The following is a 288358-nucleotide window of genomic DNA, read 5'->3' on the forward strand; positions in this document are numbered from 1 at the left end:
ATTAGCTGAAATACTTCTATTTCAATAGGAAGAGAATAAAACAGGAGATTTAGTGAAGGAGTAAAATGCTTCTCTGTTTTCCTTATTCTTTAATTTACAAAGCTTCTCTTTTCAGTGGAACTGGACTTCCATATGGTATTGTTAATTAATATGAAGAACCTCAAGTACTCTAGGTAAAGAACAAGAAAAAAAAAAAGACACCTCCTACCCCCCCAAATTCCAAGGTCAGATTTAACCTTTAATTTTGGAGACTGGAGATAAGTATAAGCCCTTTGTTTTCTGAGCTCTCATTTTAAATATGATATAAATCAACTATTTAGTGACCCAGCTGGCCTGCAGCTAATCACCGTTGTCATTAGCGCAGATTAGAAAATTACCAGGTTGATTAGTCCTGCTGGTGTCAGCTGCTATAAGAAGAGAGTAGGTTTTTTTCTTTTTAAATTGGAGGATAAAAATAACTTTTCTGAAGTCCATAAAGTTGTCCTATAACATTTACACAAAATGTCATACCTTACTGAAATGAGCTCAAGGTCTAAATACTGTTGGGAATTGCACAGCCTGCAGTATCTGTGGGTATGGGAAATTACTGAACTGAAACTGAAGTCTGCATAGATGTCTGTGCTTGATTGTAAATTCCTCTGTTGACCAAAGTGCTAGGGATCATGGAGTTTTTTTGCTAAGATTTAACTGTATTGAACTAATTAAACCAACATTTGTTGTCACTTCTATTTCTGACAAACATGTAGAAATGCTCCCAGTTAAGACGGGGGAATCCTCCTCTTGACAAGAACTGTGCACAGGCTCTACAATTGCAAAACACTTCATCGGTTGTTTGACATACTCTTCCCTTGCTCCCTTCTCACAGTTTCAAAAGAAATTATTTAGTGGAGACTGAGAGGGTAGCCTAATGTGCCACTGATAAGAGAAGAAAGGAGATAACAATTTGCAAGATGTATTATCTGAAATTCAGGTAGCTATTAAACATATTGAGCAAAGATAAGCAGATAAATAATTTGTGGCAGGTTCACAGACTGATGGAATGATCTTCAAATATTGATTTTTTGAATGTTTCATCAATCCCTGCAAAAAGCATCTTAAATTGTCTCCTCTCTGATGTACAGAAGTAAAATCCTGGCCTTGTTATGATCAATACCATGCCTCCTGTTGACTTCTCTGAACCAGAATGTTGTTCCAAATTTTCATGAAATGTGCAGTCTGAGTAGTTGAAAAATCCAAGCTTGCAGGAGAGGCTGATAGTAAATAAAGTTTTTGCCACTAGCATCCATGGATAGCTTATTATAGTAGTCATACTTCAACTACGAAGTGTTTTCATAGTATATTAAATAATATCAAAGTTTAAGAAATTAGATAATTATTTTAATTAACCTGCGCATACTCTTACCTAAGTTTATTCATATATTGCTGGATAAGAAGTTTGATGCTATGATGTAAGATTTCTCCTACAATAGGGAAAACACTGCAATAATTAATACCTTGCCTCATTTGTCAAGATCTAACTCACTTGCATAAGGTATCTCTCATCTGAAATGCAATTTGAGAAATTCAGATGTACTTCCTCCTTTTAAAAGAATAAAGGTGTGGAGCATAATGAGACATTCTGTTAATATTCTGCACATTAAAGATAATTTATTGTATGGGAATGGTTATTGCAGACTTAAATAAAAGCTAAAAATATTCTCTCATTTTTCCTTACTATTAATGAGTAGTTTATACACATTTTCCTCTGCATCAATATCTTGCATGCTTGAGTGTTTGATCCTGATGGACAAGGCTTATGATTTTATAGTTATCAACATTAGTAAGTGCCAGTGGCGAGATTGATTTGCATATTTTTTCTAGAGAGATTCCTGGTAAAGAAAGGATACAAGAGTATGCAAGAGAAAACAAATGGACTTTTCAAAGTTATTATGATCCGAGTCCCAATAACAGACTTACAAACCTCCCAGTGGTTTCAAACTGAATCTGATTGCCAGTGTAATTTGCTATTGAATGTGTGTTTAATTAAGCATTCACTGGACCACAGATGAGAATGAAAGATTAAGAATGAAAAACTGTGCTTATAGGCTGGTAGTTATGGCACTCAGCTGGGACATGGGAGAGACAAGTCCAAGAGATTATTTATTTGCAGCACTATAATAACTTAAGCAGAAGTTGGTGAGAGAAACCCAGTCCAGACTATGTCATAGCTTCATGGTTGGATGATAACTGTGGTTTGCATGAAATCTTGTTGTAAGTCTCTGCTTCTAGCCCAACAAGATGGTAATTCAGAACATATCTTCACCCTCAGAGTAAACAGGGAACAGATGTACGGTACATTTCTTCTTGCCCTGGTTGTCTGGGATGAGGCCTGATCCAACAGATAATTATGAGACCACGTGATTTAGGAAGGAATAGCCCAGTAACTGCAAGCATGAGATGGGTGTTAAATGGCTCTATGGTGTGAAGATTTGGGTGGTTTTTTATTGGCTGGTTAGTGAAGACCTAAGCAGAGAGACGAGCGCAAGCAAAAGTATCTAGTCACTGGATATAAACAACTAATATGGCATAATGTCTTTGTTAGAAGCATGTAGCCCTTTTTGAGCTTGGAGCTCATGGATGCTGGGCTGAAAAGAGGTGGTGAGTGGAGCTACTTTAGGCGATAGATATTCCATACAAGGAAAATACAAGTCAGGAAAATTAGACAGGGTCAATCCTGCAGCAAAAAAATAGAAAAGAAAAGCTTTAGCTCATCGTTAAAAAGTCATGTTTTACAAAACTTTTAGGGCATAATTCTTAAAAGCAACAGTTATGTTTCTTGTTTAAAATGTATAATTAATATGATCATGAAGGAAATTAATATTTAAATTCTGTCCCTAATTATATCAAAGTATTCCCAATTGTTTTCTGTGTGTAAAAGCAGCATTTATCTAGCAACAAAAGGCTCCGAATTAATTTGAAAATTAATTTATACATATGTGTGTGTGTATACACATACATGCATGAATCTTTTACTGTTTTACGTAGCCAGGACAATCTGATATTAGGGGGTTTTTGCTTTGTGTTTTTGTTTTATTTTCATGAATAATAAGGCTCAGTTTTATTTTATTAAATTGTCAAATTTTATTATTGAAATTTTCCCTAATGTCTTTTTTCCCTTCCTTAATGAAAGGACAAAGACAGTGGCGGTTTAAGTTATTCACAGCTGTCTTTTGTTTGTTCATAGCTTATTAATTTGCCTCACATCAGAATATAGAGAAATCTAGTCATCAGTGAGCTGTAATAGGGAAAGAATATTCAAATAAAGCTTTGGAAAGCTTCCTAGTCCCGTACTCCAGCTAACGTTTGAGATTAAAGTGAAAGTTTGGTGCTAAAATCCTTATTTTTTTAAAGGATTCTTTAGAGATACTAGTATCCAAGGTAGACATATGATTTAGAAAAATCAAAGTTACCCATCATGAAGTTTTAACTTTTTTACAGTACCTTCACAACAAAGCTTTTCTTCCTTATGGAAATAAATTTATTCACAAAATTTAGACATCTTCAATTTGCAAATTACAAAATTAATATGATTTATTTTGCAATTGATTTTTTTAAAATTATCAATATGTCTGTATAAGACTGTTATCTCTTTCCAAAAAAGATTTGCCTATTGAATATTTGAATTCTACATTGTTAGTAGATGGCTGGTCACCTTAATCATATACTGTGTTGGACTGAAAGTATACAAAACATTGTATAGGAATAAATAAACCCTCATTTTCTAAGCAATTACTTATGACAGTAGTCTCAAAGAATTCAGATATGACCATTTTTGCAAGATTGGAGTCATGAACTGGAAGAGAAGCCTTTGTATCAGCAAACTTGTAAATAGTTAACCTCTTTCTGAAGGCAGTGACTTTCTATAATTTTTTATAAAAAAGGACTTTAGTGGTGGGACAGACAGCATGTTACACATTTCCAAGTTATTAAAGATACAAATTTACAAATCTGGAGGCTCAATGCAGTTCAAATAATAGTGAGTGCATGTGATATCCACATTCCTGGCTGTCATGCAAAGAACTGACGTGATTTGACTTTTTACTGTAGAATTTCTCAAAGTTGTCTGCTGGAAACCTTGCCTCTGGGATTTCGAGAGTCAAGAGCCAGGTCTGGGGTCACAGTTCCCAACCGAACTTCTTTGAATGAATTTCTGGCTGACTTGTGATCTGATTCACAGTGTGGCAGCTCGCTCAGGGCTGCAGCCTCTTGCAAGGAACTTGCAAGGCAGTCTTTGATTTGATCTAAAGCAAAGGAATTTGTGTGCTTCAATTAAAACAGAGCAACAGCTTCTGTGAATCATGCATACGTGGGGACATGCCATCCTCATGAAAGAGTAGGTAGTGCTGGTGTGTGAGACTCAGTCTCATCAGTTTGTAAATGTCCACCAAGCGCATCCTAGGCAAAGCAGGTAACTCCCTCTAAAGGAAACTGTTCAAAAGAAAGTGAACTCCACAGATCAATTCTGTTAAACTACAGCTAATTTCTCAATATCCGGGTTTCTCTCTCTCCTTCTGGCTCTGTGTGTATGTGCACGCATGCGCACATTTGTAGAAAGGCTTGGGGTGGGAGCCAGTGCTATAATTACTGTTCTGTTCAGTGTTGTACTGCTTGTTTTCTCAATGTACAACAGCGGATGTGGGCCTGCTGATGTAATAAACGAGTACAAAAGGTTAAATCTTGTTCAGCATATGGGGAGAAATTTTAGATAGGAGGAGGGTGCAGCCCTTTTGCCAAAAATCTGATTCATGCAAGAAAAGCGGGGAGGAGGGATAGAGGAGAGAAAGGCTGCTGTTATTCTTTAACAAAAGACACTAGAAGCACAATCAGTAGATTCTGTCTTGACTGGAATTACATTGTTTTGAGCACATAATTGTTGGAAAAAATTGTCTGGAAGCAGCTAATGCTTACTTCTGCTTTCCCAGAGCATCTGTAGCTAGTTGCATTTCATGCTAGCAATCTTAACCTTTTAAAAACCTGATAAACTCACTCTATGGTTATAAAATGAACAATTAAAAAGGAGTCTGAAAATATGGGAATTTGCCTTTTTCCATCAATTAACTTTTGGTGTGATTTTTTTGGTCAGTTCTTAAATGACTGATGTTTTGACAGGTTGTATTATGCAGCTTCTCCTGGGGTTTTAGTGAGTTCAGTGATATTTGAGTTTAGCTCATACCTGAACCCCAGAACCTTTTATAGTCTTGACTGACTGATTTAGTTCCTTCTGTGCCAGGGATGGAAAGGCATGAGATCCCTATCACACACCATCTCAGGTGTATCGCTTAAATTCATAGAATGAAAGACAGAGGATAAGACAAGTGTCAGCAAAATTTCCTTTACAGTTCTGATATGGTTCCTTTGTCTTACTGGACTCTTCTTTTCACATAAAAATATGATCTGTTTCACAGCAAATCAATATATTTATCCTGATTACACTGGTACAAATTAGGGTGCTAACCCAGAAAGAAGAGTCAGGCTTCCCTCCCAGTAGAGAACCAAGAGCAGTGCTGAACTAAGAGACAGAAAAGCAAGCTGCTGTTGCACAGTATGGCTCAGCAAATACCATCTTATAAAAAAAGAAACTGAGGACTGAAATTCAACAATAAAAAATAAATCTAGCAAATAGCATGAAGGTCAGAGATAAATATAACCATCAGGGGAGGGAGAAGGAAAGTGGGGAAGAAACAACAGAAAACCTTAGCAGAAGTGCAGCTGCAAACTGAAGTGACTAAGGACCATGAAAGAAGAAGAGGCGGGGTAGGTGGATCCCTCAGTAGTAGCTGACTTAGAAATTGCATGAGTGGATAGAGCCAGCTCTACAGGACACAGCATTTGGTTGTCATTCAAGAGGAACTGCTATTTAATTCAAAGTGAGAAGAACAACAGAAAGAGACAGTTCAGGAAAGTTACTCTGCCAAGACTAAAATGGAAATTTCAGTCCAAGTGACTGTGGTGCTGACTGTGTTAGCTGCCTAACACAGTACTTTGCGTTTTCATGGGGTTTAGGTTTTACAGGAAGAAAATGGTTTTCCCAAAAGATATAAAGGGCAATATTTTCAAACGTGCCTGTGTTCTATTTCAGAAGTTGCTTAGACTCACTTTAGAATCATAGAATGTTTTGGAAGGTACCTTAAAGACCAGCGAGTTCCAACCCCCCTGCCATGGGCAGGGACACTCTCCATTAGCCCATGTTGCCCAAAGCCCCATCCAACCTGGCGTGGAACACTTCCAGGGAGGGGGCAGCCACAACTTCTCTGGGCAACCTCTTCCAATGCCTCACCACCCACACAATAAAGAATTTCTTCCTTATATCTAATGTAAGTCTACCCTCTTTCAATTTAAAATTGCTACCCCTCATCCTATTACTACACTCCCTGATAAAGAGTCCCTCCCCATCTGTCCTGTAGGCCCCCTTTAAGTACTGGAAGGTGCTATAAGGTCTCTCTGGAGCTTGTTCTTCTCCAGGCCGAACAACCCCAACTCTTGCAGCCTGTCTTCATAGGAGAAGTGCTCCAGCCCTCTGATTGCCTTTGTGGCCCTCCTCTGGACTCTCTCCGACAGCTCCATGTCCTTCTTATGTTGACGACTCCAGAGCTGGACACAGTACTCCAGGTGGGGTCTTACCAGAGCAGAGGGGGAGAATCTCCTCTCTTGACCTGCTGGCCATACTTCTTTTGATACAGCCCAGGATGCGACCAAAAAAATCAGATATTTTGTAGAGTGGTCACAGAGGTACTCTCTTATTGTGGGAAGGAAGAGAGAAAAAAATAAAAAAGAATCACCCAGAAGGATGAGCCTCCCTGTACCACCTTTCATTAACCATAGAGGGAATCTAAACAGTTCCCATAGACCAGATACTTTTATGCTGGCAAATTCAGGTGAAATCAACTGCTATCATTGGGCACTTCATATCCAACATTTTGTTGCAATATGTTAGTATAGTGCTGGCTGATAGCTCTATGCAAGATCAGTAAGGAGCAGCACTGGAAGCTATCAGACTTGGTATTACTTGGACTGTCTGTTCTGCAGACTGCATTAACATTTCAGCAACTACAAGGGGAAAATCTGTTTCTAAAATAAAATAATAATAAAAATTATTTTGGAAATAGTGAAGTATAATGCTCTGTTATTCATAAAATCTAAATGGTTAATGATGCTGATTGACCCAAGATGTTTCATTTAAATTAATTTTAGCAATAAGATACTTTCTTGTGTAGTTTGATATACCTTCATGATATTACAATTAATACTTGATGAAAATGTAGATCTAGTCACTTTTTATCCTCCTGATCTGATGGGATCCTATTTTTTTAATGCATCTGAGACATGTGTTTCCATGAAGCATAGCAGAGCTTGGCTGCAAGAAAAATGGTGCAGGGCTTCGTGAAAAATGTCCTCTGAGGACTTTGACAAGCTAAAAAAGGGAGACAGAATTACTGTACATAATAGGAGATACAGCATAACAAAATGATGTTTGATACTTTGTTAATCTGACTGAAGTGAGGTATTTTGAGGTGGTTAGGTAGTCAAAATATCCTAGTCAATTAGAAACCCAGTGAAATACTACATTTTTATTCATCTCTGGTGGACAATCCACATCTTCCCAGAGAATTTTTGTACCTTCAGAAACTGAATTTTGTGTCAGAAAATCATTATGATAGAAGATGCCCAACTCATGTTACATAGATGCTGATATGATCTGCCAACTGTTCCTAGAACTGCTTCATAACTGTCTTAAAATTTATGACCTCTGTTCTTCCTTTGGATACAGAATATGTTGAATGTTTCTCCTATTCTGGTAAGAACGGCATAGCCAACAAGTAAGTGTATTATCCATTCTCTTAGCAGTGAAAGATTTAATTAACCTCATGTTTATTTTCACCTTTTGGTCATCTGTCAGTTGTTCTGTGATAATAATTCATCTTATTTGGCTTAACAGAAGTTAAATTTGCACAAAGTGAATTTGGCCGAACCTCAGCTGTATACGCCAGATGACATTTTAATGTATTTGTCTTTATTGTGGGGCAAATTCCATGGAATCTCTCTGATGTACATTCAGGCATACTTAATACTGACCAAAATAGTATTTATTGGATTGGTGGGCATTATAGAAAATAAATCTTCAAGAAATTTATAAATCAGAAACAAGGTAGATATGGTGAACACCACAGAAGAATGATAGATAAATTGTTTCAGAAGAGGACTAACAGGCTTTAGAACCCAAAAGGACATTTTTTTAGGAATCTGTAAAGTGTTATCATAATTTACCTGTTTTTTTCACATTAGATTTTTGACATTAATTGCTGTCCAAATATCTAAGTTTTATGAGTCAGTTGTCATGGAGTGTACATATTACATTGAGTATACAAACCAGGTAGTGACAAGAAGGAATTACCATGTATAAGTCTGTTATTTTCTTCTGTAGTCTCTCTTACTACATGTTGGTGTCTGTGACAGCAGCCAGAATCTGTGCACTCAGGACTGTGGAGCTTTGTGGAAGCTATCGTTCTGCTGAAGTTCCTCACCCACAGAAAAGAATACTCGCTTCTGATAAGCTTTCCTATTTTGGGCCTATATATTTCTCCAAAAGCAATATATTGGGATTTGGGGTTTTGGTTGGTTTTGTTTTGTTTTGTTTTCCAGAAAAGATATTTTATTTTTAAAACCATTTAGTGAAGAAAAAAAAAAGTCTTTTTTCTAACCCCAGATACACATACACGCTTGTGTGCTTCTTTAAGAGTGCTGTGTTTCATGTACGCTAAGGTTTCTCCATTTTTCAAAACTGAAGATCACAAACAAAAGGTGTTTTCGGTATACACAATAAAAACAAAGCATTACTATATCACATATTACTGAGGTTATGAAGAGGTGTTTAATTTTTATTTATGTATCTCATTAAGTATCATAATAAATCCACCTAAAGCTGTTCTCTTAGTTCTGAGTTTACTCTTAAGAACGTAGAAATAGTTTTCACTGCTGCTTTGTCCACTTAAGTGTCACCTAGATTTTCAAGTATAAGGGAATAAATCTAGAAATAAGCCTTTTCACAACAATCTTTTTGGTATTCACTAAGTCTATCTTCCCTTTCTTTCTCCTTGCTAGCCCAGCCAATCTTCACATTAGCTGAGATATATTTGCTTTGTAATTGAATTTCAGTTTAATGTATTACTGGAAATTACTTTCAAAAAAAATCGTAAGGGAAGAGGCCTCAGTACCACTTTCCCAATCTGAAAAATAACTTCCCCTGCATATACACCATCCAGATTTATTAGCTCTGTCTTTCTAACACAGAACACAGGCTGCTGGCACAAAAGTATAACTGATAGTTAACCTCTTGGGCTAGAGAAAAGATTCAGCGTTCACTCTCTTTTGAGTTTGTTTTCTTTTCTGCTTGTGGCAAAACAGTTGAAAATGAGAAAATGTAAGGAATGTGCTTTCTTCACACATAGGTTCACAACAGTTGATGCTAGCAGGGCATTTGGCAGTAATAAATGATATATGGATCATAACCATGTTCAATAGTCCCTGTTCCCTCTATTCTTGGTACAGGTGGATGCAGAGTCTTATTGTTTCTAAATGCCATCACCTTCTAGCTGGCTCTGAAATATAGACTTATTTCATCCTGGGATCATTGCAACATCATTTGTGAAGCAGGATTTTAAATCTGCAGGTGTAGTATTGATAACAATGCCAGTTAGGCACTGTCTTGGTTTTGCTTCTCATTTAATGATACATCTGTGCACTTAATATTTACAGGTTAGTTTGAAAAGCTTTTCTATGTAGGAAAATTTGCCCCCTTTTTTATTATTGAAGCAAGTCATATTCCTCTGATATCTGTTTCCATGCCACATTATTTCCAATTAGGAAAAAAAAAAAAAATCAATAATCCCCAGGTAACTCTGTTACTCTTATTCATAATTAAACCATCACACCTGAAACATACAGCAGTCTACTTGTGAAATTTCTCAAGTAGGGGGAGAAACCACATTAATATCTCTGTACTATGTGCCAGAATACTGAGATATCTAAGCTATGAAGTTAGTAAATACTTTATAGGAAGAAGAAATGCATTCCCTGATTAAGAAATAATTGAACATGTAGCTCATGGAAAAAGTGAATAGTAGGACAAAAAGTTGCCTTTATCCCCCCTATAAAATGAATCTGTGGTTTAGATGTGAGTTCCATTTTATGAAAAATATGGATTATTTTTTTTAAATGCAGCTTCTGCATGATTCATTACTGTATTGCATTTCAATGAACATGTCTGTAGGGGAGCCACTGCCACTTTTATGGTCCTGATGTATGCATTAGGGACAGTTCTGCTAAGATATACCTAATACAATCGAGGGCAGAGACAAATAAATTCTAACCTGAGGCTCTGGAGTCAAGAAAGTCTTATTTTATTTTGGCCAGAGTTAGTAATAGTTCAAGCATGAGAATGAGATATTGTATGTAGGGAATAAATTTACCGTACAGCACTTTGATACTTATTAAAGCAAACCATGAACGTATGCAAATTTGCAAATTAATTTATGTATGACAATCATAAACTTTTCAATATCTAAACAGGAACTTAAGTCATCCAATAATATATCTCATGAGATGAAGCAGAACAAGGGAAATTTGGAGCTAGTGAATCATTAACTAAAAGATAATAAATATATTTTCATTATCTTGCAACTTAAGACAAACAGGTGAAAAGAGGTCTCATCATGCTGGAAGCTGAAAGTAACTTTGCCTGTTCACACAATGAGTAAAGTCCAAGATGCTGTGGAGAAGAGTAAAAAACCCCACATGACTGGCTAGTGGAGGTTTATAGCTTAGTTTTACAAGAGCTCCTGAGAGGTTATTTTGCTTGCCCTGGGCTTCTTTAAAGTCTGTGAACACGTTACCTTTCATATATCCTTGTGGACTGTATTCCATGAAGCAAAACTTCATTGCAAGATAGCTAAACACTCAAGCAGACAATCTAGGGTAATCGAGACATCTTCAAAACAGCTTACGGAGCAAGTTAAACAAGCACTTTGAAAGAATTGATATGTATATAGTTGATCAGAACAGCGTGCTGGAGGAGATGCAGCTTGAGTTTCATCTAGTACTACTGAGCTAAGCAGGACTAAGAAACATCCATCCTGCGTGCTGGAGCTTATTCACCTAAGCTGCTAACCTGTCCCAGGAAGGCTTTTGGTCCATGCCAAATAATACAATCCAAATAATTCCAGGGCATGACATGGATACTAGTGTAGCTTTCCAGGGACTGTTTGTAGAAGCCAGTTTATATGCAAATATTCTGCCTTGGGATCTAAGAGTTTTCTGAGAGTGTTCTAGTGCTGGTTTTCGCATGAGGCATCTGTGCTTGAGAATATTAATCCTGAGGGAAAACAAAACAAAACAAAACAAAACAAAACAAAACAAAACAACAGTAAGTAAGCCTTATTTTTACATTCCAAATTTCAATTTCAAAGAAGTTGCTGGGTGCCAGTTGCTTAAGTCAGTTCTAGTTCCATCATTGCTGCACTTTGCTCAGTTTCATCAAAGTTCATTCCTCATTAATTTGGTCCTTGAGCAAAAGCAATCCCACAGATGGCTTTGCCTCTGCCTGAGGCAGGATTAACCCAGACTGTCTTCCCTAACATGTTCTTCATGTGCACTGTGGGGACTTTATCCCCTTCTACAGTATGTGGAAGTTTTGATTGGGCAAGGCCAGCTCAATTGGTAGACCTCCTAGTGTTGACTAACCAAGTGGACTTTGCTAAATGTGTATCCCAGTGTTTGAAGGTCCCACCACCCATTGCTCTCAGGGTAGTCTTTAGCAGTCCATTGTACCTTTCAGTTTTCCCAGAGGCTGGTGCATGATAGGGGATGTGATACACCCACTCAATGCCATGCTCTTTGGCCCAGGTGTCTATGAGGTTGTTCCGAAAATGAGTCCCATTGTCTGACTCAATTCTCTCTGGAGTGCCATGTCGCCACAGGACTTGCTTTTCAAGGCCCAGGATAGTGTTCCAGGAGGTGGCATGGGGCACGGGATATGTTTCCAGCCATCCAATGGTTGCTTCCACCGTTGTAAGCACGTCATTTGCCTTGGCAGGTTTGTGGGAGTGTGATATAATCAATCTGCCGGGCCTCTCCATATTTATATTTCAGCCATTGTCCTCCATACCACAGAGGCTTTACCCGCTTGGCTTGCTTGATTGCAGTGCATGTTTCACATTCATGGATAACCTCTGTGATAGTATCTATGGTCAAGTCCACCCCTCGATCACAAGCCCATCTATATGTTGCATCCCTTCCTTGATGGCCCAAGGTGTCATGTGCCCACTGAGCTATAAATAATTCACCCTTATGTTGCCAGACCAGATCCACCTGAGCCACTTCAATCTTGGCAGCCTGATCCACCTGCTGGTTGTTTTGATGTTCCTCAGTGGCCTGACTCGGGTACATGGGTATCTACATGACTTTTACAACCATCTTCTCTAGCCGGGCAGCAATATCTCGCCACAATTGGGCAGCCCAGATGGGTTTGCCTCTGCACTGCCAGTTGCTCTGCTTCCATTGCTGTAACCACCCACACGGGCATTGGCCACCATCCATGAGTCAGTATAGAGGTAGACCATCGGCCACTTTTCTCAATCAGCAATGTGTGAAGCCAGCTGGATGGCTTTTACCTCTGCAAACTGGCTTGATTCACCTTGCCCTTCAGCAGTCTCTACGATTCACCATGTAGGACTCCATACAGCAGCTTTCCACCTCTGATGCTTTCCCAGAATGAGACAGGACCCATCAGTGAACAGGGCACATTGCTTTTCATTTTCTGGCAGTTTATTATATGGTGGGGCCACTTCACCACATGTGACCTCCTCTGGCAATATTCTGAAATCTTTCCCTTCTGGTCAGTCTGTGATCACTTCCAGAATTCCTGGACAATTGGGGTTTCCTATCCAAGCCCCCTGTGTAATCAGTGCGACCCACTCACTTGCAGGATGTGTAGAAGGAGCCCTCTCTTTGAACATCCAGCCCAGCACCAGCAGTTGGAGTGCCAGGAGGAGCTGGGCTTCAGTACCAATCACTTCTGAAGCAGCTCGAACCCCTTCACATGCCGCCAATATCTCTTTTTCAGTTGGAGTGTAGTGGGCCTCGGATCCTCTGTATCCCCGACTCCAAAACCCCAGGGGTCGACCTCGAGTCTCCCCTGGTGCTTTCTGCCAGAGACTCCAGGTAGGGCCGTTCTCCCCGGCTGTGGTGTACAGCACATTTTTTACATCTGGTCCTGCCCGGACTGGCCCAAGGGCTACTGCGTGAACTATTTCTTGTTTAATTTGTTCAAAGGCTTGTCGTTGTTCAGGGCCCCATTTGAAATCGTTCTTCTTCCAGGTCACCTGATAGAGAGGGCTTACAATCAGACTGTAATTTGGAATATACATTCTCCAGCAACCCACAACACCTAAGAAAGCTTGTGTTTCATTCTTCTTAGTCAGTGTAGACACAGCTGCTATTTTGTTATCACATCCATTGGGATCTGACAACATCCATCTTGCCATTTTATTCCTAAAAACTGGATCTCCTGTGCAGGTCCCTTGGTCTTACTTCATTTTATGGTGAAACCAGCTTTCAGAAGGATTTGAACTATTTTCTTCCCTTTCTCAAAAACTTCCTTTGCTGTGTTGCTCCATACAATGATGTCACCAATGTATTGCAGGTGCTCTGGGGCTTCACCCTTTTCCAGTGCAGTCTGGATCAGTCCATGGCAAATGGTGGGGCTGTGTTTCCACCCCTGGGGCAGTCGATTCCAGGTGTACTGGATGCCCCTCCAAGTGAAAGCAAACTGTGGCCTGCACTCTGCCACCAAAGGGATTGAGAAAAATGCATTAGCTGTATCAATTGTGGTGTACCACTTGGCTGCCATTGACTCCATTTCATATTGAATTCTCAAAAGCTGTTGTAACCACCCTGAAGGGAAGAGGGGAGGTGAAAGAGTGGGAGAAAGTATCCCCCCTGTCTTCCCCATAGATTGGTGTGATTAATAATCAATTCTGAGAGGTGTCATCCGAGGTACGGACATGACAGCAATGCCACATACAAATACCAGCTTAACATTATGACCAGCGATGTTATCATATCATAAGTTGATATTACACAGTACAGCAAAATGAGAATCCTGATCCTTCTCCAAGAGGTGATAAACAGCGCCACAGGGAATACATAGAGCAAGTAACAATTTACATACCACAGCCATGTGAACAAACAAACCACCATTGTGAGCAGTGACTGTTTACCTAATGTAATAAATGTGTATAACAGCTTTGTTTTAACACACTCTGGTCAGATCTGTTGTTATCTCAACCCTTTGTGACCTCATCGGGTACCAAAAGGACAGTCATGGTTCAGCCCCAGCTGGCAGCTGAGCACCACGTGGCCGCTCAGTCATTCCCCACATTCCCCTGCCCCCCAGTGGGACGGGAAGGAGAAGCAGGAAAAAAAGGTAAAACTCGTGAGTTTGTATAAGGACAGCTTACTGGGGTAGCAAAGGCAGAGGAAAATAAGAACAGCAGTACTTAGAATGTACAAAGCAAGTGATACACAATGCAGTTTGGTCACCCGATTAGATGCCCATCCCATCCCCAAACAGTGTCACCTCCACCCCAACCAGTTCCCTTTATATACTGAGCATGATGTCATATGGTATGGAATGCCCCTTTGGCTAGTTTGGGTCACCTGTCCTGGCTGTGTCCCCTCCCAGCTTCTTCTGAAACTTAACTCTATCCGAGCCCAAAACCAGGACAACTCATTAAAGAACATTGATGGATTTTCTTGTACTTTTCTTTTTTCTTTTTCCTCTAAGAGGATTTTGACAGACATTTGTTCATTATTTTGCTTGGGGAGCCTGATGTTTGATGATTTGTTTAGGTAATGTTAGTCTCACACAGCTTTCTCGAGAGAATAGAAGTGCAAATGCTGCACATCATAAAGATCAGAGCTGTGTGGAAGTTGAATTTCCAGTGGAAAATCTAGGAGGTTTTTTGTGGGGTTATTTTGGTTTTGTTTTTTTTTTTTACTTGAAAGTTCTTAATCAGAATGAAGGGCCAGGAACAGACAAATCTTAGGAGGCCAAATTTCCTTATCCCATTTTTTCCCTCACCCACCAAATGCTAAAGAAAATAAAAGAAAATCTAAGCATATTATCAGAACCCAGTGGAGATGACAAATATGGAAAATTTGCCTGTTTGGCAGCATAAGTGAATCCTTTATTCAGTCTATTATTAATAAGTCCTCAGTGAGACCTTGGAGTGGAACATCCTCCTGTTTAAGACCTGAACTTCATGGTGAAAGCTCCTCTTTCATTTCTTTGTATATAGGAACCATTATCTACTCTGGAGACAGCTATTGAGCATGCAGGTCAGTGGATGGAAGTCAGATGATCTGAATTGTACTTCCCAGTCCGCTAATCAGCTGCACAAGTCACTTCTACTCTCTTTAACAGTTTTGTAATCAGAAGATGATAATAGGCACATATAGGATGTGATGAATAATTCCCAAGGTTGAGCTCAACTCTATTCATTACTAAGAACTAAAAGACAAGTAAAATTAAGTCTGCTTACTAGACAAAGATCATGTTTCTCTGATGATGGATTAAAAAACAAATAAAAGAAATGGCAAATAAAAACAGAATATAGATTTATACGAGCAAATTGTGAAAGAAATTATGAAAGTAATGATAAATAATCTTCATATATTCAGAACAGCAAAATTAATCATATACAATTACCTAATAAAATTTGTCTGATACTCCTGTCTGCAAAACTTCTTATGGAGTAAGAAACTGTGTAAGTGCTATTTAGATATATTGTCAACTCTGCTTATACTGTCATTACTGAAATCATTGACTTACAGGGATCCTTAAAACACCATGGATCTTATAACCTGTGTTATTGCAGTACTTATAGGTTGATGACTCCTTAGGTTGATGGCAAATCTCCTAATAATATCAGTGTGGCCAAGATTTTATTTTTCAGATATTTTATATTTGAGTACTATTCTATAGGTACAGTGCTATGTTAAAGGAACCCAAATATGTATTGTGTTTTATCCTTTCAGCCCATTAATAGATTGGAAATAGTAATTGACTTAGAAAATTTAAAGCAAGGCCATGCGAAAGGCCCAAGGTCAATTTGAGGTCTGGTCAGTTAAAAAGGTTAAAAGTAATTTCAAATACTACTTGTGCTTTTGATTCTCCTGCCACTTTGTAGCTTAATAAATCTGTTTCTCCAAAAAGTTGCTTCTCTTTTCTAGAGCTGTTACAGAGAGCTGCAGAAGCTGGGAGAGTTAATCAACTGCCCTGGGGAACCACTGAAGCTGCCTCAACAATAGTGGACAGGAAGAGAACAGATTGAAGTGTGATTTTTTTTTTTTTTCTTTTCTTACACTATTCCTTGAAATAAAATCTATTTCCAAGTAGAACATTTCACTGGAGAAGAATATGATTAAAACTCTTTTCTTCTTCCACATGTTGCTGAAAATGCAGAGGTTTTATAGTTAGCTGGTAGCTGTAAAATCAGTAGGTCAGTGGATTTAACTGGCCTCTACTGGAAGGAAAGCATATGTGATTTCCTCAGTACCACTGTCCTTTTAGGAACGAAGAGAACATGTCAATTTTAAAAAATGTATTTTCTTAGTACAGGTTTTGAAAGAGGAATAGCTATGTAATAAAAAACAAGAAGATGGAGAGGTGAGAGAGGAAAAAACCCCAACCATCCTACGAATGCTTGAAGCTGGGGAGAACATCTGAAAGCTATTTTTAGTCATTTTGCTAAAGTGCCCATTGAAATATTTTTATTTCCTCCATCTCTGCCTTCAGAAGAGGGTTTTGGGGTTTTGTAACAGTAAAGACATCCTCCTCCTAGCAACCAGTGATATGCCTATTAGAGCAGCCACATCTATGTTTTCATTCTTTTTTTTTTTTTTTTCTGGTGCCTTGTATTATCAGCAACACTTTTTGTATTTTCCCTCACCTATTTCCTAAATATAATTATAAAAGATGGAAATCTTTGTGCAACCCTGTCTTATTACTGTTAAATAGGTTATAATTGTAGCCTGTAGTAACTGGCTTTTGCAAGAAAGCACCGTTAACCTGGTATGAGAGCCTGTGCTTAACGTCATTAAATTGTATTCTTGATAACAGTGAAAATTCTACCCTTTGTTACATGTATCCTAGAAAAATAGTGTAAAGGGAATTGTCCAAGTCCTCAAAGCACATTTTACATAAAATCAAGAAACAGAGTAAAAGCATCCTTGTTTATGTTTACAAATGCACCATGGATCTGTGTAAATGTTTGTGCTTTAAGAGATGCACATGCAGCACGGACAAAACTGAGGTTAAGCCCATCCTTACATTGGGGTTTTCAATGCATGGATTGTTACACAGAAATCTGTATGTGGTTGTAATACATTGTCAGTGCAAGAACTTACATTTGTACAGCAGAGCAAGTATTAGTACTATTATGAATGAAGCACAAGCTTTGAAGGTTACTAAATTGGATTGGGTCCCAAGTACATTGGGATACCTACCATAAATTTTGGATTTATCACCTGGATTCTTCCTATTTAACTGTAGCTTCCAACTGAAGCATCTGAAGTGCTCAGCTTAGGCTGCAGGAGCCGTGAGGAGGCAGCTGGAGAGGGCGATTCGTACCAGGCAGGGTCTGGAATGCAATCTGAAGCATCACTCCCTCCCAAAAAGCTGTAGAGGGAGCTGAGAGTGATGAGGCCTCTGATTTAGGGAGGTCAGCTAGATGCCCGAAGCTGGAGGAAGTACAAGTAGACTGAAGTGCCATATTGGATTTTATCATTAATAACCTTTGTCAGAACAATTCAGAGAACTGCTTGATCTCCTCTTTATGATTAATGTTCTCTATGATTAATGACACCTTCCCTCGTCCAGCACTATGCAAATGGATGTTACTGTCTGCAAAACATGGATGTGTGCAGGGTTTAAATTCCCACAACCACTGCAACTAAGCAAATGTTACTGTGCTATTTTATATGTGGGGAAATTGCAGTACAAGAAAAAAATAGCTAACTTGCCTAAAAGGTACCCAATGGCTCAACAGATTAAGCATTAATGTAGGATTTCATTGAGTATAATTCTGCTCTGGGATTTGTTTGTTCATTTGCTTTGTTTGGCAGAGGTTTGAAGTTTTGATGCTCTTTTCCTCAGTTTTGCTAAAAGCAATTTTTATGTTACCTCTGATTCAGAATGCTTGAGGGTGGCTTTAAAATTCTAGTTGAGCTGGAATAGGAAAATCTTCTGTATATTGGATCAGGTCATTTTAAAGCCAGAAAAGCTGCTTTAGAACGAGTGCTTATAGCACTTCTTCCATCATCTCCTCCAGCCTGCCTGATTTAACTCATTCAGTGTCCTGAAGTTATTGGGAAAGCCCAGAGGAAGAACCATGTCACTTGATGTGTCACTACTCCATTGCCTCTGACTTGTTAGCCACAAGCCTTGAAATATTTTATTCTTCTTAATATAAGCTATACCTTTAATTAAACCTTGAAAATTTAGTGGGGCAGTTACATTTTTCATTCAATTATTTAACTATACCTACATTATAGCAATATAATCAAACTGAATAGTACACTAATTTTGCCAATTTCTGAACCTTATATATTTTTGCAATAAACTGTTACCAATCACCATTTTGATTCACACACTAGGATTGAACCACTGCCTTCCTGAGCTGAAATTATGAACTGAATTGTTCATAATAACACTTCCTAGATGAGTTTATAACAGAAAATCTTTAGTTTCAGGATTCATTCAATCATGTATTCATGCATACTCTTCTTTTTGGGTACGCTTACCTGAGTAGTTACATATGGTTTGCATTAAAGTAATTTGCTTCTTAATTTGTGGGGAATGGAGATGTACAGAACTGAGCCATTGTTTTTTAAGAGTTTTTAATTCTTTAATATTCTGTAACTTTGCAAAGTTGTAATGAATTTTTTTACCTTTGCTCAGGGTTTTTTGCATAATTTATTCTGAATTGAGACAGAGCATAACACCTAATTGTACTAGTTCTGTCCAGTGATGTATAGCTCTTGAGACAGAGATAAGGATTTTCTGGAGCTCTCATTATTGACTTACCTCTGCTTCCATCAAAATCAATGGAGATTTTACAGATAATTAAAGAAAACAAACCCCGAAGTTTCATAGTATTTGAATTAACAATGAAGAAAAACATACTGAAATAAAAATAGCCAAAATAATGAAAAATAATTTTTCTGAAATGGGAAACTATAGCAATTTTGATATAAATATAGACAGGGAACCTCAATCTATTTACTCATTCTATAACTTATGTATCTACAGGAAAACAGGCTGTTCTTTACCTGCCCTCTGGGCAAAAACAGTGAACTAGATAAGTTATTCTCTCCACCTCTTCCAAACTACTTTAATTGGGTAGTTAGATAAAAATCTCTGTTTAGACAGAGAAACTGAATATGTTGCATCTGTATGAGTGAATAGGCACAATGGGAAATATCCTAAGGATATTGCAGCTGTTTACATGGATAAAGAATATATAGATTTTTCTCAAATAATTGTGGATTTTTCCTAACATTGTCTTATTGCCTTGTAATTTTCCCTCTTTCTACTGTCTGTTTTCATAAGAGTCTACTTGACTGAGGACTTCCTCTTCACCTTAAGAAAAAAGAGCAATGTAGCATGAGTGATATGCTTAGAGAGGACAACATAAAACTGAACAATTAGAGTGAATGAGGAATACATGGGTAAAGAGAAAAGACAACAGAAATGCTCCCAGAGAACATATTAAAGTTAATTTCTGAAAGCATTTATCTGTTGATTCGTCTTTGTAGGCCAAGTCATGTTCCTTTAACAGGACTTTTTCAGTTCACCTCCATAGACCAGGATTAAGACCCATGGCAGTAATGATAGAAGAGCAGCATGAGCAAGAGGTAATGACCTAGTCAAAGTCTGCAGTGTTTACCTCATTTTATGTTAACTTTATTTTATTTTTATTTTCATGCCCTGCAGCCAATAAATCTAGAAGGAACAATACTGTTTAGAAAAAGACATTTCTGAAGAAGAGAAATTTACAGTTTTGTAGATGCCACTAAAAAGTTTGGAGAAGAAAATTTGAGCTCTATTTTTCTGGTTTTAGGCACATAAGGATGCCATTAGGTATCTAATGGTTCTAAAAATCACTTTCAGCTGTCTGCATATCTTCCTGCTATCTATTGCATGTCTAAAAGTCACTACACATTTGGAAACTCAGACCAGGTCCTTTCATCAGAAATACTTGATGAAAGGGGAGACTTGACAAAGAAAAATATCCTGAAAGAAAAGTATTAATAGAGAAGGGAGTGGTTAAAGACCAGTAATTTTTCAGTTCATCTTAGAATTACAGAAATAATTGAAAGCAAAACACCATTCCTGTATTTTATCCAATGCAAAATTATGCCCTGAAGGATACTTAAAATTAGTTTGTCCACCCAGTTATAAAATGTCACCTCATAATGTTGCTTTCATGGGTGCACATGCCCTTGTTTAACAGAACACATAATTAAAAAAATATTTCCCGATATTCAGAATTAATTTTCCTTTTCATAGCTTTAATTCAGAACTAACTATAACCTTTTGGCCTTCCAGTTAGCTATTAATTTATTCTCCTTTGTTTCAGTCTGCATATATCTAGAAATCTTCCCCACAGTCAGTCTCAGGCACAGACTGATTTATAGAAGCTGTGAATTCTCAGCTTTTCTTCATGTGTAGATGGATCCAAATATTGTCACTGAAATTTTCATTTGCTATAATTTCATACATGCTTGGAATTTTATGTTTTTTTCAGTATTATGTCTAAGGAAATAAATAGAATAACCAGACAGAAAATGCCAACGGAAGTCTGAGAGCTGACTGGACCTCCTCTGCCTGAGAATCTCACCTGAGGTATATCTGAGGAAGCACGGAGACTTAATTTTTCTTACCTTTAGTGATAAGCTATTTTTTTAAAGGCTTTATCTTCTTTTGTATCTGCAGTAAAATCTGATTCTAAAAACATGCCTGATTAAAGTTAGAGTATTTTTGTCTAGTATTTGTATTCATCATCTATTTCAGTAAGAAAAATTAATTTATTTTGTTCTTCAATTAAATAGTGTGTTTAGATAGTTACATGGATTCCCCTCCCCTCCATTATACTTAGTTCATGGGGCAACTAAAATTTTGCTGAGATACAGAAAGTGTCAATAATCATACTAAACTCTCATGACCTTGTTAGATGGAAAGATCAAGTGTCCAAGGAACAACAGTCCAAGTTTCAAGTAGCTGGTGAGACCATTGTCCATTTATGTAATCCACATTTGTCTTAAAAATATGTTTTTGTCTATATAGGACTAATGCTCTTCAAATCCAACTTATTTGAGGTCTGCATGCAATGTTCTCTGATCACTTGAGAAAAGTTTTTTTCCCATACCGTAAGATTTCATACCTACTATTGCAAAGAGGACATTGTCTTATTTATTTTCCCACAGGGAATATTTATATATCATAAGAAGTTCACACTAGTTCTCCCCTCTGGTAAAACTGTATATGTGATTTCCAAAAACAAGCTGAGTACATTAGATTTCTTTTGTTGGTTGGTTGGTTGTTCATTTTAAACTGTCTCTCTAAATATCATGTGGTGTTTCCATGAAAAGCTACACTTGATCTTTTAGAACTCAGAAAATTGTCAAACGTTCCATTTCTTTACTTTGATCCCTCTACTCAAAGATAGCAGCTTGCGTAGAATAGATACAGCAGAGGGTGATGCCCTCATGGTAATATCATCAAAGGACTGCTGAGCTCTCCCCAGCGGATGGATGCTGCTTGCTAGGGAAGGGTGCTAGGTACTCGTAGGAGTATGGAGTACACTGGGACTGAGCAGGAAGCCCAGCAGTGAGTTCAGCTGGGCATGCCAGCCCAAGGCAACGTGTGGGAGGCAGATGTGAGGAGCTGAAGCAGAGACAAACTTGAGGGGAGGAGGAGGAAGGAAATGCAATGTGAAGGTGGAGAAGAAGGGAACAGTAGGAATTGCAGAAGATATGTCTGAGCATGGAGACAAAAGCAGAGCTCTGGAAGTAAGCAATGGGAGCACAAATGTGAGGAAGAGGATGAGTGAGTTGGCTGGGCATTGGGAGAGGGGAAGCAGCAGCAAGTGTCCCAGGGCTGGAGAGACCAAGAGGCAGCCCAGAGGAGCTGGGGGAGCCAGCAAATCAAGCAGGAGGAGGATGCCAGATAAGAAACCCAGGCAACAGAAAGTTTGGAAAACACTAACATTGATGATGTTAGGTATGAATGATATAGATACACCCCAAAAGGGTAGATTGGTCAAAATCTAAAGAAAAAGAAATATTTTTTAATTTTTGAAAATCGAAGTATGAATATCATTGTTTATATAAAATGCTTTAATTTCTATTTGTGCTGTATGAAAAATCTGGCAAAATTATTTCCTCACCTGTTCTTCTGACTTAGTACTGTTTTGAGGTGAACAAATATTTTAATGAACTCATTTTTCTTTCAAATCATTAAATATATTCATGCTTGATAATATGCATCAGTTCTTTCTGTGGGGGGAGATTATAACTAGAAATAATGCGGTACATTAGAATTGCATTAGAATGTAGATTTAGGCCATATTTAATTTCCTCCTGAGCTCCGTGTTGTGTAAGAAGAGTACAAAATAGATGTAGTCAAAGGTAAAAATTGACAGAATCAGCTTGTGCCTGCAGGGGTCAGCAAAGAAGTTGCACAAGTTCTGCCCCTCTCAATCTGCTCCGATTTCATTTGCTCTGTAGAGCACAGTATGCTCTGATAGAACCAGCACACACATTTTGAATTAATCAGTCAGCTCAGCGTTAATAATTCAGTGAAAATTATAATAAGCTGATCTGCAAATGTACCTTTGAAAGTCAACGGTAGACCTCTTTCGCATTCAAGCTGCTAAATCTAAGTCTTACTGCAAAAGGATTGGAAATCCCTGAAACCTATGTTGTTATAGTCAGAGTCAAACTCAAAGCGTGACCTTTTCTATGTTAATGAGTAAGCAGGCCAATGAAGAGAGGATACAGAACAGGATCTTTTTCCAAAAGAGGATGTCTAGCTGTGTTGGGTTGTCTGAGCTTCATGTGGGATACTCTGCATGCATGAGGATTTAAAGACAGACCTCTAGCTCTGGGAGGTGATAAGTAATATTAGTCATGATGGAAGATCTTTTTTTTCCTCAAAGAGAAAAGTCTGAGGATCCTTGGTTTCATTTGAAATGCTTTCTCACTACTAAATGGCTTTTTCTTTAATTCCAGAGTTCCTACAAAAGAAAAGTCTATGTCAGTAAAATTCTTTGTAAGAAAATCACGTTGTTTCTGACCAACCTTAGCTTTTGTCTGTTTGAGCCAACAATAAGTAATGGGAACTGAAATCTGGCCAAAGTGGCACATGGTTTTGTGGTCCCCACTGGGCAGCAAAGTGGCTGAGACAGGCCAGCTCAGCTAATGGCCGGCTGAAATTATACATTTCATTTCAGGTCAGCAAAGTAGAATGAAATATTTCAGTATTTCCATATGCATTTTTAATGGTATTTTATGCATAGAATGGATACAGCAATGAGTTATTTCATGTTTTATTAAAAACATGTCAAATTTGAGGCTGATGTGACAGACTTCTTTTTTGGTCATCTCTGTATTAAATGTGAAACAATAAATCAGAAGATAAATTATTTCTAAATTTCCTAAATACAGGTGACAATGATATTTTGTACAAAAGTATACACATTCTGTACATTTTTAAAATAAAGAGAATATCTATACTGAGGAATAAGAAAATTACACTGGGGACCATTATCCTTATCTTTCCTGAAGTGCAGTTGTCAATATGAAACCACAGCTGATGCTGTGGTCCCAGGCTGTGAAGGAGGAGGCCTTTGTCCCAGATCCAATACAGAATATGCCCACTTAAGCATCCTCCTTTGGCCTTTTCCTTTTTTTCAATAGCTTGGAGTTTGTGAGCTATTACAGTTCCTAGCTTCCTTTCAGCATTACTGTTTCCCAGTGAATTGTTTCCTAACCAGTATTTTTGCAGTTTATTCTTCCTGCCCAAGTGTTAAACTTTACAGCTGTCTTTATCAAATGGCATCTTATATTTTTCTGGAGTATTTTCTTGGTTCGTCAAAATAATTTTGAATCATAAACCTATCCTCCAACGTGCTTGCAGCCTTTCCCTGTGTAAAGTCATTTGTGATTTTAATAAGTATTTTCTATGCCATCATGCAGTTTGGTAGTTTTTATATAATCAAGGTATATGTCAAAGAAATTTATTGTAGTCCTTTAAAAATATCAAACCCAGAAAAACAGACAAGGGAAGTTGTTATTAGTTTGGCAACAACCCATTCAGATGATCAGCAACACCTATTTTAAACTGCGAAATAATTTTTCATTCATGGCCCTCAACTCCCTCTAAGACTTTCAGTTGCCATGCAGCCTAGAGCAATGGAGAACAGAGAGCTCCCAGGCTAATTTGCTGTGTTGAGCAGTGTATGCCACATAGACAAAGGCCCCGTCTTGGTCGTCCCACAGGAATGTTCAATAATGAACAGAATTTGTGACATTAATAGCAACTAAACTGTCTAAAAGACAATGAAATTTGGTTGCTTTAAATTCCAGGAATACAGAGAGACTTGTTTACCTCAGCCACACAATTTTGGTCCCTAAGAATGAATCTAATAATTTAAAGCCTTTGGGCCTGGACTCCCACGTACTAAATTTTACCAAGGCTCTGTGCCTAGTGTGACTTACATTCAGTGTGCTTAGCCAACGGGAATTAGATGGACTTAATGGATCCAAAACCAATATAGAAGCAACGCCTGAGGGCATTTCTTCCTTTCCTAGGAGAGGCTCATTGACTAAAGAGGGAGCCAGGGTAGCTGGTATAAAAAAGTGGGTGGTCACAGCTAGCTGAAATAAGTCTCACCACACCATGTCTCTTTGCATATTCTCCTGTCATAATGTATTTCTAAATCCATGGGTACTTAGATATACCACTAGATAGCATACAACAGTGATTTTCAAGCCTCAGTTCTTTTGGTACTAATGGAGAAGTGGATTGAGAGTATAGCAAATAAATTAAATGAATTATGTAGGAGGCAGTGAAACGTGACTAAATGCATTGGGATCTTGTTGTTCCTGGTGATGCATCTGAATCATTCACATCTTCTGAGCTGTTCAGTTTCCTGGTGGACACACTCCTCTGAGTTCAGTTCAAAACTACCTGCAAAGAAGTATATGCTTGTGTAAATCTAATTTACAAAACGTTAGCAGTTATTGTGGAAGCCTTGGTTTATATTTAGATTGTTGTTATCATTCACTCAACTTATAATGCCTTTGGACAGGGACTGGATTTGCTTTATGGGAATTCTGGGACTATAGGAACTGTAATCAGAGTTACTAGCCTTTGTTTTTGTACTACAGGCAGGCAATAGCTACAAAAGGACAATGTTTAGTGGGAAAATAGTTAAAGGAGGTTTCACATACTCAAAGAAAGTTTCTAAAAAAAAAAAAGTACAGGTGAAAAAATGTATTCATTTTAAGAATTTACCACTAAATATCATGCATTGAAATTTAAATCCCTTACAGAGGTAAAAATAGCTGCCAGTGGTGACCTCATACATGTGGTAGTTGTACCCAATCTCATCATTTTCTGTGACACCTGAAGGATTTGTCACACTGTATTTGGCTTGTTGGAACACTGCAGTGCAGTAAAGTCTCAAAGTTAGCAGGTAACAGTTAAACAAAAAGCTAACAAGTTAACAGGTAACTGTTCTACATGCATAACTGCACTGAGGAGGCCAGCAAACACATAATTCCAGTGTAAACTTCAGATTTCTGTGAGCAGAATAATGTTTCCATATTCCTGTCTACAACGACACGTGTTCTCAGACCTGTTCAAAGCCAGGCGATGACCTGATGTAAATCGAGGTCATTCTGCTTACTTCAGTGAACTACTAATAGCTCGTACCAGAAACACTCGGTCTTAGTGCTGTCATTCTTGGACTTGACTTAGTTGTGTCACCATCTCTAATATCGCAACAAAATGCTGAATGTAAGCTGAACACTTACTAATGTGCAGGTTTATGCCCCAGCCCACTAGACCTCTTTGATTTCAGATTTTCCCCTGTGTGAGATGCTTCCACCTCTCATGGCTCCTCCTGCACACTTTTGGCATAGACTTTGGACCTGCACAGGCTCCTCAGATGACTTTCAGTTCCACAGACCACGTACTTCCTCGGGTGCTAACGATTTGTCTCTTACAGGCCATCTAGTAATTGAAATAACACAGATTTCAGAAAGAAAAAGAAAAAAGAAAATAGACTGTTCTTTGCATTAATTAGCTCAAGAGAAATAGGAAGATGGATGAAGCACTATAAACAGACTTGCATACAATTTTCAGAGCCTATTTTCTCATCACTCAAATGTTCTTTGAACACAGTCTTCCTGTCCTGGGTGTGACTGTTCCGGATTAGGGACTTCCACCAATGCCTGTAGCCATGGTTGCTCTTTTCTGAAACCACAGTCATCTTCTGGGGTCTTTTCTTTGAGATTGTATCAGTCTTTCACTCTGCCTCTGCTTTAAAAGACTAGCTTCTACAGATATTTTTGTCCCTTTTTTTTTGTGTGTGTGTGTGTGTGTGATATCAGACAATCTGACATCTTTAAATTTCATCCATCTTGTCATCCTAATGTGTTTTTAGTCAGATGGGCACTTTAGTTTGCTTTTTTTTTTATCCTCTGTTGTTCCTGCACTGGTAAAATACAACTTGACCCTGTTGGCAGTGGTTTTTACACGTGCACACTGATGTATTCAAACCACAGCCAATAATTCTTAAATTTTACAGACTTTTTTTTTTGCAAACAGTCACTTGCTGCAAAGATCCAAGAAGCAGATGAAGGCACTGGGAACCTCTGGAAGACTGGCAAAGAAATAACTTCATAATCTGCTTCTGCAAAACTGCTTTCAGGTAGCTTTTTCCTGAAAGAATTTTCTCAGCTGATTAATGTTACTTCTTGCTTGCAAAAGCATTATGGTAAGTTTCAGGTAGCATAAAGCTTCTAGAATATTTCTCTGGTTTCTAAAAGCCATCGTCATTATTTATAATGTGCCAAATTATTATATTCTTTAATATTTAAATGGATGCTATTTTAAGCAGTAACTGAACAACAAAGTAATTTAAATTCTGTTGTGTTATTTCTCACCCATCTGTGTGCATCATGCTTGCTCTAAATCCAAAGAAATTTATATATCTAGAATAATTTTTCTGTAGTGCTTTCAATTCGTTGTTCAATTTTTTAACCTATAACATATTTTCTGCTAGCTACACAGATTCACGGTCCTTTCTTTACTGATATTCATCTAACTTTGAAGTGCAATTATATTGTATTTCCTTGCTGTTTGCAACTGTAGAAAGTCTTTATTGACCTTAGTGTGATAGAAACGTATCTTTGGTAGAGTAACCAATAAATCTTGGAGTTGAAATATGTCTACTTTAATCTTCACTGTAATCAATTAAGCTTTGAGGTTAGAACTGCTAAGATTTAACTCAGCCGCCTGTTTGCAGAAGTATCCAAACTGTCTTTTCTGAGGAATTGGATGTGAAATTAGGATGCATTAGTAGAAGAGTAAATCTATACACAAGATCTAAATTTGGGCACAAGCTATAAAATGATGGTTAAAGTATATAGTCGGGTAATGTATTATGTCTGTTTTTTGGTCAAAAGTCAATAATTTATAAAGCTTAAGAATATAAGTGATTTCTAGTTTGTACAGAAAACTTGCATACATACATATATAAATTTCACAGAACTTGTTTTTCGGGTTTTTAAGCATTATTTTTAATATGAATAATGACTTGATTGAAGGGTTGTTTCCAAATGCCATGTAGTAACACAGTGCCTGCTACTACTTTCAGTTGTGTTATTCTTTTTTTTTTTTTTTTTCTCTAAGTAATCCTCAGAAATTCATCCATATGATCCCTCACTCCCTGGCACTCCTTCAGCAATAACAGTCAGGCTGCAGATACTGTTTAGCTATCAAGATACTTAATCTCAGAACCTCAGGAAAACATGAAACACTTCCTCAAAATGGTAAATGTGACGATATTGTTGATTTAGCTTCAGGAAAAGCAGCCATGAGCTAAATTGCACCATGGACTTACAAGAACCCAAGAACCTAAGAGGATATCCTTCCCAAGGGTCTTATGAAACACTGCTGGAGGAGGCATTAGCCAAAATGGCTACCAACATCATGGCAAAGTTCAACAGAGGCAAGACTCAAATCCTCCAAGGCTTTACTGCGATAGTGTCAGTCTTCCCCATGCAAACTTATTGCCTGTGACTCCTGCTAGAGGTAGGCAGAGTAACTGTGATAGAACCTCTGTCAGCAGACAGCAGCCTTGAGTGTCATCCACCTTCCCCACATACCTTGCAGTTCCTTTTCAATCCCTTCGTCTCTTTTCCAGCGCAAGCCCAGGCTGTTGTGAGGCTGTGGTTTTTTCCATCACACAGGCTGTGCACTCACTGAGCTGACCTGTGTGGAGCAGTGTGGGTGGAAATCTTTCTTGCTGATGAGTTGATCCCTCACAAGTTTCCTATATGTGTTTCAAAAGCAGAATAAGAAGAGTTCTTTTCTTGCTGTCTTCTCCATTTGCTTGGGTTTTTTGTTTGTTGGTTTTTTTTTTTTTTCCCCTTGGCTCTAGCCAAAATGGAGCAGAAGATGCTGCTGCTGTGAGGAATAAACTTTTCTTTCCCTGTGAAATATGAAAACACTCTGGGTGTTCATTTTTTCCACCCTCCATACAAGCCAGGTTTTGTCAAGCCTAAGCAATAAACAGCATCTCCTGTTTTTTAGAACAAGGTGGTATTTCTTTTTTTCCTGACTGAGTGGCTTTTCATCAAAAAGGAAAAAGATCCATTTAAACTGAAAAGCTTTTGTGGCACTATATTAGTTTCATGAAAAGTTCCCTACTGGGGAACACTGAAAAAAAACAGCAGGGCCCATCCTTCCCCCAGGCAGCCGGGAGCAAAGGGTTATGGCACTTACCTGACTTGCAGGAAATACGGGTCTAGCTTCATGCTTTGCCTAATTTGGAAGAGAGACTGGAACCAAAGTCTTCCAACGTGCTGGGTACATGACCTTTGTGTCAGACTGCTCAGAACATTTTCCGTGTCTCGCAGGATTTTTCTAAGACATTTTGCAAGATACAAAAATAGTTTATTTTGCTGCATAGTCTAGCATTGTATCTCATCAGGAAGAGATTCAAAAGAATTAAAAGCTCTGAGAAATACAAGTTCACAAGTTGATTATTTCTGTACATGTTTTCTTAATTGTAATTTCTACAGATAGAAACACTGGAGGAGGGACCTGTTGGATCATGAAGTCAAGGGACGAGTAAAACATAGAAGAAACAGTTTGAGGTAGGAAACAACACCGCAGTCTTAAAACCTGCTGATGTGGTGTCACTTATTTCCTACTCCAGACTAATCCCTTCCCTCTGCTAGCAGAAGCAGACACTTTCTCAATGAAACTCCCACCTCTCCTGGGTCACTTTTCAGCTGGTGCACTTCCTCAGCCTGGCTTATCATTCAGCTGCATGTATGCTTGAACCAGTTCTTTAAGGGCAGCAATATGCACATAATATGGGAGTTTCAGGACCCCCCCTTTCAGCAATGATATTGTGCACGTGAGCTTAAACTGAGCATGAAACAACAGCAGAAAGCTCTGGAGAAGATCTGTTACTGTTTAAATCATTTGACTATTAAGTATAGAGCTTTAGAGACTCATGGTGGCTGGTTGAAGTCCTAGCTCTAGTGAGAGGCTCAGTGGACTCCTAATAAGAATTTCAGTAGAGCCAAGGATTCAAAGGCATTGCCTAGAAGAGGTTTCAGCCTTACCTGAAAAAACCTGCATAGAGCTGTTCCTGTGTGCAGCCTCAAAGGCATTCCAGGCGTTAAGTCTATACCAACATACAACCAGGAATCAACAAAGACAGAATTTAAGGACAATAAAAATCACACAGGAACAAAGTAGAGAGTAGCATGAGTAGGAACTGTCTCCTAAGGTTGCATTACACTGCCTTCTATTGTTTTTCAAACGTATAGCTCTTTGGCTTGGTTTCTAGAACATGCCATAAGGTCATCTTACTGACTTTTGCCCTGGAGAAGCATTCTTTGTGTACTGTGAACAGAGCTCTGTGTTGAAGAGGAGTATATGTTACGTAAGAGACACAGAAAAGCAGAAGGGTATGTGCTAGTGGGGAAACACAATAGGGGATTTTGCACTTGTTATTTTTCAGAAACAACTGCAAAAGAAAAAGAAAAAAAGCTGCTTCTCTCTGTTGAGGCTCCACTGCTTATAAAGTTTCTGTTGTTTCATGGTAGATTGCAGGTTTTTTGTGACAAGGGTAAATACATGCACTACTTGGGAAAAGAAAGTGATAAAATTATTAGTGTATACTCACAGCAAATTTCATCTTTGATTTTTAAAAGGCAATAATAATAATAATAATAATGGTGATGATGATGTTAAGTGTCTCTTTATTCTTACAAAAAAATTAAAACTAGATGGTATCTAAAGCACTTATCTGTATGCAGAGATTTTACTGTGGCTACTTCCAGGTTCTGGAAGTACTTGCCCTGTACATCCTGTTACTCTGTTGATGGCTAAAGTGACTGAGGTGCCTCAGGTTGCAGTTAGGAAGCAGGTGACACAGGTAGCACATTCTTCCTCTCTGTGTTGAGAGAAACACTGAGCACAGGAATCTTTACTTCTTATTGACAGACATCTCCAGTTAGTCTGAAGATTAGATCCATAAATAAGCTAAAAATAATACATAGACAGAGAAGGTGTAATTTTTCAGGGTGGTTTTGTTTCTGAAATAGCTAAAATATCTCATTTGAGAGCAAAACCTAAAAGCTTGTTAAATAATATTTTTAAAGAGTGTATTCTAGTTGAGCTTTTGAGACATTTTCTGGCAGCATATTTTTCTCCTAGGAAATAGTGATTTGGAAAGGTGATAGTCTGGACATTCTTTTTTTTTTTTTCGGGGAAAAAGTAAACAGATCCCATTTCATTGAGGAAAGACTTCTTAAAGTTATATCTTATCAAATTTAATATGTTAAAAAACCTCATTAAAAAATCCACACAAATTGCAATATTTTGGGATGGAGATATAAGAACAGTGGCTTGTTTTCTTAGGAAATTCCTAAAACCTTTGTTAATTTTTCTTCTTAGTACACAGGGAGAACTACTTTAAATCACAAATAAATCTTTAGTATATTCAAAGCTGTTTATACGCCACTGTATATGTGAGGTGAGTTCTATGAGACAGCAATTCAAAGTCAACTCTGCCTTGTAATTTGACTGGCTTGTCATAATAATACTCCAAAACCTGCTTACACCCTTTTGTTATTATTTCTTCCTTTTTTTTTTTTCCCCAAAACATCACAGAAGAACCTTTTTTTTAGAGTGTGCTTATTCTACTGATTTTAAAAGGCATTGAATCAGACCACTAGTTAACATTGCACATTGGCTATCATTTCTGATATTCAAGGATGTGTGTGTATATATCCCATTTTCCAACAGCTACCGGTAGTTGGTTGTTCTCATTTCAATGCATGATTATAAAAACACAAAAGTAGCACATTTCTTAGCTGGATAGGCATGTTGCTATTTATGGGTTTTCAGTCATGTATATTTATGAGCTTCTAAAATTGTATGTCCAATTTCAGAACTTCTTTATTGTTCAAATCTCATGAATTATAAAGTAAATGTTTTAATATACAAGATTATTAACTGTATGTAAGAAAATATACAAGTAATATTATGACTAATTTCATGTAGGAACTGATAAATTGCCTGTATATTTATTTCCTGTTGAAAACTCTGACTTCATGATTTCATGATTCCCAGGCAGAATATTTGTACCTTTTACAAATAAGGCAAAATATATTTGACATTTTTAAAACCCATTTCCTTGCCATTTGGAAAGCTTGGTATTTTTTGCAGCAAACAAGGTAATTGACCTGTCACTTAGAAAAGATAAAACTCTTCTTGCTACTATTTCCACACCTTTCTTGTTTTCATTTATAGACTGATTAGTATGCCTCACTTTCAAGCATCTTTACCCAGACTCATCTTCACCTCAAGCCTGCAATGGCATCATTTAATTAGAAGAAATAGATAAATACTTTCCAACACCTCATTGTTTTCTCTGTTGAAATTTTCTAGACTTATTTATCATGCACTAAAAAATATTGGTTGTATATAAGCATTTGAAATTTTGTGTATGAATACAGAAATTTCTGTACGTGCTGGCTTCTGTTTTGCTATTCCTAAAAGAACAAAGCTATGTCCTTACCAGTTATCTAAATAGCTGCTCAGGTGGTATTTCTCTCTAAGTAGAGTCTCTAGTGTCTAATAAGGGATAGACTCATGCTGCAGCCTTAATATAATTCAGTTTACAATTCACTCAGCCATGAGATACAATTCCCCTGGGAATCACATATTGTTAGTTTCAGGACTATTTGTTTGAAAAATACACTGGTTATTAAAGCAAAGGATGAAACGGGGTAACAAGAAGTGGGGTGGACTGAGAATGCACCCACGGCAAGGGAGAAAAGGATACAACAGCCATGGGAAGTGAGGCAGGGGCAGGAGGGAGAGCCATCCTGGAGAAAAAGGGGACTGGGAGGGCAGGACATGGAGCTGTGCTAAGGGGTCCAGCTGGAGATGAGAGGATGTAAACTGATGGAAGCATTCAAGGTCTGAAGAAAATAAAATATGATGAGGGTGAGAATTGTTACACAGAGCACTACAGTAGGAAGAGCAAGTGATGAAAGTTTGCTTTTTTTCTTCTAAAAAGAAAAAAAAAAAGTTTAGAAAGAAGCCTAAAAAGTCACTGCTGCTTATTTTGCCAAATGGGAGTTAAAAGTGGTATTTTAAGCAAGGCTTTGTCCAGTATATATGGTAAATATAATGGCACAGAGACTGGTCCCTGTGAGCCTCCAGCCCCACAATCTCTGGATTATCAGCCAAAATATCCTGAAGAATATTAATAATTCTAATATTCTTAAGCTTTTGGGGTAATGTGGTGGGTTGACCCTGGCTGGGGGCCAGGTGCCCACCAGAGCCGCTCTCTCACTCCCCTCATTCACTAAACAGGGGAGAAAAGGCATAACAAAATGCTTGTGGGTCGAGATAAGGACAGGGAGAGATCACTCACTAATTATCGTCATGAGCAAGACAGACCAAACTTAGAGAGGGAATTCATCTGATTTATTACTAGGCAAAACAGAGTAGAGGAATGAGAAAATAAAATCAACTCTTAAAACACCTCCCCCCACCCCTCCCATCTTCCCGGGCTCAACTTCATTCCCGGCTTCAACCTTCCCCCCCTCAGCGGCACAGGGGGACGGGGAGTGGGGGTTACGGTCAGTTCATCTCATGGTGTTTCTGCCGCTTCTTCCTCCTCAGGGGGAGGACTCCTCTTATCGTTCCCCTGCTCCAGCATGGAGTCCCTCTCACAGGGTGCAGACCTTCAGGAGCAAACTGCTCCAGTGTGGGGTCCCCCACGAGGTCACAAGTCCTGCCAGCAAACCTGCCCTGGCGTGAGCTCCCCTCTTCACGGGTCCACCGGTCCGGCCTGGAACTTGCTCCAGCGTGGGCTTCCCACGGGCTGCAGCCTCCTTCAGGTGCCTCCACCTGCTCCGGCGTGGGGTCCTCCATGGGCTGCAGGTGGAATTGCTACACCCCCTCATCCTTCCTCCATGGGCTGCAGGGGACAGCCTGCTTCACCATGGCCTTCACCATGGGCTGCAGGGGGATCTCTGCTCCGGCGCCTGGAGCACCTCCTCCCCCTCCATCTGCACTGACCTTGGTGTCTGCAGAGTTTCTTACATCTTCTCACTCCTCTCTCCGGCTGCAAAAGCTCTCTCTCTCTCTAAGTGTTTTTCTACTTCTTAAATATGTTATCACAGAGGTGCTGATTGGCTTGGCCTTGGCCAGCGGCGGGCCCGTCTTGGAGCCGGCTGGCTTTGGGTCTATCAGACACAGGGGGAGCTTCTAGCAGCTTCTCACAGAAACCACCCCTGTAGCCCCCCCGCTACCAAAACCCTGCCACGCAAATCCAGCACAGGTAAGGAGAGAGTTCTGCTAAATATAGATTTAGATATACTGCTAGGACCAAGTCTTGTTCTGATTTCAATAGGAAAGGTCTACCTTTTCTCTGCTTAAACTGAACTGTTAAGGCATTTTTACACATGCTACAGAGTATGCAAAAGTTTCAGGTAATTCGATTTAAAAGAATTCCAGGTAAGAGCAATCTGCAAAGCACTTCCTTGTTAAAAATTTGACTGGTTGTTATATGGAAGAGAATGCAGGTAAACACAATTCACTGGGCACTAAAGAGCAATTGAGTTTGTCTTTGTGTTTACCATTGCACTGCTGCATTGGCACATAAACTATGGTCCCATAATCAGTAGTGGTGTAAAGATAGTAGTGTAATGGTTGGGGATCCACATAGTAATAAAACTGCTTGTAGAAAGGCTGCTATAAAAAATTTGCAGTGAGTTTTAAGTTATTTAATTGGCTCCAAATTAGATGTGGGGAAAATAGCATTTAAACCAGGCATTTTTGTAGTGTTGTGAATTGAATTTCTGAGAAAGGTTTTAGCAGCCTAGGCTTGCAAGTGAAGAAATGATTGTGAAAGCAGTGACAGCTGTAAACATGAATACTTAGCTTGCCAGGATCCTATCTTTACTGAAGAGCTATATTTTAAAGATGTCTGCAGTTGACTGGAAACTTGAGTTGCAGCAAGTAAGTGCTCTTACTGAAGCACTCTACAGTAAAACATATGTTGAATAAATTCTAGATTTGGGTTAGTCTGAATGCAGACTAGAAATTTAAAGGTTTAAAGTTCTATTAAAATTCTAACAAAAATTTATAGTATTTTATATTTTATGATCTGTCATCTTGGGTAATTATTAAATTAAAGGTAATTTTAAAATAAATGTGATTCTCAATGTATAAATATTGGAGGGTTTAAAATTATTTTTTTAAAACCAAAGCAATAATCATATCCAAACATTTTTACAAGCTTACTTAGAAACTTGTGAGTTTGCTGTGTCTGGTGGGCCTTGTGCTCACATGAAATACTCATCCTGATTCAGTAATTCTAAGGGTAGCACATGTGGTTCTAAACATGTTTCACAATACTGTTCTGTGTTGTACCAGAAATAGTCCTTAGAAGATCCACACAGTACAAAGAAAGTGTTCTAGTGCAATAAATGGAAACATGATCATACCATTGATAGTTTTCCAAGGTGGAAAACTTAACTACACAATCAAGTGAAGTTTTTTATTTATTTACATGACAAATCATTTCTTGTGCAATTTACTAATAACTCGGTAGTTTAGATACACAGAATCAAGAAAAGAACCTAAAATATTAACTCAGATCAGCCCTATTTCTTTGATTCTAGTGGCATATTCCTACTGCATTTGCTGACTACAAGCCACATTATATCATATAGTTGAATGGTACAACTCTCCTGTCCTCCTTTGAGATGTTTCGCTGGGTAGCTTGTAGATGTCTAAGTTGTTTTAGTCTCTGTTCTTCTGTAAGTACAATCACTTTTTTAATATCAGATGGAAGAAAATGACTGGTTATTATGGCATTAATGATTGAGTTAGACATGGGGGGGAAAAAAGTGCATGGAAAGGTCTTCAATTAGGCACATCCCTTGTTTTTGTGTGACTGACTCACTGTAGGTTTACGATATAATTGGGTTGATTTTCAGTCCTGGTTTGGGAACAGCTGTGATGTGGAAAAATCTCTTTCGCATATCTAGTATACCAGGTAAAATGCACAGAGTTGCTCTCCCCACTTTTAGCTAAATTCCCTGTTACGGACACATGTTAAATACTGTAAATGTCAGGGAAATTTCTGGGCTTGTGAAGTGTTAGTGGGGAGAGAGAACTGGCAGAAGCAGGAAGAGGCTTGCCTCTGATTCAGCTGCTGCACTGCTTTCTCCATTTTGCAAAATTTCACATAGAACTTAGTTCTGTCCCAGCTGTGATTGAGAGTGAAATGGGCTTCTGGAAGCACAACAAACAGAGTTATCCCACAGCCTCCTCAGAGATGGCTTTAGCTGTTCTGTCTAAATCCAGAACTGAGGGTTTGACAGCATGGTCTTAGTCCTGTCAGGTTTGAGCAGGAAGAATATTTGAATTCAGGCACTGTATTCAACTTTTGAGGGAAATTATATTTCCAAACTTTTTATCTGGCTCTGAAGAACTGTAGAACTCTTTAGAATTTTTTAACTTTAAAAAAATATAAAAAAAAAAATACCGGGGGTTTCTCAGTCTTATCACCTTCTGTTTTTTAGAGGTCAAAATTAAAAATCATCATCCTAGAGAGCTACTAATTGGGAGTAATGCATGCCTCATGTTTATCAGAAATGTGTTTCACTATCTGAGTGACATAGGTAGAATCTGAACCTAAAATTATTCAAGAAGCTCACACTGCCAGTCAGCATTAGCTGCAGAACAGCTGAGCCTCTCTTAGTCTCTGTGCATATTCTCTACCTTCAGGAAATCCAAGAAATTCAACTTAGTATTGCAGTGAAAGAGAGTTTAAGAGGACTACACTGTGTTTGATTCCTTGAGGGTACTATGGTTTGCTGTAGACCAAGAATAGTTACAGTTACTATGGATGAAATGAAAAGCGGTTTGTTCTTAGGTGTCGTAGCTTGACAGTCAATGTGAGCTGTAACAATGAGTATGAGAAGTGATTTGGGACTATCTAGTTTGTCTTTCCTTTCTCAAAGAAAGCAGCTATGGTGATGAACCCAGGGAACAAGCATGAAAATGGAAGAGTAGCTCATGCTTAAAAGGAAAATCTGTCAACCAAACACCATCCCGTCCCTTCCCTTTGAATCATGTATAAGATGTGAAGGTCATTCTTTCCAATGGTGTCACTTTAGTTCTCTAACCCACAATGCCAACCATCCATTACTTACCAGCCCCAAGCACGCAAACTCTGCAATTGTTGGAAGATGTTGTCTTTTTGTCATTCCGCCTGTAGCTGCACAGCTGGTGACATGTCACCTTAAATCACATATCTCAAGGCACTGTCACAGTATGTCAGTAAGGTGCAAATGGTTTAGAGGAAGCGACAGTGGGTAACGAAGCATGTGTGCTAAAAATTGCATCTAATACAGTGGGGGAAAAGATATGGATAACACCAGAGGAGAGACAAACCAACAAAACTGGAGCCGGTCTCAAAAACCTTCATCCCATACATACATATATAAAATTCATTATTTTTTTAATTAAGGCTGCCACAACAGGATAGCAGTAGGTATGTGATATTGAAATTGCTGGAGAATGAGCGTGAAAGGCTTATGTTGTCAACGGTGCCCCCAAAAAATAACAAACCCCCATGTAATGGCATAATTTACTTTGTCCAGGGGAAGGCAGAAACAGGCTTATTCAAAAGCTTGAAACAAGCTGCTGGTTCACATCTTTCTGTACATAGATGTCTTGGCAGAAGACACAAAACATGCTGTGGTAGATGTTGACACCTTTTGGGAGATGGCAGAGATGCTCGCCTTCCTTGAAGTGCAAGGAAAAGTCAGAGCTGCGTACCTTAAGGGTGGAGAATGCCAGTCTGTGGGCTGGGTGAGCAGTTGTGAACTGAGTCACTTCAGCTCTTGCTTCATCCCACCTGTAAGAGCCAGGTACTTGGGGTGAGGGCTAGGCTGAGTGGCCTGAAAAGTCAAACTTTTCTACCGGAAGAGGATGATACAATTACCAGGGGAATAAAACTTTTCCTGTTCTGTTTCTTCTGGCCAAGCTCAAATCTGGGATTTGACTCCTTTTTAAAACTTTGTATGTGACCTTTTGCTTGTTTGTCTTCAGAGGCTACAATCTGAAAACTATATTGCAGTATTTTTTCCGGTACCAGTTGAACTGAATTTTGGAAGCCTAGTAGCAAAGCCACATTCCAAGAGAAACCTTTCTCCCAGGTTGCAGTCTGCAAGCACAAGGCATCTTGGTTTTCATGCCTAGAGAAGCTTGCTGGTCCTGTGAATGTGGCTGATGATCTTGTTATTTACACCAAATCCTGCCCCAGAGAAAATGACTTGAACTATTGTTGCTATGTTCACTTGAAGCTGTGTGAGGATCAGGTGGAGTGACTCTTCAAGGAAGAGCAGAGAGCACTCTGCATTTCACAAGTAACACGTTACATTCAATTTTTTATGGATTTTTTTCAAATACACATTTGTCCTACTTTTAGCATCTACAACAAATCTCTTCAAAACAGAAAACTCTTTTGCCTGATCTGACATGCCTAAAAGGAACCCAAAACTTTCTTTACTTTTTTTTCTAGTGGATACAAGTTATAATTTGAAAAAGTCACATGGTGTACTGCCATGTCAATCAAGATTTTTTAAATGAGATTTGATTTAAACACTGCTTGCTTAAATCCTGTGTCTACACAGGCCTACACATCTATGCTCCCAATGAAATGAATAGTTGTCAAAAGAACAAAACACGTATTATCTGTTCCTTACACTAACTTGAGCAATAATGAATACCATTACAAAGGAAGACTCTGGCAGATATGACAGACTTGGGATTTTGTTTTTTTTTAAATCACATCAGGAACACTAGATATGAATTAAAACATGGTAATGTGTGTGGAGGGAATCAAATGTCTAGCAGAATTAGAATCACCTATTTTAATTGATCTTTATTGTCATAGCATAGGAAGAAGAGAGGGGCATAGAAGAGGATTTTCTCATCATGAAATAAAGTTTTGTACAAAAACAAAATATATTTGAAATTTTCAGAAAGATTCAACCATGAAAGAAGCCTTTAAATAGGTGGCTAAAGAATTTTGTATTTTCCAATAGATTTTTTCCAAGACATATTGTATAAAATCATTTCTCCCGATTACCAAGGGATAAGCATGTCACAGTACAATGTACCACAACCATCCAACCTTTGCTGAACCTTTTGCCTGATCCACAGGCTCATGAAGTCAGCTGGAGCTTTTCTATTACCCTTTGTGATGTCTTCACTGATGTTTCCAATTCCTAGCTGGCTTCTCTATGTACTTATTGCAGAGGAATCCTGTGCTGGGTTATGGTCCTAACTTATTTTGCTTTTACACCAGAATCCCTAAAAAAAATTATATTTAAAAAATAATTGCCAAGGACAAATTTACATTAATGATGGTGATATTTCTCTGGTAATATGTTTCTTCAGTGATTTATATTATATTTTTAATGGATTGTGTTGGGTTTGCGTGGCAAGGTTTTGGTAGCGGGGGGGCTACAGGGGTGGCTTCTGTGAGAAGCTGCTAGAAGCTCCCCCTGTGTCTGACAGAGCCAAAGCCAGCCGGCTCCAAGACGGGCCCGCCGCTGGCCAAGGCCAAGCCAATCAGCGCCTCTGTGATAACATATTTAAGAAGAAGAAAAACACTTAGAGAGGGAGAGAGCTTTTGCAGCCGGAGAGAGGAGTGAGAAGATGTAAGAAACTCTGCAGACACCAAGGTCAGTGCAGATGGAGGGGGAGGAGGTGCTCCAGGCGCCGGAGCAGAGATCCCCCTGCAGCCTGTGGTGAAGACCATGGTGAAGCAGGCTGTCCCCCTGCAACCCATGGAGGAAGGATGAGGGGGTGTAGAGATTCCACCTGCAGCCCGTGGAGGACCCCACGCCGGAGCAGGTGGAGGCACCTGAAGGAGGCTGCAGCCCGTGGGAAGCCCACGCTGGAGCAAGTTCCAGGCCGGACCGGTGGACCCGTGAAGAGGGGAGCCCACGCCAGGGCAGGTTTGCTGGCAGGACTTGTGACCCCGTGGGGGACCCCACACTGGAGCAGTTTGCTCCTGAAGGTCTGCACCCCGTGAGAGGGACTCCATGCTGGAGCAGGGGAACGATGAGAGGAGTCCTCCCCCTGAGGAGGAAGAAGCGGCAGAAACACCATGAGATGAACTGACCGTAACCCCCACTCCCCGTCCCCCCGTGCCGCTGAGGGGGGGAAGGTTGAAGCCGGGAATGAAGTTGAGCCCGGGAAGATGGGAGGGGTGGGGGGAGGTGTTTTAAGAGTTGATTTTATTTTCTCATTCCTCTACTCTGTTTTGCCTAGTAATAAATCAGATGAATTCCCTCTCTAAGTTTGGTCTGTTTTGCTCGTGACAACAATTAGTGAGTGATCTCTCCCTGTCCTTATCTCGACCCACAAGCATTTTGTTATGCCTTTTCTCCCCTGTTTAGTGAATGAGGGGAGTGAGACAGTGGCTCTGGTGGGCACCTGGCCTCCAGCCAGAGTCAACCCACCACATGGATATATATTTTTCTCCCATCAAATAACAATGATATGATATAATGTTGTATTCCACCTCTGGTACCTCTGTACCAGGACATTTCCTATTGAAACTCTGTGTCTACAGATGAGGTAGTGCTATGGTTGGAATTTTGTTTTATTTTGCTTGGTTTTAGGGGCTTGGAAAAAAAAAAAAAAACTGAGATAGCGATGGGAGCTTGGCAGACAAGCACCATTACATTCTGTGCTGCTTCTGCATATGGCATCCCTCATTCTTTCCTAGCCCCAGCTGTAAGTTGCAGGTCTGAGTTACAGTTTAGTGTGTACAATTTATTTAGTAATAAAAGGAATTATGGAAACAGTTGGCATGGAATGGTGCTGCAGACACTAGAGAATCCCTTACACATAACCAGCTCTGCATGACTTGTAAAAACCAACTGGAAATAAGCATAGCTGCTGTAAGATAGGACTAGAACAGAATCATATCAAATATATAAAAGGGAAAGATGAAGCCTTTTCTGTTCTTAAAAAAAAAAAATGATGCAATATGAAGTTTGTAGGCACAGGAAACATCTTTATTGGTCCAACTGAATGCTAGTCAAATCCACCTTCTGTTGTCTAAAAAAAAGTTTGTGCCTCTAAAAGCGTGCCCCAAAGTTGTCCACTTTTTCCAGTTGCAACCTTTTTTCTAAGAAAGTATATTACCTCTTCTCTGAAAACCTTACCTCACTTCTGGCCTCAGGCTGCATCAGCTGCTGGAACAACCCTATTAAACAAACTACACAGATGAAGATCTTTTGCAGATATATTTTGAAAACATGTGCAAGCAGCTATGTTTCTGTCTCAATTACTGGTGAAGCAATCTCCATCTCTGTCAGGAGGACAAGGTAAGGCAGTAAGTGCTTGTCAGGGGGAGTTGTGCTGTATGAGCATCCTGCCTGTGGAAGTATTTCTGTTTGTCAGTGGTAGGAATCCATTTGTAATGCAATAAATGCCTGCATATGTAGGTCATATTTATGTAAGATACCTCATTTCTTTGTTTACAGGGTCCTTGTACTATCAAACAATCAGCTTTAAATTCAAACCTTTTTTCTCCCTGCATATCTTGTCCCTTCTATTGTTCTTCACCCCTCTCTTGACTCCCCATTTATTTTGCAGTACGCACTTTCTGCCAGATCTGCAGGAGAGAGACTTTTTACGAAGGCCTGTAATGACAGGGGCAACTGTTTTGAACTGAAGGAGGGTAGATTTAGGTTGGACATAAGGATCTTTTACAATGAGGGTGGTGAGAGACTGGAATGGGTTGCTAAGAGATGTTGTGGATACCCCATCGTTGGAAATGTTTAAGGTCAGGTTGAATGGGCCTTTGAGGAACCAGATCTGGCTGGAGCACCTCTCCTGTGAGGACAGGCTGAGACAGCTGGGATTGTTCAGCCTGGAGAAAAGAAGGCTCCGGGGAGATCTAATTGCAGCTTTCCAGCACCTGAAGGGGCCTACAGGAAAGATGGTGAGGGACTGTTTATCAGGGAGTGTAGTGACAGGACAAGGGGTAATGGGTTTAAGCTGAAGGAGGGTCGATTTAGATTAGATGTTAGAAAGAAATTCTTTACTGTTAGAGTGGTGAGGCACTGGAACAGGTTGCCCAGAGAAGTTGTGGAGGCCCCATCCCTGGAAGTGTTCAAGACCAGGTTGGATGGGGCTTTGGGCAAAAAGGTGTCCCTGCCTGCAGCAGGGGGTTGGAACTAGATGATCTTTGGGGTCCCTTCCAGCCCAAATGATTCTATGATCTAGTGAAAGATCTTCACATGGCAGAGGGGTTGAACTAGTAGACCTCTAAAGGTCCCTTCCAACCCAAACAATTCTATGATTCTATGACCTGTCCAGTGGGAAGAGACAGTTTTTCACATTTTATTTTTTGAGATAATACCAGTTCCTGTGTTTACCTCTAGAGGCATTGGTTCTGTCCCTGAAAATAACCTATCTAGTTCAACATGCTTAAACTTAGCTTTTATACTAGTTCTACTACACAGCCTCATCTATCCTTGGCTTCATGAGAGCTCTTGATCTTATAGATTCAAAGGCATCCTTTAATTTTTTGTTGTTCTTTATTTATTTAACATCAAGTATTACATCTGCAGTCAGCTTTTGACTACAGCGCTTACCATTTCACATCTGTACTACCTGGGTGAAGTCATCAGAGCTCATGAAGGAATGGAGTCAATGAGCCTTGAGAACAAAACTTCTTTTATAAGTGGATGCAATGGGTTCTCCAGGTAATGTTTCTCTCAAACATTTGATTCCTCAAAAAGCTACAAAGAAATTATTAAAAATAACAAAAGATGTAAAAGAGGAGTATCTTCAGAGACTTGTAGATTATAGTTGTGACTTCCCACTGTCAATCTTCTAAAAGCTTCAAATCCATGTTTTGTCAAGGAGTTGGTGTTGGTCCATGCATGTTTTCCTTGATTTGAATGGAAGATACAAAATCAAAGTTGAATATATACTTAGTTTGTCCTTCACTTTTACATATTCTGACCACATAACTTTTCTTCTTTCCTTTCTGCCTCCCACCTCCTACTTCTTTGCATTGCTTTTGCTGCATAGTAAATCTTTCAGAAATATGCAACATGAATTGATCATTATCCTGTCTTGCCTATGTTATGTCAAGTAAGCACAAGAAGGACTCTTTTTTTTTTTTTCCCCTGAAATAGTCCATGTTTCTTGATTCATTTATTTTCTTACTAAGTTCAGATGGTGGATGAAAGATGCTATTTAAAAAAAAAAAAAAATCAATCAATTCAAGGACACAACAGAAAATGGTCTGTCATTATGCACCTTATCCAATCAAGGTATTAAAAGTTTTCTGAGTTCTTAAAGGCAGACTGTGTTGCAGATTAGATATTTTCTCTCAGCTTTGGGTTCAGCTTCAATACTGCCATCGTCTTTCTGTTCTAATTTTCTTAACTCCTTACAGCTTAAATTCAACTGATGCAGTTGTTTCCCTTTTTTCCTCTTATCGGATCGATTTCAAATACAAATGCTGCTGCCATATTTGATGCTATCTCAAACTTTTTCTTTTATTTATTTTATTTCTTTTTAGTGGCTTATCTTTTTTGCTGAACTCTTTGGAGAGTTAAGAGCCAGAACAAAGATAAATTATTTGGGGCACCTGGGTTTGACTTGCACTGGGCAGATATAAAACAGTTCCATTTGGGGGGAAAAAAGTTACATTTCATAGAATCATAGAATCATTTAGGTTGGAAAAGACCTTTAAGATCATCAAGTCCAGCTGTTAACCCAGCACTGCCAAGTCCACCACTAAACCACATCCCTAAGCACCACATCTATGTGTCTTTTAAGTACCTCCAGGGATGGTGACTCAACCATTTCCTTGGGCAGTCTGTTCCAATGACTAACAACCCTTTCGGTGAAGAAATTTTTCCTAACATCCAATCTAAACCTCCCCTGTCAACACTTGAGGCTATTTCCTCTTGTCCTATTACTTGTTACTAGGGAAAAGTGACCAACACCCATCTGGCTACATCCTCCTTTGTGGTAGTTGTAGAGAGCAATAAGGTCTCCCCTCAGCCTCCTTTTCTCCAGGCTAAACAACCCCAGGTCCCTCAGACACTCCTCATAAGACTTGTTCCCTAGACCTTTCTCAGCTTTGTTGCCCTTCTTTGGACACACTCCAGCACCTCAATGTCCTTGTAGTGAGGGGCCCAAAACTGAACACAGTACTTGAGGTGCAGCCTCACCTGTGCTGAGTACAGGGGGACAATCACTCCCCTAGTCCTGCTGGCCACAGTATTCCTGATACAAGCCAGTATGACGTTGGCCTTGGCCACCTGGGCACGCTGATGGATCACATTCAGCTGGCTGTTGACCAACACCCCCAGGACCTACCTTTCATAAACCCATGCTGACTGGACCTGATCACTTGGTTGTCTTGTACGTGCCATGTGATCTGCTCCATAACCTTCTGCAGCACAAAGGTCAGACTGAGAGTCCTGTAGTTCCCCAGATCCTCCTTCCAGCCCTTTCTGTAGATGGGCATCACATTTGCTAACTTCCAGTCAACTGGGACCTCCCTGGTTAGCCAGAACTGCTGATAAAGGATGGAAAGTGGCTTGGGGAGCACATTCGCCAGCTCCCTCACTAGCCTTGTGTGGATCTCATCTGGCCCCATAGACTTGTATGTGTCTAAGTGGTCTTGGATGACAGGGGTTTCATTCTGCTCCCTGTCTCTGTCTTCCAGCTTAGGGGACTGGGTACCCGGAGAACAACTGGTCTTGCTATTAAAGACTGAGGCAAAGGCAGCTTTAAGTACCTCAGCCTTTTCCTCATCCTTTGTCACTACATGTTCCCCCACATCCAATAAAGGATGGAGATTCTCCTTAGCCATACTTTTGTTGCTAATGGATTTATAGAAACTTTTTTTTTTTTTTTTTTTTTATGGCGGTAGCCAGACTGAGGCCTAGTTGGGCTTTGACCCTTTTAGTTTTCCCCCTGCACAACCTCACAACATCGTTGTAGTCCTTCTGAGTTGCCTGTGCCTTCTTCAAAAGGCCATAAACTCTTTTTTTTCCTGAGTTCCAGCCAAAGCTCTCTGGTCAGCCAAGTTGGTCTTCTTCCCCATCAGCTCGTCTTTTGGCACATAGGGATGGCCTGCTCCTGCACCTTTAAGATTTCCTTCTTGAAGAATGTCAGTCCTTCCTGGACTCCTTTGCCCTTCTGGACTGCCTCCCAAGGGATTCTGTCAACCAGTTTCCTAAACAGGCCAAAGTCTGTCCCCTGGAAGTCCAAGGTAGCAGATCTGCTGACCTGCCCCTTACTTCTCTGAGAATTGAAAACTCTATCATTTGATGATCTCTATGCCCAAGATGGCCTCCAACACCACATCACCCACAAAGTCCTTCTCTGTTCGCAAACAACAGGTCCAGTGGGGTACCTTCCCTAGTTGGCTCACTCACCAGCTGTGTCAGGAAGCTGTCTTCCACATATCCCATAAACCTCCGGGACTGTTTCCTCTCTGCTGGGTTGTATTTCCAGCAGATGTCTGATAAGTTGAAGTCCCACATGAGAACAAGGGCTAGCAATTGTGAGACTTCTCCCAGCTGCTTATAGAATATTTCAGCTGCCTCTTCATCCTGGTTGGGTGCTCTGTAACAGACTCCCACCATGATATCTATCTGCCTTGTTGGCTTTTCACCTGATTCTTACCCATAAATATTCAACCCTTTCCTCACCATTCTCAAGCTTTAGACAGTCAAAACACACCCTGTACAGGGCTACCCCACTGCCTCTCCTTCCTTGCCTATCCCTCCTGAAAAGTTTATAGCCATCCATTGCAGCACGCCAGTTGTGCGAGTCATCTCACCATGTTTCCATGATTGCAACTATATAATAGTTCTCCAGCTGCACGATGGCTTCCAACTCCTCCTGTTTGTTGTACGTGCTGCATGTATTGGTGTAGATGCACTTCAGTTGGGCTATTGATCCCACCATCTTTTTTGGGGGAGAAGCCCTAATTCTTATGTGACTGTTTTCAGGCGCTTCTGTGGTTTCTAACATACCAATAACCCTTTTGTCTTTGCTGCCACATGGATCTCCATCCCCTGCCTCCACTGAGATGGATAATACTCTGTCTCTCATCACTGTCTGCCATGATTTATTATTAAAGTGGTAACTCACTTTAACTGAGAGTACCTGTGCCTGAATACCTCAAAGCTCAGTACAAAAGTAGAAAGATAACAATGTTTTTATCCAAAAGCAATAGTCTAATACCCTGAACTAAATCAAGAAAATAAGTTCAGTCAGGCCCCTTTTCTTCTTTTTTTCTTTTCTTACAGTGATTTCTAAACTAAATGTTATGCAGGTTCTGGATGATATCCTGAGACTGACTACCAAATGACTCCATACATTCATAGGGAAAGTTTTTGAGTGCCTTCTAGTTACTACGGCCCCTGCCCAGTTTAATCCAACTCAAAGAGGTGAATTTAATATCTTCCTTGAGAAGATTACGCATGTAAACATGCTGACTGCACTGCCAGTTGTGGATAGAATTCCTATTGAATGGTCTCATGGTAAACTGCTTTATTTTTCTCACTGCAGAGAGTGAATTTTAGAAATATGACTCTCTCTAAGCTCTCCAGCAGTCTCCAGTTTAACACAGTTTATGTCATTTGAAATTACTACTAGATGTCATCGGGTGCAGACAATTCAGTCACGGAGGGACTACCATTGACATTTGTGAGTATAAGATGCTGTGTTCTGGTTTTACATACTTCATCTAAAGTTTATTGGAGCCAATATGTTTTCCATGGACTTCAGAGAGTCATACATAAAGCCACACAAGCACAAACAAAATATTAACACTGACTTGTTCTGGAAACAATTACAGATGAGTCTATTCATAACTACAGTGATGTTCTTTTACCTACATCTGAATATTCATCATTAATCCTCTTACTGCTTATACCTTCCTTAAAACTATGTTGGAATATGTGAATATTGAATTATGAATGCATGAACATTATGCTAAAAATTAACTTTGGATAACTTGTCTGTGAAGATGTGTCATGAATATGAGCTGATGACAAGCTTAATTAACATCAGTGCAAAATGTGAAAGATGCAAGAAAATAGGTCAGGAAAAAAGTAAAATTAAAAACTAAATAAACTGAAAAAATCATGTTGGACCATTTCACAACAACTAACCTTAGCTGAACCCACTGGATCTGTTAATCTTGAGTAAGTGAAAATTGTTGGTACCAGCTGTCAACTAATCAAGGGTCCAGCTGGATTTTTGTCCTGCGTGGACATTCACAATGCAGCCTCTATATGTCTTGAGCACAAAGTATAAGTGTTTTCCTGCTCCTTTTTTCTCCTCAAAGACAGAAGTAGATATCCATTATTCCACAGCACTTGAGATTCAGTTCTGAATTTGGCTGAGGGTGCCTTTGGTTTAGCATGTCTGAAATGGGACTTCTTTGGTCAAGTTACTCAGTTTTACTCTAACATTTCTCTCTATCATGATCACAAATGAGAAAAGGCCACATAGTACCTGGATGTTTTACAGGTACTATGGAAATCCTTTCTAATCCCCTCTGTGAGGCAGAAAGGAAATATTGAAAGGAAATACACTGAAATGTCTACTTTGGAAGCAGAACCACACCCATTTAATAGGAGTTGCTGACAAGCCTAATTGATATAATTGGAAAATTTAAGAGATATAAACAATAGGTCAGGAAAGAAGTTAAGATTAAAAATATATATAAAATAAAAAATCTTGTCAGACCATTTCATAGTACATCACAAATAACTAGGAGGGAGAGCTCAAAATCATCAATCTAATTTTTAAGAATAACACAAATCCTTCCTTATTGTGCCTACTGCAACTTATTTTGGGGCAGTTCTGCTATCTATAGGGAAATGTTAGAGCTTTCTTTCTGAAGGTAGAATCTGAATTCTGTAATTTTTTTGCCTTTTTTCCCCTATTCTTTATTTACAATATACCTCATCATGTTTCACAAAATGGTCATTTCTCCTCATGCTATCCACTGAGACCATTCTAATAGCACACCATTGATTTATCCTTACTCCATTCCTTGTAGTCACCTGAAATTCTGTATTTATTAAGAGTCTCAAGGGAATAATTGCAAAGAGAAAGGCCTATATTTTTGTGATTTTATTATTATTACAGCATTAATAGTACTGTGCATGTAGTTTTACTCCATACATAGTCTTCAGTGTCCCTTGTCCTATCAGTACAAAATATAGTATAATAAAGTAAGCATAATAATAAATAAATAAACTATGCCTACAAATCTAGTTCAGCTGTAATTTGCCAAGTTAGAAATATCTCTGTCTTACTAAAGAGTCCTGCATTACAGAGTATTGTAACAAATCAAAATCTGTCAAGTAAAAAAAACCACCTACTTATTGCAGAAAGTTGCTTTGATGCTAATTCCTCTTTTACTTCTCCTGAGAGGATTAGCTCAGGGTCTTGAAAGTGCAAAGAAGTTCAATGCATCAACTTAGAAGTCTTTTTCAACATGCAAATAATTAGATTAATTTCCTTATAAAGCCAGTGTGTCACCACCAGATGATGAGTTTCATGTTTCCTCTCACTCCCTGTGAGTGGTACATGTCTTTTTTTAACATTTCTTTTTACAAACAAAACTGGGGTTTTTTTGTATTATGAAGACCATTATGCCCTCTATCCTTGGAGGACCTGTGCACATTTACTTTGTTTTATTCTGTAAAGAATTTGAGGAGACTGACTCTGATGGGACTGTGGGGTTTGGGGGGGGGGGGTTGTTTTGTTTTTGTTTGTTTGGGTTTTTGTTTTGGATCAGTTCTGGTGCATTCCTCTTCAGTATTGGAACAAGGAGGCTGACATTCATTTAAAAAAAGAGATAAATACTGTTGGTTTACTGCTTTTTTAATATTTTCATGGCCTGATTTCAGAGAAGGGTTTCTAATAAGTTGTAGTCTGATTTATCTGTGAAAAGGTTTTGCAAAGTATCCTGCTATTAGATATTTGTTTAAATTTGTGACTGAATAGGTTCCTAAGTGACCACGAAAATACATTTTTTCATTCAGGTTATTTTCTGCTGAGGGAAGGTCATTTGAAGTAAGGTACCTACATGTGTTGGTGTGTCCTTATCAGAAGATTCAATACCTGTGATACTACACAGCTACTTGTCATTTAACATTTCAGTGGCTGATGCAAGTTTGTGTATAAGTTATATAAATTAAAACAGTTATATTATTTTCATGTTCTGCCAAGCCAAGGATTAAATCCATGTCTGCAGTGCTTAGAAGAAGTTTTGAACCATTTCCAGCATTAGTCTTTGAATTTCCACAAGAGAATATGTCTAAAACACTAATTTAACAAGGATAAATTCACATCTGAGATCTTTGCCTTCAGTTGTTGTCTTGGTTCTGGCAAGGATAGAGTTAATTTCACAAGGAGCCAGGACAGGTGAGCCAAGCTGGCCGGGGGCTATTCCATACCATGTGACATCATGCTCACCATAAAAGGGGGCTAGTCGGGCAGGGGAGGGTTCGGTGTGGCTCCAGGACGGGTTGAGTGTCAGTGGGTCGGTTGTTGGGTCGGTAAATTGTTCTTTGTTATCACCCATTGTGAATATCTGTTATCAGTACTGTTGTTGATGATTGTTTCCCTCTCCCTTGCTGTCCCAGTAAACTGCCCTTATCCCAACCCTCGAGGCTTTGCCGTTGTTTTTCCATTCTCCTCCCCAGCCCGCCGGGGGAGGGGTGAGTGAGTGGTGCGTGGCACCCAGCTACCGGCTGGGGCTAAACCACGTCAGTCCTTTTTGGCGCCCAACGTGGGGCACGAAGGGTTGTGATAACGACAAGTTTGAAAAAAACAAAGTTGTTATAAGCATCTATAATGTTATTGAAACAGTTGCTGGTCATAATGATGTTCTGTTTGGTCACATGGCTCTGGTTTGTAAACCCATGTTTACTCTATGTAATCCCTGCGGCGCTGTTTATCATCTCTGGGAGAGGGGTGTATGTTCTCATGTTGTTGTATTGTGTGATAATGACTTATGACAAGATATCATCGACGGTCATGAGTCTGAGCTGGTACTTGTATGTAGCATTTCTGTCAGGCCCGTACCTCGGTCAGTATCTTTCAGAACTGATTAATAATTGCACCCAATCTATGGAAAAGACAGGGGGGGATACCTTCTCTCACTCTTTCACCTCCCCTTTTCCCTTTTGGTTGGTTACAACAATTTTTGAGAATTTTGAATACCCTTGGAATGTTCAGGCCAGTATATTCCTATTGCTATGTCTCCTGCATGCTTTCCAACTCCTGTTCAGGGTTAGCAAAAATTGTTTCAAGAATACCACCCAAGGATCTTCCCCAAGGCTGAATGGTCAGGGCTGGCATGGCATGTGGGAGACTATGGGCGGGTATCTAGAGACCTTCTCACCCCCAATGGTTTGGAGCTTCACTCCCGAACAACTGCAAGACCCTGATAAAATGGTAGAATATTTGAAAGGAAAATGCTGTGGGGATTCTAAGGAGACACAACTTACTGCACTGTGCTGGGCCCTGGCCACAATCTATCAAACACTGCTTGAGAGTAGACAGCACCATCCAGAGGGAGAGAGCAGACCCACAAGCACCGCAGCTGCCCAAACCCCTGCAACAGGCCCTGCAGCTGCCCAAACCCCCGCAACAGGCACTGTAGCCAAGCCAAAAGATCAACCCATACCAGTATCAGTCGCCCCTATACACAAAAAGAAATACACAAGGAAATCGGTTCGCTTAGTGAAAGATGATGATGAATCGGGACCATCACGAGAACAAGAAGAAGAGCCAGAACCAGAAGTGATCACCCGATCCCTGTCCCTGAGTGAGCTGCGAGATATGCGGAAAGATTTCAGCCGCCTTCCAGGGGAGCACATTATTACCTGGCTGCTCCGCTGCTGGGATAACGGGGCCAGTAGCCTGGAACTGGAGGGCAGGGAGGCCAAGCAGCTAGGTTCCTTGTCTAGGGAAGGGGGAATTGACAAGGCAATTGGGAAGAAGGCACAGGCCCTCAGCCTTTGGAGGTGACTCCTGTCAAGTGTGAGGGAAAGGTATCCTTTCAGCGAAGATGTTGTATGTCGGCCAGGCAAGTGGACCACTATGGAGAGAGGTATCCAATATCTGAGGGAATTAGCTGTGCGGGAGATGGTTTATTATGATCCGGACAATGCACAGTTGCCCACAGACCCCGATGAAGTCCAGTGTACCCGACCCATGTGGCGAAAATTTGTACGAAGTGCACCATCATCGTACGCCAACTCACTGGCAGTCATTGACTGGAAAAGTGAAGAGGCACCCACAGTGGACGAAGTGGCTGGCAATATGAAGAGAGCCTTTCTTCCTCCCTCGTCTCGGCTGTGGAGAAACTGTCCCAGGACGTCCGGCAACTCAAAGAGGATATATCTTACTCCCCACCTGTACAGACCCGTATTGCAGCTGTTAGGAGTAAGCGTTTTTCTGCTCCAGAGAGGGGATATAGAGCATACACACCACGAGATATCCTGTGGTTTTATCTGCGTGACCACGGAGAAGACATGAGGAAATGGGATGGGAAGCCTACCTCAACCCTGCAGGCATGAGTACATGAGCTACAAGGCAAGACAGCTGTAAAAAGGGACTCTTCCAGAAAGAATGCTGCTCCAGTTTCCACCCGGCAGCCCCCCAGACCAAGTGAAAGGCCTGATCGTACTTATGATCCTCTTGAAGGGACTTCTAAGTCCTTTTTGCAAGAGGTGAATAGTGACTATGATGAGCAGGATTAGAGGGGCCCTGCCTCCAGCCAGGTGGAGGAAAGGGACAATAGGGTTTATTGGACTGTGTGGATCCGATGGCCTGGCACATCGGACCCACAAGAGTACAAAGCCCTAGTGGACACTGGTGCACAGTGTACCTTACTGCCATCAAACTATGAAGGGGTGGAACCGATATCTATTTCTGGTGTGATGGGGGGATCCCAACAGTTGACTCTGTTGGAGGCTGAAGTAAGTCTAACTGGGAATGAGTGGCAAAAGCACCCCATTGTGACTGGGCCAGAGGCTCCGTGCATCCTGGGCATAGACTACCTCTGGAAAGGGTATTTCAAAGATCCAAAAGGCTACCGGTGGGCTTTTGGAATAGCTGCCTTGGAAGCGGAGGAAATTGAACCATTGTCTAGTTTGCCCGGTCTCTCGGAGGACCCTTCTGTTGTAGGGTTGCTGAGGGTTGAAGAGCAACAGGTGCCGATTGCTACCACAACTGTGCACCGGCGGCAATACCGCACCAACAGAGACTCCCTGGTTCCCATCCACGAGCTAATTCGTCAACTGGAGGGTCAGGGAGTGATCAGCAGAACCCGCTCACCCTTTAACAGTCCCATATGGCCAGTGCGGAAGTCCAATGGAGAGTGGAGGCTGACGGTAGACTATCGTGGCCTGAATGAAGTCACACCGCCAATGAGTGCTGCTGTGCCAGACATGCTGGAGCTTCAATATGAACTGGAGTCAAAGGCAGCCAAATGGTATGCCACAATTGATATAGCTAATGCATTTTTCTCGATCCCTTTGGCAGCAGAGTGCAGGCCACAGTTTGCCTTCACTTGGAGGGGCGTCCAGTACACCTGGAATCGACTGCCCCAGGGGTGGAAACACACCCCACCATTTGCCATGGACTGATCCAGACTGCACTGGAAAAGGGTGAAGCCCCAGAGCACCTGCAATACATTGATGACATCATTGTATGGGGCAACTCAGCAGAGGAAGTTTCTGAGAAAGGGAAGAAAATAATCCAAATCCTGCTGCAGGCTGGCTTTGCCATAAAACGAAGTAAGGTCAAGGGGCCTGCGCAGGAAATCCAGTTTTTAGGAATAAGGTGGCATGATGGGCGGTGTCAGATCCCAATGGATATTATCAACAAAATAGCAGCCATGTCTCCACCAACCAACAAAAAGGAGACACAGGCCTTCTTAGGTGTTGTGGGTTTCTGGAGAATGCACATTCCGAATTACAGTCTAATAGTAAGCCCTCTCTACCACGTAACCCGGAAGAAGAATGATTTTAAATGGGGCCCTGAGCAACGACAAGCTTTTGAACAAATTAAACAGGAAATAGTTCATGCCGTAGCTCTTGGGCCAGTCCGGGCAGGACCAGATGTAAAAAATGTGGTGTACACCGCAGCCGGGGAGAATGGCCCTACCTGGAGTCTCTGGCAGAAAGCACCAGGGGAGACTTGAGGTCGACCCCTGGGGTTTTGGAGTCGGGGATACAGAGGATCTGAGGCCCGCTACACTCCAACGGAAAAGGAGATATTGGCAGGCTATGAAGGGGTTCGAGCTGCTTCAGAGGTGATTGGCACTGAAGCACAGCTCCTCCTGGCACCCCGACTGCCAGTGCTGGGCTGGATGTTCAAAGAGAGGGCTCCTTCTACACATCATGCAACCGATGCTACGTGGAATAAGTGGGTTGCACTGATTACACAGCAGGCTCGAATGGGAAGCCCCAGTCATCCAGGAATTCTGGAAGTGATCACAGACTGGCCAGAAGGGAAAGATTTCGGAATGTCGCCAGAGGAGGAGGTGACACGTGCTGAAGAAGCCCCACCGTATAATAAACTAACAGAAGATGAGAAACCATATGCCCTCTTCACTGATGGGTCCTGCCGCATCGTGGGAAAGCATCGAAGGTGGAAGGCTGCTGTATGGAGTCCTACACAGCGAGTTGCAGAAGCTGCTGAAGGACAAGGTGAATCGAGCCAGTTTGCAGAGGTGAAAGCCACCCAGCTGGCTTTAGATATTGCCGAAAGAGAAAAGTGGCCAACACTGTACCTCTATACTGACTCATGGATGGTGGCCAATGCCCTGTGGGGGTGGTTACAGCAGTGGAAGTGGAGCAACTGGTAGCACAGAGGCAAACACATCTGGGCTGCCCCACTGTGGCAAGATATTGCTGCCCGGCTAGAGAAGCTAGTTGTAAAGGTACGTCATGTAGATGCCCACGTACCCAAGAGTTGGGCCACAGAGGAACATCAGAACAACCAGCAGGTGGATCAGGCTGCCAAGATTGAAGTGGCTCAGGTGGATTTGGACTGGCAGCGTAAGGGTGAATTGTTCATAGCTCGGTGGGCCCATGACACCTCAGGCCATCAAGGAAGAGATGCGACATATAGATGGGCCCGTGATCGAGGGGTGGACTTGAGCATGGACGCCATCTCACAGGTCATCCATCAATGTGAAACATGCGCTGCAATCAAGCAAGCCAAGCGGGTAAAGCCTCTGTGGTATGGAGGCCGATGGTTGAAATATAAATATGGGGAAGCATGGCAAATTGACTACATCACGCTCCCACAAACCCGCCAAGGCAAGCGTTATGTTCTTACAATGGTGGAAGCAACCACTGGATGGCTGGAAACATATCCTGTGCCCCATGCCACTGCCCGGAACACCATCCTGGGTCTTGAAAAGCAAGTCCTGTGGCGACATGGCACCCCAGAGAGAATTGAGTCAGACAATGGGACTCATTTTCGGAACAACCTCATAGACACCTGGGCCAAAGAGCATGGCATTGAGTGGGTGTATCACATCCCCTATCATGCACCAGCCTCTGGGAAAATTGAAAGGTACAAGGGACTGCTAAAAACTACCCTGAGAGCAATGGGTGGTGGGACCCTCAAACACTGGGACACCCATTTAGCAAAGGCCACCTGATTAGTTAACACTAGGGGATCTGCCAGTCGAGCTGGCCCTGCCCAATCAAAATTTCCACGCCCAGTAGAAGGGGATAAAGTTCCTGTAGTGCGCATGAAAATATGTTGGGTAAAACAGTTTGGGTTATCTCCGCTTCAGGCAAAGGCAAGCCCATCTGTGGGATTGCTTTTGCTCAGGGACCAGGGTGCACTTGGTGGGTGATGAGAAAAGATGGGGAAGTCCGGTGTGTACCCCAAGGGGATTTGATTTTAGGTGAAAATAGCCAATAAATCAAATTGTATGATATTAATAGCTATATACTGTATCAATGGTATGACCATAAGAATCACCCAAAACTAATGAAGGATGGACTTTGAAACCGAACAAAGTGCCATGATGATGGAACTAGAACTGACTTCAACTGGTGCCCAGGAACTTCATTAAAAATCACATCTTTGACATCCAGACTGAGAGCATGGACCACACCAGATACACCGGCCGTGAAAACTCCAGATGTAGCGTGCAACAATCCAGTAGCACGCACCATTACTCCTGCTCTGAGAGACTGTAATGGCAGATGGAACCCAAAAGCCATGGACTAAATGAACTCGACAGGCATTTTAGAGCGATAGCCCATAGAGTTAAGGGAATGAGATCTGTGAAATAATCTGGGCATGACGTAGATGGTATGGAATAAGGGGTGGACAATGTCCTGGTTCTGGCAAGGATAGAGTTAATTTCACAAAGAGCCAGGACAGGTGAGCCAAGCTGGCCGGGGGCTATTCCATACCATGTGACATCATGCTCACCATAAAAGGGGGCTAGTCGGGCAGGGGAGGGTTCGGTGTGGCTCCAGGACTGAGACACAGGGTTGAGTGTCAGTGGGTCGGTTGTCGGGTCGGTAAATTGTTCTTTGTTATCACCCATTGTGAATATCTGTTATCAGTACTGTTGTTGATGATTGTTTCCCTCTCCCTTGCTGTCCCAGTAAACTGCCCTTATCCCAACCCTCGAGGCTTTGCCGTTGTTTTTCCGTTCTCCTCCCCAGCCCGCCGGGGGAGGGGTGAGTGAGTGGTGCGTGGCACCCAGCTACCGGCTGGGGCTAAACCACGTCACATATATACTCTGATTAATGGAGATGTGAGTTATGCATTAACATCAAGGGGAGAATTTTATGGCAGCTGGTGCTGAGGCGCAGCAAGCCTGAGTGGGTGGTGAGGAGAGAATAAACAGTGACTTTCCAGTGGGAGTTTGAAAAGGCTGATGAGAAGTCTGTCTAGAGAAAGACATCTCATCTGTTCTGCTGTATTCAGACTTGTAGACTAGACACCTAAAATAATACACATCATCAGAAGACTGTTGAAGGATCCAGTGCTGCCCTTATCTGGTATAAGGCAGATACACATTGATTTTTGTTTGTAGATAGGAGAATTCTGCAGACTTAAAATGCAAAGCAGTATGCAGTTTGGAAGAGCGAGTAAAGTAACTGCAACAGCCACTGAAATTGAAGAGAAACTACTTTGGTCATAGAGGTCAGCATTTGAGACTTTGAGGGCAAACAGGAGCTGAAAATGTAGTGCAGAAATATTTGGATTTTTTTTTTTTCCCCCACTTGTTTTATTCCCCACTATTTGGAACTTTCTGAAAGCATTAAAAGGCTGTGCAAATTTTCCAAGAGTGATTTCAATAACTTCTTCCTTCACTATGTTTCTCTATGTTTTTAATCAGCTCTAATGCATAGCAACTTCTACTGTGGGCAAGTGCATAGTAGTGGGGGACTAAGGAGTGTGAGATACAGTAGAAAAAAAGGAAAAGGAAAGCAAATTTTTAAAAAGAGAAAAAAGAGACTGAAGGGTATACTCAGAAGTCTTACTGGTAAGTACACGTGGAAAAGTTTTACATCTGATTAAGAGTGGATAAGGGCTTAGTTTTCATAGAAACATGGAAATTCCTGGCTCATAAAGTCTAATCCTCTGCTACTGGAAGAAACTGGCTTGCTTATATGTTCCGCAGTCTTCACTGTGTAGTGAATAAATAATGTGGTAGCTATACCAAGAAAGTATCCTTCTGGATCATCATAACTGGAATTATTTATCCACCCAGTATCTGGGGAGTGAGACCACTAGTGAATACAGCCTTTTCTGCTGCCCATCTCCTTCCAATGACATAAATGCTGGCACAGTGGCCAAGAGTTGGTCATGGAGGCAGGATTGGTAGGGAAGGAGAGAGAAGAAGGTTGTCCATGCTTTGGGCTATACCTGTGGGTGCACCTGGAGACATGTAGAGAGACATAAAGGTGTTCTTGTACCCAGATATCCCTTGGAGGGGAGCTTTGGGAAACCCTGCAAGAAGTAATATAGTCATAACCCAAGACGTTGATTTTAATGAGTAGTAAATATAGTCATAACCCAAGATGTAGATTTTAATGAGTAGTTAGCAGTACGATTGAGTCTTCCTAAAACAAAAAATTGGCATATATCTTTTAACATTATTAATAGGGCTTTAACATCCAAACCTCATGTGATATTTTGATAGGAAAACAGAACAGAAAATAAAATAATTGTTCTTTTTAACATTAAACAGTATTCTTCACCAGTATCTCAATTAATTTAAAGAAAAGAGGGTGAAAATCAACATCCTCATTTACAGACAGGAAAGCCAAGGGACAGAAAAGTGATATAGCTTGTCCTAGTTTGTGCAGAAATCTGAGTGATCCCTAGTGATCATTAAGAAGAATCCAGCCTATTCTTCGGTAATGAGGCCAAAATATAAGGTGTTCTGGATGTGGCTGAGACAAGATCAGACACACTTTGTGAAAGTGAAAAGTTTACTAGATGTTATACCACATCCATTCAGCAGTGTGACAGAACAAAGGCAAGAAAAGAAATCCTTGATTTGGGGATATTAGTTAGATTAGGACTTTCAATAATTAATGGTTGGGATATGCTAGAAAAAAGTGCAGTCAATTTACAATCAACCTAATCTAACATTTTAAACGTAAGGTTATGCACAAGTCTGGACTGATTTATCGTAAGTTTGTTTAATTAATGTAGATTTTTTTTAAAAAAAGTATTTCAGTGTTCTCCGTATCTGAACTTGCTGGAATTAGTAGAGGATTCTATTAAGCTGTGACTTTACTAATGTAATTTGATGGCTCAACATCTCAGTGTGCCTAGTTTTCACTATTTGTTCTGCTTTAAGATTTGACATGATCAGTCAGATCTGAGAATTATAATTATGCAGTGTAGACATAGACTGCAAGATTTCAAGTCCCCACAGAAAAAGCCAGTGGGTATGTAATTAAGAAAAAGAAATAAGGTCGACCTACTTTTTCCGTTTAGTCTAAAATTCTCATTGATCTATCTTTATTTTTTTCTATTGATCTATTTATCTGCCTATCCAGTCTGTCACTAATAATCTTGACCTTATTTTGCATTGATTGATCATTTAAACTAATTTCTAGCCTGAATGCTGGTAATTTAATAATGTGAGCCAATTAGGAGCTAAATAGAATCAATAAACCATTCTGTGACATCAATGAGAGAAACATTGAAGTACCACTGTCTCATTATTCCTTTCAGCATTTTATATTAATATTTTTAGAGCTGAAATCAACCAAAAATACTACTGAAACTAGGAAAATAATTCATAACATGTTGTTACATTTTAGCTATCAAATTTTTCCAGCTTCAGATAATAAAAGCCAGAAAAGGGTCTTATTTGTTCAACCTCAGCAGGTACTCTTCGTCTAATCAACACCTGGTATGGGAAAAGAGGTGTCTGACTTCTCACTCCCACTTTCATCATAACTGTAATCCTTCCCAGCTGTTCTCCCCTTCACATCTATTTCAGTAGTAAAAGAAGAGCCTGATATCTTCCTAGCCAATCATCCCACAACTCAGATCAGTGTAATTCAGGGATAAATCACCATTTTGCTGAGAGGTTGAAACATTTCCCCCAGAGAAAATTCGGAAAAGCAGTATTTCTGATACTGGAAAGATCAGAGGAGGAGTTGGTTGGAAGGGAGTAAAACTGATGATTCATGATGACTGCACATAATCACATGCTTCCTCCACTTGAGGTATGGTTATCATCATGGTTTCATCTCACAAGTACATAGAAATATTGAGTTCATTAAGAAACCAAATGGAGCTGATCCTGTAGTCATGTGCCTTCAGCTAGCTCAAGTGCCTTCCTAAGATTTTGGCTTTCAAAGGACAAGTGTTGGTTACTCCATCTTTTGTACAACACCTTTTGCCAATCTCTGGTTCCTCCAGCAAGACCAAAAGCAAACCAAATACCCAGAAAACAGTTTTGTATCCTAAAAGAAGCAAGATTGTGAGGTAAGTTTGGGGATATTTGTAAAATCTCCTCCTAGAGCCTGGTATATGTCATAGGGAAAGTGATGGTGGCAGTTGCTTGTAGTGAGATCCATCCCTCTTCCTTACTGAATATCTTTGTGCAAAAGCTCTTTTCTCATCTATTCACTATGTATCTAAATGAGCAAATAAATATACAACAATATATGAAAACCTACTAAAATCTGAGATCTCTTAGGTTTTCTCTTAGGATATTTATCTCCCTTTTAGTCCTGGATTTAAAGTTTCTTTGGTCTCCACATTGCTTGTGTTGGATGAATTATAACTATGGTTTCCCACAGGCTTGAGTACAATTCGTCATTCCTGCCTCTGGATGGTGACAGATACATTCTGCTACACCACAAGATGGACCATATGTAATTGTTAATAGCATGCATTAGCACTGTTGTAAGATTCTTGTTTACTTTCCTATAAACCCTATCAGATGTTGCTCTTTTGTTTTGGAGTTTATTTTGCTTCATTTTATTGCCTTCCTGATAAATCAGTCCTAGCGACAAAACACAGATTATTATGGTTTTAGACATAAGCTTCTGTGAAGGTGCTAGATACCGTCCACGTGCCATTGAGCAGCCGATACAATCCTTCCACTAAAATCTTTGTAATTCTTTGTAATTCTCTCCCTAAATTCTACTTTTCCAGCTGGATGGACAGTGCAGTGGTACTGGCCTGCCCCTCACCAGGTTCTGATTTAGGGTTGTTAGCTCTATTCTGCACATGTCCTTTCCCCGTGCCAGAACAGATTAGCTCTACTGGCTGCTATGTAAATCCAGATGTTTGCCACATGAATAATTCTTAGTCTGTCTGAAAGCCCATGATACATTAGGGGAAGGATATTACATGCCAAATAACAGCCTACTGGAATCCCACTTGCCAGTTACTTCATTTTGGGGGAAGAAGGTAATGTGCAGCAGCCAGGCCCACAAATATTTGCACATCAGCACTCAGATCAGTGTCTGCATAGCACAGCCACTTCCTGACTTCAATTCTCTTACGTTGGATCTTTTTTGAGTTTCAGCTGTCTCGACTGTGAATGGAATGAACAGAACAACTAAGAGACATGGCAATGGCACAGCAGTCTGAGCCAAAGTAATACATGCCTTTCCCACCCTCGAAAACTCCAAACCAACCACCCCCTGCCCCCAACAGCAAGCAATTAAGGCAACATTTTAACAGGCATCTGCAGTGAAAAAGGCAAAGACAGCACTGGACTGCATGAGGGAATGAGAGAGAAGAATATGGGGACATTAGATGCTGTGACAGAACCAGATGACCTGTCCTCATTTTAGATTATAGGCACACAATATTTTTTCCAACCTGTTGTAAAAACCAAAAAATAAGTTTTATCAAAGGGCAATAAACAATTCATTGATATTGTTAGTGGAGGAGTGGGAAAAATCTCCACAAAAGTAGTATAGGATAATGGGGAGGGTTTTGTCTGATAATAAAAAGCTATATGAGAGTGCCATTAAGACTAACAGCACGGTCCATCTGTCCTCCTCCTTTCATAGTTCAATGACAAAGAAGAGAGCTTTTTATGCAAAACAGGAAAATTCTTCTCCCTCCCCCATCTGTGCAGTTTATAAATACCCAGCTGCAGAGTATCTGCGAAAATAGCCTAATTTTTTCACAAGTGTTGTCATTCATGTGCCAGAACCACACGTACAATTGGAATTACTATGACCAAACAGCTTCTGGCCCTCAGGTTTCTGGGACAGAGGTTGGTCCAGAGGAAATCAAACAGTACACAGAAGTGTTTGACACTCTTTTCTAAAGCTTCTGGATTGATAGGTTGTACAGTATTCGTCCATTGTGGAAATTTGTTTTCATGGTGTCCTAAGGGAATGCCACACAGACTTTGGAGGAAATCATCATCATCCTGACTGATGAACAAGCTCGTCGGTGAGAAATGGTGACATCAAAGAGATCTGGTATTGAAGAGACAAATTTCCATGACAAAACTTTTCAAATTAAGTACATCTCTAATTTCCTCTATTCACATTTTGCCTTCTTAAGCTCTCTTGAACCACAGCATGGTCAGTATTCACTGTTTGACGGAAGAATCTCAGTAAGCTGCAATTTTCTGAGACTGTTGTATAGTCAACTGAGTTTACATATACATATGCAAAAAATTTATTTCTTATTTCTTACAGCATTCTCTGGTAATCAACCATCCTACAAAGCATCTCAGATTTGGATTCAAAGCAAGAAAAAAGGTTAGAGAGAAGAAAAGGGAGATTGAAACTAAGGTTATGGAGGGAATACAAATTCTAATGATGGAAGACTTGGAAAACTACAGCAAAAGAGTAACAGTAAGTAGATGGTAGTTCCCCTTGCTTAGGAACAAGAAAAGGGAAAGTGGAATCTTTACCTGTGTTGTAAAGATACACCGCTTTTTCATTTGTTGTTTTTTGGAGGTTTTATTTGGTTTTGGTTTTGTTCGGGGTTTTTTATTGTTGTAGTTTTGTTTTTTTAACATGGAGCAATAAAATCTAAATATATTAAAGTAATAATCTTATAATTTGGGGAGGGGGGAGGGCAGGTGGGTGTTGGGGGTGTTTGTTTGTTAATCATAACCTATTCCACAAATTTAAAATCAATGCAGCTCAAAATGAGTCCTCCATTTGCAGATCTATAATCTATATATTTTTACTTTTTGTCTGGCTTTAAAAGCTAGATCAATGGAATAGATTTCCTTGAAGAGCAAATGAGGGTTGTCCATTTCCCTTCCTCCCAAATCAGTTATTATTTTAATTTCTTTTTCATGTAAGCTTCTTTTTGCATTATTTTTAAACCTTGCTGTGAGTAGATTTGCAAAAAGTGAAATAAAGTATCTGGAGATTCCATTAATGGAGTCCATTCATTAATGATAAAAAGCATTGGATTAAGACTCTTGCATTAGTGGAGTTTCCTAATAGTATTCTTCTAAGCATGCTTTTTTAATTTTTTTTTTTCCCCCAGAATTTATGTTTATTTTAATAATATATCCTTTGACTTCATTTCCTTTTGTTACTGTTCCATAATTCTCTTTTTGTCCTTCATTTTGAACTGTAGTTTTCTCTATGTTAAACTTAAAAGAAAACCCCACTTATTTAACTGCCAGCTCTTCAGAGCTTAGAGACTAAATTGCCTTGGAAACTAGAAGTTTATGTAAGGATAATGGATTTCTGTTATTTGACAACTCAGCAATCTAATTATATAGTGACAGATACAGTTCTGGTTACATCTAAATTTATGATTGGTTAAAATTTCATTTTACAAGAATAGATTAATGATTAAATATCAAATTATCTGTAGATTTTTGTATTTTGATTTGTTCATTATTCCATAGATACAGATAATAAAATGAAAATCGTTGCAAAAACTTGTTTAAAAATTAAAAGAAAATTACATTTTGGAAACCAATCCTGAATTTTGCATGGGACATGTTTAAACTGGGTTATAAAATATTGCATATTTAATCTCTCAGAGGAAAAGCTCCTGGTGGTTATACCCAGGTTATTCAAACTCAGTATTCAAAGATGATATAAATGCATTTGGAGTACCTATGTCAACTAAAAGGATAGTATAACTCCTCCACATGGCATGGGCACGATCATCAGTATCAGCTTTGTATAGAAATTCAGCTGTTGTTCTCCATCTCTTGGGTCAGTGCTTTGTGGAGGATCTATAAGACTTCCCCAGGCTGTACGCAGTGGGCTGCAGCATGCCGAGGGATATCAGTGGTGCATCTAAGAAATCCATTTTCTCTCCTGCAAGGTCAAAGCACTCCTCTTGACAGGTGCTGTGAGGAAGAACAAGCTGCACTGGTTTCATGCTGTAAAGATGCAATTCCTACATCATAACCAGGGAAAGAAGCAATAGGACTGATAAGTTAGCAAACTAAGCTGGGAACCTTGTACGGGGGAGTAAAAATGGTTCTTTCTAATATACAAGGAAACAAGTAGGCAGATCCTAGACCAGCTTTCAGATTTTTGTATTTTCAGTGTCCTGTTTGATCTTATCTGATTTCACCAAGCCATGAGTTCCTTTTAAAGGAATACCTGTGACTGAAGGTACAGATGTGCCTAGGTTTGATGACGGTTTTCATTTTAAAATTTTCCACCACACTGTCACAATTTTAGAGTTTATTTGCCCTGCCAGAGCCCACTTCCTCCAAGGTGGAGAGATTACCAAAAACATTTGTGCAGTGATAATCCTTCTAGATTTATGCTCTCAACATGGAGTTCACCACCTGTGCTGAGGATTATACAAGGATCAAAACAAATTTCAGATAAAATTATAATGCAATGTAAAAACTGCAGTTTCTGATTTAGATATGCTTTTCTTGTTGCTGTCTATTCCTAGCAACTCTCTTTCCTCAGTTACAAATTTAAGCATGGATGTTATTTTCTTTTGTTTTCTATGTCTCAATATGGTACTATTAATGCTGTAAAGTTTGATTAAAAAGGTGAGTATTCTGTGCAAGGGAAAATGTCTTGGAAAGTTATCACCTTAATTCACACAGCTTGCACACTTCTGGAGTCCTTTCCAATATCAATTCTATCTAGTTCTTTCTCATAAATATTCACAGAAAACACTCCTCCTTAGCTTTAAAACCTGACCCAAGGATCCATCAGCCTTACCATCTCACTAACTATTGGACGGGGATTTTTATCTTTGTAATCCTGAAGAGCACTGTCATGGTAATGCAGGTTTCTAAATAGCAAGAGGCATCATAAATATCAGAATGTATATTTTTTACATTCTATCATAAAATAGAGATCTGAGGATGCTTTGCTCAAACTTTCCCGAAAATATTACCTTTTAACAGAAACAATCTAATACTAGGTGGCTGGAGAATTCTTTGAGGCCAGTATCAAGAAGGCATGATATGCAGTGCCAGCACTGGCACACGAATCTTGATTTCCATGTGAAAAAATTATAGTATAATAAAGATTATTACAGTATTATTACAGCCCAGTAAGCTTTCTCACTTCCACTCGAGTCAGATAGATTTTAAGGAGAGAGCTCCCTGTGCATTGTTACATCTCTGTTGTAGAAACCATAACCATTCAAAGGATAATTAAATTAAATAACAAACCGTCATTAAGTAAAATTAAAGGGCTAGTAAAAATCAGGAAAGCAAGCTAGACTCACTTTTTTGTACTTGATTTACCCAGCTGATGTTAGGCATCATGTTTGTTGCTGAAAACTGCATCATCTATGTTACTTCAGTACAGAAGCTTACTTGGGTGAATGCACTGAATGTAAATGTCTCTGGGCTTTTGGGTTTAAATCAGCCATTAGCACTGCCTTTTATTTTATCCGATTAACATTTATACACTAAGGAAGGGAATACTTTCTTAGCCTAGCAATAGGGATTTGTGTTTTCCTCTTTACATCTTCAAGTACAGACAATAACCCCCTCTTGTCTTGAACCAGAGCCAGAGAGATTAAACTAGTCTAACTAATAGTAATGATCCTCTTCTTGTAGAAATAGTCACTGGAATTACTTTATGTTCTCCCAGGTGTCTGCCTGGCTCTAGTGCCCTTGGCTATACCCCCCTTGGGAGTTTTAGAAGGAAGGAGAACAGGCCAGCCCTGCTCCCTGCTCTCTTTTTAACTCTCAACAGATCAAGCATTCTGGGCAGTTGCTACGAAACACAGGCAATTGTCACTGTCTCTCAGTGCCACGTTTGCCAGATAGGGTTAAACCCATCTGTTCCACTGTAATATACTCAGATATGTTGTGAGGAACATGCTGCAGATCAGACAAACAAGGAAGAAATATCAGATGCATGAAGATTTAAAAAAAAAAGCACAGAGAAACCCCCCTATACTCAGTTGCATTACTGATAAAGAAGCATAAGATTACAGTTTTCATAAACTTTCTAATTCTCTTAGGAAGATTACTGGAAAGTTCTCCTCTGGAGTTGCTTATGTGGCAACATCAATAACAGAACAAAAATAAAGCTTCAGTTCTCCCTCAAGTTCTTGTAAGTTAAAACTATAGCTCTAGCTCCCCATATCTGATGAATAGAGAATGCAGCAGTATTCTCAAATTTGTTAGGTTTTATAGAGACAATGATTCACCCTTAGAGCCACTGGTAGTTGTGTGATAATTGAAGATGAAATTGAATATGAATTTTCTGTGAAACAATGAAGTAAATACTCTTGAGCATCTTTTAAAATAGAGATTTTTCTTCCCCTGCCAGAATATTTTGTTCTCAGCAAATGCAGATTTGGATGTTTGTGTTGGGGATTGCAATCTGTATACTGTTTATTTTAGGGAGAAGTCTTATAACAGCTTCTTCCTTGTAAATACTCAAAAGTGGTAGATTAGAATATGCCTGACTTTTATCAGAATTTGTATATATCCACATTTTGCAAAGTGAGCCTTCTCATTTTACTACAGGTCATACAATTTTTCCCATGTTTTTTCACGCCATAAAGTGGTGACATCTCTAGTAGTGCATTTCATGCTTCACAGCACTGACATATGCATCTCAGTCTAGTGAAAGGTGAGGAGGCTTGGTCGTTACATGAATGTGAAAACCAATGTGTGTGACATGAAAGTGGCTTATGTTGTCATAGTCCTTATCTCATCCCTCCCCACTTCAACTTTTTCTTCTGGGGTACTCTGCATAGCGCTATCTTGAGACAAACCTATACAAGTACTTAGGTGCCTAAAGATGAGAATAATTGTATTGACAAAAGTGTAAGTAATTAGGCAAATCCTCTAAAGGTTTTGATTCAAATTTGCCAATTATTTCTGCTGATGTCTCTTTTATAAGGCCTCCTTGGGTGCTTCTGTGATGATTACACTTTTAAATATCTAACTGTGCCCTTCTTACATGTTAGATTGTTGAGTGAATTGCTGTTATGGCTGTGCAATGCAAGAATATGGCGCATATATTAATAATCAACATGCTGTACCATAGTTTTGCCATTAATAACCATTAAGTACTCAAGCTTGAGTACATCCATTTTTCTATTTGCCCAGTTACACGCTGGAGACTCCAGGCAGGCTTTGTGCAATCTCCATTGGCAGCACAAGCCTGCCGCTTCCAGATTAGAACAGCTTGAACTTTTCACAGTTGCAAATCAGATTTCTCTATCAGAGCAATAATTTTTAAAAGGCAATATTTTCCTTTTTACCTAATTATGTTGCTCTCTGTATAATAGATGGAAGCAATTGAAATATCCTGGTTTTATCCTTGTATTTTCAGCTGAGGAGAAAATAAACATCCAGGCACTGTTCTGTGACAATGGCTCTCTGGGGAAAGAGAGACACATGCACTTTTTTGTTTCCCCATTCTGCAAAAGATCCCCAAGTAATTTATCCAGGTCATTTTATACAGTCAGCGTAGCTCCTGACACATGTGTTCATTTTCCCCCAGTGCAAGGGACACAATAACTCATTACTACTGTAGGACTCTTTTTCAGTGATTTAGTCAAGTTGTTGTCTGACTCCCTGATTAATTCACACGGCTTCCTCAAAAACTCTTACTTAATAAAGTGACAGAGTTCTGGCTTGGCAGGTTCCCACTCTCTAGCAGAATAATCGTGTGGCCTTCTGCAGCATGCAGGCTGCTGGAAAAGCTTCTGGGTCTGGACAAGCTGTTTGAAAAGTGACTTGGCTGCAAGACAAAGCCATGCTGGCTGAACCTCCGTGCTATCTCCCAAGGAGATTGCCATGGTAGTGCAGATAGCCTATTAACAACCTTCTCTGTTTGCTTCTGTCTCACTGGGCAGCAAAAATACTTGTTTAAAGGCAAACACAAAGGCTGTCAAACAGAAAGGGAAAACAAACAGCTGAGGTCCGATAGCACATCCTGAGTCGTGGATCAGTGGCCAAGTGCAGATGTGCAAATCAACACATTATGTTTAAGAGCTACTTATACACAAACGCCACCTAGAAGCCGCCATTTGTCCTGGTCTTATTTATTTATTTAATGGTTTGGGTTGGAAGGGACCTTAAAGATCATCTAGTTCCAACCCCCTGCTGCGGGCAGGGACACCCTCCACTAGACCACATTGCCCAAAGCCTCATCCAACCTGGCCTTGAATGCTTCCAGGGATGGGGCATCCACAGCTTCTCTGGGCAACCTGTTCCGGTACCTCACCACCCTCACAGTAAAGAATTTCTTTCTAACATCTAATCTAAATTGACCCTCCTTCAGCTTAAACCCATTACCCCTTGTCCTGTCACTACACTCCCTGATAAACAGTCCCTCACCATCTTTCCTGTAGGCCCCTTCAGGTGCTGGAAAGCCACAATTAGATCTCCCCGGAGCCGCCTTTTCTCCAGGCTGAACAATCCCAACTCTCTCAGCCTGTCCTCAGAGGAGAGGTGCTCCAGCCCTCCGATCAGCTTCGTGGCCCTCCTCTGGACTCTCTCCAACAGCTCAATGTCTCTCCTGTACTGGGGCCCCCAGAGCTGGACGCAGTACTCCAGGTGGGGTCTCACCAGAGCGGAGTAGAGGGGCAGGATGACCTCCCTCAACCTGCTGGTCACGCCTCTTTTGATGCAGCCCAGGACACAGTTGGCTTTCTGGGCTGCAAGTGCGCATTGCTGGGTCATGTTGAGCTTTTCATCAACCAACACCCCCAAGTCCTTCTCCTTGGGGCTGCTCTCAATCCCTTCTCTGCCCAGCTTGTATTTGTGCTTGGCATTGCTCCAACCCTTGTGCAGGACCTTGCACTTGGCCTTGTTGAACTTCATGTGGTTCACACAGGCCCACCTCTCAAGTTTTCGTTTCACCAGCCCGTGGGTCCTCATGCCACTGTATCACTTCATGCACAGCCACTGTCCCGTGTATGTGTTTGCCCTTTACTACCTTCTTCTAGATTATGTGTTTTCACCTTTTGCCTAGTTGTCAGTTGGTATCTCAGTATATATTTTTGAATTTTCTGTTCTTTATCAGCAGCCTTCTCCCTCATGGCCAATTTCTATTTCATGGTAATATGCAGAAAGTGGATCTATAGGTAAAAGAGCTAATTAGGAACTTTGAATTGAGTCTCAGAAGACCCAATTTCTGTGGTTAGATTAAAAAAATACTTTTTGTCTCCTGAATATAAATCTGACAGTATATAAACTTTCATAGCATCTTAGATCAGAGCACAGAAAGAATCTGTTTCCTGTAAATACAACAGAGTTATTTTTACCTGTTGTAAAAAGGGGATTGGAGAATATGACCTTCAGAGGTCCTTTCCAACCTCAGTCATTCTGTAACATTTATACATCTGGGCAAGAAAAGTCACTTCTAAAGGATCTCTTATCTTACTACTATAATAACCCTGACAAAATCATCTCTACTGTTTCATGCATGTTGTAATTATGTCTGATGGAAGGCAAATTAGCAAGTTTCTGTGTTCCACAAAATGAACAAACTAAGCGGTAACTGTGAGGTGGGACTGGGAATGCTGAATAGAGTGCAGTGAGTGGGGTTTGTACCTATTTATTAGCTAATTGAGAAGGAGTCTTTTGACAAGCCCTAACAGATATGAACACCCTGTGGTGCAAACTCTCAGTATTTATTCTTCCTCCTCTTTTACAGATAATGTACAAAATGGAGTGGATTGTAGTTTGGAAATGGCCATTCTAGCAGGTAAATAGTTCCTCTTACACTTTAACAGTATATCTCAGAGAATCTTTTCAACAGCTGTGAAGAGCAGTTAGGAACTTGAGAATCCTTTTCTTCCTATTAGATTAATTATTTCTATAATGTAATCATGGACAGGTACAGGCAGGGATCAGGTCTCCAGACTTCTGAAAGCATATAAAAGAAAAAATATCATCTTAAATAACTTCTAGTTATATAAAGCATAAGAAACAGACTTAGTAACACACTTGAATGTGAAGTAACAGCACAATATTTGTAGTTAAAGAACACAGTTGTGTTCTTTATAGACTTTTCAGTGCAGTGGCTGATCAAAAATATTATGGGAACAATCCTTTGGAAGTGTCTTCTCCAAAAATATTTTGCTCAAAAACAAATTAAAATTTTTATTTCTTCTGTTTGGGGTGGATTTAACTCAATTTGTAATTAAAATATTTTTATTTTCTAATTCAAACAGTTCTAAAATTGAAGGTTGAAATGCTCTATTTATAACATGCGAACATCAAGTGATTGCAATTATCCTATGGCACCGTCTCCATGGCTATTATCACTTTAACCATAATTGTCACCAAATATTTTGTAGGCAGCATGGTGCATGATATTTAACACTTTTCTAAACTGTGCTTTCTCTTCCATGTACTTATTGCAAGAAGAATATCAGATCATAGTCATTAATATGAGCCAGCCAAAAAATTTGTCTTTTGTTCCTTCATATATTTACCCCATCATGTCACTTCCTACATTTTAACGTCTCTGATGATGAATAAGGAAACAACATACCTGCAATGTCAGAATAAAAATGGAAGTAAATGTAAAACATTAGAGGCTTTTGTGAAAACTTAATTTGTATGATTTATACTTTAATTATAATAAAAGTAGATTAGAGAGGGTGGGGGTGGCATTAGGATTGCTTTCTCTGCAGGCTTCCGCTATCTGGAGCCTACAGAGAGTCAGTTTTGAGATAGAGTGGGAAGGAAAATAAAAATACAGCTAACTATAAAAGATTATTCATGTATTCTCTTTATAGTTATCCTCAGCATTTTCCTGAGTTCTGATTCTGAAAAGATTTTTGTTTGGATTTAGATTTATACTGAGCTTTGCTGCCCCAAGTTGCTGTCCTGATTTTAGTGGTTTTGGTACATCTAAATAACCTCAGGTATATGTCTTTCTGGGATAGAAGCTGTGTTTGTCTAGCTGGATATTTGTCTCCAAAGGCTTTGGATGAGAGCATAGAATACCTTGGATAGTGTAACAAGCTCTGCAGAACATTCATACTTCATTTATATTGCATATGAAATTTAATTTTCTAGGGCTGATATTGGAGGTACTGGTGGCTGCAGGCAGAGGTAATTTTATGTCTCTTATAAGAACACTGAAGACCTAGATAGGTAAATATTGTGTGCTCAGGCAGGACAAGTTATATTCTAGAGTCAGCTGGAAAACTGTTCCGTGTGACTTGTTATGCCCCAATCATGACAATAAAGTTGGAGTTCCATCTTGAAATGCTTATCATTAATGAAATCTATCATACCTTGTTTATTCACTCTCCTTGTCATTTTGTGGAGGGGTCGCAGTGATTGAGAAGCTATTAATTTATCTGCTATAATGCATTCATTTTAGAGAAGGCCATGTCAATGAAATGCACATAGCAGTTCAAGCAAAAGATGGGAAGATTCGTGAGGAACTGAGTTCCAGGGAGATGCACTGCAGATTTACTTCTGCTCCCAGATGACTTTTTATGGCATGGTTGTACTTTCCTTGATGTAATGCTATGTCATTCTGCAAAGGGGCTCAGGAGTCCAGGATCTAGGAAGAAGATGGAGCCCAAAAAAGATTAAGACCAAGACCTTGAACTCAGTTGAAGATCTGTGGGAAGTAAGCATTAACACTCAGTTTCTGCCTCCTGTACTGACAGATGAGAGTGCATTCTTCATTGCCTATGGATTTGTTTCAGTTGCAGGATCTAGCTTTTTTCTGCATTCAGCCACACACAGATTCTATTCTTGTATCAAAACTTTACTTAGCTTCCCCGCCTACTTATGAAGTATGACATTAGGTAGTATTTCTGTAGAGCTAAAGCCAGGTTTGTTCCCTGATAGTTGATATACTGCAATGGCTGGGTGAATGGAGGGTGATGCAAGATGTTGTTCTGTATCATCTCTGTTCTTAGGTCCCAGTATTATTCTGCTTTCTTGCAGTATAGATGCTCTAACTAGGAGCCTTTCCATTAATGTTTGCACTAATGCAGCAGAAAATAAAGCATTTTCTTTCCTTTGCAACAGTATTTCTTGAACTGCTGTGAACATGACCTGTCTATGGGCTCCAGTCTGTTCTCATAACTCTCCTTTCCTCCTTTCCTGCTCTGATAACTCCTGCAGCACCTGCACCTTTTATTCCTGGCAGCAACTCTGCTCATCTCGGACAGAGGGATGAGAACTAGTTAAAATTACTGAGGCCAGTTACAGGACGACAGAGTGAGTCTAAGCTAGTGTGATTTTTGCGAGTCATTTATGAGCACTGAAGGGCTGTAGGCCACGGTCTGAGAAACATTGTCTAGGAACTTGGCTCTGAACATTTACTCCAGAAACTAAGGTAAGTTATACTTGGTTAAATCCAGTACAAATAAGCTCAGACTTGGGCCCAAGTCTGAAAAACCTTTATTCAACACATTTTTAAGATAAAATGCTAGTAAATGTCACTAAAATGTTAGACTGAAATGTCACCTGTTCTTTCATTACCATCACCATTTTGTATCAGGTTCTGTTGACTTTCATATATCAGCAACAATGCAGGTGCCATTCTCTTTTATCTCTAAGGCAAGAGAAAAAAAGAGATAGAAGCATGACAGACAAAAGCATATTCCCTACATAGAACAGGGTAAGAGCCAAACATAAAATATGCATTTTTAAAATTAACGTTTACATGTGATTGGAAAAGGCTGACCTTTATTGCATGGGCATGTATTTGTCCTAATCTGCAAGAAAGGAGAACGGTGACTGGTGATAGAAAGAATCATAGAATCATAGAATCTTAGAATGGTTTGGGTTGGAAGGGACCTCAAAGATCATCTAGTTCCAACCCCCCTGCTGCGGGCAGGGACACCCTCCACTAGACCATGTTGCCCAAAGCCTCATCCAACCTGGTCTTAAACACTTCCAGGGATGGGGCATCCACAACCTCTCTGGGCAACCTGTTCCAGTGCCTCACCACTCTCACAGTAAAGAATTTCTTTCTAACATCTAATCTAAATCGACCCTCCTTCAGCTTAAACCCATTCCCCTTTGTCCTGTCACTACACTCCCTGATAAACAGTCCCTCACCATCTTTCCTGTAGGCCCCTTCAGGTACTGGAAGGCCGCAATTAGATCTCCCTGGAGCCGCCTTTTCTCCAGGCTGAACAGCCCCAACTCTCTCAGCCTGTCCTCATAGCAGAGGTGCTCCATCCCTCCAATCAGCTTCATGGCCCTCCTCTGGACTCTCTCCAACAGCTCGATGTCTCTCCTGTACTGGGGACCCCAGAGCTGGACGCAGTACTCCAGGCAGGGTCTCACCAGAGCAGAGTAGAGGGGCAGGATCATCTCCCTCGACCTGCTGGTCACACCTCTTTTGACGCAGCCCAAAAGACACAGTTGGCTTTCTGGGCTGCAAGCGCACACTGCCAGCTCATGTTGAGCTTCTCATCAATCAATACCCCCAAGTCCTTCTCCTCGGGGCTGCTTTCAATCCATTCCTCGTCCAGCCTATAGTTGTGCTTGGGATTGCGCCAACCCACGTGCAGGACCTTGCACTTGGCCTTGTTGAACTCCATGCGGTTCGCACGGGCCCACCTCTCCAGCCTGCCAAGGTCCCTCTGGATGGCATCCCTTCCCTCCAGCGTGTCGACCACACCACACAGCTTGGTGTTGTCGGAAAACTTGCTGAGGGTGCACTCGATCCCACTGTCCATGTCGCCAACAAAGATGTTAAACAGTACCGACCCCTGAGGAACGCCATTCATCATTGTTCTCCACTTGGACATTGAGCCATTGACCACAACTCTTTGAGTGCAACCATCCAGCCAATTCCTTATCCACCGCGTGGTCCATCCATCGAATCCATGTCTCTCCAATTTAGAGACAAGGATGTTGTGCGGGACAGTGTCAAATGCCTTGCACAAGTCCAGGTAGATGATGCCAGTTGCCCTTCCCTTATCCACGGATGCTGTAACCCCATCATAGAAGGTCACCAAGTTTGTCAGGCACAATTTGCCCTTAGTGAAGCTGTGTTGGCTGTCACCAATCACCTCCTTATTTTCCATGTGCCTGAGCATAGTCTCCAGGAGGGTCTGCTCCATAATCTTGCCAGGCACGGAGGTGAGACTGACCGGCCAGTAGTTCCCTGGGTCTTCCTTTTTCCCCTTCTTAAAAATGGGGCTTATGTTCTCCCTCTTCCAGTCAGCGGGAACTTTGCCAGACTGCCAGGACTTCTCAAATATGATGGCGAGTGGCCTGGCCACTTCATCCGCCAGTTCCCTCAAGACCCGCGGATGCAACTCATCAGGTCCTGTGGACTTGTGCACATTCAGGTTCCTTAGATATTCTCGAACCTGATCTTCTCCTACAGTGGGTGGTTCTGCATTCTCCCAGTCCCTGCCTTCTGTGACCTGGGCAGTGTGGCTCAAGGATTTGCCAGTGAAGACTGAGGCAAAGAAGTCATTGAGGAGTACCTCAGCCTTCTCCTTATCCTGGGTAAATAGGTCACCTGTTTCATTCTGGAGGGGACCCACCTTTTCCCTCGTCCTCCTTTTCTCACTAACATACCTAGAGAAGCTTTTCTTGTTGTCCTTGACGTCCCTGGCCAGACTAATTTCTATCAGGGCTTTGGCTTTCCTAACCTGATCCCTGGCTGCTCGGACAGTTTCTCTGTATTTCTCCCAGGCTACCTGCCCTTGCTTCCACCCTCTGAAGGCTACCTTTTTTTGTTTGACTTTGCCCAGAAGCTCCTTGTTCATCCACGGGGGCCTCTTGGTGGTTTTGCTTGACTTCCTCTTTGTTGGGATGCATTGCTTCTGAGCTTGGAGGAGGTGACCCTTGAATGTTAGCCAGCTGTCTTGGGCCCTTCTTCCTTCCAGGGCTTTCTCCCATGGTATTCTACCAAGCAGATCCCTGAAGAGGCCAAAGTCTGCTCTCCTGAAGTCCAGGGTAGTGAGCTTGCTGCACACCCTCCTCGCTGCCCTAAGGATCCTGAGTTCCACCATTTCGTGGTCACTGCAGCCAAGGCTGCCCTTGAGCTTGACGTCCCCTACCAGGCCCTCCTTATTGGTGAGAATAAGGTCCAGCATGGCACCTCTCCTCATGGGCTCCTCTGTCACTTGGAGGAGAAAGTTGTCATTGACACATTCCAGGAACTTCCTGGATTGCTTGCGCTCAGCTGCGTTGTCCCTCCAGCAGATATCAGGGTGGTTGAAGTCCCCCATAAGGACCAGGGCTTGTGAGCGTGAGGCTGCTCCTATCTGCCTGCAGAGGGCTTCATCTGCTTGGTCTCCCTGGTCAGGTGGCCTGTAGCAGACCCCCGCTATGATGTCCCCAGCCCTCCCTTTAATCCTGACCCATAGGCTCTCAGTGGGCTCCTCATCCATCCCCAGGTGGAGCTCCATGCACTCCAGCTGGTCATTGATGTAGAGGGCGATGCCCCCTCCTCGCCTGCCCTGCCTGTCCTTCCTAAAGAGCCTGTACCCTTCCATCCCAACACTCCAGTCATAGGAGCTATCCCACCACGTCTCCGTAATGCCAATAAGGCCATAGCCTTGCAGGCACACACACATCTCCAGCTCCTCTTGTTTGTTCCCCATGCTCCGCGCATTCACATAGAGGCATTTCAGCTGTGCCCCCGATGAGGCTGACTTATTGGCTGGGGTGGCTGGGATTCTTTTGATGTATCTTCCCAGGGTTACCCTGTTGGTTCCTGTTGCATCCGGAGCCCCTGGCTCATCTCCTCTAGGCTTTGAGCGTGCTGTAGTGCATCCAGCACGTCTCTGAGCAGTAGGCCGAGGGCCCTCGCCAGCACTCCGTCCCTCCAACCTGGGCACATCATCCCACAACATGTCGCTGGCAAGCCTGATGTTATCCCCCTCCCCCTTCGAGCCTAGTTTAAAGCTCTATTGATGAGCTCCGCTAGTTCCTGGGCAAAGATCCTCTTGCCCCTTTGAGAGAGATGAATCCCATCAGGGTTCATCAGGCCCGTTGCCGTGTAGGCTGCCCAATGTCAAAGAACCCAAAGTTGTGGCGTTGACACCGGCCACGGAGCCATGCATTTATGGACTGCGTCCACCTGTTCCACCCACCGTTGCTGCCCTCAACTGGAAGGAGGGAGGAGAATATTACCTGCGCTCCCAAATCCTTCAGTGACTGCCCTAAGAGCGTGAAGTCCCCTTTGATCGTTTTCGTGGTGCATGTCTCTGCTTCATCCCCACCCACATGGAGGAGCAGCAGTGGGTAATAGTCAGAGGGCTGTACCAGGCTGGGGAGTTTCCTAGCGATGTCCTTGACATGAGCCCTGGGGAGGCAGCAAACTTCTCTGAGAGGAGGGTCTGCCCTGCATATCGGGCCCTCTGTACCCTTCAGATGAGAGTCCCCTAAGACTGTAAGTCTCCTTTTCTTCTTTGTTGGGGTGGTCACGACCCAAGGCATGGGCCTTTTGGGCCTGGAGTAACTTGACTGTCAGCCATATCCTCACTCGAGTGGCCTTCCACAGCCAGACCCTCGTACCTATTGCACAGGGGTATGTGGGATGGCGAGGTGGGTGAGGAGGAGAAGGTTCGCCACCTGCCGCGCCACGCACGGACTTGTTTCCTTTCGCTCCCCTCTTTGAGGCTGCTGCCTTCTGCCTGGCAAGGGGAGGATACAGGGTCCCCTTCACTTTGGCTTTGGTCTGTTGGCTGTCCCTGTTTCTGCTTCAGGGAGGGCAGCGCTTGGCTCCACCAGTCTATCTCTCTCTCAGCCTTTCTGATGTTCCTTAACCTCTCTACTTTCTCATGGAGTTCTGCCCTAAGAAGATCTTATGTGTCAGAGAATTTACATATAATTTGCATATAATGCTTTTTCTATTTATTATTTTTGTTGCTTCTGTTTTGCAACATGCAGTTCATTTCATTTCATTTTATCTTTCTGTATTCTGTCTGATGAGACCAAATTTGAGTGACTTAGTCATTTTCAGGTAATCTACTGCTTCAGCACATCAGAGATATTTCATGGAAGAAACTTGGATCTAGTAAGATGTAAAACAATTGCAGAAGGTTTGGGGAGATAAATGAAAACACAAGATCTAGTTCTTACTTCTTCAGTAGTTTAACCCTATTTCTTGTAGGAACATGAATTGTTTAACATTAAACTACATGTATTGATTTCCTCTAAGATTAAACAAGTGTTATTAGGAATTAAAATTAATATATGAAAATACACATTCTAATGTGTGTATATGCCCATTTTGTGTGCGTAGATGCACCTATGTACAAAAGAGTGCAAATGTGTGCTCTCTTACCAAGCAAGTTAAAGCAACATGCACCAGAAGCGCTTCCTTGGGGAAACAGAAATCAGAAAGTGAAAGATAAAATTTCTTTTACTAAAAAAATAATTCAAACACCCAAATCTTCCAACTCTGTGTCTCAGCACTTTGTCCAGCTTACATTTAAAAGATGAAGCGCTGGACAAATTACTTCAACAGTGTCTTTGAGGTAAGAACTACAATTCATCATAATAAGTCACAGGTGACTCCTTCAATCTATATCCATCTGTAGTTTCTTTCCTTATACTGTTATCGTAAGCTCTACTGGGGCATGAAGGAGGTTTTGTTCTCTGGTTGAAGTCCCCCACAGTGGACTTCTAATTTGTGACTAGAACTGTTGTTGTTGTGATATTACACTGCACACAGTAAAATATTTTGCTGTGATACAAGGCAAAGACATGTTTTTCCTCACTTACCCAACACCACCCTGTCACCAGTGGTCTACTCCCCAAATCTGTGGAAGCAAAGACATTTCTGGAGTAGTCTTCCCTGCTCAAGTGAAGATCAGAAGACAGATAAAGATGGATAGACAGTAGTAATACTCCTGAGGGAGAGACCAAAAGGTACACCCAGCTGAATGAATAGATCTCAAAACTTAAGGTAATGACTTAGAAGGGAAGACATCCTCCCTCAAGCTACCCATATGCAAAAGTATAAGTAAAGGAAGTTCCCAGTGGATTGTGTAAATCACAGGGTATCAGAACTCCTGCAAACCCAGAAGAAAGCAATTGAATTTCAATGATAAGATTAAATATAAAGATATTAAAATAAAGAGCAGGCATGACCAGTTCATCAAAGTATTTATTCTAAAAGAAGTCTACAGGCCCATATGGGCATTAAAACTCAAGAGACTTATTAATGAATTCTTTTTGTTCGATATTTTAGTCTAATTGGTTGCATATTTTTCACGCTGCACAGTCCACCATCATGCTCCATGGGATTCATGTTCTGAGACTGTCTGCTTAAAAAAAGTAAAAACATCTTCACGTGATCAAACACACCACAAGCAATCACTCTAAGATAGCAGCTCGGTCGCATTTAATCTCCCCAAAATAATACAAAGATGCAGTCTAAATTTGATTGCTATTAAAATAAAGGGAGGGAAATGTCCTTCCTCCATTATTTTTTTAGGCAGCAGAAACAGTTTTCAGCCTTGTTCATCAGTGACCCTGAAACCAGGAAGCCTGATGCAATCAAAACTGTGCAATTGGGAATGCATGATTAAGAAGAGGCACAACAGTAGATGATGGCAATGAGGATAGAAAGTACCAATAGGGACAGCCTTAGTTCACCCTTGGGAATAATTGAACAATAAAAACACGATAAACATGATAGAGAAAATGGATTGATTTTGAATTTAACAGTAGATGCCACAAAGTAGCAAAGAGCCATTAAGATGATTAAGGGATTGAAGCATCTGTCACAGCAGAGGCTGAGAGAGGTGGGATTGTTCAGCCTGGAGAAAAAGACACTCACGGGGGTCTTCTCCATGTGTATAAATATCTGATGGAGGGACAAAAGAAGATGAAGCCAGACCCTTTTCAGCGTTGCCCAGTGAGAGGACAAGAGGCAATGGGCATAAACTGAAATACAGGAAATTCCATTTAAACATAAGAAAACACCTTCTCACTGTGCGAGTACTCTCACACTGGAACAGGATGCCTAGAGAGCCTGTGTAGTCTCCATTCTTGGAGACATTCAAAATCCAACCAGGCATGTCCCCGGGTAGCCTGTTCTAGCTGCTCCTGCTCTGAGAGAGCCTGGACTGGATAGTCTCCAGAAGTCCCTTATCACATCATGCCATTCTGTGATTCTCTGAGCTGATTCATTTGCTTAAAATCAATTAGTTTTGCAGCATTATTTGGTCAATGATGTAAGTTGGTCAGTTTTCCTACGGCTACAGTTGTATGAGTTGCCTCAAAAGCAGAGAAACTACTCAAGATCTTATAGCTACCACAAGTTTTGTTTGGGTTTTGGTTTTGTTTTTTTTTTTTTTTTTTTTTCCTGATCCATCTTTTAGGAACATCACTGTGGCAAAGCTATCAAAAGATTGACAAAAGTAAGGTAGGGTTGGTTTACTTTCAGATGATGCTTCTGGAAGTTGTAGTTAAGCCTGCTTCTGACCCCTTTTTATTTTAGGCCAATTTCACTTGTTTTCTAACGAAAATATATTCTTCATTTAAAAAATAGGAGGTTTTTAAAACTTAATTTTCCTTTACGAATATTTCTGGCAGATATTTTTTAGCCTGCTTTTAGTATGTTTTTCTGCTTTCTGCACTGTACTTCTATATTTTCTCTCATCTTACAGGATAAAGACTGAAACTAACTTTCTTTAGTATATGTTCATCCAGTGTCTAGCATGAAGTGCCCAATACCCCTACCTGCTTTCAGAGAGTAAATTAATAGTGATAAAGTGATAAAGCTTATGTTTAAAAGGTAAATTTTCCAAAATACCAACATTTATTTGCCAGAGTTTTTGTAAATAAGTAGTTTTACTTGCCCTATCAGCTGTCTTGTTGTATATCCTTGTGTGTTTAATGCATGTTCTACTGAATATAAATCTAAGTAATTATTTGCAAAGTCTTATTAAGACAAGCTATAAAATTTTATTTGTAGAGGACCTTAGAAATAGGAGCAAGTCTTCATTTTTCTAATTCATGGGAGAGAGGAAGCAGCTCCAATTGTTCCTACAGTTCCCAGTCTGGGAGGAGGCACAGGCCTTTTCAGAGCTTTCCTTTGCTATTTTCTTTGCTAACCTGCCCTCCATGTATTTCCCTGTTATTTCTGCAACATTTCTCCTTCTCCTTGTGTATTACATGAATATAACATGCCATCAGGGCAGTGGGAGGTCACCTTACCCCTACTCTTTTAGAAAAACCCATATGAACTGGCTGAAGACAAAAATGTGGTAGAGCCAACCACTTTTCATCATAGTCCTTTCAAGCGTGTCATTAGTTGCTGCTCACAGACATACAGGCACAACAGGAAAGTGGGAGATTGTGAAGTAGAGACTGTGAGCTTGGATTACTGTAATATTACAGTATGATCAGCACATGTGCAGTACTTCCACGTATAATCTTAACTAAAGCTCATCTTTATTGCCACCTGAGGGGATGAGTGGGTAGGAAAAGGAAACAGAAAGGAAGGGGTAAGAAAAGTGTAGTTAAAATGTAGTTAATGCATGAAGTGGATTGTATAAAAGGGATGGAGATGTAAAAAACATATTTAACAATCACTGTGCTTAAGTTTTGCTTAATAAACTGGCCTTATTTTAAAATTACTTTTTTGCTGGATTCAGCATTGTCTATCTTTTCTTCCAGGGATCTGCAATAATCTATTCAGAAACACCCATAGTGCAGGCTAAAATATATACTAAAAGCTAACAACTGGACATTTATATGGCTTATTTGACTTCTACAGATGTCCATGAAATCACAGCAACCTGTGGTGAAATTCAGCCTTATTGATCAGCCCTCTTTAAGTCCTTTTTTAATTTGACTGGCCAATAAATTTTTGTTGGGTTCCCTGAAGATGGATGAATTTTGTTCATAATGATTAAAAATCAGCAAGGCTATGAAATTTCTGTGTGTACTTTGGCAATGCAAGGCATTACTATGAAATTATCTTTGGGATTTTCAGTCCTGTTAGCAGAATGTAATAAGGATACCTGATCAATTGTACTCTACCACATATTTATAAAAGCAGCAACTTTCTCATCAATTTGATAGAGTACTAAATTATACCACCTACTATCTGAGATGTCCTGGGTACCACAGAAAATTAAATACTGTATTTGTATGTGAATCAATACTTAAAACATCACTGTCATTGGCATTAAGTGCTAACTAATGTGAATTAGAAAACTGATGGCCGAAGGTAGCTGAGCACTCGAGGTTAGGACATGTGCTATCCGTTCTATCCCTGAAATGTACAGCACACTTAAATCAGACTTAAAGTTCCCTTAAGGGACAGCAGAGAAGAGCTCATTAGCATGAACTGTCCATATCAATAGGCTTTCCACAGCAAGCATCCATGGCTGTGAATATCAATATCATCCAAGTGCGCTTTCAGTTCTATTACCCAGTTAGGTACCAGAGTGAACTCTGCAGAGTACCATGAATCATTTCTGGTGGAATGAGCTCTAGGAACAGGAAGATCTGTATGTTTGTGAGAAGAGGCATGAATGAAGAAGCAGGAGCCTAGATACTTTCTATTACTTTCATAGTTGTAGCAGAGTCCATGGGCACTTGTTATTTATATTCATGTGAATTATTTTCTTTATTCTGGAAAAATATTGCACTCAGAGATTTAAAATGCCAAGAAGGAAGCAAACTGAGCAACAAGGAGAGCAGAATTAGTATCTGGGCACTACTATTTCATCCTCTAGAAGATCTACGCTTGGCTGACATCTACAGGATTTAAATAGTCAGGTTTCAATCTTTGATAAAAAATTAAAATGGATGGATTTGTGTCCTGGCCCAAGTGCATATGTTCTCCCTTTGATCCATTGTCCTCCACCAAGAGTATGATGGACGTGAATCCTAATGACCCACAGGAAATAAGATCAATGCTTCTAAGTGGTTATAAAGGGGTTTTTGGGTAGAATGCAATGTTTGCACTTCTAAGTAACAACAGCCTTGATATTAAGGTTAGGTTAGCAAAAACTATGAAAGGTGCTTGAATATAGTAGGTATGAGGACCTGATTTTGTTTTTATTTGCAGAATAATGACTAACTTGTGGCTCCTGGAGCACATATGGCTCACAAATAGATGAATTGTGGTTCTCAAACTTTGCCTGTGAATTTTCCAGAAGTTCACTCATCCTTCAGGTATGTGATATATATCCAGTAGGTTTTAGCTATATCAAGCATGCCGTCTGCAGCATCAAGATTATTGGACATCTTTGCATTAACTAAGTACTTTGGCCCTGTAATTTTTGTGATGCAGTCTCCCATGTAGTAGCCATGTAGCCGGAGTCCAAAGAAACTGTAAAATATTTTATCCTCCCTAAGAATTACATGCAATACACAATTCTCTGCCTGATAACTTTTTTTACATCTGTCTGTGATAGTTACCAATGGACTGGAATTTGTAGGTGATAGGACCAGCTTATACATAAATTCCACTTGAATGTCCTTGAAATGGGAGAAGAGTTTTGTTCAGTCATGCAGAAGCTTTAAGACCAAAGACCTAAACTACTTGTAAATGATTTATCTAATGAAAATAAAATTTAGTTTTGATTGCTAAACGCTCTGTAGAAAATAAAGAGTCTAATCTGTGGAATCAGAGCAGAAAATAGGTGAGCTGAACCTTGAACCTGATTGTTATGTTGTTTTTAATAATTTTTGTTTGCCAGTAAAACAAATCTGTTACAAAAGGATTGGACAGGCACCCCACTGCTTACCTAGAGTGGCTTATAATAATGTAAAGGTTTGCATGAAGATGATCTTTCCTTCAAGGGCTAATCCGCCAGTGGGTCTCAGTGTAATAAATGATATGTGCACTGGCAAGAATGGCTCAGTAGCGAGCCTTTGACTGTATTACCACATTTATTTCACAGCATGAATAAATTTTTATTAGGAACAAGGGTTATAGATTGTGCCTAGTACTAGTAGTTCATCATGGAGATGTGTTTTGTGCTGTGTTTCAATGCGGATATAGATATGTCCCTGATGATTTCAGAGACACTGAATATTGCTCCTTATTTTTATCAAATGTAAGATTTTTCTTTTTTCTTTTTTCTTTTTTTTTCCTGGTTATATTTTACTGAGAACTCTGGGCTGAAGACACTGGATACTTCTGTCTTACAGAGCTATTCAAAGTATGTGCATTTTACACACAGATATTTTTACTACCTCCTCATGTACCTTCCTCATGAAAAAGGTGAATTTTTAAAATAACTGATTTGGAGGTTTAGTAAAAAGGGAATTTGGTTAAAGTTTTGCTTTAATTTATGGTTGCCTCTTCCCTGATTACCCCAAAGAATAACTTTGTGAAAGAGCATCAATTTTGTATCTAATCCAATTACTTTTATGCAACTGCCAATTTAATGATGGGAATAACATTTTACTGATTTGGGCAAGATGTTAAAACTTTTTTTACAGGTGTAGTAACATTTCAGACAGAAAAAGTGGAAGGCCTCTATTTATATTTATACACTTAACCATGACCTCAGTTCCAGAAAGCACCTCTACAAGACAGAATATACGGATGTGCTCAGCATTAGCCATGTTCTTGAAATCATACTAACACCAGAGCCTTCCAACAGAAGAGGCTAATTGCTTCATTTTCAGAAGTTGCAGAGAGTGGAAGTTCCTGCACTTTCATCACTTTTTTTTGATTCAAGCTAGCATCAGCACTGTGAATTCAAATATTTGGCTTTCCTCTTTTAACACCAAAGAACGTCCATTATGCCTAAAAAACCCTGAAATGACTCTTTAACATCTGTGCATCTGTATGATGGCAAGGGGTTTATTTTTCCTATTGTACCAGTACAAGTAATCTCATCAGTGATCTAGGACAATGATATATTGTTTAATTTTAATCCAAAAAAGTGAAAAGTAAAATTATATTTGATAATGACTATACCTGGAAGATATCATGGAAGGTGGCTTAATTCAATCTATCATTACAGCAGCTAAGCTATAATGAAATGTGGGGAAAATTGAATTTGCCAATTTTGGTTACGTGCAGCTTAATTATAGTTGATTTAGTGCTAATGCTGTATATCTTATGCAGAAGGCTGACTGGGTAAAGGGTTTCTTAAAATTCACCGAAGCTCTTTTTCTCCTCCAGTTTTATATTGCATAAAGTATACTTTTAAATGCAGATACTTTGATTATTATAGCTGTACCATGAGTAATTTCCAAGTACCACACGAAATGTTGTCTTATGTCTACAGATCTCCCTTCCTCCCTCTCTTCATCAGATCTGACTGTCAAAACTGGCCAAGTAATTGGGACAATTAAGGTGCCCCTGAGATATAATTATCCTTTATAATTTCTCTATATGTTTAAGAAAAATGATGATTGGCTCACAAAAACAGGTTCCCTACGGTACAATGAGAAAGAAGATACTGGAAACGAACAAATCGGCTTCAATCTCCTGCACTTAAATAGTCCCTAAAATAATTGAAGCCCAAACTCTTCCTTCTGTGCCAGTAACTTACACCACAAAGCAACACTTTAAGTATGTGTATACAAATAAATGAGGTTCATCTCTGTTCAAAGTGTCCTTTGGTGTATTAGGATCCTGGTAATAACTCCCAGTTGCCAGCATGAAGAAGATAAATGTGACAGCTGTTTTCCCATGCCCCACTGACTCACTATTCATCTAGCTAAGTACATAGACAGTCCTCCGAGTACCCCTCCAGCCTCACAGCTCCTCTATGGCTGAGCAGCCTTATTCCCACTTTCACAGAGGAAGAACTTATTTAGACAAACAGAATGTCTTATCTTCTTTATTTGGGCAGTTTATGGAGGAAAGGCTGGATGCTTAATCCCACCATATAACTGCTAGACCAGTACCACTCACAAGGTCACGGGGGCAGGACTGTGCTTACCATGAAATCACCAGCATTTGCAACAATTCACAGAATTGCCCCCTGACCACAAATGTCCGGGGCTCCTCAGACATGTCATTGTCCAGGCCAGAAATTTTATTGTTCCTCTCCCTGTGTCTCCAGCTGATTATAAATTATAACATTGAAATAAATTTTTTTACTTCATTTTGGGAAGAAAATTTAGATTAATAATGTGCAGCATTATTATTGCTTTGATCGAATGAAGAGCTGATTGTAAAATGTTTTTAAACACTAGTGTACTAACACAGCAGTCTTTTCTCTCCAGACTTCCAAATCCAAGTAGAATACTAAGGAGTTAATATTTCCCTCAGGAAATTGAGGTGCACCATTTACTTCAGTTTTCAAAGAATGCATACATTTAAAGGGATAAATATGACACAATGGTACAGGAATAGGTGTATTCATGAGAAAAATGTTTATACCACATCTACTCCCCTAGGCAAGAGCATACTCTTTCCCACATCCACGTGTCAACAGTACATTTCTACAAATCCACATTTATACAATTACATTCCTGAGGAAAAAAGGAGCACTGATTGCTTTAAATTCATCTTGTTTCAGCCCAGAAACAGTTCTTGCACTTTCCTTGCAATGGCTATCAAATCATTGAATTCCCTGACATGAAATAAATTCTTATTTAAAACATATAGCCCTACAGAAATAGTCAATCTTTAAAGTCAAAATACGGTACTACCCTCTCATAGGGCTATATCGGAAAGAATCAGTGAAACAGAAATCAGAATTTGGGGAGACTGTTAATTGCAGTCTCTACCTAGATCTAATTTGCCTTCTTTATACCCTAAATACTGTGCAAATTAACAATTTCAGGAAGATTTTACTGTTGCTTAGCACCTTGCATATTCACGTACATTCAGCAAAGTATGTGAATATACAGTTTACACTCTCCCAGCTGAATGAGATGGCATTTTACATTTGCTTTGCATTCTCCTTGGCTGACTGACAACATGTATCAGAAGGCAGTTTAAAATCCAGCACCCCAGCACATATGTTATCGTCTAATAAGCAAGCAAAGCAAATATCAGCTACTTCTTTCACTCCTTTCTCACCTGAAAAATGTGCATGCCTGGGTCTGTTGGGTGAGGTTGAAGACCAACCTACTGTACCAGCAGAAAATACAAAAGCAATCTCTTGATGCAAAAGAAAACAATGTGGTTTAGATACTGAAGAAGAGTTATGTCCATATTCAGACAGCCTGAATTATACCTAAGTCTTTGCTCCTCATGCCTCTTGGATACATAGGTCTAGAATCATCTGGTTGAAACCATGAGGCCTAAATTGGCTGATCCTTTGGCTGAGCCTTTCCCATCTCTACCAGCCCTTAAGCACAAGAAGGGTAAAGAATTCACCTGCATTTTCTGTGGCAGCTTGGGTCTTGAAACTCCTTATGACCATTTACACACATCTATTCACTTCCAGAAACCCTCAGGGATTTTTGAAGTTTGGTTTTAGAAGAAAGAAAAGAATATGTGTTTGTCCTTCATATTTTGCACTTTCCTGGTTGCTTCCCATCCATTTGCTTCCCCTGGATTGAACTGGCTGCAAATATAAAAGGGGAAAGAAATGAAGGCATGGGCGACAATGTGAAAGAGGGTTGCTTGTGTAGTCAGCGAGGCTCAGATTCTTCAAGCTTTGTTTGTCATTGTCCATACATTAAATGTGTGTCATAAAATTTGTAGCTGATTTCACCATTTGCTTACTCAAATTAAACATTAAAATACTAAAGGAGGCTCTGAGATGTATTTTACCTCCTCTGGAGAAGCCATTCCCTTAGTTCCCGTTTTTTCAACGTATTTACCTTGCTGTGAGCCTGTCCCAGCCCTCTTATCACTCTGTCACCATCAATTGCCCTTAGGCAAATTTGACCCATTATGTTGGTAAACCAATGACATTTAAATTGTAAACACATTAATCTGCATCAGAGGACTGTGCTCATCTTCATAAAAGATATTAACTTTCCATTTGCCTGTGGGAAAGGAAATACCTCAGAGCAATTTCTTGGGTGTCATAGCAAAATAGCAGGAAAACAGCTAGAATGATTATTTCCCTTGAGAAATGTTCCAAATTGCTGAAAGAAGTGTCCCCCAATGGTCAACTCCACAGGATTTCTATAGCCACATGAAAAAAATTATACTGACGTATGTGCGCTGTTCACCTGAACTCTGTTTTGGTTTATTTTGCATCGTCTTACTGAAGTTTTGTGAGGAATATTATTCAGAAGGGTTTCTAAAGCCTTTCCTACTAACTGGCTTTTGTCAGAGGTGATGTCACTCATTACAAGATGTGCAAATATGTTGGCAGAGCAGGGATTTTGAGATGTTTATAGTTCCATTTTTAAAACATATATATATATATATAAAGAATTTTACATTAGTATGGACAGGATTTGTTCTATTCCTGTTTTCATTCCCTTGGTAGAGGCTGAAGGTGAGCTGAAATAGAAATTGCGGTCAGTTCTCCTGGTTTAAAAGAAATAAATGGCAGCTTGCCGAGTCCTCAGAGCTCATGGAGATGTGGACAGAGAAAAGGCAAAGGCTACACCCAGCAGCAGGATTCATGGAAACCCACAGCATCCCTTCCTCCCTTTATCATTCCTTAGTTATTTTAATCCCCACTTATAATTAAAAAAAAAAAAAAAAAAGTAGAACCTATTATGAAAAAAGTTATTCCCTTCTTACATTTTCATGTGAACTCCCTTTTTTAGCCTTTATAAGTGGTTTGTGAAATATACAAGTCATTTTGGTGAAAAGAAAATAGAAATTCATGTTTTTCATTTATTTCCAGTTTTATCACCTTTCCCTTTGTATGTCTGCTCCTCCTCTCTTCTGATTTATATCTGGAAAAGGAAGAGGAGCAAGGCAGGGAATTATATGCATTTTAAAGGCTTATTTTCAAACAGTTTTAATTAAAACTTCAGTTTTAGTAAGAAGTTGAGCTTTCAAGTGATCTTTCAGAATGCCTAAATATAACGTGTCTCAAACAACTTTTTGGACATATGTGTTAGTAACATTATTCTCATAATATATAGCACAGAGTGGTAGTACCTGTGCCTATTGTTTTTGCTAAATATCTAAAATTCCCATCAATTCAGTAAAACACAGTTTCAATATTACATTTTTGTTTAGATCTTGAGATATTTCAAATATTAGGATATTTTTGAGGTGGCAGGAGTGAAAAGATAAAATTACCTTATTGTTACCTATCTTGAACTGAAAGTATTTCCTTAGAACTAGCCTAGTAATTGTCTTCAGTAATTGCAAGGCTGCTAGGTATTTGCTGTATTATTTAAAATCCTAGGTCATCTTTCTGTAATTTTGATCAGCATGACTTTCACTCTGACGTGGTTTTCACATTCTAAGTATTACATGGTCAATGCTGCAAAGCAAAGAAGTTATCACATTGTCTTACCTGAATGCTATTAAAATGCATAATGAAAAAGTCATGCATTAACAAATTGTATCTTACAAATAAATTTTTAAAGCAACACCCTGGGCTTCAATGCCCTACAAATAATGTGTTACAGATTTCCACTCTGCCTTAATTTGGTCTGTGCAGGTGAAGAGGAAATACATGAGATTAATATAAGTTTTTTTAAATATTGTGAGATGTAATCCATTTAACACATGAATTTCTGGGTGTGGGTACAATTATTTTGTTTCCTGCTTTACAGAGGGTTTAATTCTGAAATTTCAATTATCTATTGAATCAAATGTACAGTACAGGAAACTACTAAACATATACAGCAAACACGTACCTTTGGGGTTTTTACCCCCTACAGATTTGGCCATTGTGGGAAACCTGGGCTAGTTCTCAAGATGTTTATATGAATGTTGATCTTGGTTATTACTGGGGACCACAATTAATTCCACTGTTTACATTGAGTATTATATATGTAATGAATAGCAGGGTCTCAAGTATGCATAAAAAATCTACATCAGTTGTATTATTCTACCCTAGAAAAAATCTCTGCAGTTGAAAATAGACTAGTGCCTCACCTCTGCTATTCAGGTCTGAACAGCTTGTGCAGTTAGAGGTAATATAAGCTTGTAAAACTTTTAAGTAAGTGTTTGGTTGTACATACTTTGAGTCTCCTGAACTTCAGTAACTAGCACGGCGCAAAGCAAATATGAGCACATTTGCAGAACTGAGGAACAATACAGTGTCCAACAAATGCATAAAAACAAAAGTAGTACTAGTTCAGCACAAACTGCTAGAAACCACCTTAAATATAGGGCTATTTGCTCTTAACTTACCTTGTTTGAGTTGAGGATGATTCCAAAGAGCTGGCTTAAGTCTAGACTTCTCATGCTCTTGTATTTGATAGTCGTTGTAACATGGGCTAGGACACTCCAGTCCATTTCTCTGGGATATGTAAAAAGGTAGCAGGCTGTATCTTTACCTGGCTGCATGAGTTGATTTGAAAACTAATAATGGCAGTGTCTGTGATGCAGAAGTATCTCTCAGGAATTTGGGAGCTCTTCAGCAGATTACTGGGAAGCATGGGATGCCATCATACTCACTGAAAAGACCTGCACTGCCTTTAAATGTCCTGTATCAATCCTGACTTTCTCGGAAGGTTACATTATATATTAACAAAGTCTCTTGTCTCTTTTTCCCCACTTGTTCAATGAGTGAACAAACTATTGAAAAGCCTGTAGGTGATAAAATTATTCCTTGAAGTCATCTCAAACAGAATGTAGCCACAAGGTAAAATTCTTCCAAGAGCAAAAATTTGTTATGCACGATTACTTTCTGACACATAAAATAGCTAGCTCAGAGTTTATATAATCATTAAATAAATGGGAACTAACAAAAAGTCTTTGTTTCTTTCTCTGTCCTTATTACTGCAGAATATGTTTTGACAATGTTTTCTGAGTTAATTTGGACCCAACTCAACCTTGCTCTTATTCTGTATAATGATTTACAGTAATGCAAAGAGGCTATATAGTGCTGCATTTTGGATTTCATAGCTTTTTATTCCCACTTTGGTAGGCATGTATAGGACAAGTGAAGGGGGTGCTGGGTAAGTCTCAATGATGACCAAGAGGAGCTCCTTTGCAGTAACTTGGAAAGAATGCTGTATTGTAGTGTAGCTTACTCTCACTGCTAGATCTGTTATTGATGGACCAGATAAACGACACAAACTCTAGACATGTCTTTACTCCTCATTGTTAATAAGAGTAGACTGCCTTCTGATGTACTATGGGCAACATTCTGCTAACATTAACCATATTGAATAAAACCTTCCTCTCACATAAAGTCAGCGAAGCTCATTGCAAAGTGTTATCTGATATGACTGAGGATTTCTGAATTGTCTCCTTTTCAGGAAGCCGTTTCTGAGGGCAGGCAGCTCACTCTGTTGCTTAGCAGAATATACACAAAGTCTTTGGAAACAGTGGCAGCTAATGTTAGCCTGTAGTGCTACAACTTTTTCTTTCATTCCCAGCATGGTGATCCATTATATTGTTGTGTGAATAAGAGCAAATGGGTGCATGTTAAAAAAGAAAAATGTCAGTAAAGGCATTGCTCTTTACTCATCTTACTCAGGCCATCAGCACAGATTTACTAAGTGCTTTAGTGAGTGTTAGTCCCTCCTTCTTCCTGTTATCAGCAGTCAGTTCAGCTTTCCTGCCTACATCACATCATAGGTCCATGGCCCTGCTGCTCTCCCTGTCTCCATACCAGCTATTCGGACAGTCAATCACTGCTCTCCATAGTCAGTCCCTTTGAAGTTAATTACCCCACTCCTGAAAGAAGACCTTCAAATAGGAGGCAGGTCAAAGAAGCAACGAGTTGGATAATTCCTTCTTTGTACCCATGACAGGGAGTAAGCTATTTAACAAGCAGGTGTGAAGTTACTCGCTCCTCATGCAAGCAAGGAGCAGGGAATAAACACTGAGTGAGTCACAATTTGTACCCTGGTGTGACTGTATTGACTATTTCACTGTGCGCTCAGGATCAAAGCAGCCAGGTGTCAGCCAGCAGCTAGCTTAACTGCATAGGCAGGGGAAATGCTGAGATGCATCACATCCACTTTTCCTTCTGACTGTGAGATGAACTGTAATCTTGAGAGTAAGACTAGCTACAAGGCTCTTGTTCAAAGTCAAGTTATAAAACCCAGAAACATATTCCATTCCCAGCATGACACTAATGGAATATCTCAGTGGTGAGTGGTTGTTTGAGAGCTGGTATATGAAAAAGCATAGACATAAGTGGTACTTATGTGCTGCAAACTTCAAGAAAAATGACAAATGCACTGTCGTTCCCATTATGATGATTAGCTGTGAGTGGAATGTGCAGGTCAGTTTGGATATTTTTTGCTTGTTGAAAATACTCATTACATTGCAGGGGAGGGGCAGGAGGGTATCCTGTATTTCCTTCTTTGCATTTTCCTTTAAAGCTGAAGATATCACAATATGAAAAGTCATCTGAGAAAGGAATGCTGGTGCATTTGTACAGAACATGGCATGGCTCCTGGGCCTGAGACCATGTCCTCCTGGCCACCACTGAACAAGTAAGTTCTTTCTGGGGGGCTGCAGTGCCAGGCATGTGGCTGCCTTAGTCTTGTTCAAAGAACTATGAACTGTTTAAGGCAACTAGCTCTATTCAAAAATACATCCATAGAGGCTCACTAGTTTCTTTAAAACTGAAGTCTCTGACTGTTGTGCCAAGTGTTTCATCTGGCCCTTGACTTATTTTCAGTCTCCTGTCTCTGGATGCTAACAGATGGATAACAGCCCTTCCAGAGGCTGTTACCAGTCCTGGACCTCTTTACCGTACTTGGAGAGACTCATCTGATATATTGCAACACAACTGAATTACAATCAAAGACTTGCATTAATTTACTAGAAGGAAAATCTAGGTGAATATATTTTGCACTCTTGCTATATAGCCACATGGCTTTCTGTACAGAATGCAGTGTTCCAATGTACTTTTTTCATAAGGCCATTGACAGTCTTTGTATCCAAACTGTGAAAGAAAAGTACCAGTAAAGCTTACTAGATTTCAGTATGATCTGAGATATTCCGTGCCATAAAATTAGTGTGTCTGTGCATTAATTTTGGTAAGTAAATTGGCTATGAGATAAAGGCAATATTCTTTTATATAGTGAATTATTGCAAACCTGACTTTTCACTTCTTTCTCGGAAGATCACCGTAGGAGATCAAATAATATATGAGCCAGTAAAAAACCATTCCTTCTCTCTCTCTCTCTCTCCCCCCTCCCGCCCACTTCCCTCCATCACTAGGAGTAAAAGTTTCATGGGAGTAATATATGTACAATTGTATTCTGCTGTATTTTGCTTCACCTTTAGGTAAAGATGGATTTTTTTCCCCCTAAGGAGGAGCCCAGTCACTTCATGGCCATGACTTCTATTATCTTCTTGCCTGGAGAGTTTAGATCTATTCAACTGTGAAATAGCTTGCTCCTATATTATGCAACCTTGATAATTCTCTGTTTGGCATTACTCACAGATGCTCAGGGTGGAAGTATCACCTCTAGGAAAAGAAGGTAGGAAGTTGAAAGTGCCACTAGAACTTTAAAATGGGAGGGAAGAGGGGCGGGGAAAAGAGGTTCGTGTATCTTAGGAAAGTGCAAAATAAGAAAACTGAAAAATTATCTTTGAAAACTAATGAAGTGTCTTTGAAAAGAGTGTAGGATATTTTTGAACAGCAAATCCCAGCTGTTTGTGGAATTTTCCATTATGCAGCTGAGCATTTCATGCCAGCAGAGAATTTTTTTCCACTGTCTAGACTCAGTAAGAAATCTAGGTTGTGTATAGACTTATACACATGCTCACATGTTATGGAGACATCAGAAGTGATGCCACAGTTAAAGATGGTTGGTTGAAATGTGCAGTTAAAGCAGTACTAAAATCCCTTTTCTTCACACTTCAGTGACTGAATTTGGTATCTAACTTTGATAATCTAATTCTTTAGAAGAAAATTTAATTCTGGCTTTGTTTTTGGTAAATAACTTACTGGCTTGCAGTCCTCCTCCTCTTGCTTGTTCTGTGTTTACAGGTTGGATTAAAACTTTCAAAATGTTTGGGTTTAATTTTCATTTAAGACATTTGTAGGAGATACGTGGTCCTTTCCACCGCCAAAGGCAAATGGAGGATATAAAAAATTTCAATACTCTGTACTTCAGGATTTCTTCTGTGTATTGTACTGTTTTGGGAAGGGGTATCTGTGAATGTGTCTGTGCAGATGACAGGCTGCTCACATGGAAGACTGAGGCAGCAGATATTTTTGCACAGCCTGAGCAACACCTGGGTTTGACCTTCACAACAGATAAAAGAAGTAAATTTTTCAGGTAACGTGGCAGCTGAACAAAGTTTGGAGCTGTAAACATAAAAATCAGCCTCATTTGATTCTCTGCATGCTTGAGAAGGTGAGATTTTTTATGTTTTTATAATAAACAGAAATGCAACAGTTCCACCATTTTTTACTGCTTAACCAGAATACTCCCAAAAAATTAAATATTGGTTCTGCTACTTGGGTCAAAAGAGACACTACAGCCCATATCCTTCCAGGCATTCTCTAGCTAAAATAGTATCTTCTCCTCTTGCTCTCCTGTTGATATAATATCCCTAGACTAGAAATATCTTGAACATAGTCCAATTCTGACATTTTAAATGTGAACTATTTTTCAGAACACTTTATAGCGAACCACATAGAGATTAATCTGTAAGGCTACTCCAGTCTCCAGCTACTTTTGTTTTACCTTATTTCAAACCAACTTTTTAGGCCAGAAAATAGGATAAAAAGCAAAGAGAATGTATGTTAGTGCTTAGAGTGAGTGGAAGATGAAAAGCGGGCATGGTTTTGTATGAGTTGACGAAATTTTGTGGAAGAAAAGTTAAATAGCAGAGACTTTAAGAGGTGTGTGAAACAAAGGCAGATTGGTATTTGTGTGGACCCTGCAGCTAAGATAGATTCCACTTTTTTGAGGAGAAACGTCTATGTGATTCCATCCCCACCTCCCCCTTGGATGTTAGCTAGGGATTCCTGAGTGCAAAAATGCCAACGAACATATCCATAGCTCCAAGTCCTTTTTGATATTCATCCTGTTCTTTTTCAAAAGCAATAATATGGTCTTCAAAATTGTTTAAATGTCAGATGATGTTGTCTCAGATGGTTCTGCAGAAATTCACTTTATTATCTACAATATTTTTTCATTGCCTCAGTAATTCCGTTACAATTGTTTTGACTGTCTTTCTGCTAAAATATTGAGAACATTATAGAGGGGAAAATATAAATCTGACAGGCAAAAACATTTTAAAAGAATACGGTTCACCTCTGCTGCATCACACAACATTGTTAGCAATTATAAACACCAACTCCAAACACTCTGAAAGGTTTTCAAGGAATTTGACGGTTTAGAAATGTTCAGCCAAATAAAATAGTATAATTTTCTGAAATGACTGATTCAGACTAATATGGAAATACCTAGTCCTGATTATTTTTGTCAATGAACAAAATGCACTGTGATGGATGCACTTGACCCCTTAACTAAATTAGCGGTAGTTTGGAACAGGCTCCAAGGGAGGGAAAGGCCTGAGCCATAACTGGGCCAAGAACTTCTCTAGTTCCAATCTGTTCTCCAAAAATCCACAAAGGAGCAGAGTGACATGGTGAGCATCGATGCACATGAGCTTGGAACATCAACCATGCGATTAACACATCAATAGTGGGTGGTTTTTCCAAGACTCATTTATCAAAGAACAAGAAAAGTTGTGAGTACAAAGAATTTTATGCATACCTTTTCCCTTGCATGTAATTTGACTATAAGCCAACCACATTATTCCATAAATATGACAGCCTACGTGAGCCTTCTTCGAGCTCTCCCTGCTAAGCAGCCTGGCTTTGTGGTGGTGATCTCCCCTTGAGCTGGGACACCTCTCAAGGTTGCTCCTGGAGGCAGAGAGACCTTTCACCAACTGCAACTCTTTGGTAAGCAACCGAGATCACCAATAACCTTGTGTCTTCTTAACTTTGATTTTGTCTTACTAACTTTCATTTTTTTGTTTTGGAGTCATCAACTCTGCCTTGGTAGATTTGAATCATTGTTCAAGTGATTGTGCAGTACAGTAATAGAGTGAACCTTGCCATTGAACTTTGTTAATATCTTTCACAGTGGATTTTTAAGCGATCTAAATCATCCATTCACAACAAATTGGCATAGTCAGCAGGATCCTAAATCAGGATTCGCGACAAATTGGCATAGTTGGCAGGATGGCAAGTAGTATCAATGGTTACTTACGGAAGCATGGAGTAAGTCCAAGTCCCAAATTCTCAGAAGAAGGGGCTCATGACCACTGGCATGACTGGGGTGCTATTGAAGAACAATTACAACTAGCAAGAGGAAATATTAAAGACGGTAATGGAAAAGAAATTATTTGTAAGATGTTAGGCACCTGCCTAGAAGCTGCCTGTCAGGATAGGAAAAACCATAATAGAGAGAGACAAAATCTAAGAGAGGAAATAGAAGGCAGGAAGGCAGCTGAGTTATTACTGTCCCTGCAAATGGAACAGCTACAGAAGCAGTTACAGGAAGAAAAGGAGAAAAAACAAAAGTTGGAAGAAAAGATTTAGACAATGCTCATGCCGACTCCACACACCCCCTAGCCCCATGTAAATCAGGAAACTAATAGTGTCCCCAGAGGATTCAGATGGTGATATTTGGGTGATTCTGATGATCACGATGAGAGAAATGTTAACCCCCTGCCCCTTTCGGACTCCTCTGAATATAAGACTAGACCCATCATTAAAGCGGAATACTCTGAAGGACCCTGGGGAAGCGGTCAGTGATATACTATGCAAAGCTCTCCATGGGATACATTATAATTGGCAAACTTACAAGAGAAATAGAGCAGAAAGCCAGGCAAAACTGAAACTGAATATCTGTTGCATGTCTGCCTCAGCGGACCGTATAATGTTGAGTGGAGACAAAGCAAACAGTTTTTGGGGTCCAAGAGTTTTCTTAAACCTAGGACTCAACCCAGTAGATGAAGCCCATACTATCACCAGTAAGGTAGCCTACTAGGCTGGGGGAATAGGTGCCTTGGATCAAGGCAACCTCCTATGATTCCCATCCATTCTCTAAGTGAGCTCTCCACTACCGTCACCAAAGCCACCTGCACACAAGCTATGCACAAATGTGGAGAATCCAATGATGCCACGATATCTGTTACTGTAGATTATACTATGTTAAAGTCACTAATTAGTGGACCCCAGCATTTCTCAAGTCCTATTTAATCACAAACAGGATGAGATTAAGAGAGACACAGAGCACAATGAGGAATTAGGTGGTGACAATCCCTACAGACAACTCCCTACATGGGCAGAATTACTGTATGGTATTGTAAACCATAGCCGTGAAATGGTGTGGGATAATCTGTCAACTGAGAAATCAGACCCAAGACCCCAAGCAGAAAACCACCAAGTGCAACCTGTAACACAAACACCCCCACAAGGATTGGGAAGCAGGCAAGTGGAACATAAAAACTCTACCTGTGAGTAGAGTCTTGAGAAAGATGAAATGAGCTATGGAGAAAAGCATTAGCATTAGGTGTTCCAAAGGTGGCAATACAGGGACAACTGACAAGTATAAAACTAAGCTTAATACAAGCATTCCAGAAATCGAGTGGGAATGGGGAAACTAAACAGCCCCTTAATGTCCCACCATCTACACAGACTCCACAGGCAGGCCAAAACCCTTAAAACCTTTAAATTGCAAACCTTGAAGCCAAAAGTCAAATAGTGCCAACATGGCAACTGGGTCTCCTGTCCAGCGAGTGGAAGCCTACCAATGGCTAAATGAAAGGTGTCCTTACATTTTAATTCCAGTTGGCCCTCAACAACAACTAATAAAATTTCTAATAGATCCGAGAGCACAAATTTCAATACTAACACAACAGGATTCTGAGAAGCTGGGTATGCCATCCAGACAGCAGAGAGTTAAAGTGACCGGAGTAAATGGAGGAAGTGTTATTTGCCAAACGACAAAAGTTAATTTATGGCTCCCAGGCAAGACGAGTATGTCGTCTATTTGCTCTGCGATTAAAAAGCACAATGAAAATATTTTCTGTTTTGATGTTTTGAACAGATGAAACTGATGGTTGTCAGATGGCAGCGTGTGGTTCTTTGGTACAAGTATTGACCCCAATCTTGGTAGAAATTGGGAGTCTGCAGTGCATGTACTCCACTCAGCCCCTGCACTCTCCAACTCAAAAATTACCAATGTCCTGCAGTATCCAAGTTCTGCTGTGGCACAAAATGGAAATTCTGATGTAATAGCAGACTTGAAAAAATGGCACATTATTTCTGGAACCCACTCCCTGTACAATTCACCCATCTGGCCAGTCCGAAAAACAGATAGGAGATGGCATCTGACAATCGATTATTGGTGCCTAAATGCCGACACAGCTCCGCTAATGGCTGCAGTACCTAATATTGCAACTTTAATAGCCAAACTGCAAGCAGCCACACATCCATGGATGGCAGTGCTAGATGTCAGAGATGTGTTCTTTATGGTGCCCTTGCAGAAGGAGAGTAAAGAGAAATTTGCTTTAACTTGGGAAGGTATACACTATACCTTTAACAGACTCCCATAGGGATATAAACATTCATCCATGATTGCTCATGCTGCACTTGCTGAACTTTTACAGACAGTCTGTCTTCCTCAGGATGTGAAACTGTACCAATATATAGATGATATTCTAATTGGAAGGACCTCCCATGAAAAAGTGGAAGAAGCAGCAAGCACTACATAAAGCAGAAGATGAGATTCCACCTGAAAAATTTCAGGGACCAAATGGAGAAGCAAAATTTTTAGGTACCTGCCAAATTGCAGGTAGTGCAGCAATTCCACTGGACACCCGAAGTAAAATAGAACAATGGCAGATGCCTCAATCTAGAAAAAATCAGAACAGCTTATGGGTACTCTAGGGTACTGAAGGAAGCATGTACCTGGATTCTCCATCATTGCTCGCCCACTAAGCCCATAGAGTATGGGCTCAACTCTATGGGAATTCCCAAAATGGGAACAAATGGCAAACTATTGATGTTGATGCTGTGTTGTACAGGAACAACAAGGATGTTTTTTGGTGAAACTAATACCCTTAAGGCCCGAGACATTTGCTTGACACTGAGCAAAATGTTTCTCATTTTGAAATACATCCTGATGAATCCCCTGAAACTGTACTTGTATATGTTGGAAATGGATGTGCTTGTATGAGAACCTTTTGTGATTCTATCATTGTAGACAGCACCAGTGTAGAAACATACAATCACTCAAATATCTGTAATTTTACCAAAATTATGCGATGCAACTTAAACTATTCAGCTCCTGTCACATCCCACCAATTGCTACAATCTAACTATATATTGTATCAGGATTAATTGCATACCCCCATTGGAATGAATCTCACATTGGTAAGAAAACTGTTGCAACTTGATGACCTGAATGAATTGCTAAAACGAATTAGGAACAGCAGACAAAGAACCCTGATAACCGTTGATCATGATGCAGAGAGGATACATCGCATCCTAGAAAGAGTGAAGAAAGATGGAGAACATCACTGGTGGGAAATTCTTTTTTGGAAGGATGACCAACAGCAACTGGAATTTTGATTTTGATGCTGCATGCAATTGTACTTTTGTCATGCAATTGTAGTTTTGTTAGTTTTGGCCTTATTAAATTTATTGCTTATAATCATTATGTATATCAAAGTTTGGCAAAAGTTGAAACAAATTATCTCAATCCAATATATTCAATCAACTGATTCTTTACCTGAAATGGGATATAACTAGCATTAATTGTTACATTTAAAATAAACAACTTATCAAATAATAGTACCCTTATAGCTGATCTGCAATACACCACATATTTATGACATAGAGGCAAGAGGTAACTGTACTACAACTCACTGAGTCAATACAGTGGATTGACTGTAGTCACAGGGTGGAGTGTGATGGATGTATCTTAGAGGTCTTTTCCAACCTTAAAGATTCTATGATTCTATGACTCCTTAAACAAATTAGCAGTAGTTTGGTACAGGCTCCAAGGGAGGGAAAGGCCTGAGCCGTAACTGGGCCAAGAACTTCTCTAGTTCCAATCTGTTCTCCGAAAACCCACAAAGGATCAGAGTGACATGGTGAGCATCGATGCACATGAGCTTGGAACACCAATCACGCAATTAACACATGAATAGTGGGTGGTTTTTCCAAGACTCATTTATCAAGGATCAAAGAAAGTTATGGAAACAAGAAGTCTCATGCATACCTTTTCCCTTGCATGTAATTTGACTGCAAGCCAACCGCTTTATTCCATAAATATGACAGCCTACGTGAACCTTCTTCGAGCTCTCCCTGCTAAGCAGCCTGGCTTCGTGGTGGTGATCTCCCCTTGAGCTGGGACACCTCTCAAGGTTGCTCCTGGAGGCAAAGGGACCTTTCACCAACTGCAACTCTTTGGTAGAGTAACTGATATCACGCATAACCTTGTGTCGTGGTATCTTTGATTTTTGTCTTGGTATCATCAGCTCTGCCTTGGTAGTTTTGAATCATTGTTCAAGTGATTGTGCAGTACAGTAATAGAGTGAACCTTGCCATCAAACTTTGTTAAGTTGTACTTTTACAACATTGTATTTCAATAAAACCACTTTTGCTAATACCTTTGACTGTGGTTCTTTAAGGGATCTAAATCACCCATTTACTACAGGGACCATTGGAACATTATTTCATCCATTTAGGGCTGTTGAGACCTTAGTTCAACAAACTGCCTGCTGCAGGAAGCACATCTCCTGAACCATTTGCCTTGAATCACCTGAGCTGTTTTGTTGAGACCATGTGCTTCCATATCTTGCTGAATCATGGCTCATGGTTTTGTGGGTTTTTAACAGTATTTATGGTATTAACTTCCACTGCTTAATCACCAAGGTAATTAAGTGTTTTATGAGTAGATTAGATTTGCTCTAAAAAAGAATAAACCACAAATGCATATGCTAAATAGCAGTAGTGATATCATACTTGATTAGGTGTTAGTTCAGTGAATACTAAAGTGAGAGCGAAAAGAAGCAGTTGTCTCCTGGGAGAGGACTTCAGCTTCACATGACAAATAAATATTTCTACATCAGTCCTCCCCATGATCAGGGAGAAGGTTGTGACCCATCACTTCAACACAAATATCCTTTTAATTTTATTTTAGAGCTGAAGTCCTGAGGGACAAAATAAATGGTGTAGTGGAAATGGTGTGAGTATTGTGACATCTTCCCTCATTACAAATTAGGTACTGAGGTATTTCAGCATGGAAAATGGACTTTATGCCTTCTGCAAAGTCATAATCTTACTCTTAATGCTTTGGTAGTCTAATTAATGTAAATACACAAGTTTGAATAATTGCTTTGGGGTCATCTTAATTAGAACTTCCATCTTTTAATTGGCATAGAGATTAATTAAGATATACCCTCAACCATCCACTAAATCCCATCCCTTATATTTTATTAAGAATTATTCCATCTCTACTCAAGTGCAGGCTAAGAATACTAATCCTATCTCACACTTCCAGTGGTAAAGCTACAAAGAGAAAACTTCCTTGCATCTATATAATAAAACACATGGAAACCCTGGCACCTGCCTCCCTGCATTTGCCATGTATGGATGAGCTATGGAAGAAACGGCTGTCACCACTATAACTCCTTCCCTTCCCTGGAAGTCCGGAGGAAAAGAAAGAGTGGGGCAAAGCAGCAGGAGCACTGTCCTAAGCTGGAAGGACCAAAACAGAGACCAGTGCTCCCAGAAGAGCGCTGGACATGTCCAAGCCTTGTCAGCCTGAGGAAGAGAATCTGCAGGCCTGTAGCCATGGAGCCAGGGATGTCTGGAAATTCCCAGAGCGGGGAAGATGGGGAAAGACCTTAAAAAATGGCTAGTGTGAGAGTTTATAATGCACGACTTTTATCCAAAATACATTAATTCTCATGAATTTCACAATCTCAGCACTATAAACTAGGCAGAGTATATTTGCACTGAGTTTTCATGGGAAATGAAGTGAGAACTGGAAAAAAATGGAATGTGGCATTTCCAGTCAACTGCCTCTGCAGGTGTAAAAAATTCTGCAGCTATTTACAGCCAACCCTTGGTGCTGTTGTTCAGTGTATGTTGACATCTCATCAGATGGAGGTCCAATAGACCTCTTAGGACAAACTAAAGCCAGACTGCTTTTGAGTATGCCCAGCAATTGTCCAGACTGGAAAGAGGCATGCCTCTGCAAAAATTGAGATTTCTTGATGAAAAATGAAATCTTAACTACCAACCTATGGCAAGTCAATTCCTTCTGTACTACCAGTCATGCAAAGAAAACTCAGGATGGTCTGGTGTCAGAGTGATTAAATTTAGTTGAAGTGCTTGTGGAGTAAAGAGACTAGTTAGCAGATTTCTTCCCAATCAGATACTTCTTTATTAAACACTTGAACAAAAAGGTCAACATTTGCTCCTTCAAATAGGGATTCTGTCTTGTCCATTCAATGTTAGATGAAAAGTGTTCCTGGGAGTGCTGAGTTATACTTTAACAAATGGTGTCTGTTGAAATCCCATTTGCACAGGAGGTGGACCTGAGGCTGTGATCCCACCAGAACTTCACTGCCTTAGAGAAAGCGAGGAAAGCAGATGAGTTGAGATTACCACCAGAAGTTTTTGTTCCTTTCAGTGTTTTCCTTGGAGGAGAACATATAAATAGCTATCCTATGGACTGGTACAATCTGTTGGGAGGGCAGCAGTGATATAAATATGTTCCTCTTATTTCTCTTTCACCAAAAAGAACACATTTCTACCACAGCTGTATATAAAAATTTAGGTAAAGTAGAAAATAAGATTGTGGGGATTTTTGTGTAACAAATTCAGATTTCTGTATAACAGCTCAGAAGCTGCAAGTGTACATAGTCTATTTCTAACAAAACTGTCCATGCCTGCCATGAACAGAAACACCTCTTTCTAGTGTTTCCTTCAAACACAGTCAGAAACAAAAAACACCAGATAAAACTATGGAAAATATGCTGCTTCAAACTGTATAGCACAGAAATACTGTACAAACACCACCCCACCCCCCATATTAATAAAAATATATTTGCCTTCAAAATTATTTTGGTAATCCAGTAAATCCTCAAGTAGCCATGTACCTTCATTACTGTACCAAAGTCAGATCAGAATGTACAGAACATTTATTAGTTTTTCATTAAAAACAAAACAAAACAAAACATACATTAGCTCACACTCTGCTAATCAAAGAGATCAGGTGGTTCAACATGAGGGATATGACTCAGTTGGCTTTTCCCGTTTACTCATAATGAAATGCTGCTAAATGTTTAGATGTTAACAAATAAAAATAGCTGTGGGTAGAAACTGAATGTCCTTGAAGGAAATCCTGTCAGTTGAAGGAAATGGTCAGTCTGCAAAAAAGCATTCATGTAATGGTCAAAAAGGCTGGACCTCCTCAATCCCACAGGTTGAGGACTTTCTTTCAACAGGTTTGCAACCAGTGGCCCAGGGCAGTTCCTGTAATAACTACTACAACAGCTTTGAGTTAGAACTGGAGAGCATCACCACCATCAGTGATGAAAGAATAACCTGTCAGCACATTTCCTGCCCAAAACAAAGCCACATGAGAGTCACTGTAGACCATTAACAACAGAGGCAGAGGGTATTGTTACTGTGGAAGCAATGTGCTTATGTACCTATATGTGCATGAGACAGAAGGAGCCCACACCTCTACTTATCTGTAATGAAGACTTGAGAAAAGCTAGAGAGAGAGAAAAAGCACGTGAGAGAGGACTTTTCAGCTTGGCAGACCAGCATATAGAGGCAGAAGCTGTGAGCAAAGTCACTGCTGCTTCTTGTTTGATCCCTCCAGCATTCAGGGAAACAGGTCTGTGTTCTTCGGAAAAAAAAAAAAAAAAACCAAACACATAGGTCTGCTTCAAAGAGCCACTGGCCTTCATCACATATTTCTTCTAAGCAGAACACCCTGAAAAATCCTGAATGTGTGGCTGAATGCTCAGGTCAAAGGAGCAATTGTTGCTTTCAAGGTGTATTGTTATCTAAGTGACATTACTGAGACCAAGGCCTCTGAAGGATCCTGGCATCAGCGGACCTCCCACAGATACTGTGAAGAAATCAGAGGAGTCATCCAATGAGGACTATGATCATATTTCCCCTTCTGAAATGAAGACCTCACTCCTGACCTCCTGGCTGCTCAGAATAATTCCAGCATTGTTATAACACATTCATTTGCCCTCAGGTGAAAGAAAGTGCCTTCACCAGAACATTTCCACCCAGGGACATTAAATACAAGTGGATTGGGGTTGTGAGTGAAAGCCATACATTAGAAACCTTCTCATCTACAACCTTCCCTCTCCTCTGGGCATAAATATCCCTTCTCTGACAGCACCCTCGAAGCACTAAATCCTGCGGGGCTGTGTCAGAACGTCACAGCGATGAGCTACAACCAAGTGTGTGACACACACCGGACTGATCCGGCATGGGGCTGTGCAATTGCTCTGCCGCAACCCAGCTGTCCTGAAATGATATAACGTATAATAAAACCAAGACAGGTACTGAAGAAAAGTTACTCCTAGGAAATATGTACAGGACTTTTTTTGGAACTTCTTTACTTCCTTTCCAAATGGAAAATATGTTGAAACTAGAAGAGAAATAGGTAGCAATTTCAAAAACTGCCATTTTTCTGATTAAAGGCAGTTATTGACAATCTCTGCTTTTGTATGGATCTATACTTTTATATAAGCTTTTGTCGATCTTACAGGACCTGGATAAATAAATGACTGGTATGTGACAAAGGAATTTAAAATGGACATCTTCATATAGATTACTTTCCTTGATATCAGATAAATCATAGATGAGTCATCTCCCGCCCAGGCTTCATTAAAAGTAATCCTGGATATTATTCTACTGTCTTGCCTAAGAGAGAAGCAGAGCAAGGCTGGAACTAGTCTGAGACTCACAGAATGAGGCTTACATTTAGTACCAGGCAGGAGGCAACAGAACTGGCACTGTTGTGGGTACATCCACACTCAGTGATGACTTCTGAGCTATTTGCCAAGGAATTTGGGAAAACAGTGAAAATGTCCCTCAGTCCACGCCAGCCAAGTCAGGAGAGGAGGTTGGAATGGGTGCTTCCCTGCCCCCAGGGGCTCCAGCAATGAGGTCCACCTATTCAGGACCGTACAGGAGCTGCTTAGCACCTTGTAAGTGTACACAGCTGAGCTCTAGACATCCTGTTTAGACCCTCCGGTTAAGATGTTGCAATGAATCAACCACAAAAGTCTGTTCATGCACAGTTTGAGGAGGTCTCAAGTTCTGAGCCCACCCACCTCTCATTTTTTCAGTTTTCGCTAAACATATAATGGTGTTCTGAAGTAGAAATTCAGATTCTTCTTCTACCAGGACTGTTTTTCTTTATTTTGGTCAAAACTGAAGCAAACTGAAAGCTAATTATTTCCTATTTCAACCACAATAGAGTGTTTATTGGAATGTTCCCTATAATCCTATCAGAAGTGTTATAGGAGCTCAGTAATAAATGAGCTTCCAATTAATTAAATGCAGCTCTCCATATAGACAGATCACTCCAGAAACTAACTGTTCCCGTTTTTCCTCCCCCTGCATCAACATCAGTTGTTACAAAGCAGGAAGAAGGCACTCACTGGAATTTAATACAAAGCATTGTGACTGCAGAATGTTTCACTCATGGTGAAATTCATCCTTAGTGAATTAATGTTAAAAACTAAATAGAAATGTTATTAGTTCCACTGTTAAAATGTAATTTATTTGGGCACAGTTTTTACACTTGCATATTTTTTTTTATTTAAGCATTCTAAAATTGGTAATGTAAAATTGGAACTTCCGTCATTTTTAATAGGATTTTTAATAGCATTTCTCTCTAATTGCATTTAAATTACATTTTAGAGAGTTAACATTCATTCTTGATCACGACAATGTGAAATACAACAATGGCTATTTGTGTGTCAGAAGGGAAAAGAGAATAATTTATTTCTGCAAATATTAGTAGTGAGATGAAAGGGCTAGTTTCAAACCATCTAGGTATTTCGAGCCAGTTTACTACAGGTGTTTTGGTGTCAGGAGAGTTGCTCTGAAAAAAAAGAAAGTGGATACTTTCCTGCTTTACTTGGCTGAATGCTATATGCATTTGCAAGGCATAAAAATTAGCCTGCAGGACACCCCGAAGAAAACTGGCCTAAGTGCATTCATTCCACTACAGTGCTAAGGAGTTGTTAAGGAATAAGCTTAAAGCATATCAGCTGCTCCGTGAAGATGCCCCTTTGGTGTGCTCTGTGGTACGCACACTGTGGGGAAGGGTGAAAGAGAAGTGAACTCTTTGGGTTTGCTCTGGGACACTGGCGGTGCAGTAGCAAGTGTGCTATGTGGCCGTATCTCAGCTACCATGTATACTAGGAAAGGCACTTTATTACAATATTTATGTGTGGGCACTAATAGGAAGAAGAGTGGACTTGAGCAGACATTCCTGAATCATCTGTTCTTGAGATCTCTTGGTTTCTAGGAAACTGGTGGCTTATGTATCTATATACAGCGTAGAAACTTGATAGCATCTACTGAGTTCCTGATGAATAGAGGCTCAAGCACTTTAGGAATAGTGAAAGGAAAGAAAAAATGTTCCTTTCCTATGTAAGAACATGTTTGGTACAGAACAATCAAAGACCAAAGGAAGGATGGGGGTGCTGGGTGTCATACCTGAGCTACAAGGTTCAGAATAGTGTCAATGCTGATTAGCATGACACCGGGCCATGTTGAGCCTTAACAATAACTTGGGGCATGATTTTGGATTCATCAGGTAGGCAAAAGTTAAAGTGGTCATTGAAAGAGATCATGCTGGAAATAAGGAATAAAATTTGTGTGTGAGAAAAGTTTCCAGGGACTTACAAACAAGGCAGAGCAAAAAAGGCATTCTTATCACTCATTAAAACCGTGTCTCCTCAACAAACTGACACTAGTGAAAGAGCTGTCACTGATTCCTGAAGTCCCACCAGAGAACAGCCAGATAGCAAAGCTGCCTTTTAGAATAACACCCATTCCAAGTGCATCAAGGAAGCAACACTGAACAACCAGGGAAACAAAAATCCATTCCTTTTGTCTTGGTGCTACAGGCTTTCCCAAGCCAGTGAAGTACTGACAGAATTGCAGCCTGCGATGTCCAAGCTAGGAAAAGGGAGAAGGCTGGACAGAAAGGCTGGCAGTGTGGCAGGAGGAGTAAGCACTCAGGCTGCTCTGCTCTGCCCCATGGCCCACGGAGCCAGAGTGCTGCAAGGGATAGGTACTTCTCATCCTCGCCCAAGGGAAGTGTGATGCTGAACACATTCAGTGTTCTGGGTAGGACAGCTAGACCCCATGGTCTGATGCACCAGCATCTGCATTTTATCCTCACAGTTATCTGGGGGGTGGGGAGGGGGTGTGACTTTTAAGCTGAAGTTCCTGCATGGAAAGTCATTGTTAATTTTTTTTCATCCTGGACCTGTGTCAGTGCCTGCTTTGACATGAAAAGCTACAAAGGCTGAGTGGGTCTGCTTAAAAACTTCGGTCTGTCTGCCTTTATCTCCATTCAGAGCAAACCCACCTTAAGCTCAAGTCTCAGCAGCTGGGAGATTTTTGTTCTTTCCAAAAAGCATCAGTTTCTCCACCTGAAACAGTGTGCACAGCCCTTGCTTTGAAGCTTATCCCTGCTAAGAAATCGCTCTTATTGAAATCTCTCACTAGGGCACTAACTTGCCTCATCAAATATTCTTTACGAGTATTCTTTATGATTTTCTTCCTCTGTAATTTCTACTGGAGAACATAATTCAGAACAAAAATTAGTAACAGCAGTCCCTGAAGATGGTGTGGTCAAACTGATCCAGATTTTTGTTAATGGCCCTTGCACCTGACTTATCATTGTGCCTGTTTGCCTTCCCGTCATTTATGTGTGTAGTTCTGCTGCTTGTACGGCTGGGAAATCTCATATTTGTTTAGAGCAGCAGCGTTGGAAGAACAAATAATCTTTTGGTCAAATTCACAGAGAACAAAACTTACTAGCCAAACTAAGAACTGGATTTAAAATTTAATCCAGGGGTTTAAGTATATATTCTGTCTACAGTTTGGTACAAGCAACAGTTGTTGATTGCCTGAACTTTTACTAATGTTGGAGTAACATGGGAAAAATTACTAGATTGCTTTCTGAGATGAAAACTGAGTTGTTTGTCGGCATGTTCATATTTTTACTACATTTGCTTTCCATGATCATGCCAGGTAAAAATAGAAGGCATAAATATTTATGCAGAATAGAGCTTAGGGAAGCACAACTAGAGCATTACACAGGCATTTGTATCTACATGAGTTTGGGGCATATTCATCCCATAAAACGCTGATGCTCGAGAGTCCCAAAAAGAGATTTAGCCTCAGCAGTTCTTCAGGTCCCCCTTATCCAGGTGTTTATTCAATTCAAAAACCACAGTTAGCAGGAATGATTATACTGTTGCCACAGAAGTTATTAATCATGCACAGATATTAGTCATATATATAAAATACAGAGTCCTTTATTAAAAGCTCTTAGTGGGCAACTAAGTTTTGGGGAGTTTATTGGATTTTTTTTTTCTTTTTTAAAATAAAGGGGCAATTGAAATGGCTGGTGCTTTTAGCGGTTATGGCTCAGTTGTGATGCAGTCATATCAGCCAGGCCATAATGTAGAATGACATTTGGGTTAGAGAAGAGCTGGTACTGCAGTAATTGTTCATCCATATAGATTTTTCATTGAATAAGTTCCATTTTAGTGTTTATATATATTTGCCACAACTATTTCAATTTTAAATGTTCTGTCCAGAAGATTGTAAATGCTGATGATATTTAATATGGCATCTTAAAGACAAAAGGCACCCATGGTAGGGAGAAGTGATGGGTTAAGAGAATGTCACCAGACTGACACCAATTAGTTAAAGGTTATGAAATAAGAGCTACTTTGTAATGGACATGTGCAGAATAACAAGGATACTTGTTACCTTCTGAATTACTGGGTTCATAGATTATACAGCTAGATTATAAGGTCTGATCTAAGGCATGAATCAGAGGGTTTTGCTGAATTGATTTTTGTTTGAATTACAGCATGTCTTCTCTAAAAAAAAAAAATCCCAACTTTATTCTTACATTGTCCTGAAGTCCTCAAGAAATTCAGGAAAGGCTCCCAATAGTATGAAAGGTGAAAGATATTATCTCTTTCCTTCTGTCTCTCTCCCCTCCCCACCCTCTGCCTTAGACATACAGAAGAGACACCAGGTCAGAGAGAGTCTGCAATTCTCTCATAGGTATCAAAGTGGAGCTACCCCAGCTGAGAATTTGTATACTAGTGATAAGCAAGATTCAGCTAGGGAGGAAATATCTTCTGTGACATCATCAAATGATAAAAGCTGTGGGCTCTGGATTTTAATAGCCTTTGAATCTTCTGCTTTTAATCCTTCTGAGGGAAAGGCTTCATGTATTTGTGAACACACAGGCATGTCCTTTCAAACTGTAAATACTAGAAGACTTCCATGCTGCACGAGTTTTGTATGACTTAAGTTCACTACCATGAATGCATGGGGAGAGCATCCTTGGGACTAGAGATAAAACTGATAGAAAGGGAACAGCTAGATAATAACTGTGTAGGGCTCCAAACCTCCAGAGTGGGCAGCAGTTAGAAGTATCTACAAGGGACCATAATTTTTTTAAATCACTTTCACTAAATCCCTTGTGCAGCCATACAATTAAAAAGTAGGTTATTATCCCTTTCAAAAACCTATCGGGGTAGCAGGAAGAGATACTATTACTTAGTAGACTGAATGGATACAGTAAGAAAAAACAGACATGTCTCAAAGCTGCTCTTCAGGTCTTAATGAATGTGAATAGAGATTCTGGTGACTTGGCAGAGTTGAGTTCTGAAGGTCAGTATACAAATTATTAGGTGATCTTTCTGTTTTAATTCATTTGGATATTTTGTAGATCTGATGTAGTATTGAGGTTAAAAGAAGCTGAAATATTTTAAAACAAACAGCATACAATTTAAAGCCATGCAACAATAATTGTCTCTTTCCTAGGTCCAAGAATGAAACCTCCAAAACTGCGTCATCAAAGCAGTCCCTGCTCGGTGGCTACCCAATGACAGCGACCCAGCCCTTTGAACATAAAATAGAGTAAATGGGATTGAAAACAACTGGGCACTGAAAGTAAACAATAGGCAAAGGCAAGTGTCCATGACCCAGGTGAAGATGCAGTGCATGACAATGTGGCCCATAATATTTCTCTACAGGTCTTTGCAGTTGTCACAGTTCTATATGTTACATTGATTAGAATAAAAAGACAAAAATATTAAGATTTGTGATCATGAGTTTTTAAACACTTTTATTTGAAGGCGCACACTGCTGCAACACTTTCATTTTTCTGATACTTCACCCAGTGTTATCTGGACATCATTAAATCAGTTTATAATCTTAAAATATTTTTCAGAAATCCAACTTGAAACTGCAAGATGATGTTCAGATATTTTTTTCCTCTAGCATGTGGCAATTATGATGAATCAGAGTTTATTCTGTGTTCTGTCGATCACCATAGTAACCTGTACTCTCTGTATTTAATAGGAAACAAAAAAGTTATTTACTTGACAGGGATGGAGTTCTGGGAAGCACTGGTTTATGAACATTGGAAAAATATTTTAATGGGATTATTTGCTTCTTGGGTTGTTACATGTACCCGTAATTTGATCTTCATCTGTCATGCAGACTTCACAAGAAGAAATTGATTGTAGCCAAAACGTATTCATTAGGATTACAGCTATTTTCTACTCTTACCTATAAAGCTAGACAGTGCCCTGTTCAGTCCGTATTGTTTATGTACATGTAAAACATAGTAAGGGTACCTTGTTAGCTATTGGGCTTGTTTTGTATGCTCAGGAACCAAAGGGATTCCTCAACTGTAAACAAGAGACAGCAATTGCTTACTGTTACTTAATGAAATCATTGCTGTTTAGTATCAGACCTCTTAAGGTCTATTTTTTCCTAGCTCAGAATGTGAGACTGCCCATCAGATTTTAATAGTTCCTTTGGTGGTGTAAATTGATTTATTTTATTTTATTTTATGAAATGACTTACTTTCAGTGTGTCAATTGATCTTTCTGACTGGTTACTCTTAATGGGCATGAATCCATTGATCCGCCCCATAAAAGTGGCCCCACAAAACACAGAGACAGCACAGGGGCAATAACTGGGATCCAGTGTGGGGCAGAGGAAGCTGTGGGAAGCTGCGGAGCTCTTTCTGCCCAGCCCCTTGCTCTGTGGCACTCAGACACCAAATCTGCCTTCTTACTGAACTTTTCCTTCAGCAAATTTTAGTCTTAGAGGGCAAACTGTAGGGAAACCAGAGTGATTGCCCATGCGGTTTTTCTTTATGAAGAGGGTTTCTGTGCTTTCAGTATCCCGGTGGAAATATCCCATGATATGACATACTCTCAGAAATGTTTATAAAGCAATCCATCAGGAAAAGATGTGGTCATTACATTTCTGATCTCCTCTACCTGCAATGAATATTTCGTTATTGAACTTCATTATTATATATCTACAAACCACTTAATTTTTTCTACCTTTACAATTTACCTAAACCATAATTACAAGTACACATTACTGAGGTATTTTCCAGTGCCTCAAGCATTTGTGTATTGTACCTATCTTTTGTTAAACATTTTATCATGCTGCAGTGAACCATATTTTACAATGCATACAAATTTAAAGCTTGAATTTCACCAGTTCTACAGGGAATGTATTGCCCAGAAGACTGAATTTATTTCTTCTAATACGAAGAATTTTGATGTTAACTTTGAGACTTTAAAATGTACTGAAAAAAATAATGGAAAACACATCTATTAATTCAGAAATTTATTTTATTGGAAGCACAGGGCTAGAATTTAATATATTTATTTTATACACTTACTTAAATATACATTATCTCCTGTAGAAGCAGATGCAGTCAATACCAAGCATCAAACAGTATGTGCATATTGATTGTACAAAAAAAAAAATCTCTTTCACACTCATGTTATCAAATAGGTTTTCTTACCTCTGTTCTTAGGAATGCAATTTGGAGGATGTGTGTATGTATGTATAAAATGAACTATTATTATCACTTCAGCTGTGTGTGTGTTGGCACTGCAGGCTACCCATTTTCCTGAAGTAATAATTTGGTCATATCAAGGGATAGAAAATCGGATCATCAAAGCATTATTCAGAAGGAATTGCTGAGTAAGTGCATTGTGCTTTTTCTTTCCTGCTAAGAGATTAAACATCATACCTGGCTATTATTTCATAAATACCACACACAGAGTACTTACGCAATAGATAAGGGAAGACTGGTAGCACAAGCAAAAATCAGAGGCATTAGGAGTTAGGAAATGTTACCTGTGACAGATGCATTTTTCTAGCACAATGAGCTTACTGGGAATGCAGTGGGTTTGCTCTACAAAACAGTTAATTAATTCAAAAATTAGCAATGCATTTTCATTCTAAAACCTGCAGAAGACAGGGACTTGGGGATGATGTGCTTGATCGTTAAACTTTGGAGACTAGGTTCAGATTTTTGAGCGGCTTTATAGCAAGTTAATACTGCATCATGTCCACTCTAAATTTTCAAAGATACAGAAGTCTCATTTTCAAATTTATTTAAGGCAAGTCTATATAGGCAGGTGCACAGGCTTTCACTAGGCACACTCTGAAATGGCCAACACAAACTAGTTCTGAACAGGAACCATATAACTATGCCTAAGCTAGCAAGTCCCACTAGATTTTCCTAACAGTCAGGATCAGCCCAAGTGCTTTAGCCAAGTGCAGGATCACTTGATTCATGCCTAACTCAGAGCACAGGCAGGTAAAATTTGCATTTCCCCTTGCAGCTTTATCTGCAAAATGGGTATACAAACATCTACCTTTCACAAAGGTGTAGGATGTTTAAACAATGTAATCTTGGATATATTGGATACAATAAGATCTTGGATGGGAAACTGCATAAATGCAAGGCATTAGACGATTAATGCCCAGTTTCTGCTTTCACTTTCTGATGATCAATGTATACTTGTATTCTTTTTCCAGAAAATAAAAGAATTATTTCTGAGGAAATGGTGAACTGCTTGTAGAGAACTTATATATATGAGATGTACATAACTGATGCATTGAAGAATTTGCATAGATATTTTATTCCCTTCGTAAATGTCATTAGTAGAGAACACTGGTGAGAGATAGCACATGTAATCCACCTTTTGTTAATTTACATAGAGCCACAGTACACAGGTCATATATACCAAATAGAAGACTTCAAGAAAAGAAATATAATTGTAGAATTGATTTCCTTAGACAAATGCATGGAAGATTTCAAATAAAGCAAGAAGGTAATATTGATTTTGATCACCCCAAAAAATACAGGCTTTACAGAGTCAATACTGTCTTGGTTCAGATTCTAACCCAACCCAAAAATCTCAGTTTCAGCTCTGTCCACTTATTATTGATTTGTCTGGCATGCTGGGTTGTTTTTTTTTTTTTCCAGAAATGCTTTTCTTCTCTCAAATTTTAGCTAGCTCTTCCAAAAGAATGTCTAATACAGTCACAAAGAGCAATTATGCTCCTTACAACTGAGCTATTGACTATCGTAATAAAAAGGAAAGACAGAAGTCATGTCAGCTTAGCTTCTGACAGGACCTTACAGTGCTCCTTCATTCAAAAACACTTATGTAATCAACAAGCAATGACTAATGACTTGCAAAATATCAGCAGCCCTTAATTTTCTATCAGGTATGATAAAAACTTCATAAAGCTGTGCTATTTTTAAGAAATAAAAGACGTTATAACTATCACCAAGACATCAGTTCTTTTCTATTTTACTATAATATAATACCTCTTCTTTTTTTTTTTTTTTTCCTTTCCTGCTACCTGACATCTAAATGCCTATAATTTTAGACATCAGGACCACATACTGGCAAAAAAAATTCCACAGGCAGAGCTGAAAGATATTATTTTTGCCATTTGTAGACAGTAGTGTCACCTGATGTGCTTCTTCAGTGCCTTCTTCATATTTTCATGGGGAGGGGCGCAAGATGAAGGAGCACAAAGAGACAGCACAGCTTCTTTAATAAGCCTTAACAATTTTGCTTTGATTAAATTTGTACAGTAAAATTGAAATCCTTTGGGTAGGGGTAAAAAAGCCCTATTGATGAATCGTAGAGGAAATCGAGAGAGGAAATAAAGCCACATTTTGAACAGATTAAACAAGCCATACAGTTTTCAATTAAAGTAGCATGTAGGAAATAGAAAGAGACATAAGTGGTTGGTTGAGGTGCAAATGTATGTGTGGTAGGAGGAAAGGGAAGGGTAGATTTGTCTGGGGAGTGACTCCGTTTAGGTCATTATAGTTCAATATGGCCATGATCCAGAAAAACACTTGAGCATATGTTTGGTTTTAACATGTGAGCCGCTCTCTCAAAATCTGAGCTCTACTCACTTGCTCAGGCTCAGATTTAAGTGATTTCATCGTAGCTGAGATCCTCTCTTGAATTATATCACCCCACTCCAAAGCCCATAAGCCAACTAACTGAAAGACTGAATGGCTTTTCATTTGGTATCTACTTGAAGAATCCTTTTTCTGGACACAGAAAAGTGTATACTCTGCTTTCCATTATGGCACGTGCTTAGAAATGGAAACATTTTTTCCAGACATAGAGGTTGAAGGAAGAGGAATGACGAGGGCGTGTGACATTGGGACTCTGCAAGCTTTTAATTTCTGAAAAACTGTGTTAATATTTTGTGAGAGGTAGCACACAATAATCAGATTTAACTGGGCCAAAATTACTATGCACTTAATACTTATTTGCGTGGTTTGGTTAGCAGTGCCTGTGGCTGCAGGACCACAGTGGAGAAGGATCAGGTCAGGGCAGGCAGCTGGGCCATGCACGTGCCCAAGGACAAGGCAGAGCAGCTCCTCCTCTCACCCCTGGAGCACAAACGAGGGTCTCCAAAGTGTCTCTGTGAAGACACTTTATGTTGCAGTCATTAACCGCTGATAACAAGAAATGAATTCTTTGATTGTTCTTTCTACCCCAAGTTTTAGTGGGATTTCTGGTTGGGGCAGAGGAAAGACTTTGAGAAATATCTGACAAAGTCCACAGTTCTGAACCACTAATTTGGGCTGATTAGCTTGTGAAAAGACCACAAGTTTAAATCTTACATATTTTTCCCCATCTTCTCATCCCTAGGAGTCCATTCTGCTTCCTCTCTACGTTCCAATCTTCTATTTTCTAGGACAGAAAGAAATATCATTTGGCTTTTCAGAAATGAACAAGGTAGAAAAGATAGATATGCAATACATGTCAGTGTCACCAGATACCATAATATATATTTTCCTTAACTCTGTTTCCTGAGAAATGGGAATAGAAGAATCACAGCTCTCATTGAATAATAAAGTTAATTTCTAGTTCTCAAGGCTTTACAGAAAAGCATTAAAATATGACTCTTGCAATGTCAACACAAACATCTTTTGGACTTCTTGAATTTTCCTTGCTTCTGAGCTTGCTCTTTGATGATGCAACGATTCACTTATACAAGCAATTTGCAGAACAGAGGGACCTGTTTATCTAATATGCCACATTTCTTTTTCTCATAGGAAGCCATGACGATGCCAGAAAAGAAAGAAAACCATCTATACTTTTATATGACCAAAATGTTCACAATAATTTTTTTTAATTGCTGCTTTTTATTAATAAGCTACTACTTCAAGGGTTTCTTTGAAACAATTCAGAAGCTGAAATGGAAAACTGTGTGTCTTTTTCAGCATCTTCATGTCTCATTTATTGTCAAACTCTCAGTCAGCAAGATGAGGTGGCTGATAATTATTCAGGGTTGCCAATTAACCTGCTTAGCAGGTCACATAGGTAACTGGTATAGATTGTGTCCAATCTCATTACTGGGATAATAATTTAATCAGCCAGTGCATTGACTGAAGGCCAGAGAATCTAAAGAATAAATTAAACAGGAGAATAAAATCAGTACCTACACAGTCATTATATTTAAATACATGAAAACAGTTTGCCACACAAAATTCTAAAGCATACTACTCACTAGTAGAAACCCAGTGAAGTTTGTAGTGGGGGTTGGTGGTAGTGATGGTGGCAGGGGGGGTTCAATCATAACATCCAGCATGAGTATAAAAAAAAGTTATATGTCGCCTTGCTTTTATGAATGAAAGATAGTTTTACATATGAGGAAGTCATGAGCATGTGTGTTACTTAGACAAACATGCAATGCAATTGTCTTTAATGCAGTGTTACAGACCAGAGCTCCCAGACACATTTGCTTTGTGATCTACATAGAACAGTCCTGGCCCCTCCTTTCCCATAAATCCCAGCCTTGTTCAGTTCTTCATGCCTGGTTTTAGAGCAAAGACAAAGCAATATCAAGTAAGAAGGTCACATAATGGATAAAATAATACTGCTGGATCTTTCAAGATGGACAGGATAGAAGAAAAATTAGACTAAGTGCAATTGTCAAAGTCATAGAATCAGTGAAAAAACTGTGCTTTCCCCGTACAGTAATGCTCCACATTTACAAGATGACTGAGTAAACAGGAGGTAGGAAGAGTAGAGTGTCTGGAAGAAGAAAAACATTTTCTAGGCAAATATTAGGTGGAACAAGAATATCTTTAAAAATGGGTTTGAGTATGAAATACATATTTATATTTGCTTTAAAGAGAGGCACAAACATTGCCAGAAATTATCAGGTTTAATATTCAAAATATAGACTGGAGACAAAAAAACACTTCTAATGACAGGACCTTGTAGGTGTGAGGAGTCCCACAGCACAGACAAAAGTACGTGCAAGACTCAGGAAAAGACCAGATATGGTGAATATGTCCTTGTCTTCATAGTGTATATCAATGGTTTGCTGTCTACAAGAACAAGAAGGCTATAACAGAAGCTATCACTCCTCTGAGTAGTGGATCATTCAGTTTATACATATCTCATAGGTCTTCTGGCCAAGAATTACAGCGTACTGAGCACTGCTCCAGGATGTGTAATTTATTCACTCAGTAAGAAAAAAAGTGACTATCATATCAGCTTATGATCGGCCTGTAAAATAAAAACAGCCAACATGTAAAAATAGCCAGCATGCCAGGAATGAATGCTGATCTTTTAACCAGCTTTGTTTCTTCCAGAACAAGGAGCAAGAATACATGCTTAAGTTACTAGATGTGACCTAGACCACTCATTTATGTTGTCAAATGTATTATTTTAAATCATAAATTGTCTTGCTACTGAAACAGCATAAGTTATAGCAGAAAGGCTGAGCATATCTATTCCAATTCTGGAATTACAGAAACAACATGCAGCCCTTACGTGTTTATTTTAACTGTGTCCACAGAATATAATGCTATAGTAGTCAATAACTTCTTAGATTTTTTTTAAAAAAGGCTAAAGCAGGATAGCGCTATTCATGGATGTTCCCCACTAATTCAGGAGTGCCAGATAACAGAAACTGCTTGCAGAGGAACAAACACTTTCAGCTAATTAGTAGAAAACTTAACATTGATGAGTTAAACTTTCTCATTAAAACTTTCCCTGATAAAAAAGCAACAAGCTTAAAGATAATAGCTTGCTTTTTTTTTTTTTTAAACATAAAGCAAGAGCTCAAAAGTACTGGATAAATTCAGTGTAAGGTCCTCTCAGGAGGTGTCAGCTCATGTAAATGAAGTTACTCTTTGCTAGAAGTTTGGAGGCTAGACTCCAGCTGCCAGCAGTTACTAATTTCTGCGGACAGAAGGTCCACAGCTCCTAGTCTGCTTTTCTTGTTCTTGTGAACATTTCTAGTATTTTCAGCTCACCGGTAATTTTTATATATTATATGCTAAAGTTATACATGGCTAATCAAATTACAAAGGCTACAATCACAGTAAAGAGTGACAGTAGATGAAGAAACTCCATTAGAATACTGAATATTTCACTATCTAGATAAATCTGATTTTATAAATGCTTTGATAAGGCAAAAGCATTATCAACTCACTTCCACGACGGTCCAGAGACCCATCATATCAGAGGTTAGCTTAAGGCAATAACATAGCCTAGGCAGCATGATTGCCATACTGTGAAGTTAGGATATGTTTTAAGTAGGGTTTCAAATCTGGATGGAGATAAGCCCAAGGGTGAGCAACAATATGGATCTACAGACATATATTCTGCTGTAGCTGGTGCGGGACTGTTGTAGAGACTGAACATGCGAGAATTGCATCTTCATCAAAGATAGGTTGTTCTGCATGAGAGCTGCTCTGAGTGATCTCTGGGAAAAGGATCAATTAGAAACTTTTTGCTCCTCATTCATTTATTACATTTTCCACTTTTAAAAAAAAAAATTATATTTTCCATTGTTCTCTCATTTATAATTCACAGTCTGTAATTGTCATGAACAGTAACCCCATTATATTGTTGTCATAGCATCGTTTTACAACTGTTCATTTTAAAAAAGTGCTTTCCAATGACACCATTATTTCTTCAGCTGACAACAATCACCTGTGTATGTGTTAACTACAAATTTAATGAGAAGAAGTACTAGCTGATGTTGAAGTACTGTAATACAATGTGATAGTGTTTTGGACAGATCCAGACCACTGAAAATTTTATTCACGCACACGCCCAGTAGTGTCCAGGCTTCAATATTCCTGTTCAGCGCTCATCTTTTTCATTCTTCTCCTTACTCAGACTAACACCTATTCCCCTATATAGGTGATGCTAATTGCTAGCATGCTTGCAGCAAATTGAACCATATACTCTCCCGGGACAGTTTGGGGCGGGGAATGACTTCTCCCTCTGGTGAAAATTATGACTGCTCACGGCTGCTAATTTCCACTGAAAGGAAAAAACAGGCAGGTTTTAATCAGAAGAGGAGGAGTTGAGGGAAGAAGGCAGGCTCTGAGCCTCCCCAGGGTTATAGCAGCTCCTCCACAGGAAGGTACTACAATGCTTTCCAGGGTCTACCCCCTGTAACCCCAAACCAGAGCCAAACATGCTGCCGTGTGACCTCTTTACCCTGCTCCCCCTCCCGGTTCTCACCTTCACTCCCTCCTCACAGAGCGTTGTCTCATGGGTGAGGTGAGTTACAACCTATTGGGACCCTTATCTGAGCATCCAGCTAAATGCCAGGGCTGGGCAAGCAACGGGTAGACTGCATTTTTTTCCCCATCAAGATCACCTGTTTTTCTGGACAGCAGAAGTGGTTTTAAATCACTGCAAGCTGCGAAGAGCCCGGATCGCTGTATCTCACTCCCTAGGCAAGCATTTTATCACTAAGTTGTATTTTTTACAAATAGATACCATATATTATACTCAACACAGAGCACAGTAATCCCACTTCGAGCCCTGGTGAGAAGAGCAGTGTTGGAAAGTTGGTATAGGACACAAATTAGTCCCATATAACTTCCCATGCAGAAGGTTTCACTGGCTGCCTGCATCTGCGCTGGGCAATTCTGGCTCAGGAAGCGACAAGCCTTTTGGTTTAGGACTGCAGAATATGGATGATTTTTTGTTTGCCTCTGTGGCTTTCCCACTACTCACAGAAGAAAGCCTTTATCTTTCAGAAAACGCACAGCTGAACTAATAGATTGTCAGGGATTCATTGCAAAAGGACAGCTTACTGTTCAAGATAACTCTAAAGATTCACAAGTGTAAGAGTCTGCAACAAAATGTAAAACATTTTAAATGAAATGCAGTGATTAACCATGGGCTTTCCATAATAATAATCGAGTAACGAATATATAAATAGAATAAAAGCAATATTGAAGCAAATAAATGACCTCTGACACAAAAAATGGCTTGCATTTCATATTACTTTACTTAACTGCTCCCTCCTTCCACCACCAAACAGAAGCTTTATTGACAAAATGTGCTCTGGTAATTTTGTCTGTAGACTTAAAGAATGTGCAGCTCTGGGAAAACTGAATTATGGATTCTATTTGTGAGATGAGGAATGGCATGTAATAATTTAATGAACTGGAAGTTTATTAGTTGTAAAAGAAAGAACTAATGGAATGTGTTGTCTATCAATCTTTTTTTTAACTCAAAAATGTTCAGGTGGGTGTCACATCCATTATGTATTTATTATCTTATTAATACAAATATGTGCTAGAATCTCAACAAGCTACAAAAATATATCTCAACTTCTAATTTAATGTGTATTTTATTAGACAGTTTTAGAGGCTCTATTCTAAACCCAAGTCATTAGAATTTCTACTCAGATACTTGGCCAGCAAAAGAATTCACTTGAACACAGGAGCAACCAACTTACATCGTCTAAGGTTACAGCCCTCTGCTCCCTGTGCAGGCTGTTTTCATTGGAATTGTGGAGTGAAATAAATGCACACACGACCATGATGACAGTCTCATTTCAATAGCTATTTATTGCTCTGTAGACACATAAAACCAAAAGGACAGTAAGATAACAATTTTAACAAGAAACATGTAGAGAAATGAGTCTAACATAAAATGTAAGAATCAAATCCTTGGCTGTTAAAGACGTTTTCTTCACTGTGTAAAGTACAGGGATTTACCCCAGCTACATTTTCACATGGACCTATTTATTTTGCACAATTGAATGATTTGCCTCAAAATATTTTGGATCATGACATGTATGTGTGAACATGCAGAATAATGACAATAAAAGTAGTCTAAAATCTGTTAGGATGCTTCTCCCAGTCTTAGCTGATATTACATCTTAAAAACACAGTGTAGCAAATAGAATTTAGCCCTAAATAAATACATAAAACATATGTGCAAGTAACAAAAAATGAGTAGGAAATTCAAAGTTCAAGTCAATGCATATGAAGGCATAGGCAGAACAAAGCAGTCAGGTTCTACTCTATCAGCCCAAATATTTCATGTGCTGCATAGATCCTTGGGTAATTTTAATTTTAACCCTGCAATGGATTGATCTGTTTGCTTTGATTTTCTATTCCAGAGATAAAAATAAGGAAGGAAGGAAAACCTGTGTTAATTTATGCCTCTAGCAGACTCCTGTGAGTGGGGCTTTTTTGGTTTATTGCTGTTTTTTTTCATGTGGCCAGTCTAGCAGCAGGCATCTTACATATATTTAGCTGTTTAGAAGACCAGTCATAGCCATTCTGCTTAATCAGGTAGTAGCATACTATTGACATGTTAGACCAATTCAATAAACCTGTTTTCTTTATCAATTTACGTTTCATCTCAGAGGTCCTATACAATGGGATTTTGAACCATTTGTGCTGAGCGCATTCAAAGGGCTAGTAATCCAATTATTTGATTTTCTTGCTGAAGAGAACAGAAGAGAGGGAAAGCCGTCTTTCCCTCGCTCCAGCAAGCGAGTTGCAACCCTGCATTAGGCTTTAAGCTTCCTGTGTAAAACACACCCTAAGGGCAGCAGAAGGCCACTTAAATACAGCTTGGAGGGCATAAGTGGAACATGGTTGTGGCACATTGGCTTCCTGCCCAGGAATAAATTCCAACCATTAGCATCAAATGCTCATCCTGAAGCTCTCATACTGAAATTAAATGCAATCTATCAAATTAATAAAAAATAATAAATTAAAGCAGCACAAGTAAATTAAAAAAAATAAATCGCAGTAATTTGTACTGTGGATCATCTGTTCTGGATTGCTTTTCCAGACTGCACACCTCAGATTATCTTTCAGACTTTTTTGTTCCATGATTGTATTTTTGGACATGCAAAATGGTCCTCGATGCACAAATTGAATTTATTCATGGCCTACTCTACTTGTTAATAAAAATATAGTTTTAAGTAGTGCTTTTCCCATGCAGATAATTTTGTTTACTTCTGCTAGTCAGCAGAATCTGACCTATTTGTTACACAGGTTGAGTCTACATGAATTGTATCTAAACAAGAATTCAGACAACAACAATTAAGCATGCAAAAATGTACCTTTAGATACCTCAGATGGAACTGCACATTCTGGTTTAGGCAGTCAAGGATAATTTCAGCAGGCTTCAGAATTTGGATAGCTGTGAAGTTAAAATGAATCAGTCCTTTTAAAGTGCTCACAGGAAAAGCAGACTGTATTCTGGGACAGATTTTAAAAGGGGAATTTTCAGTAAGCAGAATTTAATTACCTAACTGGAATTTTGCCATGATGCCCTGGCTAAACCTTCACTTTTTGTGAAGAAGAAAAAAAAAACCTCAGGGAAACTGTTATGCTCTATCTGAACCATACCTATTATAGCAATAAATTCAGCCTTGTGCTGGGATGGGACAGTATTAAGAAGGAGAGCAAAGGGAAACATCTCACCTACAGAATATTAGTCTCATTTCCTGAAACAAATTGACTCTTCCCAGGAACTTCTTTCCCAAAACTTCCTCAGGGTATGAAATAATTGGCTATTAACCAGTGTGTTCTTGACCCAAAGAATGGAGCAGAAAACATGCAAGACTTCTCTGGATTACGAGGAAAGATAAGAGAGAAATTAGAGCTGATACATACTGACTGAGCCCATGGCTCTCTTGATTTTGCTAGTTGAGACTCAGAGGGTTTTACCTGCATTTGTACTAGGGCAAAAGACCTGAGGAAAAGTGCAGGGAGAAAATGGGGGAAGGGAAAACAGAATGGCACAACATTCTCCCTTTTCAGGTTTTTTTTTTTCCCATCCTGTTTGCCCTGCATTTAGTGTGGGGCTGTGAAAAAGAAAGGCTGCCGGCTCCATAGCATCATATTGACGGTATAGTGGGCAGCCTGTATCACCTCAAGGAAAAAGAGATGTTATGAAAAAGGTGCCTGTGCACTAAGGAAAAAAAAAAAAGCAAAATCTTACTTATCACCAATCCCATACACAGTCTTCTGAACAAGCGATGATTTCCTTTTTTCTTCCGCTTGTAAATTCGATCACCTGTAACCTACCCAAACCTCTGCAGGTCCCTTGAGGGCTGCCCCGGAGCCCCGAGCGCTGGCATCCCGCATGCCAGGCAAAGCTGCTGCCGTGCAGGCTCTGAACACCACGCACGGAGCAGCCGAGGACACTGGCACGTGCGGAGGCAGTTCCCATACCCTGGAACGATGAAAACAAGTCGTTAGTATGCACCGCACAGCACTGAAGGCTGAGCCCACTGCTAATGAGTGCTTTGCAGAGGGCTCGGGTCATGGTTTTGCTAAATTCTATGCGGTTGGTACACCTGTGACACACAACACCAAAACGCAGCTCAGCTCACGGAGCCATCCCAGCGCAGCATGTTGTAACCAAGGTGCCAGGCCAGGTGTCTGAGCCGTCGTGAGATACCTGCCCTCCATGTCAAGTGGTTTGTTAGGATGGGAAAGTGCTGTGCAAGCCTTTGTGGGGCTGCACCTGCTCTGCTGCTGGGGCAGAGGTCTCTGAGCAGGGTGCAACGCCTTAGTGCTGGTTCACAGTGGTTCATAACTGTTCCCAGTAAGTGCCTGTACACTACGGCATGCAGCACCGGGACAAACAGGAGGCGTTAGAGGTCCTGGGGTGGGCTGGGATCTTGCTGGGATCACAGCAATACGGTGCACGAGCTCGGGAGGTGGGGGTGGTCAGCTGCCATGGAGGGCTGCCATGGATGGATCCAGCTCTTCAGGAAGGACAGGACAGGACAGCAAAGAGGGAGAGCTGCCCTCAATGTTAGAAAGCAGCTGGGGTGCACGGAGATGTGCCTTGGGACAGATGACGAGCCAGCTGGCAGTTTATGGGTCAGGATTACAGGGCAGCCCACTGTGGGTGACATTGTGGTGGGTGTCTGCTACAGGCCACCTGATAAGAAAGAAGCAGATGAGGCATAAAAACTGGAAGAAGCCTCATGCTCACAGGCCATCAAGGATTAGAGCACTGAAGCTACACCAAGTTCTGCTAATGCAGTAGCAGAACACACACACCCACCACAGAATACTCCTGGTAGATCCTAGCTTGGCTCTATCTACCTTAAAAGGTGGATCTCATCCTCTGCATAAGCATTCTGCTGCCTTTCAGAGGATGGTGTGTGCTACCTGTATAGCATAGACCTCCTCAGCAGTCTCCAAGAGGGTACTTTGTTATCTTACATCCTGCCAGGATGTTCTGCAGCAGAAAGCAACAGTTTATGGTCTCTCCGGCCTTATCCTGCTGATCACAGTTTGATGCCCTGAATGTGTAACACATGCAAACAGGACACACTGGCTGCAAATTCTGGGAAAACATTTCTTTTCACATGGACAAAAAGGAGGTTATATGTGTAGGAGGTGTGTGTGCATACACCTGCTTTAAATAAAGCTCCCCCATGTTTCCAGGTTAGATTGCACTCTATTTCGAAAGCCTTCACCTGCTCTAAGTCCCAAAGTGTCTGAATAGAAAGAAAGGGGATTGGAAAAACTTTGCTGACTACTATAAAAGGAAAAATTAACATTGCATAGGTGTTTCAGCAGCTTACATGATTCACAAGTTCTCACCCTTATTGAGCGAAAGAGGCCTTCAGGATAGAGATAAGTGGTACTCAGCTGTAAGACAACACATTTTCACTGGTGATAAAAGACAAGTCTGAAGCTTAATGGGCAAGAGTAGTATTCCCAACACTGTGCTTCCTCATTCCTACCTCTGTGACAGGAATTTCTCTGATTTTGTTACAGCCAGAATCCTCTATATCACAGAAGATGGCAGGCAGAGCCAGTTTTGCCTTGGTATAGGAACAATCTTTACATGCTGTTATGCTGATGTGCTAATTCCCTCAGGATCTCTGAAAAGATCACACAGCAATCAGAAACTCCTGTGGTATGTTCTAGGGATGTGGGACCGTTTCTAGAGAATTTGAGGGAGGAATTTTAATATATTGGGAATAGCTAGCAAGGATGCCATTTAGCTGCAGGAGTCTTTCCTCCTCTGCTCTTTATAGCCTGTAACTTCAAACAGAAATTAGGACCCTTAATTTTCTTTAAACTGTACGGCAAACTGTTCAGATTCAGTGAGCGCCTCAGGATCTTGCCTTGCTACACTCTTATGCACACCTACATAATACCAATGCTTTGCTTATTCCGTATTTCAGTAACTTAATTACACGATGAATTCTCTCATGCTGCAAATTTATCTTCATTGAGCTAACTTTTGATCTCGGGCATTAACTCTGATCAGCGCTAAGGCACAGACAGTCTATCCAATTAGCAGGTGGCAGCCTCAGAAGCTCAGGACACACTACCTCTGCTACTGTGCCTTCCAGGAGCTTTGACCTCAACAAACACACTTGATGAACCTGGCCATGGTATTTGGCTGCCTACCTCAGCTCATCTGCTTGGATGGCATTTTGCCTGTTAGCAAGGTAATATACTACTTTCAGCAGACGCCAGAAAAGGATAGGTTTAGACCCGTAACTTGCTAAGCTCTGTTAAAATAGCTTTCTTCTGACACTGAACAATTACATAAAGCATCTTGACTTTCTCTGTATAAAAGTGACTCATTATCAGACACTCCCTTGTATGGAATCCAAACAACTTGTTTTCTAACATCAGCAAAAAAAAGTATATATTTCAAAGGAGGTTGCTTTTGTGCACTTTGGAGGCTGCTCTGATATTGATGACACCAAGAAATCTCTGTTTCACTCGATAGTTACACTCGGGGCAATGACCATCTTATTCTCTGTTTTCCCATGTCTAGAGCAAGGGGCATCTGAGCCCTAGTCCAGGTTCCTGGGCAGTGCACTGGTACCAACTCTAGTACTGCATTAAAAGTCAAATAAGCCTGGCACTTTGTTTTGTTGGCAGTTTCAAAGCCACAGGGGGAATCCATGACTCAGCTTCCATTAAAAGCCACTAGTTAATTGTGAACACCCCTACCCCACTGCTTCGTACCTCCAGTTAATCTGTCTGTATCCGCTTGTCTCAGCTGATGACTCTTTGCTTTGACATGGCGGAACCCCAAACCTATGCAACAAGAATTCCAAGATTTGAGAGTGTGCTGTAAGTTGGCTGAAATCAGTAACTTTCCAGATGTTCCAGGATGGCTGAGGATGTGTCAAATGAGGCTGTGTTGAAGAACTCTTAGATCACATCAGGTGTGAAATGCCTAAGCATGAGGGAAACACTGCAGCAGAACCATGCATTGACCCTGTTTGCAAGCTCTTTGTAGCTACTTGGCGTTTGACTCCAAGGGTTCAAAGCAAAGCTGAACACAACACAGTATAGGGGACTGAAGTCTTACATGCTCAGAAGAGCCTTCCAGTCTGCCTCTATGGCACACCAAAACTGTGCTTGCAAAACATGAGCTAAAATGGAAAAGTGAAACTCCCAGCTATAGCAGTGGTCAAGATACTTTCTGAAGCTAAGCCTGATTGACTGTATGACTGTATCCATTCAGCATCTCAAGTAGGTCATTAGCTCTGAAATCGACAGGTGATGATGTAAATAGAGCACTAGAACATCAAGAAAAATGCAGGGACCTGTTTTTTCCATTATCTTCTGCTTGCTTGCCTTTGCCCAGTTGGGAATCAGCACATTGTGGCTTCGAGGGTCCTTAACAGGAGAGTACATAGAGCTTAGTCATGGCAGAAGACTGGGTCACACTGCCACTAGGGCCGGGGAGTAGAACAAAAGCAGCATTGGTATCTCCTGGTTTTCAACAGCCCAATATATACAAAAGAGAGAACAATCCTGTGACTGCCCTTCTGCCATATGCTGCAGACATCCTCAATCTTTACCAAGAAACAAAGCAAAGTGCAGCATGCACTAGCTCATAAACACCAGGGAGATATCAGCTCACCTCAGCATCACACCAGGACAATTAGTTTCAGCACTGTTTTACACTGACGTGGCTTCCAGTTCCAGCATTTTATTATTTCTGATAATCCCAGGATCTCCAAACTGGGCTCTTAAAATGGAGTTCACCCCATTTTTCTTTTGCATTCCCACAGCAGTCCCTCCTCTGTGTCTCTTCCAGTTTGACTGCTTTTTTTTTTGTAACATGATTGATCGGAAGTCTATCTTGTCAGTCTCTGTTCAGTCCTGCTCCTGCCAGGCAATTTACATGCAGTACAACAAATCTAAAACCTCGACCTGAGATTAGAAGAAAGAGATCATAGGAAGAGAAAAAAAGGATCAAAAAGAACATCCTACAATCCATGGAGAACATTGCTCTCTCATGACTAAAGTGTGTTGTATAGCAACAGTAAAGAAGCCACAGAAAACTGCTTTAATCTAACATGGAGCAAGGAACTTCATTAGAATAAGAAAAGCCATATGATTGCTGAAATTACAGTGCCTTTCTTGAACTTGCTCAAGCCACCTCATGCCTGGACTATGGCTAAGGGTTTAGAGAACTGAATACACAGTGGTCTTTAAATGGATGTGGGGGAAAGCACTGGAAGTGAATGTAACACAAGGAAACCTGGAATGGGGAGGAGGACTACAAATGCAACTTTCCTCATCTGCAAGATCAATTCAACTAAAATTGAGTAAAAGAACAAGATGATGTCTGCCTCCTACATTCCATTCCATTCTTCTTGTATACTGACGTAAGAAGGGTAAGCATGAAAAATAGCTCTGTTTTCAGCCACGCAAAGATGAAAGAAATTTGGCGATACTTGCAAAAGAAGTTATAAAGACTGACTCCAGCCAACAGTTTTCTACTGCCTCAAACCTTGCATGGTCTTCTACAAGGGGACTGGCTCTGCTGGCAGTGTTGTACAGGCTTTGAGAGCCCTCTTTTGGGGCACAGAAGTGATTTTTCTGCTGGCAGATGGGCAGGTCACTTAACTGTTGTTCCTATATCGAAAAAAGAAGCACGTTTTCATGCAGCCAAAGGCAACCTTCCTAACAGAGTTGAAAATAAGATAATTTACCTTTCTGAATCAACAGTAGGGTCCACAGTCGGTACATAATGGGAACCTGAAAAAAACTTGGTTGCTGAAACCACCAGCCCAACAAAGAATGTTTGAATGGTCATGACTAAACTATTCCTTCTTTTATTTTCCAAAACCACTACAGCCAACTGAAAACCAAATTCTCATTTAGTGCCTAAGCAGTGAATAATGTTAGCACTCAGTTAAACATAAATAAAGATTAACTGCATGGCTCATATTAATATATAGGAAGATCTGATGCATAAATTTTAACACAATGTACCAGCACTGTGTTCATTTTTGTTTAAAATAAGAATTAGTAGAATCTGTCTATCAAAAAGGTTTTTAATAAACTCGAAAGTACATGGTATTTGTCCTATAAAGGGAAAAGTGTATATGAATACACCAACATAGATGAAGGTAATTAAAAAGGCTCTTAAGAATAGGAAAAAAGATAGGGAAAACAACTTCAGTTAATTCTCCTTTTCAGGATCTAATTAACCTTAAAAACTGTGAGTCTCCAGCCTTTCCCATGCGTTTCAATGCAATGGAGAATGTCCCTTGCTACAAACTACAGGTCTGATTTAATGGGGTTTTGATTGAGGATAAAGACAGGAGAGTCAGCCTGTGGTACCCTCTCTTCACACTGAAAAGTGTCCAATTCCAAAGGCAAATGTACTCAGCTCAGTCATCCCAATTAAAGTGTCAGCTGCTATTCAGCATAAGCAAAGATAGCACAAAGAATGCAAAAGAATCAGCCATTATGGCATATTCACAAAGGCAGCACAGAAATTGATGGTGGCTAGGGACAGCAAAGGAAAACACATTTAAACAAGCAGATGTACATACATATATGTATATATTTACACGTACAGAGCTCACACACACACATATATTGCATAATAAAATTACATAAAAAGCATAAAAACCCCTTCACTTTCTTCAGGTCATTCTCTTGAAGCTTTTGTCTGTATGAAAATAAGTGGAACTACAGCTGAAGCTGCAGTATCTTGCTGTTGAAACAGTATCTTCTTGCTGCAAGTAAAAAGTGTTAAAAATAAATAAATTTTCAAAGACCTTTTTTTTCATGGTGTCTATAACAACTCATCCAGTATGCATAGCACACATAAACCCTGATCTTACGCTGCTGTCAGCCTGCCGTAACCCCTCATGCCTCTAGAGGAATTTCTGTGCTGAGATCAGGATCCAGCCCGATGCCGACTGGGTCATACCCTGCAGTGGTGCCAGGCACGGATCTCCTGCTGACATCTCTGGAGGTTTTGCATCAGTGCCAGTGGCAGTCCGTTAAATTCAGGTCAAGTCACCTGAAATGCTCCAGCTTCCTTGTTTCCCAAAAGCCTACCAGTTACTATATTTTTATCAGAAAGAATGAGAGACAGACAGAGTTCCCTGCCAAAGGTTATCTCCAAGTTCATACTGTGTGTCCTTACGCTGCCACATCCAATAAATTGTTAACGCTGTCTGTACTAAGCAGGCTTCCCTGGGACCAGTTTTGTGGGGCCAGCACGAATTTGTGCAGGCTGCTGCAATATGGAGGACAAGCTGGGCTGGCACCACAGCTCTCTGTGGACATGGCCAGCCTTCAAATCTTTGTGAAATGATCTTTCGAAGTTCAGCTTTCAACTGCTACTGTTGTTTTCAAGAACAAAAGAGACACAGGCAATCAGAGTCTGCGCAGCAAGCACAAAGATCACCCAGAGCAGCAGGCACCTCCCCAAATCCTCGTTGCTGGCTTGAAATGCCCCAGAGAAGGGCAAGGGATGCTCTGCTCCTCTCAGCCTCCCTCAAGAGCACCAGCACTGGTGCTGGGGCCCACTGAAGGAACCATCCCATGGGTTTCGTACTACGTGGATGTTCATGCTCACGCAGAAGGAGCTTGACTCACTTCTGCCTATCCACGTGGATCAAAATTGCTGGGGAGGCTGCAGTGTAATGCTGTGGCCTCCCAGTAGTGGGGGTGAAGGTCATTTCAGACTCCTCTTATTTGAGAGGAAATTCACTCCCAAAACCTAATGCACAACATTGATAAAGTTCTTCTTAAGCCCCTGAAGCTCCACCTCAGTTTCCTATACAACACCTGGCATGGGGTTACAATACATGGGAATAAACTGGTACATGGCCCATGCTCTTGTACTCAGCACAGTGATGAACTCTGCACCCTTTTAACCCTTTGTAAAGCCAAATGACCCAGGCTAGCAGCAGCAGGATGCCACCCTGAGGCGTAATTATTTTATAGGTTCTATTTATTTTTTGGAATATCAAAATTTGTGACAATCACTAAAGCAGATTGATTAAACCCTAAGCATAAACACACCATGATAGAGGAGTTGTTTTGCTGTCATCCCAAGGAAGCATCTATTTGCAAAGTACACGGCAATATCAAAGAGCTCTCTATTGATTAAACTTTGAAAATAAAATTGCACCACTTATCATATGCTGTTTGCAAAAATGCCAATCATTATAATACTCACATAAGCATACTGTGTCTTCCCCCTGAACTCGTTAAATTTATTACTGAGCTGCCTACTTGTGGAAAAAATATCTTTCAGATAACACATTAACATTCATAACCAGTATTTAAAGCTGTGCATGGTGCCATCTCAAAAGATAAGGGTCTTGTCAGCATTTCCAGTATAAGCCTCATTTCAGGGGATGGAGGGAGGGAGTGGCAAAACTGTATTTCAGCTATTTTAAATGACACCAGCAAGAAGCCTGACATACAAGTTGTCAATCTGCACCTATCTTCCAGAGATAGGTTCATCTTTCACTTCCACATTCAGTTTAAAAAATAGTGAAATACTCAGTACCTCATCGTAAACTAGCTGGCAAGTGCTATCATTCTGCTTGTGCGTACAGCATCCCCCACAATTATAATTCTAGATCTAAACCTTCATATTACAAAAGGTTTTGAGGTATGGAACAAAAATTATATGACCACTTTCTCACAGGTATACTTTCACTCTACAGAAGAAAGAGATAAGCAAAACAATAGCTAACAATACAACAATGAGGGCTTGGTCCAGGACTCATGTTATCAGATGTTCCTTGCAGTATCAAAATACTAATAATACTGAGTACAAAAGTTAATGACAAAAAGGGCAAAAAATAACAACTAAATATGGTTTTTGGGGGAGAAATTTGTAGGTGCAATGAATCTGCCTTTGAACCCAATTCCGCTACAGATACAATGTAAGTTGTGATTTGCAAAATGAGACCTGTTAGCTATTGATGTTATTCTGTCAAAAGAAAAGATATTTGTATTAGCAAAAAAAAATAAAAAATCAAAAGTAAACAAGCAGTTGTCATATTGAAAGAAAGGCTTCAGAAAGCCACAACAGCTCTAAAAAAGAAAGTATTGAAATGCTTCTACTTGAGACCATCACCCAGTTCATAGCCAAATAGCTATAAAGGAACAATCTCATCCCTATATAATTCCAAGTGCATCAGTACCACCAGCTAGAAATAATAAAGCTAAACACTTGTATCTGCAAAAACAACAAGAAGATTTCTAGTTAGAAAGCTCAAATGCTAACCTGTGTAGTGGTCGCAAAGCAAAAATACTCTGAAGTAAATATGTGCGCAGATAACTGGCTTTGCCTGCAGTTTTCAAGAGTCCAAGCCAGAGTTGATTACCAAAGCTGATTTAGCTGTCCTCTTCTCCTACCAGCTTCACTTGCTGCTCAGTCATGAAGTGGACATTAAAATCTCCTGATGTGCAAAGTCTTTTATTACTTTACAGGAAAAAGACTTATAGATAATAAAAAAGGTGCCATATAAAGGATGGGCACTTATTCATAAATTATATGCTTTGTAATGGAAAGAAATGTCACAAGTGTTATGGAATACATACACACACTTTAGATCAAGGCCAAATGCTCACTCCTTCTTGCCAAAGCTGTTCCACTCCACATGGAATCTAATGGACTAGAAAGATATCATACAAGGAACAAGATCCCCCACGTGTGGCAGTTAGGACATGTACTTATCCACTGACTATTCCACAGATTCAGGTGTCCCCTGGCATCCCCTGGCATTCAGGCTGGAAGGGAGATGGCTACATATCTTCACACCCTGGACCACAATGACTACGATATAAAGCAGAAGTATCACAACTTCTTCCCTTCCTGTTGTCCTTCCAGTTAATGCACCACGTTTGGCACACCCCTACTTTGCTTTGAAATGTGTCTGTCAAGACAGAGATGGCTCTGAGGATGCCCAGGAAAACAACTTCAAGCCCAGGCAAACTGTAATGTCAAAAATTGAGATATAAAGTAATTTTAAGCACCATTGGAATTTGGTCACTGTCAGTAAGGAAGGAGACTCTGAGTACACCTATTTTGTACCTGAGCACCTAAATTTCACCATAAAATGTCATATTAGATACTCAAGATTTGTGTGTGCTTGTGTGTAAGCTCCCCAGAGTAGAAGTCAGCTGAAATCATGGCCCCATTAAGTCAAAGGGAGATTTGTCAGCGGCTGAAGTCTAGGTCAGGATTTTATGTATGTTTGTATTGTGCTTTGTGCAATAACAACTCAGGAAGCTACTTCAGATGCCAAATAAATGTTCAGGTTTCCCTGGAGTCTAGAATTCTTTATTCTAAGTGATTCCCCCCAACATATTAATACAACCACTATTCTCACATGTTCTAATTGTCTCATCAATTTCTTTTCATGCCACTTTGAGTTATACATCACACTTCAAAGTCATTAGTTGTAACTGACTGGCCTCCACAAAGTCAAATATTATAGGGTATATTTCAGGTAAATGATTACTGCTCAGAGACAGCAAAGTTTCTGGCTAAAGTGATGTGGGAAAGGCTGCAGGAAAGCAGACAATATTTTTCTTTAGTCAAAAAAAGAAGTCCTTATTTCTCAGAGACTTAACTTTTCTATCCTTGGAAAACCAGAACAGAAACTATTTCTTCCTGAAAGCTACATAATTGTTCTTTTTTTCATTCTGACTTATTACATTCCCTTTTCAGAGATAAACTGCTTGCCTTTTCAGCGTAATTTCTTCTTTCCTATCGACTCAAGGTGGCTTCTTGGCCTACATTGTGCTGAGCGACTAGCCATAAACTAGCTTCACCTCTGACAGCAGAAACCACCATCTCAGCTCCCCAACCTCTTTTGCACTTACATAGCTTTACACAGGGAAGTTCTCACATTGAGGCTATGCAGAAACAAGACCTTGAAACAGGCCTGCAAAGAATGGTGAGCATCTGATCTGAAATGAAAACATTTTCAAACAATAAGGCTATTCCAATCCATTATTACTTGATATTACAGGAGCCTGCAAACAACAAGGCAAATGCATCCCCCTCCCTGCTCCTCACAGGCAGTTGAGTGAGCAGCCAAAACACAAATTTTCAGTTTTGAGCCACACTGTGATGTGGATTTTTCTGATAGATAAACAGTGGATGAGGCCAGGCTGCAACCTTTCTTCTGGTTGGGGCAATTCTCAATCACTTATTTCTGCTGAAGAAGTGGGAAACTAAAATCTCTAATGGCCACCACCGTTCATCAAATCTGGTTCAAAATATTTGTGAAGGGAGGGGACCTTGACTGACAGCCAGACATATACACATACCATGCACATACATACAGCACAATTACCTTTCTGTTAGAAACCAGATGTGAAACACAAAAGCCAATGACTGCCCAAATTTTTCTTCGGTCAGCAACTGTCCACAAACACCTCATGGGATGAACTTAATGGAAGGAATTTTTGGGAACACATGGAGTCTGAAAAAAATACTGTTTTTTTTCTACTCAGCATGGAGCAAACCCAGAAATATGTGACCTCTGTGCATAATGACAACTCAATGACACGGCTCTCATTCTGAATGTAGAATATGAAATGCTCACTGTGAGCTGCTCAAAAATAATCCTCAGGCCATGATTATTCATAGAAATTATTTGGTGAGTAATTTCAATTAAATAAATTCAAGAAATCAAGAAAAAGAGGCTAAACTAATAGAATGCATTATTTATGATGAATAATTCATTTGGAGGAACTTTACCCCCCATACCATTGCAGAAAGCCAGCTCAAGGTGTAGGGCACTGGAGTCCCACTTAAGCCCTGTTTTGAGATCTTAATTGGGGGTTTCATGATGAATCACTCCAGGCTGGCCCTCTGCCCAGGACTGAATTTCACCCATTGCTCCTGCTCCTCACATATTGCTAAATATGTCATTAGCACAGTGGGATTTGGATTCTTTCAACTTCAGTGCCATAAAAATAATGATATGGAGAGATTTCATTATGTTTCTTTTACTACTAATAAATAAAGGGAAGAAACCTCTCACATCAACCCACCAGACTTTCAACAGTGAACATTCATCATACCCATACATCAACTGCATTATTAGCAATAAGCCCCATTACTAAGGCATGTCCATTCAGTAAAGCAAAAAGATCTGATAATTTCAGCAAGACTCTGAATAACTAAAACCACTTGTCTGCACTTTTGCTTGCATGGTGGGACATCTCCAGTTAAAAACATTCCCAGTATGTAACTCATAGATTATGACTCTGAGGAAATCTGAAAAATTACACTTATAAATGGTAGTGGTAAATATTACTGTGCACATTCACCCATTTGAAATGAAAGGAACAATAAATCCATTGATGTTTTAAGGATGGAAAAAAACATTTTTTATGTTCTTGATGCTCAGAAATGTCATCACAGAATATCTATCATAAGGAAGATTCATCTTGCTGTTCCTATCAGAGAAAAAGAACCCATTGACATGATGAAACAAAGCACTTCCAAAAATATTTAACCCACTCAGTAAGAACAAAGTGCATGCTTTTAAGTTAAACATTTGTTCAAAGATCTGATCCAAATCCCACTGAAATCAGTAGGAGTTCTTCCACTGACACCAAAGGGCTTTGGACCAGACACACTACTTTGCTGAATAGGATGAACACATCCATAAATATCAACTGTCTTACAGTACTTTGCTGGGTCCTATGCTAAAAGGTGTGTGTGTACAAGGGGAGGGGATATTTGTTTTTCTGTGCAAGAAAGAAAAAAATTGGGCTAAAGCTAAAATAAAGTGCAGTCTTAAATACATAGTGGTGAGTCTGTCGGTATCCCCAGTGCACTTGCTACCTGGGATGTTTTCTGACAGACAGCTTCTATATCACATGTCCTGTTGAAACCAATATTACTGGTATTATAACTCACAAAATTCACTTCTCATTTTTAAGAAAGTTATGATTCCACATTAATGACACAAAAAATCAGAAATTGATAGTTTTATTGCTGTGTTTTGCACCAGCAGTGTGAAATCATGGTGTGCTGTTACAAAACAGATTACCCCAGATATACTGAAATGAATCATGGCAAAGTCTCTTTGCAAAAAAATATGTTGAAATTAGATAATAGGTCTCAACAATGTGTATCCTTGGCCAGGATGTGAGTCCTTGCAGGAAGCAGCAATTGAGGGAAGAATTACAAATCACGTTGATTTTAAGTTGTAGTTCATTAAATTCTTTTATTTATGTAGGTAGTCATGAAGTGTCAGTAAACAATATTCTGAAGTAGCCCATGGCTCTCCAGATGCTTGAATGGTTGGGGAAAATGGAGCTAAAATGCATCTGGAAACCAAGGAAATTAATTACAGGTAATATCAAAGTCCATTACTGACTGCCAGCAAACAGCAACTCAGTAGACACCACAGAAGCCACTGTCACTCAGGAGTGCCCCTCTGCCTACACACTGGTGCATCCACTGGCTCTCCTTCTGCGGAGACTTCATCACAACCATCTCTCCTCTGCCTCTCTTGGGCATGCATCGCACCAGTTCACTGTTGCTGGGCAGCATGGCTGAGCGGGGATGGATGCCAGGGCCATGGAGGGCAGAGCCTGCCAGGTCCTTCCTCCCTGTCTTTCATGCTCACCCTCCTTCACTCATCCCTTGCCCATCCCTTGCCCAGAGAAAGCAAGTGAAAGCCAGAGCCTCCTCTTTCACCCTCTCCTTTACAGCATACTCTCCAGTGCTGCTGGATAAGATAAAACCTTGGATTACAAGTAACAATTATTTTGCATACTACTCAGTGCTAAATCTGGAAACTGTTTATTTCCTTAATGATTACTTTTAAGTGAGGCACAAAAATATCCCACTTACAGTACAGGAAAGATTCCAAAAATGTACGTACTCATGGAGGCAGAATGTCTCCAGCTACAAATAGGCACACATACACACACAGAGGCATACAAAGAAATATCCCCTCAAAAAGCAAGAATATAGGGTACTTGTTGAATAGTAATGATTATTATCTCAGAAGCCTAAAAGCTGACATGGAGTAGGCATTTCATATTATGGCATTCAGGATCACAGGATGAGGAACACATAAGATCACTAAATACCTAAATTTACAAATTCCCATTGTTTCACTACATCAGTCATCATGTTTTGTTCACAAAAATCAATGTTGGCATCTATTTATACTACATGAATAAATCCCTCCTTACTCACTACCAGCACCCAGGCTACCTTGATAGTTTCTAATGATCAGTAAAACTTAAATCCTGCCCTGCATCCAATTCGCAGAGATTTTTGCTTAGTTTCTTACTGCATTCTTTTCTTTATTCCATGAGACTTGGTGGATATGTTTGTTCCTTCTTCATTTATGTACAGAGAAACAGAAACAGATAAATTGATAGGTAAAGATGTGTAAGTAGTGTTTAGCATCCATCTGCAGATACAATGTGGAGAAACAAAATGATCTCCACATTTCCAGACTTATTCTGCTCCTTGATATTTACTCTCACAGAAGGACAACAGCATGATGCGCACAAGGCAGGAAGGGTGATGATCTGTGCCAAATTTTACGTGCTTATGCTTCATGCCGTGGTCTGGGTTTTTTGTTGTTTGTTTTTTTTTTTTTCCTGGCAGAAGATAGATAAAGTGATGGCTTTAGGACCATGCAGGAGCCCAGAGCTGCTCTGGTGTACGTACCAGCACAGGACTAACACAGACAATTTGAAGTTGGTTAAGGCTGGTATCAGGCAAGTATTTAGTTCATACTTGCTCTGCAGCAGTTTGGGAGTGCCCCCATGGGAGACAGGTATGGGTTAATTAAGGGCTCTTAAGCCAGCAGACAAGGATATTACAAGGATAAAAATTTCAAACTGAAGGTAGCCAGATGCAGAGTTGTAGGGAAAGCACATTTTTTTACCTGTGGGAGATGAAAGCTATTGGAACAATTTACCAAACATCATGGCAGATTTTCATCATATGCAATTGCTAAAATACTCCTGGATATGTTATTGATTTTTCAGGGTTTTTTTGTTTTTCTTTCTCTTTTTGAAGTATGATCTAGTTTAAACAGGAATTAATTCCAATTTAGCTGATGGCCTGGGTTATGCAAGATCCAAAAGCCACAATGGTTCCATTAAGCCTTATAATCTATGAGTTTGTGAATCTATACTCAGTCTGCATAACTTTGCTCCAAAAAGGGACGATGAGGGAACATAGCAAAGTATTTGGGGGAAAAAAAAAAAGAAACCTTCTCAATGCTTACAAATAAGGCATAACACTGAGTTTTCTCACTTTTCCCAAACACTCATAGGCTGCTGTATCAACCTGCCTCCTGGCCATCCGTTCCTGGAGGCTCCCAGATAGTCACAGCCTGAAAATGTTCCCACATTCAACACGCAAAATAAAAAGGCAGTAAAACAGGTGGGGAAAAAAAGCTGTTCTTTTATACTCTGTGTTTTTAATTGAAGGGATTATAAAACACTTCGGGCATGCTGAGAAATCATGACTTTGTTCCTAAATAAAAAGCTGTAGCTATTTTTTTTTTAAATCCTCATTCCTCCTCCTACAACAGTGGTTATTATATGCATGCATTTGCAGTGTAATAGAATCAGTATCATCTCTATGTCTTATTACTGTTGCAATCCCCTAACATGCTGTTCCTTCCATCCCACATGAATCTGGTAATTACCGCTGAGGCATGCCATGCGTACACTTTCCCTTCCCAGGCAGCATCAGCAGTTACCACAAACACATTTCCTATGTACTAGTAAACACAGGCAAGTGGGACAGTATAGGTTGCCCCATGAGCCAATTCCAGGACATGATCCTTGCTCACCAGAAAGCTGCACGTCACTGAAACTCATGAACAAGAAACAAATGTACGCTATGAGATGAGAGAAAAATGCATTGGACTTACTTCTGCCTTCAGCTATTGCTGTGTGTTGGAGCAAGCCCTGTGAGTGCTGGCAATGCTGTGCAGAGCTGCTCAGGTGAGCCGCGTTGAAGGTAGGTTACAGGAACATGTGTGTGCCTCTCTGTGTGTGTCAGTATGGGCAGGTGTGTGTAAGAATATGCTCCCTTCAGAAAAATAAAACAAAAAATCAACCTGGGTCTACTCTTACCTTCCCTTTTTAGGCTCATGCCTCTAGACTGTTAGAAAGATCTGAAAATAAGATTTGCTATGTTCTGTAACTAGTCCAATTTTGACCCCCAGACACCATATTCTAATGTTTAAAGCAGAAAACAAGCAAAAAATGTCTCAGAAAAATAATCTGGCCGCTGGTATATTAGTGTTGTAAAACCTCAGATCTGCTACACACATCTTTACTGACCTTAGCAATTTTTGCTCCTGAATTCAGCTGGATAAAGAGAGTTAGAAATGGAGCTGCTCTGAGTGCATTTCAGAATCCTAATCTTGTTGAAATTCACGCAGCCCCACACCAAAAGCATGCTTCGGCATGGGATGCTCCTGCTTCTTCCACAACCTCTCTGAATTTTAAGTAGGGAAGTTGCGGCTGCTCCAATCCCGAATGCAAACTCCAGCACTATTCCTGCCCAGCAGCACTGCAAAGGCATCTGTGCTGGCTGCTGCAGGATGCTACCTTTTCCGATCTCAAGCCCCCCAGAAGAACAGTCAATACATTTCTGCTGCTCCTAAAATGTGGGCTCTCACACTTAACGGCTAAAGAATAACACAAATCACAGTACCATTTTTACCAAGTTCAGCACTCTTTTGGAAACACACTTCTATGTTCTAAAGACTAAGTGAAGTGCGTATAGTTCCCTACAAGAATCTGGTAATAATGAACCCTGCATATTAGCACTTTAAAAAAAACATTGTGGAGTGTCTTTTTTTCTTTTCCTACAGCGTGAACCCAAAGTTCTACCTCCCAGACAGAGATCCAGAGCAGCCATCTCTTCCCGTCAAACGGATCTCTGCCCAGTGCATGGCGCTTCAGCAAAGTCACAATAACCCACATCCAACATCTTGCTCTATTTAAAGGCAGCCAATCACTATACCAAAACATCGCAATTTGGCAGTGGGACTAGTCTAGCCAGTGTGAATGATCATGTTAGATGTGGTCTTAGCTGCTCAGCACTCGGGTGAGCTTTCCAGAGCGTGTAGGAGTTCAGACACACAACTGCCGTTACCTGCCAGCCCTGTTGGGTGGAAGGTGTTGAACTTCTCTGAACGTGTAGAAAACACCAACGCGCTGGACAGAGCTCGGCACGGCAATTTGGGGAAGAGAGTTGCTGCAGCCGGAGTGGGGGATAGATGCTGATGGCAGATCCGGGTTTTGCAGCACCCCTGCTACAAGAGCCAGATTGTGCGTGTGTGGTGCGTGTGTGTGGTGTGTGTGCGTGTGTGTGGTGTGTGTGCGTGTGTGTGGTGCGTGCGCGCTTGCCGGCTGGCTTGTGCTGAAGAAGCTGCTTGACTTGCTCTCGATTTTGAGGGCACGGATTTAAGGACTCGGGGCCAAAAATCCTCCGGACCCAGGTAAATCCGCTTGTTACCTTATTCCACTCCCCGAATCCGAGTCCCCGCGCTGTCCTGGGCGCGGCGCGGCTGCAGGTGCTGTCAGAGCGCTCCCGCGAAGAGCAGCCGAGCCCGAACGGAGCCGGCTGCGAGAGGCACCGGGCGGTGGGGGGCGGGGAGGGGGGGGGGGGGCTGGGAAAAAGGTGTCCCCCCCGCCCCCGGCGTGACGTCAGCGCGGCTCCGTGCGGGGCAGCCGGCAAAAGCCCCGCGCCGTGCCGCGCCCCGCGCAGAGCCGTCCGCGCTCCCGCAGCGGCGCCGCCGCCGCTCCTCGCCCCCCGCCCGGCCCAACTTCCCGCCGGGACGGGACGGGACGGGACGGGACGGCACGGCACGGCACGGCACGGCACGGCACGGCACGGCACGGCACGGCACGGCACGGCACGGCGGCGCCTCGCCGCGCTCCTCCTGAGGCGTGAGGCGGGCGATGCCTCTCGCTGCCGGGCGCCTGGCTCCTGGGGCGCGGCGGCGGCGGCACTCGGCGGCGGCTTCTGCCCCTGCTGCCCCGTCGGACGCCCCGAGAGCAGGTACGAGCCGGGGAGCGCGGGGGGAGGCATGGGGAGCGCGGTGCGGAGGCTCCCTGCTGCGGGGAGGGGGGCAGGGAGGCTTCGCGATCGTTTACATCATTTATTCTCCCCACCCCCCGCCCCGTTGTAAAAGCTGACAGCGAAGGGGAGCCGGGCAGCCGGGAGCGGGGGCTGTCCCGGGCCGGGCAGTGCTGCGGCTGGAGGGGACGGAGCCGCTCTGGGGACGGCCGCTGAGGTGGAGGCGGTTGCTGCGGCGGGCGGAGGGGTCGGGCGGGGGGGCAGCGCTGGGGGCCCCGGTTTTCGGAGGGCTCCCCGATGGGGCTTCCCCCACAGCAGCTCCGCAGGCGCTTTCCGGGGGGGGGGTGGATTTCAGAGGACTTCTGTAAGTCGCTTCCTTGCCGCCCCCCTGCCCCCTAACCCTGTAACCTGCTTTGCCCTCCCCTGGCAGCCTCTGCTCCTGGCCGTTTTCACTGGGGATTTCTTCTTTCTCTCCTTACCTGTCTTACAAGGTTTGACTGTAGGTACTGAAGCGGGGATTGACGGCGCATAAAGATGCTGAAGGGTGTTTGGTTGCTCAGTTTGTTAACAGTGGCTGGGATCTCGCAAACAGAGAGTCGCAAACCTGCCAAAGACATTTGCAGCAAGAGCCGCTGCCCTTGCGAGGAGAAGGAGAACGTGCTGAACATTAATTGTGAAAACAAAGGATTTACAACTGTCAGCCTCCTTCTGCCGCCACCATCCAAGATCTACCAGCTGTTTCTCAACGGGAACGCGCTGACCCGCCTGTTCCCCAATGAGTTCGTCAACTACTCCAACGCCGTGACACTCCACTTGGGCAACAACGACATGCAGGAGATCCGCACAGGGGCCTTCAGTGGCCTCCGCACCCTCAAGAGGCTGCACCTCAATAACAACAAGCTGGAAGTGCTGAAGGAGGACACATTCCTGGGTTTGGAGAGTCTGGAGTACCTGCAGGCCGATTACAATTACATCAGTGCCATTGAGGCGGGGGCCTTTAGCAAGCTAAACAAGCTCAAGGTACTGATTCTCAATGACAACCTCCTGCTGTCCCTGCCCAGCAATGTCTTCCGCTTCGTGCTCCTCACTCACCTGGACCTGCGGGGGAACCGGCTGAAGATGATGCCGTTTGCTGGTGTGCTGGAGCACATTGGAGGCATCATGGAAATCCAGCTGGAGGAAAACCCTTGGAACTGCACCTGCGACTTGCTGCCACTCAAGGCCTGGCTAGACACCATCACTGTGTTCGTAGGTGAGATAGTCTGCGAAACCCCCTTCAGGCTTCATGGGAAAGATGTGACCCAGCTCACCAGGCAAGATCTCTGCCCTAGGAAAAGCTCCAGTGATTCAAACCAGAAGGAAAAACACCCTGTCCTCTCAGACCCACACATCTCGAGGCTATCGCCCACAGCCAACTCTGCCATCAATCCCACCAGAGCCCCAAAAGCCAGCCGGCCACCCAAAACCAGGAACCGCCCCACACCCCGTGTCACTGTGTCAAAAGACAGACAAATATTCGGACCTATCATGGTTTACCAGACAAAGTCTCCTGTGCCCATCACCTGCCCAGCTGGCTGCATCTGTACTTCGCAGAGCTCAGACAACGGCTTAAATGTGAACTGCCAAGAGAAAAAGATAAGTAACATCTCCGATCTGCACCCTAGGCCGACCAGTCCAAAGAAACTTTACCTTACCAGTAACTATCTGCAAGTCATTTATAGAACCGATCTCATAGAGTACAGCTCTCTGGATTTGTTACATCTAGGAAATAACAGAATTGCAGTGATACAAGAAGGTGCCTTTACAAACCTCACAAGTTTACGTAGACTTTATCTTAATGGCAACTACCTTGAGATTCTGTACCCATCTATGTTTGACGGGCTGCACAGCCTGCAATATCTCTACCTAGAGTACAATGTCATTAAGGAGATCCTGCCACGCACCTTTGATGCTCTGAGTAATCTTCATCTGTTATTTCTCAATAACAACCTGCTTAGATCCTTGCCTGACAACGTCTTTGGCGGCACTTCCCTCACCAGACTCAACCTTAGAAACAACCATTTCTCACACCTGCCTGTGAGAGGAGTCTTGGACCAGCTCTCGGCTCTAATTCAGATAGACCTCCAGGAGAACCCTTGGGACTGCACATGTGACATCCTGGGGCTGAGGAACTGGATAGAGCAAGTCACTGACCAGAACAACCAGCAGTCAAATCCCCCCGTAGTTATCAATGAAGTCATATGCGAGTCTCCCACCAAGCACTCTGGAGAGCATCTGAAATTCCTGAGCAAAGAAGCCATCTGCCCAGAGAACCCCAACTTGTCAGATTCTTCTGTCCTCTCCATGAATCAGAACACAGATAGACCTCATCTCCTTGGTGTCTCGCCCAGCTCATACCCAGAAATACACACTGAAGTTCCACTGTCTGTCTTAATTTTAGGCTTGCTGGTTGTGTTTATTTTGTCAGTCTGTTTTGGGGCAGGCCTGTTTGTCTTTGTCCTTAAGCGCCGGAAGGGCGTGCAAAGCATGCCCAGCAGCGCAAATAACTTAGATATAAGTTCATTTCAGCTCCAGTACGGGTCTTACAACACTGAGACCCACGATAAAACTGAAGGACATGTTTATAACTACATTCCCCCTCCTGTTGGACAGATGTGCCAAAACCCAATCTACATGCAAAAGGAAGGGGATCCAGTTGCCTATTACAGGAATCTCCATGAGTTTAGCTATAGCAATCTTGACCACAAAAAGGAGGACCCCACCAGTCTTGCATTTACAATCAGTGCAGCTGAATTACTGGAAAAGCAATCCTCACCAAGGGAACCAGAGCTTCTGTATCAAAATATTGCAGAAAGGGTCAAGGAACTCCCCACCGGAGGATTAATTCATTATAACTTTTGCACCTTACCCAAAAGGCAATTTGCCCCTTCATATGAATCAAGACGCCAAAACCAGGACAGGATAAATAAAACTGTTTTATACGGAACTCCCAGGAAATATTTTGCAGAACAGTCTAAACCTGAGCATCCTTTACTCCAAGGAAAGCTACAAACAGAACCAGACTACCTCGAAGTTCTGGAAAAACAAACTGCAATCAGTCAGCTGTGAGGGGGGAGGTGGAAGATAAAGGCAAATTTTTAAATGAGCTGAGTATCACATTTGATTGAGTCTGAACTCAATGCTGATGTCATCTGTCGCATTCCCAACATTTCCACTTTTTAAATTACAAAGGGAGTGAGAGAGAAATGGAAGCCTTGCAGCAGAGCAGGGATATGGTGTTGCTCTTGCAATGTTCCCTTTAAGTTATTTCTATATCTCTCTCCTTTTGACCCTTCTGTAGGAACTGTCACTGCAAATGTATGTTTCTGTAATAGATCTTGCATAATTCTTTTTGATTTGGAAGGAAATAAGGAAGGGGGGTTTGGGGTTTTCTGTTGTTTTTTTTTCCTTTTCATTTAAAAGTGGAAACAATGTATTATGTAGAAGATCTCCAAAGATCTTTTTTCCTGGACTATGACTTTCTTTTGTAAATAATAATATACAGTACTGCTGTTTCAATTACCAAGTATAGCCACTGGGCGTCACTTTTTTGTGTTAAAGTGCCTTTGCACTTTAAGTACATTATTACTTAATTGTTGCTCTTAGCTTTGATAAATTGAACCTATTTTAATGTGTTGTATTTTTGAAATTAAAAAAATAATTGTAAAATAGATCTATATGTCAGCTGCATTAAATCAGAAGGTTTGATTTATAGGCAAGCTGCCCTTCTTTAAATGAATCTAGTTCTAGGACCTTATAGACTCAAATGTAAATTATTGGGCTATTATTTTTCCCTCTGGGTTTGTTTAGAGTGAGTCACTGAAATCAACTGAGAGGATTTAGCAGTGGACTAGAGGTTATCAAATGCCTCAGCTGGGAGTAACAGTTTATTAATAAAAGACATTTAACACAGTATCATAGTGAACTGAACAATTAATGTCCTTCTTAATACATTCCATTGCAGCTCTAACACAGTAATGTTCAGTGGTTTAAGATTATTTTCATACTTAAGAGAACATTACTTATAATATTTTATGCATTAAATTAGGTATTTTATACATTTTATGACAGAGTTTATATTTGTAACTTTTTTGGACTGAAATTAACATGTCCTTTTCTTGCCAGATACATATCTTTTTTATAAGCAGGGACACCAGCAGGGGTCATCCCACACCTCATTACATTTATTAACATACAGGCAAATGAACCAATGCCAATGGTAAAATTTGAACCTGGGTCTCTGGAGTCCTCCAAATCAAGGTGGCAGAGATCAGTATGTGCACCACACTAACTTCCAGTATTCTGAACTGTGTCAAGTTTTCAGTCTCTAAAGCAAAACTAATACAGCAAGAATTCTAATCTGCTAGAGAAAACTACTACTAAATTCATTATCTTAAATTTTATAAAATGTTTTAAGTTAACTGAATTTCATTCTCAACATTGGTTTTCTTAAGCCCATCAGTGAACAAATGCAAAGTCTTCTTTCCCATTAACTCAGGCCAGTTTTACTCCAAACTTTACATTATCACCTTCAATTTACATTTCCTTCCTGGAGAATATTGAAACCATTTTTATTAACAAGGATACAGTCAAACTTTATTAAGCCTTATTAGCTTCTAAATAATTTTTAGATGCAAACATTATTGTGCGATTTAAACAAACAGCCCTTATTTACAACAAAAACAGTTTTGTTTTGTCTATTGTAAATCCTTATGCAACTGGGATGGTGATCTGCATATAAAGTAGGCCAGGCTTTTCAATTCCTTATTAAAGCAATTGATGGAGTCTGAAAGAAGCACACTGTTTCCTTTTCATAAATAGGTTACTGCACATAATAATCCTTTATTATCATGCGGAGATTGAAGTGGCCTCTGCTGACTGATTTTTAGAGCTTTACTATAGTTAATAATACAGTATCTACAACTTTGGGAAATTTTCAGCAATAGCATTTGAGCTATAAATAGCTACAATCAATTTTGTTCTAATCAGGACTTTGCCAAAAGGAAGTTGCTTTATATTTAAAAGCTAAAGAGGCTTTGCGTGTATATTGCCAGATATCTGAGTCATTCAGTGAACTGTCTTCTAATGATTTATGTGACATCTGAGTACATTAATATGCTAACACGTCAATTCTTTATGTTCAGAGTCCATAGCATCTATGGCTGTTCATTAGATCAGGTTTAAAACTGAAGTGCTACAATGAACTACTGAAGAATCAGTCTGCAAAATGGTCTCATTTCAAGAAGGAGGCGAAACGGTATCACATAGTTGAACTTGGGCCATTTGACCGGAATAGCATCCATCTTTGAGTGAGGTACTTCTTTGAAAGCTTCCAGTAGTGATTGTCTTATTATGGCTCCTTTCCCCGGGTAATTAAAAGCATTTATTGCTGAAACCCTAAGAAAAGTATAAGTATTATTTTAAAGTAAAGTTAGTAACTCTTTCCAGGTATGATTTTCGTGTTGCCTGCAAAACAAGTACTATGTTATATCTGGCACTCTAGCAGCTAGGATATTACTATTTATTATTCTCTAGTGAGCCAGAACCAGTTACAGGGGGTTTTGCCCAGAAAAATGCCAATTTTTCCTACAAAAATATTTTCAATTTTCTAGTTTTTGCAAACAACAGAGATAGGGAATTGATTCTTTTAGTAACTTTATCTTGTTTATTTTTACTGTTTCAGTCTTAGGCTGTCTTAACACGTTTGCTTTGGTAGCACATCCATATTTTACAGAGGTTGCTGTTGCTTTGCATTTCCTTAGCTTTCCTAGTGGGATTTGTTTAGTGACTAGATTTTATTTTGCATCACAAGTACCAACTTAAAAATCAGTATTGCTGTAGATCTTTTATGTTTGTTTTTATACCCTTCAGCTGACATTTTTTAAGCAATTCTTTTCATACTGTGTATAGGTGAGAGAGAAGGAGATTTTTTTTCGGTTACGCTTAAAGAGATTTGTTTAACAGGGAAAGTGTTTCAGCAGCTGCTGTGCGGACGGTCTCTACATTTCTTTAGCTGTGCAGCCCTGGAAGCTGCTGCTTGTTAGGGTAGAGCTGCCTGAGTAATGGCTTGATAATGAGTCTGAAAAAATTTTCCTTCATAGTTTGAAAAGTTGAACTGTGAAAATTATGTGACCAAGTTAGCAAAGTATTTTTTCCCTCAGGAAAATAGGATGCAAATAGTTTTTTTCTTCATAAGTTTTCTTTTGTGAAAGTGGACATAATGACCTTTACAGAAACAGTAATGGTGCAGACTGAAGCACTGTTAAAACTATGCAGTTATCTCCAGTGAAAATGAGGGGCATCACACTCCCGATGCATGAACACATCTTCCTGTGTAAGCATGAAGTAAAGTTTAGCAATGATCTTAGAAACTGGATTTCAATAAGCAACATGAATGGCAAAATGGAGATAGATGATAACCTTACGCTACTGTGCCCAGATTCCCCCACGGTGCTTAGGCAGAGGTCTGTCTCCTGGGACGACACTGTGGCTTGGCTAGCAAGAGAACACACCCAGAGGCTGACAGGTTAATTGTCCTCCCTTTTTTCTCCCTACAAAACAAATGCCACTTTTTGCAAAAGGTTCCGTACTTTCTGTCTGGGTTCTCAAGTCTGCTGCAGAGCCACTCCAAATGCCCACTGGTAGTCCTCCTTTCTGCAGTCTCTCTCTTCCATCAGATTTCATCCTTTCGGGTTCCAGCATTTACCCACTTCCTACCTCATCTCCATTATCTGCTTCCCAAACCTTCACCCTGTAATGCCCCAACCTTTCCCCTCATATCTGTCCCCCTGGGCTCTCCTTTTCTTTCCTGCCTAGCTCTGGGGGACCTGTTTCAGCCTTGAAGGGAATGGATGTCCCTGCTCCACTCAGAGCTTCAGCCCTTACCTCCCCCTGTGATATTTACTGAGTAGCCCCATGTGAAATGAGACACCTGATCCCAGTGGTATTCCTGGGGGCCACGCTGGAGGAAGGTTTGCATAGCTGTTCCCTCTTCCACTTGTTTGTCAGGGAAGAGAAGTGTAAGATCAAATAGCATTTCAGCTTCCATGCAGGATTTCCCATGTGCCAACCCTGGCTTTGCAAGCAGCGTTTCTGAGTAAGAATAAATGGATGAGCTATTTGAAACTACTAGCATCACATCACGCTCTGATGTAATTTCAGCAAGTTGTCTTCAGCATGGGTTAGTCTTGCCAAAATTAGCTACTAAAATTTAATACTCAAACTGGTTGTGTAGGGTCTCTAGAGTAAATAGCAAAACCCAGGCCATTCAAAGTTTATTTATTCCCTCCCAAAATACACGGCATGAATTGGGCTACAGAGATGCCTGGGTTTTGCCAGTAACTGTAGAAAGGATAGATAATGAGCACTGATTAGATATAGCAAGCTCACTACCCTGGACTTCAGGAGAGCAGACTTTGGCCTCTTCAGTGATCTGCTTGGTAGAATACCATGGGACAAAGCCCTGGAAGGAAGAGGGGCCCAAGACAGCTGGCTAATATTCAAGGGTCACCTCCTCCAAGCTCAGGAGTGATGCATCCCAACAAAGAGAAAGTCAAGCAAATCCACCAAGAGGCCCCCATGGATGAATAAGGAGCTCCTGGGCAAAGTCAAACAAAAAAAGGAAGCCTACAGAGGGTGGAAGCAAGGGCAGGTAGCCTGGGAAGAATACAGAGAAACTGTCCAAGCAGCCAGGGATCAGGTTAGGAAAGCCAAAGCCCTGATAGAAATTAGTCTGGCCAGGGACGTCAAGGACAGCAAGAAAAGATTCTATACGTATGTTAGTGATAGAAGGAGGACAAGGGAAAATATGGGTCCCCTCCGGAATGAAACAGGTGACCTGGTTACCCAGGATATGGAGAAGGCTGAGGTACTCCTCAATGACTTCTTTGCCTCAGTCTTCACTGGCAAATCCTTGAGCCACACTGCCAAGGTCACAGAAGGCAGGGACTGGGAGAATGCAGAACCGCCCACTGTAGGAGAAGATCAGGTTCGAGAATATCTAAGGAACCTGAGGGTGCACAAGTCCATGGGACCTGATGACTTGCATCCGCGGGTCTTGAGGGAACTGGCGGATAAAGTGGCCAGGCCACTCGCCATCATATTTGAGAAGTCCTGGCAGTCCGGCAAAGTTCCCGCTGACTGGAAGAGGGGGAACATAACCCCCATTTTTAAAAAGTGATAAAAGGAAGACCCAGGGAACTACAGGCCAGTCAGTCTCACCTCCGTGCCTGGCAAGATTATGGAGCAGACCCTCCTGGAGACTATGCTCAGGCACATGGAAAATAAGGAGGTGATTGGTGACAGCCAACACAGCTTCACTAAGGGCAAATCGTGCCTGACAAACTTGGTGACCTTCTATGATGGGGTTACAGCATCTGTGGATAAGGGAAGGGCAACTGACGTCATCTACCTGGACTTGTGCAAGGCATTTGACACTGTCCCGCACGACATCCTTGTCTCTAAATTGGAGAGACATGGATTCGATGGATGGACCACTCGGTGGATAAGGAATTGGCTGGATGGTCGCACTCAAAGAGTTGTGGTCAACGGCTCAATGTCCAAGTGGAGACCAGTGACAAGTGGCATTCCTCAGGGGTCGGTACTGGAACCAGCACTGTTCAACATCTTTGTCGGCGACATGGGCAGTGGGATCGAGTGCACCCTCAGCAAGTTTGCCGACAGCACCAAGCTGTGTGGTGTGGTCGACACGCTGGAGGGAAGGGATGCCATCCAGAGGGACCTTGGCAGGCTGGAGAGGTGGGCCTGTACGAACCGCATGAAGTTCAACAAGGCCAAGTGCAAGGTCCTGCACGTGGGTTGGCGCAATCCCAAGCACGACTATAGGCTGGACAAGGAATGGATTGAAAGCAGCCCCAAGGAGAAGGACTTGGGGGTATTGATTGATGAGAAGCTCAACATGAGCTGGCAGTGTGCGCTTGCAGCCCAGAAAGCCAACCGTGTCCTGGGCTGCATCAAAAGAGGTGTGACCAGCAGGTCGAGGGAGGTGATCCTGCCCCTCTACTCCGCTCTGGTGAGACCCTGCCTGGAGTACTGCGTCCAGCTCTGGGGTCCCCAGTATAGGAGAGACATTGAGCTGTTGGAGGCGAGTCCAGAGGAGGGCCACGAAGCTGATCAGAGGGATGGAGCACCTCTCCTCTGAGGACAGGCTGAGAGAGTTGGGATTGTTCAGCCTGGAGAAAAGGCGGCTCCGGGGAGATCTAATTGTGGCCTTCCAGTACCTGAAGGGGCCTACAGGAAAGATGGTGAGGGACTGTTTATCAGGGAGTGTAGTGACAGGACAAGGGGTAATGGGTTTAAGCTGAAGGAGGGTCGATTTAGATTAGATGTTAGAAAGAAATTCTTTACTGTTAGAGTGGTGAGGCACTGGAACAGGTTGCCCAGAGAGGTTGTGGAGGCCCCATCCCTGGAAGTGTTTAAGACCAAGTTGGATGAGGCTTTGGGCAACGTGGTCTAGTGGAGGGTGTCCCTGCCTGTAGCAGGGAGGTTGGAACTAGATGATCTTTGAGGTCCCTTCCGATCCAGACCATTCTATGATTCTATGATTCTATGATAATTCCCACGTAGCTGCAGTCCGCCCAGCCTGATCATGTTCTAGCACTCTCACATGCAACATATATGCTCTGCTGTGTGTGTGCCAGTCTCCCGCAAGACATTTCCATTCTGTCCATGAGAGACATGTTCCCTGTGGAGTTTATAGCCTGCTTCGGTCAAAGGCACTGACTTTTTATAACATCACCTCATGCATATAGAGAACTATATGGTAGGATTTAGTTTGATTTTCTTTTTCTTCCCATCAATGCTTGAGTTTCTAAAACAAAAATCATACTTTTTAAAGTTAGAGGCTGTAATTAGTAGTGTCAAAATAAGGATACCAACAAGTTAAATTACGTAAATAAAAGTCTTAAAGAATACTGATCTTGTGTAGGAATACAAATGCCATCATTTTAAACTGCTCATGAGTTAAATGAGATACTGGAAATGTTAATGAAACTTCTTAGGCTCTTACAAGCTAATCATTGATACAGTTTGTGATTTTTCATATTACTGTTTTTGCAGACAGTAAATGTCATTTAACAAAGACAGAAGAAAAAAAAATCTATTTTCCAAAGTCCCTCTCCCAACTGTACAATTGCAAACCAACAGATAAATTAACTTATGCAGATGATGTGACATTTCTTGTATTTTTCCCTTCACTTTTTCCAAGTGTTCTGTAGGAGAAGTACGAAAGTTACTCTTTTGTAAGAGGATCATTAAGTCTGTTTGGATTATTGATCTCATAGCTTTTCTGGGCACAAGGCCAATCATTTTGACTAAGGTTTTTAATCCTAGCTAATGAGGGAGGTGGATTAATGAGAAGTTTTTTGTTATTTTTTGTTATTGGAGAGTTGGTTGGGTTTTTCGAACCAGTAGATTGACATGTTTATGAATACAGATGAATAGATCATTTTGAAAGAAAGAAATGTTGGAGTTGCAATCGGAGATGAAGTCATTCTAAAGACCAAATAGACTCAAGAGTATGAGTGAAGTTTGAAAAACAAGACATCATAAAACTGGTTTTCTTCCTGAGATCATAAACACAAAGGGCCCCCATTTGAGTTCAGTGGTGGCTTTTGTTACATGCTGTTTAAACATTTGGAGGGATGAAATTAGAGGCATCTCCATTATCTTTAAGGATGTTCAGGTATCTGAAGTGTTCAGATTTTGGTTCTCATCTCTGTTGCCCTTTTTGTGCATGCATTTGTATTACCACTGGTAATGCACTATGCTTGAAAAAGTAATCAAGGTGAAGTTTGGAAGAATAGACCTAGTTGCAGTATTTCTGAATCTTTTTTATCTCTATTTTAAAAAATACAATGAATTAACCATTTGCATAATTAATGCCATAGTCTTTTAACTTATAAGGTCCTTTGTAAAAACAAACTTTTCAGCAAACTGCTCAGATCAATATAAGTGGCTAGTTACAAAACAAGAGCAACACAAAACATTGCTGCTGATCTTAAAAACGAAGGTGGCACTACCATTTAGAAATCAAGATAACGTAAATCCGTATTTGCAGTATAACAGAAATTACACCAACATTACGAAGTGTCTGCAATACAACGTCAGGATTCTTTATGACAACAGAACAAATACAGATTTGCATCTTAGCAACACAGATTCCTTGTATCTTCTTTTCTTGCCCTGTGCCTGCATTGCTCCCCAGAGCCAGAAGTGTTAGGCACCAATTATCTTCTGAGTAGGAGGCAGTACAGCCATTTTAAGAATGCTGTCTGCATTGGAAAAGGCACAGCTAATGTATATAGACCTGTTGCAGTTATCTCCTCTTGAGATAAGACCTATTTCCATAAAAAAGCCTGGAAAAAAATCCCCTTGAGATCAGTGATAATATGACAGAGTCTATTTTAAGACATCTTGATTTTTGTTCTGAGAGCCCTCTCATCTGAGAGGCAGAGGAATTGAGTTGAGGCAGTTTTTTACCATGCTAGAAACTTTTTTCCCTCTCTCCAGGGATTTGTTACTGACTTGGTACATGCCAGTGTCTTAGCTGGAAAGCTAAAATGAACAGAAAATTTTGAGAGAACTCTAAAAATGTAATGACTACATAATTCTCTTCTAATCACAAAGAACAAACAACATAATACCGAAGCAAACCTGTCTCAGAGGCTTTTAAAGGTTTCAGGGTACAGTCAAATCTGAGCAATTCAGGTGTAGATGCAGAGTATCTTTGTTAGCTTTACACCCGAGTGGCTCCAGTGGAGTCCCCTGGGATTGGCACCAGTGACAAGGATCTCATGAAATACGGGCAGTCACTGAACTCACCAAAGTGTGAGTGGCAGTGGAGAGAGAAAAATGGTTATGTCCTCTTACCATCACTTAAAATGCCATTTGGGAGTTCTCCAGACTGAACGCTCATTCATGAAAATCTGAAGTCAGCATTACTCCAAGTTTATACCTGAGTCACTAAGTATCAGATTTTCAGTAATGTTTGAGTACTTCATGGTGACCTTTTGGCTTAAACTGTGGTGAAAATCTTAACTGCTATCACATCTCCTGCACCTGGGAGGGTGAGGTTTTGCCTGGAATCTCAATTTATTATATCTCCGCTAAATTTTAATTCTTGATTATTCCTTACTGTATTCTTGCTGTGGAAGGCAAATGGGTTATGTTCAGCTAAGTCTTTGTTTTTCCTTTATCTTCTTTCACAAGTAGCCAAGTTCCTCAAGTACCAGGGCAGCTGAGACTTGAACCACTCAGAAGAGTTTCAGAAACTCCGTGATCCACTCAAGTGAACAAAGCTTTACCAAAGCTTTACTGCTCCCATCACATCTGCTGTGTTCTACTGAGCTGTTGCTTCTATTCAGGTGTATTCCAACTTGAAACACATACACACGAAGTACCTGTGGAAAAACCTCAGAATATTCAGCTTACACGCTTACTTACAATAGAGAAAAGAGAGGGCGTTGGAGGTTAGGAAAAGCCTTTCAAATTTTCTGGGCTTTTTTTCTGAAGGTTTCAGAGGGGCTTATTATGATTATTAGCGAATCAAAAGGATATCTAACAACACTGTTATGTGGGGTTTAGGGCTTTTTATGCAAGATAGTGGGGAAAAAAAAGGAGGGAAGAGGTAGATTATAATTGTCTTAACTGTCAAGATATTAAAAGGAGGCTTCTAGAAAGCTAAGGACTTCAGTGCTCACAATTTAAAGAGCTTACACAAATGCCTATTTTTTTGAGGAACTTCTAAAGGGAAATGGTACACAGACTGCTTTCCTAATGGCTAAGGGAACTGGACAGGCAATTCTCTTGGACAGTTGAGAAATCCTAGCCTTAAAAAGTTATACCAGATTTATTGCAGTTCAGACATAAGCATGGCTCATGTGAAAAGACAATGATAGTCGGGAAAATGCTTAATGCTACAGTGCACATTTTAATTAGTGGTGTAGTTTTTAGCTTGTGTTTTCTGAGACCATATTTACCATCCCATCTAACTCATAAGCTACTTACCAGAACTGAGTGGATAATTCTTATTTATTAATGTGGCCTTCTTTTCCATAATGCAATGTTTACAAATTTGTTTGCTGGTGGCTTATGTTTTCCATGGCTTCTTGTCGTTCTCCAAATAATGCGTGGGAATAATTCCTAGCTGTAGACTCCTAATGGATAATTCATAGTGAATGCCTAAAATTGAACTACCCAGGACTTTGTTTATACTATTGTATTTATTTCTTTATTTGCTGTAGATAGGGAGGCAGTGGGCCTAGTTAAGAGCTCATTTGCTGGGAACTGAGAAATTAGTGTTCTTTTTAGTTCTGCCAGTGACCTTGCACAAGGCGTACCTGTGTCCCCATGCTTTAATTTCTGCATCATTAAATGAGGAGGATGACACTTTCTGCCTTAGTCTAGTGAGATTTACTGATGAGAAATGTTAAGTGTAATTGTTTTTCAAAGCAGTGCTTATGGCTTTATAGCTTCATCCAAATACAGCAATAGTCTACTGTTTCTTTCCCTGATGTATGTTATTCTGATCTAGGAATGCGGTGTGTACATTTCATATTTAGTTTGGTTTTCTGTTTTTACAGTTAAAAATAGACCATGAAGATTACCTTGTATGGGGAAAAAATACTATCTCCTTGTAAAAGGAGATGACATACATGTAATGAAATTGGAAATAAAAATGCTACAGCTTGTTTTTAGACTGTTGAAAATGCACAGTATCCCACCTCCTAAATTTTCCCTCTCCGGCTAAGTTGAATCACCTTGTCTGTTTCTGCCCTATAGAATCTTTTCAGCAATAGTTCTTAGCATACCAGTTGGTTTTTTTTGTTTTTTTTTTAATGCACCTTTTTTTCGGCATGAAGTGAGTTTGACTATTGTAGAGAGCTTTTATGCTAGTAAGTGAGCCAAAAGAAGCTCTGAGTGGCAGACAGCTGCTGAAATAAGAACCTGGCACTCTGGGGAGAGAAAGAAATTCATTCAACTTTCCTTTTCTATCTCTGCCCTGTACTCTGTAACCTCTCCTTTTTTCTACTCCATAGTTACTGCAATAACGCTCTTGCCCATTGAATGCAGAGTGTCGGCATAATTTTCCATATTACAACCCAGCTACATAATGTAATATCCAACTATTTGTGTTGGGAAGCCCACCATTTTCCACAGACAGTCTTCCAGAACATATGTGGACAAGTCATGCCTGGCAATCTGAGGATGCTTCCATGCAACAGAGAGCTGATTTGTAAATGCAGGACTACATGCTACAAGAATCTGTGGCAGCATATCCATTCAATGCAACGGAGACATGATTTCACCCCCACTTCTAAACTGGCTTTTGATTAACCAACTAAAATTCATTCACTGGCTAGGCATGTTATTCTGGTTTAGATTTAGATTTTGTGCCAATCTAAATTTTGAGACGGCTAAGACTGATGCTCTCACTTTCCTTGCTGATCCATGAAATGGGAGACGTGAACAATTGTTCCTGGTTTCTAGACTGTAATTGTCGTGGGGGTTTTTTTTGGCTGGATGTGGTAAGTGCTCTGATTGCATGCACAATTTTATACTTCTAGATAACTGCCAGTTGTTTAGAGGCTATTTATATAGAACATAAGATACATGATACACCACAAGATATTTCTAGCAGTGCAGCGTAAACCATCTGTCCTGGACCAGCAGAAATAGATCAAAAGCAGTAGTTCAAATAGTCCTTCTAAAGACTTGTTCTCTTTAAGTTCTGGGAAAAATCGAGATCAAGGAATGTAAACATTTAATGATCCTTTTAATGTGTTTATCTTAGAGATTTTAAGTGTTAACTTTTCTATCCTAAGAATAACAGAGGTTACTATTTAAGTAAGGACATCCAGATCCTCAGCTGCTGTAAACAGTGTTTAACTCCATAAACATCCTTGTAATGGTTTATAGTAGCTGAGGATGCAGCCACTTTGTTTTGTTAGACCGCTTAACCTAAGCAATCAGCATTTATACTGATAATGGATCAGCACTATAAGCAATGCAGTGTGTTGTTCACTTTAATTTCACTGGTTTAGAACCAATACAATTTGCTGCTGTTTTGGAATTATTAGTCACACTTAAAAAAGAGATCTTTGAAAGTTCTCCACCTAGTTCATTTTGGGATGCAAATGAATAATGTGTGCAATAAAACTCTTTGGTTGATACATTTATACATTTGATGCTTTACAAAACCTTTTAATTCTTAAGTGTTACAGTTAGTAATACAAAGTAGTGAGATAGAAAGTCATATTTTTGTCTTCTCCATTTGGGACTCCTCCTTACTTATTCTGAAAGACCAAAGCTACTTAACAACTCTTGCATACCCATTCTACCACCCTCAGAGTTTGGATGTGAGTCTGTAATCAATGGTAACTGCACTGTAGCAGTAAATGTACTTGCAAAGAAAACTAGCTGTAGAGTCTTGGGACATGCAGAGTCACATTTAGAAAGTCATGTTTTCCCAAGGATGGCCACAGCTGTTTCTTCTTCTTTGTGAGCAATACATTGTCTTCATCTAAAATACATAACCTTATTATCATGCAAATATTTATACCACATTAGAATCAGGCTTGCTCTTTTCACAATAGATAAGCTTCCTGTATTACTGCAGATAACAAAAATCCAATTTCTGAAAATGTTCTGTTATTGTTTCTTTTTTCTTCTGCTTTTTATTAGTGAAGAACTTGTAATTATTTGGTCTTATTCAGACTTTCCACAGGAAGAACTGAAGTCATATTTCCCACACATTGGGATTCTGATCATTGAAATTCACTTCTTTCTCTTCTTTCTATTGCATTTAAATAAAGGAATGTACTAGGGGAAAAGACTCAGCTCAGTCTGGAACGATACAAGTGCAAGTCAGGAATAATTGAAAATTGTTTTGATCACCCTTTGAAATCCTAGATCAAGCAGTTTTGCTAACACTCAAAGAAATTCACTGGAACCTTTTGATTTATTGCACAATAGGTAGAAAGCTTCTTTTCTTCTTCTTCAGGCTCTTACCCTGACAGTGGATATTTGTTCTGTAAGTAGCACTGACATGAAAAGTCTGAAGTTGTCCACTTTTCTCCCTTTGACTAACATTCCCTTGGTAAACAGAGTACCATGAGGAGAGCGGTGTTAATCTTCTAAGTTTAGCTTTGAGAAAAAGCCACACAAAGCTGTGAAAGCTTGGAGCAAAATTAACAAAACTTTCCAAGCCTTGCCTGCATCTTTCCAGAACACTTGCCATTATATGAGATTCCGATTTAATAATACCCACAACAGTTTCTTCCAACTTAATAAAACATGAATGTGGAAATAACAGGGGCTATAGCCTTAGCTGAAGTAACTCCATTTAGAACATGGATTGCAATGTTGATTGCAATGCTAGTTCTCTGATCTGTTGAATTTTGGTTATTAATTGAATTAATTGAATTGATAAATTGAATTTTGCTGCCTCTGGGCTGAGCAGTCAAGCCAAGTAAGGGCCAGGCTGCTTCTGCAAAGGGGAAGTAAGGGACAGACGTGGAACTGCCACAGAAGCACAAAAGCACAGCCCGAAGAGAAGGCCAAGGCCACCAAGAAGGAGAGCTCTGCCTAGGTCACCCTCACATGTAGAGACAGGCTCCTCCAGCATGACATGCCATTGCACATTCCACAGTCAGGCTTTGGTGGGCTTTGGCGTAACCAAACCAGGCAGCAGACGCCTGGCTTTTTTGCTTCCCCAAAACTGCTTGCAGGGCATGCACATTCAGCCAGTGGCACTGGTTTGATGTCTACCCACCTGAAGCTGTCTACATTCTCTTAAACTTGGCTAATTTGGTAAGAAATCCAACAGGCTTGTAGAAATCCCAGGGCCAAGGAATTCAGTCTGGAGTAGTCTGTGTTTCAGCTGACTGGAAAAGTGTGAACAGCACACACAGACCTCTCCTCGAGAGAGTCCGAGGAGCCTCCCCGACCCTCCTAATCTTATTGCACTGAATAAGCTGTCACTATTATTACAGAAAAAGATAAAATAAGTAAGATGTCTCAACAAGGGCACAGAGGAAGATAAATATTAAAATGGTTATACAAGAGGAAGTACTTGGTGTTGGAGGTCAAACAGGAATCCAGTGGTGGAGCCAGTAAGATGCAAACTGGCATCCCAGAGTACAGTCCCTTGAATGTACGTGTTGCTGCTCTGTCTGTGACAACAGATACTCCTGCCACCAGAAAGGCACTGATAGAAGTCTCCCACAGTTTCCAAAGGTTTTGGGGTTTTTCTCATAATTAGTCATGCTGAGTTCTCCTGAATTTACTCACTGAAATCAGTCACACTGTGCATAGGGTACATATAAACACGGGAGGCAAAATCTGGCATGGCCTTCTTTTTAAGGGACCTGACTGGCTATACAAATAAGGCTCCCACTTTGCCACTTTACCACTGAATTTGAAGATACTGGGAGGAGGCATGGGGTGAAGTTCTACTGGATGAACAGACGTTATTCTGAATGCAGTTCCCAACCCCTGTGGAGGAAAACATGTTGTCAATATCATGTTATTAGCTAAGTATTTTTACCCATGGGATGGCAAACATTGGGGATGACTATTTTAAATAATTTAGCTCTCCTCCTGTTAATATTCCAACACATAATACTGTATTCCAATGGGTTTTGTCTCCTCTATGATGAACAATATCACGTTCAGAAATCAACCTCTTTTTACATGGGGGTGTGTGCGTAGAAAAGATGAGGAATGCCACAGAACCAGCCTTGCATTTCTAGACTAAGTAGTCATCTGTCCCAAATAGATGAACAGGACCATCCTGAACAGGAGACTTAGGGAGATGGGATGACCTCAAAAGTGAAAGAGCAGATAAGCCCTGTTTTATTAACTGACCCTGGATCCAAGTGCTTTCTGATAGCACAGATGACAGAAAGAAAACTGGACTCTCTCTGCCCTTGGAATAAAATGGGTCACATAGCACCATCAATTTTTAAGCAAAGCTGCTCCCTTGGAATCAGTGCTTGAGTTTTTCTTAAAAATTGTGCACTGATCTACCCTTTTAATATGGAGAAATTATGATCTCTATACCAAACAGGGCAGTACTGTACTCTCTAGTCCAGTGCAACAAAAGATTTAGACTCCAGTGATAATAGGAGAGGGTCCTTTGACAGATGAACTATAAGCATTATTGCCTCCACAGATGGTTCTCTGTAATAAATGTCGCTTTTTTGCTTTTTGATTTTGTCATTCATGTGGGATTCATGTCATTTAACAGTAGCTACCTAAGCATGAGATGTCTTGTCTAGTTTAATCATCAGTGTTCTTTTTATAGTTAACAGAAGAAATCAGCCCCACCACAAGTTGATTCATCTCATCCACCTCAGCAAATTGTCATTGTCTGCACACTATTTATGCCTTTGTGAGCTAGTTAGACTAGTTTTCTCCCCAAGTTAAATTAAAAGCTGAAAGTCTTATTGAACAGGAAATGGATGAAACCTTCAAAGTAGTTTTTATTTTCAAGTCACATCCATAAGGATCTCCAAGTTTCTTGTAGAAACAAATGAATTGTCCATGCCTTAAAGGCAAGGTGAAACTCTTGTCAAGAGAAAATAAGAATCAAGGGACAGAAGAAAGAAATTTTATCTTATATAAATTCATAGGGCATACAGCTAGTGGCATGCAGCCTCCCCCACATCTTTCCTTCATGCCCACAGCCACAAATCCTCAGTGCTCCTTGAGCCTTAAATCTCCTCCACCCACTTCTCTTCTTGAAGATACTCAGCTCAGATAATGCTGTACCAAATTTTCTGTGCCTATGCCCTGATTCCTCCTGTGAAAACCATCTTTTTAGCAACACTTAGCTAATTCTGGAATCCCACATATATACCTAGACATGGGTCCTCATCTTCCTCCTTACCTACTTTACAGGCAGTAGGGCTTTTTCAGAGATGTGACTTGAGATATGTAGTCCTTTTAAAACACAAGTATCCTAAATACAAATGAGGTTTGGTAGCAGATATATCCTTCAATGGCACCACATGTCACAATAGCAGGAAAATTACATCCTCTCCAGCTATTAAAGACCACTTTTGGATACATTTACACAAAGAGAAAGATCCATCAGTCTTAAGAGTAGCAAAGTTACTCGTGCATGTCATGTATTCAACTAGATTTAAGAGAAGTACAGGAGAGATATGAAGTCATTTGGAAGTTGCCTAGGAATTACTACTATGAGGAGACTGGGAGTGGGTTTGTGCTGAATAGCGAGCAAGCAAGAGATTCCACCAAGTGCTGTGAATCTTCATGTTGATCACTCTGAGGCAGCGCCAGCCATATGCAGTTGCTGTGAATATCTAGCAAAGTATTTAAAATTATTCTGCTTAGCCAACCATGGCTTTATGATCTGCTGTCTATCATAACAGTTGCTGCTTATAGAGAGTGACCTCACTTTGCTATTACTCATTGAGACAAATCACTCCATCTTTTTTACATGTCCTGTTGTAAATGAAAATGCTTGGGAGGAAAAGGTAGCATTTTCAAAGGTTTACTGATGTCTAAGTGTTGAGCCAAACCATAAATTAGCTCTTGAACAGCTGGTCATAAAAGAAACATAAAGTATTTTTAAGCAGCTAATGCTCATTTGTTTCTTAAGCTCTGAACAGTTCTAGAAGATGACTAAATATCCACTTTACTCTAGCAATGCAAACATGAAGAACTATTGTTACCCAGACAAGTCATGCAAATTTATAAAATTTGGTGACTTATCTCTTTTTTCAGTTGCTGGTATTTTGTCGCCAATCACATTCGTCCAGATAAGCAGTGCCTCAGGCAATTAAGGAACACTCAGTTCGCAAAGGATACACAATCCTCATGGTCCCCTGAGGCCTCTGTCCCAGTTTCCAAGGTGAAACCCAAGTTTGAGTAGCTGCTGCAGCCTTTCCAAGATGCTCACATAAGGAAAATGGTGCCCCTGCAGCCATCCCAGTTTCTACTGTACGACTTCTAATCATCCCTTTTGCAGAAGTCAAGGAAAGATAAATGATCAGGTAGCTGGAGATGTCTAGACCCCCCTTCTCAAGTAGGCTTTCCTCCATCCACCTCTTTGAGCCATACTGACAAAACGTGTAATACAATGCATAAAACAAAGACTTTCCTGACTGGGCTTTTTAACATCTTACTCACAGATTCAACACCATTAATCTTTGTTTGTAAAGCCATGGATATTACTTTCTATAGCAAGTAAATAATCATTCTTTTTATTACTTGCTCTCTGTAATAATAAAGATGCATATTTTACTCTTTTGTGCTAAGGTGACAGAAAGACCATGCAGGCTGTACTCTTGCTTTAGGTGAGCCCTTCTTGTGTCCCAGTTTATATATATAGACACTTGTCTCCTTTGTAAAATAACTAAAACAGCGATATCTGACCTCTCTTACTCATTTGCATTGGCTCCACTGAAAGAACATATTCAGATATCAACTGGTCAAATAGGGCAATTCATCCATGCAATAATTGCAGAATTGTGGGCTTACCCGGAAGAACTGTAAGGAAGATAAAGATTTCCCCATGGGAAATCTATACACAAGTAGAATGTAAATTTGGTAAATGCACAAAAATGCATGTCATTAATTTCCTTCTATAGTAAGAATCTTTGAGAAATCAAGTAACTTATAACAGTTCTTTGAAAGTCATACAGATGAGTCATATTAATTACAGAATTACTCCCTTTGCAAAAAGAGAGTGGTTTTTTCACAATTCATTAGATTCCATCAGCTAGTATTTACAGTTCTGAAAGTCCCAGGTAGAAAGAGCTATTGAAGTGTGAAATATGTATAGTTGTTGTTGCTCATTGTTATTTGATACCCTTCACTTTCCACTCTAAGGTATGCTAAGTATAAAAGAAAATTTAGGCTGTAGGGACAACTCTTCAATCAGCCCATTATCTACTTTTTTTTTCTTTCTTATTGAGAAAAGATGAAATACACCCATCAAAGATATTATAAGCCAGTTGCGCCCTTTTGACGCAATCCTGTATCACTGAAGTACATGTAAATTCAGTAGGAGCAGGATTAAAGACTTTACTGGAACAGCCGTGGTGTATTATAGGAAGCTTTCATATAATTGAAACTCCTCCCAGCAACAAAGTGATTTGTAAGGACACACTGAGTTTGTGGCTGAAATGAGAATTTTAAACCATGCAGTATGCACCAAGCCACTAGTTTCTGGTCCTGCATCTTTGCTATGGAAGAAGACTGCTCAGCACTGCCGTATTTCTCAGCCTGGGAATAACTCTCCCTTACCTCTCCTTCTTGCTATGAACAGCTTCACACTGAGATCACATCACACCTGCAAAAACTAGCAATCTTAATGCACATCCTAGTTATAACACCTTAGAGCAGCAGACCTTCCTCTGCTGCTCAGCAAATTTCTGCTGCTGAAGGATTTTGCTGTTCAGTTCAGGAACCTAAAGACAGTTGAGTTTACAATTGCTTTGTAATAAGCTCCTTAAATCTTAGAGCCAGATTTAAGTGAATACACAAAAGTTTGAGGAGACACATGCACATTTCCTACTTTTTCAAAGAAAAAAATGTACTTAATAAGAGCCCAATTTAACAGCAATCTAATAAATTGAAATTTTGCCATTGGACACAGCAGTATGGACATCATCCCCACCACACATAGCTCCGAGAGATTTGCACAGGACTTTAATACACATACTATACAGACTGGAATGACAACCCTCCACGCCTCTGTCCTTCTGCCCTCTTTCAAGCAGAGGAATCACTCTTTCTCCCTTCTGTTAGGGGCTTGGGGTTGAACAAGAGTTTAACCTATGTAAAGCAAGTGACTCTTTAATAATCTGTTGCTATCAAATGCTTACATCCATTGATTATCCCATAAGATGATCAACATAAAAGCCACCATATCTTTTATTGCAAAGGAAATTGCTCAAATGACATATAGCTTCTTCTGTATTAGTAGAGACTGTACTGCACAGTGAAGCTTGAATAATTTCCCTCTGAAATGGAAGCCATAACCATCCCATGTTATGCCATGGCGAGTGAAGCATCGGCATTTTGGTGGTTATGGCACCAACTTAATATCTTGTGTCTGTACTTGTGGGAAATGAACAAAGCCTTTTTGGCACCGGCTGGCTTTATTGTGGCAAAATAGATATATAAATTTTACCGTTCAGCAATTCCATTCACTTATTTCCCATTTATTTAGTCTTCTTTTAAAACCTATACTCTTCCTACAAGATTTCCGTTAGACTAGGAGGTTTAAAAAGTAGTGCTGAGCCAATACAACAACATTTGTATTAAACAAGATGATAAGGAAAACAATATCAACATGCTTCTGAGATAATTATCTGTGATCTCAATGCAATTATTTTTGTTTTTTAATAGTACTCACAGAATGAAGCTGTCTGAACACTAAGAAGCAGTTAATTCTGCTTTTTATCATTTTTCTAGTCGGGGTAAAACTACCTAATACACAAATACCCACATTTCAAGCAAACATGACAGAATGAGGGCATTACAGTTATGATACTCTATGTATATTTGGAGCTGTGGGTAAATTTAGTAGGACTGCTGCAGTTGCTTGAAATACGTACAGGCAATACTAGCCTCTGAAAAAGAGAGGAAAGAGCAGGAATCACTTGTTAGTGAAAGATAAAATCAGGAGTGAGAGACCCTCTGGAAACTGGATGTACAATTCAGAATCCCCGTCAGCTGCAGCGAAAACCCAGCCTTCACACCACCTTGCCTTCGCACCATCGGTGCTGCGTGCCTGCCTGGTGCCTCATACAGAGCAACGGTTTACACAGCTGCACATCTGGACCTCACTTTAACGCACTCTGTGAACTTCTTACATGTGATGAGTTAAGTGAAACTTCATGCCAGTCCCCTGCCTCCGTGAAGCAATATTAAAGTTTGTGCTCATCTATACTGTAAGGGCCTTATCCAGCTTTCCTGAGCACTTGTACACTGATTTGAAAGGACTTTGGACATGGCTGCTGTCTCTGAATCTCTCTGCTCAAAAGAGAGATTGGAAATGCAGAGCTGAGTTGCTGTGCCTGAGAAGAGACTCTAATGTCACATCTCATGCCTAGCACAGGACTAAAGAGCGTGCTGCATCTGTCAGGATCAGGAATGGATGTAAGAGCTGCAATCCTGTGTCCTACGGTGGGTTACAGAGGTTACCTTATACTGATCTGACTCTTTTTATATCTGTTTCCCAACAGAACAAGTTTGAACCTAATTAGCTCTTTTAATTAAGAACCTAATTATTATGATTTATTTGATAAGGCCTATTCTATGTCCTTTCAGGACAACAGTTATTTAATTAATCTCTCCGGACAACAGGTTGGCAGGTATATTCAGGGTAATCAGAACAGCAGTAGCTTTGGGTTGTGTTAGTCCAAAGGCACAGAGAAAGCAAAGTAATCCAGGGAATATGACTGGGGTGAGCAAACTGTCTTCCTTTCCTAGGGCTCCCCAGGTTTTTCTAAGACCAAAAGTTTGTCTGCTTTTTCCATATATATTAATGAAGTAAAGTAGATATTTTTTTGTACAAAGCTCAAATCTGTATAGGTACATAGGAGGAGACTATAACTTCTCATTAATATATGGGATTATAATGAAGCAAGCGAACTGTAAATTTCCTGTAACTGACTTTGATTATACTTATCACATCAAGAACTGTTCTACAGAGAAGTAAGTTTTGTGAAAACATTTCCAGAAAAAAAGGAAAATCAGGCTTACAGGTTGTTTTTAAAGCATATTTTAAGAAGCAAGCAACCCCAATCAAATGTCAAGAACCAATTTGTTCATGTGAGATTTGCCACTGGTAGGCTCTAAAAGTCAGTGAGAGCTTAGTTTCTATTTCACAAGTCCTGATCGTATCAGTTAGCTTCATACTGTTAGATTAACTTGCACACTGAACTTTCTAGAGACAGAGGGAAGAAAAAGATAAGGGAGAAAAAAGTGAGGAGAAGCCTAAAATAAAGGCAAAGGAAATAGAAGGAAGCTGGAGATGGGATATAAGAGCCATAAAGAATACAGAATTGTTAGGATTAAAAATAGGGAGGGGGAGATATGCCAAAAGATGGGAGGGAAAAGCAAATATTCCTAATTGACAAGAAAAGAAAATGAGAATTTACTGACAGAAGGAAGGCAAAGCACTGAGTATTTCATTGTCTCTAGCTGAGGGGATAAGACAAACACCAATGCATTGTTTTGCCCTCAGAGCTAAGTAGTGATTATTTCCATTCCATCTAATTGTTTTACAATATCCTTTATTCATTCATGGAGGTTGTGATCTTTCTGCTTCTGCATTGTCCTGTGGAAACTACTGTTACAAATGTAGTAGAGTCTACTCTCTGCTCAGTTGTATTTACTTTCTTTATTAAATTAATAAAAATATTGTCACAAGATCAAAGGGAAATTCTATGTTCAAGCTAGCTTGGATCAGATAATTAATGCTAAAATTATTAAGATCCCTGTGGAGCTACACTATTTTACACCAGTGGGGTATTTGGACTCTGTCAGTTCAAGTATATCCTAAAGGAGATACCTAATAAAATTACTAAAATTAAAAATGACATAATTTCATTGAAGTGAGCATATTGTACTGTACTGAGGCCAATGGAGTGCAGTTATATTAAGCAGGTCCTATATTGCTTTGCACTAATTGTTAACTTCAGTATAGGGGTGGTTTTTTCCACCAAATTTCAAAAATATTTATATCTTTCATTTAAGAACACACAGCAAATTTCCTGTAGTTCAATAATATCCTTCTTCACTTCATTTTTAGTTTTTGTAGCATTTTGCTTTGATCTAAATAACACCTTTTAATGCACATTGCCCAGACCCTAGTTCCATCAAAAAAGCTCATGTCTGAATACTGTCCCATGCATAAATGGTTTAATTTTCACCTAGCACAGGCAAAGGGCAAGAATAAAGGAACACTATACTACCTTGATCCTGTGGTTCACTTAGCCTTATAATCCTATATCTTTCTGTAATAGTGGCCAGCACAACATTTTTTACAATTTGTTGTATAATGGGCCCTCCACATTAAGTATTTCTTTGCTGGGATAAGCATGGAAATGAAACACCTAGTTTACTACCTCTTTCAAAAATAATTTTGAACAGTCTTCTTATTGTTATTCTTGTTATTAATTGACTGGACTCCTTATGAATGTTGTTAAATTTTTGGTCTGAATGGTTGGGGGGCAGTGGTTGCAAATAAAGGTGTGGGTTTTGTTCAGAATCATCAAAATTGCCCATTGCTGAAGGAATATTTCCCAATCAGGTCTAATTATAATACTTTACATGTCATTCCCCATCCTATTCCTTATGCTTCTTAATGTCTTTTTGGACTTCTGACTACAGCTAAAGTCTTCATTAAGCTGTCTGTAACAACATCCAAATCTCTTTCCTGAACTGAATAATTAATTCCAAATCCTTTCCACTTTCATAGATGTTTTAATACTTTGCATGTATTGATGGCGAGTCTCATTTACTGTCATGATCCTGGTGAAGCTCATCCATCAGCACACCGTACTGAATAAGACCACGGGGCCGCTAAGTCTGGAAGCACTTCAGCACATAATTGATGTTTAAACTGCAAAAACCAGTATGAACATCTTCTTTCCATTCCCACACACCATAAATCAGTCTTCCTTAGTGATGACTAACCAATATGCCTGTACCCTCTGCAAATTTTGCTGCCTTCCTAGTCATCATCTTTTTCAGGAATTACTAAATATATTAAGCAGCGCTGCACCTAATACAGAAAGTTAAATTATTGTTTTTGTATTTTACTTGTCAGGAAAAAACCTCTTAATTTCCTGTCTCTTCTCATATGGAGACCCAAGCTCAATGTTTACATAATCTGGAAGCCACCTTATCAAAATATAAATGCTATGAAAGTCAAGGAAGATATATTCTAGAATTTTTATATATATTTTTTCTTGATTCTCATAAAATATGAATTAGGATCATGAAGAATTTAAGAATTCTTTTTTTTAACTCACTAAGAGAATATGTTCCTGTACAGAATAAATTTAGACTAAGGTATTATAAAATGCACTGAAATGCAGTATTGAACAATTCAAATGCTTTCAGAAATAGAAAACAGTGGATTACAGTACAGTATCAAGGTGGTGAGGACTCACTGTTTTATTGTGCTCTGAATTTGTTTTAACTCTCCACTGGTTTTACTTTTTTCCATCTTTGGGAAAAAAAAAAGATTAAATTATAATTACAGGTAATAAAGAGAGAATCTCATCTTCAGATATTAGTTTTAATAATTTAGGCCTGTTTTAGCAATCATAACCTAAAGCTAGAAGAGCAGAAGAGAAACAACAGAAAAGTGGAACTTCTTCAGCACTTCTTCACCATTTCTTACATGCCTAGAAGCCCGTTCGCTTGACTTGTATCTGTAAGAGATTCTTGCACGTTGGCATATGCCAAGGTAAAAAGGGAGACTCAACTGTTCCACACTTAGTACCATACAAATTTCTAGGCCCTGCTAGCATTGCAGAAGATAGTCAAGTGGTTGTTCCTGACCCTTAGATCTTCCGAGATCCCTTGTCCAACATTGCTACAAGGAGAAAATGACATACATCATGCAAATGAGGAGACAGAATCTCAGCCAGGCTGCATGAAGCATGAGAACAGTAATAAAAAGTTTTTGTAAATTGAGTTTAAAACCTGGTGAGGGGTCTGAAGACCTTCACAATATTTCAAAATTCTAGCATCTCGCTAAACATGCATATGGAAACTATGAGACTTCCTACAGCGTCTGTGTGCAACTCCCACAGATGAGATGCCATTTGGAACAGGAAAAACAATATTATAGTAAAATATTAATAGAAAGATAAGGTTTCCCTTACTATATTTGACAATCCAGGAAGTCAGATTTAATTTACAGACATATCAACAATTTATAGCATTTAAGGAAGATTTATTATCTGGTTTCCATTAAAAAAGTAAAGAATCCATCTGTAAATATGTGTAAGGAAATGTTTAATCCAGGTGTCTACAGGGCATGACAATGCTTCCCTGGGAATGATTCACAGGTTTCCATATTAACTGTGTACATTGGTATTATAGGACTAAGTGAAAATGCAGGGAGACCATTCACAAATAATGCATGATTGTCTGCTATTTACAGTTTGTTGAGTTCATGAGATGTGAATAATTAGCAGAGTTCTGGGAACAGTGAAAAACATTCATTTTTTAATATTAAGCCATACTTTCCATTGACCAAATGCCAAGGGGTAGACTGTGCCCCAGTCCTTTCACTAGAAGCCTCCTCATATCCTGCCATTGAGAGTCACGCTTGACAAATAGCCACCTGGGACTCAACAGGCCACTCACAAAGGTACTATGCAGAGTTATTGATGGGGGGCACCACCAGGCCTTGCTAGAATGACAGGTAATTTACAGCTGAACATGAATTCTTTTAGAAATTTTTTAAAATGACCCTTCACATTCTGCAGTTAAAAATGTCCTTATTCTTCCCTGACCTCCGTGTAGTTGTAACTTGGGTTCATACACAGTCCAAGGAAAATGCACAATGGTGGTGGTTGCAGACAAAAGAATCCATATATAGGCTATAAACTTCCTTAATTTGTACTAAGAGGATAATTCAAATAAGCTTTCTATAAGTTGACAAAGCAGACTTATGGCACATTTGTAAAGTGAACTGTCTTTAATGATGAATTTAAATCTATAAATACTGCTAGTAACCCCACTTGTCTATACCTCATTTTGCTGAGGTGTAAGATTCACTTCAGTCTGCAAAATTCAGAGTGATGGATAGGAACGGTGCAAACTCAAAACACCTGTAAGTAAATTAAGCCATCCTTTAGAGGCAAGTGACCATTCACACTGTATTTTTTTCCCTTTTTGTACTGAATTGTTTCCCACTATCCATTATCAAGCATCAATTGTTTTTTAAGGCTGAGAATTTCAAAATGCTCTGCCTACCTGCCAAAAACACCCAGCTACAGAATTGCTTTCAAATAAGCGCTACTGACTTTTATGACAGATTTGTAAATATAGGGAATGAGTGAGCGAAACAGCAATTTTTGCCCTAGATTCTGAACTGCCCAGTGGGTGTGCTTCACATTTAAAAAGCTTTCCTTCTGCCAGTAACGTTGAGTCCTCTCACATGTTCCACAGCCTCTGTTTTGCTATGCACAATGCTAATTGCAAATGTGAAGATTGGTAGGTGGGAAAAAGACATTTGTTTTAGTTTAGTAGCCAGCAAACCATGTTTATTTTGCATATTTAAACTAAAATGCACTAAATCACTAAAAGAAAAAAAAAGTATGGTGCAAATGAGATATATGACCAAAGATCAGATTTAGTGCTAAGCCACAGAAAACAGTTGGTTAACATTCAACTCTAGCTGTCATGTAAAAAAAAAAAAAAAAAAAAAAAAAAGATGTATCCCACTAAATGTTGCCATGCTTCTGTGATGAGATCCTTTGGCCAGACAGATGATAGAACTCTTTTATAAAAAGTAAACCACCATTAACTGTCACCATATGTTAACACATATTTCTATCTATTTACAGCCAATTAACAACTGCATTATTTAGTTATTTTCCCTTTATGCTAGCTGGTGTGTTAAAAAAAAAGAAATTTGTTAAAAAGAAGCACTTAAGCTGACACTAGTTCAGCAAACCCCAACCACACTCACTGCTAGTTGACATTAACTGTCCTACAATTTCAAATCTGACGAACTCAAAAGGGATATTCTTATCCCTCCTGGATGGCACAATTACAGACTGAATCCTCTTATTAAGCAGAACTGAAGGGACTCATCGAGGAGAAAGACATTGGTGAGCATGAAGACTATGGATCTCTATAGTATCTGCTTAAAAGTAATAAGCATCACAGGTTGAATACATAAATTGGCCTTTTATATTCGAACAAAAAGACCACCATTTCCTTTCATCCTTTCCCTCAAATGGTCAAGAACAGATGTCTGAAGGATTATATGAACAAGTCAACAGTGTTGTGATAGTTCCTCAGAATGTTTTCTCAGCCTCCAAAAACTTGTATCTTAGAGCTTTCCTAAGCCACAAATATAGAAAGGTGGTGAGTTCCAGAACTAGGTCTGATAAGAAATGCAGAGCAAAACCCCCATAATTTAACAGAGGTTCATTAATGTAAATGTAATGACAGTAGAGTATGTTACTGAGTCAGTTGTAGAAAATAGAAACAAAAATCACTGACTCCAATAGGCTGTGCCAGAATGCTACAGGCAGTAATATCAACTGAAACATTGAGGTCAACAGGGATGAGCAAGGGGAACCACAGACTAACAAGCAAAGTTATTTAAGCACAACAAAAAAGTCTGTCAATGGTGTGAAAATGGCATAAGTCAGGTAGGAAACAGTGGCTGAATATGTTAGGAGGACTGACATGTGGCAGAAAGCCATGATGTTTACACTGAAGAAAAATTAGTAACTACTTACTACTGTGTCCAAAGGGTACAAACCAACGTGTATTCAAAGACAGCCGCAAAAGACCAAAGGTGCTGCATTTTACCATCAGTTTTATAACCTTTGCTCATGTGAACAAGACCTGTCAATCATCATGCATCCAGCTCTGTCACTGAATTGATGTGTATGTCTTTAGGAAATGACCTTATTGATGAATTTTTCTTTTTCACTCCTTAACTTTTTTTCTATTAATTAGACCATGAGAAACAAACAAAAATGTGAGAGAGAAGAATCCATTGAAGACCCTATGTCAGTTTTCAGAGCTTCCAATTTCACACCATCTATAAGGAACATGTTTTCTGTTTTCATTATTATCTCCAGAAACAAGGACGAGCTCCTCTGAATTGCTGTCAGCTGGACTCAGTGTTGTCTGAACATTTGCACCAGTGAATTGTAACAGCTTTTATTTCCTGTGCTTACACAGGGATGCTTTTCCAGGGAATGCATTTATTTAGATTTGTTTTCCAAGTGAAAGGTTTGAATTTCCTCTCTACACTGTTGTGGAATATCTGATCAGGTGAAGAATTCAAGTCTTAGTATGATTCTATTTACAAACCAAATTTGAAAAAAAAAAAAAAAAAATTACAGGGCATTTGGATCATCAACTCAAACAGACAGATTGTTGTTATTTGCATTTAATCCCATTTTAGATTTTTATTTTATACAGAGAAGTAATTTAGAAAAAAGGGGGAGAAAAAGCCAAAGAACCTCCTATTCCATGCCATTGACCAGAAGTAATCTGTTCACTCTTTCTACTCGAGCTTGGACTTTGGCTTACATATAAGTACAAGCATTTCAAGCAATACAGGAAACGCTTATCATGTGCTACTGTGCTGAAACCAGCTATAACACCCAGCCCCTCTGGTCTCCACTTCCTTGCTTTTCATAGTCTGTGTAGAGCCATCTGGTTTATGCATAAAAGGTATCAGATTGCTTCTCGTTTGGAGAAGTTCCTTTCTATTCCATGTTCCTACAGGCCTATGTATCATCAACATTATAACATTACAAATTGCTAAAAAAAAATCATGTTACTTGAAAAAAAGAATTTCCACTGCAACGCACAAAGCATGTTTGCTGCTGTGAATAGATTTGATAGGCAGGGCACAGGGAATGCTTAGAAGTGAAGACTCCAACAGTGGGCAAGAGCCATAACTGAGTTACAACTAGTTTGTGCTATTTTCATTTTAATATTATTAACGTAGAAAGTATCATCCACAGCAGGACATATAATTATAATGGGAAGGAAATGGGTTATTAATATAATATCAAAAGCTTGACAGTAAAGCATAGTCTTTGTTCTGCACTTAGAAAAACAATTTCAGAACAGCATTTCCATGAGGCACATACCAAAAGGAACAATTCATTTTATTTTTGGCTCAGATTTGCTTTTAAAGCTCAGTATTTTCATCATAATAGATCTTTCTTTGATGCTTTTTGTGCTGAACTTTTTTTCCCCCTTTTTTTTAAATAAAATATCTATGTTAGCTTTTGTAATGGCTTACCTCTGTTTTCTTTTTCTGTTTCATTCTTTTAATTTGTTTGGAAACGCAGCCTTTTTTCTAGCCCCTGAATGAGTGGCATTGTTGCAGATGTAAGTTAATTCTTGGTCGGTTTCTACCTAGAGGAGTTTAAAATATGATATATCTTGTCCAATATAGTGCAATACAGCAACACATTTGTAGGGTGTTTCCAACCTGTTGCAACAGAGTCTCTGAAGTCTAAGAGTATGTACTCTAGACTCAAGATAAGTTTTGATTTTGCAGCCTGGACATTTGTGCTTACTACAAAATGAGGCAGAGCTTTAGTGTTTCCTCTTGGATCATTCTGGTGTCTTTGCATTCAGGAATAAGAACAACATTTGGAAGCTCCTAACTCTTCCCACTGACTTTTTATGGAATATAGAAGTCAAATGTTTAATATAAATTCTTAAGGTCTTGTCCTCACTCAGCTTTTTAAATAGGTCTAACACAAATCAGCAGAGAACAATTGACTTCTCTGGAAGCAACAGCAAAGGAACCTCAAAATGCACTATTGGGATAGACTGTGAGGCAAAGAGGAGCTCCTGGATTCTTTTTGTATTTTTTCTAGTTACAGTCTCTAGATGTTTTGTCGTATTATATCTCTCCTTCAAAGTCTTCTGCTGGTCTCCTCCAAAGCATCACTATACCCAGTGATTTCTGCTGGCTATTCACTAAACAGCTCAGTTAGACTTTTCCAGTGCTTAAAGCAGAAGTCTTACCAGAAAATAAAAATTTCACCTCACTGTGGATACACTGCAGAGGATGGAAACGATAGTCAGATACAGAAGAACAACAGACAAAGAGACAGCATAGGTTTGAGGAAGAGGTATTCCTAATTAAACCAGAGATCCCATGTAAGCATTCCCAGAAAGTATTAAGGAAGAACATTTATCCCCCACAGCAGACAGTCACACTACCCTAACTGGTAAGGTTTCACTTAGATTTTCCTGAATATAGAATAGATTTCCCTATGAGCACTTACGTGCAGCTGAGTGCAAATCCAGGTCTTCCTGCTTACACCAGTGATGTTCTGGAAATACAGGAGGTTTGCTACCAGACACTCTACAGATGACATTCCACTTATATTTAGTGTTTCTTAATCCCTCACAATAAAACGCATTAGCCAGTAGCAAGTTCATTTTCTTCATGACATTTTAACAACAGCTACTTAATAATCAATCTTAATTTTTACAGCGTCATGATCCATTCCATTCTTCTTCTAACCTCACTTAAAGTTCAGAGATGACGAGAGTCAGAAATGTTTTAATTACTCTATTAAAATAATACACTCTTAGGTATAAGTGCTACCTTGAAAGATCTGACGTGGGCTAAATGAAGAATTAGAGAGATTGTCCCTTTCCAGAGGGCAACCGGTCATGCTCAAGGAAAGAAGCTCACAAGGGGAAATTGGGACATAAAGAGAGGAAGAGGAACAGTTTCGACCAGCAAGGACCCTTCAGCATAAGCAGAGATGAGGAGATGGCTGAGAAGAGTAGAAATTAGATACACAGCCAGATATTCCAGGTAATGAAGAAAAAGAAGTTTTTTCTTGCAGAATCTCATGGATTTTGCTGCCACTCTAGAAAAACTCTTGGGTTATTGGGGTGCTAACTCCAAGGACAAAGGGTAGACAGATGCAATTTGAAGCTGTGGATGACTCAGGGTCCTGTAACTGGGAGAAAGGCTGCATTGGCACTGCAGGAATGCACTGAAAGCCATTTCTAGAATATTAAAGGAGTAAAACATGTGGACTGTAAAGTCTGAGATATTTTCCAAAAACTGAGAATATATTCTAGCATATTTTGTAGCTTTCTGGATTTGGCAACTTCACTGTGACCCTAAACAATACTGTAGACACTTTCTAAAAATCCTGTCTATTATGTATATTTAGTACTGACATTAAAAATTTTTCTTGGCAGCAGGCAGTTTTAGAGGGAAGTTATTTTGATTTCTCTTAAATGAAGTATGATTTAATAGTATTTAAATAGGATTTTTTTTTCCAGCAAGAGACATAGCTTAGTCACACCAGTAAGGGATTTGTTCTGTTTCCTGACTAGCTCAGCTTTGATGGAAATGAATGTACAGCACTTAGCTAGTCCCTTGGTAAAAGAATGAATGCAAGATGTCAAAAAGCTGGTGGTGGGAACTGTTCGTACTGAAAAGTGTCAGTCTCCAGCTACAGAGGCAGGAAAACTCAGGCTGAGCTTTTCTACTGCCACCCATACCGTCGTTCTGGCTACATGAGGCATTCCACTGGGAAGAGAAAATAATAATAATAATAAACAAAATAGACTGATGTTCTATATACCTGATTTTTCTTTTTAAATAAGGAAAACAAGCTCATCTTAGCAGAGCCACATTTCTCTTCAGGAAAATGGTTGATTCATTTCAACAATACCTTGGCCTGGCTGGAGAAAAAAAGAAAAAAAAAAAAAAGAAAAAAAAATTCTACAAATCTCTTACAGCTGATTTGTAGCAGATTGGCCAGCACAGTGTGAGCATGAATAAAACCAGCTAACAATCGCCAATGTGCACAAAAATTAAAACACAGACAATTGTGACTTAGAAGAAATAAACAAAAAGGGCTGAAAACCCTCTGGCTTTCAGATCACTGAGACAACATGGGTCATGTAAGACCAGGCTAAAATGAATTGAGAATTATTCCCAGACAAAGAAGAAATTTTTGATAAAGAGAATTGCATGTCTAGTAAAATTCATGCCACCTGCTTCTCGTGACAAGATGAGCGTTATAAAAGCAAAGTCCCCTGTCGACACTTGCTTACTCTGAAAAAAATGTTAATGAAAGTATAAAGCCTTCTTATCCTTTTTTTTTTATTACATAAGATGGAAATAAGGAATAAAGTATGTCTTCCCCCTCACATTGATTATTGTATGCTTTTAGTTATGTGTTGTGAGCCACAGTGATAGGTAAATGCTAAATATCCTATTGATATCTAATAAATCTTTCATGTTTTTATAACCGGTAAGTCAGCATTTACATTTGATCTTCTTCCAGCTAATACTGAATATGATCCATTTGCACTAAACAAAATCTCAAGGACTGGAAGATATTCAGAATCTGCCGGCAAGGTCACGTTGGCTGAATAATATATTTGATTTACATCATAATGAAAAATTAGCATCTCTCATCTCAGTGAAGTAGGTGGATAAAATGCAGCTTTTAAACAACTGGTTTGTACTCTCCTCTGCACTTGAGTCCTTAGAGAGAACTTGAATACACATAAGTAGGAAGGAAAATATATACTAACTGTGGTGTCATACAATCTGTCACTTCAATCCATGTCAGCACCTGAGGAATGGAAGGCAGCAAATGCAACCCTAGCCTTTGAGAGGGACTCTGCTGGGTATACAAGAAACTATAGATAAGTAATTGTGGCAATTTGAGGCAAATACCTAAAAACTAGAATGAAAACTAGAACTGGCAGATACTGAGATAATCATAAGGGAAGAAGTCATGCAGCTGCTGTAGGCGGAAGGTATGTCCTTCAAGCCTCTTACAGTTCTTTGAAGGAGTCAACAAGCATGTGGTTAGGTATAGTGTGATCAATACATTGCCTCTGGATTACTAAAAGAGCTTTTGACAAAGTTCTTGAAGAGGGAAAGCTTTCAGAGAATAAAAGAGAAAATTCTCTTGCACATCAGTAACAAATTAAAAACTAAGAAACAAGGATAAAAAGAAATAGTCAGTATTCACAATGGACGATGGTTGCCACAGAGGTCCAGTGGGATCTGTTTTGTAAACAAATGCTATTCAGCATATTTATGAATGAATTGCAGAAGAGAGTGAACAGTGAGATAAAACATTTCCAGGTGATACAAATTATTCAGGATAAAATAGCAGATGAAATGCAATGTTGATTATTGCATTCATTAATAAAAACCCCAGCATTTACAATATGGGATTCAATTTTTTTACCAGGAGAAAAAATATTTGAGCCATTTCAGATAGCTCTCCAAAAATACCTGCTATAGGTCCAGAAAGACAAGTAATGTTAAATACTAGAGAAAAAATCTGAGAACAAATAAGAAAACACAGTACATCCCTGGTGTTCCTTGTATTTTGAATGTTGAATGAAATTCTGATAACACCAACTCAAAGAGGAACACAGCAGAACATGAAAACATACAGAAAAAGAATTAGGAAGATTTTCAGAAGTATTGAACAGCCTTCACTTTAAGAGAATAAATAGTTTATGACTTCAGGTTTGAAAAGAGATGATCTATGACAGGCCATAATAAAATCTTAAAAGATAGGGATTTGCTAGTTTGCATGATACAAGAAATAGTGCCTACCCATATAAATGATCAGGCAGCAGATTTAAAATGAATTTGAAATTTCAGAGTGTCATACACTATTGTGGAGGTCACAAGTACAGCTGTCTCTAAGCAATATTGAAGACAAATTAAACTCAGAGGTTTTAATCATCTGGTCTGCCTCCTCCTGCTCCTGAACTCTCTAAATTTATGACTGCAGGAAGGAGAGCATCACTTTGCATGTGTCCACTGTTACCCTTATCCCTATATATCTCCTGCTGACCGATACTCGCTGAAGACCACTGAACTATTAGATACTGTAGTTCTGAAAGATCTTTAAAAAAAGACTCATATTAATATTGTGAAATCAAGCACTTAAAACAACAGCATTCAGGATGCCCTCATAACCATATTTCTGCCCTCTTGCCCTCTGTAGCACTTTTTCGAAATGCCTCTGACCTCATTCAAGCTTGGGGTGGTTCACACTCCCCAGATGAAGTAACTAGTCAATATTACATTATATCCCCATCATTCAGCAAGCAGCCAATACAGTTCATTTACCATATGCCATCAAACACAAGCCCTGAGTGCAGAATTGTTCTTTTCCCAATGGGTGTGGGGACTTGATTGCCCCCCAATTTCTCTCCCTGACTCTTCAGTGAAGTCAGAAAATATTATTAGGGGAGACAGGAGACAAAGGGACATTGATTATCAATTCAGATTCCCAGCTATCACAAACATTTTTTCATATCATCATTTCCATTAGTTTCTCAAGCTGTATTTTGAATGTGTTTATGTGTTTTTTCCCTACAACTTTCCCTGGAAGGCTATTCCAGAATCTGATTGCTCCTGATCTAATTTATTTATCTAATTTATCTGATTTATTACAAAGCAAAACAGAGTACAGCAATGAGAAATAAAACCAAATCTTAAAACACCTCCCCCCACCCCTCCCATCTTCCCGGGCTCAACTTCACTCCTGGTTTCTACCTCCTCCACTCCAGCAGCACAGGGGGACAGGGAATGGGGGTTGCAGTCAGTTGATCTCACGGTGTTTCTGCTGCTTCTTCCTCCTCAGGGGGAGGACTCCTCTCAACGTTTCCCTGCTCCAGTGTGGGGTGCCTCTCACGAGAGACAGTCCTTCATGAACTTCTCCAACATGAGTCCTTCCCATGGGCTACAGTTCTTCATGAACTGCTCCAGCGTGGGTCCCCCATGGGGTCACAAGTCCTGCCAGCAAACCTGCCCTGGCGTGGGCTCCCCTCTTCATGGGTCCACAGGTCCTGCCAGGAGCTTGCTCCATCACGGGCTTCCCACGGGCCACAGCCTCCTTCAGGTGCCTCCACCTGCTCCGGCGTGGGGTCCTCCACGGGCTGCAGGTGGAATCTCTACACCCCCTCATCCTTCCTCCATGGGCTGCAGGGGGACAGCCTGCCTCACCATGGTCTTCACCATGGGCTGCAGGGGGATCTCTGCTCTGGCACCTGGAGCACCTCCTCCCCCTCCTTCTTCACTGACCTTGGTGTCTGCAGAGTTTCTTACACCTTCTCACTCCTCTCTCCGGCTGCAAAAGCTCTCTCTAACTGTTTTGTTTTCCTTCTTGAATATGTTATCACAGAGGTGCTGATTGGCTTGGCCTTGGCCAGAGGTGGGTCCGTCTTGGAGCCGGCTGGCTTTGGCTCTATCAGACACAGGGGAAGCTTCTAGCAGCTTCTCACAGAAGCCACCCCTGTAGCCTCCCCTCCCCTGGCTACCAAAACCTTGCCACACAAACCCAATACAGGTGTCATATAAGTCATTAATGTTTCTTTATTCCTTGGGATGGAATTTGATTTTTTTTACTGACACACAACTTCTTTAGCTTAACTAATTGTTTTCTATGGGGGAGCCATGCCAGGTTACCTTGGGTTCCTTTTCCTTATTATTACAAAAATCTAGATATTAGTTGTGCTGTAAGTAAAAAAAAATAGAATTGAGAGGATCTCAAAATATTTCATAATGCCATTGACAGAAAAGCTGAATAATTTACACCATTTCTCTTCTAAAACCCAAAAACTTTTAACATAAAAAATAAAAAATGAAACACATTTTTGTACTATCTTCTCCATTTTCATATGCACAAGGAGTTCATTGACTTATATGGTTCCTAAATGACTTTGACATTTCATGAATGAGAAATATAAATCTCAGAAAAGTGAGGAAAAGGATTTCTCTTAGAGTGCTAGAAGTTATCTTGACCTGCAATCACAGCCATAGTATGGTTCAGGACACTGCTAAACTACACTAATTAAGAGACAACAATTTGTACTCTTTATGAGTATGTTCCAACTTCTTTTTCATTACTTACCTAGCAATATTTTGGAGTTCGTCTGTTTTGTATCAGAAACATATTAATAATGATTTGCCTTGAGGTTGGGCAAAATACAGGCTGCTGAGGTCTTTTGGGCTTGCAGTGGAATGACAATTGGTCTTAAATTACTTAGCTTGAGTATTGCTACTGTAGTTTAATCATATCTGCACATAACGTTTAGTGCTATTTTGTATGGTCACACACACGGGAAGCAGTTGTAACATGACAAATTCAGGATTCTGTCATAGTGCCTTCATGAGGGCAGGAATTTTGACTTGATAGTGAAACAGAAATGGGAAAGGGTTGTAAAGAAACAATCACTGCCAGTTATTTTAAACTCTCTGATATTTTAAAATAATTGACCCTAGTTCTGTAGAATTTTAGTAATCTTGATGGCAAATTCCATGAGCAGCTTTCAATTCTGATATTGGATAAAAGGTACTAAAATTAACTACATAGCCAATGTAATGGTGAGATTGTGAATGGTAGCACAAAGGATGCCTAAAAAGCTGTTTATGTTCTAAATCTGGAAGTACATACGTAGTGGGATTGCTGAGCATAGGCATGTTAGTTATTCAATCACTGTTACAAGGGCGGTTAGGCTAATATCAATAATTACGGTTGCATTTACAAAACTCTCAGTCTTTAAGAAGCTAGGTATCTTTGTAAAATTTTGTTACCATTTTGCAATGCTGGCTCCCCATGGGAGCTGAGTTGAGCATCTTGAAATGGCTGTAACTTTAGAAGCATACAAATCCTACTCACAAAATTCTAAGCAATGAGGTTTTTGTACATACAGACATATTGCCTGTTCATGAAAAAAAGGAGAAACAATTATTAGTGCACTGACACATGGTTGTTCTATCAGCAAATCTGCTCCTACTATACCTAAAGTCTTAAACTTCCAGGGCTTGGGGTAAAACTACTTATCTTCTTGGTTTTGATGGTTTGATATTAAAATATTCTACAGTGCTTTGATGTTGTATGTAATAAAACCAGTCAGAGGCTTGAAAATTAGAAGAAAAACAAAGTAATTAGCAACCTAATTAGGTGGTATATAACACCAGGGATTCAGTAACTACAATACAACATACAGCTCTGGATACTGAAAAGCTATTAAGTCATTTATATATATTTAAAAATGGTAGTAAAATGAATGTACATACTGGAAAAGATGAATTCTGCAATCGTGAAAGAGGGCCTTTTTACTTCAAAGAAAAGTTGAGTTTCAATCTAAGCGGCCTCACATTTGTGCTAGAACAAATCCCAGACCAAAAAACAAAGTGTAGTCAAACTATTTGAGTTTCATTTGCCTTTGTCTCAACATTAGAGTAAGCTTCAATTTCTTCAGTGATTCTGTGCAACTCTGTAAACTGTGTCCTTGTTGACCAGAAACGTTTTATTAACCTGTCAGTAAACGCTGTATGATTTTTTGAGTTTGCGGTGAATTGGAAACTAGGAGAGTTTTCTGAACACTGCAATGTAGTCAAAGTCAGGACTCATATTTTGGCTCTAGGTGCTCATTTACAAATGAGCAATTCATCATGTGAAATAGAAAGGAAATAGCTCCAGGTTTATGTCATACTGTTGTGATGTGAAGTGCTTCTCATTGACATGACTGTGCTGCACTTCCAGCAAGACTGACAAAGCTGAAAAAGCAGGAGCTGAATTTTGCTCTGACTTTCCATATTGTTCTGGTTAGAATGGGGAGACTGTGAAAAGCATCCAAATGTGTTTAAACCATCCAAAGCAAAAAAGAGAGGCATATCACAGGGCAATGAATGCTAAGGAGGGAGAAGAGTTCTTTATGATGGTACCAAATAATTGCTATTCTCAAAAGACTCAGCAATAAAGAAGGAAGAAAGCCTACCCTGAGTCTATTGTGCTGTACACATGGCTCTTGGGAGAAGAAACAAAAGTCTCTTTGATAATTTGAGAGTAGGCAAAGAAGTCAAATATACTAATACAGCTGTAATCCCATACTGGGAAGTCAAGGTAACCTAGCATGTCTTCTCCATGTAACATCAATATTATGTCAGAGTATTGAAAATATTACTCTAAGACACTTTGTAACTGGAGCAGATTGTTGGTGCTTTTCAGCTGAGACAAGCTATTTCTAAATTTATGAAAGCCAATGGAGAAGACAAACCTTCAGGGCCTTGCAGAGGTTTCTGGTTGGATTTAGTTTTCTTATATTGAGGCTGTTAATATCTGTAAAAAGGATAAAGAGTATCTGAAAAGAGACTGCCTGAGAAGTGAAAGAGAACACCTATTAAAAACATAAAAAGGTCAAAGAAAGAAGCTGTGTGTATTCTTTCAAAAGTATACAGAATTATTTTAAAAACAAGAACGAATTATATCTAATTTCTGGCATGTAGCCCTGCAATGGACATGAATTTAATAATATTAAGAAATACTCAGAGTTCTTTTTAACAAAATGAAAGTATTGATTGAATTCAGAGACATTCAAAATATATCTTTGACTTCATTAATCCATCCTATTCTGCATATGCTGTGTATTCTGTGATAGAAATGGAACGTTGTTTACAATCCTAATATGCCTAGTCTCTTATCATATACACACGAACTACATTTTATAATAAAAGGTTTTCTTCTATTGAATAGTCGATTACAAAAGATTTCAAACAAATAGCAACATATCCTAAAATCTAGTTCTTTACAGCAGAATTAGGAAATCTAAAGTCTGTTCCCCTCTTTTTTTGTGAGCTGGGGCACAAACTTGTGCCTTGGTACTATCGAGATTCTGTCTGCCTAAGTCTTGGCAACAAGGCATAATTATATGTGACTAAGGATGCACCTCTTTCCCTTACGCTGCACTATGCAATAACCCTCCTATTGTTAATTTTATTCTATAGCTGCCAGAATAAATTATGTCCCTGATGGCAGTTCAGTAATGCATTCCTATAAAAGCTAATATAAAGTCAATAGAAAACAAAAGAATGACTCCTGTTAATTTCAGCAGACCTTGGCTCAGACCAGCTCTATTTTTTTTAAATTTATTTATTTTTTTAATAGAAAAAAAAGAAATAACTGTAAGATACTGCCTAGGTACTTATAATAGTGTACATATATTGACGATATATTTTTAAAGTTTGGAAGCAAACACCTAGCATATCAATTTTTTCATTAATGCAAGTTATAGATATGGATCACTAGAAGCATTATACTTGAGTAGTGGCAGCCAATAGTTTAATTCATCCAAAATAATGGAATGGCCACTCTCCCCCTCTATTACTCCCACTGGCATTAGGTCTAGACAATGTCACATCAAAAAGCAGCAGTTAACACCAGGGCAATCTGACACAAACCTGGAGCTATTTCCCTTTTCCTTCACATGATGAATTGTTCATTTGCAAATGAACACCTTGAGCCAAAATACTAATGCAGAGTTTGCCTGCATCCTACTGTTTGGAAGAATTATTATAATGACAATGCCTATTGATATTACATAGTGCCTCATGTGACTTGTCATTGAATAATTTCATTTGTTAGTAGTTAATATTCACAGACTACAGTCTTCCAAATCAAATCACATTTCAAGATGCTCAAATTCTATTAACCTTTGTGTTTGTTAATATAGGCTGTTACTCAGAAAACCATATATTTTGTCAAGTCAGAGCAAATTTCTGGGAAAGGGGGAGAGATTTTGATCAATAGAAGCAAAGCCAAGCCTATGCTTTTACTGTTCAATAACAGTCATTTCACACAGAGGAAATATGTTTTAAGATCGGGAATATCTCAATGGTTACCATTTTTGTACCTGTATTTTCTGCTGCAATGGGAAAGACTTGCAATGTCAATGCTGTGGCTTCAGATACTAGTGTGGCACGTGGGTGGGTGCACAGTTGCAGCTCCACAGAACTTACATAGCAGACAGCTGAAACACTGTGCCCATACTATTGCTCTCCTTTGGTGAGCACCCACCCTTACAGGGTGCTGTAATAATGATTTGCAGCTGACAGAGGCTGCCACCTGGAGAGCGATGGTTAGGAAGGAATGAAATAAGCAAAATGTTCATTCCACTTCTGTAAAGCATAGTCCATGTTAAAAAGCAAGAAAGATATTAAACATATCCACAACAAAGCTGGCTGGAATGAAATGTTGCAAGGCACAAAAATCCTTTCAGCACTCAGAATGTTAATCTTCTGGTTTATTATCCTTGAATATAAAGACAGAATTATCTAAATTAAGGACCTGACCTGAAAGTCTTTTTCTCATCATTATAATTACACTAGTATATGTGAGAAGGATGCATTATACCCGTCTGCAAAAAAAAAAATTGCTAATACTTGTAATGCATCCCTAATATCTCAATCAAATATTGAGATCCTGAATACTTGTTTCTTTTGCCTTTGGTAATCCCTCTCATGCCAGAGCTGATGCTGATTTTGTCACAGCTAATAAGACTGTATTTTTGCCTCTTTTGCAGGAATGAATGCTTGATTTGGTTTTAACACAGTTTCCAGGCCTAGATGAGCAATAAAATTGTTTTGAAAAATGACACCCAGACACACAATGCATGAGCTTTAGATTTGGTTACAGGGCACTGTACACATGACTATAACATATTATAACTTTGAAGGTCATGCTTTCACAGTCTGCTAAGTGGAATCTCTTCAAAGCTATCGCAAAAAATATTATCTAAGAGTGTGCAGGGAAGAACACCTGATGATTATGCTCTGTATCCCAGGTAAACCGGTTCATTTTTCTCTATGCTATAATGAAAAAAACCTGTAAGCATCACAGTATCACCACAGATACTTTAATAAAAAGGCCAAATAAGTATTTTTAATAACTTTAGACCTTCAAAGCAAAAGACCAGGGAATTCTGGGAGCTCTGTTTTAGCATGAACTTTGCAAGCAAGAGACAGCATTCTACAAGCTATAAATTGACATTCCCAAAGGAGTAGGAAAAAAACTTCTTGCAGTATACATAAAGCAGGTCAGGGATATCAATTACAATATTATACCAGTCTTTCCAGTGCTGCAAGGGTTTTCTAACTGTCTGAAAATAAAAATCTCCTTCAGAAGCTAACACCTGAGTGTTTTATTAGCACTTTATCTCAAATGGTAATGCTCACTTCATTTCAGTTCTTGGACTTTCATTTGAATTCTGTTGGTTCAGGTTTCTTTTTTTTTCCCCCTGAGAACATTTTGATTATAAAGATAGATTCCTTGGAACCTGACAGGAGAGATTAAAAAAAAAATACATCCTAATTAAAGATGGCCAGCACAATTTGTATTTGTTAGTTGACCCGGAGCTTACAAGATGTTTTATTCTATGTAGTTAAGCTATTATACAATTTCTTTTGATTAAAAAATGTTGAAATCAACCAGAACACATAGATGACAGAAATAAGGATAAAAAGCCCTCTCCTTCAGTGAAAATGTATGCTTTCCTAATAAGTTAATCTATTTAGTGATGCTTCCAGGGGAAGTGATTTCTGTGAAACACTTCAGCAAATCACCCTTTGTTCCATTCATTCGAGCCTTTCATGTGTCATTATTGCTCAGTTTTTAAAGATCATATAAATACCATTGTCCTGTCTTTTTAATAGCATAAGGAACTTTTCAAACCATAGCTCATTTTCTATTTTTCCATTATATATTTTTCTAGTAAAAAAGAACTAGTGCTTGTCAGGTAAGAGAGAAGTCTACCGATAACTGCAACTTAGAATTTTCTCCTCGCCATTTCTGAGTTGCTGATATATCACTGAAAAAAATTGTCTTTACACTTGATCTGTCAGTACTTTTGCTGGAAGTGAGAATTTGACATTCAGAGGATGTACCAAGGAAACTAATCTTCCTCAAAGTACCACCAAATTAGTTCTCAATGTTTTTGTGATTGCTTCACTGACATATTTCTTTATTGGCATGTTTATAGGTTTAAATACCAAAAAACTAAAACACAATATCAAAAGGTAGGCATGATAAAATTTCAGCAGTTAAAAGAAAAAACCCCACAAACTTCTCAGAGCTGGGCTGAGGACCTAAAGATATCTTCTTCGTGACACAAGAAAGTCAGTATCTTCCATTTCACTTCCTTAATCTTTAAAGGCCCAGCCATAGACCTGATCCAACAGCCATTAGAAAACAGTATCATCAAACTTCCATTAACCTCAGTGCCAGTAATGACCTTCAGCACAGTACACTACAGAAAATTGGGGTTTCCAAGAGCCTACATGCAACAGAATTGGAAAAACTTAACCACACACCATATGAAAACTCCAAGGGTGGGAAAGCAGAGTTGAAAGTCAGCAATTTACATTTTTTAACATATTCCAGATTATATAACCTGGTCACAGCCACCAGGAATGATCAGCCCTCAATATACCAGAATAGTTTTTTTTTTAAATAAGCAGCAGTTTTACAGTGTGTTTTATCTAGTCAGAAGGCACAAAATCTATGAAAGAAAAGGTTTTTTTATAAAAGAATCAAGCACCAGTCCCTTCTAAAAACTCAGATCATGAGGCTGATTTTCTAATAAAATGAGGTTTATGCAATTGTATTATTTTATGTCTGTCCTTCTGTCAGCAGTAATTTCCAACAACATGGCTAATTTCAAGAAAATTGGCATAAAGAAGAAAGATCTCAAAAATACTAAGTTTCAAATTCTTTCAAATTAGAATGACCACTGGCTGTGCAGAGAAATCAACAGCTCTGCCATTGAGTTACTTATTAATATTTCTATCAAGCTTTCCTTTCTTCCTCATCCATCAGGCCACAAAGTTTGAACATGTTCAAATGCAGAGTTGCAGCCAAATAACAAGGGCACAGACCCTTTTTGAAGGAAGGGAGACCCATTTGGCAATAGCCTGTAGTTCCACCAATTTTATGTGCAACCAGAAGTCTACACAATCCTTCACATTAGTTGCAAAAAAACAATGTGAATTACTGATCCTCTTCTCAGATACTATCTTCCTTAATGGGCACATGACAAAACATACATGTCCTCTACCCTGATTGTTATATTACAGCTGTTTCATTGTTAATAATCATGAAGAAGCGACATCATGTAATGCTGGCCAGTGACCACCATTAACCAGAAGGAAAGAGATCACCAGCTAGGTAATGGCTTAACAACACCAAATCCAAAAACAAATGACGAGTGCGCCCCACATTTCCTGTTTGTTCTGATGGATTGATTTCCATTTCTGGAGAGAAACAAAAGACTTGTAGCAATGTAAAAGTCTGGACTTTAATTTTCTTCTGACCCCAAGGAGTTGTATTTTCAATTACAGTATTTTATGCATCAGCCTTAATAGATTGTCTGCTTAGCAGCAACATGAAGAATGACTCAAACCAGCTGTCTGAACATTTAGAAAACTACATTTAGACTATTTCTTCACAAATAATATTACATTATATGCAACACTTATGCTGAGAGAAAGCTTCAATGGTCCTCTAACTACAAAAACATTCGATATATGATCCTAGAAATCTTACAGATGCAGGCAACACTTTGAGTAGGTTATGTGCATATCTGCTTTATGTATTCCTTATTTTTTTGGTAACTGAAATAAATTTATTATATCTGTGAGAATGAAAATGCAAGTAGTCAACACATATGGTGGTCACACAGTCATTTATTACTCATTTTAAGTCCAAGTCCCTGACTTCTGACAGAGCTTCTTGCTTGTACAGGAAACATATTCCTAATGTTCATATTCCTAATTTGTAATTGTACATATATACATTTCTATGAGTACAAATATATATTCTATTTCTATACCATGTATATAATTGCTTTCCGTAATTGTAGATATTCCTAATACTCTAGCACAGAGATACAACTTTTGGGCCTCTCCAGATATTATTAGCCATAATTCTCTAGTTTTAGGTTTGATTCCAAGCTGAAAACAGCACACTTCATTTTTCTGCAGCTTCACTCAGGTTCTACTCTGTAGAAATCTGAGATGATTCTGCTTCTGTAACAAGCTGAGACTGCCTCATGTCAGCAAGCAGAGCCAAAGAGTACGTGAAAGAAAGTTCCTACATAGAATGCCCAAAAGCGAAGTGAGTGGGGAATTCTCTTTTAAAGCAGCTACACGTTACACATGGAGAAAAATCTTTAATAAACATACAGTGAAGAGAGCACTGTAATAGGTTAGAAGTCAAAATTCACAGCAATGCCCTAAGCTAGCCTGACACTGAAACCAGAGATGACCATGTCCTATTACACTGAGAGAACCATTGGAAGGAGGGAAGGCAGGACCTGAGCACACAGCAAAGCTCTAGGAAAGCTCCCCCTTGTAGTCTCACTACTTCTCCTCTATGGCAACAGAGTCCAGCAAAACTCTACACAGGCATGGCTCAGGTGCCCTTTGGTTATTGTGGTGGGTTGACCCTGGATGGAAGCCAGGTGCCCCCCAAAGCCAGTCTATCACTGCCCCTTCTCACTAGACAGGGAAGAGGAAATATAATGAGAGGTTCATAGGTCAGATAAGGACAGGGAGAGATCATTCACCAATTACCATCATGGGCAAAACAGACTCAACTTAGAAAAAAATAATCCAATTTATTATCAAGAAAAACAGAGTAGAGCAATGAGAAATATAATTAAATCTTAAAACACCTCCCCCCACCCCTCCCATCTTCCTGGGCTCAACTTTACTCCCAATTTCTCCACCTCCTCCCCTCCAGCAGCACAGGGGGATGGGGAATGGGGGTTACGGTCAGTTCATCACACATTGTCTCTGCTGCTCCTTCCTCCTCAGGGAGAGGACTCCTCACACTCTGCCCCTGCGCCAGCGTGGGGTCCCTACCACAGGAGACAGTCCTCCATGAACTTCTCCAACGTGAGTCTCTCCCACGGGCTACAGTCCTTCACAAACTGCTCCAGCGTGGGTCCCTCCCACAGGGTGCAGACCTTCAGGAACAGACTGCTCCAGCGTGGGTCCCCCACGGGGTCACAAGTCCTGCCAGCAAACCTGCTCCAGCATGGGCTCCTCTCTCCACGGGTCCACAGGTCCTGCCAGGAGCTTGCTCCAGCGTGGGCTTCCCACGGGGTCACAGCCTCCTTCAAGTGCCTCCACACGCTCTGGAGTGGGTCCTCCATGGGCTGCAGTGGGACAGCCTGCCTCACCATGGTCTCCTCCACAGGCTGCAGGGGGATCTCTGCTCTGGCACCTGGAGCACCTCCTCCCCCTCCTTCTGCACTGACCTTGGTGTCTGCAGAGTTTCTCACATCTTCTCTGGCTGCAAAAGCTCCCACTACGTTTTTTTTCCCTTCTTAATTATGTTATCCCAGAGGTGCTACCACCGTCGCTCATGGGCTCAGCCTTGGCCAGCAGTGGATCCATCTTGGAGTAGACTGGCATTGGCTCTGTCAGATACAGGGGAAGCTTCTAGCAGCTTCTCACAGAAGCCACCCCTGTAGCCCCCCCGCTACCAAAACCTCGCCATGCAAACCCGATACATTTATAAAGAAATTTATTCCTAATGAAGACAACAACTGGGAGAAAACTGAAGCTTCTCAAGAGACTCCATCACCAGCATAAGAGGTGTGGCAAACTACAACCTTGATTCTTCAACACCTGGGAACAGAAATGCTCTTGGATCTAGCACCAGGAGTAAAGCATTGCAGCAGAAAGGGTGAGAGAAGGCTGCAAGGAACCATACCAACAGCCATCCCTTGGAGATTAAAATAATGCATTTACACTACAAGATGTTGACATATTCTTCTCCCTTTCCCCGACAGTTCATGTTTGCACATAAGAAGAAAGGTTTTTCTCCCAGAACCACCTACACAAGGACCTTCCACAGTCTAAATGTTCAAATACTTGCTCTTTGTGATACTCATATTTGTAAAATATTGTTTTCCATTAAATCCTGATGTAACAGAATCATTGCACTCCAGTCCTACAGAGCATGTTTAGTAATCTCTCTAGATTGCACAGGCATCTCTTTGTATTACATTTTGCAGTCAGTTTCACAGATGACTTTTCTTTCATTTAGTTTACTGAATTAGTTACAAGATTTGGGTTGTATTTCTTGTTCAAAATCTCATACTTTCTTGATGCAGCATGTGAGGCATATAGATAAGGGGCTTCCATCTTGGAGTGTGAAGGGTGCAAATTTTCTCATGACTACAAAATCAGCCTTTTAAATGTGAAGGGAGCTCTTTTTAGTGTGCTTTGAGTTAACTACAGCTGCCACCAGTAAAAGTTAGCACTGCAATGCATTTTGCATGCCAAAAATTACCTCCCCATGGATAAGCAATGACAGTGCAAGAATACAACGTGGGTGATGATAAGCAACAAGGAAAGGCAGCTTTGGCATCATAAAACAAAGCAGATTTAATCCCAGTTCCAAAGGGTGTGAGATCATAAGTATCCCATTTACATGAAAAGAATGTGGAAAAGAATGAGCCCCTTTGACTGGGAAAGGAAAAGATCAAATATATATATATTAAGAGAATTGTATGGTAGACTGACACTTCAGCTGGGGCTGATAATGTGAGAACCACACTGAAGACAAAGGATAAGCGGGTTAATAGATTCTGGTTTGGGAGAGCCTGCAGAGGGAGAACTGGCCCTGTGATGGTAGCAGAATTTGATAGCAATAGAGGCATTTCACACTCACATGCTATAAAATACAAATAGATAGCTCAATTGTGAAGAGACGGAGGAAAAATACATGCAACACACACACACCTCCCTAATGGTAAACCATTTCTAGCACACAGTTTTTAATAATGCTGACTTTTATTGATATCCACAATCTTGCCTACAGATAAAAATTGTTACCTTTTTAACTTTTAGAACAATAGAACTCCCCCTAGTGTCAGCATTTTAGTGATAATAGCATAAAGGACTTTATACATGTGTAGATTATACTGTGACTAAAAGGTGAATAAAATACCCTGGCACTTTGATGGCAAAGTAACTGCAACCACTCAAGGGACAGTGCTAACACAACCAGAGCAGTAAAGAAGAAAACAAATCACAACCCTCATCAAAGAACAAAACTGGTAGACCAGTCCTAAGCCTCTCTAGCACGCTAAACATAACTGCTGCAGAACACAGACAGCTCATAACATGGACAGCTCATATAGCTGAGTTGTGCAATAACAGAAGGATTTCTAAACTCCACATGGGATGTGTGTGTTTGGAGAGATTTGTTCAGAGGGAGACTGTTGCCACAGAATGAAGCATTCATTCATTTAAGGATGCCGGCTGAAAGGCCATTGATTGAATCCCTGAGTCTAGATAATAACCGTCCTGTGGGTTATGTCAACTACCAGGTGAATAATATGAACACTAGGTGTAAGTCTGAATAACTTCAGATAATATGGGCACAGAGCAAAGGCAGAGGAAAATCTAGCAGTTCCAAAAACCTTTCAAGTAACCTTTCTTGTAGGCAAAGGATATTTACCCATGTACTTTAGAGAAACACCACTGTGACCACAAAAAGCTCAATGTATTGTATATAGGCATGGGTCAGTGGACTCCTTTTAATACTTATATTTGCCTAGGAGGCTGATAAGCAGCTTTTGAGAAACAAGATGCACAAATGGTTTTCACTTCCAGCAATCTATAGGGTTCTAGGAGGACAGTTGACATCTCTTCGGCCTCAGAAATAAATAACATTAAATACTCCCAATAAGGAATGCTCACAGTACTCCTAGTTTGAATATGGCTATGAGACATCATTCTTCACTTAGGTATGTTGGGCTACAAACAGAAGTGTCATGAATGGCAGCAGAAATTACATCCCATTAAACACGTATCAGCCAGAGATGTGAATTTAGCTGAAGAACTCTCTACAGTTGGCTAGTAGACTATAAACTATTACAGTTGAGAAAGCTGTGAGATAATATTGTACAACACACAATTAAAAAAGGAGAAGATTAGAACCAGTGAACTCAAGGGGCATATGAAATAGATCTTATTGTCTCAATATATGATATCTTATTATCTCATATGTAACTATTTCTTTTGTGTGTGTAAGAAATACTGTACAGAAGAATAAAGGGATCAACTAGGTTAGGTACTGGACTGGGTGATGCAGAAATCCTGCAAGTGGATTTTGTAAGATTTTGGTTCCAAATGGTGAAAATCCTATATGATCCTCACATAAGGTAGCAGAGGATACTAAACCTTACAAAAAGCTCCCTGGTACTTCAGCTTTTTGTAAAAAGATATTGTTTGGAGTTTTTATTTATTTTCATTTTAATTTTTGGTTAAGGAATGCACATGTCTTAGCACTAAAAAAAATCTGGCATATGGGTTATTTTTATTCATTCTCATCAACTGGAAATATCACTGAGAGTTATTTCAGAGTCATTTCTAAAATCATTGAAGTAATTAGCTTGAACTTTGCAGAACTTTACAGCCAACTCTTCTTTCCTCCAGATTTATTCAAAGATGGCAACCACAATGCTGTATTACTAAATATCACTTTACAGATTTGAGACATCGTTTTGTTCATAAATTACTGACTGTTTGGATTAATGAAGCAAAACAGCCAGTTCCTAATGCAGTTTGTGATCAATTTTTTACCTGCACAGAAAGTTCTTTGAACAGTGCAAAGAACCTAAATCTGGCTAAAAACATTAATTAGCTTAAGACTTCTCTCAGCTACGTGGAGCTAACCAGTAGTATAAAATAAGAGGATCTTCATCCTCTGCTATTTATCCCTCCCCCTCACTTCAAGACTGGGGATGCATTAAAGTTGGGCAAAGCGTTGTCGCACTCTGACAGCTCACAATATATACATGGGTCCTTGCAAACAATACTCAGACGGTCATAAATTAGACCAGTGTATAGGTTGCTCTAAATTACTGTACGTTTAAAGAAGTTTAATGATGAGAGAATGACAGCCAATTCTTTGGGAGAACCCCCATTCCTGAGCTGAAAAGACCTTGGCACAAGAGAGAATCTTGCTCTTTTTCAGTGCTTCTACACTATTTTTAGGAGTCATCATTCTTCCATGCTGAGAGATCATTTTCTAAGTCCTCTGTGTTGCCATAGCAAAAGCCAGGTTTTTTTTCCCCCCATGCCTGACAAAGAGTCTGTGCAATATTACAGAGTAAAAAGTATAAACAACATTTTTAAAATTACTCCAGATATTTTCCTGTATTACATGGCTTCATTTCTAAGCTACATTCAAGTACAGTTTAGTGTTATCATGGGTGTAAAAATATGTCTGAATTCTTTCCGTTGTGCTCAGACCCGGGGATTCTGAAAAGGGCTAATCTTGCCTCATGACTTTGAAAGTTTTGTGAGCTGGAAGAGAATGGCTGGTGCAGAGGATACTTTCTCAGGCAGACATTTTATGGGATGGATTCTATTCATTTATAGCTGTGGTTAACAGAAAATCGGGACAGCTAGCAATCACAAAGAGAGAAAGACTACTACACTAAAGTAATCAAAAAAGAAATCACAACTCACTCTACTTGTAAGACCCTAAGTATTAGAAAGTCATACTTGAAACTGCCTAACACAAATATAGGATCTTACACTTTAAATTTGCCCCCAAATACTTCAGAGAGTAGAAAAAAATGCACACTTGCAATTAAGATGTTTTAGACTAAACTTACATTACTGAGTCCTGCATGCCCCTGTGGTTAAACATCAGAATTTTGCCCCATATTATTAATGTGCAATATAATAAGACCTTAGTCACTGAACTCAGTATGTAATTAAATATTCAGCAGCATCAGATGTTAGTAAAACAAAAGGGGACAGAATGCTGTAGCAGACACACAAACACTACAGCTTTTAGTATATATCAATTTGCATTCTAAATAGGCACTTGACTTTTCCTCTGTGACAGTCTCACAATTGATTAGATAAATATTTTGCAGTAAGGCACTAGAATGTAGGGGCATAAATCAAAGTGTCATTTGGAGACTGAGAAATCCTTTAAACAACTAAAAAAGAAATACTGTTGTTTGAAATAATCCATTACTTCCAAAGTTGTAAAGTCTTGATCAAGCTCTAGCTCTGTGAACACCACAACTTGGCTGACCATTTTCCACAACCAACCTTTCATTCTTACATTTTTTCAGACATCAGTGTCCATATGGTGTAACTAGGAAGTGGAATTTCTTGGTATTCTTAAACGTACTGAAAAGTACTAATTTATGACTATGTATAGAGCAAAACAATAGAAGTAATATATGTTAAATATAAGTAAAAGTGGAAAAAATGGTTATTTAACTATCCTGAATATGTCCGCAGATGTAACTCAGATAATAATAAAAAAATTCCCACGTACCAAAATAAAGGCCAGTAAAAACAGGAAAGAATTTGTTTAATAGTGGACTGTGGGTGAAAAGAAGATGGTCATAAAACAGTAACCTGAATACAGCCCTCATTTCTGTCACCTACTTTTGACAGTTTGCATAAGGACTAGCCAATATTTCAGACCTTGCACACAACAAACTTTGCTGCCAAAACATTCCATTAAGGGAAGAGCTGGCTTGAGTGAGGAGATAGTAGTTCTTCATCCCTAAGCCCTGGGCATGTGGGGGCAGAAAACATGCAACATCTGTTAAAGAGGTTTAAGGAAAATTGTTTCTCTCTCTCATGCATCAAGATTAGGAGGTATGGCATCTTGTAACAGTGACTAACTGCTGCCCTTGGCTGTAGAACTCTACAGTCCCTATTTAGAAAATCTGTCCCTCAACATTCCATTTCATTGCACAGTAAATAAGGTCTTTGAATAAATAATCTAGTCTTCTTTGCATTTCCTTTTGTGGTTTATTGTAAAGTTTGCTACATGTTTTCACAGAATCACAGAATGATTGGTTGACCTTTGGAGGTGACCTTGCCCAACTCCCCTGCTCAAACAGGGTCACCTAGAGCAGGTTGCCCAGGACTATGTCCAGAGGGCTTTTGAATATCTCTAAGGAGGGAGACTCCACAATCTCTCTGGGCAACCTGTGCCAGTGCTCGATCACCCTCACAGTAAAAAGTGTTTCCTTATGTTCAGAGGGAACCTCCTGTGTTTCCAGTTTGTGCCCGTTGCCTCTTGTCCTCTCACTGGACAACACTGAAAACAACCTGGCTCTGTCCTCTTTACATTCCCTCTTCAGATATTTGTCTCTCTCAGCCTGTCCTCATAGTAGAGATGCTCCAGTCTCTTCATCGTCTTGGCTGCCCCACAGCAGACTCTCTCCAGTTGCTCCCTGTCTCTCTTGCACTGGAGAGCCCCCAACTGTACACAGTACTCCAGTACTCAGCAGAGAGGTCTTTTAAAATTTAGAATTTTAATTCTGTCTAAAGTTTAACTGCTTAGTAAGCATGAATTTCAGGAAGCTTGTAATTTGTAAGCTATTAGTTGTATGTCAATTAATTGCAAGAAATTTCTGATGTAATTAATTATTTAATGTTTTAAGAGGTACTGCATGATTTAAGCAGACAATACAATCTTATCACTTAGAGGGTTTAGGAATTTGAATAGACTACCCAAGGCTGTCATTAGTAGCTGAGTGTGTGGTTGGCAATGACATAGACTCATTGTTGGCAGAAAAAGAAAATACACATTGTCATTTTTCCAAAACTACTGTGGATTTTCAATTGCTGAGTTGGTTTTGTTTTGTTTTGTTTTGTTATTTTCCTTGAATTTCCCAACATAAATAAAATAATTGAAGGCTAAGGTTTTTTGATGACGACAACCCATGGAAATCACATTTCTTACAAAGGTATTGTTTAGAAGGAACTGGCCTAGTGCAACTCCCCTGCCCAGTTCAGACTGAATTGGCATTACTTATCAACACCAATTATTAGCTAGGGAAACTGGATTCTCACAGTGGTTTAAGGTTTGCAGATGGAGTGGAAAGGCAGCTCAAGAAAAAAAATAAATATATATGGATCTTTCCTTTCCATTGCATACAAACACAAAAAAATAGCAGATGAACTTGGACAGCTTCAATTTATATTATGTGACCTTCACTTATTTGGCATATTTGGAATGTGACTGAGATAGCATCCTAGTAATTTATGAGTTGGTTTAGCATGAAAATTGAATTGTCTGGGAGCTGATCCTTCTAAGCACTAAAAATAGACAAGACCACTTTTCAAGCTATGCTAAATACTGTCTCTGAATGGAAAGCTGTGTTTATCTGAAAGCTGAAATCCAAGACAGAAATGGACTAAGTGTGCTGATTGTTTTCCTTACGCTGCACACAACAGATAATCTCTGCTTATTTGTTTGTGTTTCTTTTGCACTTATTAGTAGGTATTGCATAGAAAAATGTCAGGGCACCTGATTTTGCTTGAGAGGCATGGGACACCCATAGGCTATGGTAGCTATGTCAGCAAGAACTAAATAATGCAGCTCCTCCCCAGGGCTTGGGGTTTTTTAGGCAACAAGAATGGAAGTGCTCAGCACCATCATTGGCTCTGTATACAGAGCTGCATTGACCACACTGCTCCTCCTCCTGCCCTTAGTCGCTTCCCTGTGCCTCTCATCAGCTGGTAGTATCATCTGAGTGGCTCTTCTTATTTCCAACAACTGTGTGTCTTTGTCATTTCATTAGAACCTGTCTCTAGGAAGGACTTTGGGAACAAACTCACTAAATTTTGTCCATAATATCTGTGCACAAAGGAACAGAATCCCTAGGGTTTCCTTGATGAGAGAGAGATATGGAAATAAAAGTCGTGGAAACAAAATTCCACATGTAGAAAAGTTCAGGATATTGGAGAGCACCTTGCAAAATCAAGCCTTTCTTTGCTACTCCATTATACATGAGCCAGAAATACAAACTTGGCCTCCTCCAAATATCACTGAATTCAAGAGGCTGACTTCCCAAATCAGACCTTTTTTATGCCACATTGATACAAGGTGGGCCAATTTTATGTCTCTCTGAATCACTTAATCTTCCACTAGTATTGTAAAGCATGAGGAGAGTAATACTCATAATTAACAATTGTGTCACAGTCTATAAAAAGCTCTCTGCTTGGGAAGCAGATAACTGAGCAGAAATGAGCCAAACCCATGCTGTTAAGGGCCCATTGTTCTTATGCTGAACAAATACGAACAAAAGGTGGAAAACTTCTAGGAAAAAAAAAAACAAAAACCAAACCTGTAAAAGCCTAATGATAGTTGATAGAAGTTTGGCACATTCAGATCTGACTTCTGATTCATCCATGTATAAATGCCACATTTAACTTCTAAAGAGAACTGTAGCTTTATCTCTACGTTAGTGACAGTCATAGATCTAACACTTAGCTTTATCTATTAATACATACTTCCAGAAAAACACCCCTATCCCAGACTTTGACCTTAATTTAAGGCATGGCTGCTATTTTCAGAAATTGGGTACTTCAGATTTTGTCCCCTAGTCACGCAGAATGTGACTCAGATATTCACAAACTTGACTGAGAGGAGCAGCACTACTCTCTTACAATTAAAATTAAAACTCTTCTGTACTTAAAGGAATGAAATAAAATACTGTCTATCTAACTGTCTGTCTATCTCATGGGGCTAGAAAGTGAAAGAAATTTAGACAAGTGACTGTTTCAGTGCTACATTTCATCTCTTTTCATATTATTAACTACTATTTTCCCCACAATAACCGATCATAGAGACATTGTTACCTCTGAATCCCAAGTTCCTGACACTTAGTGTGATTTTCCCTTATCCAAAACTCTGGCTTTGATTATGAGATCAGGAAGAGAGAATAGCATCTTTTTCGTCAACCATCATTACTGCATCAGCAGAAAGTAAATAGATATCTTAAATTGTATCACTCATAAGATCAGTTGTGCCTTTTAGTAAACCACTGTACAGTAGGTAAATCTTCCAAAAGGTACTAAAGGACCACAACTGTAACTGTGCAGTTATATGGTTGTCTTGGTTTCAGCTGAGATGATAGAGTTAATTTTCTTTCTAGCAGCTGGTATAGTGCTGTGTTTGGATTTAGGATGAAAATAATGTTGATAACACTGATGTTTTTAGTTGTTGCTAGGTAGTTGTAGTGCCTGCACTAAGTCAAGGACCTTTCAGCTTCCCACGCCCTACCAGGTGCACAAGAAGCTGGGAGAGCACAGCCAGGACAGCTGGCCCAGACTGGCCAAAGGATATTCCTTACCATGTAACATCATGCTTGGGATATAACTGGGGAAGCTAGCTGGGAAGTAGGATTGCTGCTTGGAAACAGGCTAGGCATCAGGTTGGGTTTTTTTAATGCATGTGGTGAGCAATTGCATTTGTGCATCACTTTTGTTGTTGTTATTGTTACTATTATTTTTGTTGTTGCTGCTGATCTCTTCCTTTGTTATCCTATTAAACTGTCTTTATCTCAACCTATGAGGGGTTTTTCCAGTGTTCTCCCCATCCCCTTGTTGGGGGGAGGGGTGAGCAAGTGGCTGCATGGTGCTCAGTTACCGGCTGGAGTTAAACCATGACAATGGTTCTTCCCTGTTTATTACAGGATTACCTATATTATTATTTATATCCTTCCAAACCACAAGAAACCACTGAAGTTAACAGAGTTAAAATTGAAAGGCTCATCAGGCAACCCTGGAGTCCATTAAAGCTCTGCTGCGAAAACATTCAGGCTCAGTCACAACTTACCTGTCCACAGCCTAATGGAAGGTACAATTAGCAAACAACCATCATAGAAACCAGGTGGGCCAGTACTGTGAGAAGCTGCTGTATTCCTGTCTGAATGTAAAGTGATTGTCTTCTCCTAAACCATTCCTAAAAACTATTTAATTAATACAGTCTTTAGAACTATCCATTCCACAGTCCATTTATTTCAAAACTTAACTGTTCCTATAGTTAGAAAATTCTAGGTATGTAATCTGAAATTTCCCTTTTACATTTATGATCTAACAATATCCCTACCATGACTTATTTTTCACCACTAATAAAGAAGCCTAAAGATAAGTAGGAATATAGTTATGCTCCTTATTCAAGTACCTAAAATTAGGAATGATTAATCCAGGTGATGATCCTTACAATATTTTGTTGATATATAAGTGGATGAGTATCTGTAATGCACAAATTCAGGAAGCTTATTTAAAAGGCCACTCACCTTAGACTTTGTGTGTCAAATGAAGGAGAGCTTTTTTCAGAGAATGACTGAGAGAAGCCCTAGCTTCGCTGCTCTGAATTACTCTCTGGTGAAAGCCTTCTCTGTTGACTATATGGAATTAGGTAAGCAAAGTAAGCCACACCTTTCTGTATTCCTGTGTTTTTTTGGGAACTGAAGTTATGCTGACTGATGTAAAATTTCCCAGATATATTACTTTTATTAAAAAAAAAAAAAATAAGGCCCTGTGTTTAGTCTCTTTTAGGTATTGGAACTTTAATTGGCTTTTCCATTACAAAGTATCTGCAATTGCTTCAGACAGTTATCCAAGGAACAGAAAGCTGTCATGTAAGTCTAGCTCAGCTGAAGACACATAAATTGACTGAGCGCACTAATCTGTGCCCTTGCCTCTTGGCCCCGAAGATAGCTGTATTTGTCATCTGATACTTTTAATTTTTATGGACACAGGAGGGACTCAGTGCAGGACATCTCAACACTGTCTTTTAGTAACTTCCACTCTCCAATGAATGTCTTTAAATGAAAACTGGAGCAGCAGTTGCTCAAATCACACTATTCCATTCACAGGAGCTCTTCATACTCCAGTTACTCAAACAGAAACGTAGGTCGTTCCAATAAGCTGTATCACATGCCAAAGCTATATAGTAATAGGCACAGTAGCATTTTTTCCTATGCTTTTGGCAAACCCAAATAGCAATGCTTAGTGCTACCAAGAAAGTCAATAAAGAAAACACCAAATTGGTTCACCATTACCTCCTTATTAAAGTGAACTCACCTTCCCACTGCTTGTGGTCCCTCACTCCAAACTGAGATACATTTGACTGCTGGAATGCTTATAATTCAGAGTAGGAGAATTTCTGAATACACAGTTTGTCTTACATAGTAATGGAGTTTCACAAAACATTTCTGTACTCAATCAAGACCTCCCTCAATCATTTCACTTTTTTGTAAAGTCCAGGAGATCACAGTTACTCAAGTTACTTAAAAATTAGTCTCAATGAAATTTGGGAGCATAGTCTAGACATGCTCAAAGAAGAATAATTATTCTTTTCACTTAAATACTTTAATGAACAATGATGTTTGGAATAAAACTAGATGTGGATTCATTGCCAGAAGTATGGCAAGTCACAACTCTCAGAACTACTGTTACTGGTTGTCTGCAAACTTAGGATGATGTTATTTTCACATGCAAGGTATTTTGCTGTAATTCAGTTCATATCTGCAAATGGTAATGGCATTTCTTCACGTCTCATAATTTGTACATCTACCATGCCTCCTAGAAATGGCAGTTATTTTTTACATACCCAGTCTCCTAATTTGCACATATTTAACCCACCCACATATGCTATCTAGCCTTAATCTAAAGACAATGACTGTCTCTTTTACCGTATTTTAGTTGACTCTTTAGAAACCACTGAGGTTGCCTCCAATGTCCTTGGTTCCGTGCTTGCTATTTCATCCAGGCTGGCTTGTGTCACCAGACAGGATTCATTTGTTGTTTGAGCCACTACATACTGAAAATGTTTGGGTCATATACAGAGAGGCATTCCCAAAATTTCTGGAGAGTGGTATATACATACATCTCCGCACCATCTCTGACCTTCAAGGGTATGAGTTATAGCACCTAGACAGAGACCCTAGCTCCACTATGCAAGCTGTAGAAACTTTTAGTCTTTCCACAGCATCAGCCAAAATGAAAGCTATCTCACACATCATGCCTAGTATGGCAGAGTCATGATTTAGTTGGTCATACTACAGTGAAAGATAATTATACCACTAGGATTTACTTCAAACTTCAGAAAGACTACATTGCTCAAGTCAGCAATCTATGCTCCCTTCATTTTGAATGAGAACTACAACAATGTAGCTCTACAATAGCAAACTTGATGATTGTATGCAAACAAATACAGCAGAAAATTTACAGAACCATACATATGTAAAATATATGAAAAACTTATAACAGTATTTCCCCTTGAAAATGAAGTTAAGACATAAAATGCAATAGTCGTCGTTTTGCCCCAGCCGGCAGCTAAGCACCACACAGCTGCTCACTCACACCCCGCCCCCTGCAAGGGAATGGGGAGGAGAATGGAAAAAAGAACAACTTGTGGGTTGAGATAAAGACAGTTTAATAGGATAACAAAGAAATAATAATGATGATGATGATGATGATGATGATGATGTAATGCACAAATGCAATTGCTCACCACAATGGAAGGAAAAAAAACACAACAACAACCCAAAGACCAATCTGTTACCAAGCAGCAATCCTACTTCCCAGCTAGCTTCCCCAGTTATATCCCAAGCATGATGTTACATGGTAAGGGATATCCTTTGGCCAGTCTGGGCCAGCTGTCCTGGCTGTGCTCTCCCAGCTTCTTGTGCACCTGGCAGAGCAAGAGAAGCTGAAAGGTCCTTGACTTAGTGTAGACACAACAACTACCCAGCAACAGCTAAAAACATCAGTGTGTTGTCAACGTTATTGTCATCGTAAATCAAAACACAGCACTGTATCAGCTGCTAGAAAGGAAATTAACTCTATCTCAGCCGAAACCAGGACAGCAATCATGAATATAATGAAAACGGTTATCTTTTTTAACACTACTATCGTTAACTGACAGCACAGACACTTGAAAGTTGCCTGTAATTTAGTTTCCACAACAGATTAATTTTTTGTATTCTGCATGGCTGATTCCACATATACAAATATCTGCAAGGTTCTTGGCCAGTTAAAGGTATTGCAGGCTGTCAATATCTCACTGGGAGTGAGATGTTCTCTGTTTCACTTCCTGAAGTCCAAACCACAAAATCCCTTATTTTTCTTCCACTCTCTCACCATTACATTTGCATATAGTACAGCTCTGGTGATGTCTGCTGAGATGAGAAGGCTAGCCCTGACAGTCCCCTGGGACTCCTGCTGCTTATAGGGTCAAGTCATCATATCTAGGGACGGTCACCTGTTCTACCTGACCAGTGCTGGTTTCCCCAACACAAATGTCCTCGTGATCACTGCAGCAATGAGAAATTTGAGGAAAGCAAAAAGGTACATCTCAGAAAATGCAGTTCTAGAAGTCATTCCTGCAAAACAGCCCAGTAGAAATCTACAATGAGGAGGATTTTGGTGGATATTGTGGTTTTGATGTTTTTTTTTTTCAAAAGGCAAAAATGTTCTTTAGCAGTTCTTTTTCACAGTTTCTTGCTAAGATATGCAGAAAAATATCTAGACTATATGCACACAAAACAGGAGAAGAGGTGTGTATGTGAAGGACAGGATGGAGCACATTAGGAAGGAAGGATTCACTTTCATAGCCCTACCTCCTGACTCAGTCTTAAGTTGGACATACATTCCTGTCATAAATTTTCCTTCACCCAATTTTAAGCTGCATCAAGGAGCTGCATGTCAGCATAAACCATTGCTAGGGTTTGAATTCATAAATATCAAAAGTTACTGAATCTGCAGACCTCAGGGAAGTAGATTACATTCTATTTATACTCATGGCCAGATTCTAACCTCTACTTTAACAGCCTCAAATTATAGTATGTTTGCTGGCACAAGTAATTTCTCTGTTTACACCAGTTTATGTGAGGTCAGACTGCATATGAGAGAAGAATGAATAGATTAGTGTAAATTTATACTACAGTTTCAAGATATTGAAGCAGAATGTGAAAACTCCCAAATTAAAACTGTTCCAAACAGCGTTGATTTATTTATGATACTTGTGACAAGAGAAGGAATCAAAAAATGACTGCAAGAAAAAAATTTCCTGCATAAAATCTAGTATTGTCTCAGATCAACATTTATAATTTCATTTTTGCCTTATGATATTTTAACCTATATTTAAGGTGCCATCTGAAAGAATTTCTAAGCTTCCAGTAATAAGTCAGCCATCCTTCAGTTACACGAAACCCCATATAAGTACTGTCCATTTAAACACATATATAAAGCTCTTAAATTTTCAAGTGTATGGCATACAAGTCATTTTAGATCAAGCTAATCAGCTTATCAAGTCTGAATCACTTTCCTAAAAGGCTTTGGTTACAAAAAAAGAGTTTTCAAACTCATACAACATAAGTCAACACACCAGCCAGCTGTATATCTAACAAATAATTGAGAAAACAACATTCTTAACTTATTGTAATTTCACATTCTGTATTTTTTAGGATTTTTAAAAATCAATCTACATGAGTGTATCAAAGAAACTGGCAGAGAACATGCATTTTCAATTGCCCAACAGAAATCTTTAAATAACTGAATTACTCCTTTTCTTTACCAAATAGTCACTTCAATAAAATTCAATGCAGGATCTTGGTGGGTTAGTGGATTGTTTGAATCCAGATTTCAGTGCTACTGATGGTTTGCTCAGAGGGGACTAAAGGCAGAGCTGGTGCAGGAAACAAAAATAGCACCCAGTTCCCAAGAGAGAGATACCAGCTTTTCCATGGTCTGTGTTGGGATGCAGGTATCCTGAGACAAGAAGACCACAGTTAAATAGGCTATTCTTTCCCTGATTGTTGCTTTCTGACCATTTAGAAATATAAACATTAGAAGACAGAAGGAAACTGAGGGCTCGCACAGCGCCCAGCTGAATTACAAGCACTTCAGTATATATTTGTTCATCTTTGTTTCTGTGTGGGAGCTAGTCTCAGGAGAGGATTAGTATTCACAATGAAACTCCTGCAGCCATTGGCTTTCCACTGTTATGATACAGGAATTAGTTCCTTTAATGACAAAAAAGATAATGGCCCCTAAAGAAAAAGATGGTTGTAAACTGTACTGCCCAAAGGTGATGGAAATGAAGTCCCTACTTTTTCCTAATAAACACTGCATGACAGGTGCCAGCAGTGCAGTAACGTTCCCAATATGTCCCAGCAGCCACACTGCTGCTTCATGTGTCAAAAATGTCCTAGATGTGAAAAAGAAGTGACCAAATGCTCACTTTGAAGATAATGCCTTCTTTGCAACACTTTGTCCTGCAATGACACCCTGCTCTGTGTGTAATGCAGGATATTCATTGCTCATAAACTCTTAAGTATGTGCAGGATATGTTTCAGAGCTGCTGTCTTTAATCTGCCCCATCAAGCCTGGCAACAGTGTTTTCAGTAAACACATAATGTAGCTACTTTGACGTAATTCTAGCTGTATCTATGTTTGAAAAAGACTAGAGAAAGACTGTTATCAGGCTGTTAGCTTGGTTTTCTATCCTCTAAAGAAGAGAAGGTGTAAGATATTGTGGTGGGTTGACCCTGGCTGGAGGCCCAGTGCCCACCAGAGCCGCTCTCTCACTCCCCTCATTCACTAGACAGGGGAGAAAAAGTATAACGAAATGCTTGTGGGTCGAGATAAGGACAGGGAGAGATCATTCACTAATTGTTGTCACGAGCAAAACAGACTGAACTTAGGAAAATTCATCTAATTTATTACTAAGCAAAGCAGAGTAGAGGAATGAGAAATAAAACCAAATCTTAAAACACCTCCCCCCACCCCTCCCATCTTCCCGGGCTCAACTTCACTCCCGGCTTCAACCTCCGCCCCACCCCCAGCAGCACAGGGGGTGGGGAGTGGGGGTTGCGGTCAGTTCATCACACGTTGTTTCTGCTGCTTCTTCCTCCTCAGGGGGAGGACTCCTCTCATTGTTCCCCTGCTCCAGCATGGAGTCCCTCTCACGGGGTGCAGACCTTCACGAACTTCTCCAACGCGAGTCTCTCCCACGGGCTACAGTCCTTCACAAACTGCTCCAGCGTGGGTCTCTTTCATGGGGTGCAGACCTTCAGCAACAGACTGCTCCAGCATGGGGTCCCCCATGGGGTCACAAGTCCTGCCAGCAAACCTGCTCTGGCATGGGCTCCTCTCTCCATGGGTCCACAGGTCCGGCCAGGAACTTGCCCCAGCGTGGGCTTCCTACGGGCCACAGCCTCCTTCAGGTGCCTCCACCTGCTCCAGCGTGGGGTCCTCCATGGGCTGCAGGTGGAATCTCTACACCCCCTCACCCTTCCTCCATGGGCTGCAGGGGGACAGCCTGCTTCACCATGGTCTTCACCACGGGCTGCAGGGGGATCTCTGCTCTGGCACCTGGAGCTCCTCCTCCCCCTCCTTCTGCACTGACCTTGGTGTCTGCAGAGTTTCTTACATCTTCTCACTCCTCTCTCCGGCTGCAAAAGCTCTCTCTAAGTGTTTTTCTTCTTCTTAAATATGTTATCACAAAGGCACTGATTGGCTTGGCCTTGGCCAGGGGCGGGTCCGTCTTGGAGCCGGCTGGCATTGGCTCTATCAGACACAGGGGAAGCTTCTAGCAGCTTCTCACAGAAGCCACCCCTGTAGCCTCCCCCCCGCTACCAAAACCTTGCCATGCAAACCCAACACAGATATCAATCCCAAGAATTTTCACTAAACACAAATAGATGTTTCAAGCAATTCAGAAAACATTGCTGCTAAGTAGAAAAAAAAATTTCTATCATAAAAAGTTTCAGGTAATTGTTCTGACCTACACTGATAGTTTCATAAGTTTGACTTCACTGTTATTTTGAAAAATGAGGAGCTGATTTCTTAGTTGTGAGCTATAAGAACATCAGCCTCCCACTGAACAACAGAAAACTACAATTCCACTACAATTTCTTTAGAGCTTAGTAAAATGAATAAACTGAAATGTAGTATACATTATTCTTACTGAGCATTCAAGTCCTAATTGAAACTAGCAGATAAGCTTAACAACTAAAACCTAACATTTTTCAGTATGTACATTAAATTCTAACTTTCTATGTCTTCTCATAGATATTAATGTAAATTTCTGTTGAGCCAAATCTTAGACAGAAATCTTGTGCATCTGTTCAGCTTCTTTTTTACACCTCTTGACAAGGCATTAACATTTTAAAGTTGAACACTGATGTGGTTTAGGCCCAGCCAGCAGCTGAGCACCATGCGGCTGCTCGCTCACCCCTCCCCCGGCGGGATGGGGAGGGGAATGGAAAAACAACGGCAAAGCCTCGAGGGTTGGGATAAGGGCAGTTTACTGGGACAGCAAGGGAGAGGGAAACAATCAACAACAGTACTGATAACAGATATTCACAATGGGTGATAACAGAGAACAATTTACTGATGGACCGACTGACCAGACAGCCCATTCCCTAACCCCATGGAAACTGACCAGCCCCCCTTTTATGGTGAGCATGACGTTACATGGTATGGAATAGCCCCCGGCCAGCTTGGGTCACCTGTCCTGGCTCCTTGTGAAATTAACTCTATCCTTGCCAGAACCAGGACAAACACATGCCCCACTCTGGCTTCTGCATAGTGCTGTGGTGCTCAGAAGTGGCTGGAATGTGGTTACCGCATCCTCACTACTCATAGCACATCCCAAGGCAAGTCCTGGATGGATAAGGGTCCCCAAGATGCATCCTTAAGTGCTCAAATCTTTCATATCATGTAAAAAACCAGAACATTTTCACTTACCATAAACAATTAGTTTAATGGTACCTTCTTCTTCCCCTCTCCACAAGGAGGAATTTTAATGAGGCCTTCAACATTTAAAATAAAGATGTGCTAGATCTCTAGTTAATTACAGTAGCTGATTAGTCCAATTAGCTGTCTATTAGAATAAATGATACTCTACTTAAATGCAATGCCCTATTTAAAAAAAAATATCTTTCAATTGAGGATGAAAATCATAAAATAATGGCTGAAATGTTGACCTGCATGGAGCTTTTTTCAACTGTCCTCCTTTCAACTGTTTATTTACTGTCCCTGTATTAGAAAACTCACTTAACCAGCTATCAAAACAAATGTTCTTTTTATAGGCTTTGAACTCAGTTTACTGTACCATCGTTTGTCTAATCAAAGCAGCTTTGTCTATGCCATTTTAATAGAGGTGCCTTTGAAATACTATCAGACCTAACTCCAAAGAGTAATACATGCAGAATGGGTGAAATCCATCTTTTTTTTTTTTTTTAAGTATAATTTGCTTTAGTGTGTGTACAGAGACAGATCTCATTAATTTGGATACACTTTTTTTTCTATTTACTATACAAATTACTTATTTACATTGTATTATGTCCAAAAAAATTTCCTTTCCAGTTAATAGTATCCATCCTAAAATTATGAATGTCACACTAGGTAATTTTAACTGCATTAGTCACTAGAAATAGTGTTGTGGGGCTAAACCCCATAGCCACTCACTTATTTCTCTCCACCTCCTGCAGGATGGGGACAAGAAATGGAAGGAAAAGGTAAAACTTGTGGGTAAGGATAAGAACAGTTTACTGGGACAGCGAAGGGACAGAAAAATAACAATAATACTTATAAAAGAATATACTCTCTAAATTGGAGAGACATGGATTCGATGGATGGACCACTCGGTGGATAAGGAATTGGCTGGATGGTCGCACTCAAAGAGTTGTGGTCAACGGCTCAATGTCCAAGTGGAGAACGGTGACGAGTGGCGTCCCTCAGGGGTCGGTACTGGAACCAGCACTGTTCAACATCTTTGTCGGCGACATGGACAGTGGGATCGAGTGCACCCTCAGCAAGTTTGCCGACAGCACCAAGCTGTGTGGTGTGGTCGACACGCTGGAGGGAAGGGATGCCATCCAGAGGGACCTTGACAGGCTGGAGAGGTGGGCCTGTACGAACCGCATGAAGTTCAACAAGGCCAAGTGCAAAGTCCTGCACGTGGGTTGGCGCAATCCCAAGCACGACTATAGGCTGGGCGAGGAATGGATTGAAAGCAGCCCCAAGGAGAAGGACTTGGGGGTATTGATTGATGAGAAGCTCAACATGAGCCGGCAGTGTGCACTTTCAGCCCAGAAAGCCAACCATGTCCTGGGCTGCATCAAAAGAGGTGTGGCCAGCAGGTCGAGGGAGGTGATCCTGCCCCTCTACTCCGCTCTGGTGAGACCCTGCCTGGAGTACTGCATCCAGCTCTGGGGGCCCCAGTACAGGAGAGACATTGAGCTGTTGGAGGCGAGTCCAGAGGAGGGCCACGAAGCTGACTGGAGGGCTGGAGCACCTCTCCTGTGAGGACAGGCTGAGAGAGTTGGGATTGTTCAGCCTGGAGAAAAGGCGGCTCCGGGGAGATCTAATTGTGGCCTTCCAGCACCTGAAGGGACCTACAGGAAAGATGGTGAGGGGCTGTTTATCAGGGAGTGTAGTGACAGGACAAGGGGTAATGGGTTTAAGCTGAAGGAGGGTCGATTTAGATTAGATGTTAGAAAGAAATTCTTTACTGTGAGAGTGGTGAGGTACTGGAACAGGTTGCCCAGAGAGGTTGTGGAGGCCCCATCCCTGGAAGTGTTCAAGACCAGGTTGGATGGGGCTTTAGTCAACCTGGTCTAGTGGAGGGTGTCCCTGCCCATGGCAAGGGGGTTGGAACTAGATGATCTTTGGTGTCCCTTCCAACCCAAACCATTCTATGATTTTATGATTCTATGATTTTGAGGAAGTTGCTGGGCGCTGGTTGCTGAAGTCAGTTCTAGTACTTTGCACAGTTTCATCAAAGTATACCCTTCATTAATTTTAGTGATTCCCTACTGTAATACCATTGATATGGCATATAGCAATTGTGGTAATGACTTTTACAACCATCTTCTCTAGCCGGGCAGCAATATGTTGCCACAGTGGGGCAGCCCAGATGGGTTTGCCTCTGCGCTGCCAGTTGCTCTGCTTCCACTGCTGTAACCACCCCACGGGGCATTGGCCACCATCCATGAGTCAGTATAGAGGTACAGTGTTGGCCACTTTTTCAGCAATGTCTGAAGCCAGCTGGATGGCTTTTACCTCTGCAAACTGGCTTGATTCACCTTCTCCTTCAGCAGTCTCTACGATTCACCATGTAGGACTCCATACAGCAGCTTTCCACCTCTGATGCTTTCCCAGAATGAGACAGGACCCATCAGTGAACAGGGCACATTGCTTTTCATTTTCTGGCAGGTTATGGGCCCTTTTCAGCACACGTCCCCTCCTCCTCTGGCAATATTCCGAAATCTTTCCCTTCTGGCCAGTCTGTGATCACTTCCAGAATTCCTGGGCAACTGGGGTTTCCTATCCAAGCCTCCTGTGTAATCAGTGCGTCCCACTTACTCCACACAGCATCAGTTGCAGGATGTGTAGAGGGGACCCTCCATTTGAACATCCAGCCCAGCACTGAGAGTCAGGGTGCCAGGAGGAGCTGGGCTTCAGTACCAATCACTTCTGAAGCAGCTCGAACCCCTTCACATGCCGCCAATATCTCTTTTTCAGTTGGAGTGTAGTGGGCCTCGGATCCTCTGTATCCCCGACTCCAAAACCCCAGGGGTCGACCTCGAGTCTCCCCTGGTGCTTTCTGCCAAAGACTCCAGGTAGGGCCGTTCTCCCCGGCTGCGGTGTACAGCACATTTTTTACATCTGGTCCTGCCCGGACTGGCCCAAGGGCTACTGCATGAACTATTTCTTGTTTAATTTGTTCAAAGGCTTGTCGTTGTTCAGGGCCCCATTTGAAATCGTTCTTCTTCCAGGTCACCTGATAGAGAGGGCTTACAATCAGACTGTAATTTGGAATATACATCATCCAAAAAACCACAACACCTAAGAAATCTTGTGTTTCATTCTTCTTAGTCAGTGGAGACACAGCTGCTATTTTGTTATCACATCCATTGGGATCCGACAACATCCATCTTGCCATTTTATTCCTAAAAACTGGATCTCCTGTGCAGGTCCCTTGGCCTTACTTCATTTTATGGTGAAACCAGCTTTCAGAACAATTTGAACTATTTTCTTCCCTTTCTCAGAAACTTCTTCTGCTGTGTTCCTCATACGATGATATCATCAATGTATTGCAAGTGCTCTGGAGCTTCACCCTGTTACAGTGCAGTGTTGGTCAAAGCTCCTGTAAGAATGGTCTGATGTGATTTGGTTCTGGAGGACATAATAAACTGAGTTCTTATTTCTCCACAACAGTGTGTAAAAGAGGTGACTGCAGTGAAACAACACACCTCAGCTGCTCATGAGGTTAAGCCAAGATATTTCTCTCACTGAGAACCCTGGCCCATCACCCTCCAAATGCTTTAAAGAACTGGAAAAATAAAACTCTTATTACTAACCAAAGGCATTATGCACTGATATCAATCCACATCCTCATTTCTGAAGAAATGATTCAGCTTTCTCGTGGATGCTCAGTGTTAGACCAAGGGGACTGTAAAGAGAGTACAGAATGTTTGAATTGAATACTAAAAGTATAAGAGGTTTTTCTTTTCTTATTTTTTCCCCCTTCTGAAAATAAGGAAAATAGTGTCATTAAAGTTGATTTTATCAGGATAGCAACCTTAGAAAATATTGGAAGATGAGAAGCTAACAACGATGCAACTTCTTACTAACTCAAGTCTCAGATTTTATACCTTCTCAATGCAAGGTTGTTACTATATTTATCACTTACTTGTAAGATACGTAGTCTTCAACAAAAGTTCCTGCAAATTACTATTAATAACAACACTTTTTTTTCCCTAATGAATCTCCCCAAAACTTGCTTAAAATACATCATGGACTTGAATATTCAAATATGATGAGATAAATGTTCCCAAAGTTATTTCTAATCACATAAAATATTAACTCCTTAATTTACGAGGAAATTCCTGGATTATTTTTTGAGGAAAACAAGGATTTTCAACATTGTACATCTTTCAAGAAAGTAAGATTCTTTCTGCATATTCTTTAATATATTGCAATGAAAGACACAAGGCAAAATTTTCAGTTAACCAAGACTCAATCACATTATTAATTTTAAACACTAATAAATTTTTTCCACCTTTGAATGATGATTAATAGACATATACCACCTTATAACATCTTGTGTAATTATAGTTTAGGGAAACAATGATGGGTAAATGGGTGAAGGTTCAGGCAGAATTCTTTTCCTCCCTCCTCATCCTTTGAATGCAGAGTTCAGATAAAGAAAGAGTATTTTTTAGAAGTAAAGCTATCCAAAGAATCACAGAACCCTAGGGGTTGGAAAGGACCTCTGGAGATCATTTAGTCCAACCCCCCTGCTAAAGCAGGATCACTTAGAGCAGGTTGCACAGGATCACGTCCAGGTGGGTTTTGAATATCTCCAGAGAAGGAGACTCCACAACCTCTCTGGGCAGCCTGTTCCAGTGCTCGGTCACGCTCAGAATAAAGAAGTTTTTCCTTATATTGAGATGGAACTTCCTGTGTTCCAGTTTGTGCCTGTTGCCCCTTGTCCTGTCGCTGGGCACCACTGAAAAGAGTCTGGCCCCATCCTCTTGGCATCCACCCTTTAGATATTTATAAGCATTGGTAAGATCCCCTCTCAGTCTTCTCTTCTCCAGGCTAAAAAGACCCAGGTCTCTCAGCCTTTCCTCATGAGAGAGGTACCAGTCCCCTGATCATCTCTGTAGCCCTCCGCTGGACTCTCTCCAGTAGTTCCCTGTCTGTCTTGACCTGGGGAGCCCAGAACTGGACACAGTACTCCAGATGGGGCTTCACCAGGGCAAAGTAGAGGGGGAGGATAACCTCTTTCAACCTGCTGGCCACACTCTTCTTAACGCACTCCAGGATACCATTGGCCTTCTTGGCCACGAGGGCACATTGCTGGCTCATGAATGACTTGTCCACCAGGACTCCCAGGTCCTTCTCTGCAGAGCTGCTTCCCAGCAGGTCAGCCCCCAACCTGTACTGGTACATGGGGTTATTCCTCCCTAGGTGCAGGACCCGACACTTGCCTTTGTTGTTGAATTTCATTTGGTTCCTCTCCGCCCACCTCTCCAGCCTGTCCAGGTCTCGCTGAATGGCAGCGCAGCCTTCTGGTGTGCAGCCACTCCTCCCAGTTTTGTATCATCAGCAAACTTGCTAAGGGTACACTCTGTCCCCTCGTCCAGGTCATTGATGAACATGTTGAACAAGACTGGACCCAGGGCTGACCCCTGGGGCACACCGCTAGCTACAGGCCTCCAACTAGACTCTGCGCCGCTTATCACAACCCTCTGAGCCCTACCATTCAGCCAGTTCTCAATCCACCTCACTGCCCACTCATCTAACCCACACTTCCTAAGCTTACCTATGGGGAGGTTATGGGAGACAGTGTCAAAAGCCTTGCTGAAGTTGAGGTAGACATCATCTACTGCTCTTCCCTCATCAGATTGGTCAGGCGTGGTTTCCTGACATCATCATCACTACACAGTACTTTCCACATGGTCTTTTTTACACCTGTGATAACACGAAAGACAAAGACAGAAACCCAAAATGTCTTAAGTTATTGGTTGATAAAAAGGAGAATCCGGAAAAGCAAAATCAGTTCTTCATTACTCCCTTAGTAGCGCACTGGTCCCAGCACGAGCTGCAATTACTGAAGGCCCACTTTCTAAATAGGGACAAATCTTCAATTCAAAATTGATTTCAGTGTCTTTGGAGGTGTGAAGAAGCCACACACACACACACACAAATTAACCACAGTAACTTTCAACTCCAAGGAGAGGATTATATGAAAAAGAAGCAGCTTTCTGAAAGCAAACAAAAAGGAGCAGCTAAAAGGGTATAAACGCTTATCCATGATAGGAAGACTATTAAAAAATACCATTATTTGAAGCTCACAGTAATTGTATAAAAATTTTCAAGACTATATTAAAAGAAGGGGAAAAAAAAGATGTTGCTTTTGAACTGCAGAATAAAAGAGACTATTAGAAGTAAAAAGCCTCTTGCACAAAGCTGTAGTTATCACTTAATTAAAGAGGGGAAATAATGCCAACGAGCTATATTTAAAACAATAAAAGAGGATTCTGAAACTTAGCATGCTGTCTACATACAAAAATGGCCACACACCCCTCCAAAAAAACCCTACTTTCTGAAACATATCAAAAGGAACCCACCAAAGAACCTTTAAGGTCCATAGATCCCTGAGCTGTAAACAGGGAGCTGATGCCACAAAAGAAAAGGGCACTATGTGAGACCCCTCTGTCAAGCAGAACATTTTCTTGAACAGTTTGTCTACAGGTACCTTCCCTTGATTTTACCCATTTCCATGTCTTCCTGCCAGCTCACAGTGATCACTAAAATGCAACATGTACCTAGCACTATTATTAAAAAACACCAAGGACTTAAAAATTATCACTTTATAATCTCATTTGGAATGTCTTAAATCTTCCATGCAGAAGGGTAGGATACCAGTTGATCCACCAGATACATTCCTTTGTTGAGCTGTTTCAAACTTTACTAACAGCTTTGACATAACTCTTGAGGAACTAATACTTCAGAAAATCAGCTCATAAGCTAGAGGCTACATTCTCAATTTGCTATGGCTCTAGCATGCTCTTCAGCAATGTTGGACCGCCATACTTTAAACATTTGATGCATCCCAGCACATCTGGCCCTCCATCAGCTGGCTTGCATACTTAAAGATGCAAACGCATCAATAAATAGGATACAAGTCACTTTCAGGTTCCCAGACCATATCAGCTTCATTGCCTCTTCTTGAACATCTTGAGTCCTCCTCATCTATTTATTTATATTTTGATGTATGAAAAATGTGAAATTTTCAAAAGAAAATCAGAATATTTTTAAAGTCTTTTTTGCTCTTGCTTTATTTCAGCTAAATTGTGGATCTGCCTACTCAAATGGACACATTTAGAAAACATAAATGTAGCAGATGCTTACAAATATGCCCTACTTTTACAGTCATCTTTTCTTTATGCATTTTTATTAGCTAATAACAAGCAGAGCTTCCACGCAGCTTTTGAGGTAAAAGAGACTGGGTTTTTTTGAAAAGCAAACACAGACATCTAATAAGCAAGTACATTTTCAAACAGTTGGTGTGTATACCATGATAGTCTCCATTGAGAAATATTTGAAGAAAGATTTTTATATCCAGTTCTCATGGATCTGTGATTACAGAGTGATGAAATCTAATTTATTACATTATTCACTAGAGAGAAGTTCTGGTACTTTTGGCAGGTTTCTCAGCATGCAAACAAACAAATGACTGCCTACATTGCCCAGTGTGGAATTTGCTGTTCTTTGTTTTTTGATATAAATGTCTACACTTTATAGCTGCTCTGGGCCAGTGATTCAAACAAAGTAAGAAAGAAAGCGGAAGTCAGTGGAACAAGGGAAGGAAGAGTCATAAAAAGAAGAGCAAAATATTTCTGATTAATGAAGGCTTCTGGTAGGACAGAGCTTACAGTAGTAATTATACAGTATCAACTATAGTTCCAAAACAATAGCAATGTACTATCACTCAGTGGAAATACACTACAAAGATTTACTTTTAATGCTACAGAGACTTAGCCAGAACACATGGAAGATAGGAAGATCTCAATATATGTTACTGAGATTAGCATCTTGTCTTTAATTCAGTAGATGGGAAAGACATAGCAAATCTAAGTTGTTTTAACAAAGTATAGGTAAGTTATTGACTAAGTCCAGAAACTTTAGGCAAGCTCTCAGCAAAACACAGTAAGTTAGTTTATCTGTAAAGTATATCATAGAATCATAGAATGGTTTGGGTTGCAAGGGACACCAAAGATCATCTAGTTCCAACCCCTGTGCTGCAGGCAGCGACACCCTCCACTAGACCACGTTGCCCAAAGCCTCATCCAACCTGGTCTTGAACACTTCCAGGGATGGGACATCCACAACCTCTCTGGGCAACCTGTTCCAGTACCTCACCACTCTCACAGTAAAGAATTTCTTTCTAACATCTAATCTAAATCAACCCTCCTTCAGCTTAAACCCACTACCCCTTGTCCTGTCACTACACTGCCTGATAAACAGTCCCTCACCATCTTTCCTGTAGGGCCCTTCAGGTACTGGAAGGCCACAATTAGATCTCCCTGGAGCCGCCTTTTCTCCAGGCTGAACAATCCCAACTCTCTCAGCCTGTCCTCAGAGGAGAGGTGCTCCATCCCTCTGATCAGCTTCGTGGCCCTCCTCTGGACTCGCCTCCAACAGCTCAATGTCTCTCCTATACTGGGGACCCCAGAGCTGGACGCAGTACTCCAGGCAGGGTCTCACCAGAGCGGAGTAGAGGGGCAGGATCACCTCCCTCGACCTGCTGGCCACACCTCTTTTGATGCAGCCCAGGACATGGTTGGCTTTCTGGGCTGCAAGCGCACACTGCCGGCTCATGTTGAGCTTCTCATCAATCAATACCCCCAAGTCCTTCTCCTTGGGGCTGCTTTCAATCCATTCCTCGCCCAGCCTATAGTCGTGCTTGGGATTGCACCAACCCACGTGCAGGACCTTGCACTTGGCCTTGTTGAACTTCATGCGGTTCGTACAGGCCCACCTCTCCAGCCTGCCAAGGTCCCTCTGGATGGCATCCCTTCCCTCCAGCGTGTCGACCACACCACACAGCTTGGTGTTGTCGGAAAACTTGCTGAGGGTGCACTCGATCCCACTGTCCATGTCGCCGACAAAGATGTTGAACAGCACCGGTCCCAGTACCGACCCCTGAGGAACGCCACTCATCACTGTTCTCCACTTGGACATTGAGCCATTGACCACAACTCTTTGAGTGCAACCATCCAGCCAATTCCTTATCCACCGAGTGGTCCATCCATCGAATCCATGTCTCTCCAATTTAGAGACAAGGATGTTGTGCGGGACAGTGTCAAATGCCTTGCACAAGTCCAGGTAGATGACGTCAGTTGCCCTTCCCTTATCCACGGACGCTGTAACCCCATCATAGAAGGTCACCAAGTTTGTCAGGCACGATTTGCCCTTAGTGAAGCTGTGTTGGCTGTCACCAATCACCTCCTTATTTTCCATGTGCCTGAGCATAGTCTCCAGGAGGGTCTGCTCCATAATCTTGCCAGGCACGGAGGTGAGACTGACTGGCCTGTAGTTCCCTGGGTCTTCCTTTTATCACTTTTTAAAAATGGGGGTTATGTTCCCCCTCTTCCAGTCAGCGGGAACTTTGCCGGACTGCCAGGACTTCTCAAATATGATGGCGAGTGGCCTGGCCACTTTATCCGCCAGTTCCCTCAAGACCCGGGGATGCAGCTCATCAGGTCCCATGGACTTGTGCACATTCAGGTTCCTTAGATATTCTCGAACCTGATCTTCTCCTACAGTGGGCGGTTCTGCATTCTCCCAGTCCCTGCCTTCTGTGACCTGGGCAGTGTGGCTCAAGCACTTGCCAGTGAAGACTGAGGCAAAGAAGTCATTGAGTACCCCAGCCTTCTCTTTCTCCTAGGTAACCATTCTGGAGGGGACCCACATTTTCCCTCGTCCTCCTTTTCTCACTAACATACCTAGAGAAGCTTTTCTTGTTGTCCTTAAAATCCCTGGCCAGACTAATTTCTACAAGGGCTTTGGCTTTCCTAACCTGATCCCTGGCTAGATCCCTGAAGAGGCCAAAGTCTACTCTCCTGAAGCCCAGGGTAATGAGCTTGCTGAGTGCTCTCCTTGCTGCCCTGAGGATCCTGAATTCCACCATTTCGTGGTCACTGCAGCCAAGGCTGACCTTGAACTTCATATCCCCTACCAGCCCCTCCTTGTTGGTGAGATTAAGGTCCAGCATGGCACCTCTCCTCATGGGCTCCTCTGTCACTTGGAGGAGAAAGTTGTCATCGACACATTCCAGGAACATCCTGGATTGCTTACGCTCAGCTGCGTTGTCCCTCCAGCAGATGTCAGGGTGGCTGAAGTCCCCCATAAGGACCAGGGCTTGTGAGCGTGAGGCTGCTCCTATCTGCCTATAGAAGGCCTCATCTGCTCAGTCTCCCTGGTCAGGTGGCCTGTAGCAGACCCCCACTATGATGTCCCCTGCCCCAGCCCTCCCTTTAATCCTGACCCATAGGCTCTTGGTCAGCTCCTCATCCATCCCCAGGTGGAGCTCCATGCACTCCAGCTGGTCATTGATGTAGAGGGCGACGCCCCCTCCTCGCTTGCCCTGCCTGTCCTTCCTAAAGAGCCTGTACCCTTCCATCCCAACACTCCAGTCATAGGAGCTATCCCACCACGTCTCTGTAATGCCAATAAGGCCATAGCCTTGCAGGCACACACACATCTCCAGCTCCTCTTGTTTGTTCCCCATGCTCCGCGCGTTCGCGTAGAGGCATTTCAGCTGTGCCCCCAATGAGGCTGACTTATTGGCTGGGGTGGCTGGGATTCTTTTGATGTATCTTCCCAGGGTTACCCTGTTGGTTCCTGTTGCATCCGGAGCCCCCGGCTCGTCTCCTCTAGGCTTCGAGCATGCTGTAGTGTGTCCAGCACATCTCTGAGCAGTAGGCTGAGGGCCCTCACCAGCACCCTGTCTCTCCAACCTGGGCACACCATCCCACAACCTGTCGCTGGCAAGCCTGATGTTATCCCCCTCCCCCTTCGAGCCTAGTTTAAAGCTCTGTCAATGAGCCCTGCTAGTTCCTGGGCAAAGATCCTCTTCCCCCTTTGAGAGAGATGAATCCCATGGGGGTTCATCAGGCCCGGTGCTGTGTAGGCCGCCCAATGTCAAAGAACCCAAAGTTGTGGCATTGACACCAGCCATGGAGCCATGCACTTATGGACTGTGTCTGCCTTAACCTTTGTTTGGTTACCATAATATTAGCATAATGATTTTGGCTTTTTATTTTTAAAAAGACCATAATAACAATGGCAGGTTATCTCCAATAAAAAATGATACAAACACTGGAGAGAAGATGCTGCTAGCAGGCACTGTCCAGGAAGTCTGCAATATTTATCATATTGCACAGGTGATCATATTTTATAGAAGAACATAAGAATGTCCATAAGAGAGATCCAGAGCAAGTGTGAGGCAGAAGATTTCAAATATGGAAGGATTGCAAGGATGGAAATGGTACTGTGGTAATGAATCAGATCACAGAGGAAGCTGGATATAAGAACATGGGAGAAAAATCTGCAGGAAACGAAATTTACTTAGCTCTGTTGCTTGTGGAACAGTATGTTATGTATTACATTACGTTCTTTTATCTTCCTCAGGTATTTTTCATGGAGTGCCCTTTCACACTTTCACATGAACAAATCTGAGGGTATACTTAGTCCACCAGCACTTGAAAGGTCAGACCTGCTTGGCAATATGCATGTACCCTGCTGTCTAGCATCTGAAGGAAGCTTATTAACTTCCTGAGGGCGAGCTGAGGGTACCTTTTACTAGCAACACCAGAGAAGGTGTTAAAGAATGTGGGTTTCCTGAAGGAAACTCTTACCTCAACCTAGCTGGGATCTACTCAGATCACTTAGCTCAGTACAGCTTTTGAAAACAAGAATGTGAAGTATGCATCTTTTCTAAAGCGCACACAAATGATACAAAGTCTACTTATGAAAATATTTGATTCTAATAGCCTTTGCTGGCTAAGATGAAGATGCCATCTCTTCTATTAATTCTGACAAGTTCAGCTTAATCGTTTTCAGTATTCTGTCACTAACATTGTTCATTTTACATAGGTACATCAACTGGAAGTGGCATTAGCACATTAGTTAAAGGTTAGTTGTTCAAGCAGCTTGGTGTATTGAAAAGAAATATATGCTAATTTCATTAAAGAAGAAAGACACCTTTTCTTCTAAACAGTGTTATGAGTGCAACAGGACTAATCTAGCATTTCAATTAGCAGGATTTTGATGGCTGAAAGTGTAACTTGAAATTTGTACTGTAAATCCTAATTGCATCTTCTTCATTACAACCTTATTTCTCCCTCATTTCGTCATTGTGCTTCACTGACTCTTGTGACTTCTTTGCTGGTTGTAAAAGGTTGACGGGGAACAGTATATAATTTAATAAATAAAAATAACAAATTCTCCAGAACAACTACAGCAGAAATTTGCAATAAGTACATCACACATGATTTGAAGTCATTAAAAAACACAATTCAGCACAAAATGTGATAATGCTTTTAGATGTGTTAAATTAGCATTTAATTTAACAAGGCTGTTATTGTATAGAATTTAATAGCATTCAACTGTGAGAGAAGCACATCTGGGAGCCTGGTGAAGATAAATTTACTATAATTCAAACCCAGTTCATTTTTTGTCATGTCAACATCCTTTACTTTTTTTTTTTTTTTTTTGACAGTCAAGTCTGGCTGCCCTTAGTATTTCCAATATCAGTTCAGTAAAAACACATTTGTGCATTGGGTAATTTGAAGCTTGCGCAGTGGCTAGTTATATGTACACGCCACTTATGCTTCACTTAAAAGACCACAGAGTGTTGGTGTTCAGAACCAGGCGTACGCCAGAGAAAATAATGCAGCAGCCTCTTAGGAGTCTCATCACAAAACTTGTTCCATCTGGCTGGTCAGTAGAAAAAATTTTGTAAATTTCAAACACTTTTTGTTTTAAAAAAACATTGAAAATGCTGGAGTTTTTCAAGACCAAGATATTTTTGGAAGGTCTTGCATTTGATGGTAAACATTTCCCAAATATTTGAGGATTAATTTCTCTCAAATACTTGAAATTTAATTTAAAATGCTGTGATTTTGCTTTAAAGTTTACTTCCTGATTTACTTTTTTTTAAAATACCTGTCTTCTTTTATATTCATGACATATTTAGGAACTACTGCACAATATACTTAAGAGGCAAACTTGTTATGACAAGAAGGAAATATCTATACAAAAAGTTTGATAATAGAGTTAATACAAAGAAGCAACTACTCTTAAATCTTCTTTAGAAAGATAACAGCTTTTTTTGTGCTGTTATGCCACATTATAATATTAATGGAGCATATTTTGAGTTAATTTAAAAACTGGAGAATAGAATGAGAGAGAAAACATAGAAGAATTTTCAAATAGTAGAATATCCCATTAAATTCCTATTCCTTTGAAATGCAAAATTCAATTTCAACTTACTGTGTCATTTATTGCTTTATTTCTCTGTTCATCAAGCTAGCAAGGGATTCAAGGTTGAGACTCTTTCTGTGCAGTGGTCATATGTTCTCTAAAGCTTGTTCTTATGCTGCCTACACTACCAGCATCAGTCAGGAAACCTGGGAGCAGATGGGATCATTTATTGCCCTTTGTTAGACTGAGACCGAAGAATCACAAAGAGAAAAACCTACTGCCAATCCTTGAGCTCATATAAATGCAACTGCATTAAATGATGATAAAAAAATCCCTTCTAATTAAGGCTCATTAAGTACCTTTTTAGCAATCAGATGGTATTGAATTAACTGAGAATAGCTGACCTATAAAATCTAATTCAGACCTAGCTAAAATCTATTTTGCCGCAGGCTCTCTTTCTTTTTTGTCATATGTCACAAATGATCTATTGATAAAAACAGAACTTGCCTTAAATAGCACAGACATTGGGATTTGCAGAGTGTGACGCTTAAATATTTCCCCCATTTGAGACACATAAATTATTATCCAAACTTCTGTGGTGAAATTTTACTCCATTCACGTTACATAAACAAACACAACCACGGAGGTACTCTTACAATGCTGCATCTCACAGGTGGCTGAAACCCACTGGGCCATACTCTTTCCCAGCCTTGGACTGATGTAGCACAACTGATCTCATCCACCCCCTCCCAGATTCTGTCATTCCCCTCCCCTCCAGCAACTATGCTGGAGAGAAAGGGGAAACTCAAAGCTGTCAAATTCTGTCCAGCCATCAGTTTCTCTATGCCAGAGGGAATTTGCAGCCAGATTATGACCACTCTGTGTCATCTAAGTGATGCAAGTGATCGTATTAGAAAATCTGACCGAATATAATGAGACAATTAAGGACTTAGTTAAATCTGATTAAGGGCATGGGAAAATTCTCATGCATAGGGAGACTGCAAAAAAGACCAGTTTACCTGAAGACAGATCTGAATGGGGAGAAACTTGAATAAAGAATGAAAATGTTAACATATCTGGAGCAGCACGTTTAGGAACTTTTTCCATCACTCACACAGAAGCACAAGGATCGTGGGGTGGAACTCAAGAGTGGCACATATAAAACAAAATCATAGGAAGATATAGCTACACAGGAACTAATGAGTACGCATAATCCTACAGCAGCCTTGCCAGATTTGCCTTTGTTCAGTATAATTTTTTTAAGGAGAAAATAGTACCGTTTTTCATTTGAAGAGGCTGCATATAGCTTTTTTCTTCAGTTTTGCACCTTTCCCTGAACCCTAAAATTATATCAGTTCAATATATTTATTGTGCACCTCCTCCACCTTTCTATTTTGCAATCTAGGAAATCAGCATTCTGTTTCTAAGCACTGTATGGGAGCTGCTTCTTTGGGATCTTCATGCCTGAAAAGAAATTTTGACAAATATTTTCTCACTCTAGCTAGATATTATAATATCTAGGGTCATATAAATGAGTCCCTTTGTCTTTGAAATATCTGTCCTCCTTACATGCTTCTGAGATCGAGTTATTAGCCTGTGAAGAGGAACATTCCTATTATTCGCAATTTACAAGTGGGGAGCTGAAGTATGAGGGTAGACAAAGGTCCAGATACAAAAACATTTAAATCACACAGGAGAGACTCATTGGATATGACACTTCACTCAGTGACAGAAATGCTTATTACTGGATACTAGTCCAAGCACTGGCTTTTCCTTCTCTTCAGCTGCTTATTACTAGCAGCTAGAGGCAGATTGGTCCAGAACTACTATACAAGCATCTTCTGTGGATGATACTACTTCTTTAAGAGCTTGCCACAGTAAGACAAGTGGATTTCTGGTGATAGGTGAATTTCCATCTTCCCCATGGAAGGAATATACAGAGAGAAATAAAATAATCCCAAATAACTTCAAATTAAAGAAACCCAAAACAACGAAATCAGCAGAAATAAACTATTTACAATCTAGAGTGGTAAGTGGGTAGCTACAGAAATAACAGAAAGCAATAAAATAAGCTACTTGCTTTTCAGAGCACTACCCTTAGCAATTAAAATATCTCTATGAAAGAACACAACCTCAGGAAATGCCTAGCAATTGTTCTCAGCCTTTCAGTACAGCCATTCTTAATGTTTATACTTTAATTGGTTTCCATAAACCTCTTTACCAGCTCATAACTCCATAGTTCTACTACATTCCACCAATTAAATGTAATGGCACTAATACAAACTTATGTCAGTTTTTTTCATTTGTTACAGTAAATTTTTCTGTTTCTGCAAATCCAGTCTAATGATTGAGAATTTGCTACCTTCTACTGCACTTTGGCTTTGAATTTATCCAACTTCCTCATAAAGTCTCCTTTGTAAACGCTGCCAGCTGGAATTGCCATCTCATGGCCATTTTACCATTAGTTCCATGCTATTATTTGAGAAGAATTTAATGGCAGTTTTGTCATTGACTTCAGTGGTATTGGAATAAAGCTACTCACAAGATAAGTGAAAAGAGAATTAGTTCACATTTGGTGTCATGAAAAGCCTCATCTTGACGAGACAAATTGGCATAGCTTTATACATAAATGCCTTCTTTACTTGGATAATAACCTTTCAGAGGATATTAGAATTTTATTGCACTTTTAAAAACAACTTTTACAGAGATTCATTCCAGCTGAGACTTACTGTTTGATACTGCTTAGTACTATCATAAAATAGTACCAACATTGTTCACTTTATTTATTCTCTTGGAATTCTGTAAGGCCTATTTTTTTTTCTTTAAAATTAGCTTCTGTCATGCAAATAAGGAGAGGAAGACTGCAAAAATGTCTGTGTCTAATACTCCTGGTCTCAGCTGGATCTTCACTGCTAATGCATTTGTACATCACATTTATTGCAGTATTATTCAAGGCAGTGGGTGCTGAATGCTGTTCAGTTACATAAGACAGGGAAGTTTTGGCCCGAAACTACTTACAGCCTCATGCCTCTTATCTAAACCAATTCAAAAAAAAAAAAAATAACCAAAACACAGTGGTTTACCTCCAAAAAAAAACCTGCAGGGCAGGAATGCACACAAGCTCCTGTTAGACACCTAAGAAAGTGTTCCATTCAAGAGAATCCATGGCTTCCTTTAATGCCCTTATATTGTTTCAGAAATCTGCTCCATTTGCTTATTATGTAGCCTGGAAGCACTAACCATAGACCTCATTCTGCTAAGTGCAGCTCAAATGACCGAGTCTCTGGTTTCAATAACTTCTACTGAAGAAAAAAGAGAAAATGGACAGCTATAAAGAAATTGTATTCTAAGGAGATGATGTGACTGTATTGGTCAGAATGGAAGAAAGTGGTTTCATCATATCAACAGCTTAACTGATGTCAGATGATACAGGGATGGCACTACAGTCAAGTTTTTAAATTAATTCTGTTATCTGTAACATGGGGCTTTTGGACAGTGACTTCCTAAAGCGTCATCTTGGTTTTCTTTATTTTAGACACAGAAGTTCAGAATTTGTACCTTCAGAAAAGGCATTCTTAAGAGGATGTTGAATATGCAGCCAAATGTCCAAGTGTAAATGGTTTCTTACCGTGCAATTTTCTGAATATTCCAGCAGTCGCATATCACTGTCTGCAAGCAGATCTCTGCAAACAGAAGTATGCTGTTCTCACTATTTTCAAGCTCAATCTACCCCAAACCCATCCTTATTTTAAATAGGAAATGTATATCTGGTTGCCTGGTTTTGTTTTCTGAAGAGTTAGAATTTATTTAGACTTTGTCACTACTATTTCAACCTCTTGTATACAATGAATATTTACATAAAAAAAATAAAGCTATTAAAGATGTTCTTGATTCATTAAAATTGGGCTTATAGCAATTTGAGTGATTAACAGGCCCTGAGGGAAAAATTGTCTTTCAATGGTTTGTTGAAACCCAAAAATTCTTATAGCAATATGAAGCTCAGATTCTTTTCACCAGCGTTGTGGTTTAGGCCCAGCCGGCAGCTGGGTGCCACGCGGCCGCTCACTCACCCCTCCCCCAGCGGGATGGGGAGGAGAAGTATAACAAAAGGCTTGGGTCGAGATAAGGACAGGGAGAGATCACTCACTAATTACTGTCACGAGCAAAACAGACTGAACTGAGAGGGAATTCATCTAATTTATTGCTAAGCAAAGCAGAGTAGAGGAATGAGAAATAAAATCAAATCTTAAAACACCTCCCCCCACCCCTCCCATCTTCCCGGGCTTAACTTCACTCCAGGCTTCAACCTCCGCCCCACCCCCAGCAGCACAGGGGGACAGGGAATGAGGGTTGCAGTCAGTTCATCACACGGTGTCTCTGCCGCTTCCTCATCCTCAGGGGGAGGACTCCTCTCATCGTTCCCCTGATCCAACATGGAGTCTCTCCCACGGGCTACAGTCCTTCACAAACTGCTCCAGTGTGGGGTCTCTCCCACGGGGTGCAGACCTTCAGGAGCAAACTGCTCCAGCGTGGGTCCCCCACGGGGTCACAAGTCCTGCCAGCAAACCTGCCCTGGCGTGGGCTCCCCTCTGCACGGGTCCACCGGTCCGGCCAGGAACTTGCTCCAGCGTGGGCTTCCCACGGGCCGCAGCCTCCTTCAGGTGCCTCCACCTGCTCTGGCATGGGGTCCTCCACGGGCTGCAGGTGGAATCTCTACACCCCCTCATCCTTCCTCCATGGGCTGCAGGGGGACAGCCTGCTTCACCATGGTCTTCACCACGGGCTGCAGGGGGATCTCTGCTCCGGCGCCTGGAGCTCCTCCTCCCCCTCCTTCTGCACTGACTTTGGTGTCTGCAGAGGTTCGTACATCTCACTTCTCTCTCTGGCTGCAAAAGCTCTCTCTAACTGTTTTTTTTTCCTTCTTAAATATGTTATCACAAAGGAGCTGATTGGCTTGGCCTTGGCCAGAGGTGGGTCCGTCTTGGAGCCGGCTGGCATTGGCTCTGTCAGACACAGGGGAAGCTTCTAGCAGCTTCTCACAGAAGCCACCCCTGTAGCCCCCCCCGCTACCAAAACCTTGCCACGCAAACCCAACACAACCAGTGATATATTCTACAATATTCACCAGATTTTCAAAGATCTAACTATAGAAAGGAATTCATTAGTTTCAAGCACATAAGAAAAGAGAATTGCTCCTAATTATATTTTGCATCCTTTGCTATCTTTAAAGACAGAAAAAGAAAAGATGTCCTGTTTTTTTCCTAATGAGGTACATTGGATACCAAGGTAAAGAGTGTGTAATATCACTAGATTAGGCAGAGACTTCGCAGCCGTAGACAGACAGAAGAAAGTTGTCAGTGTTTGAGATATTTACCTACATTTCCACAGTTACTATTACAGATTTAACCAGATTTCATGGAATTGACCTTTGTATAAGTCATTGGAACCATTTATAAAAGAATACTTTCCTAACTGCATTTTCTTTTTATTTATATCCACACACTCAGCGTGGAAACTGGAAATTGCTCATTTGATTCTACCGCAACTTCTGAATGTCAGGTTGCAGGGCACGGATCTGGTCCGCTCAGTCAACTGGAAAGTTACACAGCTCAAAACATGTGCCACAGCCTAATTGGGAAATTCAGATTGTCCTTGTAGCTAAAAACCCACACTGGATATTCTGTGATCACTCTGTGATTTGCCTTCTTTGCCACCCCTGATATTTGTGTTACACTGGAAGCCTACGGCTGCAGAGCTTGACATTCCTTCTCTAACAACAGCAGATTCTGAGTGTGTTCTCGCACCATCAATCCTCCAGCTCACAGTACTGCAGCAGATGGTACACAGAAACCCAGGGTGTATTTGTGTGGTGAAAAAGTAAATAAGATTATATGACACTAAAATGCTGACATCAGTAGAAATGCTAATGAAGAGTTTTTAGTTTTAATGGTGCAAAAAATTCATTACATATCTGTAGAGAAAAAAAAAACTCTACAACTTTTAGTATAGTGCCTCTCTCTAAAGACAAAAAAGGAGGTAGAATGACTCTAGATGCATAGGAAGAATGCATAAAACCAAATATATATGTGGACAGCACATTTTTTCCCTGATCCTCAGTCCCATATTCTCCAGAGGTACCATGATGATACACGGAAGGAGGGGACAATACTGCTATCTGCCATGATCAGCAGCCCCTTAAAACTTTGCCTCCAACAGCATGTGTTCTCATCATTTTCTCCTAAGAAAGTTTTTCTCCTCATCGCCAATTTATCCAAAATGGGACAGTTAAATCTATCTTAAATCTCTTCTGCTGGATTCTGGTTACTTTGATGTTCACTGTATTGTCTTGAGTTCTTTCTCAGGACAAGCATTTTCCTAGGTTTGCAAGTTAGAGCAAAATTTTCATTTGGTATGAGACCAACATGTAACAAGAAGCAGTCCTTTTTACAGATCTGGTTGTGTACCTATAATGCAATAATTTATGAGCACTGCATCTATCCAGTTCTAACACTTCCAGGGTAGTTCTGGGTCCATATAAACAGCATCTCTACTGCTGAAGGACAAGCACCCTGGCACCAGCTACTGTTGGTGACACGTATTATCTATATCAGTTTAGTATAATACTTGCTGTGAAGGTGCCACTTGGCCCACAGAAGCAACAAAACATGTGCCATTTGGTAATCTAAATAAGTCAAAATAAGACAAAAAAAGAAAAGACACGGGCAGTGACTTCCCTCAGCTCACCCAACACATCACAGTCAAAGTCAGGACAGGCCCAACATCTCCTAAATACCTTCTGAACTCTCTTGGTGTTTGCAGGATGAGTAGCTCTCATAATTCCTGATAGAGAGAGCAGCTGTGTAATGCCTCTCTAAAGTCCTGCAGGTGATCTGTGGAAAGAAGAACGAGCAATACACAGGCTGCTCAATCCTTCCACAGCAGACTAGAAATACCAATTAAGGTGTGCTCAAAATTACCCTGGAAAATGGCAAAAAATGGAGTATGGCTTTCACTCTTCCTCCCATCAGTAAAAAATAAAAATAAAAGCTAGAGTTCATGACAAACTAGGAGATACTGCTGAATTTAAATGCATTTCCACATTCATCCTCTCTCAATAGCAACTTGGAGAGACCTTGGGACATTTCTCACTGAGCCACTAAGCAGAAAGCAAATACACCAGCAACATGCAAAAATAGGAAATAAAATTGTAAAGTTCCAGCTCTGACAGAAGAAAATATAATCTAAAAACACTTCAGGTGCTTTCCAAGGAATAACAATTCAGTTACTTGACATCCTAATAATCAGCTCTTTCCTCATCTACTTGTGTAGGTTTAGCAGCAAAGTCAAGCTGTATGTCCTTCACTCTGTTATCCTCTAAAAAGAGTCTTTAATCACTGTTTATTCCATGTTGGGTACACTACACGCATAGGCACAAGGATATTAGTAAAATCAAATCTCTTTGTCTTTTAATATATAGAGCAGTACAAATAAAAATAGAGAAACAAGAGGAAAACACAAGGAATGTGAACAACTTAGAACAGAATCTCTGACCAAGGAGAAAAATCCTCAAGGACTTATAAAAACCCAACCTCTTCAATGAGCCAATCTGTGGAGTCAACTGCATAAAGTGAATTATTCTATGCCTCAGTCCCAAACCCAGCAACAGGTTGTGCAGCAACAATAAAAGATTTCCCCACCTGCTTCTTCATTTACTGTCCCCTGATATCTTCCCTGACAATTTAAAAGAAAGTAAGGAAAATGGAAGGGAAGGACGCAAAGAGAACCAGCTTTTTGCTCAGCAGTAATAGCAGAGGCAGAAGCAGATGGTACCTCAGGGATCAACCTGTCAACCCTACCTTTGCCTCTCCTTCTGCGGGGTATGTGCGAGCAACACCTACAGCTGCCATAAAGTTTATTTCAAAGTAGTTTCAATTTTCCTAGGGGGTTTGAGTATATTTTGTATTTTCTTCTGTGACTCTCAGCCATGCTCAGTCTCTCCGCTGATTTGTGTCACAGTGTGGAGAGCAAGTTCTATGTGACCACACAAGCACTCATGTACCAGAATAATAGAATAATTATTCCAAACACTGATTTCAGTTGCTTTCTTATGACATAACTTCTGTGTTGCGAGCAGTGAAATTTCACACTTTCCACAGTCCTTTATTTGAATCATTCTGAAAAAGGAGCATCATTTCACTCCCAAATCTGTGGAATTCAAATAATTAGATGGATCAAAACAGCTGGCAGGCAGACAACAACTATAAGAATCAACACATTTCTTTCACCGCTGTGTCAAAAGCCGCACAGCTTTAAAGCTTGACCAAGTGCTAACGTCACACTAAAAAGAAAAGCCCTGATTCTTACTGGCTTGATTAACACATATAAAAAAATCTGTTCAAATCAGGATAACAACCCTAAATAAAAACAGGTGGTCTAAGAGCAAATTAGTTCATACTCAGCCACATCGCTGAGCGGTGCAATTTGCAAAAGTGCTGAGCACAACAGGTCCTTTTGACTTAACTATATCTATATAGCTCAGACCTGCTTCAGCAGAAAGTGAAATAATGTATTATAAGGAAATTATATAAGGAACTTCTCTCCATAAATTTATTTGGGTTTTTAACTTTCTTCTTGCACCATCAATCACTCAGATGAGATTTCTTACTTGTTTGGAACATCTCAAAGTCTAACAAGTTAAAACCTACATAAGTGGGGTGCTTTTCATGACACTTTTTTCTTCAACTCAACTTCGTTGCCTAAACATTTTCTACTGCAGCACCAGACTTGCCATTTTCTCTACACTACCTCTGGCCAACAGGGAACGTCATTAGTTACAGCAGTCAGTTTCCCCCTTCCCTACAGAAATCAAATGTGTCATCTCTACAGTGCTCTCGGTCTCTGTAACCCAACAGAGTAACAGTCTTCATACCCCTTTCAAACCAAGCAGGTTCTGCTCATAACACTGAATGTATGTTAGAGATGTAAATTATTGTTAATTACATTTTTTTTCAGTTTTTTGAGCTGAAGAAAATTAATGTGGATGTTAAGCAAAGAGGCTATGAGCTTTCACAGAGAGGAAGCTTGATGTTAAATTGTACGATTCCAGCGTTTGAAGACATCAGGCATTTCAAGCTGCCCGTAACAGGAGATACTGAGGATTTAGCACTGATAAAAATCAGGTTACTTTTTAGGCTGAGATTTTTGAAACTCTTGCTGTAAATATCTTCTGGGATTTGGGGAATTTTTTTCTTTTAAACAAAAGAACTCAGCTTGTTAACACGTAGGAAACTCATCCTACAAATTATTTGACCTATACCAAATATATCATGCTTCTTTTTTTAAACACACACACGCGCCCATTAACCCATCTGAAAACAATAGACATCCATTTGGATGGAGCTACTTATTTTACAGTTTTTCATGTTCTGTATCTACCTTTTCCTTTTGTAAGCTCTATTTAAAAGATCTGCTGGGTTTTTTTGTCGTTGCATTTTTAAAGGGTTTACCTTGTCACTCATTAGAACCTTTGCAGTGCAACTCTGCCCAAGGGTTCTAACCTACATAGCATTCCTGCAGTCACTTGGGCACAGAAATCCTGTGCTCACCTCATGAAAGACAGATCAAACAGTCTGGGCCAAAGCTCTAGCTGGTGTAAAACCGCAGGGCACCATTATTCAAAAGAAATCTCTAACGTAGAACTCTCTTCCCAAAATGTGCATTACTGGCAGCTGGGGACACAAACAGCAATGTGTTTGGAACTCTACTACTCTCTAAACCAGGTGCTAAAAGCACAGCACGTGCGCTATGCTAAGTCACTATCCTGTTCCCCGAGGTGACTTACTGATTTTGAGGTTACACCTCAAATCATGAACTTGCACATAATCTAAGCTATATAACTGACCTACATGATGTTGAAGTTCCATTAATTTCTGTTCCATAATTAAATTCACCTCAGAAGCAAAGTTGCAGAATTTAGAGCAGCACACATAACAACCAGGCTTTGAAGTTTAATCTTGCCTAAATCAAGATATGTTTTTGTCAGTGAGGATTATAACGTTTATGCTACTTTTCGCTTGTCATAACAGATTTACTGCTTATTTTCTACAGCCTTTCCAGGGGACCAGCATATTCTTGCCATTCTAATGTCACAGTTTAGTTTTCAAGAGTAGCTGATTAATATTTTAAGTTTTGCTCATATGAAGATGGAACAAGTAGTCAAAGTACAGATTTTAGCAAACTTCTCATTGGTATCAGTTCTGCACTGAACTTTAGGGAGGAAGCACAGGTTAGTGAGTAGATCAGAAGCCAAGTAGAATCCAAGTTCTGAAATCCAGCCTGCTCAATGGCCCTAGGAAACACTCAGGCTCTTACTATACAAGCTTCATTAGCGTTTTTGAGTTTTAGATATAAATGGACACTGTAACATCTTATGTACCTCTGTATAGAGTTTTCAGATGTGAATATTAATTTTTTAGTACCATTGTTACCAGAGATTAGAATCATTCACCTCACCGGATCTCAAGGTGTTTAGTGGGTTGTTTTGGATAAAAAGACAGCATTAAGAAGGAGAGAGTATACTGTGAGTACTTCAGTGAAAAGTTTATTAAACACATGTGAAAATTAGTTGGATTAGGACTATTGAAAGAGAACTAAACCATCTCTCACAAGTGTTACTCAAAAATACTGAACTAATTATTTATGATGGAGCTGATGGCAAGCAGATCAAGGAAACATGGCAAAAGGCATCACAATGTCCAATAACCAGAAGCCTGGATGCAAAATGCCAGCAGCCAGGTTTTGAGCCATGACCCAATATCCTGAGGAGGTCAGAACTGAAAAAACTCAAGCTCTAAGTGAATGAGAGACATGTCTGTGTAAATGTCAAATACATTAAGGCACTTTATAGAGTTTTAGAGCTGTTAAGTTCTTCACATACACACAGCCAATGAGATTTTTCTCAAAATTCAAGCTCTAAATATTTAACCATCAGTGAACAGTTAAAACTTTTCTAAAAACATCCTAATTGTTCAGTTGGAGCATCACCTCATATTAAATTACCTATATTTAAAGCTCAAGACTTTAATAAAATGTCATATGGAACAGTCCCATTTTTCTGCTCTTCTCAGCTTTCCAAGTGATTGTCTAATTCTACTGGAAATGTAAGGTATCCTATTAATTGGGAGTAAAACAAGGCTGTGCTGAACTGAGGTATGGCTACATATTTCAGCAGGCTGATTGCATTGACTCACACATTGACACATTGTTCAAACACCTAACACTCAGCAAAGGATGAAAAAGCATATAAAAGGCAAACTCCTTTCGCAGAGGCAGCATCATGGAGCAGAGCAGATTCTGAGCAAGTATTTCATGTGCACAGATCTTCTGTGCACTTTACCATCACACTCAATTTTCCATTGTTGCACTTTGCCTTTCACACAGATGGATATTTTGAGGAATTTGCTAAGGACTTTGCAAGGCCAGAACAGAGCATGAGCATGAATCTAATTTGGTTTGTGTGGATGGTACCAAAAGTTTGAGCAAAAACTTTCTTTTTTTCTTTCCAGATTCTGTTTCTTCAAGTTCACTTAGAATAAATAATTTCTATTGTCTACGTATCTCATCTGGTATGCAGCTCTGAACTACTGTCTAACTTTAGACTTGCTATAGTAAGCCTCTTCTGGATTGGAAATTCTTTCAATACAAGCTCATAGAAATTTCTACCAGCTCCAGACTTTATTCCACACACGCTAATCAGTCTGGTGCCAGGAATACTTATGCCACTATTTGTATCAAATCAGAAAAAAATAGAAATGGGCACTTCCAGTACAAGAGATCTGATTTTTTTTGACCCCCTTAATCAAGTAAAGCTTGGTTTCAGCTCATCTTAAGCTTTAGGTTCACCTGAAATTCAAAACAGTCAGGGGTAGCAAATCCTCAAGCACTAAAATAAGAAATAAAAATAACTTTACCTTAGGAAAATGGAAATTGCCTCCTCCTATCACAGTTAAAATATTAATGGTTATTCTCCAGAGATCCACATCTTACACAGGAAATTACAGAAAACTCAAACCTGGCTAAAAAGCACTTACTATATGGAATTTATGACAATGAGTCCAATTAAGCTTTAATGTTCAAATTTCATTGATGGAGAAAAGCCAGGGGAGTGGCAAATTCCAGTTTTTGTTACTGCTTCTCTCTCACAGAAGATACTTTCTTTTTCTGCTTAGCAGATTGCCCGGTTACATATCTACTTACTCTTTGATGGTTGTATTATGACAGCAGAGAAATGTGGGGGGAAAAAAGGTTGGAAAGTGAAAATTATTGCAGAATGCAAATGCATTGCATACAGGCTCTAACGCAGTAAGGTCAGGAACTTTTTTTTGTTTCTTCCTTATATTGAGAATATTTATTTTCTGAACTCCCTTGCTTTATTGCATCCCCTCAGGTTAAGAAGTTGGAACACACGTTGTCATTGATGTCCCAGAATGGAAAAGATTTGTTTTGTTCTGTTAAAAAATTATGAGATCAGTACAGTTTTTACTGAGATGGAATCTGACAGAGACATTGCTTAACACAATCAAATCAATTGATTGTGCAATTCTAACACAGTCCAATACCTGAACAGCTCACGTACTGCACTAGTGTTATCAGTTCATACAAAAAAGGCTAAACCCCACATTCTAAGTAAGAAAATTTCAAACAAATATTAATTTCTTTTAAAGCTGTAAAAAACTTTGCTCACATGCAACTAGAACTACAGTCAGCCTTCCACTCCCCTCAAATGGATTATGATATGTTGTCTTGCTTTCTGTAAGGCAACAACATAAAGCCACCCACATGTATTCAGCAGTATTGTTTGCCGTGTGGCATAAGTCACAGATGAGTCATTCCAGAGGAAGTCAGTGGCTGTCCTGGTCAAAGAAATAAAGTAGCCAGCAGAAGTCATAGTAAGACCCATTGTAGACCCTGTTACAGCCAGCTTGTGCTTTCAATATTGGTGAAAATAAAAACTGGAGCAAAATAAAGGGAGATAATACCAGATGGATTTGACACTGCTTTTCATCGGGGCAGCCATGAGAGGCTGCTCTTCTCTCTCTCTAAATGCCATTTTAATGTTGCTACAGTTCACTGCCAGAAACTTTGATAAGAACATGCAATTTATTTAAATGCTTATTAATGGACAAGGAAATCCAGACCTATTTATGAGAATGAAGGTAAGAAATCAAGCATATAAATTTGGAGGCTATCCAAAAGGGTCACACTACTCTGACTTGGTCCATGTTTAACATATTTCATGTATCATTGTTTGATTTAGTGACATAAACTATAAATCTTGCAGTTCAGAAGGAATTTGCATTAATAATACTACAAAGACAGGTACACCTCAGCTAGTTAATGCTTCAACAGGCATGCATTTTTTAAAGTATTCTGACATTGGAGTGCCAGTTTCATATCTTTGCAAATGTCATCAGTCATGTTCTTTTTACTTTTAAATTACCTCAGTTTCTTTCAGTAGTACCGTTGCTTTAAGACAAGGAAACCAAACAATATTATTTTAAAATCCTAAAGAATCATTTGTATTATCGCAAAGTGTCCTGTCTTTAAAGTAACTTAAAATGTTATCAAGCTTGCATTCAAAACTCTTGAAACTGTCTCCAAAATGGAGTGATGTTTGCAAGAAATAATGAGATGTCACCATGAGAAGGAATGAAAAGTAGGATAAGACTGCTGTGATATAGCATGGATACATCAGTAGATGGGAAAAAAAAATTGGTCCCTGCAGCTGTGAACTCCAAGGACAGCCTCGTCGCAGCCTAGAGCCTCCTTGAATGCTTTAGTACACAACCTCTCTAAACATGGCCTTTTTACTGATATTTGGCAGAATAGCATGACTACCTTGATACTTCTGGCTGATCATTCATGGTAGACAATGCAAATTAAACTCAAATAAAAGTGGGGTTTTGTTTTTGTTATCTTTTAAAGAAAAGGTCAGAGATTTAGAACAGTCAATAATTTAGAGGAAAAACAGATAAAATCCTCAGAGACTCCATGTAGACACAAACAGCAAAACACTACAGCAGTAAGAATTCAGAAAGGCAGGAATTACTAAACACAGGCTGAATTCTGGGATATTTAGAGGTTTGACTCATTGTCTTTAAGACAACTCAGTGTCTTAAGGCACTATGGAAAACATAGCTGTCTCCAAAGGGTTAGCCATCTTGTTCCTGACCTCCTTCAGCATACTCCCTTCTCTTTCAGTGTCTTCTGAAAAGCTGGACACTTTTTCCCATAGTGCTTATAATCTTCATCACCTTGGTCTTCAGCATCTTCATCAAAGACTGACTTTGTGAAGTGGAAAAAAACATTCCACATTTGGAGCCCCAGTGTATCAAAGGCACAATCCAAGTCACAGGATTGCTGTGTAACCTGAAAAACATCTGCTGGAGGGAGAGTCTCAATATACTGTGTGCCCTAAGAAAAGGTTGGGATGCTACTGCCCTGGACTACAAGTTGACCAGAAAACCTGTTCTTTCTTAAATATTCACAGTTCTTCTCAAGACTTGTTCTGTGATAAATTGTGGATTACCCTGCCCTTTTCCAGATGGCATCTAATATCCCAGCTTGTGCTGGTCAATGGTTGGGATGGCTCCCATTGTGTAAAGCTGCTATCTCACACTTACTTGCTTGTACAAATGCAGCGTGTCCATCTTACCCACAGACAATCCACAGAGTAGCAAGGGGTGTGGTACCAGGAGTGTAATCCATGGCGTACCAGGAGTGTAATTCCTTGTGCAAATGAGTAAGACTGAGGACAAACCACTTCTTAATGCATCAGTGCCTCTATTCCAGTCTTATAAATAAGAATAATCTTACCTAACACTTCTTAACCTTATAGAGACTCTGTGAGAATAAACTAATTTCTGGGCAATACTTAAAACTGATTTAATCATGTACTTGTCCTCTCTTTTTGTTTTAGAATGGGTCTGACTTACTCATACTTTGGAAGTTTTATCCAATCATGTTTGTGAGATGCTGACTTTAGAGTGCTGAACCCATCAAAGTCTAAGTCCCAGACCATGACGTGTGCTCGGCTACCTATTTCCCAAAAATATTTAAGATATTTTAAATTAAGTATAGAAACTCAGGATGATTTTAGAGAACGCTAGCCCTGAATATCTCCTTACCCAGTGTTATGGTACCCTATTAACAGGGCAGATGATGAAGAAATCTTTCTTCTAAGTCAGGAAGATGAAAGGATTTAAAATTTTGAGTACCCCTCGATGGCTGTTGGGGTTATTTCTGAGCATACATACTGGGTCATATTTCCTAAGTAAGGTAGTATGCACAGAAACACTCAGTCTGTGAATCCTCACCAGGACATGTGTATAAGGTGTCAAAGTCTAAGATTCCTACAATTACACCTATAGTAGAAATGTATGTCCCTAGAAGGTTGTACAGGCACTTAGACCATTTATGTGTACAACTTAGATGGAAATAAAGGGCCTTGTGCCCATCATGGTATTTAATTGACCTAAACATGCTTTAGAGTTGGCAAGTTCTCTCCCAGACATGAACTTAAAATACACCTTGTATATTCCTGTCATCTCCATGTCATTCTGCTGCTGTAGAAGATATTCCCCAATTCCAAAGATAATTTCCATCCAAATTTTCTGATATTGGTTTCTCATTTGTCATCAGTGCTTGAGGTTACTGTGTCCTCTCCCTTTATATTTACAGCATGAAACTTCTTTGGTTCAATTTCCGTTGCATGAAATATAAATGCAGCAGCAAATAAGAAATAATCTAAGGTCAACAGAGAAGCAGGCAGTGTAACAGTATTTTTTAAGACTGTATGAAACAAATGAAATGGAGCAGCTCACGTAAACAGCATGTTTAGCTTATTTCAGTGGCCCTTCTTAATTAACCCTTTAGACAATAGACAAATGTATTTCATAAATCGCATACTCAGCAGACATAGGTCTTAGAACTGTCTAGAGACCCTTGATATTTGCAGATGTACTGGGAAACATATCGCCAAATTTCGCCATCTTTTTGGCTGTACAAATACTTCCAAAACCACAGGGAAAATATCACCTTGTGTTAAATATTGATATCTGCTCCTATACAGTGACTCATCCTCCGAAGTAGCATTAGGGTAGAAGTATATTAAAAACTATCATTGTAAAACTTCATTCCTTTATATATGCAACATAAACAATGCTGAATACACTGCAGTGTAACAGAAGACAGAAGGAAGAACTCTTATTTCTTCAGTGGAATGTGTTCTCAGCACGCAAAAACCCTATTAATAAGAAGGGCTCAGGTTTTTTTCCCTCACCTTTTGTTCTTTTTATTTGCTCTTGTTGTTCCTCCTACTTTTTAAGTCTCCTTAGGCGTCAGTAGAAAAAATATTACCTATAAAGAGCTGAAGTGGCCACAGCAATTGCACAGGAATGCCAGCTGCAAGACATAGGTGTGGATTCCAGGCTGTTCCTCACTTTTCAAACCACTTAACTCTAGCAAGTAAGCACACCAAATATGAGGCACTGCAATGTGTTAATCTAGCCACTGCCCTGATTTAATTGGCCCAGAAAATTGCTTGAGGTGTTTGGGACTGCAATTAAGGCTAGGATAGTCTGGAAAAACAGTCTTTGGTGGTGGAGGGATTTTTTTTAATTATTTTTTAAGAAACCAAACCCTCTCTCAGCTAAAACTCATGTGCCTAATTAGAGATTAATTAAAGTTACTGCTGCTGCTTAGTTGAATTACAGCTCAGTAGACATACATTAAGTGGCAGGTATAAAATTCAGCCTTTTCTATCTCTCCCTTTTGTCTCTGCTTCCAACAACCAGAACTTCCCCAATCAGCAGATTCATTCAATTCAAATTAGAATAATTGTCCATCTTTGCCCTCAGCTTCACAACTTGTAGATTCCCACTGTAATTTGGCTTAAGGAGATGAAATTAATTTTAAGAAAATAATGACCCTTGCCTGCCATTGATATCATGCTGTGGCTTGTGATCGTCCTGTTGGATATAACAGTTACAATACACTGGGAATATCCAGCCACATGTTCAGAGCTAAAAATAGGGAGGTGACTGCACCAAAACAACAGATAAATTAGTTAGTTTGGTCTCTAAATCTGAGACAAAATCTTATATGAAAACTGCAGATAACAATAATTCATGTAGCAGCTATGGGCGGGACGCAGAGGTTGATGTCAGAAGCCATGGTTAAGAAGCACACGGCTTGCCTGCAGGCATCTAATATTTGCTTTGCAAGACACCCATGCGTCAGGGAACAGTAGGTTAAACACATTCCTCAATAAAATTTAATAAAATACACACTGAGTGTTACACTTAACAGTTTATCTAAATTAGCAAGTTCTCAGCAACTCTGCCTTTAATTTTAGTTATTTCTGGTTTTAATACTTTTCTAGACAACAGCAGCAGGCACAATTTCAATACTTACATGGTTCATTTTCATTAAGTTAGAATGCCATCATATTCTTATTGTCTGGTTATGTGGGTTTAGTAGGACCAGCAGAATGTTCTTTTGTTGGTTTTGGCAGTTATTTTGGGGGAGAGGTTGTTTTGCTTTAATCAGACTGTTCTCCAATCCTGTTGTCACAGCAACAGTGGACATAACTAGTTGACACAGTTTTCCTTCAAACCTTCAGTGCCATTCAGATCGCAGATTGAATTTAATAAGCCAATTTAACAGCCTACCTGAATCCTAATTGCAAGTTTTCCTAATAATATGACATTATCATTTTCAGTACATTCTGAAAGATTTCAGTAAATTATTTTCCTATATACTGGAGTAGTGTTTTTTCTTTGCTTAAATATATGTTAGGTGCTTTTCTCTCGTTCAATTTCAGATAAGTATTCAACCTTGTAAATTTAGATCATTTATTGACATTTTAAAAGATTTTTCAGGCTGGAAACATTTAGAGCTATTCTGTGTTTTACAGTGACAGGGCTGGATTTCCGATATTATACAGTAAGGACATATACCTTTGGGGTTTTTTAAGGAAGAAAAGCCACTCAATCTACCAGATTTCACACTGACTTTATAGATTCAACTTCTAAGCAGCGAATATATTCTAAGTACAAACATATTCACCTCAAAACAAAAAAACAGTGCAGTGCACTCCCTTGAAAAGAACAGAGCAGTTTCAAGCTGGCCAGCCCACTCTATTATATCAATATACTCTGAATTACAACATCTCTCAAAAAGTTTCTGGCACTAGGTGGTAACAGCTCCACAGCATTCTCAAAGATAACCACGACACTGAGGTACAGCACTGCCATAATTGATACAGATGGATCATTCAATGCCACTATCGTAGCATTCTTCATAACAAGATTAGAAAGCAACAATCATTACAAGACCCCTTATTTTACGTTCTTGTAACATTTACAGAAACAATTTTTCGATAGTGAAAACCAGAATAAAGTAGGCTGAACTCTTTTCCTTGTAAAAGAAGTACATGTTAAATAAATTCACTATTTTAACTTGGATGCATCACTGGTGTCACAGGGATCAATGTTAATTCTTTCTGATCCCAATCTAAAAATCCTAGACTGTAGCCTTGGAAGTTAGCCATCTCACCTGCAAAAAATAAATATGGGTCTCAGTCAACTCTAAGAAATAACTTGAAAGAAAATAATTTAAAAGTTAAGTGAAAGGTAATAGACCAGTTTTTCATACGGTGTGTAGCAGGCTGGCGGCAGTGATGATAAGTTGGTTTACGTCAGCTGCAGATCTGATCACTTCACCACAATACTGCAGTGCACATGCAGTGTAACAGTTCAAACATTTCAGTCTTATCAAAGAAAGAGACTGTTGTGAGGTACATGCTAGGTAGTCTTTTCTGGAAAAGCACTCCTTTGTACCACCACAAATGCAGCACAGGAGACTGAGAGCCTGAATGCGCCAATCACAGGTACTGCAGTAACTCACAACCATGGGGAGTCCCTCATAGAGCTGGACTGCAGATGAATAAGAATTTTAAGAGAGGCTTTCAGTCACAATCTATCTGGAAAATTGAAATAACTGTTCTTATAAATTCACCCAATTCAGCAAGTTAATGCCTTTTTACTATCTGAAATATTTTTATTTTATATTTAATTTAATTTAATATAATTTATGCATACTTAAATAACATATGTATTCCATGTTCTGTCCGTTGGTGTAGTTGACATCAGAAAAGAAGAGGTAGCTAGAGATAAGTGAGACAACAGCAAAGAGAAAAAAATCACCTCCATATCTTCAGTTCTGTGGATTTAATTACATCTCTAACATTAACTCAATTTAAGTCATGATACTGATATTTGGTAGTAAGCTGATGGTAATCCTTAACCATCATTTTGAAGCCCTTTAACAGTATCAGCGACAAAGAAATCAAGTTTTTGCATTAACTATTATTTTACCATAAAGACACCCAGAAAGCATAGTCATGAGCTATACTGCTACAGAAACAGGCACGGTGCAGACAGAGAACAAACCACCCAGTTTCTTCCCCAAGACCCTGACATGTAAGCAAAAGGGAAGGCTGGGGAAGAGATGGTAGAGCACAAGGAGAGAGAGGGGGACAGTATCGGTCAGGACCGCAGAATACAATACAACTCAGTAGCAGCCTAATTTGTCTAGAGACAAAGGAGATTTTAGGGAGCTAGTGAAGTGTTTGGACAGACGTTTACAGTGACCTGTCTTGTGTGCACTCAAAAATCTAGGAAACAAAGGCTGGGAGCCAGATTTTGATGCCAAATAGAACATTGCCTAACTCATTGTACCTAACAAGAAAGCATCCCAGGGTACCAAAGGCAACCTACAGTCTTCCCATGCATAACAAGTAAATATAAGACCTAACCTCCCACAAACTCTTTGCACTGACCTCACGTATGTGAAAACAAGAGCCTGTTTTGTCCTCACTTGACTCTTACATCCCACTAATTACCTTGTGTAGAAAATAGATTTTTTTCCTAACAGAAATACTACTTGGCTACATCATTTCTCTTAATTTTCTGTGAGTACTATGAACATTGAATAATCCTCCTGAAAGTGGCTTCACAACAGGGGCAGGTAAGGTCTATTTTGTCAACAACCCGTTGACTATAAAAAGGAACCTCTAAGTCCTCTATCAGTACTAAGCAGTAATTGTATAAATGTTCCACAAAAAGTAGTTCCTATAGTCATTGACTGGATGGTGTGTTCGTTTCTGCATACTACAAACCTTAATATTTTGTTTCCTCTTTAAATAAAACTGGTTGGTAACTCAGTCAAATTAATGTATTATTTACCCTGTAGTTTTTTCTGAATGGCTACACAGAAAATGTGTGCATGTTGTGTATATACATATATATGATTATAGAAGGGACTACAGTTTAAGGCTTAAAAAAATACAAAAAACTCAAAAACCTTTTAAAAGCTTTGGTTAAGTTTGTCCTACAAAAAAACAACTTCCACATTTGGTGTGCAGTATACTGCATCAGATTTTGTAACAATAAGGAAAGCAGCAAACAGCATGGTCTCAAACACGTTTATCATTCAAAGTCTAAATCAAATTGTGACATTTTCTTGTTAATTTCTTTTTCGTGAAGTTTGTGAATTTTTTTCTAACCATGATTTTTTTTCTCAAAACTGCAGTTTATTTGTTGTAATAAATATTTAGTCACATAGAGCCACTACACCATGAGAATGTAAGATTTTGTTTTACTAATACTACCAGTATTTAAATTTATTTGAAAGGTCCTTTGTAATTTTGTATGAAAATTATGTTATATAGACTTTTCCAATTACAGCAAGAGTGGGTCATAAGTTTGCTAACTTGACCCTGCAATGATAAAGTGCTATCCTGAACAAAAGGAATAATGGTCTTGAACAGAAGCAGCCAAAAATTCTATGAATCTTCTGCCCTTTCAAGGAAAAATGATTATGCCATGTACCTCCAAGGCATCAGAATCTGACAACAAGTAACATCAGGTCACTCTAAGAATAAGATTGGAAGTGGTGCTTTGTGCTAGCATTTTTCAAAAGGAAGAAATGCCTTTTAACACACAATACTCTTTTCAAGTCACAAAGCACACAGTATTCCTGTAGTGTTAGGTGATTTGATGAGAGAGATGTGTGAAGTCATTCTGAGGGTATCTACTGTGCAGTCAAAACAAATCACAGAGGGCTTTGTACAGAAATTCAGGTTGCTTTTAAACTAACCAGTTCGGATACTAGGAGCTCTCAGTCCTGCAGAAAAAAACATCTAATTTAATCTGCTGTAGGAGAGATATTTGCAGTCTGTGGTGAACTCGGTGCTGCTGTGGTGAGACTCAGAATGCCTGAGCTTGGCTGATCACACCGTAGTCACTGGTTTGACTTTGAATGTTGTTTCTTGGTCTTTCCCTGCTTTTCTCTGTTGAATTACTTGAGAACAGAGCTCTTGAAAAGCTTATTTAGTTTACAAAATACTGTATGGATCTCTACTATTGCAGAGAATTAATTCAAATCAATATGACAGTGATGGATCTTGATGATGTTTCAAAAATTTGCATGTACACACTTAAGAATTAATTCAAGGTAATTGAATGGATTTGTACAATTTCATTTTTAAATGAGACCCAGTTCCCCATAGTAGTGATTTTCTTCATCTGTTGTTCATGTCAGACTCCACTACTAAGGCTCTTCGGCTTTCAGTGCCATTACCTTCTTAGTTATCCAATTAAATAAACAGTAATCAGCTTATTTAATAAACTAGATTATAGTGTCTGTACTCTCCTAAGTTTGTGATAAACATAGATATTTAAGATGCACAATGTTTTGTGTTAAAGTAAGCAACAGACTACCTATCATCTTAAGATAGGCAGGCACCTGACTAACCAATGCACGCTTCTACATGTGTTTGGGAAAAAAAAATGCTTTGAAGATCAGTTGATCATATAATTCACATTTAAACCTAGGAAACAGAAAATACAGATTGAAAAGGTCATTTGACAGATCTTCCATATTAAAATGAAATTTGGGGATAGACAAGGAGCCAACTGAGTGCTTATGAGTCATAATTAAAGGGAGGGCTGGGGCAGGGGACATCATAGTGGGGGTCTGCTACAGGCCACCTGACCAGGGAGACTGAGCAGATGAAGCCCTCTATAGGCAGATAGGAGCAGCCTCACGCCCACAAGCCCTGGTCCTTATGGGGGACTTCAGCCACCCTAACATCTGTTGGAGGGACAACGCAGCTGAGTGCAAGCAATCCAGGACATTCCTGGAATGTGTCAATGACAGCTTTCTCCTCCAAGTGACAGAGGAGCCCACGAGGAGAGGTGCCATGCTGGACCTTATTCTTACCAATAAGGAGGGCCTGGTAGGGGACATCAAGCTCAAGGGCAGCCTTGGCTGCAGTGACCACGAAATGGTGGAACTCAGGATCCTCAGGGCAGCAAGGAGGACAGACAGCAAGCTCACTACCCTGGGCTTCAGGAGAGCAGACTTTGGCCTCTTCAGGGATCTGCTTGGTAGAATACCATGGGAAAAAGTCCTGGATGGAAGAGGAGCCCAAGACAGGTGGCTAACATTCAAGGGTCACCTCCTCCAAGCTCAGAAGCAATGCATCCCAACAAAGAGGAAGTCAAGCAAAAACACCAAGAGGCCCCCATGGGTGAACAAGGAGCTCCTGGGCAAAGTCCAACAAAAAAAGGAAGCCTACAGAGGGTGGAAGCAAGGGCAGGTAGCCTGGGAAGAATACAGAGAAACTGTCCAAGCAGGTTAGGAAAGCAAAAGCCCAGATAAAAATAAATCTGGCCAGGGATGTCAAGGACAACAAGAAAAGTTTCGATAGGTATGTTAGTGATAAAAGCAGGATGAGGGAAAATGTGGGTCCCCTCCAGAATGAAAGAGGTGACCTGGTTACGCAGGATATGGAGAAGGCTGAGATACTCAACAACTTCTTTGCCTTAGTCTTCACTGGCAAATGCTTGAGCCACACTGCCCAGGTCACAGAAGGCAGGGACTGGGAGAATGCAGAACCGCCCACTGTAGGAGAAGATCAGGTTCGAGAATATCTAAGGAACCTGAAGGTTCACAAGCTGTGTGGTGTGGTTGACACGCTGGAGGGAAGCGATGCCATCCAGAGGGACCTCGACAGGCTGGAGAGGTGGGCCCGTGTGAACTGCATGAAGTTCAACAAAGCCAAGCGCAAGGTCTTGCACATGGGTCAGCGCAATCCCAAGCACTACTATAGGCTGGGCGAGGAATGGATTGAAAGCAGCCCCAAGGAGAAGGACTTAGGGGTATTGACTGATGAGAAGCTCAACATGAGCCAGCAGTGTGCGCTTGCAGCCCAGAAAGCCAACCGTGTCCTGGGCTGCATCAAAAGAGGCGTGACCAGCAGGTCGAGGGAGGTGATCCTGCCCCTCTACTCCGCTCTTGTGAGACCCCACCTGGAGTACTGCATCCAGCTCTGGGGGTCCCAGTACAGGAGAGACATTGAGCTGTTGGAGGCGAGTCCAGAGGAGGGCCACGAAGCTGATCAGAGGGCTGGAGCACCTCTCCTCTGAGGACAGGCTGAGAGAGTTGGGATTGTTCAGCCTGGAGAAGAGAAGGCTCTGGGGAGATCTAATTGTGGCCTTCCAACACCTGAAGGGCCCTACAGGAAAGATGGTGAGGGACTGTTTATCAGGGAGTGTAGTGACAGGACAAGGGGTAATGGGTTTAAGCTGAAGGAGAGTCGATTTAGATTAGATGTTAGAAAGAAATTCTTTACTGTGAGAGTGGTGAGGTACTGGAACAGGTTGCCCAGAGAAGCTGTGGATGCCCCATCCCTGGAAGTGTTCAAGGCCAGGCTGGATGAGGCTTTGGGCAACGTGGTCTAGTGGAGGGTGTCCCTGCCTGTAGCAGGGAGGTTGGAACTAGATGATCTTTGAGGTCCCTTCCAACCCAAACCATTCTATGATTCTATGATTCTATGAAATTAAAAAAAAAACCTTTACAAACCCTGTTTGTGAACATCCTTATTGATTTTTACAGAACCTGGGATCAGTCTTTGCAGAACAAACTGACAAAATTCATCAGGAACTGAAGCAGAGAGCAGCTGATTTCCAAATATATATATTTTTATCTATGCATCTCTGTTCAGGTTTTCCCCAACTAATCCATCTGGTTAGATAAAAAAGATTTGTAAAGGTAGTATTACATGGAATTAACGTTCATGCTCTATCTGACATTCTATCAGTAGAATGTGACATTTTGTCACTTTTGGATTTCCTAGCCTAGCGTATGATTTTTCTGATTTTTCTCCCACTTGACAACAGCCCCAGAATCAGTCCTACTCAGAGCAGTTGGTGGTGAAAGAGATGCAAGCTGAACCCCACAGAATGAGAAGAGGCAGGAAACACTGGGTCTAACTGCAAGCTGCACCAACCACAAAAACTTCTGTTTTCTATGCCGTTCTTATAAATCCTCTACAAGCGACTAATTTCTCAGTAGATGGAGCAAGTAATTTTCAAAACCAAGAAAGATCTTCCCTTTATTCTAAAGATTACTATCTGGTCTATGCAAACCAGTGGAAAATCAACACCTACCATTTGAAGGAAGCTGTGGGGCTTAGGCTCTGCATTTTTGCAAACGACAGGATTATTTTTTTCTTTATTTCAATGACCAAATCAATGGTTAATAACATCACGTGATCTTCAATAAGTTTCTTGCCCTTGATACAAAATGTTTTAAAGCAATGTAGCTTTTTCCTTCAAAAAGCCATGTTGGCAAAGATAAATGTTTCAAATTCTGTTTTGAAACAAATCTACAGTTAACCTCCGAGGAAATTGCTGAACATAAATCAAGACAGACTTGGATCCACTTACTGTATTTTGATGAGAGCTCCAGAGTAAATATACAGTGATGCTGTTAACAGGCGTGACACCTTGTGTGGTCATAACTGGAAGCACAGATGTGTACTCAAACTTGACAAACTGTTTTTTCTTGAAGGCACGAGAATCAACAGCAATGTTATGTACAGTATTTATGGTGGGATCCCACAGACCTTTCACATATCCCCACAGAAGTAATGTAGGGCCTTACTGAAGAACAGTTTTAGCATGAACAGATGATGACATGTTGATTTATTTATTCCTAAATAAATTCCTTTTATTTATTCCTAAGCTAGGATCATAGCATATCTGGTAAGCTCTCAACAATCTCTTCTTTGAGGACAGCACTAAGGAACCCAGCTGTCCCCAGGTAAGCACTTGTTTTAGAAGCGAGGAGGGGCTTAAAATCAAATCATGCTGGTTTGGGAAAGAGATGAAAATTCTCCCACTTTTGAAATTCATTATGTTTACCGCTTTCAGTATTATTAAGTGACAAACACACTCCAGGGCAATTTGATCAGTTAAGGAAATCATTCTATTCTAAATATTGCCTTTGTGATATGAATGTACTTTCATATTTGGGTTCTGATCAAACATTAGTAAAGTGAATTTTTTTGAAGTGTCAGGGGGCCTTGCTTGCTTTTTTGTTTTAGTGCTCAGTTGATTCCACAGAGTAAGCCTTTAAGGCCTATCTTTTCTGTCTTTTGCTCTGGTGCAAACAAGAAGTTAGAAATTTCACAGAGATAGTTACCAGAGTTACGGAACTCATTTGAGTAAGAGAAAATAGACTTATTTTCTATCATTCTGTTGCTTAGTTCCGTAACTGTTCTTCTATGATTTTGCTAGAGAAAATCTGTGTATAATAGCTGAAAACTCTTTTTCATATGATTCAGTGATAAACTGAGTCAGAAAAATGACAAAACTAGTTAAAACTGTGCCAGGAAAGAGCTTGGGGTGATTAACTTATCCTCTGAGAAAAACAATAGATAGCCAAATTTTGCTATTTTACTTGTAAAACTTTCTGAAGAGGTTTATTAAGTTTACTTCATAGTCTCAGAAGGGAATGCTTCATTACCTTGGCTATCATACTGGTTCCAGTCACTGTAATATAAGCCTGTATTTTCCTATGACATGATTAAAAACAGTATTTAAGACTTAAATGAATCCATTAATATGACAAATGCAAAAATGACAGCTCTCTTTTTTTATAAAAACATTATCAAACAAAGTCTAGTGTATAATAACACATCAGGAATATTTGTTTAATTTTATAATATTAGAAGCTAACTCAGTGGAAAAAAATCATTATCAAAAATTATTATGGAGTATGTCCCCCAAACAACATAAATGGAATGCCAAGGCACAAAATCAGTGAAGCTTCATTTACATATAAATTCTTCCTCAATGTTTTCAAGGTGCTGGAATGACAGTAAATGAAATGCCAGTTACATATTTATGCAGCACATATCTCAGAAGTGAGATATCTTTTTCTCTTCCCTAGAAAAACTAGCTGCTCTGAGAAGTAAGTGTAATTAAGGATTTCTTTTGCAAACCCGCTACATACAGTTTATTCTACATGTGGTTCATAGCTGTATTCCTTCAGGAAAATATTGGATGGAAAGTATGTAATAGCTGGATATAAAGAATGGATTGTCCATCTGACACCTAAACATAATTATGCTCATTTTCCACAAGTTAAACATTCACAGTCTACTTTTCAAGTTTAGATGCAATAATGTAGATCCACTGTTAACATAGATTTGACTCCTTTTGTCCTGACTTACAATTCTTATTATCTTTACTCAGATGATACTTCCTAACTGTAATTTGTAAATCAAAGTCCCCAAACAGTCTACAGGTTCTGCTTCTGGCCAAGCAGGACTTCTAAACAACTCGGCACACATATGCCCTCAAGTACCATAAACTCGCAGTGCCCAAGGAAAAAACAAATTTGATAGCTATGCAGCAAGCTGATTCTAAAGATACCATATTTTACATAATATGTCAAGAACTTGGTGACGATGTACAAACTTTCTGCAATCCAGTCCCACTCACTGCAAATCAAGAGTCAGGCAAAAATTAGGGAAGTTGTATATTCCAGATCTTATGCTATTGCTTAAAAAGCCCTACACCTAATCATATTATCTTCCTCAGCCTCTCTCAATAGAAAATAAAATGCACACATCTTAACTGATCTTTCTAATGTAAGACATCACCAATAATCATGTGCTGGAGCATGAAAACAATAAAACCTGTTAAAAGCTCACATTAGATCTAGTGCAAAGTTATTGATTGCTGTCAATACAACTGCAGAGTCTTTTGTCCAAGGCTATGAATTAATTTGCAGCAGTATGCCTTTCCTCCTGATACTGCATTATGACAGTCCTTAGGAAAATCACACTTCCAAAAAACCAAACCAAACCATCAAAAGAAAAAATAAAAAGAAAAACCAAAGAGAGAGAAGGAAGAATTCACTTGTACAGGAGAATCAACCTGGAGGGCTTATACAGAGGTAGGTGGATTACAAGTTACAGTATTGTGTTTCATAACCAAAGCTCTCATAAATTGAAAATAGTTGTGTATAAAAAAACTCTCAGAACAGTGAACTAACCAGAATCAGTACTTACTTTACAATAAGACACAAGTAAAAAATTTTGAAATTAAACTTTTATAGTTTTTTTTTTTAAACTGAATCAATTCATCTGGAAAAACAAGCTGATTTAATAATTTTAAAAATAGAGATACAAGCACAAAAAAGAAATCAAGGGGGTTTTGCCGAGTTAAAACATCTCATGTCTGGCCAAAAATTTTTTGTTTGTTTGTTTGCTTGTTGTTTCAGAAGAAAATGCTCAAACAAGTAGTTAAAAATTTTCATTCCAACTGACCAAAAGTTATTCTGTCTTATTTTTTGTTCAGCTTCTGAAAATAAATTCAGTTTTTCACACCAGTTTTAGCCAATTTATGTTTCATTGTTAAGATGTGTCTAAAGATTGATTTGCATGAAAAAGACTTGGAAAAGCAACTTTCTAACAATGAAGCTTTAGGAGATCAAAAATCTGTCTCTGAGATTTACTGTAGGGTCTTTGCAAAGTACTGGTCAACCACAGAGGTCAATCTCTCCCATATGAGGTATCTAATATTAGATTTTTAAATCTATATTTAGAGACCAAAATCTTTGGCCTGATTTTTAACAAGATGAGCATTTCTTTCTAAACTGCAGAAACTCAAGTTCAAACAATTTGCCTTACACTCTCTTTTCTCTCAATGTCAGGAAAATGAGAAATAAATGTAAATGTAAAATGGGAAATAGAAGACTTCTGAGCTTCCAAAATGCACAGTGAGGAAAAAGTGTCAAGTTTGATGAATCCTACTATGATGTACATTGTGAAAAGCTTATCAATAAAATATCAGGAAAGGATTAGAGGCAATGTCACTGTAACAAAGTGGATTAAAATAGTTCTAACTGCTTTGAAAAACACCTTTCCTTCTTCATCTGCAATATCTCCTCATACCCAACCAACCATGATTTCTCATGCATATATCATTACTCTCCCCAAGTAACAGAACTACAGACAAAGTATTACTGCTTTTCATAATATTTCTTGCATTAATTGACTAAAACTCTAAGGGAAATGTCACTGCTATGTGGAAGAACTGTGGAGCTATGAGTAAAAAGAAGGCCACTGGCTTCACTAATCACAATGAGGCTAAAGCTACAGTTCCTCAGGATCATCATTAAAATCTGTCTGTCTGTCTACCAGTCCATCCCATCCATCCACTTTTGTTCTAAAAGATGTCCTTTTGATATCTAAGATCTTATCTAGGAAACACCAATCAATCCATGTAAACAGACCCAGTTTCTGTAGCATCACCACCCACCACTTGAGTTTGGTCTGGGAAATATTCATCAGTACTTGCTGTCTCTGATGTGAACCAGTTTTGGTTTCCAGTAGCTGAGTTAAAACTAATCCAGCAAAAGAGCAATTAAGAATAAAAGTTATCAGAATACTAAAGGTGACACGTGAGTGTCAAGGCTACTGATGATTAAATGAAGTGAGGAATTGGCGGATAGGATAAAGTAACAGACATATGGCTACCTAAAAGGTTAATAAATTTCCTTCTCTCCCTCCCACCCTTGTTCTAAGCTGCTGTAAATGACGTGAAATAATTGTTTTGACAGACTTATTTTCCCCGTAGACCAGATGTGTTGATGTGGTTCTTTAAGCAGAGTGATGGCAGATTTTAATCTTCCTGTGCCCACTGTAGCAGCTGTACAAACACTTCATTAACATAAGAATGGTGGTAAGTGTGTGCTATTAAAATGGGGGGGGGGATGTTCTTCTGTATCCTTCTTTATAATTCATTGAGTTTTATGCTATGAGTAGGTGCTAAATTGGGAATGAATAAATGCATTTCAAACCCGCACTTGGCATCCAATGTATGCTTATTCTCTTACAGATGACCCAAATTTTTAGCTTGAGAATTTTTGCATCTATCCAATGCCAAGGCAAGGGAGTTGTATAACGTTTATTTGAGAAAGATTTAGCAAGAAAAGGAATTTTTCTGCCAAAAAAATCCATATTCTTACAGTGCTTTTTATTCCAGTTTTCATTTGCATAGAATTCATGCTATGGCATGTAGCATCTGTTAATTCTGCTACAATAATGTCAACATGGTGATTTTTTTTCTTTCAGAAGGATTATGAGTTACTTTTCTCTTTGAGGTGATGCAGCTCTTTTAGACAACTTAATACCCAGCTGCCTTCCTTAGGTTTCTCTTGATACTTCCCTTCACTACAGATGTCATTACTGAGAATTTACTGAGTCACTCTCAGTAAATGGTGAGTGCAGGATTAATTTTTTATAAAGAGGAGAACCGAGACAGCTGATCTTTTGCAAATTTAAGAATTTATTTGATGTCAAATTAAGAATAAAAGCATACTTTGCCAAGCACAGAAATAGTCACGAGATAAGGTCTGTCTGTCTGCTGCTCACTAGGGATATAGACATTGTTCCTCTCTTCTATAGCAATAAGACATAAAATCAAACAGGAAAACTGGCATCTCATCAGTTTCCTTGGTTTCTTTCTTTTCATAAACAAACATGCACATAAAGCATTTGCTATATGCATATATGTACATCTATATATATCCATGTATATATTCATTTACATAGATATATTTCTATATATATATGTATGTATAAATAAGTGCTTCTTTCCTGCACCAGCTGTCACCTCTGAAGCATACGCCTGGCTAGGAAAGCAGACAAATGCTTTTTGAAGCAGATACATCTTCTATTTCCATAGTGTGTTGGCAGGAGGTGGTAGTAAGGATTAAGAAATTGGTTCTATTCTTGCTAAGAGCCAACTGGCTGGGAGGATGCTTTCGGGCATTGTGGATGTGATACGTTGGTAGTTCCTAAACTGAAGAGAAAAAATGAATTCGTATGTGGATATCTGAAATCTCTGTCTATTCCATGCTCATCACATAGCTACCTAGGCTTGCTCTTTGCAAGGATGCTGCAAATCATATCTGAAGGCTCCAAGCCAAAATCTGACAGGCTTTTCTTTACACTACCTCTCTGACATATGTACTGCAACATCCAGGCTCTTTGCAGCTTCTTCAAAATTCAGAAGGTCAAAATTTGCTCTCAGATGTCAGCACACAACTCTTATTGCTCTGATTTTAATCTTACTATGGTTTAACTTCTGCATAACCTCTTTACAAATAACAATGTCACAGAGAAGAAAATTAAAAGTTAGACAGAGCCTTTTAGCCAAGCACCCATAACTTCATTAAATTACATTGCCTATACTGAGAGAGGGAAATAAGAAGGAACAACAGACACTTTGAATTCTTATTACTATCTCTCATCCTCATTTCCATTCTACATGGGAACTGGGTTCTGGATTTGCAGTAGCTCAGTAAACATAAAGACCCACATAAGTGTGCTAATTTTCCACCCTCTATCTCCTGCAGACTGAATGCTGATCTAGCACACTCATGTTTGTTTAAGACCATGGTTTGGTCTTTAGCCTAAGCCTTCCATTAACTGAAGCATTTCCTGTTCTGTAAAGAAGTGATTACCTGTATCGCAAGATGGAATTACTTCAGTCCCTAATGACTGTATGATTTGTACTTAGTTCAGCCCTGACTTAAGCCCTACAGATTCCTGTTCCCACTGCCTTTAAGGGTATGTAACTTCAGTTGCTATACAAGTAGAATAAAGTGGTGGACTGGACTGTACCTGACAATGACTGCATATACTGCTAAACCAGCTCTTTGCAAACGGATCCCTCAGTTGTGTGCTTCAGCTGCATCCAAGCCTGGGGCTGTTCTAGTGCATGCTTAACCCTCTGCACAAAACACCAGAAACATGGAGTATCTTCTGTGCTATAGATAACATATATCTGGACCATATCTCATGCTACAAATAATCCAAGGATGGAGGAGTGGAATTTTTGAAAGAAGCAGAGGAAAGACAGAATAGAAAATGATCTACCTCTGTCCCCATTCTGGAAGCACGTATCTCCAAATCAATCCTGCTATTAATTAGAAGTCATGATTGGCCAGTATAAGCACTTGGTGGATCAGCTATCTGCAGATAGCTCTACCAGCATGTCAAGAGCTTGCTTCTACAAAGACTGCTATGAGAGCCCTGTTCACATCTTGACTACATCCCAAAGTCCAGGGTAATCATAAGATCCTGTAGCCAACATCCCTACTCCCACTGTGTATAGTCTGGATAGCCAAATTCACCTCTGTGGATGTCTAGGACTTACTTTCAATCCTTCTAGGTAATCTGGGTTTGACCTTCGTTACATGACTTTGCCCAAAAACATATGGGAATGTTCGAGGTAGCACAACGTGTCAAGACCCATCTACCTGGCAGGTAAGTGCCACTATGAGGACTGCCTTACTTTAGCCACAGGTGCATCAGTTGGATTATCCAATGCCACTGTGCTTCTGCAGGCAAGCAATAATATGAACAAGTGGCAAAATTTGGCATCAAACCCCACCGTGTGGGAGTTCCTGCTCACCACAATTCCCCAGCCTGAAGTTCAGCTACACTGTCTCCAAATTTGAAGCATTGTAATTGAAAGCAGCATCAGACACTGATCATTGACAATGATCAGAATTAATGCCTGAACCATTATGGTTTGAACTAAACAGACAGTATCTGTACCTGAGAAGTGAAACAATTTCATATGTACAACAGAGTGGGCAAAACAGGAAGGACAGACATGATGACTACTAGTGAGTGGGTTACACATATGTATTCGTCAGAGCTTTCAAACATCATAACAAAATAGAAGACATTGATATTTTCCCAAGCGCATATAGAAAGTTCTTAGTCTCCAATTACTGCAGAGTTAAGCTAAAAATGGGGAGAGCAGTGGACTCGAGCTAACTTTTTTTTCCTTTTAAATTAACTTTCAACTCCTGGAAGAGGACAGGCATCAATTTTCAGAATTGGCAGTGCTTTATCTATTTTATTTTTGTTTAATTCACAGAAAATGTACATAGGCAGGAGCTCTGAGAGTTACCGTAGCGTTTTTGCTGCAGGTAGAAAAAATGTCCTTGCATCCATCACCAGTTAAAATTGACACAGTGTTCTTTTCTGCTAAGAAAAATTGGTGGTAGCTTGAAAACAAATTACAACTTAAAATTTCCTGCACAGAGAGTTCTTTCTCTGCAGAGAAAGAACATGTTCAAGAAATCAGAAACATGTAGAGATCAAAAAACATCTCCAGCTAAATCTACCTTTGAGAGAAACTGATAGGATGAAACAGAGCTATGTAGTTCCTCTGGCCTACACTTCCTTCCTTCCTTCCTTCCTGCCTGCCTGCCTGCCTGCCTGCCTGCCTGCCTGCCTTCCTCACTCCTTTTCCCTTTCCTCTCTTTTTTTCTCCCTCAGAGTATATTGAGCGTGAAAACTAGAAAAACTTGATCCCATGCTCCAGATTTAATATCTAGTTAGATGAGTATAGAAAAATATGAATCAAAACTTTGCAGCTCAGAAACCATCTCCTATGAAACATTACATAAACTGAAGGCCATAAGTTGAGATTTGCATTAATGTCCATGAAAAGGTGACCTTCAAGTGGAAAGGTATTTTGCTGTGGACATCCTCTCCTAAGCTGTAATTCTGACATTGCTTCTTCCTTGAAACTAACAGGCAATTATTTACCACATAACAATAAATTCCTATCCCATTCTTATAGTCGTTCAGGTGAATGAAAAGTAGAGCTCGAATTGTAACTGAATCTACAATAAAACAAAAAAGGATTGAGGATTTCCATGGGGTTAAGAAGGAAGAAAGAAATTCCATAGGATGAGCACATAGGGCGCTGTTTCAAGGGGTTTTTTGGTTTGGGGTTTTTTTTATTTGTGGGATGGGTGGGGAGTTGTTGGGTTTGGGATTTTGGTTTGGGGTTTTTTGGTGGTTTTTTTTTTTTAATGTTTCTATTTAACAGCTCCTTAATAACACAATATAAAGAAAACCACGCCAACAAACAAACAAACAAACAAAAAAAGCCAAAACCAAAACAACGCCCCCCCCTGCAAAAAAAAAGAAAAAAAACAATTGGGAATTAAGGACCATAATCTAGAAACTTGTTTGTGCTCAGCGGAAGTGCTAGTCACGCATACTTCTTGAACCAATGAATTCAGAAGCACCTTCTAAACAGCAGAGATGTCTCCTAAAAGGCAACATGAAAGTTTAATCCAAGGTAGTTGCTGTACAAGACACAGCTGACTATTCCACTTTTCAGACAATGCTGTAATCACCAGGCTGTAGGGAAGTAACACAACTCTCTGCTCTTCTGCTAGCTATTCTTGAAAGAAAGCAGTGGTATCCTCTGCAAGATGACAAATGCTACAAAAGGCTCCTCCTACACTGCCTAAGAGACTGGGGTCCTCGTGGAACAGAGGTGGTAGAAAACCTTTTTTTTTTTGCACCTAGCAGGGCCTATGCATAGTCTCATGCTAACTTCTCAGTCAAGCTTGAGACAATTCTAGCTTTGAACAGCACATAGACCTTGTGTTGCAGAATCGAGTGTTTTATGCACATGAAAGGAGACTCAGAGGTCCAACAACTCCATATAGAAAGTTAATTCAAATATGCAATTTACTAGCCTGTATCCATATCCTTCATATAGCCCTGTGCAAAGTAATAGGATCCTGGAAAACCATGATCCATTACTGCTGGGGATACAATGCGAAGGCAGAAAGTAAAAAGTGACCTGCTAAAGGAAATCTTAGAAGCACAGCTTGTATTCAAAAATTCACAGGAAGTTTTAAATAGAGTTTCAGATTGAGGCCACACAGATCATTACAGTATTTGCTGACTTGCACATCCCAACTTCTTGGTGACCTTGTGGAATATGCATTCTGTTGAAATGAAAACTATTACAGAAAACATTACCTAAACATTGAAGCACTCTCAAAGGCACTGAATGCACACCCAGGTCAGGTAAAAAGAAAAACAGGAGTCTGCAGTTTAAATTCCTTTTCACTTGAAGCAGCAGAGATACAACCTTGCATTATCTTTAAAGACTGCAATAAAACACACTTTGAAAGGCAATCCTTCAAGGGGACACTAAAGCAATGAAATATTGGCAGAAGTAATTATGCAGAAATATTTTTGCAAATAATGAGAAATATCTACTTTCATCTCGCGATTTCTTGGCATGGATATTTATAAGAAATTCTTGTTTATTTCACTGCAATTTCTGTGTATGATCCAGTGGTTAGAAAAGAACTTACAGAGGAAATGAAAAATTGCTCATTTAAGTTTCAGATATTTTCTGATCAATGAAAACTTTTTTCAGGACTTTGGTTTTAATCACTCTCCTTCTACCAATGCATCTTTCCTCATCGCTTCTATGCTATTATCAATATGCAAAAAACCAGACATTGCTCCATGGTGTTGGACATTACAGGTGAAAAATTCCAAAATGTTTTTCTCAAACTGTTCATTTACTTTGCCTTTTAGCAAATTATGTTTCAATTTTGTCATCACAGCCACCCCTTTTTCTGCAGAATACACCTCTCAGAACACCCATGGAAAACAAGTTGACAAGCTCTAGACAATTTACTTTTCTCCAGCCAAGTATTGTCAACTATGCAGTTTTTGAGTCCTTTCTATCAGTAACCAAGTTTCATATTTACTGTGCGGCGGCCAATTCTATACTCTTTACAAATGGCTTGTTTGGCTCTTAACATTTCTGCTTTAGGTATCAAGGAAATTTAAAGTCATATTTCTTAATGAAAAGCCTGGCAGAAAGATAGGAGCTGGCTACTGATCTACCACCTAGATAGCAATATCCTTTAGAGTGCCAAGTATGCCACAGTAAGCAATATTGTAAAACCTATGACTTTTTGAGACTGTAAATGAGACTGCCTGTTCCTCAGTCCTTGTTAAAGGAAATTGTCCACACTCTGGACAGGCACAAACAGAATGGGGATTCGTATGGAGAGAGGGGATATATTCCTACAGCTTCCAGATTGAATGACAGATTTTTACCACCTACGTGCTGAGAATGGTGGCCCAAATTCCTGATTCCAACAGAAGCGAGGACATTGATGAGTTTGTTTTAGTGATTAGAGTTGTTTCTTACATTACTAAAAATGTACTGCAGAGGTATTGCAGGTTACTTGAAACATGTATGATTTAAAAATGTATTTTAATCTCCTGAGCTTTAATTGGTCTGCAGTGGTCATTTTTGTTCTTTTACTTGAAAAAATAAAGCCAATGCCAACCAAAGTTAAACAAATACATGAATCAGGTCTGGGAATGCTTTTGGGAGAGGAAATTATAGGAGTGTATAAAATATGAAGTGATGATGCTTATGCACTTTACATTGTTTTACTGGGTGACGGCTCCTTCAACCTAAATTCACTACTTGAAATCCAGGTAGGAGTGTGGCACCTAGCACCTTCCTGAGAGGACTGAAGAGCAGTTTTTGTGGTGGCGGTGTTTGGTTCTTTTTTCCAAACCCAGCCAAAGAAGATAGATGCTGTGGGTCTGTGTTTTACAGTATCATTCTGCTAGGATGTAGAAATCTGATATTTAATTACCGCCTCTGACAGAGGATTCACACCCCTACTTCTCAGTTCCTTAGAAACTGCTCTAACCAATGCTGCCACTTTATTTTATTTATTATGTTTGTTTGCATGCATTATGCCCTTCTATTCCCAGTTTTATCTGATTTAATCTACCTTGTACACAGGCTAGAAGAGCCTGTCTCTAACACAGACAATGTATTTGCTGTTCACTGCAGGCTAGAGAACCCTTTTCATCTGAGAGCTGCCTGGTGTTTGCAGTAGCTGAGGCTCAGTCCTCTGTCCGCAGGCAGAACTCCAAATTCAGAAATCACAGTCTCCTGGCATCCCTGCAGTGTGCCACCAGGGACAATCAATGAATAATAGAAAAGTCAGTATTCGTGGGACTGGTGCTGTAATTTTCTGTCAGAAACTCCAGGTTTGCATGCAAAGGGTATACAAGAAATAAAATAAAAAAGCAGGAAAAAAAAAATCAATTTTAAAATCCTATGTGAACACTTGCCTGATCCCATCATTCACAAAAAAGGTCTCCCAGGTATTAGCCCACATGGAGACAACAGCAAGGAATCAAGCTAGCACGGTTTAAGAGCCTCCTGGTCTCTCAGCTGCAACCTCTGCCATTGATATAGCCATTCAATTTACTCCTACATTAACCATTGCAGTATAATGTCAAGTAAGTCAGCATAAGCTCAATTTGGTTGCAAAACACCGAATCAATTTAGCCATAGAGGATTGCTGGGACGGAACCTGGGCTGCCTTCTTGCTCCCGAGCACAGGATGAGTTGTGCATGCACTACCTGATAGTCCAGCAGGTCCCTCCCTCTTGGCTTGAGACCTCAGGCCTTTTTTCTGATTGCTGTTCCATAAAATTATCTCCGGCTGTACATACATGTAGAAAGAGAAAGACCACGTCCTGCGAGTTTACTATCTAAACAGGAATGAAAGACGAGAGGCGAGAGCTACTTTTAGGAGGAAGGGCCCGAGGACAACTTTTGAAGCCTCAGGCCACCAAAGGAGCGGATGGGGTAGACGAGTGGCAATGCAAGTCAGCCAGCGCTCAATGGGGAAGGAACTCCGTGAAGTTTGGTCTTGACCAGAGTCTCCCAAATCATAATGAGAACTGTACCTTAAAGCAATGGGGTGCTACCGGTAATTTGTGTGTTCTGGGAATTCCTGTATGAGATGGCAAGGAGATAAGGTAAAGTCTTAAGACACCTCAAAATTCAGGCACAGAAAAGAGGCTTTAGAAGTAATTCTACTCCATCATTGCTTACTTATCATCAACATCAAAATCCAGCCCGGTTTTGAAAGAAAATCTGACATTTGCATCACTTCTTTGTGAAACTATTTTGCATTGTAATCAACATAAAAGATGCTGCTAAGGTCTTAAGAAATAATACTGATTTGCCCTAGGTAAAAAACAAGCTTTTTCAGCACAAGTTTTTGAAAAATTATGTTTATATAATAAACACTTAGGACAGCTTGCCTTGGAAAAGATCAAACATCACTTATTTCTTATTTTTCTTTACATAAACTGTTTTACTCTATTGAGAAGTTGCCAAACTCAAACAGCTGAGTGCCACACAGCAACAAAAGAAGCCTTAGCAGGACTGAAATTATTTTTACTTGATTGCAGCATCTCAAAAACCTCAATGCTTCCTCTTAACTAAGTGCACTTTAAAGATGTTCTCTCAATTGAGAAAGCAAACATGTATGTGAGAAGTAGTGAGGGGGGAGTCGTAGAGGGAATATTCTCTTCTTGGATTAAACATCTTCTGGAAGATGTCTGAGATGGTGGATGACAAAATATGATGTTTTTACAGCCTTATATTCCCAAATAGCTCAAATCTCAACTTTATAGCCTCAGAAAAAAACAAAATGTGTCTAATCAGACTGTATAATGGACCCTGAAAACTTTTATTTCCTTAATATGCTTATTAGCTTCTAGATAAAATCATGTTTTACCTTAAACTTACTCTACATTCAACTCATTTTAGACTACAGGCTCAAACACAGGATTGATTTTTAGCAAGTAAGTGTACCAGCAATATCTATGTGCATCCTCTGAGTTGCTGGCAGAGAGTAATGCAATCACAAGTTGCTTCTGATGACCTAAACAGTGATGCTATCGAAAAGCCTAGTGCTAGTTTCAGCTAACCCAGCTGGCTTCTGATTTCTGCAGCAAAAGAGAAGCGACATAAACTTGTGGCTGGAAAATGAAAGGCTCTGAAATTACAGTTTTGTCTTAGCCTACAATGCAGGAGGGTTACAATAAATCAAACTGCCTTGCAACACATGTTACAAAGCGGTGTTTTAGTCTGAAGTTATCAACTGCAGTGTCATCAGGTACAATCACTTAACCTGGTAATTCACATATGGCTGTTGATCACATACTATTGCAAAATGATAATTAAATACTACATCTTACCAAGTTTACATTATTAAGAGATGACAGTGTTTGATGTACTATAGAACTGCCAGCAACATCTGTGTGAACTTTGGCCATTCTACAGGACCTGGCCAGTAACTTACACATTACAGCCACAGCAGGTCCTTTTCCATAGGTACTCATACCGTTATCACCCAGGAACCTGTAACTCACCAGCAGAATACATATATTAACTAGGTGTTACCGAAGACAATGTGATTCTACCTGAACCTTTCTACAATTTCTACCTCTAAGAGTAGCACAGCTTTCCTTCAACTTTCTTCAGGTAGCTATTCTTCTCCACATTCATCTCTATACCATACACCAATTTCAGCATAAGAAACTGTCCTGGAACAGTCCTGGATCAGAGGAGGCCCACTGATATTCAGAAGAGGTATATTAATACCCACTGTGACTAAAATGGAACATATGAGTAGTTTGGCCTTTTGTCATCATTTAACAAGGTGAGTATACTACTGAAACCTCACTTATATGTCACATATAGTCATGCATACAACATAGAAAATGCATGCACACACAAAATGGCATTGCAGAATTGACACAGTGAGACAATAAAATATGATCATTAGTAGTAGTTATTAAAAATTATTTTATGGTGTTATGTCATTACAAATATACTGGTAGCTTTTGTGAAACGGAGAGAAACTGACAATTATTTTTAGGTTGCTTAGAGAAATAACAACAGATGCTTATCTAATAAAATGAAATATTCTAGCCAAGGGTATTTCTAAGAAATCTGCCTTCTGTCATACACTGTCAAGTTTCCAGTGTCAAAAAATAATTACCTTTAGCCATAAAACTTCTAAGTATGTTCATAGCAATTTTGTGATTCTGAGATTGCATCTGAAGTCACTCTTCCTTACTGATTGTGTACTGTTTAGTCTTTCTATCCTAATTTTATTACTTGCTACTATTTAAGACTGATTATTTTGCTCATCTCTGATCCCAGGATCCCGTAACAATTAATAAAGAATCCTGTTTTCCTAAGAAACACAAATCACACTTCTGAATGAACTGAGCCATAGCTATTGAAAATATGGAAATAAACATTTAGTACTTGACAATTTGAAACATTTCTTTTAGCGCCTATGAAGGCATATACATGACTGTAAATAAAATTTACATTTTAGTCATAAATTGATATTTTTATTCCTCACAGATGGAATCTTACCATGCACATAGTACTTTACATGATGAAAAACAACCCAGTGTGATCAGTGTTATCAGAATCCACATATGAGTCTTTTGAGGCATTATCTGAAAAGATCCCCCAGCACCACCATTCAGCAAGCCTTTCTACAACATGTACAATGAGAATGGTTATGCAGTTTTATAACACTGGTGCACCTGCAGAACAACGCCTTTATGAAAGGTTTCAGAATAACACAAAAGTTCTCTTGTGCTGCCTGCTTGTGTGTCCAGCTTAAGTTCCTAATAGCTACAGAAAAGGCATTCTTCAGTGCAGTGAAGAATGTTAGACAAAATAGTAACCATCCTTAATTTAACTCATAATCCAATCATGCCTGTTAAGATCTTTGATCTATATAAATTGGTTTTCAAGCTTTCCTATAACAATATTTTCTACAAGTTCTTTGTGGTGGTTTCCAATTTTTTTTTTTCCTATAAAATCACTCTCTGAAGTAATTCTCTTGAAATAGTGAAATGAAAATTAACTTGATTTATCCCACAAAAATTCTTAACTCCAAATATAAATTGTGTTGATTGCAAATATCCTACTGAGGAGAAGAGAGAGAGTAGGAAAACATAAAATGAAAATGCATTCAATTCTATGCATGAGTTAAGCTAGCTAATACAACTTCCTATAACTGCATAAATATCTTGTTGTGAGGGCATTGTTTTGTTTAAGTTTCATTTTTCAAATTGATCTTTCTTCTGTCTTCAGACATGTCTGGTTTTCCTATATGGGGTCATCTTCCCATAAGGTTCCTCTGCAACTTGTTTGTTCATTAACAGCATGCATGCGGAGCCTACGTAACAGTGTGATAAGCCTCTGCTACTATGCTGAACAATTACAGGTTCAGTGAGGACCATCACAACACTGGAATAAAAACAAAACAAAGCAAAAAAACCCAGCTCAGTTCACTGTTTGACTTTTCTGGCAGCTCCGCTGTGTATTTAATTATTAAATCTAGCACAAATTTTGTTTGCATTGCTTTATCAAACATAAGCACTGTGATCTCTAACATAAGCAAGGGAAATGCTCAAAATGTAATCTCCCATAAATGATAAGACATTTAGCTATATCCTTCTCTTTCATCAGGTACAATACTTGGCAACTTTGACAATAAATTGGCTAATTCTCTGGGCTTTTTATGGAAAGACACTTTAAGACCTGATGAATTTTTAGGGGGAGAAAAGGCAAAGAGAAAGCATATTTAAAAAAACCAACACATTAAAAATCATGTAATACCCTGAAAAAAATATTGGTTTGACTCTGGTATTTGAGACTACCTCTAGTGACTTTTTCTTGTGCTCTCATACTAGATTCTAGATTCTAGAATCTCATGAACTGTTTCCCTCCCTGCAGATCAGCTGAATCTTGTGCAACTCTGAGAAGCTGAAAATTTGGACAAAAGCAATATAAGAAGTTTTGCTGTATTTTTTTTCCCCCAGTGTGCACTTGAAAATGTGGGAACATGAAACTGAAGCTGTGAGCAAAAAGTTTCAGTATTCTTTAATAAAACCAGCTGGGAAAATTGTACCCAGTTCCCAAGCTGGAAAGTAAAACCATCTCCAGGAATCACCTCCTGGGAGGTGGGATATTGATGCTCCCTCCTCCCTGTCCCTGCTCAACAGCGTAAATCAGATGTGACTCCTTTGGGGCATTACTACTTTGGCAGAACATCCTTTATAACAGATACTGGAGCATTTCAAAGATGGCTTTGAAAGAGGGTCCTATCTGCATCAGTAAGAATTCATTCTTTGTACTGTTTGCACAATGTTGTGTATTAAAAGACAAATTGTTAGGGACAGGGAGCTGGTGTTTCAGTAGACGACCTTCTTGAAGCTGGCTTTTTTAAAGAGTGATAAAACTCCTTCCCACAAGAAAAAAATTGTTTCCCACACTCTCCATGTATATGTTGGAGAGAGTGCAATGAATACATGAGACAGAAATCATAAGAGCAACCCAAGAGAGAGAGCCAGAACTCCATTCCTTTGATAATTACATCAAATACCAAAAAAGAAACCTTGTTTAACAAGAGCCTGTAAATTCCCAAGCAAGAGAATAGAACAGATAGTAAAGCGAAAGAAAAATTATTAAAAGAATGACACTGAAATCTAGTATAGAAACTGAGCTCACTTCAGGACAGTTTCAAGCTCTTCCTCACCTATGCACAGAACTCCAGAGTCCTCCATCATTTCTCTGTCACTATGGGTACTCAAACCTGCCCGCTCAGCTGGTTTACCCTTCCAGACTCCATCTGCAGCTACTTCACCTCTGCCTATATTCTACATTTCTCTTTTGAGTGACTTATTTACAATCCAGAAGAGCAAAAGAAACATCCTAGTGATTTCCCAGCAGCTGCTTCTACATCACAAATGTCCATCCTCTGAGGAATATTCATTCTTCATGTATCTTTCAATATATCAACCTACAAAAGGTTCAGTGCTGTACTGCACCCCCTGGAGCCTGTGCTCATATTTCTAATGCACCTTTGCTTCATTTTACCAGGGTGAGATTCAGTACTTGGTAAAGGCAGATATCTTCTCTCAACCAGTAGAGGATCAGACTTGTTTCTCTTTTTTTGCTCCCGTAGGAAAATATGTTTATATGAGCTACCTTTAGTTGCTGTGGTTAAAAAGCAGCAGAAATCAAGTATAGATGCAACATTTCAGCATGATGTTTTGTAAAATGGTATTGCCTGATTGCAAATAAGCCTTGGAAACTCAGTGATGGGCTGCAAAGTTTGCTTTGTAATAGTGGTTAAATCGGTCTGTTCTGCTTTGCTGCTGTTATCATCCTACTCAGCCCAAAGATATTCGTGTTGAGGTTGTGCTGTTCAATATCCCGAACCCTTTAACGTGGTAATGTAATATATTCTGCCTACAAGTTTTCTCATTATTATGGAGTACCATCTCAGTAATGATTCAATAAAAGGAAGTAATCAGCTTTTGCTGCACAGTCTTCTCATCTATGACAGGGAAGACTAAAGAATAAACAAGTGGAAAAGTTATGGTCAAAAAATACCACATATCTCAAATAACTGAGGTCACCTATTATAGTATGCAAAGTCTCAGGTAAATAAATGCTTTAGTCCTAACAGGACAATGGTGGTGTTATTGAGATGCTGGTTCAGGAACAAAGAAAACAAAATTTTCCCAGGTAATATGCCAACTGAGCTCTGAAGAGATTTCAATGAGTATTCACAACTTACCTGCATTAGTGATTCTAAGAACTCTTCCAGGTTTACAAGAGAATCAATTTAAAAATAAAACTATCTGGTTTAGGTGTTAAAGAGTTATTTATTTGCTTGGAAGAAAATATTTTTAATGTCACAAATATGTTTGACATTTCCTGGTAGGAACACTGTTTATCTTTCAGAAGATCAAAAAATAAACAAATCACATTTATGTGCCTGTTTACCAAAACATAATCTGAGGTTTTACAAGTGTAGAGGAAGAGGTGTATTGCTCTGTGGCATGACTCAGGCACTTCAGTGAACATTTACTACTGCTGTTTAATGAATATACAAAATGTCCTCCCAGACCTGCTCTGGATACCAGATTTTCAAAGTCACATTTTGATGGAATCTGATGCCTCACCACAGACACAGAACAGATATTTCTAATAAATGGCTTAAGATTTTACCGTGAACAACAGACATTCGGGAAAAACGGAATATATATAAAGATTTACTTCCCAATATCTTACTTTAAGCAAATATGGATGAAATGGGGACTTTTCTTTAAAAGTTTTGGATTTGCCTATTGGCATGTGCATCATCTGTTTCAAATTTCATATAACTCAAAACCTTAATATTTTGGCTCATTTGGACCAGGGAAGGCCTGAGATGACAGCAGAGCAGGTGCAATACACTTTAATGTTCTCAGTACAGGGTCAGTAGTCCTGCCTCTTCTTCCACATCTGCCACATTACTGCTCATCTGCCACAGAGACTGCAAATTGTAGCTACTTTCAGATGAAACAGGACCGCATTTTGGGCAGGGACTAAACGTGTATGTTTTGTTGTGGCTGGGATTTGGGAAGTAAAATTATAATTACAAAAAACCTAACAGATAAAACAGGTGCCATGGTTATATTTCCTTCCACCAAAAATATCACTGTCATTGTAAAGTGTCTAGTAAAACAGGACATGGCAAAAATATATAAAAGAATATATATTGCTATGAGAAAATAAGCAAGTGAAAAAAAGGTTACCCAGCCAACCAAAAAAACCCCAAAAAATCACTTATACCAGGAAACCAAAACCTTAGCCTAGTGTCATCCCGAAAAACAGACAAACGAGCATCCAGTTTTGCCAAAAATGATCGCTATATTTTGTTTTCAAGACACACAAGTCTGATCTCTTGACATATAAATAAATTACTGGCCAATCCAAAAAGAGTGCCCAAGGGTATCTGAAATACTCTAAAGTAGTCTGTCCCATCACAGATTAGTAAAATACGCTGTTATAACAGGGCTTTTGCAAAAAGAGGAACATGTGAATTCAAATGCATTCAAATGTAGATGGAGTAGTGTCATACCCTACCTGCAAAGTGGCTTGATGGACTAATTATGTACCAGATACTAAGTGCTGAAGAAACTAAATGGTATTGTGTAAGACTGAAAGGACTTCCCAAAAGCATTAAAGCATAAGTTGTTTCTTCAACTCAGTTTCCTGCCTTCACAAAAATTAAATTTCTACAGCAACCGATCAGCCACAACAGAAGGACAAACTCCTGATGTCATTGCCACATCAAGCAGCAAAAAGGAAAAGATCACTAATTCAAAGATATATTTCACTAATGCTATGCTCTTAGCAAATACCAGGAGCACAGGATGAAGCAGTAGAAAACAAATTAAGAAATCCACTAAAAAATAATTAGTAATCTATTGAAATAATACTGTGTTACTCTTTCAACAGCAGAAGACCACCAACTCTGCAGCAAATTTTCTAAGCACGACGAAGCTAAACAGAGAAAAAGAAGAGAAAAATGAGAATTGTGGCATATCTAATTAGTGTATGGTTACTGTTTTAGATAACCCTATTTTCTCAGGAAACTTATTTCAGTGGTCATCAGTCACTTTTTTTTTTTTTTAATTTTTTAAAGATCCTGTGCTAGTGCATGATCATCATTTTTCTTCATAAAGCAAGTCAAGTTTTCCAACTTTCTTTGCAGTTGCTGAACCAAAATGTGCTAATACACAGAAAGTGGCAATACATTGTTTAATAATGTCTTAGATCAACTTATCTTTATGAAACAATCCCCTCAGCAGCGAGCAGGATGTGACAGATGTAATACTGCAACAGACAGATCACTTAAGGTAAAGCTGAAACTCCATTAGGCGATAACATCAGCATCAGTGACAGCAAAATCATCCTTTATGCCCACTGACCCTAAAAGAGAATACAGCATCTGCTTTCCCTGTGAGCTTCGACTGCCTGTGCCCACAAGCAAATCGTTCTCCATTAAGATCACCTTTCAAGCATGTCACAGGTGATGGCTCACACCTTGCTCTCCTCTGGCTGCAGCCCAGCTAGAAATGGTCTAGAACTTGGGGAATACACACATACCACAATCTGTACGTATTATGCATGCTGGCTACAAAACTCAGTCTCCATTGCACAAATAGGCAGATTACAGTTTATAAATATAAATGAAAAATTTTTGCAAGCCATCAGCAATGCAATTATCGCTTCAGTAGAAAGTGAGAAAAAACAACACGGAAGAAATGCCGTGTTTCAGAGAATTTTTTGTAAGAAATAACATTGCAGGGAATGATAAGTATGCACCCAAATTGTTCAGAATAAAACAACATTTTAGTTACAGAATGGCAGGTCCTCATCTTCACAAACTGACTTTTGATTTACTCAGCAATAAATTTGAAATGGAACAGAAAAAGAGTTCAATTTTGCAGACATACCAGCTACAATATAACCCAGTAATGTAACTGTACCACAGGTGTTCAATTTTACTCTTTGCAGTCCAAACACCATATTTTTTGTTTTCAATTTCAATACAGAGAGACAGTGATGGATTATTACAATTGTAACTCTGTACTACACATCCTGTGTGGTAGCATGCGATAAGTATTTTTTCTTTTTTTGTATATGTGTGGCTCCACACCCAATTATTTGTGTCAAAATGACAATACAATGAGTTTCTACAGTATTATCTATGCTGTAGAATCCTCTGGTACAAGTGATTTTTATGCTTTTTGAAATCTTGTGGCTGGTTTAGGGATATGGTAAAAATGCATGACTGAAAAATGCTTTCAGAGATTTATAATCTATTACTTGGCTGCTGAGGCACATCTCAGTGGCAGAAATAGGGCATCTGATGCCCTTCAGCTACTCTGAGATCACACAGAGCTCCTGCCTGAGCATATCCATAAGGCTCAGAACTGCCTTCCTGAAATTAAAGAGCAAGCAGAATTAATATGGAGTCTGCCTCTTCTGCCTTGTCTAATGCTCTAAGTGAAGAATTTCTTTGACTTCATCCCTCTGTGGACAACTAGCCAGTAGTATAAATCGCTGTGATTTCATTGGTAACAATGTATAACGATGTCTATGGTCCATACAATGAAAACTGAAAATATGCCTTTCGGGATTTGTTCCATGCCTTCCTCACGTGCATTTTTGGCTTTATGAAGATCTTCTCAATGAAAGCACAGGACAAGATTACCTAGACTATGACTAAGACTTCACCATTGCCAAACATGTTCTAAGACAGTCAGATTTGATCAGATTTGATGAGATAGATTGGAAAGAAAATTAAGATCTCCTCCAAACCAGAAATTCTGCCTTTCAACCAGATACCATTACTTCACTTTAAGTCTTTCTCTGAGTGTAATTTATTTCGGTGTCAACATACTTCAGACGCAAACTAAAACTTTACACATATGTGCATTACCATTACTTAGGAATTTTAGTACCAGTGCTCATGTGATAGCAACAGGAAAAATATTTATATTCAAATTCAGATGCTTATATAAAAGAGACTGAACTATAATCACACCCTACCACAGACATTCATCAGTAATTACATTTTTAAAAGTTTTCTAAAATGCATGCCATGAAAATCAAAAGCACATAATTAAAAGCAACATGCAAACAAGGGTTTTTATTTATATCTAGTCAACATTTCTGTCACAGATAATTGCAGACCTTAATGAAAACAATCTGATCTATTAAAGATGTATAAAAATAAGCAAAGTTGATTTAATTTCTTTCAAAAGAAGAAAATGTATTAAAAAATCAGTTAGGGAAGAGACTGGTTGGTATAGGGAGCCAATAACAAGATGCATCAGTACAGAACTATTCATTAAAAATAATATTCCTTTTCATTTAGTCCCTTACTTATTGAATCTTTCATAAATTAATACTGTTCCTTTTTAATCAAATGTATTTGTTATTTGCAAGTATTTTACAAATTGTTAAAATAATGATACACCATAGTAATTTGAATGACCTGATTTTGCTATGCACTAACCTTGTTTAGTTTGGATACACTGTATTGTTTCTGCTTTTCTCACTATTTGCCATAAGCATTTTTAAACAGGGACACAGTGAAAGGTAGTGGACAGGAATACATTTCGCTGAAGCTTCATACAAATCCCTCACAAAAATATTTTAATTAAACAGAAGCTCCAGATGGCTGTATTTTGACCAGAAAAGCTCTCATTTCAGACTTTTGTGTCTACAAAATCTGGTCAGGAAAATCTGGTCAGGAGCTATCTTTGCTTTTTCACCATACAACTCTAAAGTATCTCAGGGATTTCACTCAAAATTATAGTCACAAGCTGAACACCATTATAATTAAACTACTGGTTGTTTTCTGATTCATGTAGAAAAAAAATTTAAAAAAAAAAACCACTAAAATTTTCATGTACTTTCTTACAGACCACTGTCTACAAAAATAGTAGCAGAACATTTTTGTCTTTCATTGTGCAAAGAGGCCAAAAGCTCAATGGATATGAAGGATTAGCGGGAAAGGCAGTAGATGAAACACTAGAAGGTATGTGCAAAAGAGGTAGGGCCTGAACTAATCATTTAGAAGATTTCAGGTGAGAGGACAAAAAATTGTCATCCCTTCTCTTTCTTTTTCCTGCCCTCCATTTCCAAAGGCATTGCTGAATTTTCATCAATCTAGGATCTACATATCTACAAATTATATCCTCTCTGATAGCTATGAAATCCCCACCAGTGGCAGATGTATCTCAATGGGATATAAACCAATGTTGCTGAATATGCAAAAATTAAAAAAAAACCAAAAAAGCCCAAAAGTAAGCCACCAGCTCTTTTTCTCATCAGTAAAACAAAAGCAAAATCCAAACAATACTTTGTTTCCAAATAACATGTCTGAATACATGTGAGGAGATGATTTTTTTTTAAAGTAAGGGGATGCCATTTTTACAAAGTGATTTTTCAGAGGAGTATTGCACAGGTTGTTTCTTCTAATTCATGCTCTCTGGCTGAGTTTGACAAATTCCTCGTTGCTGTCATTTTTCAACTGTATGTTTATCAAATGTAGAGGCCAATGGTTAGAGGGATGAATGACCTTGAGCAGTTTTCACTGCTGTCAAATACCACAGTAGAAGGTGTTTCTAAATTCCTGTGATTATCCAAGAACTTTAGCCCAAATTAACTCTTCCTCCTCCACGAAAAAAAAAAAAAAAAGGGGGGGGGATTTTAACACAAATTTGTTATTTTTCAAACTCATGATTTTTTGGGGAGAAGTGGGGTATTGGGGAAAGGAGGACAACTTTTTGGGGGGAGTTATTTTTAATCATAAGGTTGGAAATGCTGAGTCACATCTCTTCCATATGTCTGTGACTGTAAGCAGAACACATACTCATGAGCTATGAATTTTGCAAGGAAGACACAAGGAATTTTTATACTGACATGCTGAAGCACCTCATTCTACTCATATTAGTCTCAAAATTGGAAATGCACAAGTGGGAATAACAGTGCTGTCTACAGGCATCTGACCTTAGATCCAGAGACAGTCTAGTCACAAAGGTTTGGTGTGGTTCCAAAGCTAATAATCTTTTGGCAAGAATCAAAGTTTCTTAATTCAGGCTTGGTACCAAGTTAATTTGGCTAGAGTGTATCTGGTCCTGATCAGAAATGTCCATACAGTGTTGTTTTGTGTGAATTTATAAGCTTGGATCTAACCTAGCTTGAACATCTCTGCGTTGAACTCCTTTTCATGACACACACTTTCACAAGTCCGTCTGTTTGCTTTCCAGAAGCATACAGGAACTGGAAAACTATTATTGGCTGAGGAAAGCAAAGGATTGAGTGGTTTTAAGCACAAAACAGCATTGCTCTGTCAGATGCCTGCAGAATTACAGCAAAATATAGACCATCCTGATTTCTTTTATTTGGACACACGCACGGCCTATTTTCTTCTTAAACCCATAAGCAGGCTGAGTTCTCGCACTAGCTTTGAAGAGGACAGAAGTTCCAGGGATGGAGGTGAGGCTGACTGGCCTGTAGTTTCCTGTAGTTTTCTGCTGGTTTATTTTCAATATAATTTCAATATTTTGCCAGGAAGCTGAAGCTATTACCAAGATAGGAATTTCTCAGCATATTTACATCTATTATGTAGATTCTCTGGAAATACACAGTTCTTTGATCTAACTCAAGCTAGTCAAAGAGATAAGAGAAATAAGACTGATTTGAGCTATTCTGAAGCACAGGGAAAATGAAACATATAAATCAAAGAACGACCGATGTCCAAGTTCCTCTGCTGTTCTGTCTTCTTCTGCAGGAGTCTCTCTTACACATTATCAAGGAAATGTATGTTAGAGGTATATGCTCTATATTTACTTGAAATTTTCTAATTAAATACCATTGGTAAAAATAGCAATAAGCACTGAGCAATAGCTATATCTGACTCTATTGAACAGTACTTTATTGCTCATTCCTCTTCATCTCATAACAAGGCGGGGTTCTTAAAGGCTCATGAGACTGGTTGCGGGAGAAGGAACATCCAGATACTGAACTTACAAAGCTGTGATGAAAAAAAAAAATAATTCAAACCAATGAAAAGTAAAAATCCTTGTTGTAGAGACTTCTGAATAAAATGCATAATAAATTTGGAGTCCTGAGTCAGGGACACCTCTTTTTTCATCACTTATTTGTTAAGTGTTTCTGTGTATGTGAACAAGCACATACAAATGTTATGAGATAAACAAGCACGTAACAGTGATTGAATTCTTGTTCTAGAGACCTTGGATCAAACTTGAATATAGCTGACAGTAATATTAGTTTTAATGCTTCTCCTGCAGTTGTTAATGCAACCCAGAATGCAAAAGCTGCATCCTATCTAAAAAAACCCCCTGATCTATGCAACACCAGAAAAGCCACTGTATATGTGCCTTCCACAAACGGTACACATTACTTGCTTGTATGAGATGAAAAATCACCATTTCTGCACATTCGAAACCTCTATTAAAGAGTACAGTGCTGTATCAAGTTCACAATACCCACAGGACATGGCGTTCTAGATAATCATCATCAGACTCAACATTGCAGAAGACAAATACAGGGTGAAACTAATGGCGCTTACTTTGGATACTGAAATGGAAGTTGTAACTCCATCTCTGTCGGTGCTCAGGTATTCAATTCTCAATCCTGGTGTACGAAGAGAACCAGCTATGAACTGGCCATGGGCAAAATCAGTTTGGAAATTCTGCTGTCATAATAATGATGTTCTGAGACAACATTCTAATAGGAGTATCAAATACAGGCATCTAAAGAGTTTAAGCTAAGGTCTGCTAAACTTGGGAAAGGCTTAGATATTAGTCATCTGTGCTAGTAAAGGGCTAGACTTGACAATGATCAGGGCTCTTTGGTCTTATGTTCTTCTTTTGAAGAATCATGCAACTGTAAGTAAGAGGAAAAAAGTAACAGTTGCAACAAGCAAGACATAAGAATGTAAAACTGTATGGGCAAGACAGTGGAAGAACCACCTTTAGAAGAAACATTGTCATATTTCATAAATTTTCATGAATATTCAGTGCAGTAAGAAATGACTCAGTGGTGCTGTGGGAATAACAGAAATAGTTCTGTGAGTATTCTATGAGAAGAACAATTTGGCATATATTATGTAAAAGAAATTTCAAGTAATCTTTAAGTCTGACAGTAGTGGCAGAGTTCCAAGGATCAAATATTTGGGTAAAACTATGTACCTAGGGACTGATCAAGGGTATACTTTTAATGATAAAATCTGACTATTATGAAGACTAATTACTATAGGTTAAAAAAAAAAAAATCAAGTCTTGCCAGACTGTGAATGAAGAAGCTAAAGATTTATCAGCTTCTTCAAAGGACATTATTCTTCCTTTTCTGGACATTAACTTAGGAAAAATATTGCTGTATACTTGCAAGGAGATAAAATAAGGACTCTGATGCAGGCTGTATAATTATAATTCTACCTGACACATATGACTATACTGCATTCTGGGAGCTGCTAGTGGCAGAATAAGTGACTTCATGAGAAAAAGCATAGTGTTCTCCTTACAGAGAGCTTGGCTTTTTAGTTCATAAGACAGAATACAATGGTATTAAGACATACATCATGAGAAAAGGAGAACATCTTTGCCATTATGCCACAAATACAGCACCATCATCTTTAACCTTCAAGACTTTCTAGTAAATCAGTTAATGATTGCCTTTTTAGGAAACAGTGAGACAAATATATTATAAGGAGTTTGCCAGGCAGAATGACCCTGGTACCCAAAGTACTTAAATTCGACTTTTTTTCTTTAAGAAAAAAAGAAAAAACACAATATTTGACCCACTCTAGAACATGAGTTTAATCCTGGTCCTCTTCAATTCTCAGTAGTAATGAAAATAACACTAAATACATACCAAATCCTGCAACTTTTCTCTACTGGAAAGAATCAAGGTCCAGGCAAAACAGTCCCTATAAAAAATTGCTGATCAGTTCCCCAGAGACTCCTCTGGCAGTGTACACTAAGAAGCCTTAACAGAAAGATTTAGCCAACTGCAGATCCTTCCATACATGGAAACAGAGATGGGACTGGACCCCTTGAAAAGAATCAAGACTGGCATATGTGGTAGTCATGAAAGGTCACAGGACAGGCGACTGAATTAAATCAGACGTGTAGCTGAATTATACATGAGATTAAAGTAATCTTGGTGTTATAATAAGAACTGCTGTGCAGTGTCAGGCCAAAGGGCCAAACAGCTGTAAGAGTGGCCAGTGGGGCATGTCCAGGGAAGAGCATAGCAATGACAATGTCTTTGATGTATGTCTGAGCAGCTGATTACATGTGGAGCTAAAAAAAGTTAATGAGTACAGGATTATGCCTCTCCTAAGGTTAAAACAGTCATGTAAAATCCCCCAAGCCCTTAAACCCCTTCCTTTCTCCCATGCTTTGTAATTACAGACCTCACAAAAACACACCTGCAGTTAAGAACACTTTTGCGTAATCTGATATGTCATACTGTATTTGTGACATATTGCACTACAATATGTCACTCGTAATAGGGACTCCACAGAAAGGTGGATACTACTGACTCCTGATGGTGGGTAGCATGCATTAGTTCACAGGTGGCCCAATGTGCGAATTAGTCACTGTGTCTCCAGGTGGGAACAGCTGGACACAAGTCCTTTTTGATGGCAGACTGCTAGAATTTGTATGAATAGAACTATAAAAATGTTGGGATCAAAGCTTTGTTTTCAAAAGGACACATGATCATTTTCCATTTTGAGGACTGCCATTTATGTTTTTAGATTTATTTTACTTTGTTTTGTAGTGTCCAACGGAACACTGCATATCACTGCTAGGGTATAAATAGAGCATGTCTGTCCTTCAAAATCAGGCAGCCTTGCCAACTGGGCAAAGAATTTTGAATTACATTTCCACAGATCTACAACATCACCAGACAAAAATGAAAAATATAAGGGAAAAAAAGGCAAAAAAAAAGCAAATTATATATTTAGTACTCAGGAAGACAGATGGCAGAATTTGTCTTAGTGCATACTGATATAGCAGTAGCACATGAAGCCAAGCCCTTCTCCTGACAAAATTCTACATCATAGCCAATGTGGGACAACCTGGTAATTTTGGCAAAAATTCATAGATGGATTTTTTTTTTCTAATAAATTTTGGATATATCAAGATTTATCACAAACCACCTCTCAGTGATGGCAAAGAGTGGAAGAACCACTCTGTGTTTTGAAAGAGTCAAAGTGGACTGAGATTCTATTGATTTCTTAATCAAAAATGTCTTTTCATTTTGAAAATATGCCTCCTTTTCAATTAAGTAGTCCTCTTATGTTTTTGCTTTTCAAACAGTGAGGATAAAAATATGTTAGGTGGAACCTTTTGGTGTTGGTTCTTCACCAAATAATATGACATTTAGACATGCTTGGTAGACAAATATTTGTTATTTTGACAGTTCTGTTAGGAGGATGAGGTCCAAAACTAGGCCAAAGTATATTTTTTGCATATTAACAGTTACTGTATTTCCCATAAGGATTATGCTTGGATCTGTAACCTGTATTTCATGATAACTTAACATGGTAATGAACATGTGTCTTAGCTATTGGGCTATCACAGTAGTTCTGACCTAGCCATAACTATTGACAAAGAAAACTGTGAGACATGAAAAATCAAACTAGAGAAAAAAAGAATGTCAGTACTTAAAGTAAACTGTGCTTCCCTAATATAACACCTTACTCTTGGGGCTTTTATAATCAAAAAATCAATGCATAACAATGCCAGAGAAAATTACTACATATGTGAATGTCTGATGCTGACAAGAAAAATGATTGATGAGAACAATATTGAGACTTAAATATCACCTAATTACAATCAGCAACTTTTAGTCTGTAATCTACCTGCACAACCAAATGCATGTGAAAAAAAAAGACAAAATTGCACGAGTTCATTCACAGGAACATGCAGCTGAGAATCAAAACACATGATGGCAAAAGCTTCAGTGCACATTTCCTTAAATATTAAGTAGCTGAAAATTAAAGTATCAAAAATCCAGACAAAGGAGTATTATGCTTCACAAGGTCTGTATTTGAACTTTATGTGACAGAATGATTTGCTTTCAGATCTTTTTGAAAAGTTTTTCCTTGCCAGCCACTATTCTCCTCTGAAATAGTTTCTACTGCTTCACTGCTGGTCAAATGTCAAATGCTCACGCCAGGGAACCAGAGAATTGTAGCTCATCCCTATCATCTTGGTCACACCAAAATCTTCTCTAACTACTTTACGCCACTCTGTAATAAGTAGGTAACAACACTTACATGGCTTTTGAAGATATTTCCCAAGTGGGAAGTGCTGTGATACAACACTGATGAGTGGCATCAACAGAAATACAGTTAAAAATCCACCTTTTTATTGTCCTAATAAATGCACAAATTTCAAACGTAAGCATTTTATTCTAATTAATAAAACCCATTGATGCCTGCATGTAATTCTTTTAACCTCCCTATGCTGATAAGTCAAAACACTGTACAGAGACTGTGCCAACATCATCCTTTTTCTAGACAGAGCTCCTTTTAAACAAGCTGCCTCAGAGGCTGAAGGGCATGGAGTTCAGTGTGGGCACACAGCTTCCCAAATGCCAGGATATGCTGTCAACAGCACCTGGGAGAACTAGCAGTGAGTTAGCTACACGTATCTGCACACACTTTGGTCACATCTGAACAGCACAGTCACGTATGCTTGCAACTGTTAGTTCTCTGAGCATCAGATTTATCCTCTCCAGCACTAAAAAGACAAAAATCAAATCCAAGAGTAAGTTGTAAAAGGCAAAATATGTGGGATCGGTGACAGCCAGAAACAGCTTGTTTAAGGACCAAAAATTTGTGTATGGTCTGGAAGAAGCATTCATAGTTATTAATTGCCTTTGACTGTCTTAGCAGTCTGGATGTATTTGGGCTTGAAACTAACAAATCCAAGCAAATAAGGACTGGAAGTTCTATTCAAAGCAATAAAACACCACGAAGAATGTGTCCTTTGCAAAGGACACCACCTTCAGAAAAGGCAAAAGGAATCAGAGATACACACATTGATTTTATGATCATTATTTAATGCAGAAGGACATGAGGGTCCTTTGAAGCTGAAAATTATTCTAATCAAGCTATTATTACCTATTTTCATCCTAAATCAATTTCCCTCATAGGCTTTAGCTGAAATCGGTAAGGTAATAAATGTCAGTCCTGTAAATTCAACGTGAGAGAAAGTTCATAAGCATCTGTTCCTTAAAAAGATTTATGTACAAACTTTGGCATTTTTTCCTGAAAGCCTGATGATGGATGTGTAAAGGTTCATAGCTGTGCCTGACAGGGGTGGACACTGTAAAACATAAGAAACAGCGCCCTTGTAGATGAAAGGCAAACAGCCAAGCTTAACCTCTTGGAAAATGGTTCCACCTGAAGTACAGAGAGCGCTACAATTTACTTTGCTATCATATTAAAAGGTTAGTAAAACTACTGAATGGTATCCAGTTTCCCCAGGGAAAGCAAAGCAGACTGACACATCCTGGGTCATAACAGAAGCCTCCACAGTGATGTGACAATCCAGAGAGGCAAACTTCACATTTGGTGTATGATAATTTCTTTTGAGGTAAACCAGAATAATTTCGGGGTTTGTTTACTGTAAAAAACCCACATTTAATACTGACCAGGACAAACATTCTGTATCTAACCGCAGCTGAGCACGTAGAAGGGCACCAGGACACAGAGCAGAAGCAGAATCCACGGCAGGTCCCCACTAACTCTTTCATAATCTGCAGGCACAGTTTTAAATGACCTTGTTTATAACCATAGCCGCCTTTCTAGCAGAAGAGTTTAGAGTTCTGTTGGTTTCCCTGGCAACTATTAGTAATGCAAGCAAGATACAACATAGAAAAAATATTTTACCCAATCCTACTTCCAATAATTGTGCTAATTTCCTCTTGTATCAAAGAGAATTTTATAATAAAACTTTCCCTTCCATATCAAAGGTGGCAAGAACAACAGATAATGCAACAACTTGACCACAGTGAAGGCCTTTTCATACGTCTTTAATCATCACATCTGATTCTGCCATAAGTTGTACAAAACAAATGCTAAACTTTTCAAGTTTTCCACAAACAGCTTTTAATCTGTGTAGGTTAGCTCCGTTGTGTTTCTGGAGGGACCAAGGCAGGGAGGTTAAGCAAAACACAGAAATTTCTCTTTGTTCAGCTCTGTACCTTTTTCTCAACATACTCCTCTCCTGTTCTGTAACACACGGCATATCGGCAGTGGTGCACGTAAACCGCACTCCAAAAGAGGCAATTCAGTCTAATTCGGCAGGACTGAGGTGGTGACTTCTCTCTGTTTATTCTTCCTCATTATTATTCTAACACCAACTGAATTTAATTTCTGCAGAAGTGCCACACTGATATCTTCTTTCTCCCCCAGTACTGGTCCTCACAGCCTGCCTTTGCTGCTTACACAGATTCACCTTCTCAACATGAATGTCACATTCAAAAAGGAGACGACTGCTGAGTTGTAAAATCTGTGTTGGTTTATCCTCTGTTTGGCAGAGTCGGCATTTACATGGACAAGTAATACTTGGTCACACTGCAAAGCTTTCACCGGAACTCAGAAATGAGCAGAGAACGACCTTGAAACGTACAGATGAAAGGAAACATTATGTGGCAACCACAGCTGTGAAAAGCAGGGGAAATCCACCCCCAAATAAATAAATAAATAAATAAACAAACTCAGAGATCAGCCAAGAGGAAGAGCAAAGAGTTAAAGATAATAGAGAATGTGGAGATTAAGTGAGCCTGTAGCAGGAAATGGAATTTCAGCCCTTTACTGACAGATCTGGAGGAAAAAAACAGGTACTTAGATTTCTGAAAGACTGTGTTTACAGCAAGGAGAAAGGGGCAGGATGCGGAACCGAAGTGTGCTTTTAAGTGGGGAACAAAGGTAACAACAACATACAGAAGTTCACTAGGATTTTATATAAATGATTTACAATCTCTGTACAATTTTGCAGCTATAAACTATAGATTTACACTTCATTATTCTTTCTATAGCTTCAATAACATTTTCATATTTTTACAGAATACATGGACAATTCTCAAAATGTTTTTAAAGGAAAAATAGGGTTCTCAGAGAACAAAATCAAATGAAGACTCTAACCTATTTAAAACCCCGTGTCTTCACCCACAGGCTTTTCTGTCTGTGCAAACCCATCTCATTAACATAATTTTATCTCCAGACTAATTAAGTCAAGCTAGATGCAGTCGACAAGAGGGTAACACATCTACTCTTTCCAGGCATTTCTAGCAAATTGGATGCATGAAGCCTGGAATATTATTAGCATTCTTTAATAAAATGCACCAAGGAAAACTGCGTTGCTTGGTGATGTAACGCAGAAACTCCAGTTTTCAAAAGGTAAATCCAGAGAGAGCATAAAATTACTTCATAGACACAGAGAGAGTGAAAACAGAAGTGGGAAGAAACAAATTGAACCGAACTGACCTTCTGTCTACCAAGTCAAGTGACAACCAAATCCTGTAAGCACATGTGCCACTCTCAGAAAGGGAACTGTTTGCTTTGTCTCCACTTTTAACTTAGGATCTGCAGTTGCCTTTGTACATCCACAGTGCAGTGCAGTCTGGTGCAGAGATGCCTGAGCCAGCTACAAACGAGCAAGCCCTGAAACTTGCTGCAGGATAAATACAGCAGTGAGGTGCTAATTAGCACAGCCAGCACAAACACACTGCTTCCAGGTGCTGGTGTCACTATAAGACACCCTTCTGTGTCAGGTAGAAGTACCGACTTACTGATTGTTAGGTTAGACTCTTAACCCAGGGTCAAACTGTGCTATACAAGCCGGAGCCATGTAGAACTTCTTAACAGGCATTGTGCTATTTGTTATTTTTCTTAAAAAGACCCACCACTGGCAACCAAGGGCCCCTGAAAGACTCACCTTTCACCTTCCTTTTCTTGAAGCAAAGTCTGGCTTTAATCTTCACCAAAAAAGCAACCTTGAAACATAATCTTAGTGGCTCAGAAACCTGGAAGCCAAATGAAGAAAATCATCAAGGGGGAAAAAAAAAAACCCAAAAGCCTCAATCATTCAATCCACAGAATTTGAACATTCCTATCTGAATCTGTTTTGTACCTCCTGTAAATCCAGCCTTTTACAGAAGGAGGTTATAGTGTAGACGCTATTCCGAGCACATGTTTTGGAACTTTACTGGTTTGAAAATGCTGTTCAATAGCTTCATTAACTCTGCTGTCATCTCAGAGACACAGTCAATCTTACATAAATGGGGAGGACATGCAGAAGATAAGATATACATCCATTCCTCTTCTTCTAAATAGATTCTCCAGTTTTAAATGTAGCCTACTGAGGTTCCTGTCATGGCAAGGGTTGTGGACAATTGCCCCATGAAGACAGATTTATGGTAATTCCTACTGTCTTAACCCAGCAAGCAGAAATGACTGTTCCAATGATCAGACTGGGTTTGAATTTTAGCTCTCACTAAAAAGTGCTGCCCTTTTACCAGCCATAATTTGCAGGTCAAAAATGACTACAAGTGCACTTTTGTGGCCTCTAACTGTATGACAAGGCATTATATTTAGGTTTCTGATTACACTTATTCAGGTGTCCAAATGACAAGCTCCATTTGGAAGTAATTGTGATAACAGGAAGGGACTAAATCACAGAAACTTGTTCAGCATTTTGGTATTATCCACAGTACCATATCATTTTACTATGGCAATGCTGACCAAGAAGGCAAGAACCCCCATTTTGATGAACTAAGTTAACTACCTAAAGAAGCTCTCTGATAAATTTTCATTCAATGACAACACTGTCACAGTCTGTTCTCTGCCTGTGCCTCTCTTCTTTTGCAATTGTGGCTTAAGCAGAGATCTGACAGGGCAGAACCAAGAACTTACAAATCAGTTCCTCAACCACACTCCTCTGCCCTTGCAATTGTACTCAGAAAAGGACAATTCAGTCTCTACTCTGGATTTTCTCTCCTTTTCTTTGGGAAAACAAGCATAATTCTTTTTGGTGCCATACATAATGCATATTATAATGAAAAACAGCAATTCTAATTAGCCTCATTAGGTCATAGAGTCATAGAATTATTTAGGTTGGAAAAGACCTTTAAGACAGTATAGATATAAAACCAAACATAGCTCTACTTGAAAGGCCATACCTCCGCAGATGCTGGAGTACAGTGTAGAGACCTTTAGCTAACTCCAGAACCAGCCCAATTGCATTTTCCTCCCTTTGAGTAAAGGCTACAATTTTGTTACAGTAGTCAAAAAGCTCAGGAAAAACATAATCAAGGTATTTAAGCTTTCGAAAGATCCCTAGAGCAGAGAAAAAACAGTATTGGATTATGGGTGTTGCAGAACACAGACTTTTATAAAATAATGGAGATATTAGCCTTACAAACTATGGAGTCTATGAGATAAAGAACCCATACAGGGAAATTCGTTCAGCAATATTTTTGTTCAGCTGCTGTAACCATTCTTACAAGAAATAACATTTTTCTTGAACTTTGCCTTTACCTTTACTAAAAAAGAGGCACTTCAGGACTGCAACTTTAGTTACTACTTTATTATTATTAATAACAATTATGATGATACTTAGAGCAAACCAGCAATTTTTGAAGTATAAAAAGATTAAACCTTGGGTAAAACTATTTATATCGAGGAACTAGGATTTTATGCCTGGAATCAATGACATCAAGCATTTAGCTCAGCTTCAGTAATTTTATTTCTCCTAGGAACAGGAAGTGCTTCCATGAATTTAACTTTGATAAGTGGAGACAAGCCTTGTTCTGAATGTTGTTCAATGCATCTGGAAGACTACAAATGAAAAAAAAAAGAAAAAGGAAAAATAAATAGGAGTTTACTAGTGCCCTAGAAATTGCTCATCGTCTTGAACTGATAAAATTAAAAATGCTGAGTATATTGAGACTGTTGAAGATTTAAAAAGAAATTCCTCACAGAACAGGAAGCAAACAGAAACTGCCAGCATCTGTTAAAGAGTATCTACAAGGTAGGACAGCATAAGTGCATACAGTGACTACTGGACATCTAACACTGCTCATTCTCAGTATATTCCTGACCCAAAAACTTTCTTTTGGGGATCCCTGGAGTATGAAATGATTCAGCCTCTGCTTAGTGAGTGAATTTAAATATGGGCAGTTTCCACTCAATATGTGCATCTGGCAAAAGCATTGGCATGTGTCAATGATTGACATGCATGATATGATTTATTAAACAGTTCAGTAAATTTCAGCAGAAAGGGAAGGGTTAACTTTAGGCTGTCAATTTTGGTGCCTTAGAGACCAAATACCTGTATAGCCATTGGAGGAACTGAACCAGAGCAAAGTGTTATTCAGAGGATCTAGGCTACGGGCCTAGAGTTCTCTCCACTCACTATGCAAGATGTGTAAGAGGTGGCTGGTATCGCTTTGTGTAAATAATCTTCACAGCATGTGTATGCTTTCGTTGGCTGTGTGTGTGCATGTGTGTAAAAAAAAAAAAGTGACCTAGACACTTAGGAGTTTACATCAAATAATGCATTGTTAACATCTGGAATGAAGAAGTTGGTAACCTACTGTGTAGACGAAGGCAGTAGCAAACATAAAAACCAAATGGTTTTGATCTGTTTGGAGATACTGTTATTGTGAAGAGATAGTGTAAAGCTGTTTCTCGAAATATTTGAATAGCGTCTGAATTCAGTGGTTCTTCCAGTTCCTAACTCCAGTTCTGACCTAACTGGGTAGAAGTTGTGCACGTGCCCAGGAAGAGGCAGACAGAAACGTCAGGTCTGGAAGTACTGGGTGTTTCCCTTGTCACACATCAGAGACTGCAGCAAAGGAAGGTTAGGCAAAATGCCCAAAGTCAAGGAGAATGAGATATAAATAGGAACTGAAATGGGGGTAAACACTAACCCCTTAGCTTGCTGATAGCTAACTTCTTATGTTCCCTGTCATTAGCCTTACTGGGCTAAAGGTATCGTTTTTCAACATAAATATCTCTTGTTCCTTTAACCAAAAAAACAGGCTTCATTTAAAATTACAGATTCTCTTTTGCTCTGAGACACAGGTCCACTGGCAGAGGTAGAAGGGTCACAGGAGACATAATTAGAAATCATGTGTCAGCTATGTAGGGTAGTGTCATTATCCCAATTTCACTAGGGAAAGAAGGAAGCAGCAGGAACAGCTCCTTACAGGTAAGCAATAGAGTCTTCAGTGCAGCTACAGTGAGAAAGAGCAGTGCAGTTACCATCAATAAAAATGACTTGGTAAATGAAGACGCAAAATTCTCAAAAGGCTCAACAAGAAAGTTTCACACAAAGTTCACTATGGAAGGAGATATCAAGATGCTAACTTTGGTATTACAGTTAAAACCAAGACAAGCAAAATTTTACTTTTAGTCCTCAAAAACAAAGCAAATAAGAGTAATCACAGCATATATCATGAGTTCATTCTTTAAATAACATCTACAATAACCAGGAAATATATTCAGATAAATGTAAAAAGATGACACCTAACGAAATCTTTAAGAATGGTCCGAAATAGGGAAGAAACACATAAATAAAAAGAAAAATAAGAAATACTCTCATTGGCCAAGTTTTCCTGAGACCATACTGCATATAATACATTTATTCATAAGCTTTCAGATTATGTACCAAATTTGATGTTTCATCCTTTACAAGACGAAACAAACAAAATTTCAGTAGCTTCAGGTAGTCATGCATTTTACCCAGAAGGAAGAATGCAATAGAGATACCTTATAAGTATGACTTTATTACACAGTCAAAGATTTGTAGATGTGTTTGAGGTAAAAAATACCCATGAAATTTAGTCATGAAAGTGCTAGCATAAGAGTGCTATCAAAAGAATTCATCTTTTCCATTAAAAGCCTATTCAGAAGCATCTTCTGACCTAATGTGGCACTGTATCTATGGCCTTATTGCATTAACTCAAGTCACTGTTGTAACAAGCATTCAGTTTAGTCTCTATAAATTCTGACACTAACTTAGACTGTAAAGAATTTTTCCCACATTAAAATAGAAAATCTACTGTTAATCACCAGATTATGCAAAATTATGCTCATGGAAATATTTCTGTAGTTTAGCAAGAAAATCATCAAAGGAAATTGCATGAAACTGAGATGAATATCATATCCAAACTGTTTAATATTTACTACTAAATTTAATATTCACTTACTAAAATTACCATTATAAATGCTTATAAATAACAGATTATGTGGAAGTGCAAATATGAGCACTGTTATTCTGAAGATATATCTTGTTTTCTATGTTTTATGTTTCCAGTAAAGTGTTTTGCACAATATTAATTAAAATACAAACCAGGACTTTTTCCTCTTAATTGAGCTTCTATAAGAGAGTAGCTTCAAAGCTCTAAGACATAATTTTAACATGTGAAAAAACAATGCTCCTTATGAATAACCAGCTACAAATTTGCACATGAATCAATTGAATTTCAGAACTACCTCAACAAAATAAATCACTCAAAGTGACATCGAAACACTGAAAATATGCTGCAAACAACAAAACAGCATTAAAGGAGACTGGGAGGGCACATGTCACACTATGTGTGATAATACAGTTTGCTCAGACTGAACCTTGATTCATTCCTTTCTAAGATGGTGATGAGCTTCAAAATACTGAAGTTTAAATTGAACAGTAGAGAATTGTCTCCAGTTGATCACAGTGGAGAAGTTCAAATAGATGTCAGTGGCAAAAGTCATGAGGTGAAGTGTTCTGAATGTAAACAAGCTGGCAGAATTGAACAGTAAGATCTACATCCAGAGTTAACTTCCACGTGAATCAGGAGACAGGAACAGGATGGACTTTGGTTTCGGCAAAACCACTGGGGAGGAGTTAAACTAGTTCAGCGTGGAGAAGAAACTGAAGCTCCCATGTGAAAAAGATGGGCTCCAGATCTCTAACAGCAAGGAAACCTCTGCTCTGAGATGTGCAGAGCTGTCCCGCTGTGGGAGATGTTTGCAGAGCCATGAAAAATTACTAAAAAAGTTCTCTCTCTGCCCAACTTTTTAAAGGGAGACAGCAGGATATATTGCTGTTTCTTGGTTTTCTTCCTGAATTCTGAAACATTTAATATCATTTGATACTGAGAATCTATTTGTAAATAGTTTATAACAAAGTTAATTAATCATGAATATGTGTTTGGAGCACTCAGGTAATCTTGGTATGAACTGTTAAGAAGTTCAACTGGCAAACACCTTGCTACAATCCCAGCTAATGATTATAATAACAAAACTTTCTGTTGATATTTGTTAAATATTCACAATATTACTAGGGTTTATTATGTGTATAACTTCCAATAATAAATGTTTTGACCCATTATAATTTATGAAGCCATGGCATAATGAATAAAACTTTAAAGCGTGACTAACATTTGCTTTCAACATGATAAATTTTAAATTTACACTGGACTAATGATATATAAGTACTGGAAAATTTACCAGCCAACCAAACACCTTATTTAAATGCAGAAAAATTATTTTTCTATGTACTTTTCAGGGACTATAAAATCTGAGGTGAAGAAATAACAGCAAAAATTGTGATAAATTAATGAATAATATTAATTGTAAAATATTACTGTAAAAATTAATTTCCCATACCTCACTGGATATATAGAATTTATCTTCAGGTCTTCAGTATTAGGAAGAAACAATACTTTTTAGAAAAATACTTTTAGAAATACTTATATTGTAGGCAACGTTACCTCAAAGCTATAATTTAAGTTTTTAGCTAATTATGGATACTTTATGATAGTGCAAGATGGAAAACTGATAACCAATAAAACTAAAGGTGAGATATAAATCTTTCTGTTGATTTCCATCATATATTTCATGAACTGCATGGACTCTGAAGAGAAAGCTGAACCAGTACAGATCCTGTGCACCAGTGAACACAAAGGGAATTTCCTCCACGTGAACCTTTCTCTCCATTCCCATGTTCCACAGCTGTTTGCTCCACTTTGAGCATGCTAGTTTATCGACTATTCTGAATGGAGCACAAGTAATATTTTTTCCATTAATTTGGCTTCATATGTCACTTAAATATTTTGGTATCTTTGTTTCTTACTTTGCTTCTCTATTAAAAATAGCTTAATTGACAAAGTTCACCAGTAATCTTTATTAGTCAGGTTATGGCTTATCAAGTCACACTCCTCATTGTAACTCCTCTATCTTCCTCATAACTACATATTAAAAAACCTGCTATCCTTTAAAGTTCTGATTTAAATTTATGCTTAAAGTAACTTTGAGATGTAGACTGTTGGAAAATGCTGGAAATAAGACACTTCTATTTTTTTCCAGGATTTTCCAATATTCTGTTAAAAACTTGTTAATATGCACTCAAAAAAGTCATTTACAACTTGATATTGAAACAAAACTTGCCATTACAACCAAAGACTGATTCATGCAATTTTTTTTCAATAGGAACTTGTGAAAATTCTGAGAAGGATTTTTGTCAGAGTTTTATATATAAAACCCTTTTTGTAAATCTTAAGTTTTCAATGCATAGAGGAGTCACTTTCTCTCAGTTCTAGCCATACTTCTTTGAAGTCATATTTCTTTGAAAGAATGAGATTTCAGAAAGCCACAGAAACCTGAATGAGTAGGTCAAAGGAAACTTAATCCTAAGCTTAACTATTCATGTGTTTAATTTTACATCAACAGTACTTTCTGTTGACTTAGAAAAGAATATTACTTGAAAAATCATATATGATCACATGATTGATGCCCATATTTGAAGCATACTGTGATGAATGAAAATCCATAGTACTTTTTATTAAGATAAAGTACTATATTTTCACTTGAATGGTTCAAAAGTTACATGTAATTTAGCAGCATTTCAAATACTTCTATATGCAATTGACAAAGACAAATTTACCCCAGTCTTCTGTTACTTGCTTCTTGTACCCCAATATCATAGAATCATAGAATCATAACATGGTTTGGGTTGGAAGGGACCTCAAAGATCATCTAGTTCCAACCCCCTGCCATTGGCTGGGACACCCTCCACTACACCAGGTTGCCCAAAGCCTCATCCAACCTGGCCTTGAACACTTCCAGAGATGGGGCCTCTACAACCTCTCTGGGCAACCTGTTCCAGTATCTCACCACTCTCACAGTAAAGTATTTCTTCCCAATATCTAAACTAAATCTACCCCCTTATATTTTAAACCCATTAACCCTTGTCCTGTCACTACAGTCCCTGATGAACAGACCCTCTCAATCCTTCCTATAGGCCCCCTTTAGGTACTGGAAGGCTGATACACTCCATGGTCTTCTCCTGTAATGTGGCATGGCTTACCAGTGAATTAATGTTCAAGCCCTGGTAATTTCTGACATGCAGGTTACTGGAGGTATAGGTCATATATTGAACGTACAGTATTTGTAACAAAGAATATAATTATTGTTGGTGGATTAAATAGTGACTGCACAGTAATTTATAATAAAAAGACATATTTACTAATGAAATACCAAAATGCCTTAACCTCTACCACAAAAAAGAGTGTAAAATTTAAAGCTTGTTAAAATTAGATGCTCTGATACATTTTTTTCAAACAGATCTATAATTTGATATTCTACTGTTAAAGAAAATGAAAGAAGAAAGTGGACTTTTTTTTTTCCTTTGATGATAAAAGAAGATAACCCTGGGGTGGAATTCAAAGGTTCACTTGAAAAGGTCCCTTTTTAATTCATATCTAGTTTCTTTTTTATATTTTTCTTCTTGGAGGTAATATCAAGCTATAATTTGTTCTTGTACACAGTTTGTAGGTACTTCAATAAAAAGCAGGAAAAAACCAGCCTCCACTGGAAAGATCAACTACAGTTGCTTTGGAGTAAAAGCAGGATTGCCAAATTTCTGTCCAGAATTTCACATAGGGTATGTAAATATGCTGAACGGTACAAATGTAGCAACCCCTCACTTCTCATAGGTGGATCAAAACATACGGGACTTTTTGTGCATGAGCTATAAATTTTACCCAGACATGTTGATCCCACATGTTCCTGGAATTTCAGGGCATCTAGCTAATCCCAAACACATACAACGCTTTTATCATGCTTCACTATGCAGGATGGATGAGCCCTCTCTGTCCTTCTAGAAGTTTCCTCTTTCAGTCTCCTCTTCTTTTCTACTCTATCAGCCCAGCTCTTCTTTGGACCCATTCCAATACTAATTATTTTTTCGAAGCTGTATAACTTGAATAATAAGGTCTTAGCAGGCTCTTAAGCAACAATATTGATAGTTTACTATTTCACCCAGAAAGACCTTCCCTAACATATTCCAAAATTATATGTAGTGTTCCACCAAATATACCATACCGACAACTCTTGTTATCCTGTCATCAAAATTATTTTCTTGATCTACTGAACCATTTGCAACTAAAAAGTGTTCTTCTGTAGAAGACATAGTCATTACTCTCCCATGTACATGATACTCAAGCATTACTGCATCTTAACCTATTTCATCACTCCATTCTTCAACGTTATTCAGGATGTTTTACAAAATTATGGATCTTCCTCTACACATGATTTCTAAATTTGTGCTCACTGCAGCTTTAATACTTCATACTTTGTGCTACATTTTTACAAAGAAAATACTAAACAGTTTTGATCTCGTGAAATTTTTTTCAAAAATTTCACTAATAATTCTACTACCTTTCACGTAAATGAGATTTAAATTCCCTCTTAGACACTAATTCAAATTAAAAGACAGATTGAGATTACATTTTGTACTATTTGCAATTTTAATTATTTGCCATTCTGTGCAAGACCTGATTCATCACTGCCAGCAATACTTGTGTTCTACACTACTGCATCCAGTTTCTCCTTTTGCAACAAAGAGGTTGGACTCACATTAAATCCTCAGGAACTTAAAATGAAAAAGGACTTTTGATAATCCATACATCAGTAATTAAAGAGTTAACATATCAAAAAGAGGAGGGGGGAACAAAAAAAGGAGAACAAGAATATAAGACTTAAACATAAACAATCAGAACAACAACATTATTACTACATATCCTTGCAAAAGAAGATATATCCAGTAGAAAAATAAGTCAGTTCTACCATATTCTTCTGCATGATTTCAGCTTGCAGTCCAAAGTTCATAATATCCCTAAGATGCATTACAAATGCAGTTATCTTAATCATCATTCTCTAAAATTTTTGAGCTGTGGATTTATTTCATCTTTGCAATGTGCTTTGTCCTCACAGTTTCCTTTTAGCTTAATATAGTACTTATTTTATAGCTGTCTCTCTGATATGCCTGTGACAGGCAGCACTTACTTACAGAATTAATGATAGGCTTGTTTGCCATTTCAGCAGCTGGTGGCTGGCTGATGTTGAGACCTGTTTTCTGAATTTTTGTCTCAAATGAATTATAGTCAGGGTTGCTGAAAAGATGTTGAATTTTGATGCCAGTATCAATGCCACCAAAATGCCTTCCAAATTATGAAGCCATCTAAACCACCAAAACTGTGTTTCCTCCCACTAAATCCCTGCCCCATTCTAGCACACATATACAAGTAGCTCTATCTGTAAAAATTATGATTTTTCATAAAAAAGGCCAAAGCAGCTCAATCAAAAAAAAATTAGTTCCATAAAAAACAGCTTTTTTTTTTTTTTTTTCTAAATGACAGGTACTTGTTTATGATTTAAATCACTGATAAAAGCAGTGTCAGTTTAGTATAGCCCTTGCAAACTAAGACACTCAGATACAACTAGATTAGCCAAAAGTTCATGTTTCTTTCTAACCACTGAGGAAATTAAAGTACAGGGTAGTTATTGACTTTTGAGACAATAGCTGAGACTTGTAATTTCTTCCTTTGAGTAGGTTTCTGTGGTCTCAACCTGACACTCGAAGTCAGAGGTAAAGCTGAATGTGAACATATTTTTTTCCAGGCTAAGCACTAAGAAATATTTTAGCAAATCTGTGTTTCTGAGAGACAAAATAAGTAGGGTCAGACCTACAAATGTATAATTTAGCCATGAAGCTTCAAAATTGATGGAAACAAGGAACCTAAAATCACCTGCATCTGGCCTTATCATTCAAAGATAAAGTGTATGAAAATAAGAACAAATGAAAACCAAACAGAACTAAAAAAGTTCCAGATATGTCGTCCCAGCACTTGAAAAAGATGAGGCAGGAAATCATTTATCCAACACAGTTTGACTTCAGACATGTCCTTCAAATACTGAAAATACACGTGCGAACTAAATCAGAATAGCTTCCCACACTGCATTAGTTTTAGGGACAATATTGGAATTACTGGGGGAAATCTGGCCTATGTTATGCAGAAGGTTAGACTAAAGATTATAAGAGTCCCTTATGATTTTCAGATCTGTGAAGTTCTGAATAATTTAAATAACTTTGCAGGACAAACAGAGGAACTAGAGTTTAACAGCTGAGCAGGCAAAAATAAATTTTCACCTCACCCACCAAATGAAGTTAAGCAAGATTTGCAAATATCTGCAAAAAAATAACATTTAAACAGTGAGTAGCTGTTTTCACAGCCTTACCATGGCCAATATAGCTGGTTTTGGTGTTTCAACCTACTTACTACAGAGACGCGTTCAGTAGTACAGCTTCGCGGGAACCTGATTAAAACAGGAAATTCCACCTGGCTGAAGATTTTTCCTCTGTTTGCAAATTAACACACTAAAATGAACTGTGAAATATTTTATCTGGTAATTGATTTACAGATCTTTGGCCCTAAGAACGTGAGGTCATGGTTACATATCCACTTTAATCTGGCATTAGCCCAGGATGCTGCTGAAAAGGAGCATCGGTCCGGACATCCAAAAAAGTATTCTGTTCCCACCGCTTGAGAGGACTGATGCAGCTCACCAAGCGGCCGCACAAGTGCTCGTGTCAACACAGTGGAGTCAGGGAGATCATGTAGCCGTGGCGATTGGAAAGACAGGAATGAATTTATGTCAAATTTAAGTAATGCCATAATCATGGTCTGGGTCTCTACCAGTTCAATAGACTGAAAAGCCTGAGATGATAGCTCAAAGCACAAGCATGCTTACTTTCTAATTCATATTAACTCATACTCTGCAAGTTGTACAGTGGATTTTTAGGTCATTACTTTTGTACTTGTGACCCAAAGATTTATTCAGTTTAGCAATACCTTCATTACAATTCACACTGCATCGTTGCACAGACTCAGAAAGCAAGCTGCTGAATACAAACATTTGAATTAAAAAAAACCTGTCAATAAAGCCTTTATATGCAAACATAAAGAAAAAATAAACACTCCTGTCTTTGTCCTCCAAAGGAACTCTGTCTTGTGTGTTATTAGAGATAGAAATATGTTAGGAATTCTATCAAATGACATGTTATTTTAAACTATATTAATATCACAATAAAAAAGAATAATGTCCTCTGTGGGGAGACAAACGCTTAAAAAACAGGTAATTTTGAAAAAGAAGCCCTGAAAGATAATGTACAAAAGAGTAAAGATTAAAAAAATTTTCTCCCTCAGCCTTTAAAAGGACATGTAGGAAGTGAAATAGTTTTCTCAGGATCCAAATTCTCTGCATGTAGAAACCCATTATCTATGCTAGTGATTACTACTGTCCAAGAGCATGAAAGACCTCCAGGATTCTCATATACCATTTAAAGTCTTTTAAACTACAAAACTGAAAAATAATCTGGCAAGACCAGCTACAGGAGAACTGCACTAACACGTCCATCAGATCATTTTTACATTCTTGTGTCCCATCTAACTACGAGGCTGTGTGTGTCTTCGCAGCTGCTGTCCCTTCTTTCAGAGTGTTTCTTGAGAGACAGCAGAGAGGCCTAATCCCTGATCTGAAAAGGCTTTTAGTTCACTATTACTATTTGCACCATGACTAAAATATTTACAAGGCCTTGCCCACTATAATAGTTGCTGTAAATTATAGAAGGCAAAAAACATGGAGCTGATATTACACCGAATCTCCAGAATCTCTTCTTTTCACGGCCTTTTTATGTCTCCACAAGCTCCTCTAGACCTCTTTACTCCATGTGTGTTAGATCATCTATTAGGTGATCAAATAGAACCAGATGCTGAATCCCATAGCCCTGGTTTTTCACAGAATTTATTTTGACATCCATACACAGGATAAACACTACCTGTGAGTCTAAATAAAAATACCCCCCCCCTTTTGGTCCACAAATATAAATTAAAGAAATTTGTATCTCAAGGGAATCAGCAATATTTCTTCAACTGCAGAGAAGTAAAAATGTATCCATGAATCTGCCCGTTTGAAACTAGGAAACTGTTTGCTACAGTCTTTCATCTATTTCTATTCATAGTTGTTAATTTTTAAAGAGACCAAAACAGCAAGAGGACTGAACAGTCAATCCTGTCAGATTCAGAGAAAAAACATATTAGTCACCTCCTAAAGTGCGGCTCCTTATTCCAGCCCTCCTGTGGTCTATTTAGCAAAGTCAGTGCTCTGCTTTTTTGGCCCAGATGCTGTGCCTCCCACTCCATCTCAGCTAACCGTGTTCGTGCTTCAGCTTGCCAGAGAAAAGCAAAAGAGGAATACCATCTCTAATACTCTGCCACAGAAACTCTATCTTCCTAGCCACAAACTGATTGAGAGGAGAATGGAAAAAAACCTTCTGGGTTGAGATAAAGAGAGTTTAATAGGATAACAAAGGAAGAAAATAGTAACAATACTAATAGTAACAACAACAACAATAATAATGATAATAATAATAATAATTAAAACGAGTGATGCACAAATGCAATTGCTCACCACATGCAGAAGGAAAAAAACCAACCTGATGCCCAGTGTGTTTCCAAGCAATGAATCTGCCTCCCAGCTAGCTTCCCCAGTTATATCCGGAGCATGACATTACATGGTAGGGAATATCCCTTTGGCCAGTCTGGGCCAGCTGTCCTGGCTGTGCTCTCCCAGCTTCTTGTGCACCTGGCAGAGCGAGAGAAGCTGACAAGTCCTTGATTTAGTGTAGACACAACTACCCAGTAACAGCTAAAAACATCAGTGTGTTATCAACATTATTCTCATCCTAAATCCAAACACAGCAATATGCCAGCTGCTAGAAAGAAAATTAACTCTATCTCAGCCGAAATCAGGACACTGTTATAGCTCTTATTAAGGGATTCATTTGCTCACAGACATAGAAAGGAGTCATAGCCATGGACTTGCCATCCCAGCATTAACTTTGTGGCAAATACTGCATAAAATTTCCAGCTGTAAAAACCCATAATTTGCTTCATCCTGCAGATTGCTGATAGATTTTCTTGAGCATCATTTTCATCTTTTGTATTCAGAAGTTCCCCATGAATGCATTAATGCTTATAGCCAATTATACAGATTTTTATAACTCCGGAAACATTATGTTCAATAAAGTACTAAAAAGACTGTAATGCCCAGACTTTGGTACAGTATTTTTCTAATGACCTACAATGGGCCTTTTTTTCAGTATTTTCCCATTTCCCATTGCTTATGATTATGCACATGGTTTTGATAATAAAAGAGCTGTCCCATAGGTTTCATCTCCTAGATATGCTATCTTTGTAATGAAAGAGTATCTCTTTCTCCCTCCCTCTCAAGTGCCTGTTCCACATGCTGTAAAGTCTGTCCGTCTGTCTTTCCCTACTTTCTTCCAAATTCTTCACTTGGCAGTGGTCCCCTTGCACTGTTCCAAGGTCTTTCTCCCCTTGAGGCTTCACTATTTCTTGACTAATTACTGTGATAAAGACAAATGTCCCTGCAGAAATTTGTACACTGAAGACTAGATGCAAAATGCGTCAAAAAATATTGCCTCATAAATGACAAAGCATTAGTATTTGGAAGTGTATGTGGGTCTGTCATGGTTTAACCCCAGATGGAAACTAAGCCCCATGCAGCCACTCGCTCACTCTGCCCCAGTGGGATGGGGGAGAGAATTGGAAAGCTATAAAGTGAGAAAACTCATGGATTGAGATAAAGACAGTTTAATAGGTAAAGCAAAAGCCACACACACAAGCAAAGCAAAACAAGGAATTAATTCAACACTTCCCATGGGCAGGCAGGTGTTCAGCCATCTCCAGGAAAGCAGGGCTTCATCACGCTTAACGGTGACTTGGGAAGACAAATGCCATCACTCTGAAAGTCCCCCCCTTCTTTCCTCTTCCCTCAGCTTTATATGCTGAGCATGTTACATCATATGCTATGGAATATCCCTTTGGTCAGTTGGGGTCAGGTGTCCCGGCTGTGTCCTCTCCCAACTTCTTGTGCACCCCCAGCCTGCTTGCAGAAAAGGCCTTGACTCTGTGTAAGCACTGCTCAGCAGTAACGAAAACATCCCTGTGTTATCAACACTGTTTCCAGCACAAATCCAAAACACAGCCCCATACGAGCTACTATGAAGAAAATTAACTCTATCCCAGCCAAAATCAGCACAGAGTCTCTGCAAGAAAAAAAAAGAAAATTAAAAGTATTCATGCATAGAAATTATAATGCAATATGGAAATAGTGTTACAGAACTACTGTTACAGAATTTTGAGTTGAAGCAATATCTTTGATACACTTAAACAATAGTCTGATAAACTTCCTGATGTGGATTATTATCTTACTCATTGACTGTACAGAATTATGCAGGGAGCAGAAGATTACTTTGTGAAAATAAATAAATAAGTGAACGAACCTTTTCATTTGCAACCTGCTTAATCCAAGGAGAAAAAAATTGCATCCTATCAAAATATTAATAGTGGAATAACATTTGCTACAAGATGGAAATATACCACAGGATGATCAATGGGAGAGAAATCAAAGATTTTTTTAACTACCAGTTGCAAGATGAGAAACATTCTAAGTACTCTGTTACTAAATTAGTCATTACATGAGATCATATGAGAGAATGGCACCTAGGCTGAAAGAGAACAATTTAATACTCAAAAGATTACCTGTCAGAACCAAGAACAATACAGTGTTCCAGTTTCATAAAAATACCACAGAAAGGAACCGATAGTTTAAAAATGATTGCATGCTAGATGAAAAATAAGGCTGGAAACAAGAAGAAAAAAAAAAACAAAAACCCAAACCAAAACCCTTAGACAATAAAGGTGTCAAGTAATTCTTTTTGCAGTAATTGCATGACTACTATGCATGACAAGAAAAGCCTAAATCATAAATTATCTTTAAATCTGACTCGACCTTCTGTCCTGCTTTTGGCCTGATACACCCCAC

General features: G+C 39.6%; 1 protein-coding gene and 1 long non-coding RNA gene across 2 annotated transcripts; one reads left to right on the top strand and one right to left on the bottom strand.

Moving 5' to 3' along the window:
• The first annotated feature begins 137745 nt into the window (after positions 1-137745).
• Positions 137746-141801, top strand: SLITRK2 (SLIT and NTRK like family member 2). The gene is made up of 2 exons (XM_054839404.1): positions 137746-138075; positions 138585-141801. The coding sequence occupies exon 2, from the start codon at positions 138628-138630 to the stop codon at positions 141199-141201; it is 2574 nt and encodes an 857-aa protein (XP_054695379.1). The 5' UTR covers positions 137746-138075; positions 138585-138627; the 3' UTR covers positions 141202-141801.
• Positions 141802-143434: 1633 nt separating this feature from the next.
• Positions 143435-233092, bottom strand: LOC129211777 (uncharacterized). Its single transcript, XR_008578971.1, has 3 exons — positions 233006-233092; positions 207864-208012; positions 143435-143529 (listed from the first exon to the last, which is right to left on the bottom strand). It is a non-coding gene; the product is annotated as an uncharacterized LOC129211777 (long non-coding RNA).
• Positions 233093-288358: the final 55266 nt, after the last annotated feature.

Source organism: Grus americana, chromosome 12 (genome assembly GCF_028858705.1).
Source record: "Grus americana isolate bGruAme1 chromosome 12, bGruAme1.mat, whole genome shotgun sequence".
In the NCBI taxonomy this organism is placed as follows: Eukaryota; Metazoa; Chordata; class Aves; order Gruiformes; family Gruidae; genus Grus; species Grus americana.

Excerpts from the sequence above, each read along its gene's own strand:
- SLITRK2 (XM_054839404.1), top strand. The coding sequence starts at position 138,628 with ATGCTGAAGGGTGTTTGGTTGCTCAGTTTGTTAACAGTGGCTGGGATC.